This window comes from Rana temporaria, chromosome 13 (genome assembly GCF_905171775.1).
Source record: "Rana temporaria chromosome 13, aRanTem1.1, whole genome shotgun sequence".
Classification (NCBI taxonomy): Eukaryota; Metazoa; Chordata; class Amphibia; order Anura; family Ranidae; genus Rana; species Rana temporaria.
Genome location: NC_053501.1, coordinates 61,502,743 through 61,791,100, shown reverse-complemented (window position 1 = coordinate 61,791,100; position 288,358 = coordinate 61,502,743). Strand labels below are relative to the sequence as shown.

General features: G+C 41.6%; 1 protein-coding gene across 6 annotated transcripts; it reads left to right on the top strand.

Moving 5' to 3' along the window:
* Positions 1-70,657: 70,657 nt before the first annotated feature.
* Positions 70,658-201,864, top strand: NOVA1 (NOVA alternative splicing regulator 1). 6 transcript variants are annotated; one of them, XM_040333322.1, is made up of 5 exons: positions 70,658-70,681; positions 73,427-73,570; positions 183,710-183,876; positions 187,712-187,783; positions 197,818-201,864. In XM_040333322.1, the coding sequence occupies exons 1-5, from the start codon at positions 70,669-70,671 to the stop codon at positions 198,823-198,825; spliced, it is 1,404 nt and encodes a 467-aa protein (XP_040189256.1). In that variant the 5' UTR covers positions 70,658-70,668; the 3' UTR covers positions 198,826-201,864. The 6 variants fall into 6 exon arrangements, with proteins under 6 accessions (XP_040189256.1, XP_040189251.1, XP_040189253.1 ...); XM_040333317.1 differs by lacking the exon at positions 70,658-70,681 and adding an exon at positions 71,061-71,666; XM_040333320.1 differs by lacking the exon at positions 70,658-70,681 and adding an exon at positions 72,163-72,459.
* Positions 201,865-288,358: the final 86,494 nt, after the last annotated feature.

Sequence of the window (288,358 nt, the reverse complement as noted above, 5' to 3'; positions counted from 1 at the left end):
TGTAAGGCCCCGTACACACGACCAGTTTCCTCGGCAGAATTCAGCTTCCGACCGAGTTTCTGGCTGAATTCTGCCGAGGAAACTGGTCGTGTGTACAGTTTCGGCCGAGGAAGCCGACGAGGAGCTCGACGAGGAAATAGAGAACATGTTCTCTATTTCCTCGTTGTTCTATGGGAGCTCTCGTCCCGCCGAGCTCCTCGGCGGCTTCAGTGCTGAACTGGCCGAGGAACACGATGTGTTTGGCACGTCGAGTTCCTCGGCCGTGTGTACGAGGCTTAATAAATAAATAAGATAAAACAGTATTCAGTGTGTGGATTTCACTTCATCTCTAACCATGCCTCCCTTTATTTCTCTCATAACAGGTATACTTTACTTCACCTCTGGAAGATTTACGCCAATTCCTAACTAGGCCATTTTTTGCAATGCGGCTCTGCGTTACTTTAACCACTTATCCCCCGGACCATATTGCTGGTCAAAGACCAGAGCACTTTTTGCAATTCGGCACTGCGTCGCTTTAACTGACAATTGCGCGGTCGTGCGACGTGGCTCCCAAACAAAATTGGCATCCTTTTTTCCCCACAAATAGAGCTTTCTTTTGGTGGTATTTGATCACCTCTGCGTTTTTTAGTTTTTGCGCTACAAAAATAGAGCGACATTTTTGAAAAAAATGAATATTTTTTACTTTTTGCTATAATAAATATCCCCCAAAAATATATATAAAAAAAAATTATCTCAGTTTAGGCCGATACATATTCTTCTACATATGTTTCGTTAAAAAAATCGCAATAAACGTTTATTGATTGGTTTGCGTAAAAGTTATAGCGTTTACAAAATAGGGGGTAGTTTTATGGAATTTTTATTAATATTTGTTTTTTTACTAGTAATGGCGGCGATCAGCGATTTTATTCGGTACTGCGACATTATGGCGGACACTTTGGACACTTTGGACACATTTTTGGGACCATTGGCATTTTTATAGCGATCAGTGCTATAAGAATGCATTGGATTTCTATAAAAATGCCACTGGCAGGGAAGGGGTTAACACTAGGGGGCGGAGAAGGGGTTAAGTATGTTCCCTGGGTGTGTTCTAACTGTAGGGGGGGTGGACTCACTAGGGGAAATGACTGATCGCTGTTCGTACATTGTATGAACAGACGGTCAGGCATTTCTCCCCCTGACAGGAGCGGGAGCTGTGTGTTTACACACACAGCTCCCGATCCTCACTCTGTAATGAGCTATCGCAGGTGCCCGGCGATGATCGCACCTGCCAGGCACGCGTGTCGGGATCAGGGACGAGCGGGGGGCGCTTCACGAGGTGATGTAGAGCTACGTGCTCTCGCACAGGGGAGCCTGCAGCTGGTCGGCAAGTACTGTAGTTAACTGACAATTGTGCAGTCGTGCGACACTGTAACCCAAATAAAATGTATGTCTGTGTTTCCCACAAATAGAGTTTTCTTTTGGTGGTATTTGATCACCTCTGTGGTTTTTGTTGCAATTTCACCAATTTTAGGATGAACTACAATCGGTAGCGTCCATGAACAGTAGTAGGAGTTGGGGCTGGCATCTGATTTCTTTGGAGCACCAAGCCACCAGATCTTAACTATGCAAAGTTAGCAAAGGAAGCTATCATTCTTAGTAACCAACACTGAAAGGAAACCTTCTTCCACAGTGTTTTTCCAGGTCATAGCGATTTATAGTCCAGTACTATTCCTCAGCCTGAATAAAGGATTACAAAAGAGACAAACACCAGCCCCTGATGATCACATTTACAAACAAGCAAGGAATGTGCAAAATAGCCATTGTAATTCTGCAGAAAAAAACACAGGGGCACAGGGGCAACACTACTTCCAGCGCGACTTTGGGAGGCAACTTGGATACGACTTGAGTATGAATCACAGCGTGACTTCCAACACGACTTGAAGTCGGCTCCAGGAGGGCAAACTTCATGCCAAATTTTAAATAAAAAAACGGCATGGGTTCCCCCTCCAGGAGCATACCAGGCCCTTAGGTCTGGTATGGATTTGAAGGGAAACCCCCTACGCCGAAAAAACGGCGTGGGGGTCCCCCCAAAATCCATATCAGACCCTTATCCAGCAGGATAACATGCTGTGGGGGCGCACAGCGCGGCGATCGGTGACGCGGGGTGTCAGTCTGACACCCTGCATCTCCGATCTCATTAAAGAGCCTCCGGCGGAGGCTCTTTACCACGTGATCAGTCGTGTCCAATCACGGCTGATCACGATGTAAACAGGAAGAGTCATTGATCGGCTCTTCCTCACTCGCGATCGGCGTCTCTCCTGACAGGGGGGGTTTGCGCTGCTTGTTTATCAGCACAGCCCCCCCTCGGATGCCCACACTGGATCACCAGGGAAGCCGCCAGGACCACCAGGGAAGGGGGCAACATGTGGATGGCCAGGTACATTCCCCAAGGCCATCTACATGTAAAAAAATAAGCACAATAGATGCCAATCAGTGCCCATTTGTGGGCACTGATTGGCATCTATTGTGCTTACATGTGCTTACATGTGGCAACATGTGAACTGACTGGCAAAAATTTGTAAATAAACAAGTGATGTTCAGCAATGCCATCAGTGCCACCCCTCAGTGTCCATCAGTGCCACCCCTCAGTGTCCATCAGTGCCACCCCTCAGTGTCCATCAGTGACACCTCTCAGTGCCCATCCATGCCCAGTGCCCACCTATCAGTGCCCATCAGTGCCACCCATAAGTACCCATCAATGCCAACCATAAGTATCCATCAGTGCCACCCATGAGTACCCATCAGTGACGCCTATGAGTGCCCATCAGTGCTGCCTATGAGTGCCCATCAGTGCCGCATACCAGCGCCACCCATCAGTGCCACCTATCAGTGCACATCAGTGCCACCTATCAGTGCCGCCTCATCGTGCCCATCAGTGCCACCTCATCGGTGTCCATCAGTGCCCATAATTGAAGAAGAAAACATACTTATTTACAAAAAAATTAACAGAAAAAAATAAAAACGTTTTTTTAGTTGTTGGCAAAAAAATTATTGAAGAGGTGATCAAATACCACCAAAAGAAAGCTCTATTTGTGGGAACAAAATTATAAAAAAAAAATTGGGTACAGTGTAGCATGACCGCGCAATTGTCATTCAAAGTGCGAGAGCGCTGAAAGCTGAAAATTGGCTTGGGCAGGAAGGTGCGTAAGTGCCCGGTATTGAAGTGGTTAAAAACAATTTTCCTTTATTTTATTTTATTTTTTTCATGGATTATACAGTCTATTACCTTATCATTTATTGTGTAATCTCATGTCATGTGATATTTACTATAACAATGTTTTTTCATCTGTTTGTCCATATTACATTTAATTTTTGTGTCTCTTATTTATTTTTCTCTATTATTCCAATATTAGTTTATATATTTTACTGGTGTTTGTAGTAAATGCTTTTAATATGAAAAAAATAAATAAAGAGCATTTTACCTTTGTAATTGTGTTAACATACTGCTGATAAATACTGTTATATAATGTAATAAGAGATAGTTTGCGTGCGCACTTGTTTTATTTATTTTTTGAAGCAATGCAGCAACATTCTGTGAACAAAAGGCAACTTAAAGAACAGATGGACAGCAAAAAGTGAATGCTCCCCTTTAAACACCCTGTAAAAAACCTTAACCATACCAACATGAAAAAAAAAAAATGACAATTCTAAAAAATATTACCGCCTGAAAGAAAAGCCCATTTTTTTTTTTTTTTTTAAAGGGAAGGTTTTTTGAAGACTGTATAAAATCAAGGACTTATCTACCCTATCCTACTTTCCAAATAACTGAAAACCCCAAAATTCCATCCCCTAAATAAAATCCCATTTTTATAAAGGGATGCCTTGTAGAGCAAATACGTTTTCTATGGATGGGACAGCTGTTAATTAAAAGTGACCACTGACCTTTAAATCAACCACAAAATAAAATGAATCACAAAAGCCCTCAATACTAAGAACAAAAAACGCAGCAAAGCTGTTGATTGGCCAAAGAGCTAGCAATCAAAGGGTTTGTTAACTGACCCTAATCTCTCATTAGGCAGTCTGTCAGCTTTAACTGTGCTTTCTCTACAACAACTTCCTATTCACTGATACTGCTGCTTGTGCCCCCTTTTTTTAAGTGAGGGGGCTGGGCTATCCCAATCACTTCTAATCCGGGCCAATTTTGACATTTCTGTCATGCATGTAAAAATCAGCATTTTTATGCTAGGAAATGATTTAGAAGCCCCAAACCTTATATATATGTTTTAAGCAGAGACTCTGGAGAATAAAATGGCTGTTGCTCCACTTTTTTTTTTGTCACACAATATTTGTGCAGCAGTTTATCAATGCAAGTTTTCAGGAAAAAATACACTTCAATGTGTTTAATTGAACACAAACACACTATAATACCGATTTTTTTTTTCTGTAAAACATAAAAGATGATGTTACACTGAGTAAATAGTAATCTAATATGTTACGTTTTAAAATTGCTTAGGCCCGTGGAACGCCGCCAAACAATGAGACCTAAAAATCAGTTCCTCTCTGGGGAAGATGATGCCACATGTCTCATCTTTACCGGTCTCCTGGATCAGACGGGAAGGCTCGGTAAAAATGGAAGAAGGAGGGGGGCCCCTTCTGGTGTCTGAAAATGTGATCCAGTGGCTTTATATCTTCTGGATCATGTTTACATTGTAGGGAATCTGCTGATAAATACAATACCAGAATCTTGACTGTACCATGATCCCAGTATAACCACTTTAACCCTTTAACCTTGAGCCATTTACAAACGGCCTAAGGCTGGGAAGTGGTTAAAGCCCTCTAATTGACCCTTTTAAGCACGTTAGCCATGGTTCAAAACCATTGTGCCAAGTTTAATTTGTCACAGGCCTAAGTTACATCTAAACTCTAACTGAATTACTATTAGGCCTTGTACAGACGAGCGGACATGTCCGATGAAAACGGTCCGCAGACCATTTTCATCGGACATGTCCGCTCGGAGATTTCGGTCTGATGGTTGTACACACCATCAAACCGAAATCCCCGCGGATAGACACCGCGGTGACGTGGCGGTGACGTTGATGCCGCCACGTCCGCAAACCCAGAAGTTCAATGCTTCCACGCATGCGTCGAATCACTTTGACGCCATGCGCGGCTTCTCGGGCCAGCGGACATGTCCGATGAATCGTACTGACCATCGGACATGTCCGACGGACAGGCTTCAAGCGGACAAGTTTCATGCTAAGAAATTTTTGTCCGCTGGAAACCTGTCCGCTAGGCCGGGAAACTGTCCGGTCGGCCCTACACACGACCGAACATGTCCGCGGAAACTGGTCCGACGGACCAGTTTCAGCGGACATGTTCGGTCGTGTGTACGAGGCCTTTGTGTACTAAAACCCTGTGTATAGCAAACAGTTGTCTTATTCATTTTTTTTTTATCCTTTTTATCCTTTGTGACAGCTCACTACTGTTGATTTACTGTAGCCACTTTGTATCCACTTCCTGTGTACATCAGTGTTAATTTTGGCAGCAAATTTCGATTTAGTTTTAGTCTTATGCCGCGTACAGACGGTCGTTTTTTGTGATGAAATAAAATTACGTTTTAAATCATGAAACAAAACGACGTTTTTCAAACTTCATTTTCAAAAACGATGAAGCATACACACCATCGTTTTTTCAAAATGCTCTAGCAAAGCGTGGTTACGTTAAGCACGTACGACGGCACTCTGTTCCATTGAAGCTCGCTTCATAACTTGCTTCTGAGCATGCGCGGGTTTAAAAACGTTGTTTTAAACGTCGTTTTGCCCACACACTATCATTTTAAATGACACAAAAAACGACGTTTGGAAAAACGACACAAAAAATTCAAGCATGTTTGAATTTTTTTTTTGTCGTTTTTCAAAAGACATAAAACAACGTTTTCCCCACACACAGTCATTTTAAATGACGTTTTCAAAAACGACATTTTTTTTGATCACAAAAAACTACCGTCTGTACGTGGCATTAAGCCCTGAACACACGATCGGTTTGTCCGATGAAAAGAGACCGATGGACTGTTTTTATCTGACAAACCGATCGTGTGTGGGCCCCATCGGTTTGTTTTCCATCGGTTAAAAAAAAAAAATAGAACATGTTTTACATTTTTCCTATGGATAAAAAAACAATAGAAAAAAACGATCGTCTGTGTGGAAGTTCATCGGTCAAAAATCCATGCATGCTCAGAATCAAGTCGAAGCATGTTTGGAAGCATTGAAATTCATTTTTCTCAGCACGTCGTAGTGTTTTACGCCACCGCGTTTGGACACGGTCGGATTTTTGACCGATGGTGTTTATGTAAGACTGATGAAAGTCAGCTTCATTGGATATTCTACGAAAAAATACATCGGATTAGATTCCATCAGATATCCGATTGTATGTACAGAGCTTAAGTCTTAGGACTAAAATGGCATTTTAGGTTTAGTCCCATGTTAATCTGCTGCAAGTGTTTTAGTTTTAGTCTTTGACAAAAATGCCATTTTAGTTTTAGTCACATTTTAGTCATCGCATTTTAGTCGACTAAAATCTCCAGTACATTTTAGTCAAATAAAATAGTCAACTACCCTCTGCACAATACACAACCCCACACCCTCTGCACAATACACAGCCCTCCACCATATGCACAATACACAGATGCCCACAGTACACAGCACCACCCCACAACCTCAGCACAATACACAGCCCCCACCCACTGCACACTACACAGCTCCCCACCCTCTGCACAATACACCCCCCCCTCCCACAGTACACAGCCCCCCATCTTCTGCACAATACACAGCCCCCCCCCACAGTGTACACAGCCCCCCATCATCTGCATAATACACAGCCCCCCCTGCACTCCCAGGAGAACTCCAGTCTCCTGGGACAGCACTGCCAGCGTACTCTTAAAGCGGGGTTCCAACCACAATTAGCATTTTTTAAATGTATGTCCTTTCATCATGCGTTTTTATAATATAAATCCGGTTACTTACTATTTTACAATCCGCCGCCGATCCGCATAGATATTCAAAAAAGATAGTTTATAAAACTATGTACACACCGTTGTCATTTTGCTTGTGGGCTTTGTGAAGCCCACAAGCACTTACTTCCTGGAAGTCTTGGATGGGGAGTGATAATTGGGTAGCGCACTGCATCCTGGGAAATGATGACACACATTTCCCAGGAGCATTAAAGGGAGATGATGTCAGGATTCTAGGTGATTCCAAAGGCAGATTTCGTGGGACTGCATAGCAACAGGCATTTCCAGTTGAGTAAAAACAAAACAAAAAAAAAAACGTTTTTTCTTTTTTTAGGTCTAATGAGCACAATAATGAAAAAAAAAAATTTGGGATGGAAACTCCACTTTAAGTTAAAAACAAATCACTGCCAGCTCTTTCTAGTACACTGCTCTTCCTGTGTCACTCTCATTGTGAATCAAAGTCTCTAAATATACCTCAATAGCTTTGTTCTTGCATGGACCCGGTCACATGACTGCTCTGTGTTGTTTCATGGATGGTCATGCGACCGTTCTCCTCCACCAATCTAAGGCCCCGTACACAGGAGAGGATCGATCCGCTGAAATTTATCCGCGGACCGGTTTCAGCGGATAGATCCCCTGGTGTGTACGATCCAGCGGATATTTTTCCGCTGATTTTTTCCCCCGGAGATGGATTTCCAGCGGATCAAGATTTCTTAGCATGCTAAGAAATCTATCCGCTGGAATCCAGTCCAGCGGATTGATCCGCTGGTCTGTACAGACTCAGCGGATCAATCCGTCCGTTTCCATCCCTCGCATGCGTCATAATGATTCGACGCATGCGTGGAAGTCCTTATATGACAGCGTCGCGCACGTCGCCGCGGAGGGAATTCCGCTGGGATTTTGATCTCATGGTTAGTACAACCATGAGATCAAAATCCGCCAGAGGATTTATCCGCGGAAACGGTCCCCCGGACCGTTTCCTCGGATCGATCCTCTCGTGTGTACTAGGCCTTAAGCAACACTCGGAGGAGGAGCAGGAGGAGGAGAGCGGCCAACAAGAGAGAATGCAGCAGTGCTGTCCAAGGGCCAGGAAAGGCGGGGCGGCTGGCTTGACCACCCCCCTAAAATGTGGCACCCGAAGCAGACCGCCCGATCCCTTCCTCCTGTTGGTAAAAAAACAAATATCGCTGTATAATGCACACACACTGGGGATTATTTAATAAAGGCAAATCCACTTTGCACTACAAGTGCAAACTACACTTTGAAGTGCAGTTTCTGTAAATCTGAGAGGTAGATCTGAAATGAGGTGAAGCTCTGCTGATTTTATTATCCAATCAAGTGCAAGCTAAAATTATGTTTTTTATTGTCCTTGCATGTCCCCCTCGGATCTACAGCGACTGCACTTCCAAGTGCACTTTGCACTTGTAGTTTGCACTTGCAGTGCAAAGTGGATTTGCCTTTCGTAAATTACCCCCACTGTGTTATACGTAAATAAATACATTATTTACATACAGTAGTTAAGTAGATAAATACAGTAGTTCATGAGGGTAAACGACCCTCCTTGCCATTAACAATTTGATTTTATCATAGTTTTCGTAAGTTACGAAAATGTGCTGTACTTTTAGTTTCGTTTTCATCACTGTAAAAAAGCCACTGACGAAAATTATGACGAAAACGTTTTCGTTGACAAAATTAACACTGGTTTACATGCAATTGCTCAAACAATGACTGCATGGCATTTCTCCATACCATTCACTTAAATTGACAGTATGTTATAACATATAGCAGATTTTAGTGATTGAATTTATATACCGTATTTGCCGGCGTATAAGACGACCCCCTAATTTTCCAGGAAAAATTTTGGTTTTGGGATATACTCGCCGTATAAGACTACCCCCTTCCTTCTAGTCTTTCTGGAAGCTGAGGGATAGCCGAAACAACCGCTGACAGAAACAGGCTTTTTTCAAATCTCACTGTGCCATTACATAACATGCCCCACTGTGCCATTACATTACATGCCCCACTGTGCCATTACATTACATGACCCACTGTGCCATTACATTACATGCCCCCACTGTGCCATTACATTACATGCCCCCACTGTGCCATCACTTACCCCCACAGTGCCATCACTTGCCCCCACTGTGCCATCACTTGCCCCCACTGTGCCATCACTTGCCCCCACTTTCCCCCCCACTGTGCCATCACTCACGTTTTGCAGCTTCTGGCTTCCAGGCCGGTGACAGTCTCCGTCTGCTGCGAGCGTCCATGATTTGAAAGCCGCGCCTTCTTCTCAGACTGTCCTGTGATAGGCGGAACACAAATCTTCCCAGCAGCGCCTCTGTTCTGTGTTCCGCCTATCACGGATGTCCTCTCGTCCGAGGATGAGGAGGCATCCGTGATAGGCGGAACACAGAACAGAGGCGCTGCTGGGAAGATTTGTGTTCCGCCTATCACAGGACAGTCTGAGAAGAAGGCGCGGCTTTTAAATCATGGACGCCCGCAGCAGCACGGAGACTGTCACCGGGGTATAAGACGACCCCCGACTTTGGATGCATTTTTTTGCATACAAAAAGTCGTCTTATACGCCGAAAAATACGGTTTAACTGAACCTGGCTTGGTGTTCAATAAACTTCATAAAGCAAAAGTTGAGTTCTTCATAAGTACATTGAGTTCTGTGACTCATTTTAACTTTGTGCACTTCTTTACCTCTCCTTTAAAACCTTCCTTCTTATATGAAAAGACGTCAAAGACGTTCCTCTGTTTAACCATCTGTCACTCTAGATAGTAATCACACGCAGGAATTCCTTCCACATCTCAAGAGTCCAGTCAGTCAGTGTCCAGCACCTTATTAAATTTTCTCTACAATAAACCATGTCAGCAGCTTGTTGTATCTTGTTCTGCTTTTATTTAAAGGGCAACTTCACTTTTGGTGGAAAAAAATATATAGCGATAAAAAAATAAAAAAAAATAGCATATACCTGTACAATTATTATTATTATACAGGTTTTATATAGCGCCAACAGTTTGCATAGCGCTTAACAAAATAAAGGCAGACATTACAATTTGGTACAAGATGAATCAGAGAGCCCTGCTCATTGTAGCTTACAATCTAAAAATTGCTATACAAGCCATGTTGTTTTTAAAAAAAAATTACCTTTTCTTCTCAAACTGTGGCCACTGTAATTTTCTATAAGATCAATGCAATGTGGCTCCTGGAGGTGTTCCACGCAGTTGATATACAGAACACCCCCAGAAATGTAATTTCCTGCTTGCGTAAAGATGTTGTTGTATTGGTGAGACAAGTCAGGCCTCGTACACACGACCGAGTTTCTCGGCAAAAACCAGCAAGAAACTTGCTGGGAGATATTTTTTTGCCGAGGAAACCGGTCATGTGTACATTTCCGTCAAGGAAACTGTCGAGAAACTCGACGAGCCAAAAAGAGAGCAAGTTCTCTATTTCCTCGACAGGAATGGAGAAACTTGCCTTGTCGAGTTCCTCGACAGCCTTACAAGGAACTTGACGAGGAAAACAATGTGTTTCGCCCGTCAAGTTCCTCGGTCGTGTGTACGAGGCTTCAGGCTTTAGGAGTCCTCCACCACACAAATTACATTTTTGGTGAATTACTCTCAAAGGGTTAATCACATCTCATCTAAAGAGATACCGACACTGTGGTTTTTCTCATCAGAGCACCAACAACATTTGTTGAAATCCCTGCAGTGTAGATTGATCGCGCAGAGGGGAATGTTTTTTCTCAACTCTGTAACCAATTGCCTACTGGGCACTTGTACCCCCTTCCTGCCCAGGCCAATTTTCAGCTTTCAGCACTGTCGCACTTTGAATGATAATTCTTTTGATTGGCTGAGGCTGAGAGGTGGGTGAATGATGTTGCAATCTCCGACTAATTTGCTGAGCAGCACTTGATTTTGTTCTGGGAGTGGGACAGGATATTCCCATCCCACTGCCGGAACATAGTGCTGTGTACTGTATGATGCTTTACAGGTTATCAGTTTGGAGTTAAAGCGGGAGTTCACCCATTTATTTATTTTTTGACCTTTTCCCCTTAGATTCCTGCTCGTTTTGTCTAGGGGAATCGGCTAGTTGTTTTAAAATATGAGCAGTACTTACCCGTTTTCAAGATGCATCTTCTCCGTCGCTTCCGGGTATGGGTCTTCGGGAGCGGGCGTTCCTTCTTAATTGACAGTCTTCCAAGAGGCTTCCGACGGTCGCATCCATCGCGTCACTAGTAGCCGAAAGAAGCCGAACGTCGGTGCGGCTCTATACTGCGCCTGCGCACCGACGTTCGGCTTCTTTCGGAAAATCGTGACGCAATGGATGCGACCGTCGGAAGCCTCTCGGAAGACTGTCAATCAAAATAGGAACGCCCAGTCCCGCAGCCCATACCCGGAAGCGACGGAGAGGATGCATCTCGTAAACCGTAAGTACTGCTCATATTTTAAAACAACTAGCCGGTTCCCCTAGACAAAACGAGCATCCATCTAAGGGAAAAAAGTATATTGTAGGGGTGAACCTCCGCTTTAACCATGAACCATGAACTATAGCCCTATAATTATTGCTCTCACTCTGACGTTCACAACAATATGTAATGTGTAACACAATTGTCATTTACCTACATACTGTAGGCACACCCGACCAGTGGACTTTTTTGGGGGTGGGTAAATATTTTCTTGTTTATATATGTTACATGTATTTGCATCTCAGGTCCTCCAGGAATTGAGAACTAAGCTTCTCTTTGTCCAATTTGGTCTGCGTAATCTTTGTGTACTCATAAGAAGATGATCCAAGATGGAGATATGTGCCCTGATAGACTAAAAGTGAGGCATCTGTAATTTTAAGGAATGGCTGATAAAACTGTATATCTGATATAGTGGCAAACTGTTTACCCTGCAGAAGATAAAGATATTGAAACGTGTTGGATCACCCAGTTAATGGATTGAGAATAAGATATATGAATATTGGGTGGGGAGTCTGTTTGATAAATTCCGGCACAATCCTCTAAATAATTTCAAAATTGGAAAAGGGGGTGTTTCCCATATCTCCCCAGTTGGTGGGATTTTGGGAAATGGGGATTTTAACGTTTATCACTATCACAAAGATTACATTTGTATTTTTATTTCTACAAAAGCATTAAAAACAAGAGAAGTGTAAACTTCTAAAAGAGTAATGTGTTTGATACATAGACATACAGTACATTCATCCATATAGGAATAGATCAGAGAAGATATATCAATGAAATATATAGACCCATATATCTTCTGTGATCTATTCCTATACGGATGAATGTACGCCTACACCCAAAAAAAAAATTTAACATTACATTCAGGCGAGTTGTTAGAATGACAATCGGCTGTTTTTTTTTAAATCCTTGCCGTACATACCGTTTTATATATATATATGTTCACCGCGGCTTCCGGGTATAATCTGCGGGACTGGGCGTTCCTAATTGATTGACATGCTTCCGACCGGCGCATACAGCGCGTCACGAGTTGCCGAAAGAAGCCGGACTGCGAGTCGGCTCTACACGGCGCCTGCGCACCGACGTTCGGCTTCTATTGGCAACTCGTGACGCACTGTATGCGACAATCGGAAGCATGTCAATCAATTAGGAATGCCCAGTCCCGCAGATTATACCCAGAAGCCGCGGTGAACATATATATATAAAACGGTATGTACGGCAAGGATTTAAAAAAAAACAGCCGATTGTCATTCTAACAACTCGCCTGAATGTAATGTTAAAACATTTTTTTTGGGTGAACCCCCGCTTTAACAAATCTATTGAAGTGGTTTCCATACTCTTGATATTTTTTATTTTCCTACCGGCCAAAATGACAATAGCAACCACCTGAAAAAGCCTGGTGTCAGACCTGGCGGATGAAACGTAGATTGCATGCATAATGATCAATGAAAAGATGATTAGCATTTCGAAAAATACCACCTCTGGGTTTAAGTGGATTCACTACCTCAAACCTCCTGCTTCATGACAGTGTGGTGGCAGCTAAAGGGCCCTCGGATGGGTTACGTTTTTTTCTCTTTTCTTCTTTTCCTCTTTCTTCTCTACTCTCACTCCTGCTTCTCTCTTTATGTTGGCTGATGACATAGTGCCCCTCCAATTATTACAGATTGTGATTTTGAGTATGTATCCTTCTAATAATGAGTGGTTGCTATGGAATGGTGGGGTATTTTGATGTAGCATTGGAGTTTCCAGCCAGTGGAAGAGACATAATCAGATTGTCTTCATGTTCTCAATTGACCTTATTTTTGCTTTATGTTTTATGTTTTTGATACCTGTGATACATACCATCTGTACCTTATTGGTCTGTTGATTTTGACTTAACCCTCTGCCTGGGTTTGCAGGGCCACTACACAGTGTTATGGCTAAAAGAATGTCCATCTTCTTTGTTATGGATGTAAAACTTTAACCATGTTGCTACTGGAAGGTTTTGACCCCTTCATGACCAGGGCATTTTTGCTATTGAACATTGTGGTGCTTTAACTAATCATGCAATACTGAATGCAAATTAAATGTATATCATTCATTCACACGCAAAAAAGAGCTTTCTTTTGGTAGTATTTAATCACCAAATTTATTATAAAAAAAAAAAAAGACAGACAATTTAAAACAAACATTTCCCACTTTCTGTTATAAAACATATCCAATAAAATCAAATATCTTCATAGATTTAGGCCAACATTTATTCTGCTACATGTTGCAAGTGCCGGCAGTAATTGGGGCTTATCCTGCTAACATTGTGGGGACATTTTAATATTGGGGACACTTGTATAGTTCTGATTGTGATCAAGTGCTGAATAGCAAAAAAATGGTCTGTTTATGAAGGGAGTAAAACCTTCCAGTGGTCAAGTGGTTTATCCAGAGTCTGTGTTTACAAACAAAGAGGTCTGTGATGTGATTGGCCACAGTTGATTATTATTCAGGATTTATATAGCGCCAACAATTTGCGCAGCGCTTTACAACATGGGGCCAGACAGTACAGTTACAATAAAATTAAATATAGGAGGAATCAGAGGGTGCTGCTCGTTAGAGTTTACAATCAAGGAGAGAGGGTTAAGTAATACAAAAGGTAATAGCTTTGGGGAATGATCTGATGGAGAAAGTAAAAGTACAGTTGTTAGGTGGGGGTTGGATAAGCTTCTCCGAAGAGGAGGGTTTTTAGGGATTGTCTAAAAGCAAGCAGAGTAGGAGATAGTCGGACAGATTGGGGTGGGGAGATCCAGAGGATAGGAGAGGCTCAGGAAAAGTCCTGGAGGTGAGCATGGGAGGAGGTGACAAGGGAAACTAGAGAGCAGGAGGTCTTGGGAGGAACAAAGGGAACGAGTAGCTTGGTGTTTTGAGACTAGGTTAGTGATGTAGCTGGGGGTCAAGTTGTGGATGGCTTTGTAAGTTGTTTTTAGAATTTAGAATTTAATTCATTGGGTGAGTGGAGGCATTGACAGAGAGGGGTAGCAGACACTGATCAGTTGGTAAGGTGGATGAGCCTGGCAGCAGCATTCATGATGGACTGAAGGGGGGATAGCCTGTGTAAAGGTAATCCCGTGAGGAGGGAGTTACAGTAGTCGAGGCGGGAGATGACCAGGGAGTGAACTAGGAGTTTTGTGGTATCATTGGTTAGGAAGGGGTGTATTTTGGGGATGTTGCGGAGGTTGAGATGGCAAGATTTGGAAAGTGTTTGAATGTGGCCCCGAAAGGATAGTTCAGGGTTACACCTTGGCATGCAGGGATGGGCTGATAGTAGTGCTATTGATTTTGACAGAGAGATCAGGGGCAGGGGCACGTGGAGGAGGAAAAATCATGAGCTCAGTTTTGGACAGATTGAGTTTGATGAAGTGGTGTGACATCCAGGCTGATATGTCTGTTAGAAAGTTTGTTGGTCAGCAGGTATACAGCCATATACAAGCACACCGCAACATACTGGTGCATCATTGTGCCACCCGCCTGCAGTAAATGTACTGTGGGCGTGTGACAAGTAGTTAATAGACATATTGAAGATGAAATTGGGGTTTGATGCCATAGAATAGTTAGTAAAAAAATTCAGGCCATTGTTGTTTGCTTTTTAACAAATGTTCGTTTTATGATTTATGCAAAATAAAGCAAAGTAAGTTTTAATTGTAGTACAGAATTTTTTGCCCTTCCATTATAGGCAGGGCCACCATCAGGGGGGTACAGGCAGTACATCTGTAAGGGGCCCGGAGGTCCCCAGTGGCCCGGATGGCAACCCCCTTTTTTTTTTTTGTAAGGGGTCTGGAGGTCCCCAGGTGCCCAGAAGACCCCAGGGCCCCGGGTGGCAACCCCCCTTTTTTTATTTATTTTTTATAAAACAAAAAAAATAATAATTTAATATATATATATTTTTTTATTAAAGGGTCCAGAGGTCCCCAGGGCCCGGATGACAACCCCCCTTTCTTTTTATAAAAACTCCGGGCCCCTGGGGACCTCTGGGGCCTTTAATAATTAATATAAAAAAAAATATATATATATATATATATATATATATATATATATATATATATATATTTTTTTTATTATTATTATTAAAGGGCCCAGAGGTCCCCGGGGCCCCGTATGGCAACCCCCCTTTTTTATAAAAAAATTTTTTATATATTTAATTATAATTATATATATATATATTATTAAAGGGCCCAGAGGTCCTCAGGGGTTTTTGTATTTATTTTTTAATAAAGGGCCCAGAGGTCCCCAGGGCCCCCGAATGGCAACCCCCCTTTTTTTATTAAAAAAAAACATTTTTTTTTTATATTTTTTTATTTCTTTTTCTTCTTCTTTTTTTTTTAAATATACGTATGTTTTTAAATCAAAGGGCTCAGAGGTCCCCAGGGCCCCCGGATGGCAACCCCCCTTTTTCTTATTTATTTTTTATAAAAAAAATTTTTTTTTATATTTTTTTTATTAGAGGTTTCTTTTTCTCTTTTTTCTTTTAATTAAAGGGCCCAGAGGTCCCCGGGGTCCCAGGTGGCAACACCCATTTTTTTGTAATTTATGTTTATAAAATATATATATATATATATATATATATATATATATATATATATATATATATTATTATTAAAGGGCCCAGAGGTCCCCAGGGCCCTGGATAGCAACCCCCCTTTTTTTTAATAAAAATATATATATATTTTTTTATTATCCCCAGGGCCCCCGGATGGCTACCCCCCCCGTTTCTCAATTTCAGGTGGCAGCACCCCCCCCCCCCTGGTTCTCTGCTCCAGGGGGCCCATGCCTGAAGCTGTGTAAGGGGCCCCATAATTCCTGATGGCGGCCCTGATTATAGGAATGTAGAAAGTAGAAATTGCAGTGTTGAAAGGATTGTGGCAACCTTAAAGCGAAACTCCACTTTTGTTGAGATAAAACATTTCCCCCTGGGTGATCTATGTACATTGCAAGGATTATAACAAACTTTGTTGCAGATTCCTACCTTTTGTTATTCTGAAGAAATTCCTGTGTGTTTGTCTGTGCCTCTGTACTGAGTGCGTCTAATGGGAGTGGTTTCATAATTAACTGTCAGGTGTGGAGCTTCAAAACACTAATGAGAAAATCTGCTTGGCCTGCATCCCTTTGGACATGTTCCTATTGAAAGTATCTCAAAAATATATATTTTTTGTTGATACAAACAGTTGTTCCCCCTGGGGTGGGACTTTAGAAGCCAGACACTGTGATATGCATAGAAACAATGTTTATTTTAATAAGAAATGTCGACAGACATACGTACAAAAGTTTAAAAACATGAACCAAAGTGAATGTTGTTTATGTATGTAACAATACAAGCATCAACAAAAGTATTGCACAGGGTATTGCAGGGATGGCTGAGCAGGGATGGCTGGATTTGTGACTGCAATAGTCACAGATCCAGCCCACAGCGCTGCTGACACCCACGCTCTCCTCTTACACTGTACCGATCGGTACAGAGAGAGGCGGGAGGAATCAAATGACGCCGGTTTGTCCATGGACGTCCTCCCAGAGTTCAGGAACCGCCTTGTAGCCGTAGTTCGGCTATGGGGCGGTGATTAAGTGGTTAAGTAATGTCTAAACCTCCTCCATCTTATAATAAAATATAGTTTGGGCTATTAACCCCAAAATTTACGTGGAGGGGGTAAGTGAGAAACCGAAGTCCTGAGTACATACGATCTGAAAATCGGACGAAAAATACTGCTTTTGACACGATCATACGATAATCGTTAGTACAGAGCTTTTGACAGCCGATCATGACAATTCATCCGATATTATTCGATCAGACAAGCACGAAAATTTTCCTCGCATGCTACCAGATTGTACGATTTTTGTTTAGTCAGGACAGTTGTCATCTGAAAATACAATACAAATACACTACAACCCATGACATCACTTACGATTTTTTTTTCTGCCATCAAAATACAGATAGAACATAATTTTATGTTTAGTTCCATTCATCACTTCTCTCTACCTTCTCTCTAATTCCAGTCCACATTCAGCCCGGCTGGTATGATGGCAATTTAATGTAAAGAAGAGCTATAGTTCATTACAAGAAGAACAATTTTCTGGAATATACACCTCGAAATATCAACAAATTCTATTTGAGATTCCAGGCACTCGACTAGATTTGACTAGATTCCATTCCAGAGCAACCTGCTGCTAGCTGAATGACATCTGACATTGGCTGCCAGAAGAAATAACGAGAACAGGTGCTACTACTTTAAGATACATCAGCATCACATTATGGAGAACAAATACGTCAACTCTAGCTGAAAGAAAAAAAAAATCCCACTGCCCCTCCCACTGATTGCATCTTTTGGCTGCGCTGGGTAATAAAGTTAAGCCTTCCCCTTTATCCCTGATTGGACCTGCGCTTTATATCAGAAGGCATCCCTGACTTCCCTTTAGACATGCATGTTCCGGCCATACTTGAAAACTGTGCAGTTATATTGAATAAGTTGGGATGGGTGAATCTGTCCAATAATTTGCTAAAGCTTCGGGTGAATACTGTTTGAAATTTATATCTTTAGGGGACTAATTCTGTGGGGCAGATCCACAAAAGAATTACGCCGGCGTATCTCTTGATACGCCGCGTAATTTAAAATTTTGCGCGTCGTATCTTTGTTTTGTATCTACAAAACAAGATACAACGGCATCTCGGATCGATCCGACTTGTCTTAGTACGCCGTCGGATCTTAGATGCAATTTTTCGGCGGCCGCTAGGTGGCGTTTCCGTCGAATTCCACGTTGAGTATGCAAATTAGCTAGTTACGGCGATCCACGAACGTACGTCCGGCCGGCGCATTTTTTTAAGTCGTTTGCGTTCGGCTTTTTCCGGCATATAGTTAAAGCTGCTATATGGTGGCGTATTCAATGTTAAGTATGGCCGTCGTTCCCGCCTCGCATTTTGAATTTTTTACGTCGTTTGCGTAAGTCGTTTGCGAATAGGGATTTGCGTAGAATGACGTCACCGTCGTGAGCATTGGCTTGTTCCGGGTTAATTCGAGCATGCGCACTGGGATACCCCCACGGACGGCGCATGCGCAGTTAAAAAAAACGTAGTTTACGTCGGGTCACGACGTATTTACATAAAACACGCCCCCATCACAGAGATTTGAATGCTGCGCCCTTACGCCGCCAAAGATACACTACGCCGCCGTAACTTACGGCAAAAATTCTTTGAGGATTAAAAAAAAAAAAAAGTTACGGCAGCGTAGTGTATCTTAGATACGCTGCGCCCGGCGGAGAGATGCACCACTGTACGTGGATCTGGCCCTGTGTTTTTAGTTCTGTCAATTCTTAGGCCTCGTACACACAAGGGGACATGTCCGATGAAAACGGTCCGCGGACAACACGTGGCAACATGTCCGCTCGGAGATTTCGGTCTGATGGTTGTACACACCATCAAACCGAAATCCGCACGGACAGGATACGCGGTGACGTGGCCACGCCGTTGCCACGACGATGACGTGCGCGACCCTGGAAGGTCAATGCTTCCACGCATGCGTCTAATCACTTTGACGCATGCTAGGGCTTTCGGCCGAGCGGAAATGTCCGGTAAGTCGTACAGACGACCGAAAAAAACGTATTGGGGAAGAGGGTCTTTTTATGCAGTTTCAAAAAACAACATTAACCATTTATTTGCCATGTATAGCATTATTTTTATTTTTTGTTTTTAATTTTTTGCACATGTAGTGCCCTGCTGCTGCTGCTGCTGCTGCTGCTGCTGCTGCTGCTGCTGCTGCTGTAAAATTAGAGGGGGTCTGAGTCGTTATTTGGCTTAGACAAATATGATTGAGGGCAATTTAGCCTCTGTTCCAGCCATGGCTGTGCTGGGAGTAACCACCACTGCTCGCTTGGGGGTGTTATTACCACCCCAGGCCAAGGGTGGCAGCAGCAAAGTCAGGGTGTATTGGGTGTCCCCCTCGGCAGTGAATTAGTGGGAGTGGTTGCCTCACTGTGCATGCTGGGGAGGGGTACTTAAGCGACAGACACTATTGGCGGGGCTCCGTTGTTCGAGCCTCATGGACCGCCTGGCCTGAGGTTACCCCTAACCAATTCACATGGGGGGGCGGGACCTGGAGTTCCCCTTTGTTACTAGGGGCTTCCAGATTCCGGTAAGCCCACCGCCTGCAGACCCCCACAACCACCGGGCAAGGGTCTCCCCATGTTGAGGGCATGTGGCCTGGTACGGTTCAGGAGGGGGGCACTCTCTTGTCCCCCCTCTTTTCCTGCGGCCTGCGGCCTACCTGCGTGCTCGGATACAGGTCTGGTATGGATTTTTTGGGGGAACTCCATGCCATTTTTTTTACATTTTGGTGTGGGATTCCCCTTAAAATCCATACCAGACCTGAAGGGCATGATATGGAATTTGGGGGGGACCCCACACTTTTTTTTTTTTGGTCTTGGGTTCCGCTTAATATTCATATCAGACTCAAAGGGCCTGGTAATAGACTAAGGGGGGAACCCATGCTGTTTTTTTTTAATGACTTTGATCTGTATTGCGGGACCTGACAATTCATTATAGCCGCGAGTAGTTTTCAATTACTTTTTTTCCTCTAGAAATTTCATTTTGTGCAGGGAATTTTCTAAGCACGGAAAACATGCGCTACTTTACAGGCATACTATAGACACCCCCCAGGTATGAAATTTAAAGGAATATTTCACTTATTGTTTCACTTTAAGCATCATTAAAATCACTGCCCCTGAAAAAACAACTGTTTTTAAAACTTTTTTTGCATTGATACATGTCCCCTGGGGCAGGCCCCAGGTCCCCAAACACTTTTTATGACAATAACTTGCATATTAGCCTTTAAAATTAGCACTTTTGATTTCTCCCAAAGACTTTTAAAGCATGTTCCGCGGTTTTTCGAATTTGCTGCAAACACCCCAAATTGTTCGCTTTTCCGCATTGGCATTACATTTCTCCAAACAGGAGAGGTTTTTAGTGGACCAAGACTGCAATTCTGCTTTTATTACTGGAATCAGAAGACCAAAGGTAAGCAAGTATAATTTGGACAAGTTGTTGGGAAGTTGGATGCCCAGATATCAAAAATGAGAAGGGCATAGTTAACAACATTCCAAAAAAATCAGTGTGTCCAGCAATCCATTGTAGGTAGACAATGTACTTATGGGTGGGACTTTCATTTAACCACTTAAAGGATCACTAAAGAGATTTTTTTTTTTTTAAATAACAAACATATCATACTTACCTCCACTGAACCTGGTCTTCTGGGGTCCATCGGCGGCTGTCTCGGCTCCCCCGCAAGAACTTTCCACCTTCATGCGAGGTCTCTCGCATGGTGGAAAGTCCTTGCGGGTGCGCTCCCGTGATACAGCCCTGCCCCCCTGGCACGCTGCGTCATTGGATATGGCTGCCAATGGCTGGGCTGCTTTAAATCAACCAATTAATGGGAAAGCCGACCGAGAAGCCTGCGCATTCACGTCGTAGGAATTTCGAAGGGTCAGGTAAGTAAACGGGGGCTCGGGGGGCTGCTAACGCTGAGATGTTTTTTCACCTTAATGCTCTATGCATTCTATATGCATTAAGGTGAAAAACCACGTACATTTACAACCCCTTTAACCGCTTCCCATCCGCGCTATAGCCAAAATACGGCTACAGCGCGGACCTGAATTGCCGGGAGGCCATCTATATACGGCCTCCCCTTTCCTCGTTCCCCACACGCGCTCCTGAGCGCGCATCGGGGAACTTCTGTGCTGGCCGTGTCCCTTGGACACAGCCAATCACAGATCGCGGTAAAAAGCCAATCACAGCGGCTATTTACAGTGCGATTGTCGTGGCCAATGAGAGATGATCTGAAATGTAAACATATGAGATCATCTCTCATTGCCGGCTCTCCCTCCTCACACACACACAGCGTGTGAGGAGGGAGAGCGATCTGTTTGTTTTATACAAAGTGGGTGAGTGACATTCAGTGACAAAGTGCCCAATCAGTGCCCAGTGCCCAATCAGTGCCAGGAAAACACTTGGTGCCCACCTGTGCCACCAGTACCACCTGTGCCCACCTGTGCCCACCTGTGATCAGTGCCCATCTGCCGCCTCAGTGCACATCTGCAATCAGTGCTCATCAGTGCCCACCTGTGCCACCTCATCAGTGCCCACCTGTGCCCACCTGTGCCGCAGTCAATCAGTGCACATCTGTGCCGCCTCATCGGTGCACATCAGTACCCATCTCATCAGTACCCATCTCAGTGCCATCTGTGCGGCCTCATTAGTGCCATCTGTGCGGCCTCATTAGTCCCATCTGTGCGGCCTCATCAGTGCACATCTGTGCAATCAGTACACATCTGTGCTGCCTCATCGGTGTACATCTGTTCCACCTCATCAGTACCCATCTGTGCCACCTCAGTACCCATCTGTGTCACCTCATTAGTGCACATCTGTGCAATAAATCAGTGCACATCTATGCCGCCTCAGTGCACATCTGTGCCACACACCTGTGAAGTCGCATAACCACCGCCAGCAACCATGTCAAAACGTTGCTTTTCCGCCGAGGAGGCATATCAAATTCTTTCCACGCCTGACGAGAGCAACTGGGAGCTCTCTTTTTCGGATTCCCATTCGGATTCTGAGTCGGACGTAAACTATGAGCCAGTCTACAGTAGTGGAACAGTGACAGGCTCAGAGGGGGAAGATAGTCAGCCCGCCAATCGAAGGCGCTCTGGTGAGGAGGCAGTGGCATCCACCAGCACCGCAGTGCCATCCACCAGCACCGCAGTGCCATCCACCAGCACCGCAGTGCCATCCACCAGCACCGAAAGGGCCATCCTACAGCACCGAAGTGTCATCCACCAGCACGGCAGTACCTCGGCAAGAAAGGCCAAGGACCCATGCCAGCCTTCCCTATGCCCTTCAGAACCCCTTGTGGCTTCCACCTAATTCAGGAGAAGCCAACATTCCCTCTTTCACTGCCCAGGCAGGAATCCAGGTGGACACGGACAATTTTTCCCCAATCAATTTTTTTGATTTAATTTTTACTGAGGACATGCTATCTAGAATTGTGGCCCAGTGCAACCTATATGCCAAACAATTTATTGCAAATAACCCAATATCTTATTATGCCCATCCCTTCGAGTGGAGAGACCTAACTGTGGAGGAGTTTAAGTTTTTTTTAGGCCTCACATTTTGCATGGGACTCAACAAAAAAAATGAAATGCAATCCTTTTGGTCAAAACGCCCCATCTACCATATGCCAAACTTCTCTGCAACAATGCCCAGAACCAGATACTTTATGATCATGAGGTTCCTCCACTTCAATGATAATACCCAGTGCCTTCCCCGAAATCACCCAAATTTTGACAGGCTTTTCAAAATTCGCCCCTTATTAAATTATTTTTCAGAAGTATTCCCCCAGTTATATACCCCGGACCAATACATATGTGTGGATGAGTCCCTTGTAAAATTTAGTGGCAGACTTAAAATCAAGCAGTTTATCCCCAGCAAAAGGGCCCACTATGGGGTGAAGGTTTACAAACTATGTGACCGAGTCACAGGGTACCTGTATGCCTTCTTAGTCTACGAAGGGAAGGACACCCAGCTGCATCCACCCAATTGCCCAGACTACTTGGGATCAAGTGGAAAAATTGTTTGGCAACTCATCAACCCCCTACTGCACAAAGGCTACCATCTGTATGTAGATCATTTCTACACATCTCTTCCCCTGTTTCACAACCTTCACCGGAAGCAGACGCCAGCATGTGGCACCATCAGAAAAAATCGGAAGGACTTTCCTCAAAGTCTTGTAAATAAGAGGGGAAAATGGAATAGCCACTCCAGGTGGGAACCCAGATGAATAGCCTCCGTTGCAGACAACTCAGGTGCAGGCAATGCACTTAGCAAAGCAGGAACAAAGATTGTCTCTGGACAGCACTACAAGTCACAGCAAAATAAAATAAAACCTGACTCTGACGCATTTCGCACTGAAACTAGTGCTTAGACATATGACTAAGCACTAGTTTCAGTGTGAAACGCGTCAGTGGTCAGGTTTTATTTTATTTTGCAGTGACTTGTAGTGTTGTCCTTCTTTTAATAAAAGGCTACAATTTGTTCAGAGTGCGGCTGTCCAGAGACAATCTTTGTTCCTGTCTTGTAAATAAGAAGTTGAGAAAAGGAGAATCGGCAAGTCTGCGAAACAAGGAGGTTCTGGAGTGGAGGGACAGAAGGGATGTGTACATGTTGTCTTCCATCCACAACAATTCCTTCGTGGAAATCCCCAGAAGGCATGGCACCACCATCCAAAAGCCCACAGGCATCCAGGACTACAATTCGTTCATCGGGGGAGTCGACTTTAACGACCAAATGTTGGAACCCTACCTTGCCACAAGGCGGACGTACCATTGGTACAAAAAAGTAGCAATTTATTTTTTCATTTGGCCGTATACAACTCATATATTATTTATCGCAAGTCCACCCAAAACCCCCTACCCTTCCTTGGCTACCAGGAGGACCACTGCCCTGATATTCCAGAACGACCTAACCCAAAACATCCGATCAGATGTTCTAAGTCGACTCTCCGAACGTCACTTTCCAGATAAAGTCCCTCCCACAGCAACAGGCTGACGAGGTAAAAAAAAATGTAAGGTGTGTGCCAGTGAAGGAGTCAGACGAGACTCAGTTTATTATTGTGCCGAGTGTCCTTCCCAACCAGGCCTCTGTGTAGTTGTCTGTTTTCGCCGTTACCATACTAAACTAAATTATTAGTGAAGTATGGTAAACGTAATCATCAGTTCCTGCCTTCACACACCTTCACACCCCTTATGCCACTGCCTGCTCTGTAACTGACCCTGGCTTGTTATTTGACCACGCTTCTGCCTAACGATTCTGTAATACCTCTGCCTGATCTGGAATTGACCCTGGACTGTTTTTCGACCATGCTTCTGCCTAACGATTCTGTAATACCTCTGCCTGATCTGGAACTGACCTTGGACTGTTTGATGTTTTTGCCTGCCTCATGGACTAATCTTGTACCCTGCTACTGGACTAGTGGGATTCAACACAGGGGTCTCACATATGTGAGGGGCTCCAGAAAAGTTTTTCTGGATGAAGAAAACTATTTTTTTTTGTTTTCTCATCCTAGATTAGGGTCTGGAGACTCGGAGGCTTCAATAAGGTTTGGGTGGGAGAAGCCTCTACCCCTGTCTCCATTCTGTCCTGAACGAGGCCCTACTTCTGCCTGCTGCCTGTAAGACCTATGCCATCATGCCTCTGCCTGTTGCATGAACTGACCACACGACATGGACCTGCCTACTACCAGGACCAATATTTTTGGCACTGCTGACAATATCTCTGCCTGCACTAACCCTGACGGGACAGTATCCCTGCCTGGACAATTGTGTATGCCGTTGCTGACCAAGTCCCTGCCTGCTGCCTGGACCAGTGCTATCCTGCCGTGTAGAACTGCGCTACTAAAATCACAGGTAATCTTTTGTTTACGCTTTGCTCAGCATAATGTATTTTGGGGTGTAATTCTTGGTATGTGCATGCTATGTGTTCCTTGCATGTTGGATCTCTGTATGTGGTCAGGCTGTGTAGAGTCTCACACATGTGGTATCGTTGTACTCAGGAGAAGGAACAGAATGTATTTTGGGGTGACATTTTTGCTATCTAACTGCTATGTGTTGGAAATATCTTATAAACGGACAACTTTGTGTAAAAAAAAATGCGTTTTAATTTTTTTTCCACATTTTCCAAAAACGTCTGGAAAAAAATGAACCGTTCAAAAGACTCATTATGCCTCATAGATTATACGTTGGGGTGTTAGCTTTCCAAAATGGGGTCATTTTGTGGGTGTTTCCATTGTCCTGGTGCTCCAGAGCCTTCAAAAGTGTAATAGGTAGTCAACTAGTTAGATGTGTAATTTATGCTTCTAGAACACCTGATGGTGCTCCCTGCATGTTGGGCCTCTGTATGTGGCCAGGCAGTGAAAAAGTCTTACACATGGTATATCGTTATACTCAGGAGGAGTAGCAGAATGTATTTTGGGGCGTCATTTTTGCTATGTACATGCTATGTGTTGGAAATATCTTATCAATGGACAACTTTGTGTAAAAAAAAATGCGTTTTCATTTTTTTTCCACATTTTCCAAAAACTGCTGGAAAAAAATAAACCGTTCAAAAGACTCATTATGCCTCATAGATTATACGTTGGGGTGTTAGCTTTCCAAAATGGGGTCATTTTGTGGGTAATTCTATTGTCCTGGTGTTCCAGGGCCTTCAAAATTGTAATAGGTAGTCAACTAGTTAGATGTACAATGTATGCTCCTAAAACCCCTGATGGCGCTCCCTGCATGTTGGGCCTCTGCATGTGGCCAGGCAGTGAAAAAGTCTCACACATGGGGTATTGTTATACTCAGGAGGAGTAGCAGAATGTATTTTGAGGTGTCATTTGTGGTATGCACATGCCATGTGAGATAAATAAGCTATTACAATGACAATTTTGAGAACATTTTTAAATTAAATATAAAAATCTTAATTTTGCAAAGTATTGTGGAAAAAATTACAGCTTCAAATAACTCACAATGCCTCTTACTAAATACCTTGGAATGTTTACTTTCCAAAAAGAGGTAATTTGGGGGGTATTAATAAATTATGGCTAAAATGTATGAAAAAAAAGTACTAATTTGCAAAATTTTATCACAGAAATGAAGAAAAATGCGTTGGTTTTTTTTTTCAAAATTGTCTGTCTTTTTTAATTATAGTGCAAAAAAAAAAAAAAAGAGGTCACCAAATACCACCAAAAGAAAGCTCTATGTGTATAAAAAAAGGACACAAAAATCATTTCGGTACAGTGTTGCATGACTGAGTAATAGTCATTCAAAGTGTGAGAGCGCTGAAAGCTGAAAATTGGTCTGGGCAGGAGGGGTGTTTAAGTGCCCAGTAAGCAAGTGGTTAAGGACTGAGCCTCTTTTTGAGATTTGTTGTTTACAAGTTAAAAACTATTTTTTTTGCAAGAAAATTACTTAGAACCCCCAAACATTGTAAATTTTTTTCTAACACCCTACAGAATAAAATGGCGGTTGTTGCAATACTTTATGTCACACCGTATTTGCGCAGAGGTCTTACAAGGGAACTTTTTTGTGAAAAAAGACAACAGTAAAGTTAGCCCGATTTTTTTTATATTGTGAAAGATAATGTTACGCCAAGTAAATTGATACCCAGCATGTCACGCTTCAAAATTGCGCCCGCTTGTGGAATGGCGAAAAACTTTTACCCTTAAAAATCTTCATAGGAGACGTTTAAAAGATTCTACAGGTTGCATTTTCTAAGCTACAGAGAAGGTCTATGGCTAGAATTATTGCTCTCGCTCTACCGATCGTGGTTTGTGTGGTTTGAACACCGTTTTCATAGGTGGGCTCTGCTCACGTATGCATTTGCTTCTATACGCGAGCTCGGCGGGACAGGGTCCGTTTAAAATGTTTTTTTTTCTTATTTATTTTACCTTTTATTTACATTTTTTACACTGTTCTTTTAAAAAAAAAATTGTGTCACATTTGTTCCTATTACGAGGAATGTAAACATCCATTGTAATAGAAAAAAAGCATGACAGGTCCTCTTAAATATCAGATCTGGGATCAAAAAGACCTAAAATCTCATATTTACACTACAATGCAAAATTCACAAAAAAAATGCCCCTTTAAGGCCGGGTACACACGAGAGGATTTATCCGCGGAAACGGTCCGGGGGACCGTTTCCGCGGATAAATCCTCTGGCGGATTTTGATCTCATGGTTGTACTAACCATGAGATCAAAATCCCCGCGGAATTCCGTCCGCGGTGACGTGTCGCGCCGTCGCCGCGATGATGACGTGGCGACGTGCGCGACGCTGTCATATGAGGAATTCCACGCATGCGTCGAATCATTACGACGCATGCGGGGGATGGATTCGGACGGATTGATCCGGTAAGTCGGTACAGACCAGCGGATCAATCCGTTGGAATGGATTCCAGCGGATCGATTTCTTAGCATGTCAAGAAATTTTGATCCGCTGGAAATCCATCCCCGGGGACAAAAATCCGCGGAAACAGATCCGCTGGATCGTACACACCAGGGGATCTATCCGCTGGAGCCGGTCCGCGGATCAATTCCAGCGGATCGATCCTCTCGTGTGTACGGGGCCTTAGAGCTATGGGCCGAAGTGACGTTTTGACGTCGCTTCCACACTGCTATGGTATGGAGACAGGTGGGGGCCATCTGCCCCTCACTCGTCTCCATACCCAGCTACCAGAAGGACCCGATCGCATCCGCCGCTGCTGACGGCTCCAGTAAGCGTCGGAGGGCATGGGAGATAAAAACAATAATGGTGATCTTACAACCAAAAATGTAAATGTGTTTTATTGGGATTTTATATGATAGACCAACACAGAGTAGCACATAATTGTGAAGTGAAGGGAAAATGATAAATGTTTTTCAATTTTTTTTACAAATAAATATGTGAAAAGTATGTCATGCATTTGCATTCAGCCCCCCAATACTTTGCAGAACTGTCTTTCGCTGTAATTACAGCTGCAAGTCTTTTTGGGGATGGCTCTACCAGCTTTGCACATCTCCAGAGTGATTTTTTTTTCCATTCTTTGCAAAATAGCTCAAACTCTCTCAGATTGGCTGGAGAGTGTCTGTGAACAGCAATTTTCAAGTCTTGCCACAGATTCTCAATTGGATTTAGGTCTGAACGTTGAGTGGCCATTCTAACACATAAATATGCTTTGATCAAAACCATTCCATTGTAGCTCTGGCTAAGTTTAGGGTCTTTGTCCTGCTGGAAGGTGATTCTCCGCCCCAGTCTCAAGTCTTTTGCAGACTCTAAGGCCTTGTACACACGACCGAACATGTCCGCTGAAACTGGTCCGTCGGACCAGTTTCCGTGGACATGTTCGGTCGTGTGTAGGGCCGACCGGACAGTTTCCCGGCCTAGCGGACAGGTTTCCAGTGGACAATTTTTTTTTTAGCATGCTAAGAAACTTGTCCGCTGGAAGCCTGTCCGTCGGACATGTCCGATGGTCAGTACGACTCATCAGACATGTCCGCTGGCCCGAAATCCAACGCATGCGTCAAAGTGATTTGACGCATGCGTGGAAGCATTCAAATGCGTTTCTATTCAAATATACAAATGAGGGAGATACGACAATTCACGAACGTACGTGCGCCCGACGCAGTGCGCGTAAAGTTCTACGTCCGGCGTAAAGTTATGCCCCATAAAGGAGGTGTAACTCAGCAGCATCCATGCAAAGGGCTGCACCAGAGAACACAAGCCGGCGTATTTCACGTAGTTAACGTTGAACGTGAATATGGCTGGGCGTAGGTTATGTTCACGCGTAGGCAGTGATCCGACGTATCTTAGGGAGTTGTTCCGACATGATTCTGAGCATGCGCACTGGGATACGTCCGCGGGATCGCGAATGCGCCGTTCGTTATACGTATCTGTCTGGCGCTCTGCCCATCATTTGCATGGGGTCACGCCTCATTTGCATGGCTCACGCCCACTTCCACCTACGCCGGCTTACGCCTAGGAAACCCAGCGCAGTTTTGGGAGCAAGTGCTTTGTGAATTCTGTGCTTGCCTCTCTGCGTTGCGTCAGCGTAGTGTACAGGAGATACGCTACAGCGGCATAAATATGCGCAGCTGTCTGTGAATCCGGGCCAAGGAATACAAGCTAGGGTGTTACTGCAAGAACTAAGATACTGCAGAAGTTACATCAATGTAAAAATGGCCAGCATGCATGATAGACATAACCAGTGTGTGTTTACATTTTTATATAGGGATGGGGGAGGTATATGTGAGTGCTATGGCGTGATGTGGTTTAGTAGCACACTGTTCTTGCACTTAGTTTTTTTGTTCCTTTTTTTTTCCAATAGATGCACACTTACATTGTAAAAAGGGCTTATCAACACGAATAAAAAAATACCACCCTTGAAAAAAAGCCCCCTGCTGCCGTGATGCAAAAAAACACATTTAACCAGAAAAAGAACCCCATCACTATAATATAAACAGCAATGTAACCCCTAAATATCACTCTCTGAAACAAACCCCAGCCTTGCAGCAAATAAAAAGTTTGCCATGGACAGGGCAGCAGCTAAATTAACCGCTGACCTCAAATCAACACAATAAAATGAATAACAAAATAAAGCTCCTGATAATAAGCAGAAAAAACAGCTAAGTGGTTGATTGCCCATAGAGCTAGCAACCCAAATTAAAGTACAGTTTCCTAACTGACCCTAATCTCTCATTATGCTGTTTGTTAGCTTTCCCTATCCATTCCCTACATAAGCTTTCAGTTTCTCAACACTGTGGTTGCCTTGTGCTCCCCTTTCATATTGAGGAGGCAGGCTTATCCAAAAGTCCCCTTATTGCTCCTTCTAAGCCTGCTGGCTTAGGGTGAGCTCTAACAAGCATTTCACAAGTGTTTTGCAAATCTTACTATAGACTAAAATGACTGGCAAAAAATGCTGGTATAATTTGAATGCAGGAGGTTTTCTAAACGACCTCAAGCACAGTACCCTGATTGTGCCAGTGTATCAAATACGGGCAAAATGCATAAAAATACTGGAATGGGAACACACATTATGACTGTAACATAAACAAGACAGTATTCCATCATGACTTCAACATAAACTGGCCTGGTTTCTATTACTAGAAAGTTTGCCTAAAACCCATCTTGAAATCTGTGTACACCAAACATAGCACCCAAAACCCACTGAAGTGTATGGAAGGTGAATCTTGTTATATTTGTCTGCCTTTTTTTCCAGGCCAATTCGTAAGTTTTTAGGGCAAAAAGGGCATAGGTATCTGGACGCTGCCATGGAGGAAATGTATCAATGCAAAACACATTCTCTAAAAATACCATTCTGCAGGGAGTAGATTCTTTAACAGGGCCAAAAGGGAAAAATTAAAAACTAATAATAATTTTAAATTGCTGCTAAATGGCATTTCCTAGTCGCTTAATTCTATTTGAAAGCAAAGCGAGCAGAGGATTTCCCTTAGCATCCAAACCAGACCCTTATATTTGATAAGGATCTGGTATGGAGTTTAAGGAGGAACCCCATAAAAATATATAGGAAAAACCCTGCATTGGGGTTCCCCCCAAAATCTATACCAGACTCTTAGCTCAGCATGAAACCTAGTTAGCCAGGGAAGGGAGGGCAGGACAAAGAGTGTGATGATGATACTATATCACAAAATACATTATTTGTTGGCTGCAGATGCAAGAGTTCCAGGTGGGCAAACCTTGTTTAGGTTCAGGTCAAACTCAGGGTCAACCCAAACTCAAAGTTCATCCCTAATCATTAATACAACATAAACAAGGCAATATTCTGCCATGACTGCAGCCTAAATGGGGTGATATTCTATCATGTCTGCAACATAAATGAGACAATATTCCATTATGACTGCAACAAAAACAGTCATATTCTATCATGACTGTAGCTCAAAAAAGGTGATATTCTACCATGAGTGCAACATAAAGAAGACGATAGTTAATCATGAGTGCAACATAAACAAAGAGATATTCTATCATGACTGGGGCATAAACAAGCAATATTCTACCATGACTACTACAATATACACCAGCCAATATTCTATCATAATTGAAACATAAACAAGACAATATTCTATCATGACTGCAACAAAAGCGAAGCAATATTTTATCACAGAGGCAAAAAAACAAGATAATATTCTTTCATGACTGTGATTTGCCTTATTGTAATGTGTTTATTGCACACGTAACCTTTAAACTACTGCACTGGTTATTGGCATAGGACCCACAATCCTGTCAAATGCATTACCGCTGACATTTATGTAATCGGTGCTTTGAGGAATGATGTTCCTAATGAGTGATGCCATGTATGAAGAATAAATACGTCATGATATGTGACACTTATCATGATAGGGGGATGCCACAAATAACTGGGATTTGGTCATTGGCAGGGAGAATGCCTTGTATGTCACATAGTATATGGCACATATCACAATATAATTTCTACAAATAATGATGGTTACCAAAGGGGTACGGTATTCCAGTATGACAAATATCATACCCGTACCTTTGTTACTGTACAGAACACCAAGGATGGGTTCTGAATGGTTGCTACGTGTCACCAATATTTGTGTTATGGTCCCTTTAAGGGAAACATTTTATGTATGGATGAGGAATTCCAGCATAATAAAATAAAGGAAGGACTAACTTGCAGTCACTTTACAGGTCATGTTGGGGGAGGATGAAGAGAAACTTTCCCCATCGCACATCCCTGTTGAGGAGGATGAAGGGGAAGCTTCCTCTAGGTTAGTGCAACCAGACTTGGGGGCGTCCAGGGGTGGGTTTTACACCGCCAAATACAGGACCCTACTTTAGTTAATGCTAGAGATCAGTTTCCATTATTAATGGGGTCACACAAAGGCCTGGTACAGGCCAAAGGTCATTTTGAGCCCAGTGGAGACTGTATCAAGTGACTGAAATCTGAGGGGAGACAGCAGAGCAATTGCCTGTTCCCCAGCCGTATAGGCGGATGGCCCTTGACCTAGCCCACAACGATGCAAGGGGAGGACACATTGGGGTTTAAAAAAATGGAGGACAGATTAACTGATCAGTTTTACTGGCCAAGGTTGAAGGCCAAAGTTAAAAAGTCCTGTGCTTCATGTCCCACTTGCCAGTTAACTGCCTCTTTGTCAGACTACAGAAACCCCTTTGTAGAATTGCTAATAATTGAGGCTTTGTTTGAAAGGATCACTATGGATCTTGTAGGACTCTTGGTAAAGTCAGCAAGGGGTCACCAATATATATTAGTCAGCCTGGATATGAAACTAGGTATCCAGAAGTGGTCCCTTTATGAAAAACTTCCTCTAAGGCCATTGCCCATGAATTGTTTCAAATGTTTTCAAGAACTGGGTTACCCAAGGAGATATTGATGGACCAGGGTACTCCTTTAATTTCGAAGGTCATGGCAATTTTTTTTTAAAACAAGCAGTTGCAGACGTCCATCTATTACCCACAGACAGATGGCCTCATTGAGAGGTTTAATAAAACCCTGAAAATCAATGTTAAAAAGATTGGTCCAAAAATAAGGATTGGGACAAGTTGCTCCCTGCCCTGTTGTTTGCCATCTAGGAAGTTCCACAAGCATCCACGCTTTTTCAACATTCGAGCTAGTGTATGGGCGAAGACCCCATGGGTTGCTTGATCTGGTAAAGGAGACATGGGAAAGCGAAACCTCACTGCACAAAACAGTGGTAGAACATGTCTCAACAAAGCAAAAGAGTTTCTGCAGAGAAATAGAGAAATGTTTCAGGATTGCTTGGTCTCACCAACATCATCGAGCATGACATTGTAACTGAGCCCAATGTAAAGATCCATTTAAAGCCAAGAACCTAGGGTACATTGTGGGTAGGAGGCTAGTAAATCCACAAATGAATAAATGAATAATGTGGAAGCTATACTGAACTAGCCCTGTCCCCTAACCAAAAAACAGGTCAGAGCATTTTGGGCATAGTTGGCTACTATCGGAGGTTCGTCCCCAACTTTGCCACCATTGCTGCATCGTTAACTGACTTAACAAAAGGCAGGAAGTCAGTAATGATAAAGTGGAATGTGGATGCTGAAGAAGCTTTTCAGAAGCTTAAGACTGCATTGTGTCAGCATCCAATGCTTGTGGCTCCTGATTTTTCTAAGGTTTTTTTTGGTGCAGACAGATGCCTCAAGTGAGGGCTTAGGAGCGGTCAATGGGGAAGAGCACCTTGTAGTTTTTCTCAGTAGGAAACTGATGGCGACTGAGAAAAAATACGTTGTGGTGGAGCAAGAGTGTCTCGCCATCAAATGGGCTATGGACACTCTGCGGTTATTTCTGCCAGGCAGGAGGTTGTGCCTGGTGTCAGACCTGGATGGGACAAAACAAGAAGGCCAATGCCAAAGTGATGAGATGGTTTCTTTCTCTCAAGGAGTTCAACTTTGTAGTGGTGCACAGAGTCGGGAGACAGCATCTTAATTCTAAATGTACATTGTATGATGTCGAGTGGTGCCTCCAACACCTCCCCGTTGAGGCAGAGGTGTGGGGGGGGGGATATGTACAGAATGCTAATGAGAGGTACTGGATGGTTGCTATGTGTCACCAATATTTGGGTTATGGTCTTTTTAAGGGAAATGTTTTAGGTACTCGGGGGTCTCACCAGGGATGGGTGAGGAATTCCGGGATAGTCAAGTAAAGGAGAGGACTGACTTGCAGTCCTCTTGGTATTAGTAGAAAGTTTGGTAGCCAGCAGTTTGGAGGTTCGGAGTGACATTCATGTGAGCAAAGGACCTCCACTCTCGACTACGGGGACTCCGGTCCCTACACGGTTAAGCAGCCTCCAGGAAGCAGCACATAAGGCAGGAAGCTCCCAGCGCTAGTGGGTAGGAGACCTGGCTGGGTGCTGCATGTGTGCTGACATGTGACATATATCTGAAGCTGGACCTTGCTAACCCTGGGGTAAATCCTGTATATGAACTTTTGTGTTTCTTGTATTTGTGCTGAGGATAAGCATACTTTTGTGTTGTGTTTTTGTAAAATAAGTCAGCTCTATGTTGCTGCTGAAAGTGCTGTTTTGTTGCTTTGGAAGACAAATAAACACCTTTATGTTATGTTTTTTAAATTGGTCATTAAAAAAACGACTGTGTGTAGGCTCCAGAGCATTTTTCTCGACGTGAAAAATGGGCATTAAAAATTTAGAGCATGCTCTAATTTTTCTAGTTGTTTTTCACGTCGTGAAAAACGGTCGTTTGTAGGCTTTAACGACGGGAAAAAAATGTGTATGCTCAGAAGCAAGTTATGAGACGGGAGCACTCGTTCTGGTAAAACTAGCGTTTGTAATGGAGATAGCACATTTGTCACGCTGTAACAGACTGAAAAGCATGAAGACTAAAAAGTGTGAATCGTCTCTCACCAAACTTTTACTAACACGAAATCAGCAAAAGGGTGGTGCCATCTGAATAGAACTTCCCCTTTATAGTGTCGTTGTACGTGTTGTACGTCACCGCGCTTTGCTCGAGTATTTTTTTTTCACGATCGTGTATATGCAAGGCAGGCTTGACAAGAATCACGTCGAGAAAAACTTATTTTTTTCTAGGACATTAAAAACGGTTGTGTGTACGCGGCATAAGGTTGGGTTATACCTGTAAGTTTTTTTCTCTTTTGTTTTTTTGCCATGCTGGAGATTTCCCCTCATAGTCAAAACAGGAAGTGAGAGGAAATTCCTTGCAAAATAAGGTATCCTGGGGTGGCACCAAGCCTGCAGGTCACCAGAGCTAATGTCGGCATTGGGAAATTTCCCCTGTATTACTTTTCTAATGTCAACCCAACATTTGGGATTTTCCAGAGCCTTTAGTTACGCCTTTTGGTCTCCTACAGTGTCTATTTGTTTGTTTGTATACTGGACCATTCCTTAACCTAAAACCACTTACTTGAGATATTATGGAGATGGGAATCTACTTCATGCTCTGTACTTTAGAAATGACCAATAATCTCCATAGTCATGCAGTAGCGTGTAGCAGGAGCACAAAATATTGCTTTTTTGGTATGGAGTTATTTCTGCAGTATGAGTTCATATTCTTTAGCTGGTAGAAAACAATACACCCCTGGGAGCTGTACACCCAACTTTGCATCCACAAGAGTTGGAACCGCACATGATGGGATTACCCCTCTGTGTTAAGTATTCTATCAGCAGGGACTTTCTACTTCTCATACACCCCCCATCAGAATACACAGATCAACGCTGCAGCCATTGGCTGCAAGCACTGATCGAATTTTGGCTTTCCAACATGACCGTTCAACAGAATCTGGGGGTTGCTGAACCAGACATTTTTTCGTTAAGGGTATATCAGGCTTTAATTTTATGTGGTTTACACAGTCCTATTTGTGCACTCTGTTCTGTATACAACTTTTGCAGTTTACATGCTAGTAATTCTTGTTAGATTTCAATTTTTTTTTTTTTTTTTAAGACTGGCTACATGACATTTGCTATCTTGTATGATATTTATTTGTGGTGGATGAGCATTGTGGTCTTGTAGTGCTGGCGTTCTGAGACCAGAAACCACAAAGAAAACTATCTTCATACAGTTTGTATGAGCGTCTTCATAGTGCTCCAGTCTGCTTACCAGGGCTTTTTTTCAGCGGGAATGCGGGGGAACGCAGTTCCGGCACCTCCTGGACTGCTGGCTGTGCAGAGATCTGTTAATGCTGCCGGGAGTCTATTGTTGCTGGGGGGGGGATTTTATTGTGGGTTGATCCTTTGGTGTTAGCAGGGTCTATTGTTGCTGGCTGCAGGGGATCCGGATTTTCTTGATATCATTACCAAATTCCATACAAATTACTTAAAAAAAATGATACTTGGTTCTGTATTGTCTAAAAGGGGCGGTACTGGGAGATGGGTAGGGGGATGGAACCAAGGGACGGTGCTCGGAGGTGGGTGGGGGGCGGAGAAAAGGGGTGACCCAGAAAGGGGGAGTTCCTGCACCTATTATCTGAGAAAAAAAGCCCTGCTGCTTACCAAGTCTAAAAACATACATGTAGGATAAATGTCTATGTGACTGGTAGAGACATCAAATTATATGTTTTCTCAGCAGCAGCTGAGGTGTGCTCTGTTGTACCCTGCAACACGACAAGGAATTTGCTGGCACTATATAAATGAAAAATACATTTGCCATTCATATATGCCATTTACTGTGATAAATGACCTTCTCCAGTACCTGCCATTGCCTTCTGATACATAACACATCTATACTATATGATAAGATATGAGATATGCCTATTTTAAGGACAATCACATTTGGTGGAAAGTGACAGCCTATAATACGCACATGCCTGATTCATAATAACGTCAGTTCCCATGATCCACTGAAATATTACTTTTCTCTACTAATGCCTCCCCATAACATATGATGTATTCTCTGATAGAGGGCATTCAACCCTTTAAGCATTTCTCAGGGTATGTACTATTACCATTAACATATAATGTAGAACATCCCACTGACATCTAACACCATGATATTAGGTAGCAATTTCCATAATATATATGATATTCCCTCGTAGCTGTGAATATTGGTTTTACCATGACACTTTGGGGCTTCACCGCAACACATTGTGGTTGATTTACTAAAGGTATAAAGGCTGTTCATTTTCCTAGGGACATTTTTTCATTATGCAAGGGAATGTTCCCTTAGCTTAGTGATAAAGGTCAAACTTTGCTGATTCCATCATTCAACCATGGGTTAGCAAAAATACTGATTGATTGGATATTACTTTGAGAATGAAAATGGTTACACACAAACACATACACCATGCACTTAGTAAATATGAGTACAGACCTCTGGTACAAGCTCTCCCCACTTGTCATTACCCCAGCCTGCCTGCCTGGAGATTAGAAATGTTTATGTCCTGCTGCTGTCCTCTGCAGTAATGCGCATGCATTGGTCTTATGCTTAAAGAGTAATGGGCATGCCATATCCATGTGCTGAGACAAGCATGGCCATCTATTTCACAGGCAATTCTCCCAAGGTGGCTATAACCATTAAATATAGGTTAGATGTGCAGATACAATTCAGCTGGTGCAGAAACATCTTTCTTTTGTGTAAAAAGAAAAAGGAACGTAAGGCGATTATGTATTTTTCTTTCTTTCTTGTACCACACTGGTTTAGCGGTCCCCGCAGGCAGAAGCAGTACCAACAAGGTACCTTGGTCAGTGAGATTGACTTCACATGGTAAGAACATCTGAATGCCTGGCAGGATGCATTAAGGGATAAGTTCAAAAATAAAATAAATGCACATTTAGGTAAAAAAAAAGTAAATGTATTATTTTTTGTTGCAGGAGCCTGTAAAGCAAGGGTAGGCAACCTTTAAGGGTTGAGATTTGCCTGAACAACATGGAGGGAAGCAAAGATCTGGGTGGGGGGGGGGGGGGCAGGTCTACATAAAGAGGGTCCCTTCTGCACCCGAGCTCCTAGGCCTCCTAACTCTCCATCTTCACCTTCTACCCAAATTCCACTGCCCCAGCTGGGCTGACCCTGAGTATTTGAGGGGCCTACCCCCTGCCAACCCATCTGTTGGGGATTGGTCAGGGCTCTCATGAATACTCCAGGCAGCTCCTCCTCACCTTCACTACCATTCTTATAGAATCTTAGTAGGGGGAGGTACCAGAGGTGCTGCCTGTGAGTCATCCAGCTCTCCCTGAGGCCCTGTACACACGATCAGTCCAAACTGATGAAAACGGACTGAAGTTCAGTTTCATCGGTCCAAACCGACCGTGTGTAGGCCCCATCATTCAGTTGTCCTTCAGTCCAAAAACAGAAAACTTGCTTTAAAATTGCACCGATGGACGCCTGACCGATAGGTCAAAACCAATGGTTAGTACGCAAAAGCATTGGTTCCAAACCCGCGCATGCTCAGAATCAAGTCGATGCATGCTTGGAAGCATTGAACTTCATTTTTCTCTGCACGGCGTTGTGTTTTACGTCACCGCGTTGGACTCGATCGTTTTTTGAACTGATGGTGTGTAGGCACATCAGACCATCAGTCAGCTTCATCGGTTAACCGATGAAACGGACCTTCAGTCCGTTTTCATCAGTTTGGACTGATCGTGTGTACAGGGCCTGAGTCTCTGCCCAGACCCAGATAAAAAAAAAAAAAAAAAAAACACAGACTTGGCCAGCCAAGCCAAACAATTTTTTCTACACTAACAAAAATCTAGCACTCTAGCACACTAACTAGGGGGTGCTAGAAGTGTCTAAACTAAAACATGTAAGGGCTGGTACCAATTGTGTAACGGCAGAGCTTTGCGTTCTTACAACACAAGGCACTTTATCGTATTCTTTTCATTTTTTACTTAAAGTAAAATTTAACCTCTGTATAAACATTTTTTTTAACCACTTTAAGCCCGCCCACCGCATATATACTGTGGCAGGGCGACTCTATTGCGTGAAACTACTGACCTGTATGTTGTTTCATGCAATAGATGCTGTGGGCATGAGCCGATGCGTGCCCCAGGAGCTTTATGGCATATTGTGCTAGTATGCACAAGTAGGGGAGAGAAGTAGGCGGGTGATACTCCCTCCATGTTCCTCTCTTTGTCGGGTGTCAAGTGTGAGTTACATAGGAGGCTTAACATGGGATCTGTTCTTCTGGGCTATGCTTGCCATCTTGAACAGAGACACTGCCTTACACATAAGGTACCTTTACTTAAATTGACGAATGAACTCTAATTATTTCTCTTGATGTGAATATATACCACCATGGTTACTGTTGCATTTAGGAGGGACACGCAGAGCCAATACTCTCTCCAACTGTACAGTGTATCTCTGCTACCTCACTCAGGCTGAGGCACAGGCTGAGGACCTCTGCCGTGCTGATCTGCTCCCATTACTATGGGAGATGGAGCATTTATGGAGAAAGTGCTGACAGCAACTCCTCCTGTAAGAGACTGTCCCACCTATCACATGTACACACTTATGACAAGCTGCTAAAGAAACCTTTGTTACCCTTAACCACTTGCTTGTACTTCACACTGGGGTTGATTTACTAAAACTGGAGAGTGCAAAATCTGATGCAGCTGTACATGGTAGCCAATCAGCTTCTAACTTTAGCTTGTTCAATTAAGCTTTGACAAAAAAATCTGGATGCTGATTGGTTTTTAAGCAGAGCTGCCCCAGCTTTTGCATGGTCCAGTTTAAGTAAATAAACCCCACTGTGTTAACTCTTACAAAGCCATCTTCACACCCCAATGTGCTTTAACTGACCCAAACTGAATAATATGTGTGTCGTTACTTGCATTACACCTCTTTAGTAACTTCAGATCAGGCTAAGGCCCCGTACACACGAGAGGATCGATCCGCTGAAATTGATCCGCGGATCGGTTTCAGCGGATAGATCCGCTGGTGTGTACGATCCAGCGGATATTTATCCACGGATATATTTCGGGCCGACCGATTTCCAGCGGATAAAAATTTCTTAGCATGCTAAGAAATCTATCCGCTGGAATCGGCTCCAGCGGATCGATCCGGTGGTCTGTACAGACTCACCGGATCGATCCGTCCGAACCCATCCCTCGCATGCGTCGTAATGATTCGACGCATGCGTGGATATCCTTATATGACAGCGTCGCGCACATCGCCGCGTCATCATCGCGGCGACGGCGCGTCACGTCACCGCGGTGTGAATTCGGCGCGGATTTCGATCCGATGGTGAGTACACTCCAGCGGATCGAAATCCTCAGAGGATTTATCCGCGGAAACGGTCCGGAGGACCGTATCCGCGGATAAATCCTCTCGTCTGTACCCGGCATAAGACAAACACTTTTACTTAGATAACTTGTGCATTATAGATGACAGTAACACAGTTCTTCCTAACCTATGCCCTAACTCAGGCTTTTGTAGCTGCCCCAGCATACCTGCACAGGAAAGAGTCCATAATGGCAAATCTCTTTTGCTGGTATCTTTTGGGTGAACTGCAGATCCCATCCGTCCCGTACACTGTAGAGGGCTCTTTATCCACAGGTGCTCTGGGCTTGGCAGCAGACTGGATGGATGGACTCCGGCAACAGCATCATGTCTTTAATTATGCACTCTCTCTCTAGATCGGACACCCGTCCACTTTTTATATAACATAGGACCAGGGGTTCGGAACCAAAAAAGCCCACCAAGAAAGACCTGGGAAGCATGTTAATTCTTACCCTCCTGACTGGGGCAGCATTAAAGGGGTTGTTTTTTATTTTCTAAATAGGTTCCTTTAACCACTTAAGGACCCGCTCATGTACATATACGTCGGTACTTTAAAGATGGATATCTCGGTAACGGCAGCAGCTGCTGCCACAACCGAGATATCCATCTTTTCTTTGAGCGGTTCTGTACACGATAATGGTGGTCTCCGCTGGGGATTCGCCGCAAGATCACCGTTATCGGCGGCGGGAGAGGGGCCCCCCTCCCGCCGCTCTCCCGCGCCCTTCCGCCGCTTACCAGAGCCGTCGGCAGCGGCGGAAGCGATCGGGTCCTTTCCTCGGCTGGGATACGAGTGAGGGCAAGATGGCCCCCACCCGTCCCCATAGCATAGCAGGGCGGAAGTGACGTCAAAACGGCCCCCCCCCCCCAAACCCCCATTTTACTTACCTCACCCCTCGAAAGTCCTGCGCGTGTCTCCGTGATCCTCTTCGGTTCCTAGCCTGGCCGTTGATTGGCTAGGCTGGACGGATTGATAGCAGCGCAGCCATTGGCTGGTGCTGCTGTCAATCACATCCGATGACGCGGCGCGCCGGGGGGCGGGGCCGAGTGATACAGTCGGCGGCTATGCTTGCCGCTGTATCACGGGAGCACGCTTGCAAAAGCTTTCCACCATGCGAGCTCACTCGCATGAAGGTGGAAAGCTCTTGCGGGGAGGACAGGGTTCGGGGACACTCTGTGAAAAACGAGCTGCACAGTGGAGGTAAGTGGAGGTAAGTATAACATGTTCCTTTAAGTGGTTAAGCTAGTGCATTGTTGGTTTACTTTCCTTTTCCTTTGATTTCCCTTCTAAATGTTTTTTTCTTTGGCTGAATTTCTCACTTCCTGTTTCTCCTCAGTAAGCTTGCCTCCATAATCTGGCTGGGGGTTAGTCAGCCAGAACAGCTTACTGAGGAGGAACAGGAAGTGAGAAATTCAGACAAAGAAAACAAAGAAAAAAAAACATTTAGAAGGCAAATCGAAGGAAAAGGTAAGTGAACAATGCACTAGCTTAAAAGAAACTTTTTAGAAAATAAAAAACGAACCTTTACAACCCGTTTAAACCTAACCTGCTTTCACATACTGGCACATTATGCAGACTTACCTGCCAAGTTATCACCTCCAGCATTACAAAGTTAGGCTGCATTCACACCTGAGCGTAGCGATATTTGCCGTGTTTTTTACCACGTTTTGTCGCAAATTTGGACAGGTCTAGGGTCACCAATGTTAAAAACTGAAAATGCCCAAATCTGCCTAAAAAAAAGTCCCAGAACTTGTTTGAGCTTCAGGCGTTTTTGAACTTCTAGCTTCAGGCGTTTTGTAGTGGAGATGTGAACCATCTCCATAGAGAATAATAGATTTTTTCCCCTTCAGTGTTTTGTAGCTTAAGGCTTCAAGCTACAAAACGCCCAGGTGTGAATGGGGTCTTAGTGCTTTTGGCTGTCACTGACGCTTCTATCTTCTCTTGGTCTTTCTTACAGGTTTACACTTTTTGGCCATTTGATGGGAAGGGCTACAATGACACTCCTGTGCCTGCAGGATAGGCAGGGAGAAAGGTTTATGACAGAAGAGAGTAAACCAATCTCTCTCTGACATAAAAATCCTCCTACCTGTTGGCATTTTTATTTTTTAGTTTAAATCCTCTGTAATTGAAGTGTCACAATATTACACCTCATTCAAGTCTATGCACTGAACATGTAGTCACACACTTCAGGGTGCTGACATGCATTGCAATGAGTTCATCTACTGTATGCAATACCTTTGAGATAGTGTGAACCAATTTTAAAGGAACAAAAAAAAAAAAAAAATGCAAACATCATTGCGCTTCATCAACTGAGCTGTACAGGAGGTGAAATATTGAAGGTTTGTAGACACTGAGAAAGAAATATTAAAATGACAATAAAAAAAAATAAAGAGATTTTATTTTTCACTTCATACATAAATCATTGATATCTTCGAAAATGCAGGAGTCAGGCTATAAGTTGCTGACCAGATGGTATAGGTCTCCGGAAAAATAACATTGTATGTTCCCGAATAGTGATCCCACGAGTTGGAGATGTGGTGAAAATAGGGGAAAGCCTTTTCACATCTTCTGGACTTGCCCTTCGAATATGTCCCTATTGGAAAAATGTTTGTTCCTTGAGTAAGGATCTTACTGGCCTTTCTCTAGGTCAAAACCCAGCAGCCTGCTTACTACACCTTAGCTCTCTTTCTAAAGACAGATATATAGGTGGATTCAGAAAGCGTTAGGACGGCGTATCAGTAGATACGCCGACCTAACTCGGAATCTGCACCGTCCTAAGTTTAAGTGTATTCTCAGACTGAGATACACTTAAACCTATCTAAGATACGACAGCCTGCGCCGTCCTATCTTAGGGTGCAATATTTAGGCTGGCCGATAGGTGGCATTCCATTGAGTTTGGCATAACATATGTAAATAACTAGATACACCTATTCACGAACGTACGTGCGCCCGTCGCAGTAAAGATACACCGTTTACGTAAGGCATTTTCAGACGTAAAGTTATTCCATCAAATAGCTGGACTAGTAATGTTAAGTATGGCTGTCGTTCCCACGTCGAAATTTGAAAATTTTACGTTGTTTGCGTAAGTCGTCCGTGAATAGGGCTGGACGTAATTTACGTTCACGTCGAAACCAATACATCCTTGCGGCGTACTTTGGAGCAATGCACACTGGGATATGTACACGAACGGCGCATGAGCCGTTCGTAAAAAACATCAATCACGTTGGGTCACAGTTAATATGCATAAAACACGCCCCCCACATCCTCATTTGAATTAGGCGCGCTTACGCCGGCCTATTCACGCTATGCCGCCGTAACTTAGGAGGCAAGTACTTTGTGAATACAGTACTTGCCTCTCTGAATTACGGCGGCGTAGTGTAAATACGCTACGCCGCCGCAAAGATGCGTGCCCCTACATGAATCTAGCTAGTAATCAGTCTGTGGTGAGACATCTACTCAATGCAGCTAGGGCCTGTATACCAGCACAGTGGAAATCTACCTACGTATGCTCAGCGTGGATCGCTCCGTTAATCCCCGCTGAGCTGGCGGATGACAGGGCGGCCCCCGCACACTGTGCAGGGACTGCCCTGTCTTTTCTCCGCTCTCCCCTATGGAGGGATCGGATGAACACGGACCGTATGTTCGTGTTCATCCGATCCGCAGACGGAAGGAAAAATAGGGTTTTCTTCCATCTGCAGAATCGTATCATTGTTCATGTTCATCCGCTGACATCCGCAATCTCATAGGGACCAATGTATGTCCCTTTTTCATCCGCAAACGGATGGATAAAAAAGCGGACATACGGTCCGCACGTGTGAAAGGGGCCTAAGTCATTGTATCAGAACAGTAAATGATATAATGTATATGGAGAACTTACTGCTTCAATGAACTTCTACTTTGAAAAATGTGAACTCAAAGGATACATTTTATGCTCACAGGGAGTTATCAGACAATCTTTCTGTGAAATTGTGGTCCACAACACATTTTTAACCACTTCATTACTGGGCACTTAAACCCCCTTCCTGCCCAGACCAATTTTCAGCTTTCAGCGCTGACGCATTTTGAATGACAATTGCGCAGTCATACAACACTGTACCCAAATTATATTTTTATCATTTTTTCCCCACAAATAGAGCTTTCTTTTGGTGGTATTTGATAATCTCTGCGATTTTTAAAAAACACAATATTTTTTACTTTTGTTATAATAATATCCCAACTTAAAAAAGACGTATTCTTTTACATATTTTTGTTAAAAAAAAAATCGCAATAAGCGTATATTGATTGGTTTGCACAAAAGTTATAGCGCCTACACAATAGGGGATAGATTTATGATTTTTTTTTTTTTTTTTTACTAGTAATGGCGACGATCTGTGATTTTTTTTGTCAGGCCTGCGATATTGCGGCGGTCATATCGGACACTTTTGAAACATTTTTGGGACCATTCACATTTACACAGCGATTAGTGCTATAAATATGCACTGATTACTGTATAAATGTGACTGGTATGGAAGGGGTTAACACTAGGGGGTGAGGAAGGGGTTAAATGTATTTCCTGGGTGTGATTCTTACTGTGTGTGGAGGGGACTGACAGGGGGAGGTGACCGATCTGTGTCCCTATGTACAAGGGACACAGCATCGGTCTCCTCTCTCCCTGACAGGACGTGGAGCTCTGTGTTTACACACAGAGCTTAACGTCCTTGCTGTCACTGCTAATCGCGGGTACCTGGCGGACATCGCGGCCGCCAGGCACGCGCATTGGCATCTCAGCGATGCGCCGGGCACGCGCGGGGAATGCAAATAAAAGGACGTCCACCCGGCAGTTGAGAGCCACGCTGTGGACGTCTTTTGTCTACAGCGCGGGTCTCAAGTGGTTAAAAACGTTTTTTCTTTTATTTATTTATTTATTTATTCATTTATTTTTCCCTTTCTATTCTTTTCTTCTTTTTTTTTTTCACTCTTTTCTTTTTTTTTTCTAATTGTTTTTCTTTTGTTTCGATAAAAAAATAAAACTTTTCATGGAGTCTTGCAATGCAGCCCCGCAAGTGACATATATTTGTTGTTATTTTTTTCTGCTCATTATTATTAGTTTTATGTTATTTTTTTTTTTTTTGGTCTTAAATTAGGATAAAGTCTCTGCCACAGACCCTCCCAAAAGATTGAAGACAATTATGGTCCGGAATTCTCTTTCAGTAGATTCAGCACCCGGATCTCCTTCAGGTAGTTTTGCAAAATTAGCAACTGGCAGGTGACCAATATCCAGTCAGAACCCAAGTTGTCCCCCGATGAATGGACAGGCCCCTCCTGGAACACCAGCCTCGTGCTTGGTATCTTTCGGACAGACTCCTCATCGGTCAGCTTCCTCCAATTGGACGGACAGCGCAGGACCCCCTCCAAGTTGGGGACCCAGTCGATCACTGGGCCTGCACAGTAGATCAATTGCTCCGTGCCAACGTGGTCCCGGAACCAGGATCACTGCTACCCACGCACACCCCGGCCAGGAGGGCCATATGTGGGGGTGTCGTAAAATGGCTACCCCAATGGTGGGCGCCAAATGAGGAAGAACCTCGAGCAAATGGCGTCGGCCCCTTTATACCCCTCCCCAGCATGCACAGCGAGAGGCGGCCAAACCTCCCGACTGGCTGCTTAGGAGTGATACTCAGACACCCTTGACCCCACTGCTGCCACCTGCTGTCCGGGGGTGACGGGAGTCCCCGGACAAAAGGATAGCCCACAGTACAGCCAAGCTAGAGCAGAGACCCAAATTTAAACAATCAGACTCGTTCAGAGCCAACTATTTCTCTGAACTTTCCCCTAAATTTAACATAGCACCGGCTCTGAAAATAGCCAGGCGCTACACTTACCTCCACTGTGCAGCTCGTTTTGCACAGAGTGGCCCTGAACCTGGTCTTCTGGGGTCCCTCGGCGGCCGTGCCGCCCCCCCCCCCCCCCCCGCAATAACTTTCCACCTTCATGCGAGCTCTTTCGCATGGTGGTGAGTTCTTGTGGGTGCGCTCCCATGATACAGCCGGCGGCTATAGCTGCTCACTGTATCACTCGGCCCCGCCCTCAGCACGCTGCGTCATTGGATATGATTGATCGCAGCGTTAGACAATGGCTGCGCTGCTTTCAATCAACCAATGAATGAACCAAGAAGCCAACCGAGAAGCCAGCGGACTTTCAAAGGGGTCAGGTAAGTAAATAGGGGCTCGGGTGGGGCGCAAATGCTCAGAGGTTTTTTCACCTTAATGCATAGAATGTACCTTTACAACCCCTTTAAAGGTCTTGAGCAGAGCAGATGTATCAATTATATGTATGATTTTGTTTCTTTTTCTGCTTTGTTTAACATGAAAGTGTCAATATAAGTTAAAGAAGTATATAATATATTAAGGCTGCATTCACACCTGAGCGTCGGTCGTTCGGTCATTTTTTCCGGCATTTTTTTCTGGCGTTTTGTCGCGTGTATTCATGCTTATTTGCGCGTTTGCATACAGCGTCGTCCGACGTTTTTGTACTTCGACGTTTTTTATTTTAGCCAATAGGAAAAATTATCATCTTTTCATCACTTGCTATGTTGGTAGATTTTTTTTAATCTTCTGCCTGGGTGAAATGTTCTATTGATTAAAGCGACGAAACGCCCGTAGCAAATGCTCGTTGTCGCACAAGTCGCTTGAATCGAGCGTTTCCATTACTTTCTATGGGAAATGGAAATGCACAAAAACGACCAAACCGGCCGATACGCGTGACAAAAAAGGGTCCGGAACTTGTTTGAGCTTCAGTCGTTCAGTGTCAGGCGTATTGGCGTGCAGATGTGAACCATCTCCATAGGGAATAATGTATTTTTTCCCCCCTAGCGTATTTGAGCGCTTCAGGTGACAAACGCTCAGGTGTGAATGCAGCCTAATTCTTAAAATGTATGTATCTTTTTTTTTTTTTTTTGCTGCTTTAAAAATAAAGATTAAAAAAAAAATGTCAAAGTATACATTATGGGGTAGATTCAGAGAGAATTTACGCCGGCGTATCTATAAATACGCCGCGTAAATTCAAATCTGCGCCGGCGTATCTACCGGCATATCTGTATTCAGAAAGCAAGATACGCCGACATTAGCCTAAGATACGACTGGCATAAGTCTCTTACGCCGTCGTATCTTAGGGTGCATTCTCACGCTGGCCGCTAGGTGGCGCTCCCGTAGTTTTCGGCGTAGATTATGCAAATTACCTAGTTACGCCGATTCACAAACGTACGTGCGCCCGGCGGTAGTTTTTTACGTCGTTTGCGTAAGTCGTTTTCGGCGTAACATTGCTCCTGCTATTAGGAGGCGCAGCCAATGTTAAGTATGGACGTCGTTCCCGCTTCGAAATTTGAATTATTTACATCGTTTGCGTAAGTCGTTCGCGAATAGGGCTGGACGTAATTTACGTTCACCTCGAAACCAATACGTCGTTGCGGCGTACTTGAGAGCAATGCACACTGGGATATGTACACGGACGGCGCATGCGCCGTTCGTAAAACACGTCAATCACGTCAGGTCATAACACATTAGCATAAAACACGCCCCCCCTTCCACATTTGAATTACGCGGGCTTACGCCGGCCCCATTTACGCTACGCCGCCGCAACTTACGGAGCAAGTGCTTTGTGAATACTGCACTTGCTCCTGTAAGTTGCGTCGGCGTAGCGTAAATACAATACGCTGCGCCGCCGTAACTAGGCGCACAGGTACCTGAATCTGCCCCAAAATGTACTATTTATTATTAGTTGAAATACAAATATCAGTGTGAGAATATCCTTTCTTGTCTTTGGAGCTCAGACGAAATAGGGGTTTATTTACTAAAGGCAAATCCACTTTGCACTACAAGTGCACTGCAACATCTTTTTGTATTTTTATTTAAAAACAAAGTATTTATTATTACTTTACTTTGAAAACAAATGGGTGATAAGGGTGACAATTACATGGGACACTTTTTCCAGCTTGTTTCTTTCATGACCCTCACATTCTTTTTAACTACTTCAGCCCCGGAAGATTTGGATCCTCAATGACCAGGCCACTTTGTGCGATACGATACTGCGTCGCTTTAACTGACAATATACCCAAACAAAATTTACGTCCTTTTTTCCCCCATAAACAGAGCTTTCTTTTGATGGTATTTGATCACATCTGCAGTTTTTATTTTTTGCGCTATAAACAAAAGAACGACAATTTTGAAAAAAAGACAATGGGGGTTGATTTACTAAAGGCAAATCTACTTTGATCTACAAGTACACTTGGAAGTGCAGTCGCTGTAGATCTAAGGGCAGGGGGGGGGGGGGGATGCAAGGAAAATAAAAAACAGCAACTTGCACATGATTGGATGATAAAAATCAGCAGAGCTTCCCCTCATTTCAGATCTTCCCATCCAGATCTAAAGCGACTGGACTTCCAAGTGCACTTCCAGGAAGACTTCTAAGTGCACTGGCAGTGCAAAGTGCATTTCCCTTTTTGTAAATAACCCACACTATCTTTTACTTTTTGCTATAATAAATATCCAAATTTAAAAAAAAATATATATATATATATATATATTTTTTAAGTTTAGGACGATATGTATTCTTCTATATATTTTTGGTAGTGGATTGCCTCATAATTAGACAGAGGTAGGGGTGGGTGCCATCATCCTAAAATATCAAATTGAATTGAGGGGGAAGGAGATAAATCAGGGTCACTCCAGAATAAAGCCCTGATCGCCAGTGGTGGTTGGACTATTGTGGCACCCAGACAAAAAACATAATTATATATAAAAATAAACAATTTATTACAAAAATTACAAAGTGGAGAATACAAAGTACACAATTAACGATCACATTGGTGACTTAACACCTGAACATTAAAGGGGTTGTAAAGGTAATTTTTTTCCCCCCTAAATAGCTTCCTTTACCTTAGTGCAGTCCTCCTTCACTTACCTCATCCTTCCATTTTGCTTTTAAATGTCCTTATTTCTTCTGAGAAATCCTCACTTCCTGTTCTTCTGTCTGTAACTCCACACAGTAATGTGAGGCTTTCTCCCTGGTCAGATAGAGACACTCCTGCTCGCCCCCTCCCCCCCTCAAGAGGCTTTCTCCACACCAGGAAGAAAACCTTGCATTACTGTGTGTAGTTACAGACAGAAGAACAGGAAGTGAGGATTTCTCAGAAGAAATAAGGACATTTAAAAGCAAAATGGAAGGATGAGGTAAGTGAAGGAGGACTGCACTAAGGTAAAGGAAGCTATTTAGGGATTTTTATTTTTACCTTTACAACCCCTTTAAAATCATTACAAGCTCCACAGGTGTGTAGTGAACAGAGTTGATGTGGCTATTGACAATTCCTCGACATGTTTCGCGACCAAGTTACTTCCTCTGGAGGCGTCAAGCTCTAACATCTGGAACGATATGTAGTCTCATGGTTATAAATTCAAAGTATACTCCATTGTAGCGCAGCGTGTGATTTTATTTAATGAAAAACATGACTCACCAAGGTGCGCCCAAAGGGCAGTCTGCAGCTATAATAGGACACCCAAAGGGGTGTTCCCCCCCGGGGGCGGACACGGCAGGACGTTGGACGCTGCTACAAAAATATATATATAGTATGAGATAAGCAGCGGTAATGGATAAGGGTGGAAAAGAATACGAGGAAAGGAAACGGGAGAGAAGGGCAGTGGAGGGGGAAGAAAAGAGGAAGGGGGGGGGGAGAACAGAAAGGAGGAAATGAGGAAGGGGGTGGGGGAGGGGGAGTGAGGGAGAAAAAGGGAGGGAAAAAAGAGGGAGAGTGGAAGGATGGGGGGGGGGGATATATATTTTTGGTAAAAAAATCGCAATAAGCATATATTGATTGGTTTGCACAAAAGTTATTGGCCCACATTCTCAAAGGACTTACGACGGCGTAGCGCCATGTACGCCGTCGTAAGTCCGAATGAGAGCCGTCGTATCTATGCGGCTGATTCTTAGAATCAGTTACGCATAAATTCGACTAAGATATGAGTGGCGTAAGTCTCTTACACCGTCGTATCTTAGGGTGCATATTTACGCTGACCGCTAGGTGGCGCTTCCGTAGATTTCCGCGTTGAATATGCTAATGAGCTAGATAAGCCGATTCACAAACGTACGTGCGCCCGGCGTATCAAGATACGTCGTTTACGTAAGACATACGCCGGCGTAAAGTTACCCCTCATAAAGCAGGGGTAAGTCATGTTAGGTATGGACGTCGGAACAGCGTCGTATTTTACGTCGTTTGTGTAAGTAGTCCGTGAATGGGGCTGGACGTAAGTTACGTTCACGTCGACTAGGCATTGAGCGGGCGTAATTTAATTTGAAAATTCGACGTGATACTGAGCATGCGCCGTTCGATAAAAGCGTCATTTACGTGGGGTCACAAAACATTTACATACAGCACGCCCCCTACCAGCCTAGTTTGAATTAGGCGGGCCTACGCCATATCAGATACACTACGCCGCCTTAACTTAAAGCGGAAGATGTTTCTGAATACGGGACCTGCCGCCCTAAGTTACGGCGGCGTAGTGTATCTGAGATATGCCCGCCTAAACATAGGCGCTTTTTTGAGAATCTGGGCCATAGTGTCTACAAAATAGGGGATAGATTTATGGCATTTTCAGTATTATTTTATTTTTTTACTAGTAGACGGTGATTTGCGATTTTTATCGGAACTGAGATATTGCGGCGGACAAATTGGACACTTTTGACGCACTTGCAGTGCACTTGTAGTGCAAAGTGGATTTGCCTTTAGTAAATCAACCCCATAGTGATGATGATTTGCGAAAGACAAATAGACTGTACACTTTTCTTGCTGGTTTTTCCCGAGAAACTCGGTCGTGTGTACGAGGCCTGATTGGGTACTCTTTGCAAAGTGAATCTTTTCCTCATTTACTAAGCTCTGGAGCAACTGCAATGCGAAGAGCACAGTCTATTTGCCTTTAGTAAATGAACCCCAGTGTAACTCACATTGCTCTGGCTAAGCAATGAGCCTGCACATCCATAGGTATGCTGGGGATGTCTTCTTCAATGTAGACTTGTCCTCAGTCACTAGATTGCAGCCCGCCATGGAATCCCGCCTCTTGTACTTGCGTAGGGTTAGGCTGTCCATTGTTGCTAGGGCTACAGTCACCATCACAGGCCTGGCTGCAGCGTGTAGCTATAGTCTCACAGTCTGCCATGTACATGAGTCCTGATCCCCTGCAGCAGCCAGTTTGATAATACAGCTGCATACCCACAATACATGAAGGCTGTGAATGCCTCTTGTTTCTGAGGGCTTTGTTCTGCTCTGTTATCGCCTCACAAAAGATACATTCTGTTCGCTTTTTTTTTTTATCCTGGTAGTTAGCCTGCATTCACACCTAGTAAGTGCTTATAGGACTTTTTTTTTTTAAGTGTTATTTGTTTTTGTTTTATTTGTTTATGTTTTTTGCATTTGTGCGTTTGTGCACATGTATGCAAGATCCTGGGTGGGAGACGGTGAGGACAGAGAAGAACAGTTGTTGTTGGCGATAGAAAAAAAATACAAAACTGTGCAAAAATGCTTATGTCACGTGAATAAAGGCGCTGCTATTGAAGGCTCTAGAGCCAAAAACACATAACGCAGATCCAAAGAGGTTCATGTACCTTTTTCAGCTTCCAGTGACTGAGCATAGAGATCTGAACAGCCTGTATTGAAAAGACTGTAAGGCCATGAAAGAAAAAATCTGTCACCCTTATCAAACATTTGTTTTCAAAGTAAAGTAATATTAAATACATTTTTTTTTTTAATTAAAATCCAAAAATATGTAAGGCCTCGTACACACGACCGAGTTTCTCGGCAAAAAACAGCAGGAAACTTGCTGGGAGATATTTTTTTGCCGAGGAAACCGGTCGTGTGTACATTTTCGTCGAGGAAACTGTCGAGAAACTCGACGAGCCAAAAAGAGAGCAAGTTCTCTATTTCCTCGACGGGAATGGAGAAACTTGCCTTGTCGAGTTCCTCGACAGCCTAACAAGGAACTCGACGAGGAAAACGATGTGTTTCGCCCGTCGAGTTCCTTGGTCGTGTGTATGAGGCTTCATACTTTCTTACTATGTGCCATGATATGGCACAGAGCAGGTCCGAACCTCCTCTTTGGCAGTCCCCTGCCGGCGTTGTCTGCTTTTCCCTTCATGGGCTAAGGGGGCACCCGTGTGTGCGTGCTCCTGAGCCAGGCTGTGTGCATCCATAGACAAGCACAACGCTGGGAAGCCATACCCACCATTCCTTCCTCACGGGAGTTTGACTGAGGGCCAGTTCACACCATATGCTGTCCAGTGTGTTTCTGTTTTACATCAAATATTCATGGAAAGTAGGTTATATGGTTTCCAGTGGCATAGTTCACACTAGTGCGGTCAGTTCCCGGACATTCCAGTTTCAAAAAAAGGTTGAACATGGCGGTGGAAGAGGTGAGGGAGTTGTGAATGAAAAACGGGGGGAAGAGGGATCCCTCCAGAGACTGAGTTCACGGAAAGAGGATAACTGTGAAAGAAGGGGAGGGCATTGTGAAGAGAGAACTGTGAAAGTGGGGGGATTTGTGCAGAGAGGAGGGCTGGGAAAGTGTGTGTGTGTGTGTGTGGGGGGGGGGGGGATTTGTGCAGAGAGGAGGGCTGGGAAAGTGTGTGTGTGTGTGTGTGGGGGGGGGGGGGGTTGTGCAGAGAGGAGGGCTGGGAAAGTGTGTGTGTGTGTGGGGGGGGGGGGGGGGTTGTGCAGAGAGGAGGGCTTAGAAAGTTGGAGGAATTTGTGCAGAGAGGATGGCTGGGAAAGTGGGGTGGATTTGTGCAGAGAGGAGGGCTGGGAAAGTGTGTGTGTGTGTGTGTGTGTGGGGGGGGGGGGGGTTGTGCAGAGATGAGGGCTTGGAAAGTGGTGTGGAATTTGGGCAGAGAGGAGTGCTTGGAAAGTAGGGAGGGGGGTTTGTGCAGAGAGGGGGCTTGGAAAGTGGGGGGGGGGGGGTTGTGTAGAGAGGAGGGCTGGGAAAGTGGGGGGATTTGTGCAGAGAGGAGGGCTGGGAAAGTGGGGGGGGATTTGTGCAGAGAGGGGGCTTGGAAAGTGGGGGGATTTGTGCAGAGAGGAGGGCTGGGAAAGTGGGGGGGTGTTGTGCAGAGAGGAGGGCTAGGAAAGTGGGGGGGGGGTTGTGCAGTGAGGAGTGCTGGGAAAGTGGGGAGGATTTGTGCAGCGAGAAGGGCTGGGAAAGTGGGGGGGGGGGGGATTTGTGCAGAGAGGAGGGCTGGGAAAGTGTGGGGGGGGGGGGGTTGTGCAGAGAGTGGGCTTGGAAAGTGGGGGGGATTTGTGCAGAGAGGAGGGCTGGGAAAGTGGGGTGGATTTGTGCAGAGAGGAGGGCTGGGAAAGTGGGGTGGATTTGTGCAGAGATGAGGGCTTGGAAAGTGGTGTGGAATTTGGGCAGAGAGGAGGGCTTGGAAAGTGGGGGGGGGGGGTTGTGCAGAGAGGGGCCTTGGAAAGTGGGGGGGGGGGTGTGCAGAGAGGAGGGCTGGGAAAGTGGGGGGGGGGTTTGTGCAGAGAGGAGGGCTGGGAAAGTGGGGGGGATTTGTGCAGAGAGGGGGCTTGGAAAGTGGGGGGGTTTGTGCAGAGAGGAGGGCTGGGAAAGTGTGGGGGGGGTTGTGCAGAGAGGAGGGCTGGGAAAGTGGGGGGGGGGTTGTGCAGAGAGGAGGGCTGGGAAAGTGGGGGGGGGTTGTGCAGAGAGGAGTGCTGGGAAAGTGGGGTGGATTTGTGCAGAGAGGAGGGCTGGGAAAGTGTGTGTGTGTGTGGGGGGGGGGGGGGGTTGTGCAGAGAGGGGGCTTGGAAAGTGGGGGGGGATTTGTGCAGAGAGGGGGCTTGGAAAGTGGGGGGGGATTTGTGCAGAGAGGGGGCTTGGAAAGTGGGGGGATTTGTGCAGAGAGGAGGGCTGGGAAAGTGGGGGGGGGGGGTGTGCAGAGAGGAGGGCTGGGAAAGTGGGGGGGGGGGTTGTGCAGTGAGGAGTGCTGGGAAAGTGGGGAGGATTTGTGCAGCGAGAAGGGCTGGGAAAGTGGGGGGGGAGGATTTGTGCAGAGAGGAGGGCTGGGAAAGTGTGGGGGGGGGGGTTGTGCAGAGAGTGGGCTTGGAAAGTGGGGGGGATTTGTGCAGAGAGGAGGGCTGGGAAAGTGGGGTGGATTTGTGCAGAGAGGAGGGCTGGGAAAGTGGGGTGGATTTGTGCAGAGAGGAGGGCTGGGAAAGTGGGGTGGATTTGTGCAGAGAGGAGGGCTGGGAAAGTGTGTGTGTGTGGGGGGGGGGGTTGTGCAGAGATGAGGGCTTGGAAAGTGGTGTGGAATTTGGGCAGAGAGGAGGGCTTGGAAAGTGGGGGGGGGGGTTTGTGCAGAGAGGGGCCTTGGAAAGTGGGGGGGGGTTGTGCAGAGAGGAGGGCTGGGAAAGTGGGGGGGGGATTTGTGCAGAGAGGAGGGCTGGGAAAGTGGGGGGGATTTGTGCAGAGAGGGGGCTTGGAAAGTGGGGGGGTTTGTGCAGAGAGGAGGGCTGGGAAAGTGTGGGGGGGGGTGTGCAGAGAGGAGGGCTGGGAAAGTGGGGGGGGGGTTGTGCAGAGTGCAGAGAGGAGGGCTGGGAAAGTGGGGGGGGGGGTTGTGCAGAGAGGAGTGCTGGGAAAGTGGGGTGGATTTGTGCAGAGAGGAGGGCTGGGAAAGTGGGGTGGATTTGTGCAGAGAGGAGGGCTGGGAAAGTGTGTGTGTGTGGGGGGGGGGGGGTTGTGCAGAGATGAGGGCTTGGAAAGTGGTGTGGAATTTGGGCAGAGAGGAGGGCTTGGAAAGTGGGGGGGGTTTGTGCAGAGAGGGGCCTTGGAAAGTGGGGGGGGGTTGTGCAGAGAGGAGGGCTGGGAAAGGGGGGGGGGGGTTTGTGCAGAGAGGAGGGCTGGGAAAGTGGGGGGGATTTGTGCAGAGAGGGGGCTTGGAAAGTGGGGGGGTTTGTGCAGAGAGGAGGGCTGGGAAAGTGTGGGGGGGTTGTGCAGAGAGGAGGGCTGGGAAAGTGGGGGGGTGGATTTGTGCAGAGAGGAGGGCTGGGAAAGTGGGGGGGGTTGTGCAGAGAGGAGGGCTGGGAAAGTGGGGGGGGGGGTTGTGCAGAGAGAAGGGCTGGGAAAGTGGGGGGGGGGGGGTTGTGCAGAGAGGAGGGCTGGGAAAGTGGGGGGGGGGGTTGTGCAGAGTGGAGGGCTGGGAAAGTGGGGGGGTTTTTTGCAGAGAGGAGGTTTGAGAAAGTGGGGGAATTTGTGCAGAGAGGAGGGCTTGGAAAGTGGGGGGGGGGATTTGTCCAGAGAGGATGGCTGGGAAAGTGGGGGGGATTTGTCCAGAGAGGATGGCTGGGAAAGTGGGGGGATTTGTTCAGAGAGGAGGGCTTGGAAAGTGGGGGGATTTGGTCAGAGAGGAGGGCTGGGAAATGGGGGGGGGGGGGGGATTTGTGCAGAGAGGAGGGAGGGTGTAAATGTGTCCATAGAGGAGAACTGGGAAGGGAGTTTTGTACAGAGGTAAGATCTGCAGCGGGCAGAAGGCAGGCTGTGCAAAGTGAGAGATGTGGGGGTGGGGAAGGTTGTGCAAAATGAAAGCTGTGAGGGAGGCTGTGCAGAGGTGAGAGCTGTGGATTGGGATGAGCTTTAGATGGGGGTGCGGAAGGGGAGCATAGATAATATGGATGGAGGTGCAGAGGTGAGTTGTGGGCTGGGGCTGTAAGCTGTAGTTAGAGGGGTGCAGAGTATAGATTTTGATGGTGGGTGGGGGGGTTGCAAAGGTGAGTTGTGGATAGTGGTGCAGAGTGGAGCTGTAGACAGGGAAAGAAAAGGTGAGCAGTGGATAAGGGTTGTACAGGTTAGGTGTGGATGGAGGACACAGAGGTAAGCAAATATATAAGCATAAGTGAGTATGTGATGGTTACTTTTGGGGGGATACTTCAGGGGGTTAGACCAGGGAAATTTACTGGGGGGATAGTAAAGCATACAGAGTTAGTGGCCAAGAATACGTAATGTATGGCACAGTGTGAGAATTTTGTAACACCTTGTACATTACATAACTGCTATATTTGTGTGCTGTGCTGTATGTTACATATTAACCACTTACCCCCCGGACCATATTGCTGCCCAAAGACCAGAGTACTTTTTGCGATTCGGGACTGCGTCGCTTTAACAGACAATTGCGCGGTCGTGCGACGTGGCTCCCAAACAAAATTGGCGTCCTTTTTTTCCCACGAATAGAGCTTTCTTTTGGTGGTATTTGATCACCTCTGCGGTTTTTAGTTTTTGCGCTATAAACAAGAATAGAGCGACAATTTTGAAAAAAATGAATATTTTTTACATTTTGCTATAATAAATATCCCCCAAAAATATATAAAAAAACATTTTTTTTCCTCAGTTTATGCCGATACGTTTTCTTCTACATATTTTTCTAAAAAAAAAATCGCAAAAAGCGTTTATTGATTGGTTTCCGCAAAAGTTATAGCGTTTACAAAATAGGGGGTATTTTTATGTCATTTTTATTATATTTTTTTTACTAGTAATGGCGGCGATCAGCGATTTTTTTTTTCGGTACTGCGACATTATGGCGGACACTTCGGACACTTTTGACACATTTTTGGGACCATTGGTATTTTTATAGCGATCAGTGCTATAAAAATGCATTGGATTACTATAAAAATGCCACTGGCAGTGAAGGGGTTAACACTAGGGGGCGGGGAAGGGGTTAAGTATGCCTGGGTGTGTTCTTACTGTGGGGGGGGGGGGTGGCCTCACTAGGGGAAACACTGATCCTCGGTTCATACATTGTATGAACCGAAGATCAGAATTTCCCCTGCTGACAGGACCGGGAGCTGTGTGTTTACACACACAGCTCCCGGTCCCCGCTCTGTACCGAGCGATCGCGTGTGCCCGGCGGCGATCGCGCCCGCCGGGCACACGCACGGGAGTCGGGGGCGAGCGGGGGGCGCGCGCCCCTAGTGGCAGCTGGGAGAGAGGACGTCATATTACGTGCTCTCGCCCAGCCGAGCCACCTTGTGGACGTATAACGGCGGTGCACGGTCGGCAAGTGGTTAAAGGCCTCGGTATGGTACTCCTGAATGCTGTACTCTGTACAATGGGTTTGCCTACACCTATAGCAAGAGCATTTTTCAACTTTACTCAAAGTTGCATGGTTTGTTTATATTTACAAACACCCCTTACCTGGATAGAGAGAATTTTTGTAACAATAAACAAACCCTTTATTCTCGCTTCACACTGATGCGGTGTGAGATTTACAGTGATTCCTGTGCGTTTCCCACACAGCGTCACAATCGCACTCCGTTCATGCGAACCGCTGCAGGTGTCAATGTTAAATTAACGACACCCCAAAAACAGTTCCCAAAATGCAGTTTGATTGGCTGAATATGAACACATGGGTGTGAATAATACGATTCCAGTGCGGATTAAAAAGGGTGCATGCACTTTTAGGTTCCCCACACCGCATGAGTGGGAACCAGGATTTAAGGTAAAAAACATTTTGAGTTTAGAACCACATTATCTCGTAGTTTTTTTTTATAGAGGACTATGGTGACTATTACGTCCATGTCTGGGGCAGCTTTGCTGATTCTTTCTGTTTTGTGTTTCAGGTTACAAGCTGCCTGCTGTTGCTTGAAAAATTTACCTCAGTTGCTAGGCAGATCGTTAGTCAGCTGAGTGCCAGATTGGTAGCAAAATCTTTTGGCGGGAAAACAGCTGGCCAATAAATGTAACCTTTCACCTGTATTCCTCTCACTGGGCTTTGTCAGTTTTTTTCCCAGGTCTGTCATTTAAACTCACCTTCGGGTTATCTTCAGACTTCCTCTGAATCGATCTTTTCTTCTGCTTCCCCGCCTTCCCTCCTGTTTTCTAGAAAAAGTTCATATAGCTGGGGGTGTGGTTGCCATAATCCCTATAATTGTAACCACACTTGAATTCCTCTTTGTATGGGATTTGTAATGGTAACCAATATATTAGCAAGTACAGTTAAAAACAATGAATTCTTTATTAATATCATTAAATATAAAAAGTATCACATTAAAACAATATATTTATGTAACTTCAAGTATAATGCATGTTAAGGCCACAATGCCTCAGGTGAACATAGATTTGTACATAACGTTATGGCATGTATAGAGTACAAAAAGTGGAATTCCCCAGCTACTTGCTGTTAGATCCCACCACTATATAAAACACTGTTGATGGTTTCAGAAGTTGGGAATCTCCAACGCGTTTCGAAAGGATTCTTCTTCAGGGATTTTATACCACTCTTTAACATAAACAAACTTTTCTTAGAATCAATGCATACTTTACATTTAAATACAGTATGATATGCGCAACAAGCAACACTTACATAGTATGCTATCTTTTTAATCAGAATGTTCACTCATAACTCCATACTGTATATCCGACCAATTCTAAGAATTTTACCCAAGGTACACCATCAAATGAGGAGGGGGAAACCAAGAACAAATATATACACTATATCACCATAAGTATTGGGATGCCTGCCTTTACACACACACATGAACTTTAATGGCATCCCAGGCTTAGGGCTCTTTCACTCATAGGGGTTGATTTACTAAAGGCAAATCCACTCTGCACTGCAAGTGCACTTGTAAGTGCAGTCACTGTAGATCGCTGTAGATCTGGGGGGAAGCTCTGAAATTAGGGGAAGCTCTGCTGATTTTATCATCCAATCACGTGCAAGTAAAAATGCTGTTTCTTATTTTCCTTGCATGTCCCCCTCAGATCTACAGTGACTGCACTTCCAAGTGCACTTGTAGTGCAAAGTGGATTTGCCTTTAGTACATAAACCCCATAATGTCCATTTTCACGGACTCCGCTTGCTCAGCAGGGATCGCTCCGTTGATCCCTGCTGAGCCAGCAGATGACAGGTCAGTCTCTGCTCACTGGGCAGGGACGGACCTGTCAGAACCCTGCTCTCCTCTATGGGGGATCGGATGAAAACAGATCCGTCTGTCCGTTTCCATCCGATCCACCAGACGGATTTAAATAGGGGGCCAGATTCACAAAGCACTTACGCCGGCTTATCTAGAGATGCGCGGCGTAATTGAAAAATGCGCCGTGCGTATCTATGCGCCGTATCCTCAAAACGAGATACGCCTAAAAACCATTTTTTTTTCGTCCGACGTAAAATGATTACACCGGCGCATCTTGGAGCGCAAAATACGCTAGATGCACCATTGTTTTGCTAGTCAAATATGCAAATGAGGGAGATACGGAGATCCACAAAAGTACGCTTGTGCAGCGCAGGCTACGCCCTGTGCGCATCTGCTGTTTTCCCGGCAGAAAGTTACACCTTATAAAAGCTGCCTTAACTTTGCACCAGACGTGTGCAGGTCAGCTAAAGCAACACCATTAGGGACGAGCTGAGCACACACACTTGCAGGACAACAATCTGTATGCCAACATGCCAGGGGCATCCATGCTCATAGCTATACTAGTGACTTTAGAGGCACGCAGAAGGAGGAGGGAACGGAGGAGGAGGAGGAGGGCACAGGAGAGGATATACCGCACACGCCTAGATGTCTTTGGCATGCCTGCTTCTGAGGTGTATCGCACCTTCAGATTCAGCCCTGAAGCCATCATGGAATTAACCACAACCCTGAAAGATGACATCACCAGCCCAACACAACGCTCACATGCACTGAAGCCACTGGTCAAGGTCATAGCAACACTGCATTTCCAGATTTCAAGAGCCACTGGCTCTTTTCGGCGCACAAGTGGAGTGGTGGCTGGGATGGCACAATCCTCCATTAGCAGATGTGTGCACCAGGTTGTCCCTGCAATCCTGAGACGCATGGCCAACCAAATCATCAAACCCACCCAGGAGGACCTGCGGATGAAGACAATGACAGATTTCTATAGAATTGCCAGATTCCCACGCACCGTGGGGGCCATTGATTGCACACATGTGGCACTACAGCCCCCCCATGAGACAGAGCACATGTACCGCTTTAGGAAGCACTGGCATTCCATCAATGTACAGGTGATAGTCGATGCCCAATACCTCATATGGCATGTCCGTGCCAAACACCCAGGATCCAGCCATGACAGCTACATATACCGTCAAAGCAACATCCCAAGAGAATTTGAACAGAACGTGTATGGGGACAGCTGGCTGGTTGGTGAGTGACATGGGTGTCAGGCATGACTGTCACCCCCCATGATGCAGACATCACAAGGGGCACATGCACGACTAACATCCTCCTGTCTTTTTCCTTCCAGGTGACTCTGCATATGCACTTGGACCCCATCTCATGACTCCATTCCGGAACCCCCAAACCCCAGGAGAGGAAAACTACAATGCTGCACACATACGTACCCGTGCAGTGGTGGAGCGCACCTTTGGCCTCCTGAAGTCCTGTTTCCGATGCCTGGATAAGTCTGGGGGTACCCTGTTGTATTACCCAAACTTTGTGTGCCAGATCATCGGTGCATGTTGCATTCTGCACAACTTCGCCGTGAGAAGGGGCCTGGAGATTGACATACGTGAGGACCTGACCCCCGAACCAGACATTCCCCCCCTGACCAACTCTACCCGGTCTACTGAGGGAACAGCAGCCAGGAGACGCCTCGCAGAAGGCACCTTTGCACAGTAAACACACACATTAATCATGGCACAATGAGAATGCACGCATGCACACCACTGTGGTCCCTAGCACACACACCCCACATCCACATCGAATTGGATTAGACCAAAGTACACCGCACGGTACTAGGGAGGACCTGCCCTAGAGGAGACCAAGCGGAAAGGCTTATGTCTCGGAATAGGCCTGGTGACCTTATTAAGGAGGGATTCACAACTCAAGTTGTCCTACAGTTCGCCGGGTCGGCTTAAAGGCTCTTTAACTGTACAGCTGGAAGTTCGGGTATTACATCCTGCGGCAGAGGATTCCGGACTGTTCAATTTGTTCTCAATCAGTCTGTGGCAAAGACTGTTATCGAACTGGTTCGTGCTTCATTACGGCTGCTAGGCCAGGTGGGAGGGGTCTATCCGGGTGAGCAATACCCACTCAAGAGGGGAGTGGTGAATGACTTTGGAGTGTAGGGGTTTTCCCCAGTGATCTGTACCGTGTACCTGAACCTTCCCTTCCCCCTTCATCCTTCTACCTTCTTCACAAGTTTTGAGCAAAAGAATAAAACCTGACAATTGGAGGCTTTACATCTTGTGTAGACATTGGAGTTCTTTCAGACTTTCTTCCCCTAGACGACAAATGTTGAGGTAACGCGCAGGCCCAAATCTAACCAGCAGTTCCTAGGGGGTAGTGTTACAGGTGCAAAAATTGGAAGGGGGGCGGGGCGCTAGACCGGTGGCGAAATTAGTATTTTCCATTTTTATTGTGGGTTTATTGTGACAGGGACAACAACAGCAGTTTTGCAAAATCAAGCCCACCCCTCATCAGGGACTTTACAACAAGCTGCATTTCATTTGCTTACGGCTCATACAGACCTGCAGCATTAATAATGGATGCATTGCATTAACGTTTGCAGCTCTTGTGGGCCTCTGTGACCCATGTGGCTAGATCAATCTACTGCTATTTGTTATAAAGCTTCTATTGGAAGCGTGACGACAGGATCAACCATAGAGCCAAGATCCAACTACACAATCTAAATGTGAAACAGTTATTGGATTGTATTTTTATTGTAATAGTCCTCTGTAAGTTATCTCTAGAGTAACAGTAATCAGTACAGTGTTATCAGTGTACAGAGTCGTACTACATGTTAATAATGAAAATGTAAGCAATACCATTACCCTCATAGTAAATGAGGAAACAAATCCCTTTTTAAAATTCCCATGTATATAAGACAGATATTGTTATTATTACTCTTGAACATGCTCTTTGTAGTACACGGATATTAACGTTTTGTTTTTTTATTTAATTAAACAGTGGAAAACAGACTAACGTTCATTCTTTTAAACGAGTCACAGATCAGCTTCGGGGGATAAAAGATGATTTCTGTTTGGCTGATTTCACATATAATCAGTAAGGTTGCCACCTTTTCAGAGAAAAAATACCGGCCTTATGTTCTCTTTTCTATTAATAATAGTGGCAGCATGTACCCTTTTTCTTGGCAATCTGGTAAAATTCTGGCCACCTGGAAACTTTAAAAGCAAAAGAGGAGCTCCAGTCTGGGGGGGAAAAAAATGAGTCAGCAGCTACACATACTTTAGCTGCTGACTTTTAATATAAGGACACTTACCTGTCCAGGCATCCCGTGATGTCGGCACCTCGAGCCGATTTGTCAATCGGATCTAGATGCAGGCGCCGGCATTGTAAGTAAGGGACAATCAGGCTTCACAGCTGGTTTCCTACTACACATGCGCGAGTCGTGTTGAGCTTTCTGAATGGTCGCGCCGTTTTCTGGGACCAGAAGGCAGCGGAAGGAAGGAGGAGGGGCCAAAAATGTTGTAGATTGGCGATCGGCGATCTTACCCGGAAGTGGGAGCGGATACCTGTGAAAACCAGGTACTCCCCCCCAAAATTGTTAAATGTGGCAGTGGAAGGGGGAGGGTGCGAACAAGCGGAGCTTCCCCTTTTGGCCTCCTCATTGGTTGAGACACAGCAGCGAAAGCCATTGGCTCCCGCTGCTGTCAATCATAGCCAGTGAGGAGGAAGCAGGGGGTGGGGCCGAACCGCACTTTGTGTGTCTCATAGACACACAGCAGTGGCTCAGGAGCAAGCACACACAAGTCCCCCCATGGAAAGTAACTTCCTAGTGGGGTTTTTGCAGGGTGGGAAAAGCCAGCGATGGCTCAAGAGAAGGATCATGGTTGCTCTGTGCAAAACCACTGCACAGAGCAGGTAAGTTTACCGTGTTTGTTAAAATAAATAATAATAATTTGGAACCTTTACAATCATTTTAAAGCAGAACCAAACCAAATTATAATAAGGCTTACCTAGGCTATAGTTACTGTAAATGTTTCCTAAACGTGCACCGTTTTGGAGATATTTACTCTACATGCCACCGGTTACATCACCGGCGCATGCGTTCTGAAGAACCCTGGTCATTCCTTTAGAGTCCTGTGCTGTAAACTGCAACTCCCGTGCGCATGGACAGGAGTAACATCATTGTGGCTCTGGCCACTCACACAGCCGGAGTCCACGAACCTGGAAGGAAGACGGATGAAGATGGAAGCCTTGTCAGTGGTGACAGCTCGCTGCTGGAAGGGCATACTAGCACATTATGGCTTTACCTTGCAGGTTCCAAAAAAAAACACACAGCAGTTTACTATCGTTTTAAAGTGGAGGTAAACCCATGGATTTAACAGTTTAAAAAAACAGTTACATTCCGGAATGCTAACTGTCACATGTGGTTGTGCTCTTAACCAAACTGGAAAACCATCAAATGGCTGACTAATGGCTAACTGGTCACATGTGCAACATCATGGCAGTTGAAGATCAAACAGAAACCAAGGGCCAGATTCAGAGAGACTTACGCCGATGTATCAGTAGATACGTCATCGTAAGGCTCTATTCACACCTAGGCCTTTTTTTACGCCCGACGCTATTGCAGCCTGAAATACGCTGGAGGGGTGATTTAACATTGTCGGCTATGGAGATGGTTCACATCTCCACGCCGAACGCCGTACGCCTGAAGCTCAAAACAAGTCCCGGACCCTTTTTTTCAGGCGGCTTCGGCGTTCGGCATAATCTTCAATGTTTAATCACCCATCCGGCGTATTTAAGGCTAAAAAACGACGCGTTTTGTCGCGGGAAATCGTGGGACAAAACACCACAATTTGTCACAGCAAATCGCGGTACAATACGCCGCGTTCAGGTGTGAATGCAGCCTAAGTCCGAATGTGCGCCGTCGTATCTATGCGCTCATTCTTAAAATGAGATACGCCTGAATTTTGCCAAGATACGACCGACGTAAGTCTCCTACGCCTTCGTATCTTGGGTGCATATTTACGCTGGCCGCAAGGGGCGCTTCCGTTGATTTACGTGTTGAATATGTAAATGAGCTAGATACGCCGATTCACAACGTACTTGCACCCGTCGCTGTAATCTACGTAGTTTACGTAAGGCGTTTTTCCGGCGTAAAGTTAAACCACCAAAAAGCTGGTCTAAGTCGTTCAGGTTATGGACGTCGGAAGTGCCGTCGGATTTTACATCGTTTACGTAAGTCGTACGTGAATGGGGCTGGGCGTAAGTGAGGTTTCACGTCGTACGCATTGTGACGTTGTATCGTAGGGAGTATTTGTGACGTGATTCTGAGCATGCGCGCGCATGCGCCGTTCGTTCGGCCATGCATTCACATGGGGTCACGATTCATTTCAATACAACACGCCCACTACCAGCCTACTTTGAATTACGCGGGCTTACGCCGGCCCATTTACACTACGCCGCTGTAATTTAGGGAGCAAGTGCTTTGTGAATACTGTACTTGCCTCGCTATGTTACGTCGGCGTAGCGCATATGAGATGTTCTACGCCCGCTTAAACATACGCCGCTCTACGTGAATCTGGCTACAAGATGCCAGCTTCCTTGGCTGAAAATGATAGGAGGGTTTACTTCCAATTTAAGTGGAACTAAGGGCAGAAATTATTACCTCTGCTTCAAAAGTCTGACCGCGAGGTTCCTCACTGACGCTGGCATCTTCTTCCCAGCTTCTATTGAGTGCTGATCTTTGGCCCGTTTGATTGGTTTATTTGATTGCAAAAGAGATATTGCATGCCCCTTCTGCAATAAAGAGCCTGTCTGTCTGTGCTTTATTTTTACTTAGTAAAAAAATGAATCAAACATGCATTAAAAAAAAACATACATTAAAAACATGTGATCCTAGCTTTACCCCTTATGATCAGATTTAGACGTAGGTCCCTTTAACTCTTTCTCCCATAACTCCTTGGGTTCTTGGACACACCCAGGGAAGATAAGTTTCTCTGGTCCTCTCCTTCAGCATAATGAGGCAGAGGTAGCTGGGTGAGTGATCTGCAGCCAGGCGAGAAGCCCTCCACAGTTAAAACTAACATGTGGGCAGCTGGATGAGGGTTTAATAGCACACAACTTCTATACCAGACCCAGATACGTTTGGGAGCCCTTTGTTCCTGGATCCCTCCAGCTATTCACCTGTGTTCCAGAACACCTTGGACTTCACTGTGAAGATAGTTGCAAGTAGCTGTGTTCTATACTGTTTTACTAAAGTACAGGCATACCCCGCTTTAAGTACACTCACTTTACATACACTCGCGAGTAAGGACATACCTGTGAGTGTATGTAAAGTGCCTTACAAGTACTGTACAGACATTTTGCAGCCGCAGAAGAAGAAGCTGAAGCTTCGAGAGCATAGCCTGCCCTGTTCCAGTGTGCCCCTGACACCCCCAATACAGCCCCTGAGACCTCAACTACAGCTCCTGACCCCCTAATACACCCTAGAAGTGAAAAAATGTATTGTTTTACTTTAAGTACATTTTCGTTTTACATACATGCTCTGGTCCCATTGTGTACTTAAAAGTGGGGTATGCCTGTAGTGATTTGCAGTTTGAATCTCTTTTGTTAAGCTGGCCATACACTATCTAGTCTTTGTACCACCTTCTTCAGCTTTTCCACAGCTATATAATATGAAGACAAACCTAAGCATTCAATGCAAATTGTGTTTATTCAGGACCACCCTTGTATTACATATTTGTTGGAAAATCTAAAGAGGACTTTGCAATCAGATTGTGTATTGTCTCTTTTATTGATACTATGCTGTGCAGTCACATGTCGCCCCAAAGGAGTCATTGCTGTGAAGGGTCCATGTTTGTGCAGCTTTCATAATTTGTTGTTTATTATTCTGCAGAGTATGCATGCTTTTTTCAATCTTGAACCTGTTTGCACTTGTTTAGTAAATTGCAAGTTACAGTTACTCTCTGTCTAATCATTCAGCCAATTACCTATACTGGTAAATGACAATGCACTGCTGTTTGGTGACATGGGCCCCTTTTACACGGTCGGAGCATCGGATGTCAGCAGAGACATGTCCGCTGACATCCGACCTAATTAGATTCGCCAAAATCAGACGTATGGCGATGCATCCCCATCCGTCCATGGCGGATCGGATCGGGTGAGATCTGATGAAAACGGACATGCTGTGCGTTTTCATCAGATCTCTCCATAGGAGACAGCGGCGCTGCACAAGCCCCTCCCCGCTCAGTGAGCAGAGAGGGACTTGTCATTCGCCGGCTCAGCGGAGATCAGCGACTGAGTCCGCCTCGTGTGAAAGAAGTCATACAGTGTTTTCCTGCATACTGTAGCAAAATACTACATGTTTGTTCTTTTTCTGCAGCTCCAGGCTTTTACTGTGATTAGTGCACATACAGTATCTCACAAAAGTGAGTACACCCCTCACATTTTTGTAAATATTTGATTATATCTTTTCATGGGACAACACTGAAGAAATTACCCTTTGCTACAATGTAAAATAGTGAGTGTCAGCCCTGGTTCACACTGGGTACGATTTGGAACGATTTGAGATGCGATTTGACATGTCAAATCGCATCTCAAATCGGCGGCAATTGTCGGCAATGGCACTGTACTAATTAGTGCGACGCCGCATCTGCGATTTCAAAAAGTAGTTCCTGTACTACTTTTTGCGATTTCGGGCCGCGATTTACATTAAATTGCGGCAAAATCGCGGCAAAATCGCAGCCGTAAAATCACGCATTTTACCGCGATTTTGAATTCGCAGCAGTGTGAACCTAGGCTGAAGCTTGTATAACAGTGTAAATTTGTTGTCCCCTCAAAATAACTCATCACACAGCCATTAATGTTTAAACCGCTGGCAACAAAAGTGAGTACACCCCTAAGTTAAAATGTTCAAATTGGGCCTAAATTGTCAATATTTTGTGTGGTCACCATTATTTTGCGCACTGCCTTAACCCACTTGGGTATGGAGTTCACCAGAGCTTCACAGGTTGCCACTAAAAGAGTCCTCTTCCCATCTCTGTTAAAAAAAAAAAAAGAGTCCTCTTCCACTCCTCCATGACGACATCACAGAGCTGGTAGACGTTCGAGATCTTGCGCTCCTCCACCTTCAATTGGAGGATGCCCCACAGATGCTCAACACCATTAATGTCTAAACCACTTGCAAAAAAAGTGCGTACACTCCTAAGTGAAAATGGCCAAATTGGGATCAATTAGCCATTTTCCGTCCCCGATGTCATGTGACTCGTTAGTGTTACAAGGTCTCAGGTGTGAATGGGGAGCAGGTGTGTTAAATTTGGTGTTATCACTCTCTCATACTGGTTACTGGAAGTTCAACATGGCACCTCATGGCAAAGAGCTCTCTGAGGATCTGAAGAAAAGAATTGTTGGCCTAGGCTATAGATGGCCTAGGCTATAAGAAGATTGCCAAGACCCTGAAACTGAGCTGCAGCATGGTGGCCAAGACCATACAGAGGTTTAACAGGACAGGTTCCACTCAGAACAGGCCTCACCAGTTGAGTGCACATGCTCAACGTCATATCCAGAGGTTGTCTTTGAAAAATAGATGTATAAGTGCTGCCAGCATTGTTGCAGTGGTTGAAGGGGTGGGGGGTCAGCCTGTCAGTGCTCAGACCATGCGTCGCACAGTGCATCAAATTAGTCTGCATGACTGTCGTCCCAGAAGGAAGCCTCTTCTGAAAATGATGCCCACAGACAGTTTGCTGAAGACAAGCAGACTAAGGACATGGATTACTGGAACCATGTCCTGTGGTCTGATGAGACCAAGATAAACGTATTTGGTTCAGATGGTGTCAAGCGTGTGTAGCGGCAGCCAGATGAGAAATACAAAGACAAGTGTGTCTTGCCTACAGTCAAGCATGGTGGTGGGAGTGTCATGGTCTGGGACTGCATGAGTGCTGCCTTCACTGGGGAGCTACAGTTCATTGAGGGAACCACATACATGCCAACATGTATTGTGACATACTCAAGCAGAGCATGATCCCCTCCCTTTGGAGACTGGGCTGCATCGCAGTATTCCAACATGATAACGACCCCAAACACACCTCCAAGATGACCACTGCCTTGCTAAAGAAGCTGAGGGTAAAGATGATGGACTGGCCAAGCATGTCTCCAGACCTAAACCATACTGAACATCTGGTGATGTCGTTATGGAGGAGTGAAAGGGGACTCCAGTGGCAACCTGTGAAGCTCTGGTGAACTCCATGCCCAAGAGGGTTAAGGCAGTGCTGGAAAATAATGGTTGCCATACAAAATATCGACACTTTGGGCCCAAATTGGAAATTTTCACTTGGGGGTGTACTCACTTTTGTTGCCAGCGGTTTAGACATTAATGGCTGTGTGTTGAGTTGTTTTGAGGGGACAGCAAATGTACACTGTTATACAAGCTGTACAAAAAGTGTAATTTCTTCAGTGTTGTCACATGAAATGATATAATAAAATATTTACAAAAATGTGAGGGATGTACTCCCCTTTGTGAGATACTGTAGAAGACAATTGTTTTCTATGTGCCCTAGCATTAACTGGTGTCTATCTAATAAAATTCACTGCACTATATGTGAACAAACCCTAAAAGCTCATCCGTGCTGCACTAAGAGGCACCATACACATTACAATTTAACGATACAATCTTTGTACAATAAACATTAGATTTATCAAAACTATGTAATATGAGGACCTATCTACTCTATCCAATCAGTCTCTATCTAATAAGGCAGGCCCTTGCACTTCATAGTTGTTGGTAGATCTAAAGGGGATTGCACAATCAGATTGTATAGTGTATAGCCAGCCTGAGGCTGGCAATGCTTGGAGAAATTAGCAAAATTCCCCCATCAACAAAGATATCGTTGATGTGGGAATCCCTCCTGCCGGGCCCTTGTCTTCTCCTGGCAGGAGGGTAGGGGCAGGCGGGGGAAGCTGTCCCCGCTGGGAGAGGACAGTGATTATCGCTAGCGGCAATAGCAACCACTAGTGATAATGGCAAAAATTTAAAAGCCAGCAGCTGCACATACTTCAACTTCTGACTTTTAATAATCGGACACTTACCTGACCGGGATCCAGCGATGTCGGCAGCGCAGCTGATGTTTCCATCAGCTGTCGGGTGCATGTCGCCTCCATTGCGAGTAAGGGAGCCCGTCAGTTAAGCCTTTACAGCTTCATGCCGGGAACCCTACTGTGCATGCGCGAGGCTCCGCTCTTCTACTCCTACAACGGGGATGTAGGTGGGAAGAGGAGGGAGCCCGGGCGGTGACGTCAATACCCGGGGCCTGAGGCTCACGGAAGTGGAAGAAAATACCTGTGAAAGACGCGCGGGGTATCCTGCCCCCCCCCCAAAAGGTACCAAATGTGGCACCGGGCTGGGGGGGGGGGGAGTATAATGAGTGGAAATTTCACTTTTGGGTGTAACTTCGCTTTATTACATGTAAATGCAGTGCAAGTGAATGTAAAGGTATAAAAATAATTATTTGCTGTAAGTATTTTGGGCCAGATTCATGAAAAATTGCGGCGGCGTAACGTATCCCCTTTACGTTACTCCGCCGCAAGTTTTCGTCGTAAGTGCTTGATTCACAAAGCACTTACGTGTTAACTTGCAACGGAGTAACGTAAATCTGTCCGGCGCAAGCCCACCTAATTCAAATGGGGCGTGTGTCATTTAAATTAGGCGCGCTCCCGCGTCGAACGTTCTGCGCATGCTCCGTGTGAAAATTTCCCGTCGTGCTTTGCGCGAAATGACGTCGCCCTGACGTAATGTTTTGAACGGCGACATGCGTTACGTCGTTTTGTATTCCCAGACGTCTTCCGCAAAAAAATTGAAATTTGACGCGGGAACGACGGGAAAAACCGACTAGTGACGACGTAACGAACGCGCCTACCTTCGTGGATCGCCGTAAAACGGCTAATTTGCATACCCAACGCTGGAAAACGACGCAAACTCCACCCAGCGGGCGCCGGAAAATTACACCTACGATCCGAAGGCGTACGAAGCCGTACGCCTGTCGGATCTTTGCCTAAAGCCGTCGTATCTTGGTTTGAGGATTCCAAATCAAGATACGACGCAGCATATTTGAAAAAAACGCCGGCGTATCAGTAGATACGCCGGCGTATTACTGCTGTGAATCTGGCCCTTTGAGCCTTTCAGGGACCTGTCACTTGAGGACATGAAAACACATGCCAGCATGCATAAAAACCCGGTATAAGACAAAGCAATCTGCCTCAAAATACATGTTAAGTGCTTATAGTGATGTGCAGAGACCTGCGATTATTCACCGCTAGTGAAAATGTACGATGCAGTGTGGAAAAACGCAGCGTGTTTGCAGTTTTCCTCAGCACACTGGATGGCATCGCAGATTGCCGCACGACAACTCACTTCTGTGCAGAGACATGAAAGAAGCGTTAGTGCATAACACTTCAAATAAAGTTGAAAAAAAAGTAAACAGCTCAATGCGCATTTCAGAAGCTCACACTGAAAGCAGCGCAACGTTTTACGAGTGTGAACACATCCTCAATGTTCATCGACGACACATATGTATTTTTAAAGCGCGGTGGTGAGTTTTATGAGCAGTGCGGTAGGAAAGGACCCTTCAAATTGCCTGGAGAAGTCTGGCATGAGAAAAGATTCACATTTTGTTTATTTGTTTTTGCTTTTTGTTTTTTTTGCAATTTACATAATATAAATCTTTTTTTTCTTTTCTACAGCTGTATCATCAATTTACTTTGCTGTGTGCCAACCAGACAAAAATAGCATGAACATGCAGTATACTGGCATGGATCTATCTGCATCAGGCTAAAGTATTCAGACATCTGGTGGTTAACCAGCTTTCAATTAATAATGCGTATTTTTTTTATTTATTTTTTTCAGGCGGTGCTGTCAGAGGAACCATCTGGCAAGTAAGAAGTTAAAGGAGCATGTCACGGTTCTGGGGAAGGCAAAGCTATGTGAGCGCACTGAGCCTGTGCTCCTGCGGATGACCTATATAGGTAGGTGTAGGTATCAGAAAGGCTTTGTGTGGGATGCTGGGCTAGGGATGTGCTAGAGCATCCTTTATATATACACAGACACTTCAGACCCCAGCCAGCAGAGGACAGAACGCTGTACAGCTGAACACAACAGCAGCCACAAGAGATCCAGTGTGAGCAGCAGGCAGGGGGATTATTAGGAAACAAAAGAGAGAGGAGGAGGAGGAGGAGAAGAGAAAGCAAGGAAACAAGTCAGAGGCTGCAATCAGCACTGCTCCTCTCTCACACACATACACATCTCGCTGTGGCTGCTTTTCTTTCCTCCTCAACCCTTCTTCATCCCTTTCCTCCACACACCCCTTCCCTCCCCATCACTCTGCACCCTCCCTCCCCCCCCCCCTCCACCTCCATCGCCGTCGTTCTCCATCTCTGCCATCCTGCTTTATTTTCTGCTTGCCACCTCTCCGCTTCCCTCCCTCCTTTATATTTCTCTCATTCCCCCAATCCTTCTCTATCACCCCCTTCTTCTTTTCCCTGCACACTCTCCTTGCCACCCCCACCGTTTTGCACTCCTCCCCCTCTTTTCTCTCCCTCTCTCTTTCTCTCTCTCTCCATCCCTTTCCTCCCCCTCCTGGCTTCTCTTTTATTTATTTATTTTTGGCTGCTCTTCTCTGTCTGTTTCCCTTCTTTCGTTGTATAGCGGTGTCTGTATTTTTTGGAGGTGCACCAGGGGGCTCCCCTTTTGCAGTGCTCGCAGTGCAGGTAGTGGGGTACCCCCTCACTCCCCTCCTGCTCCAGCCTGTGACCCCCCAGCCTACCCCCAGAGTCCCCCCCCCACCCTGTGCTCTCAGCCTGCTGCAGCCTACCAACATGATGGCGGCAGCACCCATCCAGCAAAACGGGACCCATAGTGGGGTGCCCATAGACCTGGACCCCCCAGACTCACGGAAGAGACCCCTGGAAGCACCCCCGGAGGCTGGAAGCACGAAGAGGACCAACACTGGAGGTGAGTGCACTGTCTGCTGTACTGCTAGGGGGTGGAATAGATGTATTGAGACGGATTCTGGCCCTGCATGCACTCCTGGTACAGGCACCATGTTGGGGGTGTGTGGTACGTTGCTGGGGGCTTCTAAATCAGGCATGTTCATTGTAATCTATGGTCAAAATGGCGTCTTCTTGTGTTATTATTGTGGATTTTTATGGCTTACGTCCTCAACCTGTGCTGTGCTCTCATTGCAATATGCTTTGTATTAAGGCAATACACATATACACCCCCTTAATGCTTTTGGGGTGCAGAAAGGGGTACCTGCCCTTCATGGGCATGTCATTGTGTGCTTACAATAGATGCTGTGGATGTAAAAGCGGCTGATTTAAGGGTTTCATTGTGAATCACTACGGCTGCTGATGTAGGGGATGCAGGAACTGGCATCACTTGCAGCCCTCCGGAAAGGAACAGGTTAAATCCCAGTGCTGGAAGATGCATGGAGGAGGCAGGGACCAGACCAGTCAGCTGCACATCAGTGACTGCACCTCTCGGTCCCCTCTCATTGTTTCTGGGCATCCTTTTATTTAGCAAGACAAACCTTCCCTTTCCCGAGTGCCCGGATTTTTGGAGCAATACTGTGTGCCTTTTTTTTTATTCCCCCCAATCATTAATTGTGAGCTTGGGGGAGGGGGGGGAAGAGAGAGAGAGGCTCAGCTCACAGGAGCTGGGGGTTGCTTCTTCTGCATCCTGGTGATGTGTCCTAGCATCTTCACGTTCATTCCTATTGGAGGCATAACAATGCAACGATGCAGAGGTGAATGCATTTGCTGAGGAATTGAAGGAAGATCATTTTTTTTTTTTCCTTGGCTTGGATGTATGCTCCCAGCACAGGAATCACACATGGACCTGCACTTTTATCATAAACTGTACAGGGATATATATTTACTGGAACATGTTGAGGTTATGCAAAGTCAGTGACTTGTTTTATATTAAAAACAAATGAACAAACATTCAACATTTTCAATCATTCCATTAAGCTGGGGCATTGATTTCCCAATTTTGCTATGTTTTCCATTTTATTTTTTATTCTGTTTTTTGCTTTTACTTTGTTGGTTAAACGCGTCGATATCCGGTGACCTGTGCGTATTTAAGATAACTGTGATTTAAGCTTTAGATCAGTTTGAAATAAGGGGGAAAATCTTCTTAAACGACTTTAATTAATAAGCTTATAGGAGGATCATGAGAGATTGAAAGACGCTAAAGAAATACATTGGGATTAGTGTGGAAGTCATTCCACATTGCATTGAGTTTTTTTTTTTTTTTTCTTCTTGGCAACTACCTAATGCTTACAAATTAAACATGCTGTTCAGAGGTGAGATTTTGCATGGGTTCATTCATAGCAGATGTTGATAAAGAGTTTTGCTTGTCATATGCCTCATCCATCCACGTATATTCATCTTGCATTGCTTTGCATTTTTATATTTTTTTATTATTATTTGTATATAGGGTATGGATTATGTCATTTCAATGTATTTTTTGTCAATGATTATAGGCTGAATTTCACATAAAACAGAATTTTTTATTTATTTTTGATAGATTTGATTTGTGCCCACAAGCGGTGTTATAGGGACTTATGTAAGTGTGTAGCAGAAACAGCGACATGGATAAAAAAACATTACATTATGTACATCGAGTTGCAAATGTCTGAAAAATTGTGTCGTGTCTCTGCTGTATTCTAACTGTTAATTTTTTTTATTTTTATTTTCTTTACCCCTTGACAGAAGACGGCCAATTTTTCCTGAAGGTCCTCATTCCTAGTTATGCAGCCGGATCTATCATAGGAAAGGGTGGGCAGACGATCGTCCAGCTACAGAAAGAAACAGGGGCTACAATCAAGCTGTCCAAATCCAAAGACTTCTATCCAGGTAAAGACCAGACCCGTGCCAGCACGTAACAAGTCTGCTGCCGAGTAGGATGTAAATGCATCATTGAATAACTGTGTTTGGGATGATAAGAATGGAATGTACAGTTATGTTGCTGCCTGATATTTTTTCATTCCCCCTTGTTTTATCTTCGTAGTTGGCTATGAGGTGATCGACCTTGCTTAGGTTTGTTGAGCATTGTATGCATCTTAATGCCAGTGGTAAGCCACATTTACTGGCAGCTTTTTTCTATAGAGCTTTTGGAATCTAGGGAGGGTAAAGGGGCAGAAAAATTGCTGCCTGCCTATGACACACTTGCTGTGTAGGAGGATTTAGATTGGAGTCACACAATCTTGGTGACATTTTAGTTTTGTGAACATGAGTGGATGCCATGGCAGATGTCATGGCATATTCCACTGCGCAGTTTACAGCAAAAATAAACAGAAGTCGGCACAGACAGAACATGCCCAAATAAAATATAAAACAGATTTTAGTATAAACCAATCTCTACCTAGCAGAATCTATGCAGCAGCTGCAGCTTTCTGCTGATTGGACTCTAAATATAGTGGTGTGTCCGTTATAGACAACCCAAGAGGATCTAAAAGGCAGATTTGACAATGGGTATCGCCCACTGGATGTTCATATATTAGGACAGTTATTGCAATGAACTGCTAAAGCAATGGTGTCACCCTGTAAGAATATAGTGTGAAAGGTCAGTAAGTTAATTAGATGTTCTACTTCAAAGGCTGCCACTCTTAGACCACAAAAGAAGACTGCAATAGGACACTAGGCCGAAAGTCACTTACCAAATACATAGACGTGCGATCCAAACCATTTGTAATTACATCAGCCCCTACTATACAATTAGGAGCCATTGTTTTGTGTCACGGTTTGATATGGGAAAGTCTATTTAATACCATTTTCTAGGAAAGATCATGCAAATGAAAAGCATGGAGGATGTCTGTTTTGCGTAATTTAGCTGTACTGTTTGCAAATAAAAATCTGAAAAATATATGCAAATGCCTAGTGTTCATCCTCTTCCAGACAAAACATCGGTTTAGGCAAGCCACCGTTAGTGCGCTGCACATAGCATTTCTTTAATGAGATAATGTTGCCTTATTATGCTTTAATGGCAGAAGGTTTTGGGAGGCTTGTTTGGTATGTATGAGACCCTTGTGTAAGCATGACTTTCTTCTTAGAATTATTTAAAACAATTGTTGATTGTCGATCATTTTCACATTTGTCCTTATTCAAATGCATAGTGTGAGCATTACCTGTAATGAAGAAATTATTGTAGTAGGTACATCAGGAAGGGGTTGTAGGATTAATAGGACAAGGCTGCATCCAGCCTTCCTCAAACAGTCTGTCTTTGTAATGTAGGTAGCTATACCCTTACAGTAATGTAAATTATACATGTGATGGCAATTGGACTGAATGTGGTCACTATACCTACTAGCACACATCCTACAGGAGGATTGACAGTTTATATGCATACATGTAGGTATAGATTTAATGTTTTCAGAAATGGAGATTAGCAAGGATCAGAGTTTACTGCAGCATAGTCAGATAAAAATAACATTGTGAGGGGGGGGGGGGGGCTTAATGCTCAAATTTAATAAGGTAATATATCTGGCAGACAACCGTTCAGCCAAATTGAATTTGCTGTTTAACAGCTGAAAATGAAATAGCATTTCTTGCATTATACATGAGTTTGTATTAGATGTGCTGAGATATTATAGGAAAGCGGTGTTTAGAAAAGATAGCCCAAATTCCAGATTAAAAGTGGCCTTGTTTTGCCAATAATCTAATTCCGCTTGAATTGGTTTGAGTCTTGCAGTCCTGAGCCATACTTGTAGCAGAGTGTACATATGTGCCTGTCTCTGCTATTCATGCTGTGCTTTTATTAGCTGCCTTGCTATATTTCTACATGGAAATGTTGGGCTCTAGTTGTGTGCAGTGTACCACTTTATTTTAATTGTATGTGTGTGTATGTGTGTATATATATATATATATATATATATATATATATATATAATATACATTTATATTATTTTTATGCAAGAAAGATTGAAACTGGTACTATTTTTAAGTCCTAAATACATCATATTAAAAAAAAAAAAAAAAAATCCTAATATCATACAGACAATGAATCACAATTATGCTTAAGCTGTAATTTCAGTGTGGCAATTAAATTACTAGATAACCTGCTTATAATAAATGTAATTTGATAGATAAGGCTTTTAGGCCTGAAAGGAAATATTCATTTAGTTTTAGAAACAAACAAAAAGCTGGGTACTCACAATAATTTACACATGTATATGTATATATGTGTATTTGTGTGTACTATTATATGTATATCCTTCCAATGACCTGTTGATATACTAGTTAGGAAACCCACTTTCAACGTTCATTTCCTATACATTTTAACAACTGAATAGGATGTAACCAGTCCTGGTTCATTGATTTTTTTTTTTTTTGTGATTGAAGAACGTTTGCACATAGTATGTATAATATAATTGACCTTCAGAGAGAGATGTTTGTGCTGCTTAAGATTTAAATTCTGTTCTTGTGATTAGGTAGTGATTTGAGTTTACAGTAAAGGAACGTCTATACTGGTGAGTTCATGTAATATCGAAACAGAGACATATGTCTTATGCTTCTCTCTGTTGATTGAGATTTTTCAATGACGAAAGCGCTTTTAAGGGTGTAGGAATAGTTCAAATAAGAAATGGAACAAAAGGAAGGCGCCAATAGTTTGATACACACACTCATTTTGTTGGCTGGTGAAAATTTTCATTGCACACTATTAGTGGATGTCTACGTGTACAATGGTGTATGTTTTTTACATGGATGTCTAGCTGCATGCTATCACTTAGGCAATAAGGAATGAAATGATGTCACTATATGTGACTCTTCATTGTGACAGCTGGTGGGGTTTCCATGTTAACCTTATCGTCCCTGCATATTTTCATGGCATTTTATTTGGGCTTTTGTTTTTATTTTTTCAGCTCTACTTTATTTACTGATAATAAAGAAAAGCTGGCAATGTTTTGCCCAAGGTGAAAATATACACTTTGCGCACATTATGTGTACCTAAATGTACATATATGTCGATCGTTCTCCCAAGCTATCCAAAGTCATAGTCATGTCGTTGGCTATTGTGATGCTAAGGCACTATCCTGCAGCAATGACTTCTATCTAGGGAAATTTAATGTGATTCAGGAATGCATTTGTACCGTATGTTGCTATGTGTGCAATATAATTGTCATCATTTTCTTAATGAAATGTCATTGACACTTTTCGATGCTTGGTTTATTTTGAGGTGTTTTTATTGAGTTCCTATAGAAATACCTGAACATATTTTACACTCTCTTAGTGTTCTTGCTAAACTTATAGAAATTAATGTCTAAAGTGTCATCGAACCCCAATTCTAATACAACCTATGGAAATCTGCATGTATTATTCTCAGTCCAATGCACTAATACTGGATCTCCCTCTTCAAATCCACCTATGCTGTAATGTCAATTCCAGTATATATTTTAACTGGTATGACAAATTGCATGCAAATTGTTTTTGGTGTGGCTATGATACTATCATTCATTTTCCTCCAAAATCATTTTGTAAATGGTCTTACTATCGTTTTTTTAAAGGTTCCTAAATTCCAGTTGAGACTAGCGTAAAACCTTGATCTATACCGATTTGATTGTAAGCTTTTCTTAAACGCTCCCAGCTACTCTAAATGGGATGGTTGAAGCCATAGAAAATGACTGAAAATATAGTTATTGTTTGATAGAAAATGAACACAGATCTATACTGAATATGACCAGTTAGTGAAAAGCATTCCATGAAACATCAATGCCTAGGTATATTCTTTACAGAAAAAATTCCGCAGGTGGCAGTGCTGGAGCATTGAATCCGCATTTTACTAAACACTGTGGTGTCGTCATTGCAGATAACCATCAGCAATCATAGCTCTGTGATGTCCCTAATCACCCTACTTATAATCCCAAACTAGTTTATTTTCTAGTGTAACAAAGTACTATATTACTGTCCAAAAATGATCAAATATGAACTTCATGTTGACTATTAGTTGCATTTTGTGACTCTACTGATACAAAAGAGATATAAGACAATGAAAAAAAGGAAATAACATTCAGAGATGTACAATAGATCACACGCGCGGACCACCTATGTTGAAACCACACTTATGTTCATTACAATTGTTGGTTAAAACCTAGTTTATTAAAACGTAACTGTTAATAAGACTGGAAGCATTCAATCGCAGAGAAAGCTGAACACGAAAAGGAAATTTTAATTTTAATTAAGGGCATCGGGCATAGCAGAAGATTGAACACCAAATCACATTGTAGTCCTTGCCTGGATCATTAGTCAAAGTTCATTCTAGTAGAACCATTTGGCTCATGTATCTACAGGTTCCAGATCACATGAACATGTAGAATCGTATCATCTCTGTATGGACCATAGCAACTTGGATATCTTTTTATTATTTCCAAGTGTTTTTGAATAGGTACAGTATACCCGCAAGGCAAATTGCATGAAGAATAATACAAATAAATAAAAAATAAACACTTTGTCCCTCCTTTGCTATCCAGACCCACTAATTTTCTCCAAACATTCTCTCATTTTTAGTTGTAGTTGATACTGTCTCTTAAGCTCTGTGGTCTGAACTGACCAGCCGTTATCTCAATGAAAAGCGATATCCAGAGATGTAAGAAAAGATTCACTGAAGCGTGTCACACAATTACTTTGCTCCCAAAATGTGCTACAAGCAGTTATTAGCCAAGATAAGCACACTGGTAAAGAAACTCCTCTGGTTCCTCTACAGGTTCACACTCCTGAATTTCCATCACGGCTGCTTTCATCAATGGAAAAAAAAAAAAACACTTTCTCTATCTATGCTGTTTACCTGAGATTGGTTGATGAGATTTAAATGAAATGCCACATAGTTAGTACTGTGTGTTCACCTTTATAAAACCAGCATGCCAGTTTTCTTCATCTCCCTATTCAGTTGTATAATGAATTTACCACTGTCCCCAAAATGGCGAATATGGAAAAATTCCGGTTTCAACCTTAGCTATAGTGATGGGTCAATCTGCCCAGGTTTGGTGTTGCCAGGGGTTTGATGAATATTTTTCAAAATTTGATGTATCCGAACTTGAATGTGGATTCAATTAAAGTCCATGCAGCAAAAAATGTTGTGGTAAATTATGACTATTGGTAGGGCTAATAGTCAAACTACAATCAAAAGGCATGGAAAGCTGGGCACTGTCATAGAGCACATTTACCAATAAAAAAAAAGATAGCATACAGCCAGGGAGGGTGTCTTTTCATGTAGCTTTGAGGACAGTGTTGAAAATACATGCTTGGGGAAACTTTAAAGCTGTAAGTGAATTTTTGAAACCATTATTTTGCTGGATAGTTTCAGTGACAGTGTACATATATTTATCTGTGGATTGTTTTTTATTAGCTTGACTTGCATACAGCAGCAGAACCCCAATCTGTTCAGGTAGTTTTAGCAGTGACACATGTGGACAATATGGCCAATAGTCTGCTCGAAGTATTCTTGTTTATATCATTGCAAAACTTTTCTGCCACTGGGCAATTTCCAAGCATGCCTAGGCCCAATTTTTTTAGAGACTAAGAGCACAAACTGGGATTTGCTGCAAAAGTTAAGATCCCACAGAGGATACAGCAGTGCAAAATTGGCCAGGAGGAGAATTTTAATCAGGAATAATAGGCCTAACTGGTGTATGCCTAACTTTTATTGTATCTATGGGGATATGGGGGTGCGTTCCATGTGTTATATAATGTGAGGTGGATTGGGTTCACACTACTAATGCACTTAGTTTTTTTTTATTTTCCAATGATGCAGCAGGATGCTGCAAACAAAGAGGCAGCTTAAAGAACAGATGGACAGTAACAAGTGAATGCTCTGCGTTAGACACCAAAAACACAAAAATCGATGTAAGAAAAAAAACACAGAAGAAATGAAAAGCCCCAAAATACCACCCCTAGAACAAAAGCAAATTTTTTCAAAAGGGAAAAACTTTTGGCAAAAGAAAAATAAATAAATAAACACCAATAAACCCAAGAAAATAAATTAAATCCGCAAAATACCGCCACCTGAAACAAAGCCCATTTTTTTTTTAAAGGGAGACCTTGCAGCACAAAAAAAGTTTGTTATTGTTGGGACAGTAGGCTAAAGTAACCGCTGACCTCAGATCAGCCATACAATAAAAATGAAAGACAAAAAAAACCCCTTAATAATTAGAAAAAGGTCAACAAAGGGGTTGTTTTCCCGAAGAGCTTGCGGGTTCTCTAACTAACCCTATTCTCTCCCTGTGCTTTCCTTAAAGCAATTTACAATTTACTGACGTTATGGCTGTCTTGGACCCCCATCCTTTTCTGAAAAGGGGACTGGCTTATCTAAAAGCCCCTTATTGAATTCTCTATGTCTGATAGCCATCGTTCAAAGACCATGCAGTGTATTATGGTTTGAAAAAATTATCCTGTGCAAATCTGCACAAAAAATTATTCTGCACAATTCATGACTCTTGTACCAATGGTAGAGATGGATCTCATCCCCACTCAGCTATTTATTTGTGTCCCACTCTGACTATATGAATGTGTCTGGGTTTCAGCCAGCAGTAAACAGAGAATGAGAGAGCTTTGATTCAGACAGGGTGATAAAGCAGGAGTAGCTGTTAGGACTGGCGTCCATTCAGAGCAGCGGTGCATATTTCAATGCTCACAAGTAGAGGCATCAGTTTTGCTTATCTCTATCTTGAGTAGTATAAAGGATTTCTATCAGTAATCTTAATGTTTAAAGCCAAAACACATTTGTTTGTTACGGTCACCAAACACATCTGTCTCGTACTTCTCAAATGCTGCATAGTGATGTGTCATCAGATTGCTTTTTTTTCAGTGCCTATCTCGCTAATTATTTGGCTGTGAAATAACATAGACTTTTACTCAGCCTCATATTAAAAATTGAATGTTTCACTACCGTTTCTGTGGATGATGCAGACAATGAAGCCATCGCTTGTCTCCTAAGCAGCCTATGGCAGAATGCCGAACCATCAAACTGTAACTGTGTCCAAAAACTGTAATGAGTATGTGCCGCTGTAGGGTGCTCATCGCTTCAAGAGAGTTCCATAGCGTGAAATTTAAAATTCCTCACCTGTCCTCATTTTGTGACCTCAAATGGATCATTCCCTGAGGTTGTGCGCATGTTTTGTGCATATTGCGTTCCCATGATGTCATTTAAAAGTAGAGGAGCTTATTTAAAACCACATCCATGTGTGCTTTACCAGGGCCTTGCTACTTAATAAATGCTCATATTTTAACTGGCATAAGCACCATCCTCTTAAGCATGGGAAACTACCTTTAAATTAGCCCCTATGCAGAGATAAGATTTTTTTTTCTAGCTTTTAACTTAGCAAGCATGCAAGAATCACATTATTTGCAAGCAGTGGTAAAGTCAACTATGAGTTCAGGTAATTCAGACGCAATGTCTCTATGTGTAATAAAATTCATGAGCGACAAGACAATCATTTGCAGGGTTTTCAACTTGGTTCACCTAATCGTCAAGCAAATGAAGTGACAAGTATTCACAAATAGGTCTTGTATGTGTATATCATATGAATTTTGTTCACTTAAACAAATGCATAATTGTTTCAGAAGCGGCACTCGGGCATATTTGACCTAAAAGTAATAACTAAAGAAGTCCAAAGTCAAACATCTAGTAATAACATTTTTACCCTTGTACAGTTAATATTTTACACATGGCCCAATTTAAAAAAAAATGTTAAAAGGCCTATTACATCTGAAAAATGAATGCATTTTCATTCAGTGTGTTTTTTCACAGCTTTGACAGCTGATTCACAAGATACTTGCAGACTCACTATAACCATATAGGTAACTTATGATATGCAATATAAAGTAGAAAAAAGTAGTATGGAAAGATGGCTCCTTTACCAGAAGGGGGGGGGGGGTGTTAATTCCAACTGGTTGGTATTTGGTAAAAATCTTCAGCAATAAATATTTTTGGGCGGTATAATTCTGTAACCCATTGCAATAGGTTATCAAATGATAAAAGCAAATATATTCTGTGCCAAGTACTTGGGACATGATGTTTTCCAGAAAAAAAAATCTTTCTCTGCTTTGTAGCAATGTGTATTATATTACAATTAGCAATTGACCCCTGCCTTTCCCAGACTGGCCCTAGAATTCCTATTCACATTATTAGCGCTTCTCACAATTAGGTTAGGAGCAAATGCTTTCTTCTCGTATCTCCCCTTATTGTAGTTTTGGAAAATTGTAGATAATGAATTTCCAAATCATAGATCCCATAATTGAAAAAGCATGGCTCCCCCTCCATTTTCGAGACATGTCGAGATTTTTGCCACATTCTTGAAATTTTTGCCAAACAGGTCATTTATTTTAGGTTTCTTTTTTAAATAAACTTCCATTGCTATATACACTTTCATCAACTGTAATAATGGATTTTTTTTTTTTTGAACATTCATATGATTAATTATAATTGCAGGACTTGTTAGTAGCTGAATGAAGAGATTGGTTTAAAGCATGCATTTAGTGACCGAGAAGGAATGGTTCCCGAATTTGTACAGTGATCAAGAAAACATATTTTGTTAGATAGCAATGTGAGCACAAGTGCAGAAAATTGTAGAAGGAGCCACTGTGAATTGAGAACTATCACTCATCAAGATTCCATATTTCAGGCTCTGTCTAGCTGGACTTTTGCAGCCTGTCTTTAGAAGAAACTATGCACAAGTGTTTATTGAATTGTGGGAGTGAAATTGGAGAAATTTTAATATCTCTAGATCCTGCAGCCTCCCAGCTTCAGAAACTCACAACCCTTTATACAGTTTTGTACAGTAACCAAGTTTGAAGTCTTGAAACTACTTGGGTTAAAGGGAAAAGGTCTGATATACTGTACGTGTCAGTAGAAAGCTGCAGGTAATTGGGGCCCAGCTGGTAGGAACTCAACCACAGCAGTGTCTGGTTTCACTGCAGCTGCTGTTGGGCTTAATTACCCTGACCTATGGGGCAGGAGGAGGAACTCCATCCAACAGGGAAGCGGCCACTAAGCTCCTATTGGCACCCTATGTGACTTTCTTTGTGCCCCCCTTCTTCTATTTGACTGGAATGATATGACATTAAAAACCCTTTTTATACATAAACATACAGCGTAGTTGAAGTTTCTGTTGCAACAAATTTACTTTTTATTTTGCAACTTTCAGCCACTTTCCCTTAATATGCATTATAAAAAATTAAAAACATAAAAATATCAGGGCTGATTTGCAAATATTAAAGTTGCTGCATTGCTCCTGGCTACCAATCAGGAGTTAGGATTTCTTTTCTAACCTGCTCTAGAAAATGATGATTAGAGATTGGCTGGCTGCAGTATAATGAAATTGCAACCTCAATATGCTATACTAGCTTTGATATGGCGTGTCTTTCATTTAATACTGGGTTAGATTTCTGTGGTTGTACAAGGTTGAATTTTAGATAAGTCAAAATCATATTAAATAAGCAATAATATCTCTAGATCCCGCAGCCTCCCAGCTTCAGAAACTCATAAACGTTTCTCCAATTTAAGGAAAATGGCTAACTTAATTTGCTTTTGCTGTACATTTAGTTTTTGTGATTTAAAAAATTGCATTGAAAGCATTTTGTGAGATATTACACTTGGCACATTGAATGAGTCTTAAGTCATTATTAAAGGGCTGGCAACAAATGTCTGCACGTAACAAATCTTCTGCAGATGAGTTTGCAGTTGCACACATCTACTGTCCGTATTTCTATGTACCCTTGGAGTAAAAGTGTAAGATTGTCTCATTTAGAAGTTTGGAGCGAAGCCAGCTATTAGGGCATAGCAACTCCCCCCTCCCTGGAAGTGAGGATATTCCTGTAATCTCGCAACCCTCGGTCAGCTGAAGGGACAGTTACGTCCTAAGCATACATTCAGTCACCTGCCAACGAGGAGAGACATTCTGTGGGCATTCCCTTCATGTCTTGGCCCTCTCGCTGCAAAAACGGTGTTAAGGAGAAGCTTACATGATATAGATAGCGGTGGCATTGAAGGGTAATATATGACTGATTCTCAGAAAGAAATAACCAAAATTAAATTGCAGCAAACCCGCTCTATAAAAATCATACATTTGCAGTTATTTCTCAACAGAGGTCATATAAAACAATGAATCACCGCCAAATATGCAGTAAACACACCCAGAGCCTAGGGGCCCCTCATGGCAATGCAGCGTTTTAACTTTTTTTTTTTACAAAGCAGGATGCAAGGTTGAATAGATCAAGATACATTTAATTGAAGGCACTTTTCTATGACAATCACACAAGGTAGCCTTGGGCTATAAGCATGAAAAGATGGTTCCATTTGTTGCCAAAAAAAAGTACAGGAGTCATCTGGAGGTGCAATATGTTGCACTGTATAGTAGAGGACATTGATGGAAAAAAAAAAGGTTCTACACATGGCTTAATAATTAAAAAAAATCCCATACTTATAGCAAACTATAAGATAGTGGAAATCCTTTATTTTAATTTTCCTTTGTATATATATATAATGCAAATATTTACATCTATATAGATAACAAATGTATATACTAGTCCTTTGGGGAAATTAAAGGGCTTGTAAAGGTAAATGTTTTTTCACCTTAATGCATCCTATGCATTAAGGTGAAAAAACATCCGACGGAACCGCCCCCCCGAACCCCCGTTTTACTTACCTGACCCCTCGAAAGTCCCGCGTGAGTCCACATGATCCTCTTCGGTTCCCAGCCTGGCCATTGATTGTCTAGGCTGGATGGATTGATAGCAGCGCAGCCATTGGCTGGCGCTGCTGTCAATCACAGCGGATGACGTGGCGCACCGGGGGTGGGGCCGAGTGATACAGTCGGCGGCTATGCCGGCCGCTGTATCACGGGAGCATGCTCGCAAAAGCTTTCCACCATGCGAGCTCGCTTGCACGAAGGTGGAAAGCTTTTGCGAGGAGGAGCCGAGACAGCCGCAGAGGGACCCCAGAAGACAGGGTTAGACCCGGTTCACACTGGGGCGACACGTCAGGCGGCTCAGCCGCCTGACGAGTCGTGTCCCATTATATGCAATGGAACCGTTCTAATAGGAGCGACGCGACTTAGAAAAAGGTTCCTGTACGACTTCGGGGGCGGCTCGTGGCGACCTGCATTGACTTCTATACAGAAGTCGTTTTGCAAATCGCCTCAGAAGTCGTCCTCAGGACGACTTGCAGAGTCGCCCCCGAAGTCGTGCCGCTGCAGTGTGAATCGACTCTTAGGAGACACTCTGTGCAAAACGAGCTGCACAGTGGAGGTAAGTATAACATGTTTGTTATTTAAAAAAAAAAATGTTTGCCTTAAGTGTTCCTTTAAGGCTAAACTTAAAAAGTTCCCTCTACTCATTTGGGGAGATTTTCCATCTTTTCATGTCCCTGTGAAAACAGAACAAGAAGTGGATAGGAAGACAGGTAGACACAGTAGTTAGGCCCCGTACACACGGCCGAGGAACTCGACGTGCCAAACACATCGAGTTCCTCGGCCAGTTCAGCACTGAAGCCGCCGAGGAGCTCGGCGGGACGAGAGCTCCCATAGAACAACGAGGAAATAGAGAACATGTTCTCTATTTCCTCGTCGAGCTCCTCGTCGGCTTCCTCGGCCGAAAGTGTACACACGGCCAGTTTCCTCGGCAGAATTCAGCCAGAAACTCGGTCGGAAGCTGAATTCTGCCGAGGAAACTGGTCGTGTGTACGGGGCCTTAGAAGTTGTGCTCCTTTCCCATTTGTATCATGTTCTGTCCTGAGAAGAATTCTAAAGCTGGCCGTGGATGGATCAGTCTTAATTGATCAGACAGTCAGCTGATAAAAAAAAAACAAAAAAAAACAAGGAACCGATTTCCCCATCCGCATATTCGAAGTAGATGGGGGAATCCCTCCCACTGTGAATATATGACAACACTCCCGTTCGGTTGGAGTCGATCGCCAGATTTACTCCTCTCGAACAGCATAGGCCATACATGGATCAAAATTTGTCTGGTTCCTGCTAAACTGGTCGAATTTCAAACCATGTATGACCATTTGTGATAAATAGGGCAATGGAAATCGGAGAACTCTTCCTAACAATATTCTAACTACAAAATGTTTGCTGGAATTGGGCATTAAGGTTCCCATACATTAGTAATTTTGAAAAGTAAAATAAATAAATATATATGACATTGACTATTTTATCACCTGCTTTGCATCAATCAGTGTTGACTGGCAGAATATGCCAATACTCTAGCCAATGATTATGTTACCTGATACTACCTCACTGCCCTAAATAGTCTATGTTTATTTAATCCAATCACCAAAATGGCATTCATTTTTACTTTTGACAGGAATCGTTCCACCCCTCTGACTCAGTAGCCAGGTGGATTCTTTGCAACAATATAATAGCTCATTAGCACAGACTATGTATAAAATGATTGAATTTTACTGATTTACTATCCCTATAGAGTGCACCACCATACTAGTTTTTTTTTACAGAGTACATTGAACAATTTACAACAGACAGCGCAATAGCCTCTTACAGCCTCATGCCCCTTGCTCCTTGCTATACGAGTACATCCTAGACCAGTGGTGGCAAACCTTGGCAGCCCAGATGTTTTAGAACTACATTTCCCATGATGCTTATGCACTCTGCAGTGTAGTTGAGCATCATGGGAAATGTGTTCCAAAACATCTGGGGTGCTAAGGTTGGCCATCACTGTCCTACACCATAATTGGTCAGAAGCCAATGAATCTAAAACTAAACCTTTTTTTGGAGAACATATAACCTACAGTATCTCACAAAAGAGAGTACACCCCTCACATTTATGTAAATATTTTATTATATCTTTTCATGTGACAACACTGAAGAAATTACACTTTGCTACAATGTAAAGTAGTGAGTGTACAGCCTGTATAACAATGTAAATTTGCTGTCCCCTCAAAATAACTCAACACACAGCAATTAATGTCTAAACTGTTTGTAACAAAAGTGAGTACACCCCTAAGTGAAAATGTCCAAATTGGTCTCAAAGTGTCAATATTTTGGCCACCATTATTTTTCATCTCTTTGGCATGGAGTTCACCAGAGCTTCAGGTTGCCACTGGAGTCCTCTTCCACTCCTCCATGATGACATCACAGAGCTGGTGTATGTTAGAGACCTTGCGCTTCTCCCCCTTCCATTTGAGGATGCCCCACAGATGCATGATAGGGTTTAGGTCTGGAGACATGCTTGGCCAGTCCATCACCTTTACCCTCAGCTTCTTTAGCAGGGTAGTGGTCATCTTGGAGGTGTGTTTGGGGTCGTTATTATGGTGGAATACTGCCCTGCAACCCAGTCTCTGAAGGGAGGGGATCCTGCTTGGCTTCAGTATGTCACAGTATATGTTAGCATTTATGGTTCCCTCAATGTAGGCAAGACACACTTGTCTTTGTACTCCCCACCTGGTTGCCCCGATAACACACGCTTGACACCATCTAAACCAAATAAGTTTATATTGGTGTCATCATACCACAAGACATGGTTCCAGTAATCCATGTCCTTAGTCTGCTTGTCTTCAGCAAACTGTTTTCGGGGTTTCTTGTGCATCATCTTTAGAAGAGGCTTCCTTCTGGGATGACAGCCATGCAGACCAATTTGATGCAGTGTGCGGTGTATGGTCTGAACACTGACATGCGAAGCCCCCCCCACTCCTTCAACCTCTGCAGCAATGCTGGCTGCACTCATACGTCTATTTCCCGAAGACAACCTCTGGATATGACACTAAGCACGTGCACTCAACTTCTTTGGTCGACAATGGTGAGGCCTGTTCTGTGTGGAACCTGTCCTGTTAAACCGATGTATGGTCTTGGCCACCGTGCTGCAGCTCAGTTTCAGGGTTTTGGCAATCTTCTTATCTCAGGCCATCTTTATGTAGAGAAGCAATTCTTTTTTTTTTCAGATCCTCAGAGAGTTCTTTGCCATGAGGGGCCATGTTGAACTTCCAGTGACCAGTATGAGAGAGTGAACGTGATAGCACCAAATTTAACACACCTGCTCCCCATTCATACCTGAGACCTTGTAACACTAACGAGAGGCATGACACCGGGGAGGGAAAATGGCTAATTGGGATCAATTTGGGGTTTACAGTACTTACCTTTGTTGCCAGCGGTTTAGAGATTAATGACTGTGTGTTGAGGTATTTTGAGGGGACAGCAAATTTGCACTGTTATACAAGCTGTACACTCACTACTTTACATTGTAGCAAAGTGTAATTTATTCAGTGTTGTTGCATAAAAAGATATAATAAAATATTTACAATTTGTGAGATACTGTACATGCAGATAGGGTCCTTGCTGGAAACTAAAACACAAATTTCAAGTCTGCAAAGGCAGGAGTACTAATCATACAGCCACCCTGCTACAGTATACAGTACATTTATAAAATGTATAATTATAATTAAAAAATAATTCTAGTTAGGCCAGCTTTGGCAAGAAGTAAAATATGAATAATTTGGAGATAATATTTAACTTATACAATAAGGATGAACAGAGTAGTCCTTTTAAGTACATCTTTACACATGGGAACATGAAATGTACCAATAATCAGGGCTGATTCAATAAAATATGTCATGAGGCATGCACACCTAAACATTTCCTTTTACCAACAAACTTTCTGCAAAAAATAATACAACACTGACATTAACTGAAAAATGTTAATCATAAAGCAACAGATACAGCACAAAGACTAATGGCCCGTACACACAATCCGAATATCGGACGCAAACGATTGTCTGAGGAAGAATCGTACTATTTTCGGATCGTGTGTGCACTACTTTCGAGAGCTGATCACGACAGTTCATCCGATATTATTTAATCGGACAAGCACAAAAATTTTCCTCGTACGATGTCAGATCGTACGATTTTCGTTTAGTCAGTATAGTCGTCATCCGAAAATACAATACAAATACATTAACACACATGACATCACTTTTGTGACTTTAATAACCTATTTTATTTTACTTGCGACTATTAAGCGAAAAAAGTCGTACAATCCGTCGTACGATATTCGCATCGTGTGTACGAGGCAAAACAGTCCTATTACAAAACAATTACTGGACAAATTCAAATTTTAGACTTGTCAGATTTTTTATCTGGATGGATCACAGTAGGCATTGGTAATCCTGTTACATTCCCTTTCTTTGTCCTCTTGTCAGTGACATTAAATACAAACTATACATGTCACAAGGATCCAAGGAGCACTTAGATCCAGAACTATAGCCCACCCACACAAGTGCTTTACACACTTTTTTCATTATCCTAGAAACCTAAAGCAGCTGCTGTCTTAAATTGACTGCTGGTTGATAGAAACTGGCAGCTTGTATTTTGAGTTGTAGTGCTAGTCTCTAAAGGAACCCTTTTTAAAAAAAAAACATATTGTACCTCTTTGTCCTTGTAATTTTGTAGAACTCGGCCATTTTATACTCTCTACCTCTATGTGACAGTTATTGAGAAGGCTCCTTCTATGTTACTGGTTGACAACGATGGCATTTCCATGGTAACCACTCCATTAACTGAACAGGCTATGCTTCTTCTATACATCATGGATACATCTTGAGGCTGGAGGGGGGCTGTAGCATTGTAATTGTGTTCCAATTGCCGTTAGCCTTTATACACATCCTTAAGGTAGAAGTCCACCCTAACGCTAAAATCCCTGCATCTACAGACATCTGTGATCTAACACTAACCTATATAGCCCTGTAAAGAAGAAATCAGTATACATACCTTTTTTGAAGCCGATCTGGTCTCCAGCGGCAGAAGCTCTGCAGAGGACACAGCCGACAACGGCTGGGAAATAAATGGGGAGTGACGTCACCCATAGAGTTACTATGGGGTTTCTGTTGTCAGCTGTGTCCTCTGTACCTGCCTCCACAGCAAAGCCACAGCTGACAGCTCAGTGTGGGATCGGCTTCGGCTTATACCGATTTGTTCTTTACAGGGCTAGATAGGTTAGTGTTAGATCGTAGATGTCTGTAGATGCAGGGATTTTAGTGTTAGGGTGGACTTCTACTTTAAAGCTGAACTCTAGGAAACCTAAAAAACTCTTAATGCAATGGGTCTTTGCCCACACTGCAAGGATTACCTGCTCATTTATGTTGAAAAATCCAATATATTGTTCAGGTCTGCCTGTCCGTTTTGACGGCGGACTTGAACGGACGCTCCATGCATCTCTATGGAGCATCGGATGTCAGCGGATGCATGTTCGCTTACATCCGACACGATCCGCTAAAAACAGACGTATGGGGATACGTCCCCATCCATCCATGCGGATCGGGTAAGATCTGATTAAAACGGACATGCTGTCCATTTTCATCAGATCGCTCCATAGGAGGCAGCGGCACCCGACAAGCCCCTCACCGCTCAGTGAGCAGAGAGGAGCTTGTCATCTGTCGGCTCAGCGGAGATCTGCGGATAGATCTCCCGCTGAGCTGGCGGATTCGTAGCGACGGAGTCTGCCTGTGTGAAAGGAGCCTAAGATTCTCTGCGTCATCAAGACCAATGTAGGATGCGTTGGACGTGAAGACACCGAGGGACAGTCACCTGCACCACCAAAGGGGTTCCATCTGACTTGGGAAGGCAAAAATGGCTCCCCCGGCATTTCCCTAACTGGACCTCACTTCCTGTCCTGGTGGCTAGGTATTACAAGTACAGAAAATGACCAGATATCTCTCCAAAAAAGACAGACATAGTAAGATTACATGAGTAGATGAGAAGATTCAGAACACCAGTCCAGTTTTATTGCTGTGTCATCCGGTTCTGGTGACACCCATTTGCCTTCATTTCTTGTTCTGGTGTCACCAGGACAGTCATTTAGAGGTAAACACACATAAATCAGGTGCAATAAGCCAATATGTCAATATGGCTTGAGTGCATGTCTTCTTACTTTGTTTATGTTTATCTAGTGTGATCCTACCCCCAGGTTATGGCCTGCAAAAATGTGTAATAGTTGCATTTTGTGAATTAACCCTCTCATATCGAAACAATGTCCTATTGTGAAATTGACTGGGGAAAAAAAGAAATTGTTGTGAACCATTAGACTAGAAGCAGATCACATTTTCCTGGAGGCCTCCTGGCAACGGAAGGGTTACACGTGTGAGGTCTAACTTCCTCAGGAAGCCTGGAGACGGTGGGCCTTCACCATGTGTATCAGAGCTGAGAAGGTGTGTGTTCCCTGCTTGGCTGTGAGAATAACATTTCTGGCTACTCCTATGAAGGGTGATGTAGGGAGGAGCAGGGGAATCGACGGGGCCAGCGAACAGCTGAAGTGACACTGAGCGCCAGCTGGGGGATCTGAAATCAAAATAAGCTGTGTGTGAGTTGTATTAACGTGCAATTATAATGCACAATAGAGATTGTGCGGATCAAGGTCAGATTGCACTGGAAAAAAAACAGCACAACAGAGCTCTGTTCAGTCTGTGCTTTCCCAACCCTGAAATCATTGTGGAAAGTCAGATTTTCCTGCATTCCTTGTCTTGATGCTCAGCACTTTGTTCAAGCAATATTATTTAACACTTTGGCATTCACAATAATATAAAGAAACTTTGGAAAAGGTGACATGAACTGCACTCCAATACATATGTGTGACCTTGCTGTTATTTTTTAAACTGATATTGGCATACCGACAGGAAGAAAAGACTTGAGAGAATTGTTGGTATCATTTGTCAATCTAGTAATATTTATACCATGTGGTACTTCACAAGTTAAAGAGGCTGTAACCCTATACAAAATAAATAAAAAAGATAATTTAAAGCATGTTAAACCACAGTGCTTGTGCAGTGTCATTTGTCCTTTTCTATGATGTAAAATACCTGGTTGATCCTGCCTGTTCCTGTATCCTCCTAGGTGTGCTGACCACGGTAATCATAGCTGCTGATCCATGATACTGTGGTCAGTTTACGTGTCTTTGTCATCCTGCTGTGCTTAGCATCTCTCCCTCTCCCCCTCCCTGCCTGTCACTTCCTAGTGTGTGAGCCAATCTCCACACCCGCCCCTCCTCTCCCCTCCTGCCGCTATTCCATGTGGCAGTAAAGTTAGTGATTACAATTACTGCCAGTCCCTTTGTTATAACAAAATATACTACTCATTGTGTGTGTTTTTAGAAATTTCGGCAGCTGAATACCTTTTTCCACACCACTCAGCCCCTCCCACTGTAGTCCTTAGATCAGGGAAGGGGAGCGGCAAGCAGTCATGTGACTGCACATCGGCGATGTGAAAAAAGGTATTTAGCTGCAGAATAAAAAAAACATACACTGTGTAGTATAGCTTGTTATAACAGAGGGACTGGTGGTAATTGTAATCACTGACTTTACGACCACTTTAAAGCGGTATTAAACCCCAAGCCAAAAATGGGAAAAAATGGTAAGTATTAGGTCTATCCTTTACAGGGATAGACCTATTCTACAAGAGTTAACATAGTGTAATATTTTCAAATAACCACTTGATCTCTGGAAGATTTACCCCCCTTCATGACCAGGCCATATTTTTTTGCAATACAGCACTGCAGTACTTTAACTGACAATTGCGTGGTCATGCAATACTGTACATACATTACATTTATGTCCTTTTTTTTCACAATCGGAGCTTTCTTTTGGTGGTATTTGATCACCACTGCCTTTTTTTTTTTTTGCACTATAAACGCTTTACCGCCAGAATTGTGTGGTTTTACCCCCCGCTAGCAGCCGAAAAAGGTTAATACAGAGGCGCATTGCCAGCGGTATAGCCGCGGTTTCACATTGCTTTCAATGGGAAGGAGCGGTGGAGAAGCGGTAAACACACCGCTCCTTCACCGTTCCAAAGATGTGGCTAGCAGGACTTTTGGAGAGGTACTGCTAGTACAACGCTTCAGTGTAAAAGCCCTCAGGGCTTTCACACTGGAGAAACAGCAGCCGCTGTTTCAGGTCGGTTTGCATGCGCTATTTTTAACGCAATAGCACCTGCAAACTGCTCCAGTGTGAAAGGGGTCTAAGGGAAGTGATGGATTTTACTCCCTGCTTTGTAGGGAAAGACAATTATTACTTTCCCCTTGTCAGGACAGAGCTCTGCCTTTTTTACATAGACAGAGTTATGTCCTGTGTCTCTGCTCAATGATTGGCGGGTGCCGGTGGACATCCATTGGCCAGCACCTGCTGATCAGATTTTGATGTGACAAATCACAGCAGAAGCGGGGCGCACATGCTCCCTACACGGAAAGTGCCGAATCACGTATATAAACTGTATGTGATTCTGCACAGTGCAGCCGCCCAAGCAGCAATAAATCTGCTATAGGGCAGTCGGCAAGCTGATAATATACAGATTTAATATTTATCAAAGCTTCCATTTAAAATGACCTGAACCATGGCAGGTATGTGCTAAAACATACATTTATTGTTAGGGAAAATACCTTTTTTTTATGTCACTGTCACTTGATGTAGGATGGCCTTGATAAAAGAGCAGAATGAAATGTCTGAACAATTTTCCTACATTTATAAAGCAGCTAATGAGCAACTGGCAAGTTAGAAAAATGCTGAGTTGGTTTCAATGAAAATAGAAACCTCTCCTTATTTTTGTCAGTTTCCCGGAGGTTCTCTATCTGTGATCTGTGCTCTATAAGATTTTTTTTTTTTTTCAAAACCCAAATCTTTATAAATAAAATCAAATAAAAAAAAAACTGCAAAATACAACAAAAACAAATGGAGAAATTAAAATGTGGAGCATTCTCCTGTTCTTCCAATGCACAAAACAAGGCAGGCATTTTTATTTAAACAAAACTGCAGACAAAAGCATTTAAAAAGATAAAGACAGCAGTTATTCAATGCTTTATAAATAGACACCATAGAAAAAGAAATCTATAAGAAATTGAGTTGAAATAGAAATAGTGAGTTTCTCATAGCAACTACTTTTGCAGGATGGAAACTCTTGCACCTTGAGTCCTTTATACTGTGACGGAATGCCAATTTTCTGCCTCGCGGTCTGCCATAGTGACTGAACACAAGGCTGTGTAGTGAGCTTTTTCAGTGAAGCAATTCACAGTCCAATGTACAGAACCAACCAACCAGATTTCAATTAACTGTAATCAAATTAGGAAATATTGATTCTGTTGGTTCTGTGCATTTCTGGACTTTGAAGAATGCTACATATAAAGCTTTGTACGATCAGTCCATCCAATGAGAACAGTCCGAAGGACCGTTGTCTTCAGTTAACCGATGAAGCTGACTGATGGTCCGTCGAGCCTACACACCATCAGTTAAAAAACCGATCGTGTCAGAACGCGGTGACGTAAAACACAAGGACGTGCTGAAAAAAACGAAGTTCAATGCTTCCAAGCATGCGTCGACTTGATTCTGAGCATGCGCGGGTTTTTAACCGATGCTTTTGCATTCTAACGATCGGTTTTGACCTATCGGTTAGCAATCCATTGGTTAAATTTTAAAGCAAGTTCCTATCTTTTTAACCGAAGGTTAAATAACCTATGGGGCCTACACACGATCGGTTTGGACTGATGAAAACGGTCCTTCAGTTGGTAGTAAACGGCAGTTGCTGTAAAAATAAATTCCTGTAAGGTAAGGCAATTTAAGATTTTTTACAGCAACTGCCGTTTACTACCACTTTAATGGCAAGCGTTATATGTAGCATTCTTCATGCGAATGTGCTATTATTCATCGCATACTAGCACAATATGAGTAACTTACCTTAGAACGAAGCCCTCCAGCGCTGCGCTGTCACTGATGAGAGGGCTGACATCTTCTCCCAGTCTTCCTTCCGGGATCACGGCCTCTGGCTACATGAAATAGATATTTGCCAGCACACCTAGGATCTGCACAAAGTGGCGTCCAAACGGGTAGTTTGTTGCATGATCACAACACGAGCAACGTTTTGGAGTCGCATGCCTGACGAAGGGGTCCTGCGTGACTCCAAAACGTTGCAACTTTCTTGTGTTGTGATCATGCAATAAACTACCCGTTTGGACGCCACTTTGTGCCATTCCTAGGTGTGCTGGCAAATATCTACTTAAACCAGTACCCAGCTGGTTGTTGCTGCAGCACCCAAATTTTGAGAGCTTATACCAGGAATGTGTGCGATGGGAACAGTAGTGTATTTAGGTTTTGTTCTGCCCTAGGCCTGACTAAACTTGGGCACCCCTTAATTTAAATATGACACACCCCTTCCTGTCAAGGCCACACCCCTTTCTGTTTAAGACCCACCCTGAAATGTTTGAGTAGGGACACTGGTTCTTAGGGCCGGGGCAATGAATTCCTTTAATTTGCATATATTTCCTCTCAATTCCTGTTTGGCTATGGGACAGGAAGTGAGGGGAAATCTCTGCAATGGGTCAGGGATGGTAAAAAATAAACTGACAGGGGCTATAACCCTCCCTTACTCAAACCAAAATGTAAAAAAAAAAAAATGTGTTGCCTATAGTTCTACTTTAAGCACAAATTTCGGATAATTTTATGGAGAGGGCTAAGAAGACATAACTATGCCAATGGTGCAGCAGAAAACATATAGCACAGTGAGGCCCCGTACACACGAGAGGATCCATCCGCTGAAAAATCTCAGCGGATCGGTTTCAGCGGATAGATCCCCTGGTGTGTACGTTCCAGCGGATATTTATCCGCGGATATTTCCGAATTCCAGCAGATAAAAATTTGTAGACATGCTTACAAATCTATCCGCTGGAATCGGCACCAGCGGATCGATCCGTCCGAACCCATCCCTCGCATGCGTCGTAATGATTCGACGCATGCGTGGATATCCTTATATGACAGCGTCTCGCACGTCACCGCGATGGGAATTCGGCGCGGATTTCAATCCGATGGTGTGTACACTCCATCGGATTAAAATCCGCAGAGGATTTATCCGCGGATACGGTCCGGCGGACCGTATCCGCGGATCAATTCTATCGTGTGTACCAGGCCTGAGGAAGGTTTGTGGTCCAGGATGATAGGACAGTCAAAATTAGAAGCAGCTTGCGTTACACTAAAAGTGTAGCGCAAGCCGATGGGGACTCTTTCCGTGCTGCCCCCCTGCAAAGTGCTGCCCTAAGCCTGGGCCTTGTTGGCCTAGGCCAGAATACAGCCTTGGATGGGAATAAAAAGTATTACTCTGGCTACATGAGGGGCTGGGGGCGTGATGATGTCACTCCCGTGTATGTGTGAGGGAGTCGCCGTTTACGGCACAGCTTCTGAAGATACGGCACGCTATTGACATTACCGGTTGCATGTACTCTGAATATCTCCTAAACTGTGCAAGTTTAGTAGAAATTTACAGTACATACAGGTAGGGTTACTTGTAGGTGTATATATAGTGTAACAGAGTTTACTACCACTTTAAATACAGCTCAATTTTTATAAATGTAGCTGCTATAGAATATTCTCTTTTCTGTTTGTAATATATTTTATAATAGATCACACTACCAGTAATACAAAACCATATCGGTACGCTTCATATTAGGTTAGATAAAGAAATGCCGGTAGGTGAATTGGCTCCTGTCTAAAATGGCCCCAGTATGTATGTGCATGAATATGTGTTGGGGACCTTAGATTGTAAGCTCCTTGAGGACAGGGACTCATGTGAATGTATAATATAACGTAAAGTACTGTGTAAATTGTCACTGCTATATAAATACCTGTAACTATAATAATGTACACTGACATGATACATTTTACACAAATCCCAGGACTATTGGAGACATTCTAGCAATTCTCTCTATCTTGTCCACAATGGCTCTTGCCTCTTCTCTCCCCAGAGAGCCCTTCTGACTATTATTTTGTTGTCTGTAAAATTCAGGAAAGGGCTGACGTCTACTCTCCTGGGAATGTTTTTGTTGCTGTAGTATATTTAGCATGTTTAAATCCTAAACAGAGTGTAAATGCACTAGACCACAAGCACGTCAGACTTGCACAAGTACGCTTTATGGGGCTAGACAACTAATATGCTAATTATTTACAAACTTAGTAATTTAATTTGAAATAAGCACTACAGCAACAAGCTGTTTAACTGTTTGGCCTGATGTTCTTCTACTCAGAACAATTGATACACATTAAAGGGTTACTAAACCCACAACGGTAAAATCAGTCTGTATATGCGGTAAAGCATGTGTGTTATACTTACTGTGGAACCTACAGGGTTAATCCTCTGCATTGTGTAAAAAAGCTGTCTGTCTTCTCCGATCCTCCCCTTCTTCCACTGTACCCAATCCATCTCCTGATAAGATAGAGCTTTTGGCATCACACTGCACATGCTCAGTTTGGTGGGTATTGCTAGAGAGTTATTTTTTTCTTGGGAGGGTCCATATGATCGGCACAGGGCCAAATCAGCATTGCCCAGACAGAGGGTCAGGGGTCCTGCAGACTCATAGGACAGCAATAGCAGAATGAAAACTCCTCCCACAAGCTTTAACCAGACACTGATAGAAGTCACAAGACTGCTATATACTGCTGATGAGAAAAGATTTTTAGCAGTTTATATTTACTAAAATAAATGCATTTCCATGCTCTGTGTGCTGTGGGAGACCAAATATAGGGAATGCAGGGTCCTGGGTTTAGTAACACTCTAATACACTGTATATGGTGAGAGTACCATGCATTTATTGAATATGACCTATACGCCAGTTACTGCTAAGCAGGTCAGTTATGCGTAAGTCAAGCCTTTACCTTGAGCAAAAGTGAAAATGCTCTTAACTGGTTACTTGCACAGGTGACATAATCCCACAGACCTGATGAAGTCATTTGCGCAACGAAAGGGGTCAAACAAAATTGCTGATTTTTGCAACATACAGTACACAGCTGTGACATGGGATACACTGCCCAATATCTTTCTGGGTATCTATATGGAAGGAGGGGCTAGACATACTTTGAGAACTAACATACCTAAAATATGAATAGCAGTGCTCTTGGTAGTAAAACAAAAAAACATTTCTATATTTGCCAATGGGACAGCTTTAAATCTCCTCAGGCCTCGTATACACGACCGAGTTTCTCGGCAAAAACCAGCAAGAACCTTGCTGTTTTTTTTTTTTTTGCCGAGGAAACCGGTTGTGTGTACACTTTTCGATGAGGAAACTGTCGAGGAACTCGACGAGCCAAAAAGAGAGCATGTCTTCTTTTTTCCTCGACGGGAATGGGGAAATTTGGCTCGCCGAGATCCTCGACGAGCAAAACGATGTGTTTTGCCCATCGAATTTCTCTATCGTGTGTACGAGGCTTCATCCTATGGTTCCTCCAGAGGTTGCTAGGGTTCTTTGATCTGTAGCTGATTGACTTCCCATCTGATAGGCCTATTTATTATACATTTATATCTTCATTCCTGAATTTGATCATACGTGCCCCATTTTAGATTCAATAGTCCCAGCAACAAGTAAAGACATACCTGTGTAGGAAAATTAGGATTATAAACTATACTCGTTTTTGGGCTGTCCAATGGACAGCGAAGGCATGTGGCAATGGTTGAGCTGGACCAAGTGGTCTTCCAGGAAATCAGTGGTGATAAATGGTTCAATATCTAAAAGTAAGAGACGGTACAAAATCTGAGAGAAAAGGTTGCACAGTACAGGATTCAGGAAGTTTACTCCAACAGTCCTTGGATTTTGGTTCTTGTGGATTTTATAGATTTTGAATTAAAGGGTCACTAAAGGAATTTTTTTTTTTAGCTAAATAGCTTCCTTTACCTTGCTGCAGTCCTGGTTTCATGTCCTCATTGTTCGTTTTTGCTTTGATGTTGCTGTAAATCCTCTCTGTTTTGGACACTTCCAGGTTGCCTGTTTCCTGATAACCACAGTACTGGGAGATTTCTCACGGTGGTCACTAATCAAGGAGGTGTGATTAATGTGTGTAAAACGAAACTGGATTGGTGCTGAGGAGTTTTAGACAAAGTATCACTGCTCTCTATTGGCTGACTGCCCTCTAGTGGCTCTCTGTACATCAGAGAACCAGCAAACAACAGCAAAAACGAAACTACACTGCAGGCACATTATATGATTGTTTTTTTATCAATTTTTAATCATTTTTAAAAGGAATCAGTTAACTATTATGTCTCTATGCCCTGTAAACAGTCATTTCAGCTAAAAAAAAAAATTCCTTTAGTGACCCTTTAAGGTAACTTGAAAAGACGTTATTATTATAATATAGTTGCACTGATTCCTGGATGCCGATATTAACTCTATTTGATCTTTTCACTTGTTGCTTGTAATTGTTGTCTGATATTTGTCAATTTATTAAGTTTAGTTTACTAGAAAACCAAAGGTTTAAATACATTGACCCAAATTTCAGGCAATCATGGCTGGTCCAGTGAAAACTGGAGAAGCAATCTGAGTTCTTCATGCAATTTGTTGTTCTGTCATGATGTTTTACACATTTGGTTTCTAATCTCTTATAATTGTTATTCGTGCACAAGGCACTGATATATTCTGTCATTGCTGGGGTTTATTTTTCTTTTTTCCTTGCTGATCGCTCTGGAATTCTCATCTTCTTTTTGCAGTTTTTATTTTAACAAAGCCATTCTGTGATCTGTAAACACGCTGGCCTGTGCAAATGTAATGACGGATGACACATATCTAGAGGAAGGGCAGTGCAGGAGTGAGGCACTGTCTGCAAATGAAGCTGATTTGGAGCAGAAAACAAGAAGTGTGGTATATAACTAATGAGGCAAGCCTTGTGCAGGAGCAGGAAGGGAAGCAGCTCATCTGTCAGGGTGCAGTACAATACATGACTGCCTTTCATCTGCAGGGACTGGCTACCATACACTGATCTTAGCAGGATCCAGGCCGCCAGTTTTTTCTTTTTTTTATATTTGAAACCTGTCACCCTGTCCATGTCTGCTTACAGCAGTAAAACCGACAGGGCTGAATGACATATGTGCACTTGGTTTAGCATTTTTGTTGACATCAGGGAAAAAATAAAGGGCATTTTTATAGACTATACTATCAGGACTCTAACTTTTGTCTATTTTAGTGTATCAACCCCAAAAGATTGAGATGTGATAGCGTTGGGTTTTGGTATAGATGCATCAAACAGTCAGCCTAAATCCATTTGGTATAGTTATAGGGTATTGGACATCTTTAGTAGCTGTTTTTGTATATTTATAATTGTCTCTCCAGGCATGATATACGGAAATACAGAAAAATGTAAACACTTATAATCTGGAAGAATATCGATATAGTTGAATCACATTTACTGTGTCCTATTAACAGATCATAGGAGGTTGAAGCAGTTTCCATTGCCAAGTAAAATGGTGGGAGTACACAGATGGGTATGCTTTTTTGCTATAGCTAAAACTGACCATACAGACCATGTAGCTGTGGCAAAAACTGACCAAGAGTGGATTTGATTATTTTGAATTGAATGGTCAGACTGTCAGGCTGGCCATACATTATAAAATGTTCTCATATCATTTTTCTTTAGATTAACCAAATATGAGGTCAGACCTAAACGCTTTCCATTTGTATCCAGTCAGGCAGGACCTTCTTCTGCATAGTTTATGGTAAATCTAAAGGAACTAGAACAAGAGAATTGTATAATGTATGACCAGCCTTAGGCCTCGTACACACGACCGAGTTTCTCGGCAAAAACCAGCAAGAAACTTGCTGGGAGATATTTTTTTGCCGAGGGAACCGGTCGTGTGTACATTTTCGTCAAAGAAACTGTCGAGAAACTCGACGAGCCAAAAAGAGAGCATGTTCTCTATTTCCTTGACGGGAATGGAGAAAATTGGCTAGTCCAGTTCCTCGACAGCCTAACAAGGAACTCGACGAGGAAAACGATGTGTTTCGCCCGTCGAGTTCCTCGGTCGTGTGTACGAGGCTTTAGAAGGTTCTATGTTCACCTGTCAACGACATCCACTATTAAAGTAGAATTCAAGGCTAACCCTAACTAGTCCTAAAAATGCTCATGCTGACTAACCTGTGTAAAAAAGATATATATATATATATATATATATATATATATATATATATATATATACTTACCTATTTTCAGATCATGTATCAGTCAGCGGTGGCTGCAGGGGAGAGGAGAGAGTGCTCAACAGCTGGGAATGACTAGGAGCTCGCATGGCCCATCCGTTGTCAGTGCTCCCTCCTCTTCCCTGCAGCCACCTCTGGGTGAAAAAAGGGAACCAGATCATGTGACCAGACCAGAGAGGGCTGACAATAGGAAAGCCAGGACATTTTTCATACACAGGTTAACCAGCATAGGTTTTGGGGAGCGGATTTTTAAAACTAGTTACAGTATGTTCAGCTTGGAATTCCACTTTAACCACAGGGTTCAGTCTCATTACCCTTTCTGTGATGTTGATGCCAGGTTATGTTTGTAATGCATGTTTCTTGTGTTTATGTACTTGTTTTGCTTGGTAGTGATTTTGTGGCTGTGGTTTAGCAGGAACATTAAGAAAGTGAGACCATGTATTGGTAAGAGCACCACCAATTTTACTCAACCTATAACAGAAATATTTGAAGTGTCAATTCAAAAAGCTAAATGGGGCATTATATACAAGGTGGGCACTGGCTATATATTATTGCAATAACTTTTATTGCCACAAAAAAAATTGCTGTGCCAAAATAGTGGGTATGAAGCAATCACACGGCGTGAGCTGGTTCACAAATAAGCGGTCTGCTCTATCATTTTAGCTGCATAGTATAGAGGCAGGCAGCGCTTGTTAACACTAGAAAGTATGCATTAATATAGTTTCTGATGGCTTTTGATTGTGCTGGAAAATGTGGCACAATGCATGACAATTACCCTGGTGTGAACAAGCCTCTACAAGGTTGCCAGTTTTCCAGCAGCTTAGAGAGATGCTTTCTAATATTAATAGAGAAACACATTGAGCTGTCCCTCAGCTTCAGATGACAGCTGTGCAGGGCCAGGAGCATATCAACGTTTAGGAAGGGCCATCTCTCTTTGTTACTGTAGAAAGACTACCCTTCAGCATGACACCATTTGACAATTTGGCAACCCAAGGAGGCAGTGGAGAATGGTGACTAAGTGTCGGTTCACACTACCACGACTTGGCATCCGACTTGTGTTCCATTCCATTGAAGTGCATGAGAGCCGTTTTAATGTACACTATTAAAGTCGCTCCGACTTCAGGAAAAGGTCCCTGTACTACTTCAAGGCGACTTCTAGGCAATGTGTAGGCAACTTGTACCCATTGATTTCAATGGAAGTTGCCTCCAAAGTCGGATCACTGTCTTAACTGAAGCAACTTTACAGGAAAAGAAAATAGTTTATTCAGGCAAACCCCTCCCTCCCACAGAAGTGATTATTCTGTGATTGGCCACAGCCAAAGTTGCCTGTCCTGGAGGCAACTTTGTTGGTTGCTCCAAGTCGCGCTGAAGACACCTTGCAAAGTCGTGCTGTAAGTTGGGTTTCCCATGTGTGAATCGGCACTTACTCCACTTTGAAAGATGCAAGTGCAACCTTGTAACCTTCTCTTTGGAGGGCAGGAGGGTTTGCCAACAGGTCTGAGTTAAGTATATGGTATGTGTAAATTCAGACCAATTGAAGGGCATCTAAAGATTTTTTATTTTTTTTTATTTTTAGATAGATTGGGGAAGATTTAATCCCCCTATTCAGCCACACAAAGGGTGATGGTGAAATCCAAAATGTTATAGTTGATACTGGAACAGTCCTAAAGGGCAAACTCATCCAATGAAGATAGTTTTTTGAGTGACTACTACCTAAGAGGGGATTGGCCAACACCTTGGAGAGATTTTTTCTCACTTCCTCTGGTGGTTCTGTGACAGAAAACTGAAGGTGATCTCCCTAATGGGACACAGATAGCAATATAAAAAAAATACATACTCTGTCCAAAACAAGTTTTGGGTTTATAGTAGATAAACTTGAGGATTTTCGTCAAAGTTTGTAAAACAATAAACATTTGTAAAAACTGCCATTGCTGTCCCTTTTTAGAACACACAGGGATTGATTTACTAAAACCAGAGAATGCAAAATCTGGTGCAGCTGTGCATGGTAGCCAATCGGCTTCTAACGTCAGCTTGTTCAATTAGGCTTTGACAATAAAACCTGGAAACTGATTGGTTTCTATGCAACGCTGCACCAGATTCTGCGTGCACCAGTTTTAGTAAATCTCCCTCTATGTGTGTGTGTTCATGACAGTTGGCTGCTCTTTGGGGCACTGGACAGCCTAGAACAGTGGTTCTCAACCTAAGTCCTTAAGTACCCCCAACGGGGCCATATTTTGGGAAAATCCCTTTAGATAAAATAGCTCTTGTCAATACCATGTCATTGCTATTGATTTAAAGCAGCTGTGCAAAGTAAAGGAAAACCTCAAAACATGGCCCTTTGGGGTACTTGAGGACTGAGGTTGAGAACCACTGTCCTAGAAAACCTGAAATAATTCTATCACTTTCCTTTGAAATAAACAGCACATCTGATTGGTTTCGGAAGTCTTTAGCCACTCCAAGCCATAGGCACAGCTGCACCAGATTTTGCACTCTCCAGTTTAAGTAAATCAACCTCACAGACTTCTTACCCTTTTTCATCTCATGATGGCTTGATTCAATATGTATTTGGTGGTTGCTGAATAGCATGGCTTCTGTACAGTACAATCTACCTGTGCATTGCAGGACATTTGAAGTACAGTTAAAACCCAGCCTTTTATTTTTCATTTGGATAGAGGTGGCAATAATTAAGGCCCCTGACAAGTTCAGGAGAAATGTTCCTTCTCTTCCTGTTGTATAAACACAACAGGAAGTGGGAGGAGTCACTCTAAAGTGAGGGAAACACCCCTTAGACAGTTGTTAACAAGTATCCCCAGCTAATTCTGTTATGGTGACAATGGTCACAATCAAATTCAGGTAATCTCCTTAACAGATAACAGAGACACATACAGTACATGGAAACATAAAAAAACAGGGGTGCTGACTTTTCCATACTCCCTTCGAAACCCAAAAAAAAAAAAACTCTCAGGCCGCGTACACACGGCCAAGAAACTCGACGAGCAAAACACATTGTTTTGCTCGTCGAGCTCCTTGTGAAGCTGCCGAGGATCTCGGCGAGCCAAATTTTCCCATTGCCGTCAAGGAAATAGAGAACATGTTCTCTTTTTGGCCCGACGAGATCCTCGTCGGTTTCCTCATCGAAAAGTGTAAACATGACCGGTTTCCTCGGCAAAAAAAAAAAAACCCAGCAAGCTTCTTGCTGGTTTTTGCCGAGAAACTCTGTCGTGTGTACGAGGCCTTACACTTTAGGAGATTATACATTGAGGTTGATCCACTAAAGCCCCATACACACGTTCTGACTTTTTGACAACAGACTTCAAAATGAGCAGGTTTTCAAAAAGATCTGACGGTGTCTACGCGCCATCAGACTTTTTCAGTTTTCATCGGACAAAAGTTCGCTCTGCAACAGACAAACTTTTCGGCAACAAAAGTCCTACGTTGCAAAGTCCTTTTGTGTGTGTACAGTACGATTTTGCACTCTTCAAGTTTAGCAAAGCAACCCCATTGTATAATTTCAATAATCTCACTTATTTAGTATGTTTTGTTAGATGTTGCAATCACTGGCACGGTTCAGCAATATGCATAATTCCATACAAATGTTGGGAAGCACTTATTTTCTGGGCATGAATAGAAAGGAAAAATAGTTTTCTTTGGTCTGCTAACACTGCCACTCATGTGTTTCTGACCTCCCTAAGCCCCCCTCCCCCTTCCCAAAGCAAAATGCAATGTGGTTGCAGAATAAAATACATTGATGAAAGAAAGAGACATCTGCCTCTCTATGGCATGCAAGATTAAGATGGCGGACAGGATGGGGACAACGCTGAACCGACTGGTCTTGTAAGTGTATTTCTGAAGCAGAAAAAGAACAAAGAAGGTAAAGGGCACATGAACAATAATTTTTCTAAAGAGTAATGTTCCTCTTTATTGTTGTTTATTATTATACAGGATTTATATAGCGCCAACAGTTTGCACAACGCTTTACAATATAAAGGTAGACAATACACAAACAGTACAATTCAAAACAAGAGGGTCAGAGGGGCCCTTCTCCTGCAAGCTTGTTAGTGAAGAAGAGAATTAGCATTTGTTCTCTCTGCAGATTTATTCTATTTTCCAGGTATTATTTATGCAAGGCCTCTGGTTTTAATGTTTTGTTATTCACAATATGCAAACACTGTTAACCATTTTAAATAATCAGAACACATTCCACAACCGGGGCTTAGCACATGTTAATATTTATTCAAATTTTTACTTTTTTTTTTTTTTTTAAGTGTATCTAAAGCCAAAATGGTGATTTCAGTTTTGGATAGAAGTTTTAAAAGACCTGTCAGGTTTTATCGCTATCTGTGTTCCTGATGAGGACATTTATCCTCCCTATTTGTCACAGTACTGTCATTGGAACAAAAAATTGGTCTGGGAATCCAAAATTGTACACTTGTCACTGGAAACAGGAATAGAGGGGAAATCTTCCACCATTATTCCGCGTACACACGATCGGAATTTCCGATGAAAAAAGTCAGATGGACTCTTTTCATTAGAAATTCCGATCGTGTGTGGGCCCCATCTGACTTTTTTCCATCTGTGTTTAGAAATAAAACATGTTTTATTTTTTTCCGATGAAAAAAAAACTATAGGAAATTCCTATCGTCTGTATGCAACTCCGACAGAGAAAAAAACCCACGCATGCTCAGAATCAAGTTGACGCATGCTCGGAAGCATTGAACTTAATTTTTCTTGGCTCTTCATAGTGTTTTACATCACCGCGTTTTGGACGGTCAGAATTTGGTCTGACAGTGTGTATGCAAGACAGCTTGAACAGGAATTCCGACGAAAAATTCCATTGGATTTTAGACCTTAGGAAATTCTGATCGTGCGTACGGGGCATTAGACCATCAGGAACAGGGTCAGGATTGACAACCTACATATTTTTCTCAGCATATTTGCTTGAAATATAACGTAGTTCAGGGACGTCAGTCATAGGCTGAATATTTTATCCAACTTTATATTCTTATGACTTCAGTAGATTGAGTTAATCCAGATACTAATAGAGGTATCTCTATTAGTATATCTACCCAACTAATATATTTACCCAATGCTGATAAAAATTGTCTAAGATTTTGGCAAACTGGAAGCAATTTCTCAATATTTCAAATATTTTTGCATTAGGTTGGTTCTCTTTACTGTGTACACTGTATGAATAATGCATGCAATGATTGCCTCTGTTTAAGTGCATCAAACTCACAGGACCCCAGGGACTCTTATTCACCCAGCATTAGAAAAAAATCTGCTGTTGTTGCAGAGGGGTTATAGAACTCATGTGTCTTGTAGCATAGTAATCAATATATCCTTTTATTTTGGGTACTGTGCAATATAGCAAAACAAAGTGGAGCTATTTTTGTAGCCCAAGCTTTGATTTACTCATAGATATGATTTTTTAGTTAAGTGCTGCCGCAGAGATTAAAGTCTTATTAAAGCTATTACACATCATTTGTAATCAGTAAGTCACACTTACTCCAAGCTGCTGACTGTCTTCCTATTCAGAACCATGTATTATCCAGAAGATGAAATTCAATATTTGGGAAATGGCAGGATCGGGAGTCGGTCGGCTGCTGGTTTTCCAGCATGCACGTCAGACACTTCTGTCGGACAGACCAACATACACACAGGTCAAATATTGGCCAGCTTTTTTTGAACCGGCCGATGTCTCCCGACATTCAGCGCGTTTATACCCGACTTAAAGGAGTTGCAAAGGCAGAAGGTTTTTTTTTCTTAATGCATTCTATGCATTAAGAAAAAAAAACTCATGTGTGTAGCAGCTTCCCCAGCATCCCCTATTACTTTCCTGAACCCAGTCTCTGTCCAGCGATGTCCGCGAGTTCCTTGGCCTTCTGGGAGTATCCCTCCTGATTGGTTGAGACACAGAAGCAGCGCCATAGGCTCACACGGCTGTCAATAAAAGTCAGTTAGCCAATTAGGAGAGAGAGGGGTGGGGCTGCCCTGTGCAAATCCACTGCACAGAGCAGGTGAGTATAACATGTTATTAAAAAAAAAAAATGACTTTACAATTACTTAAAAAAAAATCTGACATAAACTTAAATCAGATAAAACCACCTGCATGTCAGCGCTCCTTGCCTCAGACTGTATGAGGAAGTGCCAACATTAGAAGCCTGCTGCATGCACAGTATATGCTGGCAGTAAACATGCCGACAGTGGAAGAGAGCAGAGTGATGACTTATCAGTATTCTGCAGCTCCTTTACTGTTGAATCAGCCAGACAGGAGGTGTGTTCCTGACCAAGTCATGGTGCCTCTGCTGCAGTAAGGCTTTTTTCACATGGGCAGCCAGGATATAGTAAAAAAAGACAGTGGAACCATTGTTTTACTGCCTCCTGACCACCCACCTACAACCTACCATACAGCCAAAAGGGGCTATACACATTGCATGGGTGCAACATGTTGAGTCATGGCCACAGTAAATTGATACTGCTTCTTGAGTTGACAGGTGAACCGCCTGTTAAACTCATCAATTCAAGTGTTTATGCAGAGTAATCCATAACAACCACATTTTAGGAATAATTACAGACATCAGTATGCTATACATAGTTACATTAGTCCAGCTTGGACCAATGTAATTAAATATACTATACTTGGGCCTATGTCACTGGAAACTGCAAATCACTGAAGTAGACACCGCTACTCCAATGATCTCCACTCTCTTTCGTGTCCTGTGCTGCACAGCTGGCCTGATGCATTGTGAATACAGGAGTTTGGAGGTCGGCCACTCAGCATGGGTGCCATCAGAGAATGCTTTGCATGTTCTGAATGAATGCAAATTCTCTGAATGGCCCCTGTGCTGAGGGGCCAACCTCCGCTTTTCACAATGCAGGAGAGCAGTTCAGCAGGTCAGCCCAGGAACCTGAAGCAAGTGGAAAACACTGAGATAGCCGGGTCTACTTCAGTGATTTCTAGCTTCCAAGATAATCAGCCAGGTATGTCAAAAACATCATTACATTGGTCAAAGCGGAACCAATGTAGCTATGTACAACATGCTGATCATAGGTGTCAAAGCCCAAACACACACTACCGATCACTCACAATGTTCATTCAGAAAGAGAAGGTACCGGCCCCTTCCCCACTCCTAAAACATCCCAGCAGCAAAAGCCAATAGGAGAGGAGGGAAGCTGGCAGCGCTGCGGGGGGAAAGATGGGAGCCAGGGCAGTAGGGGGAATCTGTTCTGCACACAGTGATTAGGGTGTGCCTGGGCACACCTGGCACACCCTGTGCCCACTACTATGATGCTGATGCTTGGAATTATTCTTACAAAGTCAAAATTTGATAGCTACATTCTAAAATGAAAGCTTTCTTCTGATATTGAAAAAAACAAGTTTTGTATCTACTGCAAGCTGGTCATCTTACTATAAATCCCTGGCAGGATCAAATGGGTTAATAAGCCCTTTTCCGAAACCATGTGTGAGATTAGGAAACGCTGTGGCCACAGAATTGGCTGGTTAGCCGTGTTGTTGACGGTGTGGTATCTGTGGGCCATCCTGTGATTACAGGGTTTCTGTTGGGTTTTGGCTGCGTAGGATTTCCTAGCTTAACAAATACAGACTATTATCGTGTTATCCAACACCCTTTTACATACAGCCAACACACACGACAACAGGCACAGCCTTGGTTTTGCTCTTGAATTCCCTGGCTGGGATGCATGCGGCTGATAAGACTGTCAACATGAATGACATATTTAAAACAATTTCAAATGCTGATGCATGGCTGTCTTCACAGTTTCAGCATTTAGTGTCTCCATCTCCTCTTTTGGTCTCTGGCACTGCAGTCTGGCACTGTGCGCAGGGCTTGTTAATTTAAGATCGCTGCCGATGTTTTAGTAATTGCTCAATTAGTGCAAAGTTTATTTATTTTTTTCTTTGGCTCATTGGAGAGAAAAAAAAAAAAAAAACCTTTTCGCACACTGTCATTAATTAGCGGTGTGTGAAACTCAAAGCTCATTTTCCTAAGGGGTTGAAATTGTGGTCTATAATGGTAACTTCTATCAGCGGCCCCCCATACAGAACGCTCTGGCTTGCGTTCCTTTTCCATTTAGCTCTGTTTCTGCTTCTCTGCATTACGGCACCGAGTTCCATTAAAAGGTGTGTGACCTGTACTTTCCCTATTCCCACTGAATTTTCATACAGCTCCCCGCTGACAGCTGCTTTCCGTTTAGGACAAACATAATAACGAAGCGGAGATTTCGTCTTTCTTTCATACCTCAGCGTTTCCAGAGCTTAAATTCCATTTGCTGTGTGACAAATCAAATGTTTGCTTTTGACACAATAATTAATAAATACACACAAACCCACAGCCCTGCCAGCAATTACAGCTTCATCAGATTCTGTGTCGGATGATTACAGCCATTTTGCTCGCTAATTAACAAACCCAATTAAAGCAGAGCTTTATATTGTGTGGGAAAACTATCATATCTTATAAACCGACTCTGCTCCAAAACATCCTTTGTTGCCCATGTTTGCACTGGGATACGTACACTGATCTGACAGTTATAGTATTGAAAAGCTGCTTCAGCAAACGGTCAAGGCTCAAGCATCCCGTCTGAATGGGTATACAACACTCCAGACAAATAATGCAGCACTGTATTCATAAATATGTCATTACATTCATTTTATTTAAATGCAAACATAATAACTGAATAAATTTGACTTGGTGACAACTTCTTGTGCGCCTTGTACAGCAGAGCTTGGAATGGGAGAGGTAAAAGCAGCACAAGTAGCCAGTCAATTATGGTGCAGTTCACATGTGCTAACAAGGTGCATGCTCACGGGTTGCAAGAGCAGATTGACAAAGATGAGCTCATCTGTCTGATGCTTTTCCTTTTACTATCCAATCACAAGCAGGAGGAAGGACGCGACCTAATGGGGTTGTTTTACTAAAACTGGAGAGTATCAAATCTGGTGCAGCTGTGCATAGCAACCAATCAGCTTTCAGTTGTTTTTTTTGCGTCAAAGCTTAATTGGACAAGCTTAAGTTAAAGCGGAGGTTCACCAAAAAAATCAACTTTCTGTCACTAGATCCAGCATACTGCTGACATCTGCAGTATGCTGGATTTTATTTTTTTATTTTTTGTACTTATTGTTTTAGCGGTCTTTCTTCTCCGGCTCTGAGCGGGGAATCCTGCGGGGAGTAGGCGTTCCTAAATCAAGCGCAGTTGATTGATGGGCTTGGATAGCGCGTCACGCCATCCGAAAATAGCCGAAGTGACTCTCGGCTGCTTACGGTGCTATACGGCGCCTGCGCCTGCCATGCAGAGCTGACTGCGCAGGCGCCATAAATTGCCGAGTGTCACGTCGGCTATTTTCGGAAAGGCGTGACGCGCTATCCATGCCCGTCAATCAACTGCACTTGATTTAGGAACGCCTATACCCGGAAGGATACGCCGCTCGGTGACGGAGAAGAAAGACCGCTAAAATGTTAAGTACAAAAAAAAAATCCAGCATACTGCAGATGTCAGCAGTATGCTGGATCTAGTGACAGAAAGTTGATTTTTGGGTGAACCCCCGCTTTAAAGTGGATGTAAACCCACTCTCATCCTTTCTAAACTACTGCCATAGTGCTGATCTATAAGGATATAGATGTCTCCTGCATGTATCCTTACCTGTCAAATGTCTCCCCTCTGTCTGTTATAAGAACTGAAAAACTGCAGATTCTGTGGGTGGATCTGTTGTCTGGAGCTCTGTGGGTGGAGTTTGTGATGTCAGTAGACTCCCCAAAAAAGAGTACTAATATTGCCCTTCCTCCAATTTTTTTAGCACTACTTAGCGCTTAGGAATAAGCAATCAAGATAATTGGCAGTAGACTCCCCGCCCCCAACCTTTACACTCCCCTTGTCAACATGCATTTTGTCCTGTTTATTCCTTACGCTGAATTCTGCTATGATCACTAACATCCAGAAAAGTAACCACATCACTTCAGAAAAGTAGTGGGGTGGGAATTAAAAAATAATGCCTGTCTCCAAGCTAGTGCATGAGATATGTAAATAACCTGTCACTCACAGCAAGGGGGCGGAACGGACCAAAATGTTCTCCTGTTTGTCCGTTTATTTCACTGAAAAAATAAAAAAGGATTGCTCAGAGCTGGATTAACTTTTTGTGGCAAGACTGGGCACAGATGATAGGAAATCTTTTACTCTACATTGTGACAGCAAGAAAAATAAAAAATAAATTCGGGTTTACATCCACTTTAAAAGCTGGTTGGTTACCATGCAGAGCTGCACCAGATTGTGCACTTAAAGAAGGGACAACAATGACAGTTTTTGCAAACTTTGATGAAAATCCTAAAGTTTATCTACTTTAAATCGAAAATCGAAACTTTTTTTGGACAGAGTATGGATTTTTTATTACATTTTTTGCTGTCTGTGTCCCATTAGGGAGATCACCTTTAATCACAGAAACACCACAGGAATTGAGTAAAAATCTCTCAAAGGTGTTGGCCAATCCCCTCTTAGGTAGTAGTCACTCGAAAAAGTATCCTCATTAGATGAGTTTATTCCATTATCAACCATAAAATTTTAGATTTTGCCTAGTTGGGGTTGATTTACTAAAACTGGAGAGCATAACATCTGGTGCAGCACTGCATAGAAACCAATCAGCTTTCAGTCTTTTTTTGTCGTACGCGATGACGTCACTGTGTTCTTGCCTTTCAAGAGAACCGTGGTTCTTTTGAAAGGTCTGTGTGTACACTCGGGCGGCAAGAGATTCTTGCCAAGAATCTCGTCGGGAAAAACAACTTTTTTTCCTGACGAGATTCTTGCCCGTGTGTACGAGGCCTTAGATAATTTCCCACTGACACCAATGATCGTTTCACCTATTTGTAAGAGGGTGATTCTTCCTACTGATCACAAATGTTAGGAGCATCCTTCCCACTGACCATCACACTAATGTACCGTAAGCTGTAGATATGGTAATTGTTAACAGATGTTCCCTGAAAGCAGAACGATATTTCAAGGTTTCCTCCATGTTAAAAGGTCAACAATGGCTGATTATAGGAATGTATAAATATTCAACAAAATACAAACATCTCATCCGTGAGTACAGGGCATGTGCAAATAAATATACACAATAAAGTCCTGGCTGGCGTTGGATTGTTGTGTACATTTAGTGTAATAGTACTTATGCTGTATTACACAAGACCGACAGATGGAAAAGTGTCCGCTTTTCCAAAACAGATTGAAAATACCAGTTGTACGCTTCCGTTTATTTTCAAGAAGTTGAAGTAAATGATTTATTATTATTATTGTGGTTGCTTATTATTAGCAATAAATCAGCAAACAGGACATGAATTCTGTGAAAGCCAGTAGCCACCATCCTTCCAGTTTGCTTAACAGGTGGTTCTCTGTGTTAATGGTGGCTGCGGGATTATTCTGCCTATGCTTTGCTCACTTTTGTGTTTACAAACTGCGGACAGATGTTTTATTGCAATATACACGTCTGTTGATAAAGCAGACTCCTATTTTATGGCGGAATTTGAAGTTGAACGGATTGAGGGTGAAGAGTGCAATGAGAAAGTCAACAATGCATAATCACCTGTTCAACGGAATGGAGTCTAGGAATGCTGACTGTTTTTCATTTTCACATGTGACTTTTCTGGCTGCAGCTTTTAGAACTGTAGGCAGAACAATACATCTAACAATTGAAAAGAAAACCATTCAATATCAAAAAGAAAAAAAAGTCCTTGATCTTAGAAAATCAAAAGATGTGAAATTTATCAAAAAGCCAAGCCAACACAAAGTTATTATAACTCCATGTTTTTGGTAGAAATACACTTAGAATACCAATTGCAGTATAAATGAAATAATAAGCACAGTATATACTTTTTCTTTTCTATATATTTTTTATCCTCAAAGCTAAATTATTCACCTTTTTGATCGCAAAATAAAAAAAGTGATGCACTGGAAACTTCTCATTGTCTATAGGGATGGACATTGATAGGGACATAACTGTCTCTTGCCTGTGCTTAGGCAGATAACTCATAACTGAGGGAAACAGACATTCAGTTGTTACATTAGTTGGCAAAACCTCCCCTGTTCTTGCTGAGCCTAGAAATTCTCATTTAGCATTATTTTAAAGTGTTAGCAGCCCATAATGAAAATTGTACTTGTAACTCTGCTATAACAGAAGCAGGTAAGAACAGGTAGGAAATCAAAGCCCAATTGTAGTTTCACCATGAACTATACAAAGGACCAGAGTTGGGTTGGATCCAAAAGGTAGTATAATGCCTCGTACACACGAATGGAGTTTCCGATGGAAAAAGTCAGACAGACTTTGTCCATCGTAAATTCCGACCGTGTGTATGCCCATCGGATATTCCGAGGAATTCCGTCTGAGTTTACATAGAGAACATGTTCTCTTTTCCTCCAATGGAATTCCTTCAGAATTCCGATGTGAGTTTGGTCGGGCTAAAGCCTGATCATGTGTACGGCTGCCCATACATTATACAATTTTCTTGTTTAATTTCCTTTAAATTCACCTTCAACTATGTAGTGCAAGGGCCTGCCTAATTGCATACAAATTAAAAAGTGCTTTTTAGGTTTGACCTCATATTATATGGTTTTGGTAAATCTAAAGAAAAATTGTACAAGAAAATTGTACAATGTATGATCAGCCTTAATTGTCATTGATTTTTTTTAATGCTTCCTGTGCCCCAGAAGAAAACCTCTGTGGACAGCAGGAGCATGCAGCTAAAGATAGCTGTGATCTGGGTGAGAGTAGCAGTCCAACATGGCCACTACTTTGTTGTGACTGTAGTTCTGCAATCAGCATGTAGCTCTTGCTTAGCCAAGAGGATTGTCTTAGTTAGGGTTGCCACCTGTTCGGGATTCACCTGGACAGTTCAGGTTTGGAATTATGTGTCCAGGTTTCAGCCTGTCTGAGACCCGGACACATTATTCAGACTGGACTAAGTCCCCCCCCCCCTTCTCTTTCCTGCCTCTAAGTGAGTACACTAAGGTAAATCAGGGTTCTCAGAGCACTTATTACATCAGAGCTCCCCTTTACAGCAGAGGCAACAGAGTCCTCTCCATACACCAGAGCATCTCTTATTTAAGAGTCCCCAGAGTTCTTACATCAGAGTCCTCCTTTACAGTGAAATGGAACTCTGTGAGTTCAGATGTAAAAGGGGAACTCTGTGGACTCTGATGTAAAGGGGCACTTGTGATTAACTTCATATGATTAGAAATGTTATTTAATAGCAACATCTATGCATAATTTACTATAAAAAAATGCTGTGTGAGGCTGAAGTGTTTGGGTTTGACTTGAAGAAAAGGAGGCAACCCTAGTCTTAGTGCTGTATAGAGACCACTGAAATCCTTAACTGAGTGCTCCTGCCACCATAGAAATTTGTCTTTGTAAGCTTTATCTGTTATTGGATGTGATCTGATAAAATACACTTAGGACATATAGAATTGTGTCAATTATAATGAAGAATGAATATGAGCCATGATACGCAGCAACATACGATTACGTAGAGATAGAGCACAGCTTGCATTACTATATGTGCAGCAACTTGGCCAATATTAGAGGAGAGATCTGAAAAAAAGCTCTTCGTAGATTATTACTATTGTTCCCTGAAGAATAGGTCTGCACCAGGGTTGTGTTCTTCAACACATACATTTCTAATGTTTCATTATCCTCTTACGAAGTGATGGTGGGGGGTGGTGGTGTTGGGTCTTCCAGTCTTCTGACAAACTAAAACTGCCCAACCTATTGAACTATTGAAAGTTTGTAGAAGTGGGAACTAGTTCATGCTGCCATTGCTAGGTAATGAGCAGTGTAAAATTCAATTTTTATATATTTCAGAAAGCTACATATAGACAGAAACGCTCCTAACCATTCTGTACTTGGATGCCGGTGACTCAGAATAGCCACACCCAATGTGTTGCAGTGTAACAGTAATCCAGACATGAGAGACTCAGTGAAACATGCTACTAATTAGTGTAACGTTGTCCAAGCGCTCTTTTCTCGGTGACACACTGATTTATGCTGTCTTTGTATCTTGACTCTGACATTCCAAAACTCGTATACTTACAGGATGATATGCTAAAGGGATTATGTTTTACTCTAATCCACAAAGCCTTTTCAAATACTCAGTTGTGCACTACATTTGTTTGAGTTCTACTATTTCACTTTGCATATAATATTATGCTGGATATGAAATTGTGAGCATGCTATTTCCTAATAGAAACCTGTACTGAGAGACATATGTAAGTTGTCATTCCTGACCTCTTCTTCTGAAAATGCTAATTCCCTGGCTGTTATGCTTTGGTGCTTTCTGGGCCACTAACAGTGTTGGGGTTACCAGGAGAGTAAATGCTAGGGTTATGAAGATTATTAAGTGTAAATGAATCCTCAAAGTAAGTCAGTCTAAGAGAATCCTAAATCAAGTTACTATGTGATGCAGAAGACTCATAAAGTAAACAAAAATGTCCTTTTCCTTCTCCGACTGAGCCGTATCATCCTTCATTCGTGTCTCACAAGCTCCCCCTTCCAGACACTGCAGCTCACAGTGGGAGGGTTTCAGGAACAGTGCTGTTAGTTCAGAAGACAGTGGCCAGGACTAGTTGTGGCCAGGACTAGGTGTGGCCAGGTGTTGATTGGTAAGCTTCAGGCTTTTTAATCAGCCGTGACAATACTAATAGCCACCTAAGCCATTGCTGCAATGTATACTTATCTCACTGTAGTACAAGCAAGTACAACATAATTGATAGTGGCAACTCTCCTCTGAAGTCAGAAGCAGCACAGCATCCTCACCACACCATCATAGGAAGCTACATTAACGTCAGAAGAAGCTACAATGGACTTTACTGGTAGGATCAGCAGGTAGATATCAGGCAGTTAATTATAACCCAAATAAAGCATAAACCTGCACATAAAACAGCAAAAAAAACACCAAATATCCAATAAATGTCAATGTGGTAAAGCTTCACTTTGTAAAGAATGCCCAACCAGAAAAAACAAACAAACAATGTATTTGGCTTTGGTAAATCAACCCAATTAGATAGCTCTTTCAAGCAATAGGAAGCATGAATGTTGCTACTATTGTGACTATTGGGATGATCGTAGTTTAGTAAACCTTTCCTGGGAAGAACACTAGGACTGCCATTGCTGATCTCTTTCTAAAATTCTAGTTGCTTGGCTATTATTATGATCCAGTGGCTTCAATGTTCCGAGTCAGAAACCTGAAACACATATACAGATCATCAAAGTCAGAGACAAGTCTGAAGTCTCTGTGTACTTGTTAGGGGTCAGTTACTCCAACTCTTAAAGCTAGAGATTCAGCTTGACAGCCAGGCAACTTGTTTTTGCAGAATGAGAAATCAATAATGGCAGGCTCCATGTTTTCCTCAGAAGAGTTTTAATTTAGATGTAATCATATTATTCAAGGATGACTTGACTTATAGTATATTTCTATATTAACACGAGTTTAATTAAAAGTATGTCAGCTCTCTCTTTATCTAGAACATGTTATACATTTCTTACATAGTGCAGTGCATTTTCCCTGGGAAAGAAACTGAACGGCCTGTCGTGTATCAGGTAGATGTCTGAGAAGTATTTCTGAGTACATAAATTAATTACAGAAGCAGGGTAGTTTTTTGATAAATTGTCCTTTGAGTGCTGACAGGCTGACAAAATGCAGGGAATATAGTTGCTATCTCTGGCAATAACTCACCACACAATTATGTTGATTTAATTTCATTTATTTGCTGCAGAACCCTTCCAAGGACATCTTTTTGATTAAATTGATCAAACTTCATGAATATTTATAAGTATTTTCGTAAAAGCCGTGTCATCGTAGAGACCCCCTGTGTGGACGTTGTGTGTCATTTCTAGCTCGGCTCCAGCTAGAACAAGGACAGAGGAGCAAAAGAATAATGTTTCCCTGAAAACGCTTGAAACGTTATCATGTGATTTTGTATTGGACGAAACATTGGACAAACTCATTAGGTGCAAGGCTTTTATTACTGTTAATGTTATGAATATTATTATTATTATTATTATTATTAAAATCATTATTATTATTTGGCAGTATACTACTAACACATGGCATTAAAATGATGCACCGGTTTTGGCAAGTCTACGGTAGTAGAACCCATACTGCATATTCTTTCTGAAGAAAAGGACCAGGAGGCATGCCTTAAGCCTCGTACACACGACCGAGAAACTCGACGGGCGAAACACATCGTTTTCCTCGTCGAGTTCCTTGTTAGGCTGTCGAGGAACTCGACAAGCCAATTTTCTCCATTCCCGTCAAGGAAATAGAGAACATGCTCTCTTTTTGGCTCGTCGAGTTTCTCGACAGTTTCCTCAATGAAAATGTACACATGACCGGTTTCCTCGGCAAAAAAATATCTCCCAGCAAGTTTCTTGCTGTTTTTTGCCGAGAAACTTGGTCGTGTGTACGAGGCCTGACAGCCAGGCTACTGCCATTTTAATCACACCACACACCAATGGTCCAAATCTGCACTGTTGTCCAGGAACTGCATGATCAATCCAAAAAAGGGTTAACCCTACTCGGTTTGAATCTAATAGGATCAGATCTCCACTGTTGACCAATACCTGCACAGGGGTCATAGCTTCTACAGTCCTGTTTTTTATCAAGGCTATACTGATTGTCTGTAGAATATAAACAAAGCCTAAAGCAGATCTACATTGTATCTGAGCACCAAAAACACTATTTGATGAATTTCTTGTATTCAAAGCTAACTCGCCAACTCTATCCATCTCTCCTCCATGTTTTATTTTGCTGAGAAATCACTTTGAAAAACACTCCCTAGCATTTCTGGCCATGGCCATCTTGAATAAGGGCAGATGATTCATGTAGCATTTACTTCTTGGAATCCATCTTCCCTTCAGGCATGTAGGCAGGAAGGTATGCTTAGCTTAGAAATGCCCTCCTCCCCTCCTGAAGACTCCTGGGATGTTTGTCGTTATTTGCCTAGACATAGAAACCAGGAGGTAACTCAATAGAATGATAAAATACATGTACATTTAAAGCAAGTAAATATAATATAACTTCCTATCTATTTACTAATGCTAGCAGCATATTAAAAATAGTCAATGTTGATTGAGAGAATTAAGTTTTACTTTAACTAAAAAAGGAACGATCCTCCAATATATTACATTAGGTACAGTGTATTAGGGGCAGGATTCTGTGTCTTGTTATTATTACAGGATATGGTTGTTATACAGGGACATGTTAATACTTAGAGGAGCCTTCCTATTTACAAATGTAAAATTGTAGTTAATGGTTATACCAACAACCTTATTCTTTCCTGTACATATACTATAAGTATAACATTTATCAACGTAAGGTAGTGCTTTAACTTTAAAAATGTTATATTTTTAATATACCAAACCATGAATTGATAAACACTTAAAAAAAAGCTAGTCATCTATAGATCTACACCAGGGGTCTTCAAACTATGGCCCTCCAGTTGTTCGGAAACTACAATTCCCATAATGCCTAGTCATATCTGTGAATGTCAGAGTTTTATAATGCCTCATGGGATGTGTAATTCCGCAACAGCTGGAGGGCCGTAGTTTGAAGATCCCTGATCTACACTATAGCAATGCAATTGGAGATTTCTCTATAGTACTACAGGACACGATATATGAGTCTAACGCACACAATCAGCTTCCAGATGCCATCCTGCAACCCAGGTTTGGGAATAAAACAAGGATTCCGCCTGCTTGCTACGGGCAACAAGAAATTTCATACAATATACTTATCACACATGTGCCCTGGTGGTTAGTTCAGGAAGAAACATTCTATAATGATCTGGTGTAATTCTGTAAATTTTCCAGATTTGACATATGGTCATATTAGGACTAGTTCAGCATTTCTGTCCTTTGGAAAAGCCACCTAATATAATGTTCCCCTGCAATATGGTTTACATTATTTCATATATCCCTTGCCATGCAGACATTTTCCAAATATGTCTTATAAATACTGAAAATGGTTTTAAAATAATCCACTTAAAACAGTTGGAGAAAATTCATACCAACAAGGAAAAGTACCCTCAGATTTGTCAGAAACATCCCTGGGGCACACAAGCCACGGACTGAAAGCCTTTGGCCTATTTCAACTCATATTTGCTTTAATTGAGTTCCCTGGAGATACATGAAAGTCTCTATGATTCTCCTCTAACCATATTACAGTACAAGGCAATTTTGCTTGCTCAGCTTAATATGTGTTGAAGGAAGCGTGGTCGGGGTGAGGTATGAAAAATATGCTTTTACACTTTATTTTTTTTACTTTTTATGAAGTTTAAAAATATCATGTTTTAAAATTACCAAATTACAAAGCATTGTACAAAGGGCATGGAGCTTCTACATTGAGAGGCTCTAATATCACAGTACAAAGAGAAACAATGTGCCCATTAGCAGAAAGTCAGATTTCATCCTAATCTGATAAATAGAAACCAATCACAAAATTGTAAGGTGGCTGCAGATCAGTTGCCATGGTGTACTGCGATCTTCCTCTTTTATGTATCATATAAGAGCCTTCATGTCAAAAGAATTCACCTTCATTACTTTCAATAACTGCATTGCTTTGCTATTGATTATCACAGTTGCCATGGAAATCGCTCACCGCTCTTTGAATGTACCTCTGCTGCATTATACGTTGTGTTATCCACTTGAACATATTGTTATTATTCTGAAAAACACACAATAAAAATATTAATATGGTAATGGTTACTATATGATCTACGCCATAATAACAGATTCTGATAGTAGGAATTTGTTTGCTATAGATGATTTCAGTATGCACTGACACCGCATACTGTATGATGTCCTGACAAGGTTTTGGTGGTTTAGGACAATCTATAAAAGCCATAAGAAGCACTTCCAATCATTGGAGGTAGTTGTGCCCAACAGTGACCTAGATGATCGTTCCTTTTTCTCAACAAGAAGAGGGAAGAAAACTACCAACTGCAGTCTGCCGTGAGAACTTCGCGAGAAGCAGCAAGCAGTTTTACAGACAATGGGTAAATCGCTCCCTGCCATCTATGGCTAGTCTAAATCTGGACACCCATTGACAAATTCAACAGGAGGTCAGAGGGGAGGAGTGTTGTATGGGTTGCTTGTTAAAAATGTATCTGTAAGTAACAAGCAGCTCCCTCCTGCCTGTGGCCCATAGACTGTTCAATGCTAAACTGGGGGAGCTCTGGATATTAAAGCGGGGGTTCACCCAAAAAAAAGAGGGAAATAGGGGTATTATTCATGTGTGCTGAGTACACAATGAATGGCAAAGTCAGCTCTGCTGAAGTGTTTGCTACTTAGGCCTCGTACACACGACCGAGGAACTCGGCGGGCGAAACACATTGTTTTCCTCGTCGAGTTCTTGTTAGGCTTGTCGAGGAACTCGACAAACCAATTTTCTCCATTCCCGTCGAGGAAAAAGAGAACATGCTCTCTTTTTGGCTCGTCGAGTTCCTCGACAGTTTCCTCGCTGAAAAATGTACACATGACCGGTTTCCTCAGCAAAAAAAATCCCCATCAAGTTTCTTGATGGATTCTGCCGAGGAAACCGGTCGTGTGTACGAGGCCTGACAGTGTTGTGCTTAAACAAGAACATAATAAAATGTGTGGGTACTTTCACATGGCCATCATCCATCCAGTCACGCCTTTGCTTAGAAAAATCGGATTCAGGTTACATCTGTTTATATCAGTTTGTACATCTGTCTTCAGTTTAGTTTACATCAGTTTGCACTTCAGTTCAGTTCAATTTACATCAGTTCTGTTCCATTCAGATCAGTTTACATATGTTTTTACGTCTGCTTTTTTTTTGTTTCAGAAACCCGTCATAGGTGACAAAAGTATAACAAACATTGTTTCTTATTAAAGAAAAAGCCTCTCCGGGTGAGCACATTAGCCATCCATTCACAACATAGCCAGGGTTTAGGTGAAGGTGCTAGCACAGCTCATCTGCAGATACACAATCTAAAGAAATACAGAATTCGCTGAAACAATTCACCTTTATTGATCCTTCATTCAAAAGACATCACAGACAGTGCAGGGTACAGTAAAAATTGGGCTGGCTCACGCTTACTCATAACCTTAAGGTGTTGCAGCAATTTCTAAAAATAGTTTCTTGCCTAAAAACAGAGATAAGCAGAACAGATGTAAATGGATGCCATTTACATCTGTTTACATCCTTTCAGATCCATCTGCACAGAAAAGGACGTAGCCTTTCACACAGGCAGTCAGTTTAAATCCGTCTGTCAGTTTTTCAGGCAGATCCAGACTGAACCACAATGTATTTCTAAGGGTGGGCATATGTAAATGAAAGATCTTCTGTTTACATTTGTGTCTGTTTAGGTCTGTTTCTTTAAATGGAACAAGACTACATCCTTTTCCGTTTAGACTGGTCTGAATGGATGTAAATCGATGTTGTCCATAGGCAAGAAACATTTTTGTTTAAACTTTTATCATCTATGATTGGTTTCTGCAATGACTAAATAGGCAGATGCTAAAAAGGGTGTTGACTGATGTAAACTGAACTGAAGACAAATGTACAAACTGATTTAAACTGAATCCATTTTTTCATAGCAACAAGTTGACAGAATGGATGACACCTGTGTGAAAGGACCCCTAAACAGGTTCAGATCTAGGTGGATGTAAGCGAATGGTCATCCGTTTACATCCCCTTGCCTGTGGACAAACAGTGCCTGGGACAAGGTCATCCAGTGCCCTGGGCAAAGATGTCAAACTGCGACCCTTCCCCATTCATGATGTCGAAGCATAGGGGATCCTACACCCAATAATCACTTGTTTGTCAAAATCACTGCTGCTGTCACTATTTCTATTAGCCTTGTAATAGAAGGAAGGCTCCCCTATTCATACAGTAAATCATTGCGCCCAGGGCAGCTGTCCCTCACACCCAGGGCAGCTGTCCCTCACACCCACCCCTTGTCCCGGACTGTCAACATACATTGTAGTTCAGTCTAAAGGCCCCTTTCACACTTATACGACTTGTCCCCCAATTTGTGATGGCAAAGTAGCATAAGTCGTTTCCCATGATTTCCAATGACAACCATTCATATTAGTACGACTTCAAGTCGTTCCGACTTCAAAGTAGGCCCTGCACTACTTAGTTCCGATTTGATGGCACTTACACAAGAATTCCCTAAAATTGCGGCCACGAATTGCGGCAAAATCGTGGCCTCGAAGTCGCGGTAGCCTAAATCTATGCGAAGAACAGATGGATCCAGACTGAATACCTGTGTGAAAGGGCCCTACTTGCCTTATTGCCAACTTGCCTTGCCAAACTATATTAAAAATCCTTGGGAACAGTACTTTAATATAACTAATAGTGTTATATGAGGATCCTAACTTTTATATGGAAATCCTACTCCCTTGTATTTTCCTTCTCAGTTAAGTGGAACTGCTTAACTAGCAAATCAGTCACTACAGAAACATTAAAAATAATAATCTGAAAAATAAAATAAAAAGAAGATGATTTATTTAGTTATGTTAATTACAAGAGCTTTTTATAGACCTTAGTTGGCCAATCTGACATAAATACTTCCATTATTAATTTTCTTTTTTCTTTTGGATGTTTCTTTTATAAAATAAGGTTTTGATATCGTTACACGCAATATTTACCTTTAAATATTCATAGCTACCCATATGACTACTGATTATCATTTAGTAGTCATTACCTCGACCTTCAGAGACATCTTGTTATTAGGCACTGTCCCCATCTTCTAATTTAGTATACCTATCTTTCAACTCTTACACAGAATCATGATGTTGTTGGTATATACTGAACCTAATAGATGTCCTTCTACTACGGCATTCTTTAGGATCTATAAAAGTATGTCAAGTCCATCTAATAATATACTGTGATGCCTGCTTTGAATATTGTTTCCCACTTTGAGGCCCTTTCCATACTTTGGAAAGGGAAGATGGGATTCACATCCATGGTCATGTAGTCAATACCACTACATTGCCAGTAAACAGAAATACTAGTAACACGGTACACTGAGACCAATAAAACAGTAATCTAAACGATTAAGGTTAAGCCCAATCTTAATACATTTGTGTGGCTTTAATATTACTGTCACTAAGGTTGAGGTTTTGAGGTTTTGAGGTTCTGGTTTATTGCACGTTTATTTAAATTAATTTCAATTGTGTGGTAACATTCAATAGAGCTTGGCATTGATTGCCCCCGTACTTCCAGTTATATTTCTTGGTCCTTTTTTATCACATAAATATTTTTGTTAGGAATACAACAGACGTGGAACACCACTTCTTGCCAATGACAAACCATGTGCTTCCGTCACATTTGGCTGTTGTTGCTTTTTAATATACCATAGTCTTTTCTTTATACATACAGTATATTAACACATATTACATGCTTACAGTGTATATATATATATATATATATTATAATGCTTTTTTAACCTCATTTTGTAATTGTTCTGCATCAGCAGTGTATTACATGGTGATTAGGTGTTGGATAAGGATAAGTCTGAATAATCAAGTGACGATTGTTGCTACAGTGTTTATATAAATTAAGACTGCTTTCTATCTGTTTGTTTGTTTGTTTTTGTATATATGATGTTGCCAAATTTGAATTCTCTGATACAAATCCCAAACGTGAGAGGACGGTTCTCTGAAACTAAAAATCTGTCAAAAAGGAAAACTGTACTTTGAACTAGTTAATCCTTTTTCTAATGAAGAGGCTACACTTTCTCGAAACACGTTGATTTCAGATTATTAAAATTTAGAGTCCTTTTATTTCAAACACTTTCACTTACTAACTCTTCTTATGCCAGAATAGAAGAACTTCCTTTCATTGTATTGTTCTGTAATATCTGACATAAGCCGGTTCCAATCTTGTCCAGTTCAGCATGGACCAGGCTGAGATTCAAACCGTGTATGGGCAGGCAGAATGTACCCAAGTTGATCAATCATTTTACATGAGATTTTTTGCTAGCGGCTACTTTTGCCACACGCAGTAATCACTGTGTTCTCCCGGCGGGGATGACTCCCTCCTCCCTTAACAGCCCCCCTGACCCCCCTGCCTGAGAACACAATGGCTCCATGGGAGGTATCCCCATCAACATGGTCTGTGTTGATAGGGGAATCAAGTGATTTTCTTTCCTGCAAAAATATCTAGCTAAAAATATCAGTTTTTAGTGGTAGTAAAGTAACATTGGTAATTCCCCTTCAGTGTCAATAGTCCGATCTTTTTTGGAAGAAGTGGTTTCTCTGCAGAGGTCTGAACTTGCTCTTCCTGAGTCAGAGATAGAGCTTTATGATTAGCAGAGGATGTGGTAGTGAAATAATATTGGTGATTGCCTTCAGTATTCCTTTCATTATTTCATTACAAACAGAGGCTTTTTTGGAAGCAGTGGTGTCTCTATAGAGGTCTGAAATGTTGCTTGCTGAGTCAGAACTAGAGCTCTCCAATTAGCTGGGGACCTGACCTTCACTGATTGCAGAGCTCCAGCTGTGTCTCCATAGGGGGGTGTGTAGGATCTCTGCAGAGAGACTATTGTTCCATTCAGAAAACAAGGGTCCATCTCTACTGTAAGCTGGCAGGGGACAGACTTTACTACACAGAACGTGGCTGCTTTCTAAAGAAATCAAACTGTAAGACATTGAATGCATTGTGTTTTTTGCTCCTAAAATGCATTTAGGTAATTAGTGGGACTGCTTCAGGAAATTAGTGATCATTTCAGGAAATTTTATCGATTAAACAGAGTTTGTATTGGGCTTATTACGTTTAATGAAATTCATGTTTATTTTAAAACCATTCCTACTTTTCCAACTATTCTCACTTCTTCAACTTTTTCTTACAGATTTAAGCTATTCATCCAGTTAACTTTAGCAATTCAGCATTCCAACGCATTTTCTGCAGGAAATGCATTTTCTAGTTTAAATTGAAACTACAGTTGAGCTTTAAAATAGTGATGGAGTTGTTTTGAGACAGCAGTGAAAGAAATCCTCTCCAATGGAGTCATAGATGGCAATAAAATATTGACAGCAGTTTTAACCTATCTTCACTGTATCCAAAAAGAAAAAAGAGTTTTAGCTATTGTTAGGATGAGTAAAGATCGTAAAGCAGAGTGACGATACCGTGGTCTGGTTTTGCTATACTGTGACATAGGTATTGCTTTAGTATGACACAAAGATATCACCATCTGTCTGTGTCAGTCTTCAGCTGAAGTGTTGGACATTATACCCATGTCACCGTCACCCTGTGTTAATGAAACAATTGTTGGTATTGTTGGCGCTTTCTGTGTGAAACTGTGGCATTAGTCCAAGAAAATCCACCACTCCCAAATTTCTTTAGAGGATGAAAGTAACAACTGCTTTACGTGGCACATGGCATTCCCTCTGCAAATTAGGTGACACAGAAAACACTTTATGGGCTTTATGTGTACAGAGGAATGGAATGTAACTGTTGCGCATAGTAAATACCTTACATTATATTTTAGTGCAGGTGAGCAAATACACTGATATTTTGGGTTGCTGTTGTTGCGTCCTCCAGGTTTTACAGGATATCTGTTTGACTTGCAGAAAGATAAGGTGACAGCAGCAAACTATCATTGAACTTCACATGTAAACCTGATTTGCTAGTAGATCTCATATTTCTACTCCACACGTCAGGGTCAACAAGGGTGAATCATGGGGCAAATCACCAGGGACCACTTAACAATTCATCCTCCTACAAGACCCTCAAATACTTGGTTATTTTATTAAACCATGTGAAATACTGCTTACTCTCCATCAAGCCATTGGTATTAGTGGGAAAATATATTAGGTTCACTGATAAAAATCTGAGACATAAAGTCTATTGTGGTTTCATTCTTTAAATGTTTGTGTGTTGAAATGCTTTTTAGATTAGCTTAGCCTTTTGAATATGATCATGTGCTAGGTGGCAAAAAGGATTTTTTAATGGCTATACTGTAACTGAACATTCAATGATCATCTTATGTATGTGATGAGTTCAAGTCTAACATTTCTACTGAAATGTTCACCTAGAAAACATGTCTTCACCCACCACTTTTAGTCATTATAATAGAGCAACACAAAAAGTGCTATTAAAATAAAATTTGATAATCATGTTACTATGGCAACTGCAGTCAGTCAGCTCTAAATACAAATGTCAGGAACTCACAAGGGGAAGAATCAGCATGGATTCTTTTGAATATAGTCTGTATACCTAACACAAAAACATGTCTTTAAAGGGAAATGCCAGCAGGCAAAACACCCAATATTTTTAGCAGTCACGTAAAAGCCCCGTACACACGATCGGAATTTCCGATGGAAAAAGTCAGACAGACTTTTTCCATCGGAAATTTCCGACCGTGTGTATGCCTATTGGAGTAATTCCATCGGAAATTCCAATGAATTCCATCAGAGTTTAGATAGAGAATATGTTCTATTTTACTCTGATAGAATTCCGTCAGAATTCCGATGTGATTTTAATCGGACAAAGGTCCGATCGGTCTTAAGAGAAAATATTTCCTTGCAGATAATGTTCTCTGATATGCATGGCTCAGAACTGCCAGCTGATTACATAAAAAAACAATGCCTTTCTATCCTGGAATGTGTAATGTCTCTAGCCAGTCATCAGAGATTATGGTTCTAATACTTGGAGGGTTGACCAATGCAGGACCTCTCTAAAGAACCCAGAACCCCACTCAGGGTTTACTGACTAAGGATGCACCCACATTTGGACTGAACTGAGCCAGATCTGATATCTGAGATTGATTGCCAACCCCACTGGGCACAGGACTATAGGGAAGTGTTTTCAGGCATACTTACAAGTACACATTTACATCAACATCTCCACTAATCAGCCCACAGTGATTTTTGCTTCTGTGCACAGTCATCTATGGAGTGTTATGTACTCTAGCATGGTTTGCACTCACATTGAAACAAACTGTTCTAGAACACAAGTGAACCATGCCCACAACCAACACCTTCCAAGTGGTCCCCGGCATGGTATGCCTAACCAATCCTGGGCACAGTTCAGAACAATCGCCACTACACAAGTGAACTGGAACAAGAGGGTGAACCCGCCCACAATCTGTTAAAACTGCCAGTGTGCATGCACGCTAAATGGGTGTGCCAGTATTAATTTTCCTGGTGCCAGTTTATTAGCCTTTCTAATATATTTTTTTGAGCAAATCAGAGAACACAGGTACATGTGCTATCAGTCCTATAGGACAGCAAGAATCCCAACCACAACAGGATGAGATCATTTAATTTTAATCATTCATGTATGCTTATTTTCAGGAGGTCAGAGTTCTACTTTAATTATTACAAGCAAAACCTGCTCCTCATAAGTATGAAAAAAACCAGTAAGGATCATTTATTAAAGTATTATTACTCCTTCGGTACAACTTAGAATATTATTATAAATTATTATCACTACTTATACACAGGGTGAGGGTCATACTCCACTCTTGATCTCTAAATAAAGATGGTCTAACTCTATTCTGCTTCTAAAAGGGTCTCTAAGAGGTCCCTGGCATGCAATTTTGCATAACACAGCCACAAAGGATTAAGCCTGTCCTTTGATGCTGTATTAGCATTGTGGGATCTCTACTGTAGAAAAATGGGCTTTGTTTGCTAGATTTGTACCCTGAAAAGCACATTTGTACGGCTTTGCATTATTTTAGTTCCCTCCTGCAGTTGTTTTCTAAAAGGCGAGCCTAGAAGGTCATGTGACTTTGTATGCAGAAAGATCAGCGCTTCAGGTTTCCTTCTTAAATGACTCTATGAGAACATTACTATATAATCTATAGATAGTGGTTATATGAGATATTTACATGGGAACATTTTAGCACACAAACTGATATGGAAAATAAATTCTAGATTTAAAAAACGTATATCGTTTTTAGTATAAGTTTCCTAAAAATTCTGTTTTCTCGTAAAGTTATTATGTGATAAAATTGTAATAAAATAACGTTAACAATTCAATCATATGCAATTATGATTTTCTACAACTTGCCAAAAGCAATATGTCATAGTGTACTGATTCTCACTGTATTTCCCATTAAGATGCACAGAACTTCAGATAAAATAACAGGCATCCCTATAGGATTTCCATCTCTTGTGAGATGCATTTAGTCTGTGGCCACAAAAAAGGATACTAAGGCTGCATCTTTTTTCAATTCTGTTTATGTAGTTACCATAAAAGCATACCCTCTTACATAGCAGTCATAATAAGAAATAACCTGTATCAATGGGGTTTATTTACTTTGCAAGGGAACATTCGCATTGCAAGGTAATTTTCCCTCAGCTTAGCGATTGTTGTGAATAAATAAAAAACCCGATCACGTGCAAGGAAAATTTTAAAAACAGAATTTTTGCTTGCACATGATTGAATAATAGAAGTCATCTAATTTCTCTAAGCAAAAGGACATTTGCCCTGCAAAGTGAAAAGTCCTTTGCAGAGTATTTACCTCTAGTATATCAACCAAGTACAAAACAAAACCAAGTATTTTCAATACAGTTTTCCAACATCCTTGCAATATTGACAGTTGAAATTTCACACTGAATTTGAGGCATGGGGTTACATGCGGATTGTGATTTATTGGGGGACTAACTGAACCCCTATTTCTTCACCTACGTTCTTGTGTATCACTGCTCATCATCCATGCAAACTGACATCTTTAGAGCATTTCTTTGCACCAAATGGCCTTAACCACTTCCCGACCTCCTCATGTACATTTACGTCAGCAGAATGGCACGGACAGGCACAATCACGTACCTGTACGTCCTCTGCTAGACGTGGGTGGGGGGTCCGATCGGGACCCCCCCGGTACATGCGGAGGTCGGGTCCGCTCGGGGAGCGATCCGGGACGACGGCGCGGCTATTTGTTTTTAGCCGCTCCGTCGCGATCGCTCCCTGGAGCTGAAGAACGGGGAGAGCCGTGTGTAAACACGGCTTCCCCGTGCTTCACTGTGGCGGCGCATCGATCGAGTGATCCCTTTTATAGGGGAGACTCGATCGATGTTGTCAATCCTACAGCCACACCCCCCTACACTAGTAAACACACACACAGTGATCCCTAAATGTTACAGCGCCCCCTGTGTTTAACTCCCAAACTGCAACTGTCATTTTCACAATAAAGAATGCAATTTAAATGCATTTTTTGCTGTGAAAATGACAATGGTCCCAAAAATGTGTCAAAATTGTCCGAAGTGTCCGCCATAATATCGCAGTCACGAAAAAAATCGCTGATCGCCGCCATTAGTAGTAAAAAAAATAAATAAATAAAAATGCAAAAAAACTATCCCCTATTTTGTAAATGCTATAAATTTTGCGCAAACCAACCGATAAACGATTATTGCGTTTTTTTTTACCAAAAATAGGTAGAAGAATACGTATCGGCCTAAACTGAGGAAAAAAAAATTATATATGTTTTTGGGGGATATTTATTACAGCAAAAAGTAAAAAATATTGCATTTTTTTCAAAATTGTCACTCTATTTTTGTTTATAGCGCAAAAAATTAAAACCGCAGAGGTGATCAAATACCACCAAAAGAAAGCTCTATTTGTGGGGAAAAAAGGACGCCAATTTTGTTTGGGAGCCACGTCGCACGACCGCGCAATTGTCTGTTAAAGCGACGCAGTCCCGAACTGTAAAAACCCCTTGGGTCTTTAGGCAGCAATATGGTCCGGGGCTTAAGTGGTTAAAGGGTTTGTAAAGGATTTATTTTTTTATCTTAATAGCTTTCTTTACCTTAATGCAGTGCTGTTTTCATGTCCTCATTGTTCGTTTTTGCTCTCAAGTTGCTGTAATTCTTCTCTGATCTCCACACTTTCTGGTTGTCTGTTTCCTGATAACCACAGTACTGGGAGCTTTCTCTCTGTGGTCACTAACTTCAAGGAGGTGTGATTACCGTGTGTCTAAAACCCCTTAGCACCAATCAGTTTTGTTTTCCAAACCATCACTGCCCTGTATTGGCTCTGTGGCTCTGTACAGCACATTATATGATTGATTTTTATCTATTTTTAATCGTTTTTAAAAGGAATCAGTTAACTATTATGTAAACAGTAATTTCAGCAAAAAAAATAAATGTATTTACAACTCCTTTAAAAGGCAGTCTTGGTCTTCTTTTTACCCCCCAATCCCACAATTCCATAGGAGACCAGATAAACATGGAGGTTAAAGATAACGTAATCCCAACACACCCATACAAATATGATATAGAGAAAATAAATTGTATACTTGGATAAGACCAGGGCAGATGTGTAGCTATAGCAATTGAATGATCTGTACTCTTATTAAGGAGGTTCCTTGCCAGTAAAGTCAGGCAAGCAGGACTGGATAGTTTGGGACTTGACAAGGATAGCACCAGTTTCATAGTTTGGGACTTGACAAGGATAGCACCAGTTTCATAGTTTGGGACTTGACAAGGATAGCACCAGTTTCATAGTTTGGGACTTGAAAAGGATAGCACCAGTTTGTTCAAGTTTTGAACTGCGGTCAGAACAGGGTCTTCAATTTACTATTTTCGACTCATACACTAAATTATGATGGTGATTGACTGAACCATAATGAATCAGAATTTTCCCCACACTGTTGAGATTTTCCCTTTGAAATTTTTGTGTGGAATGAGTTTATAAAATATTACTTGTACCTACTTGAAGTTCCAACTATTTTGACTTGTCTTAGACCCTATTACCTCATTGTATAGTTATTTTTAAAGAAAAACTCTGTGGAGGAATTAAACACAAATTCCAAATACATGTATGTGAACTGTTCTACCTGACAAAGAATTTGTTTTCTGATATCGACACCCATCCTTGGCCTTTAGTCAGCAACAACAAGCTTGGTCAGGAAGAGACCCTCAACCGGCTGATTTGACAATAAAGGAGCAGCAGCATACTGAGGAGGCTCTCACCCTGCTCTGTCATCCTGTGGACAAATATGTCCTGCAGCAGAGCCCAATTGACTCCCACTGCTGTTCAGGAGACTACAGCTAATATGAAAACAAATAATCTTTCATTTTTTTGATCGATCAAAATCTTTTTGATCAATTAAAATTCTTTTGATTGGTACTCACCTCTCCGCCGGCTTCTGGGCCTTCAGGGAGTTCCGTCGGAGATCCAGTAACGTCACGGACACCGGCGGGGCTTGCCATGTCCATCTGAAGGGCTCCTTTGCTGTGCCTTCATATCTGCATGCCGGCGGGACCTTACTATCTGTCACACGCAAGGGCTGCTACACTTCCCTCTATCACTTCCCTCTATCAACCTGGGATTCTTCAGCCATCCACTGGGAGTTGTGATAGTTCCCTTCATGGGACATCTACATGCTGACGGACTGATGTTAACCTCTCCTCATCTGGATTCAGCAGTGGTATTGTTGTACACATTTTTATACCAGTATCATACTTAGCTACATGTTTTTATGACTGCTTTTGCTACCGTTTGGTATTACTCGCACCATTTTTACAGTTTATGTAGCTACATCGATTTTATCTCCAGTGCAATATTTATTTGGTTACCTACTTGAAGACTATAAAAGTTTTAATGCTATTCCCATCGAGCGCTGCCTTTGTGTGTTTTTCGTATCCTGCTATCCATTTTTCCAGTTGTTGGTAGCTGCACTGGGAATCAGCCTGCAAGGAGATCAGCTAAAAGTAGTTGGATCTGTATGTGCGTTATAATTAATTTCGAAATTAGTTGATTAATCGATTAAAAAAAAAAAAACGATTAATCGAACAGAACAATTTTGATCAGTAACAGCCTTAAAATATAGGTAATTATACTAGTTGCATTTCAAATATGTATTTAATTATTTTTAGTGAAAAATTAATTGCATTTTTTCTCTTTTTAATATACCTTCCTTAAGTTCAGATTTAAACATATCATATATGCTTGATGTGTAGGTGAATGTGTATGTAGCATGTGAACACATTTTCTATGAAATTCAATCAGATGACATGGTATCATTAAAGGGAACCTTGTGTACTGGAAAATATCATTTAAATGTTCTTATACAAACATATGGTGTCAAAGATGATTGTGTCTATGCATGTTTAGTATTGCAAATGAAATCTCCTAATATATTTTTAAGAAAATCTTTATGTGTTCTGGGAAGCATGGAGTTTTTCGTATTTTTAGGAAACCGAAATAACTAAGAGAAAATATAATTTGTGAAACCAGTTTTAACATACGTTTCTAGGCGCTTCCCCTACAGATTGAGTGCTATGCTGAAAATTGGAGGTACCTTGTTTGCTGTGAGTGGAGTATGTGAAGTGCCTCTACTTGTTGCTGGCAGGTGCAAGCTGAGTATGCTGTGACCTCTTGCTCATTGGCCGTGGGAGTCTCTAAAGAGCGCTCCCCCCTCCGAGCTGAGGGCTCTGTAAGCTGCAGACGCTCTTATCCAGCAGATCGACTGAGCAACGATGAAAGAAAACAATCAGCGTTAATGCAGAACAGGCAGATGTTTGTGCTATTACATAAGAACTGGGCAGATGTGTGTCACTGTCAAAATATTGTAACCCCTTCATGGTATTGTCCAAAATGTTACATGATTGCTGTTTGTCAGCTGAATTTGTGAAAGAAAAAAAAGGATACATACAAAAAAAAAAAAAAAAACACACATATATATATATATATATATATATATATATATATATATATATATATATATATATATATAATGGCTCATTCAACTTAACAACCAAGATGGATATGATAAACACTATGGGCCAGATTCACGTAGAATCGCCCTACGCTGCGGCGGCGTAACGTATTACATTAACATTACACCGCCGCAAGTTTTCAGCGTAAGTGCTTGATTCACAAAGCACTTGCCTGTAAACTTGCGGCGGGGGACGGGGGAAGCGTAAATCCGCCCGGCGCAAGCCCGCCTAATTCAAATGGGGCGGGGACCATTTAAATTAGGCGCGTTCCTGCGCCGAACGTACTGCGCATGCTCCGTCCCTAAAATTTTTCGACGTGCATTGCGCTAAATGACGTCGCAAGGACGTCATTGGTTTCGACGTTAACGTAAATGGCGTCCAGCGCCATTCATGGAAGACTTACGCAAACGACGTGAAATTTCAAATTTCGACGCGGGAACGACGGCCATACTTAACATTGGCTAGACCACCTAGAGGGCAGCTTTAGTTTTACGCGGCGTATCTCTACGGAAACAACGTAAATTTACAGCGACGGGCAAAGCAGACGTTCGTGAATCGGCGTAACTAGTAATTTGCATATTCTACGCCGACCGCAAAGGAATCGCCACCTAGCGGCCGGCCTAGAATTGCAGCCTAAGATCCGACGGTGTAAGTCACTTACACCTGTTGGATCTTAGGGCTATCTATGCGTAACCTGATTCTATGAATCAGGCGCATAGATACGACAATCGTATCTCAGAGATACGACGGCGTATCAGGAGATACGCCGTCGTATCTCTTTTGTGAATCTGGCCCTATATATATTATATCCACTAAGTGGGAAAAGTACCACTAAGTACCACTTTTCCTATCTGTCTCTATTCGTCCCTTTCATGGGCAATCAACCCTAGGATAAAATTCACTATAAGATGCCTTCAAACGCAACTCATCCTCAGCTTATATTTTTGACTTTGCCAACAAATGCTCTTTAAACTGGCCTCCTTGCTCCTGTACTGACCTTCTAAGGTCTTCTTCAATAATTTCCATAAGTAGATGCAATGCTTTTTTAGAGTAGTCCCTATTCTCTGAAATTCTCTATTTCATCTTATAAGGCTATCCTCCACCAAAAAAATCTTTAAAGTAACCCATCACAGGGTTAGTTGTATTCTAATCACAGTCTGTAATAGAAGAAAATCTATACTTGCTTTCCTGATGGCCTATTTCTTCAAACACCAGCTCTTTGCAGAGGTAAGTATAGATGTTCTTACTTTACAGGCTGTACTTAATGTGGTGTCACTTTGTTCTACCTCTTCAAAATTGCCTACCCATCTTTCTCTATTCTCCTAATAATCATTGCCATGTCCTCTACTCCAGTACCTGCAGGCTCTGCCGCCCCTTACCTTTTGTATCTATTGTTTCCTCTAAGATTGTAAACTCATATATGTAAGAGCCTCATTTCCTCTTGGGGTGTGTCTTTGTGTATTCATTTGGAGTCTGTATTGCATTCCATTTTCCTTTTGTACATGACAAATAGGGGAGCTCATGTTTAATCAAGGGACTTTCTTGGCTTAATAATAACATTAGCTACATACAGAATACAGCATTCCTGCATGTGTATATACAAAGTAGAAGCTTTTTGTACCATAAAAACAAATTTGCGAAGTAATAACTTTCTTTTTTTATTGTAATTGTAAATAGAAATAATGTTTAAAAGAGATGTTATTTAATTAAACATCCATCCATTTTTTGTTTATTTTTTTACTTTTTGACAGGTTGGGGAAGAATTAGAACCTCTGCTGGGTTTTTATTGCTGTCCGTGTTCACATTGAACACCTTGCCAGGACAGGAGAGCAAATCGCACAACTCTGATGCTTAAAATCTTCCCCACTCCAACCAAAAACTGAAAAGTTTTCCCTGGAGTTCCACTTTCAATAAAACCTATAGCATGTATACAGTACATCACACTGGGGTATAGGAAAAGACAAGCATCCTTTGCCTCTGTCAGCAACATACAACCAGTAGAATTTTACTGCTGAGGAAGAACAGATGTTTTTTTTTTCTTAGCCCAGCAGTCCGTGGAAACCCTGTGAGTCAAGGCTAGGTGGTCGAATGCCCAGTTATACAACACTGCATGGTCAGACACACCCAGATCAAACATAACACAGACGCACATTTCTCCATATGCCAAATCCACTGCCTAACGTCATAATGAGTTATACAGGCATGCATGTGAATATATGAGGGCATGCACAATTACAAACAGGCCTAGGTTCTGTATCCATGCTGTGTAAACTCATGATCACATCCTTCTGGCCGGTTTGCTCCCTTACAATTCATGCAGGGAGTGTCTTGAGTTCTGTTTCGTGAGTGTTAGCAAAGTCTTTTCTGCTTTACTTGGCTTTGACTACGCTGTTTTCCAGGCCTCTTTCCCTGATCCGACCTCCTCTACTCACAAAGGCCAAAAGCAGAGTCTTTGACCCCTTCGTATTATTCCTTCTCATGTGGACTCCCATTTCCTTTCACTCTCTCACTTTCCTTCTCTGTCACTTTATCTTTTGTCTTGGGTTCCATTGTCTGCTTCCTTTCACTATTTACTGCTTTCTGTTTTCACTTAGTCTCTATCCCTCATTAACATCACCATGGCTGCACTGAATGAATTTCCTTGCTGTGCATTCCATCCCGGGCTCTGAAAATATCCTGCTTATTCCTGCGTTCGAGTATTAGTTTACCTCCGTATTGTATCTATTCTTAGAACTGTGCCTGAAAATATGATTTCAGGGATCAAGAGGTGGTAAAATATTCCAACAGGGGTCACATAAGGCTATTGTGAGGAAGAAAGAGGGATGGATTGGGAATTACTGTACGCTTGCATCTGACGATGTGTCAGGTAGGTAGGTTTTCACTTCTGAAGCCTGTTAGGAAACCTGATGAAACATAGGCCATGATGGGACTAGACTTGTGGAGGAAAGTGAGAAGTAGCTGTAATAGAGGTACAAATGTAGAGGTCATTGTGATCTGAGAAACTCCTTCAAGTGAACAGCTAACACTTCACATTCAGTTCAAATCAGAAGTAACATCAAACCAAAGTTGGACTTTCTGTGCAAAGTATGTCACAGAACTCTTCCAGTTCACAGCAAAAATAACGGGTTTCCTTAAGACTCGTTTATACTTGGGGCCATAAAAATGGGCAGTTGAGATATGCTTTTACTGCCCCCTGACCATCTCCCTTGAGCTGCAAAGGCAGCTGGACAGGGTTTGTCATGTACATTAAATTAAATTAATTTTTTTTCAGGGATGGAGGCATGTGTCATCCACATGCCTCATTCAAAGTCCCAAACCCAGTTCCATGTTTATCAATAGGGATGGAGATGCGATTTTGATGCTTATACATTTACCCTTATGCATTTTTTCCAGTGCTCTTTATTGCTACACCTATTTTGGATGGAGGTTGGCTGGTGACACACACCCCTAGTCACCTGCTCTCCATCTACTCATTAGCACTTGTATGCCTCTACTGAGGAAACTAGAAAAGTTTAGTTAGGAAAACAGGAATGCAGAGAGCCTTGTAAGCGGCCTGTGGCTTATCCATATCTTTGCAAATGTGTGCAACCAATCCTCTGCTTTTAACATACTAAGTTAGACAGTTGAATTTGGCTTGCAATTTGGTTGGTAAGTTTGAGCCTGGTTATTACGCTATACTACTTTATTTGTTTACTGTTTGCATCAACACGCATCTCATATAAAGTCCCAACCCTTTCTTTCTGTCATGTACATTAAATGGGCCCCCACTGCAACCATTATTATTATTATTATACAGGATTTATATAGTGCCAACAGTTTGCACATTGGTTAAGGCAGACATTACAATTTGGTACAAGAGGAATCAGAGCCAAACTCTAGGCTCACACTTTGCGGACTGGTATTCTCTTTAAAAAAAACTTTTTGGCTGTCAAAAATAAAGCAGGCATTCAGGAATTGTCAGTGTTAGACCCCTTTCACACTGGGGCGGTTTGCAGGCACTATTGCGTTAAAAATAGCACCTGCAAACCGACCTGAAACAGTGGCTGCTGTTTCTCCAGTGTGAAAGCCCGAGGGCTTTCACACTGGAGCGGTGCGCTAGCAGGACCGCTCCAAAAGTCCTGCTAGCCACATCTTTTGAGCGGTGAAGGAGCAGTGTGCTTACCACTCCTCCACCGCTCCTTTCCATTGAAAGCAATGGGAAACCGCGGCTATACCGCCGGCAATGCGCCTCTGCAGAGGCGCATCGCAGGCAGTATTAACCCTTTTTCGGCTGCTAGCGGGGGGTAAAACCGCAGTGCTAGCGGCCAAATACCGCCGCAATTCCGACGGTAAAGCGCTGCTAAAAAGAGCAGCGTTTTACCGCCACCGCACATCCCGCCCCAGTGTGAAAGGAGCCTTACCTCCTGGATGCCTGTCAAGGGCACATGTACTGCTCTCTGAAAGGCAGGGGTAAACTAAGCCCTAAAGAGGACCTGCTACAATCAAGAGTTACATAGTTTCAAGTCCCCCAAATAGAAGGAGCATTATGGCCTGGTTCACAGTTATGCGATGCCAGACATTTCATGTAATTTGCACAGCATTGCTGTGCACCTCTTTTCTTTGTCTGCACTGGAATCAGATTGTATGGGTTCAGACCCATGCGATCCAATTCCATCCGATTTAAAGTTGGGAACCGATTTGGAGGTATCATTAACTTTATATAATGACACCCGCAGCAGTTTGCAGAGAGCAGTGTGTACTGCCTGTGAGCCAGATGCGATATGGGAACTTGCACAGGAATCGCTGTGGTTCCCGCATCGCACCAGTTCGAAACCCAGCCCTAGATTGAAACTTTCCTGCTAGAAACAGATGTTTGCCATTACTGATTACTTCTGAAAATGCTAGTTGCCTGGATATTATGTTTTTACTTACTTGTTCTAAACCGGTAACTATTGCAACAAGAACGTCAGCATGACATACAACGTCTGAATAAGGAAATATCAGCTGTCTCTATCAGTAAGACTTCCTGAGTAAGAAGCACACTAAGCAATGTGGATAATTTACTAAATGAATAGAGGCTGTTCACATAAAAGAGTGAATGTTAATGATTAAAGCTGCACCCTGGGCCGTGAGTCCCATCAAGTACAATGCAGGACCAATAGTTCTGCATTGTACATGAGAATGCTAAGTTCCAGCCTGGGGGGGGGGGGGGGGATAAAATTCATCAGCTACAAATATTGTAGCTGCTGACTTTTAATATAAGGACACTTACCTGTTCAGGGAGCACACAATGTTGGCACCCCAAGCTGATCCGTCCATCGGCTTTGGGTGCAGGCGCTGGCATTGCAAGTAAGGGAAATGGCAGTGAAGCCTTCAGGCCGGATTGCTACTGCGCAATGCGAGAGTCGCGCAACGCTTTCTGAGTGGTCCCGTCGTCTCCTGGGAAACACACAGGTCCCACAAGGAGGAGGAAGGCACAATCCAATCTTGGAAATGGCGTACCTTGCTGCAGCGGTGCTAAACAGGAAAAAAACAGATTACCCCATGGAAACAATATAAATCAAGGCAAAAAAACAAAAACAAAACCTCCAATGTGGTTTTTACTTGCTGCTATGAAGCACATGGAAATGTGGGTGGAACTCGGCTTTAAGCATTACAACCTCTTATTTTATACCCTAACCGTAATAAACATTTAATCTTTACAGTATGGAAGGACCCACTGCAAGAGTATTTTGTATGCTTTAAGCTAAAGCTGGGTTCAGTTTGAATATCTAATCATGTGCTGCAAAAAAAAAAAAAAATATATATATATATATATATATATATATATATATATATTTTTTTTTTTTTTTAATTTAAATTGAACACAGATTTGCCCTAATTACACATTGCACAATTAAACTTGCAAAGTAAACATTCACTCTGCTAGGTCTATTCCTTTAGCAAACTATCCCCATTGTGCAATAAAAACAAATAAGAGTTAACAAACATTAACTCCTCCCTTTGCTTTATAGCACATTATGGCAAGGAGTTAAGGGTGGGTATACGTTTTATACCTCTGGAGTATATTATCTTTAACTCATCCAAGTGTCTGGCTAAACTTCCTGCTTGTTTCTACGTCCTCCTCCTTATCTGTGTCAGAGCTCTATGTCCAATACCCAGCATCCTCCATTCTCCTGGGTTCACTGACATCATGCTGAAAATATGTCCAAGAATAATGTTCTGTTCAGACCATAACAGAAAAACATCCTAATAGCGTAGAACGCCCATTTGCAGTCAGAAATAATAAGGGAACAGCTAAAAGCAAAGCTAGCTTAAAGTGAACCTGTCTCCCACACACCACTTCACATGACGTAAATGTATCTGATTATGCAGCCATAAGATTAACACATGCTATTGGTTAGGTATTTGCTGCAGGCCCATCTATGTTTTTCTTTAAACAGGAATATGAAGCTGCCACAATCTTGCAAATAATACAATAAAAAATTCAGACCATTCAGAACTGATATCAAACTGATATACGGTACCGTAATGTCAATAATTAGCTTCAGTTTACTCTGTAGTAAAAAATGTTAAATCGAGGCAGATGAAAAACACGCGGTTATGTATCTATTAATAAATCATGAAATATATTGTTGCACCCAGCGAGTATTTCCGAACAGCTCCAAACAAATCCATTTGTCTCCGGTGCCCCCGCACCTCTGGCCAAATACGGTATTGCACATCGCTGTGGCTTGAATCCTGCTTGTTTTGGAAACAACACTCGCAAACCGAGTCAGGATTGAAAAAAAAATGCTAAATAAAGGTTTAACTGTACATTCACATCAGTCCCTACCCTCAAGGAGCTTACATCCTAAAGTCCCTAACAACAAATTTTAGACAGGATCCGATTAACCTCCCAGCATGTCTTTGGAGTGTGGGAGGAAACCTGGAATACCTGGAGAAAACCCACGTAGGCACAGGAAGAACATGCAAACTCCAAGAAGATGGTGTTGCAGTCGGGATTTGAACCAGCAACCCTTTTTGCTGCTAGGTGAAAGTGCTAACCACTACACCACTGTGCTGCCATTTATAACTGGAATATGGCTTCATCTAACAAGGCAAGTCAAAAGGCAGCACTAGGATGCACAAATGCTGGCTGGTGAAAGTGAGTAGAGCGGTGAACTACTGCTGCCTTGCTTTCTATCCAATCACAGGCTGGGGACAAGGACCAGTGTTGTTTGGCTAATTGCAGCAGAGAACAGTCAGGTCACCAGCCTGACTGTACAGTATAGCAGAGATGTGTAAATGTCAGCACTGGATGGACAGAAATGCAAATTATTTTCAGCCAAAGCAGCTCTCATACTAAAGGACTTATGCCGCGTACAGACGGTCAACAAATGTTCTAATGGGAGCTTGTTGTTGGGAAATTCCGACCGTGTGTAGGCTCCATCGGACATTTGCTGTCGGAATTTCCGACAACAACAATTTGGGAGCTGGTTCTCAAATTTTCTGACAACAAAATTCGTTCTCGTAAATTATGATCATGTGTGGACGATTCCGATGCACAAAATTCCATGCATGCTCTGAATCAAATACAAGACGGAAGTGCTCGGTCTGGTAAAACTAGCGTTCGTAATGGTGATAGCACATTCGTCACGCTGTAATGGACTGAAAAGCACGAGCCTGAATAGCGTAAAAATCGTCTCTCACCAAACTTCTACTAACACGACTGGTAGTGAACTTCCCTTTAATAGTGCCGTTGTACATCTTATACTTCACTGCGTTCTTGGCATTCGGAATTTCCGACAACATTTGTGCTACTGTTTGTATACAAGACAAGTTTGAGCGAACATCCGTCGGAAAAAAATCCACGGTTTTGTTGTCGGAATTTCCGATCGTCTGTACGTGACATAAGCAGCCAGAGCTAATGTTTTGCGACTCACAGCATATGACTTGTGTCTGATACCTGCAGCAGCTAAAGAACAGACATGCCTTGTAATGCACGGGCTGCCAGAAAGGTAAGTGTACATGTTCTTCTTTTCAGGCTGTAATATCTTTCATTTGACCTTGTAGTGACAGGGTCACTTCAAAGCTAAAATGAATGTAATGATTGACAGGACTTCATTATCAATATTATAAAGACCAGTCATCAAATAATGGTTTTTAATTTTATGGTAGAGTGCTCCTGGATGTGTACTTGATGCCTCGTACACACGACCGGTTTTCCAGATGTGCAAAAACTGCCTATTTTTAGATTGGTCGGGAAAACCGGTAGTGTGTATGCTCCATATCAGTTTTCCCGAAGAGAAAACTGCCCGCAAAAAAAATCGAACCTGCTCTATTTTTTCCCGTCGTGTTTCCCGTCAGTCTTGTTCTCGTTGCGAAAACCGCTTGTGTGTATGCTTTTCCGAGGGGAAAAAAATGCACATGCTCAGAATCAAGCATGAGACTGGAGCGCTTGTTCTGGTAAAACTAGCATTCGTAATGGAGATAGCACATTCGTCACACTGTAACGGACTGAAAAGCACAAGGCTGAAAAGCGCGAATCGTCTCTCACTAAACTTTCACCGACACAAGGATCAGCAAAAGCAGCCAAAAGGGTGGCGCCATTTGAATGGAAAGTCACGTTTATAGTGCCATTGTACGTGTTGGACGTCACCGCGCTTTGGTCGAGCGGTTTTTTGACTGAACATGTGTATGCAAGGCAGGCTTGAGAGGAATCACGTCGGGAAAAATGTTTTGGCATGTCAGGAAAATCGGTCGTGTGTACAGGGCATGAGGCTTCACCTAGTGGAAAAGTTTATATCATGTAAAGGTCCTTTTGAAAAGTTTATCAAGTGATGATAAATGTAACTTGACCTGTAAAGTTTCACAGGTGGCACTTCCTATCAAACTCGCCCATTGGGTTTAATGGGACTGCGTCACAAGCACAAGTCAAGTGCAGCACTCTATTTCAATACAAAATCCCCCTAGGTATTAAAAAAAAACACATTCAGGTTTCATACACACTGGGCTTCTTCCAAGGCAACAGTCAGTTGCCTTGGAAGAAGTTTAGGAGCATTTAACGTTTTCTGCAAGAAAACATTTCTCAAAAACGCGAACCAGAATGTTTTTTTTTTTTCTGCCTCTAAATGCTGAGCTTAAAATATTGCCTCTAAGCCCAGGTTCACACTGGGCTGCGGGAATGAAGCCGTGTGAGTTCAGCTGAACCGATTAGGACAGTGCCATTGCCGGTAAATGCCGCCGATGTCAAATTGCATGTCAAATCGTACCAATGTAAACCAGGGCTAAATGTCCTAATGTGCATGGACACATAGGATAACATTGAGCTGCTTCTACAGGCAAAACACAAGACTCCTGTAGAAGCAACATTTACATTTTTTGCCAGTGTGCATGGACCCTCAGTAGGCAGCATCATCACGTCCTGAATGCCCCGCAGCCACAGCTCGAAAAGTGATTCACTGCAGATTACTTTTCAACATTTCAGAGAGTATCGCTCATGGAAACGAGCCCTTAAGAAGCACAAGTGGGACTCCAAAGCGGGGGGGGGGGGGGGGGGACAGAATCAGGAACTAGCTAAGAGGTCTTGCTGAGTCTACAAGAGATATAAGAAGCCAACTGGTGATACAGCCTTCTGAACTATATTTGTAATTGATAGGTGAACCAACCCTTTTATATCAGTCATGATTTTTTAACCTCTCTTTATCTGGACACATGATATAGCACTAGTATTAGATAAAAAATAAAAATAAAAAAAACAGTACAATTTTGGAAAGTTTGTAAAGGTCTATCTTGAACAAAATGTTTTACTAAAACTGTATTGTACATGGAAACTTTACCTGCACCTGCTGTGAGCTGACTGTAAGATGAGAAATGACAAATGCAAGAGTGCAGGCTAAACAATTACAGAAGATGAATGTGTAGTATGATCGGTGATATTACAAGTAGCTGCCCAAAAAAAAAAAAAACTGACACAGAGGTACTGCAGCTCCCTTGTCAAAAAACTTTTATTATGAGCCTTGTATTTCATTTGGCACATAATAATGTTAAACAAGGTTTTCACATATTTATCTTAAAATTTCCAATGTAAATATTTCCTCCAACTTAATGTGAGATTGAGGCCTCATGCACACAGACGAATGAAAAAAATATTCCAAATATGCTGCCAGAAGTTGGCAAAACAAATGCCTCTAATGCCGCGGTTCTATGCATGTACATCTAGTGGCCCAGATTCACGTAGAGGGCGCATCTTTTGGCCGGCGTAGCGGATCTCATTTGCCCTACGGCAACGTAACATAGAGAGGCAAGGCCAGTATTCACAAAGCACTTGCTCCGTAAGTTACGGCGGCGTAGCGTAAATGGGCTGGCGTAAGCCCGCCTAATTCAAAGTAGGCAGGTAGTGGGCATGTTGTATTAAAATTAATCGTGACCCCATGTAAATGAAGCGCCGAACGAATGGCGCATGCTCAGAATCACGTCGAATTTACGCCCTAAGATACGACGGCTCAATGGCAACGACGTGAACGTAACCTACGCCCAGCCCAATTCACGTACAACTTACGTAAAATCCGTAGGCAGTTTCCGACGTCCATACCCTAACATGACTTAGACCAGCTATTTGGTGGTTTAACTTTACGCCGGACGTACGCCTTACGTAAACGGCATATACTCATGCGACGGGTGCAAGTAGGTTCGTGAATCGGCGTATTTTGGTCATTTGCATATTCGACGCGTAAATCAATGGAAGCGCCCCTTGCGGCCAGCGTAAATATGCGCCCAAGATACGACGGCGTAGGAGACTTACGTCGGTCGGATGGAGCCAGAATCCAGGCGTATCTGGTTTCAAGAATACGGCGCATAGATACGACGGCGAATCCACGGACTTACGCGGCGTATCAGTAGATACGTCGGCGTAAGTTTTTGTGAATCCGGCTAATTGTGTTTAGATGCGTATGAGTGTAACTGATAATAATTTATTCTAGAATAAAATTACGTACATAAGCACGTTTAGATGTGTCTATGCATGTTTAGACACGTTAGCTCGTATAGTGGGAATAACTGTGGAAAATTCCTCTCTGAATGCAGGTTTCAGGAATTTTTTATGCCCCTGATTGCTGCTCCTAAATATGCCTAAAAAAGACACAATGCACATTAGATAACCAAGAGTTGCTTTCAGAGACATTAAAAAAAAAATCCAGATGCTCCTAGCAGCAGCATTTTTTTCTTCCTGTGTGCAAGGGTCTTGAATTTGTGAGTAGGCCTCATAAGCCTAAACATATTATGGCATGAATCTGTTACTTATTGAGATGCCAATCAATCTGGCTTCTTTGCTTGGTAAGCAGCAGTACATATCTGTTACCATGAGGCTGCAAGAGACCCAAGGAATCTCTAAGGCCTAATGGCAATAGTAGTTGAACATGCACTAGTCATCTATTGTCCCGGCATCTAGTAGAGGTATGTCTTAAAAAAAGAGTCCATTAAAATGTATATACAGACTCCATATCGTGGACCCACTCCACAAAACTTTACGAGACTCCCATCTTTTCATACTTACAGACTTGTGTCTAATTGCTTAGATATGCAAAAGTAAAATGTTATTTTGCAAAGTCAAGTCAAATCACTTTCAATAAATCTCTTAGGGCTTGTTCACCTCAGTTTTGGGCTCTGAAGAGTGAGCTGTGTTCAGATTTCTTCTTAGAATGCATTTGACAGGCTGTGAGGAGGCATTCTATTGCCTCCTCACCAACTGCTTAAACTCTTTGATCCCTGCACTAGCGTACAACAGTCGCATGCATGCGGGATGCTTACAGAGCAGCCTCATTCACTTGAATTATTATTATACTACAGGATTCATATAGCACCAACAGTTTGTGCAGCGCTTTACAACATGGGGGCAGACAGTACCGTTTCAATACCGGAGGAATCAGAGGGCGCTCCTCATTAGAGCTTACAATCTAGAAGGGAGGGTCAAGTGGAACAAAAATATAACTGTGAGGGATGAGCTGATGAAGAAAATTAAAATACAGTTGTTAGATATGGGTAGGATAGGCTTCTCTGAAGAGGAGGGTTTTCAGGGATCGTCTGAAAGCTAATAGAGTAGGAGATAATCGGACAGATTGGGGTAAAGAGTTTCATAGGATTGGAGAGGCTCTGGAAAAGTCCTGGAGGCAAGCATGGGCATTGGTGATGAGGGAGTTAGAGAGCAGGAGGTCTTGAGAAGAACATAGAGAACGATTAGGTTGGTATTTTGAGACTAGGTCAGTGATGTAGTCAGTGTTGTGGATGGATTTGTAAGTACAGGTCATATTCTGCAGACACTACATTCACTGAAATCACAGGGACTATAGTTCCTGTCACTGCCTCTGTAGCTTACCCCAATGAGCCCCTTATAAACTGTTTCTTTTGAATATTTTTACAAATGGAAAAAGTCAAAATCCCTCTGCCCTTCTTTCCTCCTCAATTGTTAATTTTTCTGGTAATGTATAGACCCCTATAACTGGTAATGTTATTTACTATATTTTACTACCCGAAGTGTTATATTGCATAAATCTATCCTTCAGCCTTATATTATTGCATTTGAATGGTATGAGCTAGCTGGGAACTGACACATTCAGAAGATAACCTCTCTCATGCTTGACCGGACATCATAAAGAGAGAATTTTTTTCCACTTTATGTAAAGCGCTCATTATTATTTCAGTAGCTGGTCTGTGTGTGCATGTATAGGGTAGGTAAAGATCCATTGTTGTTGCTCTTTTTTTTAAGAATGTTTTCAATAAGAACCCTGTGTGTGATTTTGCTTTCTTACTCACTATCTGCCATAGTAAAATACAAGACCCTCCCTTGCAGCTACAATCCTGAGCAATGCTGCACACTCGAAAATCATGGAAACCAACCAAAAAGTTATTTATAGTTCTTCCCGCTGCCTGGGGACCAGGCCAATTTAGACTCTCTGTGACAATAGTGTTTTTTTTCTCTCTCTCTCCCTCTCAAATCTCTGTGCATTTCCCTGGGTATATCGAATATGTAGGCCAGAGGCAGGACATTGTTCTAATTACATAGTGTGGCTGTGCTCCTTTATCCTCCTCCTGTACATGGCATACTATATACTGGGGATCTCAGAGTTATTCTGTTATTCCTGTGCACCAATATCGTTTTTATAGTGAGAGTCAGAGAAAATGGAGTCCTTGTTGTACTGATGTTTAAAACAGTCTGCATCCTATAATAAATCAGTATCTGCCATGCAACCCTAAAACATTTTTCACACTGGGGCCGCAGCCACGTTGGTGCTAAAGCTTTGCTCATTTTAGCTGCGCTTTAGGGCTGTTTAAGCGGTGCTTTTTGCCCGCTAGCGGGGTGCTTTTAACCCCAAAGAAGGGGTTAAAGGTGCCTCTGAAGCGTATTTTAGGCTCCCCATTCATTTCAATAAGCAGGGCTTTTTGGAAGCGCTAAATACATCGCTCCCAAACTGCCCCAAAGTTGGACTTTTCCTAACGTCCCGCAAGCGCACAGTGGAGGCCGTTTTCAGGGTCTTTACATGCGCTATTTCTAGCTCTAAACCGCCTGAAAAATGCCTCAGTGTAAGAGGGGTTTAATAGGTTTACTTTGCAAGGGAACTCGGCAGAATCCATCAAGAAACTTGGTGGGAGAGCTTTTTTGCCGAGGAAAATGGTCGTGTGTACGTTTTTCATCGAGGAAACTGTCGAGGAACTCGACGAGGAAAAAAGAGAACAAGTTCTCTTTTTCCTCGACGGGAGTCTCAATTTCCTCGTCGTGTTTCTCATCGGGCTGGTTTTCGATGAGAAACTTGAGCGTGTGTATGCTCAGAATAAAGTATGAGACGGGAGTAAAAGTAGCATTTGTAATGGAGATAACACATTTTTAACGCTGTAACAGACTGAAAAGTGCAAATCGTCTCTTACCAAACTTTTACTTAACACGCAGTAACATGAGATTAGCAAAAGCAGCCCCAAGGGTTGTGCCAGTGTAATCGAACTTCCCCTGCCATTGTATGTGTTGTACGTCACCGTGTTTGAGAACGAGGAGATTTTGTCTTGACGTGTGTACGCAAAGCAAGCTTGACGAGTTTCTCGACAAGCCTAACAAGGAACTCGTCGAGGAAAACGATGTGTCTTTTCCGACGAGTTCCTCGGTCGTGTGTACGAGGCCTTAGGCTAGTGAATGCGGAGGAAATTCACTTTGCAAAGAATATCCAATCAAGTTCAAGGAAAACCAACCCCAATGGGGGCAATTTACTAAACCTGAAACACTCAGAATCTGGTGCAGCTGTGCATGGTAGCCAATCAGCTTGGTCAATTAAAGCGACTGTGAACCATGGCTGCTGTAAAAAAAAAAAACACCCACAAGGCAATGGCATAATGTGCTAGTATGCATCGCATACTAGCACAATATGAAATACTCACTTCGGAATGAAGCCCTCCAGCACTGTACTGTCACCACTGAGAGGGCTGACATCTTACAACAGTCTTTGTACACTCCGGCTATGTGATTGGCCTATAGCCACAATGATGTCACTCCTGCACATGTGTGTAGAAGCCCTCAGTTCCGGCACAAAGCTCTGAAGGTCCGGCAAGGTGTGCGCCGATGACTTAACTTGACTGCATCCAGGGTGAATATCTCCTAAACAATGCAGATTTAGTATATATTTATTTTACCTACAGATGAGCCTTACTATGGGCTTACCTGTAGGTAAAAACGACCAAGCGGGCTTTACTACCGATTTAAGCTTTGTCAATAAAACCTGGAAGCTGATTGGTTTTTATGCACATCTGCATCTGTTTTTGCACTCTACAGTTTTAGTAAATCCCCCCCCCCCCTTATTATGAGTGTATGTTACATGCTATGGTAGATTGCGTCCGAGCTTCTATGAGCCCTCAAAATTGTATTGAATAAAACAATGGCAATTTCAGCATTATTAGAGCTATCCAGCTGTAAATTTACCATGGGCTCAGTAATTGTTTATTTAAATATGTGTATGTTCAAACAGAGTTTCAATATAAAAGGTCTGTGGGATTCAGTGGTGGAAGTTCCCCTATTTCTATAGCAGTCTATGTAAAATAAATGGAGAATTAGGGCTCTTTCACATGGGTGGACCGTATGTCCGCTTTTTTATCCATCCGTGTACGGATGAAAAAGGGACATACATTGATCCCTATGAGATTGCGGGAACATCCGCTGACACTCGATCTCACCTGGTTCCGCAATCCTCCGATACTGCAGAGGGAGGAAAACCCTATTTTTCCATCTGTCTGTGGATCGGATCGGGTGAACACGGACAGACGGTCCGTATTCATCCAATCCCCCCATAGAGGAGATCGGAGAGTGTGCAGGGACCGCCCTGTCATCATCCCCACTGAGCAAGCGGAGGTTCGCGGGGCGGATCATCACTGATTCGCCCCGTGTGAAAGAGCCCTTAATCAAACAGTGAAAACCCCTTGAAATAGTTGCATCCTGTAGGTGACCCTGGGAACTGGATGCAAAGATGTAATTTCCCCAATCTATGAGAAGCTGGATGTAATTCTACTCACCGTGATCTACATTCCAGTTAATTTTGGGTTAACTTAACCCCTTATTCATTTTACCATTAGTCATAGACCAAGAATCTCTGAGGGTTTTTGTCAAACACTGACTGCCTTTAGTATGGAGGCCAGACAGTTTAAATGTACCAGTAATGAACATTAGCAACTACAATCCTACTAAAAGAAGTAAAGCTAGGAGCAGCCGAATAAATAGGGCATTGTCAGCCCATTGAAGAATGGGGAGGGGGGTTCTGTTGACCAGCATCTCTCATTTTGTGAAATTCTCTCTAGGTTGTGCTTTTCGAGGTGTTTTAAAATGTAATTAAATGATATCCTTTTTTAGAGAAAAAACAATCCATACGCATCTACTACCCAACAGCCCTGTAATGTATTTTTTATGAAATATTTCTTACTGTGTGTTTCTGCCTGGTCGTAATGCACTCCCGAACCTCTTTTCCGTCACTTCCCTTTTGTTTGGAAAGAGCAGTGCATGTTAGTTGCAGTCATGTACACTGCTCTATGCACACTACAAATCTCATAGTCCATCTCAGGGGCGAGCAGGGGAGGGTGGCTACAGTCCTACATACAGTAGTACCATGGAGTTTTAATGGAGCCACCCTCTAACAGGAAGTTGGATGATAGCAGCTAAAAAAAAATAGTTGGAGGAGGCTGACAGCGATGGAAGCTATTTTTTATACTTAAAGGAGGAGTCCAGCCTGAGCTTTTTAAGCTGGGCTTCTCCTCTGGGTCACAGGAGTGCAATTCGTTTTTCACTCCTGTGACCCGTTTTCAGCGGAGAGCGGGCTGAAGTCCGCTCTCCGCTGAAGTCACTGCTGTCAGTCGAGGCAGGTGATACCACAACTTCCAAGTCGGGATCCGCCAGCTGCCTGGATTGATGTCAGTCTTAGCGAGCCAATGAGACACTAAGATGGCCGCTTCCCGCCCCTCCACTGTTCAGCGCTCCAATGAGTGCAGAAAAGTAGAGCAGAAGCGATGCTGGCTGACAGTCAGCATCGCTCTGCTCGGGGAGGCGTGAGAACAATTGGTGGTGTTCAGTGGCTTGGTTCTCAGTGCAGAGACGCCGGGGGACAGATGCAAGAGTTTGTAAAGGCAAAAGCTTTTTTATCTTAAAGCATTTTATGCATTAAAATAAAAAGCCTTCTGTGTGCAGCAGCCCCCCTCATCCCCCCCTAATACTTACCTGAGCTTCATCTTGATCCAACGATGTTGCACGAGAGACTCGGCTGTCCGACTCTCCCTCCTCATTCGCTGAGCCAGCATTGGGTGCCATTGGCTTCTGCTGCTGTCAATGAAAGTCAGTTAGCCAATCAGGAACGAGAGGGGCAGGGTCAAACTACAGGTCCGTGTCAGAATGGACACACAGAGCTGCAGCTTGGCTTGGGTGTCCCTATAGCAAGCTGCTGGCTGTGGGGGCACTCAACGGGAGGGAGGAGTCAGAGCACAGAAGAGGGACCCAAAAAGAGGAAGATATGGGCTGCTTTGTGTAAATCCCCTGCAACAGAGCAGGTAAGTATAACATTTTTTTTTAAACAAGACTTTACAATCACTTTAAAAATACATACTTATAGTGGAAGTTCAGTCAAAATCTAACTAAGGCTAAACCTACTCCCACCCCTATTCCAAGCCTATTCTTTCTACCTTGTGAAAGAAAAGATGCTTATACTTACCTATAATGAAGGTGTTCCAGTACGGTCAAATGATTTCTTCAGCGGTGGCTTCAATGAACAGGAGAGTTTACCGCCAACGGCTGAAAATGCCTGTGCAGTGCCATCACCTTACTATCCATTGTCCGTTCCCCCTTCTCTACGCTGAATCCGGAGCTGGGACCTGATCATGTGATTGGACCAGAGCAGCTTTAGAATAGGTAAGTATGAGCTTCTTTTCTTTCACAGGGTAATCTTAGAATGAAAGTTGGTTTAGCCTTAGTTAGATTTTGACTAAACTTCCACTTTAAATAGAATTTAGTGTCACTTTAACAGAGAGTAGCTGCATGTAAACTTTGCATTTCCAGAGTTGAAAGTAGGATTAAATTGCTTAGTGGAGTGAGAAGCGTATAAATAATAAAATGAACAAATTTCTAGGGGATTGTTTAGCTGCTGTGAGTTTAGTAGCTGCACTAAATACATTATGTATTAGAGTGTCGGAAAAGCCACACCATAGACAAAATATATAATAGTAGATGCTATCCATAGCATTGTAAATGGACCAGATATGCAAACCTAACAGCCCAAAGTCATCTTTATTGATATAAATTGTTCAGCTGACTTGTTCATGCTTTTTGTTACCCCTGCTGAGCAAAAACAAAGATTATGGCATACAAGTCTTCCAACATTTCCGCTATGAAAGTGAACCCGTGATGACGATTTGATCCTCACTACATAACGAGATTTCATTCAAACATCATCATATCAGGCACTAACAAATCATTGCGCAAAAGCAAGGTGGGCAACTTTAAGTAGATTTACTTATAGTTTTTAAAATCCATAATTTTTGCATCTGTCCATAAATGTCCGTTATGGACATGCAGTCTGCTTATACATAATGGATATTCACGGACAGATGCAAAAATGATGGATTTTTCAAACTGTTTGTAAATTTACTGACAGTTGGCAACCCTGCAGATGAGTCACCACATAGCCAGTCAACAACAAAGGATTATAATTTACTGACTGTTATCATGGCTGGGGAGTTTCATGTTGCATCATGCAGAGCAATGCCACTGATATTATATCAGTGCTAGGGGAGGACATACGACACCTGGCATATACTCCATAAAAGCTGTTTTTCATCCTTTTGGTGGAGTTCTAATAATGTTTCCTTTTGCATACACATATATATATATATATATATATATATATATATATATATATATATATATATATATATATATATATATATATATTACTCTGTTAAAGAAGCTCTCCATATAGTGAAGTGTAGAGCTCTTGAATTGTGCTGTAGATGAGCAAAGACATCCCATTCAGAACCCCTCTTTCGAAACAGTTCCAAGGCTGCTTTTCTTTGGCAACACTACTTGACTTCTGTTAGCCATCACAGGCTGCCTTTGCAAACCTATGATCGGCAACAGGGAAAAGTGTCGAGAATTTTGAATTTACCTCTGAAAAAGGAAAACCTGTTTTAAAAGCATTGGGGTCGATTTACTAAAAATGGAGAGTGCAAAATCTGGTGCAGCTCTGCACAGAAACCAAACAGCTTCCAGTTTTTCTGATGCTTAACCACTTAAGACCCGGACCTTTAGGCAGCTAAAGGACCCGGCCAGTTTTTGCGATTCGGCACTGCGTTGAATTATCTGACAATTGCGCGGTCGTGCGACGTGGCTCCCGAACAAAATTGGCGTATTTTTTTCCCCACAAATAGAGCTTTCTTTTGGTGGTATTTGATCACCTCTGCATTGTTTACTGTGAAAATAACAGTTGCCATTTGGGAGTTAACCACAAGGGGGCGCTGAAGGGGTTATATGTGACCTAATTTATGTTTCTAACTGTAGGGGGGTGTGGCTGTAGGTGTGACATAATCGATTGTGGTTCCCTATAAAAGGGAACACACGATCGGTGACAGTGCCACAGTGAAGAACGGGGAAGCTGTGTTTACACACAGCTCTCTCCGTTCTTCAGCTCCGAGGACCGATCGCGGGACACCAGTGGTGATCGGGTCCGCGAGTCCCGCGGTCGCGTGCATGCACCCGCGACCCCACGGCTGGGCTTAAAGAGCCACGTACATGTACGTGGATGTGCCCAGCCGTGCCATTCTGCCGACGTATATCGGCGTGAATGGGTCCTTAAGTGGTTAATTGAAGTTAGAAGCTGATTGGCTACACCAAATTTTGCATTCTCCAGTTGTAGTAAATCAACCCCATTGGGTAATTACCAGCAACACTAGATACACTACACTATTCTAGTTACACTAGAATTGAAGAAAGGGCAAAACAGTGTAATAACTAATTAGGGTTATGTTAAAGACCTACACGAGCAGTCTAAATGTTGACCATCTAACAGTAGTAGGTGAATTACTAATTTTATTTATTAATTACAGGTACTGATCAGCACCATCAATTTACAAAACACTTTACATATATATTGTACATTCATATTAGTCCCTGCCCTCAAGGAGTTTACAATTGAAGGTCCATAACTCACATACTAGGGCAGATTTGGACAGGAGCCAATTAACCAACCACCATGTCTTTGGAGTGTGGTGGGAAACTGGAGTACTTGGAGGAAATGCACACAGAGACAGGGAGAACATTTTATACTCCAGGCAGGTAGTGTCATAGTTGAGATTCAAACTGATGCTGCTAGATGGAAGTGCCAAACCACTTAGCCACTGTGCTGCCCCATAATCTAGAAAAAAAATAGGAAAAGCTTACTTTAATTTGTTCATTGCTCTTGTTTGTGTGTCTACCTCTGTCAGCCTTTTAGGATAACTGGCCATTCTGTTCCTGAAAGACCTGATTTTTCCTTAAATACCCCAACCTGTCAATATTAAAATATTATATTTTTGAAAAGCATTTTAGTTTTGGGGTAGAAAGGGGCATGGGTTTAGACAGAGTGAAAATGTACAGTCCTTAAACCTAATGGATAGCTCTTGTTGTATTTACTTCAATGACTGAGAGCTGAGCTTCCCGATTTGCCCTTTTTGGAAGTATATCCTCTTATTATTGTTATGAAGACTCTATCAATATTGTAATGTAAAGCTAGTTGGCCTTCTTTATGTACCTGGTTCAGTGGTGGACCACCACTGTTTCAGTTGATTTCACGGCAACCCCACAATACATGCACATTTCCCCATCTCTTTAAACACACAGCAAGTACAGAAAAGTAACTTGATGTGCAAGAAAGTATTTTTTACTGTTTTAAGCCTTATTTTAGTAGAGTAAACTGTGTGGTTCAGCCGATTTTTCTGCTCTGGCCCTATTCTCAGGCCTCGTACACATGACCGAGTTTCTCGGCAAAAACCAGCAAGAACCTTGCTGGGAGATATTTTTTTCCCGAGGAAACCGGTCGTGTGTACATTTTCGTCGAGGAAACTGTCGAGAACCTTGTCGAGCCAAAAAGAGAGGAAGTTCTGTATTTCCTCGACGGGAGTCTGATTTGGCTCGCCGAGATCCTCGACGGGCTGGTTTTCGATGAGAAACTCGGACGTCTGTATGCTAAGAAACCCGTGCTTGCTCAGATTAAAGTATGAGATGGGAGTAAAAGTAGCATTTGTAATGGAGATAACACATTTTTAAAGCTGTAACAGACTGAAAAGTGCAAATCGTCTCTTACCAAACTTTTATTTAACACGCAAACACATGAAATTAGCAAAAGCAGCCCCAAGAGTTTAGCCAGTGGAATCGAACTTCCCCTGCCGTTGTATGTCACCGCGTTTGAGAACGAGGAGATTTTGGTTGACTGTGTGTACGCAAAGCAAGCTTGTCGAGTTCTTCGACAAGCCTAACAAGGAACTCGACGAGGAAAAAGATGTGTTTGGCCCGTCGAGTTTCTCGGTCGTGTGTACGAGGCCTGACATGTTTTCATCTGAAAAAAATAAATAAATGAGTGTGAGCATTATTTTCAGGAACTGGAAATTTAGCCAGAAATGTGATATACATTTGAATGATTGTGCTGCAAATATGTCCAAATACAGTATATGGTAGTAAAACCTTTGGAACCTGCTGAGATCTACTCAGAACTTCAAAAGGGAACCACACAGAAATGCTGCATGTTTGAATTCTTCTGCATCTTAACCACAGGGGTCCTAAAATAGTGTTTTCACACAGATCAAACTATTGTCCCTCTGAAAGCACAGTGGGATTCTGTTCAGGAACATTAATATACATAGCCCTTCTAGGAGTTTTTTTCTTTCAACGCCCTTTTGGAAGATTTCACAGATTACACCCATATGCAGTATTTGATTTACATTTGATAATTGTTCACATGTCGACAGTGTTCAGGGACAATATGTTTTAATTACACACAATATTTTTTATACAGTTCTAATAGGGAACACTCCTTATAAATTATTTTTTTTCATTTACATTCACTTGATTTACACAAGCTACCTTCTGAGCATATCTATCTGTAACACAGCATTTATCTTGTGTTACCTCTCTGCTTTATATCCATATTATTTAAATGATTTAAAGAGGTGGATTTACTAAAGGCAAATAGACTGCACTTTGCAAGTGCAGTTGGTACAGATCTTAGTAAATGAGATGAAGCTCATTTTCCAATGGGAACGCTAGTTCTAGTGAACCTAATGACTCCCTGGGATACCTCACTTTGGAGGAATTTCCTCCTACTTCCTGTTTTGGTTATGGGACAGCATTTCAAGCACTGCACATGATTATGTAATAAGAGGCTGCAGATCCCTCCCTCCTCCCCATAAAACTCATAATTTACTTAATGCAGATAAGCTGTTCACTTTGCAGTGGAATTGTCCCCATTGCTTAGCAAAAATTATGAAAATTTACTTTGCAATACCCAATCACATACAAGGTAAATAGAAAAAAAAAATGTAATATTTACTTGCAAATGATTGGATGACGGAAGTCTGCAGAACTTCACCTTATTCCCTTTCAAAGTGAACATCGTATTTGCCTTAAGTAAATGAACCCCATTGCGTGGTTTGTGAAAATTTTAGTGCATTGTTTCAAGTGCAAGGATAATGTTTCTGGTTAGCATTAGTATTCATATATTGATTTTACTTACTGCCCGATAATGTATTTTCCCCCCAATGTTTAGGTATATCTGTAGAAAAACAATCATAGATCTGGGTCAATTACAATTACAATTACATTTAGCACATGGCAATGGTTGGAATTAGGTGCACTGTAGCACCTGTACATATCTGGAAAAAAAAAAACGAACACCATGCACCCTCTGGAGATGTCACCATTTAATGTGGTTTACACACCATTAACCATTGTGAGGTCTGTAATAACCCCAATGTGCTAATCATGTAAGTAAATAGGTCAGAGAGCACTGTTCTACCCAAAGGACACGCATTTACCAACTGTTTGTAATCATGTTCATTAACAGTCATTTATCGTGGCTGTAAAGATTGTCAGAGTTCTCTCTGAGCACAACACCTCAGACCTATCACTGACATCATTACCCAAGCCTGCCGAGTACTTTTTTGCTAACCAAACAAAAATCGTGATTTTACTGACTTTTTCAGGCATCATGAAAGATGCCGTAACCCTCAATGTACAAGTTGTGTTGATGTGACTTCAGGAAATTGGAATCTGATTGTTTGCTATTGGTAACTTTGTACATCATCACTGCCCTTTATACTGATTTTCCTGAATAAACCTAATAAAAATATAATGGAAAAACCTGACCATTGACCATTTCATAAAATAACTTATATTACTTTAAGGAGTAACCAGAACCAGAAGTAACCAGAAGTGTTGTCCAGCTGCGAAATAATGTTGATTCTGGCTGCCTTTGAAGGCTGCAGTGTAATCAGCTGGATTAACAATGTAGTCTTGTATGGCAGAATGCTTGAGCTGCATTCACTGTGATCAGTCTACACATTTTTACTATATATGACCTTTCTTTGTAAGCAAATGTTTGCGTCTGAATAAAAATGAAATGCATTACCCACAGCAATTAAACCCTAGCTGTCAATTGTTTAGTACAAGTTAAAAACATAACAGTGATTGGTTTCTAGAAGCCAACATTAGACAACTAGCTAGTTTTTGAGGGCCTCTAAGCCCTTCCGGGATACAATTTGAATTGTGTTTAGTGAACAGGAAAGTCAAAAGCATTGGGATGGAAAATATATCAACATATATGCTCAGTAATAGTTACTAATATGCCATCAGTGGCTAAAATTTTCTGGTGACAATACAGTACTAGGACTGCTGCAGGCCAATCCATTTGCTATTTGCCTTGGTTTATTTATTTTTATCCATCTAGAATTTTTAACCATATTATATAAAGTATATGGGAATATTGTATATCTGTAGATATTTTTTTATGATGGTACAACACACCATTAAATCTTTCATGAAAAGATCATTGACTATTTAGCTCAACCAACACCCACACACAAAATTGACAACCTTGTAAAAAAAAAGGGGGAGAAAACCCCCACTACTTACGATACAATGGGAGGCTAAACCATCAGCTAAACTCATGGCTGATCAAATATACACAGACAAGGCAAAGGAGGCTTAAGATAGCGGAAAAAAAAAACAAGAGAAGAGAAGGAAAAAAGAAGGAGAAATGAAAGAAAAGATAAAGAAAAAGGGCGAGAGAGGAGAAAGAGCAGAGGAAGAGAGGGAGAAAAAAAAGGGGACTAAAAACAAAAATAGAAGGGATATTGTAAGGAATGGAAGAGGCTACCACATAAGGTAAGAAGAAAATAATCCAGGGCACAGGAATGCACCTCTCTCCAATACTACTGACTTCAAAAGATTGGGCAGAAGGCTGTCAAATATCCTCAAAAACCCAATTTTTTATCATTTGTGCTCAGAAAAATAAAATTATCTGACCAGAGCGTGATGTAGTTTAAATGTGTGTGGCTGCACCCAATGACCTCAATTAATGACCAGATGATACCTAATTCTCTCTGATACCAAACTAAAACTTTTTATTTTCATATTGGAAATTGTTTGAGAAATTAATTGAGGTCATCTGGTTTGTATCCCAAACTTCAAGAGTAGGACAAGAGGGCCCCACAAGTTCAGGCCAAAGTGCACATTTCCTTTGAATTATTTGTTATTGCTTATTTCCATTTGAGTTTACTGACCCTTAGGTGACCAAACAGTCTTCTTATCATTAAAGGTTGAATAAGGCCTCGTACACACGGCCGAGTTTCTCGACAAAAACCAGCAAGAAGCTTGCTGGGGTTTTTTTTTGCCAAGGAAACCGGTCGTGTGTACACTTTTCGACAAATTAACCGACGAGGATCTCGTCGGGCCAAAAAGAAAGCATGTCTTCTTTTTCCCCGACGGGAATGGGAAAATTTGGCTCGCCGAGATCCTCGGCGGCTTCACAAGGCACTCAACGAGCAAAACGATGTGTTTTGCCCGTCGAGTTTCTCGGCCGTGTGTACGAGGCCTCACACATTTTCATTGTGGTAATACGTGTTAGCAATAGCTGCCTTTGTGCAATGTGGTACCATTCACTTTTAAAAGCATCCCCCAACATAGCTAGCGAGCCACAATGCATGGTAGTGCGTTGTCTTGTGGTATGTTACAAAAAATGGACATGTCCAGTTTTGAACTGGGGTACGTTGGCAGTCTATTCAAGTCCATTCAAATGAATAGGCTTCCTTAATGCAATTCATGTGCAACATAATGCGAGTGTGTTAAGACACTGCACAAATATAAATGGGTCATCAAAAATGTATAACAAACATTATGCTTAGTTATTGTTTAATAATTGTTTTAATTGTGCCTTTAATAGGCTACTAAACGTTTATAGAATAATTTGATCCTTGTGGCATTTGTTTTACCCATTGTCAGTCATTTAACTTTAAATGAACCTCTTGTATGTATTTTACTAGCTGAAGGAGTCATTTCTGATCTACAAATCCTTTGCTGTATTCCATGTGCTGCTGGGAAGTAGGGCAGAATGTAGGGCATCTTCTAATCATAGAGGAAACACTTGCAGAGAATAGCTGAGAGCCAGAGAGAAAGCAGATGGAGGCATGGGAGGCCTGAAAAGATCATCTGCTTGTGAGGCTGCCGTCATCAAAAAAAAACTTTTACTCTCGAGTGCAATTCAAGGTGGCCATCAGATATTAGCACCTTGCTTTGTATGGTATGTTCTCTGGACAATATCAGAGAGGCAAGTCTGTACACTTCAATTTCATAAACTGCTGCATGCTGTGTTGATAAATGCCACATTAGGTCAGCATACATTTTAATGGTCTTGCTCTCCTTATGCCCCACAACTGGTAGAGATGGGAATCTTTTTAGAAAATGCTGTATGTAGCATTTACTGAACAGATTCGTGATTTCTCTATACCTTTAAAAAAGTATGACACAAAAAATATCTTTAGTGAAATTTTTCTTTGTCTTGATGAATCTTAAAGCAGACCTAAGACTATAGCAATTTTTCCTCTCCCAGCCTACATAGACCCTGTAACAAATATGACCTACCACTACCTTTCTAAGACCCCTTTCACACTAGGGCGGTGCAGGCGTTAGCTAAAAAGCGATGCTAGTTTTAGCGCTGTTATAGCGGCACTTTTTGGCCGCTAGTGGGATGCTTTTAACCCCCAATAGCAGTCGAAGACAGGGTTAATAGCGCCCGTGCTGCGGCACGGCCGAAGCACTTTTGCAAGCACTTTGGCATTTCAATGGGCAGGGCGTTTTGCGAGTGGTGTTTACACTGCTCCTGCACTGCCCCTAAGATGCTGTTTGCAGGATTTTTTTTCCCGTCCTGCAAGCGCACTGCCCTATTGTGAAAGCCCTTGGGCTTTCACACTGAGGTGGATTGAGGGGAGCTTTTCAGGCGCTTTACAGGTGCTATTTTTAGTGCTAAAACATCTGAAAGCTCCCCAGTGTGAAAGGGGTCTAAAAGTCACCAGTAGTGGCCTGTATTATGAAGCCTTAGTCCACTTTTCCATAAGCTCCATTGTAGCTAGTTTTTGGGTCTTTGAGTTGTTCTTCGTCTTTCTTACAACTTGTTTAGTGGAATGTGCTGAGGTGCCCCTTTATTAACGTTTGAATTCATGGCTCCATTGGCAATTTAGATCATATCTAGTTATTACCAACAAAGGAGGTATGAGATTTTAATATGTATTCATAATGGTCTGCATGTATGTGAGAAGTCAACACATCCAAGCAATAATACACAATGGGGTTGATTTGCCAAAACTGGATAGTAAAAAAATCTGGTGCAGCTCTTCATAGAAACCTATCAGCTTCCTATTTTGTTTTGTTTTTGTCAAAGCTTAAAGGGGTTGTAAAGGTTTGTTTTTTATTTTCTAAATAGGTTCCTTTAAACTAGTGCATTGTTGGTTCACTTACCTTTTCCTTCGTTTTGCCTTCTAAATGTTTTTTTTTTGTCTGAATTTCTCCTCAGTAAGCTTGCCCCCATCATCCGAGATGTTCTGGCTAGGGGTTAGTCAACCAGAACAGCTTACTGAGAAGGAACAGGAAGTGACAAATTCAGACAAAGAAAACAAAGAAAAAAACATTTAGAAGGAAAATAATCGAAGGAAAAGGTTATTGAAACCAACAATGCACTAGCTTAAAGGAACCTATTTAGATAAATAAAAAACAAACCCCTTTAATTGAACAAGTTGAAGTAAGAAGAAGATTGGCTACCACGCACAGCTGCACCAGATTTTGCACTCTCCAAATTTAGTAAATCAACCCCAATTTGTATAATTAAAGAAAACCTGCAACGAGAGAAACATAGGCTGACCACCTTCTGAAAACACTAGCTGGGTGCTTCTCTCTGCCTTCAATACTGTCTCTGAGATTGTCTCTGAGTCACTGGCCTAAAACAAATATGTGAGCAAGTGAAAACAGAACACCTGCTCTGCATATCTGTTACAGGTCAGTGATTCAGAGGGTATTGACAGCACTGCATCAGAATGACAGCTAGGCAACTAGAATTTTCAGAAAGCAGTATTAGCATGGGCAGCCTACACATTTTTTCAGCACAGGTTTCTAAATTATTGGTTTGTAAAAAAGAACAATGGGATAAAGGGTTCAAATAAAGCTCAAAATGAAGGTATGTTATTATTAATAGCCTATGTCCCAGGAGCCTGAATTGGGCTATATTCCTCCTAAGACTGTGAAATTTTAAAGCCCAGTTGATGTCACAAAAATAAATATGCGGTCAGACAGGATTTGTACTAATAAACTCTATTTCCATTGACTTAGGCCCCGTACACACGACCGAGTTTCTCGGCAGAATTCAGCCAGAAACTCGATGGGAGACGTATTCTGCCGAGAAAACGGGTCGTGTGTACACTTTTCGCCGAGGAAACCGACGAGGATCTCGTCGGGCCAAAAATAAAACATGTTCTCTATTTCCTCGTTAGTCAATGGGAAAAGTTGGCTGGCCGAGATCCTCACCGGCTTCACAAGGAACTTGACGAGCAAAACGATGTGTTTTGCCCGTCGAGTTTCTCGGACGTGTGTACGGGGCCTCAAAGTGATATTAAAGTCTGTTTTTTTTAGTTTAAAAACTACAAACATGTTATACTTACCTGCTCTGTGCAGTGGTTTTGCACAGAGCAGCCAAGATCCTCCTCTTCTCAGGTGCCCCACCAGCGCTTCTAACCCCTCCCTTCTGCCGAGTGCCCCCAAAGCAAGCAGCTTGCTATAAGGGCACTCGAGCTGTCTCCCCTCCCCTTTTTTCTCATTGGCTCACTGACTTTAATTGACAATGAGGAGGGAGAGGACAGCCAAGACTCTTGTGCAACATTGCTGGATCGAGATGGTTCTCAGGTAAGTATTAGGGGGGTTTAGAGGGGCTGCTGCACACAGTTTTTTTATGCATAGAATGCATTAAGATAAAAAACCTTCTGCCTTTAGAACCACTTTAAGCCAGCCATACATGAATCAAAAGTTGGCTGGCTCAGCAGGGGCCAGACAAATTTTGACCCATATATGGGAAGGCTGGTTGTGCAGAAGTCGGTTTATCGATCAACATCTTTCAACTAGCTTGTTGAAAAAATTCTGCATAATCAGTGTCATAGCCAGCAACACTGATTAGTCTATTCTGACAGTGGGTAAGTTCCCCCTCTGTCAGGGTACACAGGCTTAACAGGAGTAGGTACCCTAACCACCTCAAATGGGGGAATTTGGTAAAAAAAAAAAAAAATACTAATGTAATGTATGGGCCTTACCCCTACTTTCCTGTTACAGCAGTTGTGCATTATGTCTAAATCTAACCAATCAATCTAATAGGTCCCAGAGTTAGATCAAATGCTCTCATTAATGTGCGCTCAGTAATAGACCTGGTCATAGACATACCCTGTGGTCCTACAATACAAGTCTGTGTGAGGACATTTGTGCTGAGGGTTGTAGTTGTTACTGAGCTATGTCAAGAGATAGCACTGTAAGCAAGGGCAGGAAGAAGCATTTTTCAGGTGTTAAAAACCATTATCAAGCAAAAATTGGTACAAATTCATAACATGTGAGAGCATAGAACTATATTGAAAAATTGTGCAACTTAATTTGGACTTTAAGATTTGCTTCAAGCAGGTTTTGTGTTCCCATCCAAATCTACTGGGATACAAAAACCTGCTTGTAGCAGATCAAATGAAAGGTAGGAAGTCAACCGCAGGTCAGAAGCACCTTTCGATAAATTCAGAATGAACTCAGCAGCATCTCAATCTGATTACAAACTGATACCATGGACACAAGCCCAAAGTGATATTGTAATTATATTGTACTGTTATCACATCTGCTACTCATCCAGGCTACCCAAGTCACTCTCATGTAGTGTTGCTCACGAATATTCGCATTGCGAATATTCGACTCGAATATAGCATATTCGAGAAATCGCGCTATATTTCGAATTTCGCGGTGAATATTCGCAATTCCGAATATTCGCATTTTTTCAATTTGATTTTTAAAACAGATCACATCCTATCGACGTCTAAAAGCATTGCTGGTATGATTAGAGACCCTGGGCCGAGTAGCTAAGCTGAGGCGATCCTTTTATGTTGCCAAATTGAAAAAAAAAAAAAATTGCGATTTTTCGCTATTGCGAATGCGAAAATGATTGCGAATTTTCGATAACTGTGGTAGGAGAACTCTGATTGTCTCTGATGCAAAAGGGGGGGGCTTTGTGTATGTTTCTGTTATGAATATTTGTATGTTTGATATTATTATTTTTTGTAAGAAGGAAAAAATTGCGCATACCTTAAAAAAGGGGAGAATACAGCAGCAACTCAAAAATGTTATACAACATAAATTAATACAAGACAGAAAATGGAGTCGCTCTACAAGAATAAAAAATATGTCTAGTGACAAGACATGTGGGCAAATTATAAAATAAGCAAGCGCAAATAACTTGTGAAATACACAGTGAAACAAATATATAAAGAAATATAGTCCCAATAATAGAAAAATAATCTTTCATAAAAATGTCTTTGATATGTGAAGTGAAAAAAAGTCCAAAGCATGCAGCATGAACGTGTTCAATCTTCAAGGTGTTTGATTGACAAACGGCTGTGACAGATGGATAGAGTAAAGAATCACCACCAATGCAAAACACTTTTTATTTTGTATTGTAAAATATCACGAATATTCTGAGCCAATCAGAGTGCTCCTTCCGCATTTGCCGAATATTCGCAATTATTTTGTATTGTAAAATATCAAGAATATTCTGAGCCAATCAGAGTGCTTCTTCCGCATTTGCCGAATATTCGCAATTATTTTGTATTGTAAAATATCAAGAATATTCTGAGCCAATCAGAGTGCTCCTTCCGCATTTGCCGAATATTCGCAATTATTTTGTATTGTAAAATATCAAGAATATTCTGAGCCAATCAGAGTGCTTCTTCCGCATTTGCCGAATATTCGCAATTATTTTGTATTGTAAAATATCAAGAATATTCTGAGCCAATCAGAGTGCTCCTTCCGCATTTGCCGAATATTCGCAATTATTTTGTATTGTAAAATATCAAGAATATTCTGAGCCAATCAGAGTGCTCCTTCCGCATTTGCCGAATATTCGCAATTATTTTGTATTGTAAAATATCACGAATATTCTGAGCCAATCAGAGTGCTCCTACAGCATTTGTCGAAATTGCGCAATAAATATCGCATTCGCATGTTGCGATATTTCGATAAAATATCACGAATATTCTGAGCCAATCAGAGCGCTCCTCCAGCATTTCTCGAAATTGCGCAATAAATATCGCATTCGCATGTTGCGATATTTCGATAAAATATCACGAATATTCTGAGCCAATCAGAGTGCTCCTACCGCAGTTATCAAAAAATCGCAAATTATTTTCGCATTCGCAATAGCGAAAAATCGCAATCATTTAATTTCGATAAAATATCACGAATATTCGAATTTAGCGAATATATCTCGAATATTCGAATATATATTCGAGATATATCGCGAAATCGAATATGGCATATTCTGCTCAACACTACTCTCATGTATGCCTATGGGTAATCCAGTACAGAAAGAAGGACGTAGAATGTATTCGCCCTCTAGTGGATTCTCTATGGAAGTAGACAAACCACGGAAAAACAATAAATGAGAGTTTAGCTAAAAAGGTTCACATGCATTATCAGGGTGGGTGAGATTTTCCCTGCAAGCTCCTGGACAACAGCAAAGACTTTTTGTTATATTCCAAATCATATCCTAAACAACGGGATCTCTGTTTAAAAACATTCTATTGTCTTGAATGCCAGTCTTTTAATGTATACTTAAAAATGTTATATGTATGTCCTTATTTGTCTCTTTATTCCTTTTAGTGTTGAAATCACACCATCAGCTTTGCCCACTGGGACAAATGGCAGTATGATTGTCTCCAAAAGCAGGGCAGCAAACCTCCTGCAGTTATGTACAGTATCTAAGTGTTAGCAGGCAGCATGGGACTGATGGTGATGAAATCCCCTTCTGTTGTAAGGGCACAGCATACAGTTTCATCCTGGCTTCTTGTCAACCGAAGGAACACGAGGGACAACAAGAGAATGAATCTGGTGGCACATACAGTATATCTATTTTGAAGTCACAAAATTAATTTCTGCTCAGCACAGTCACTCAATTAAGGTCTGACAACTGCACTTTCAATGAGGATAAATATAGTACAGATATAGTAAGTCTTGTTGCTTTAAAGGTCATACACAATAGTCATATAATAAGGTGGCGGAGATAGGTCTGAATCCAGCATGTGGATGTATGAACTTTGGCTGCACCATCTTGCCAGAAGCCTGCCTTTAGCACTTTATCAAGTCATGGGACTGCCCATTCCCTCGTTCCTTCCTTTATAGGAATATTATTAGGAGGATTCACCTCGTATAAAATGCATGGCCTTTCATGGCTATTCTAGTGGGGCCGTTAAGATCTTTGTTCCTGGAAAGTGCACATTTATTTCATGACATGAAAACGCTTTTGGGTGGATGTATGTTTGCTCTCAACCAAACTGTCAAACCATCCGATGGCTGGTGTCATAACTGATCACATGTGCAGCATCACAGCGGTTGTATATTAAACAGAGGCCAAGATGGCAGCTTCCTTGGCTGAAAACCATAGGAGAGTTTATTTCCACTTTAGGGGAGAGGAGAGATCGCTGACCATGGATGGAATGCCTGGGCCGTGACATCACCCATAGGCCTACTATGGGGCATCCACTGTCAGCTGTCCCTCCTGTCCCTGATGCCAGCCACTGGGAGCTGATTATGTGACCAGACTGGAGCGCCCTGAGAAGAGGGACTGTAAGTATAAGCATCTTTCTTCTATAGGTTAGTTAATATAGGAGTTAGAAGGTGGGTGTGTGCAGATTTAAACTTAGTCTAAGCCTACACTTCCATTTTAAATGTATTTTATTTAGATGCACATAGAAGTACTAGGTGTACAAGGGGTACGGTTTTTAGTCAAACATGCTCCCCTCCTCCAATACACAAGGTTTCAATCTACCACAGAAAGATTGTTGATTGGAGGAGAGAGCACAAACATGACTTCAGTAGAGTGACGCTGTTTCTTCACTATCCAATTAAAGGGCAAGGAATGTAGTTTGCCGTTTTCCCTTACGTTTGCATGTTTTTTTCCCCCGAAGTCCAAAAAATCACCTTGTGATCTGTATTCTTTTGTGACTGAAAAAGGATGTGAAAACATATTCTTATAGGAGAGGGAACCTTTGTGAATAGTTCTATGAACTCTAAAAAATCTGTATAATATATCCATGTTATATGATATGATATACAAGGAGTATATAAAGTACTAATTACTGGTGATGTATTCTTTAATAAGACTCATGAATAGCCCGGTGCAGAGAAATCTGCTGACTACCAGCTGATCTTTTCTTTGAATCTTACTAAGCAGTGCCAGCTAGCTCATCTTTAGCTTGTGATGAACAGATCCCTCAGAAATATGTAATTGGTGTTTAAGAAGTGCCTGCGTACAATAACTCCAGAAGATGTACTGCATAAAATGATGAATGAATATACTGTAGTGTGGTATATCTACGTCCAGACCACTTTTCTGCTTACTGCACAGTTTATATTCAGGATTATCCCTGTACAGTAATAGCAACTCTGGTTTCACATGAGTTAAATGCAAGAGTTGGTTTGATTGCCATGTTTCATTAGTACAGCATCTCAGGCACTCCAAGCTTTTGTGTTATATTAATTGAAAAATTGATCCTTTGAAACCCAAGGGACAGATTCAAGCACTTACCCATAAACTGATGTTCTCAACCACTGCACCGGGCTTAACCTTTTGTGCTGCACCTTCTAGTGCATTTGCTACCAGTGATAAGTCCCTTGGCTGCACACTGTTCAGGGACAGAGAAAAACTGAAGGTGCCGAGGGATGAGTAACTCAAGACTTGGTCCTATGCTGTATCAAGCTAATTTACGTTATGTATTGGCTTGATTTCGCTACAGATGTTTAAAATACCTTGCAATAGGTTTAGTCAGTAGTTGGTTCCACTGTGATGTATATTATCAATGTATTCTTGGGATGCATGAACAGAGAGCCTACAGTCACAGCACACACATTTTTATTTTTAGAACCTAAGCTTTGTAATAGCAAAACAAACAATAGTTAGAGTTCACAATCCAATATAAACATACTTGGAAAGTCTCCTTTCTTGTTAATAATGCTTGTCTGCTGCCCATCTTTTTTCACAACTCCCTGGTCTCCCTGCATGCTTTGCAGCTTTTTCTCTGCTGTTTACTTTACATTTCTAAGGACTACATGTCCCATAGTACATTACTGCCTGCAAGCAGTGATTCCTGTACTGGCCCCACCTACTGAAACTCCTCCTCAGCACCTCTGTAGCTCAGAATACAGACTGTGTGCAATGTGTGAAACAGTAATTCCTACTTACAGGTTCATTAACACATACACTTCTAAACATCTTTTATACAAATTCTAGCATACAACTCAATTACAGGTCAGGAAATTGAAACCAAGAGGTAAAAGAAGCATGCGTCATTTATAGGGCAGTCATGATAAAAGATCTGGATCATGTTGTTGGACCTGTGTCCTGGGTGTATTTCAATGTATATAAGCAGCTCAGGAAAAAATCATGATATTGAACATTTATGTGATTGTAACACCATACTGTTATGCAAAATGGATAATTTTAAAATACAATAAATCATTTCAAGCTTCACAGAGAAGATGTTATTATAGAGGCTGTCCTTTTCATTATTTTGGATCCTTGTTCCTCAACCAGGGTTCCGTGGAGCACTAGGGTTCCTCCAGACAGAGGATGCTAGGGGTTCCTCGAGCAATAAGCGATATCTGCCTCTCAGATGAGTAACCATTGACACCAATAATCTTTATAGTAATCTGCAATGCCCCGTACACACGATCAGAATTTCCGATGGAAAAAGTCAGACGGATTTTTCCAATGGAAATTCCGACCGTGTGTATGCCCCATCGGAAATTCCGATGAATTCCATCAGAGTTTACATAGAGAACATGTTCTCTTTTCCTCCGATGGAATTCCTTCGGAATTCCGATGTGAATTTGGTTGGACAAAGGTCCGATCGTGTGTAAGGGGCATAAGTGGTGAATTCTTCCCAATGACCACTAAAGTAAGGAACATTCTTCACACTGGCCATCACATCACTATGAGCTGTAAATATAATAATTATTAGCAGGTGTTGCCTGAAGTCAAAAAGCTCAAGGGTTCCTCCCTGTTAAAAAGGTTGAGAGAGGCTGTTTTAGAGGTTGTTCTACTTACAGAGACAACCAATATGCATACTATGCAGTTATTAGTTGTCATGCTAGTGTATGGTACATACTATAAATCCTACAAGAATTTCTGGGTAAAAGGTCCCAGGCAGTATTTAAGTGTGAGCTAGTATAAATATTGTGGTTCTACTTTGTAAGAGTTGAAGTATTTTAATGTCATTAAGTCACCAGGAAAAGACACGTCGCTGTGCTATGAATTAATCTGATTAATTAGCTCTAAAATCCAATCATGTCAATCCCTCTCGCTGCAGTTGTTAAAGCAGGTAGAGGTGAAGAGGTCAGAGGTTGTCCGTAAGGCAGCTCTCCCCATCACAGATGGACTGGGAAAAAGTGAATAGGACATGAGGCCAGTGTCATGAAGATAAGGAACAACCCCTCATTTTAATAGCTTGTGATGATTGCTTAGAAAGGAACAGCTGTCTCCTCTCTTTCTGCAGCTTAAACTAAGGCTATGAAACTCCCTATGGTTTTACATTCCACAGCAGGCTAGAGAACCCACAAATATAGGACAGTTTAGCCAGAACAACAAGAGGGTCTTTAACTCTTCGCCTCTCCTAGCACTGGCTGTCATGTCATTAGATTTCTTCCTAATAAGTCTATTCATATTTATAGTCTAAACCCACCCAGTGGTGCTTTTCAGATATATTGACATCCTCTAATCCAAACCATCTCTAATGTTATAATCACACATTGAAATCTATTTTTATAATTCACTTCATTTAGCTTGAAGGGCCTAAAAAGTGCTTTTGGGATAACAATTAAAAAGTCATCGTATGTAAGGCGATCAGTCCATCCGATGAGAACGGTACGAAGGACCGCTCTCATCGGTTAACCGATGAAGCTGACTGATGGTCCGTCGTGCGTACACACCATCAGTTAAAAAACCGATCGTGTCAGAACGTAGTGACGTAAAACACAACGACGTGCTGAAAAAAACGAAGTTCAATGCTTCCATTGTAATTACAGAATGTATCATATTAGATATAATACTGACAAAAGTCTAGATGACACCAGAAAGATGATAGATTTGAATAAGTGTTCACCACATTGTAGTAGGCATACTTTTCCTTCTACTGTTATGAATATTTTAATATGTCATCTTTATGAGATTTACAAATTAATTTTTTTTTTTAAAGCATAATTTTTTTTTACCTAATGCTTTCCCTGTTTAGATATCCCCCCTCCTTATTCTCACCTAAGCTCTTATTTGATCCTTTGCCGTGCCCGTCTGCAGCTCCCATCTCCCCTCACTGGGTGTGTCATTGGGTCCCACTGCTGTCAATCAAAGTGACGCCAGTGATGAGGGATCGGGGGCGGGGTCAAGTGTCGCTGTCTGTGTCAATGGATGCAGCAGTGAGGCTTGGAAGGCTATGCAAATGTTTAGCCTGACCTTCAAACCTAACGAACCCCCAATCACTGATGCTAGCAATAACCTAACATAACCTGTAATGTAAACTCTATAGACATGTGCATTCATTTTTGTCCGAATGCATTTTAGTCTAAACTTCAGGTATCTATCGTTTTAACAAACGAAAACGAGTGTGCAGAATTCGAGATCAGAAAGATCCGACATAAAAAAATGCTTTATTTTCGTTTTCATTGCTACAACAGTTCGATATAGATAGGAAATTCGACATGGCGCTGACAATAGCAATCTGTGTCTATCGAACCTGCGGTCAAATGCGCCTAACCTTAACTATTAGTCCAAGATTGTTCTACATAGAGAGAAAAGATTCGACATTATAGAGACAGCATTGGAGTAGACCATTCGACATGAACGACGAAGATTCGCCGAAGCAGCGAAAAACATACAAATGTTGAATCTGTCGTTGAAGGCTTATTATGTTTTTTTTAAATTTCTAAGAAGATTCGACAAGCAGCTAAACTGTATGACGCTGCAATCGTACATTTCTGGTCAATTGCTCGGCCCATAGGCTATAGAAGAATTTGAATGTTTGTTAACTAGTAATAATAATTTATAAATATAATTATTACTAGTGTCATACAACATTAGAATTCTTCTATAGCTTGTAGGCGGAACATTCGACCGGAAATGTACGATTGCGGCGTTGAATCTTTTAGCTGCTCCGTCGAATCTTCTTAGAACATTCTTGTGCAAGCAGAAAAGTTGTAATTACCTTAATGTCAATTCATTGTTATAATTTTCTTTGAATAAACTTCAATTGTGAAAAAAAAAAAAAAAAGAACATTCGAAAGACACCATAAGCCTTCAATGACAGATTCGACCTTAATTCGGATTTTCGGACGAATGCATTTTTCAATGAAACAAAATAAATAAAAACTAATTTCAGGAGTAACTAAATACATTTATTTTTTGGACGAAAACGAAATTCCGAAACAAAATATTTCAGTGTGCACATGTCTAAAACTCTAACACTACACTTAGCCATTGTTCTGTATACAGACCCATTTTAGTAGCAGCTATGCTGAATTCTCTTAGCTCTCCTGATCTCTGGCACTCCATTAGAAAGACCCAGTCCCGATTTAAAAAAAAGCAGGTAAAAGCATAGAAAAAAAACAAGAATGTTAAATGCTTAGAGCCGGTTTACACAAGGGGCGACACGACTCTGGCCGCGACTTTGCGAGGCGACCTGAACACGACCTGAGCGAGCACCACAGCGCGACTTGGGGCAACTTACAAGGTGACTTCAAGTCGCTTCCAGGACAGGAGGCTTTCCAGTGGCCAATCAAACAACAATCAGCTCTGTGGGAGGGAGGGGTTTTCCTGAGAAAACAATTTTCTCTTCCTGTACTGTTGCTTCAGTTAAGACAGGGGATCCGACTTGGAGGCGACTTCCATTGAAATCAATGGGTACATGTTGCCTACAAGTCACCTACAAGTCAGATTGAAGTAGTACAGGAACCTTTTCTGAAGTCGGGGCGACTTCAGTAGTGTACATTAAGACGGCTCCATTCACTTACATTGACTTTCTCCACCGCGCGACTTTGGGCGACTTGGGGCGACTTTAAGTCTGATACAAAGTCGCCCCTGTGTGAATGGGCTCTTACTTGCAGTGTTTTTCCTTTCTATAAACAATGTTTAATTCATTTGTAATGTGTCTCTGAACAAGCTAAAAAAATGTGATTATTTCAGGACAAGGCTTTTCCCTAGGTGAGCCCCCTCCCTCCATGCACATCATAGCCCTCTCCTCTTCTGTGCTGGGCCAGCTCTTCACGCCTCTACAGAACTGTGGAGAAACAAAGGAGAATACTATAGAGGTTAATTTGAGTAACAGCTCTGAGTCTGCTGGGTCTGCTGACATCACATCCAAGATATTGTCACCCAGCAGCAGACTCGGGTCTTTTAGAGGCTTTTAATGATAAATAACATTAATAAAATACATTAAAAGTGAAGTATGGGATTTGCGATTGTTTGTGAATCATACATACCTAGCTGGATGCAGCATCGGACCGATGCTGTATCTGTCCCCTGCTGGCTCTAACACTGCTAAACGTTCGGGTCTCACAGCTCCCAGAGTAGAGAGCTGGTGACTCTCAGTCACTGGCTCTCTGCTCTGCCCCCCTCTGGAGAGCTGGGCTGTGGAGAAGACTGGAGTGGCCGGCTCAGGCTCTCGGCGGCCCGCTCAGAGGCTGAGCTGGGTGTCGGTCTATGCATGTGGGAAGATCTGACCATATGGTCACGATCCTTCCCAAATCTGTGACGTCAGCCGAAAGCAGGCTTCTGCTGAAATGGGTCATAGGAGTGCAAAACGAACTGCACTCCTGTGATCCACAGGAGAAGTACAGCCAACTGAGCTTTGGCTGTACTTCTCCATTAACCACAAACATTTTATTTTGGAAGATTTTTGTTGAAATGAATGGCCTGGCGGCATGGTCTTTTTAATATCCTGGTGTCCCATGGGCACCCACTATGTGCTAACCTTAAAACATTTTTCCAGAGGGTTCATAGTGAGTACAAAACCTTGCACCACATAGTCATACATCTGTGGAGGGTGTATGCACTGTCTTTCTCACTGGTAAAAGTGAAAGAGTTCTTGCATGTGGACAAAGCATCTTTGGGTACAATAGATTTTCTTCATGATGTCTAGATTTTACTGGATGACTTATTATGCATAGTTCTAGTTTTAATAAATGTTTAATGAACATTTTTCCAAGCAATACAAGAACAACATGTCAGACTAAATCCCTAGACAAGGTATGTAACACGTTAATCTGCACATTCAACGTCCTTGCATTTGGAGTGAGAGGAAGTGCATGTATAAAATGGGGTGCTATGGTCCATAAAACCTCAGGTTTGTCTACTTATATAGGCTCAGATCTGCCCTTCCAGGTGGATAAACAAACCCTGCTGCAATTCACAACCAAATGAAGCATTTCATATACACAACATAGAAGGGTGGGGATTATTACAAAGGAGTAGACAAAGCCAAGAAAATGGTTAGGAAGCGTGAAAGACATGAGGGGGGAAGGGCCTAGTGCTACATTTCTTTTAGCATGTAAATTTTTAAATGAGAAGCAGTCACACCACTGGGGAGTTTGTACGTTATCCATCTATAGCTCACAGATAGAATCTCATTTATCAACATCCAGGCTGGGCAATACTGAAGCAAAACAGAGGAATAGGGCTTTTCCAAGCTATAGCAAAATAAATGTGAATAAAAAAACTGCTCCTCCAAAAGAACATGAGGATTTGTGGAGAGCATTGTTTATCATATGACCCAACCTTTTCCTAATGCTCTGGCCCAAAATTGAGCATATTGTTTTGTATCGAAAACATGTATGTAAAATAGGATCACCTAGATTCAATTTATACTGTATCCTTAGGTGCCCATTCACACCAGCCTTGCCCAATGCAGTCCCAACACATAAACAAAGAAAAAAGCCTTGTACTCTATAGCCTCGTACACATGATTGGTTTTCCTGCTAGGAAAACTGCCAAGAGACCTTTTGGCCAGGAAAACCGGCCTTGTGTATGCTTCCTCGCAGTTTTCCCGACAGGAAAACTGCCGGGAATCCCGGCGGGAAAATAGAGAACCTGCTCTCTATTTTCCCTCCGGGGATTCCTGGCGATTTTAAACCTGGCAGTTTTTCTATGGGGAAACACTGCGAGGGAGCATACACACGCCCGGGATTCCTGGCCAAAGCTCTCCCCGCAGTTTTCCCGACGGGAAAACCTCTCGTGTGTGCACAGGGAAAGTTACCGAGCAGGTTCTCAGTTTTCCCGTCTGGATTTCTGGCAGACTTTATACTGCCGGGAATCCCGGTTGTGTGTACAGGGCTTATCATGGCAGCTGAAAAGAGTATGACATGCAGAGCAGTGTGGTTTGGTGCAATCCACCACATTTCACTGAGCTGCAGCCAGTAGAACTGAATTTACGGTTGCAGGGCCTTCATGGCACACAGCAGATGTGTGATAGTGCACACTGTGGTGTGAACAAAAAGTCTTGAAAGAACAAACACATGGAAGCTGTCCTGAAGCTAAATGACTGATGCTGAATAGAACCAGGCACAATTGCAGTCCAGGTACTATAAATCATTTATAATGTGTCCTTAACCTATATTGCCCTGATCACCCATATCACTTAAATTATTTCAGAAGCTTAATTTGGAGAAGAATTTCTTTACAGCTGTAAAAAGGTTTTTTTTTACAAGTGGTGTAATAGCTCACCTGTGCTAGAATGGCACCATAAAGGCCAATTCCAGCCTGCCCCTATGCACTCACAAAAGTGAGTTGAGTAATGTTGGACATCATTTAACCTGGAAGAGGACAAGTAAGTTGGTATTTACCTGAGAGCTCATTTTCATGTTTATAATTGCATGACTACTGAATAAAAATGGAATTGGAGATAAAGCTGCATTGTTGGGTACTTACTGATGACTATTCTGGGTTTCTGGTTATTATGTCCCCTTTAGAGTATACCTTCTGAGGTCTCAGCACTCCACAAGGAAATCATTTTTATCTTTCTTTTTTTTATACCACTCTTCTTTTATTTTATACATGGAGCTGTGAGTCTAAGGCAACACCACAGTTTTATAAATGCTCTGTCGGCCTGCAGTCTGATACAGTGGCTTCTTTGTTGGGGATCATTACAAATAATCTTGTCATGAATAAACATTTCCGTACAACCTCCTCTGTAATGTGTGATCTGAAACAAACATTGATTGTTCTTCACTGAGTACATCACACTAATGCAAATGCTTCATTTTGTTGGTGGGATTTAATGTGTGTATATAGTATGTGTTGTTGCACTTTAAGAGGTAATATGAATGAATAAACAGGCATTTCTATAATACTACTTACTACTGTGTGCATGTGACATCTCTCATACATTGGGATGTGTTGTAATTCCAGTGACAGTAGAGAAGAAATGTAAAAAATGGTGTCGTCCAAAGCAACCCCTAATTCCGCGTACACACGATTGGGCTTTTGCCCGTCCAAATCACATCGGAATTCCGACGGAATTCCATTGGAGAAAAATAGAACATGTTCTATATCTAAACTCCGATAGAATTCATCGAAATTTCTGATGAAAAAACTCAGATGGGTCTACACCCGATCAGAATATCCGATATTTCTACAACAGAGCAGAGGTTATTTAGGGCACTTTTTGCATTTTTGTTGAGAACCTGTCGAGTTGTAGTTAAGAACTAATGCTCCTCCACCAACCAACATCAGACATACCCGGAAAGTCTGAATCTGATTGGTGCTTGTTGAGAAATAACTCTAGTTCTTAGCAAAAACACTTTCATACATGGGGTTGATTTACTAAAACTGGAGAGTGCAAAATCAGCTTCCATTTTTTTTGTTAGAGTTAGAAGCTGATTGGCTACCATGCACAGCTGCACCAGATTTTGCACTCTCCAGTTTTAGCAAATCAACCCTATGCTGCCTGTAGAATTATTTCACACATATGCCCACATACCAGCATTTTTTAATAGAACATTTAGCATTTTGTACCTTAATCCACATTATGCAGGCACACTGACTTCAATGGCAGACTTTCATAAATGCACAATACACATAATGTTGTGGATTTTAGAACACTTTGCACAATTTTGCTGTTGTCAGGTCACCTGTGGCCAGGTTACAAGTGCACCCCGTGGGGGTCAGGGATGCACCACAGGGTAGTGAACCCTATAGCCAAATGCTGCGATCAGAGAGGAAGCGAATCCAAGATCGCCCAGGGCGCGGAGTCTAAGACCCAGCTTTGTATTCACCAGAGCCTCTAGTGGTGAGGAAGGCCTTTGCCGCAGCTGGATCCAGGTCGCGACCCCTGGATCCCCAAGGTCACGCTCCGCAGAGAGAGAGAGGAAGCAGCAGGCAGGACAAATGGTAGTGATGGGTAAGCCGAGGTCAGGGCAACAGGCAGACTAGGGTAACCGAGGGACAGGCAAAAGGTCAAGGGCACAGGCAAACAGGAGAAGTCAGGGACGAGCCAAAAACGGTACACAGGAAGATAGTCGTAGCACACTGCAGACAGGAACTTGAGCAAACAACACTGATGAACAGCACTGCAGGCCTGTAGTGCAATGGATAATATAGACTTCCTGAATGGCCTGGGTGGGGCCATACAGAAAGGAGAGGAAATAAGAAGGTAACCAGAACAGAGTCAGGCCTCTTAATGGACAGATGGAAACAGGTAAGCTGCCAGACTATTGCATATCCATGACAGCTGTTCTTAAATATTCCTCTTCCACATTAGATAACACATGAAGAAAAAAATATTTAAAACATAAGATAAGGCACTTTAAAAGGGCACATAAACCCAGGTTAAGCTACACCCAGTAACCCTCATCATACATTTACATTACTGCATGCACATAGGTGTAAAATGGACCATAATGTGGACAGAGGAGATACTCTTCATTCCAACATCAGCTGCTAAATAGCTAAATATCCGTATTTCTCACAGTTAAAAAAAATAATAATACTGTGTGTATATGTATATATATATATATATATATATATATATATATATATATATATATATATATATATATATATATATATATATATATATATATATATATATATAAACTAATAAATGAAAAAAAAATCAGTTTGTCAGTTTACCTATTATCATTTACAGTTAGTGTTAAATGTTCCTTTGAATTTTTTAGCTTAAGACATTTTCTCTCAGTTTACTAGATAAATATATAATCCCCGTTATACATGTACATCAATCCACATGCACATAAATGTAAAATGGACCTTATTGTGGACAGAGAAGACATTCTTCATTAGACCTGCTGCCTAATATCTGTCTTTTTAAAAAAAAATATATATATATATTGTTTATCAGATAAATATATTAATGTGTTCTGCCACCCTCTAGTGGTGAAAGATATGAATGTCACACATCTTTAATTCTAGACAACACATCCTAAGAGGAAACCAAAAATAAAATATTTTATTCACCAACATGCAGAGTGTAGATTTTATAAAAAAAAAAAAAAAGTAACACGGCAGATTAGTATAAATATTCTTTATTATTTTAGGCTAAGTAATATTTTTAAAATTACTGTATTTAATAAAGCACACAGAAACATGGTCTGGCTTTTCAATGTAGCTACCCATAAAAAAAACATAAGGGAATCTGCTCTTTAAAAATCTGATCTGTCCTTGATCCATGATCTGTGGAGAATATGTATACATACTGTACATATTCGTTTGCTAATAGTGATAATAACAACAAAAATTAGTATAGACTGAAGTTATAGGAAATTGCCTTTTACAGCACATCTGCAAGCAGCAGAATAAAAACCTGAGTATTCTTTGCTGTGGCTGGAAGTACTAAACTTGTCCAATTAAGCCCGGCTTTATCAATGGCCATCTGTGCTTTTTAGTAAAAAAACAGTGCCTCGGCCATATTTGCGCATCATCTTTTAACATATAACGTTAAAAATATATTTCCCTCCTACGGTTTGATGTGTATTAAACACAAGACCTCTGTCTTAGGAAGAGAATTTATTTGCAGCCAGCAACACCATTTAATGCTCCTTGTCTATAGAGGAATAAATGATCTTTTATAAGTTATTAATATGTATGCCAGTAGCATCTCCTTAATCTGTGTCCCAGCATTCAAGGGTGGCATATGCTTAATCCCACAAAAAATAATACTTGCCCCCTAGATCTGGGATTAACAAGGCAATTGGCAGATTATAGCAGCAGGAATCAAAGTATGGAAAGGGGTTTAAACCAGTAGGGTTTAATGCTTTGCATCTGTAGTATGACACTGTAACCCCTTCACTTCTCCAATGATACATACTGAAAAGTCTTTACAGATACAGTTTGGGTTTCGGTTGTATGTACGGTATACGTAACTGAACAAGTCTTTTCCCGGTGCTCTAGTAGATCGCCAAAGACTTTATAGCTACTAATATTTATTGCAAAGCCAATCAAGTGCTTTCACATGATGTTATGCAACATGTGATATGCTAGAATACAAGCACAATAATAGGAATCCTTTAAAAAAAAAAAAAAAGAAAAGCTGAGCCCAATGGGATTAAACATTATTATTATTCAGGGTTTATAAAGCCTCACCAGTCTCTACAGCACTTGCTTAAGCTCAATGTAATTTGCTTTTCAGCAGATTCACCACCCTTATGCAAATGTCTTCAACATACATGCCATCATCATCATCATCATCCGAAATATGGGACCTCCCAAATAAAACTGAAGCAACTGATCATGTGTTTTATGTGTTGAAATCGTTTTTACTATTTTGGGTTAAGAAATTAAATCTAAAATGTTATTGGTCGCTGTGAGCTTTTTTTGTCACTTTTCCTTGCCTGCAGTATTTATATGAGGTTTTGTGAGTTATTCTTGTACTAAAGGAAAGCTAATTTAAATTGGAGGAAAGAAAAAGTCTGGCACTTAGGAAGAAAAACCGACTCTCTCTATGTAACCTGTATTAGAAAACCATCAGCTAAAATTGAATTGGTTGTTATCGGGACCTTCTCTTTCCTTTCATTTAGTTTTATAGCCTATTCATTCCAATATTTCTTTATCAGTGCAAGACAAGCTACATACATATTAATGTGTATACAGCTTTGCAGATTTGTGCTTCAGGGTCTTCTTTGCACAGAAAATGTAAAAAGGGTTTTTATCTGGTCGTTAGATTTCAGGATCTTACAGGAAGGAGTTTATCATTTGCCCTGAAAATCTCTCCTTGTGCGGTGAGTGGTGTCTGGGGGTTGGGGGTGCACGATAAATACAGTTTTCACCCACTGACAGTCACACACTAGCAATTAGCCACTCTGAACAATTAGCACATTCCATTTGCCTGCTAATTATTACAATTAGCCCTCAGTCTTTAAGTGATTGGGGCAACACATTAAGATTTCATTTTATTTGTCTTTAAACATTAAGAAACCGTATTGGCACCCATGAGCTCATAGACACAGTACAGCTAAAGGCAGCTAAAGGCAGTCGGCGTTGGTACGGAGGCAGCTGCTTGTCTCACTGAGATCACATGGGGCGTTCTTGCTGCAGGATAGAGTGAAAACATGTACTTAATGTCCTTTTCTTTAGGCAATAAATGGGGAGCTGGCAGCTCTGTGCAGGTTATAAAAAGTTACGTTTGTCGAAGCTTAGTGGGAAGAAGGTTGCCAGACCACAGAAATCACTAAGAACAACTTGAATTAGCTGCTTTACCAATTTCCCGTCTGCCATGAAATTTCCGGGCTGCTGTTAATTCAAAGTTTTACGCAAATATATAAATTCAGGATAATGAGCTCAATATATAATGAGCTAACCTTTATCTCCTATTCAGTGTGACAGTGTGTCACATTACTGTGTTATACATTACACCGATAATCCAATGTTTTCACATTCAGGTTTTCTGTTTTATCTTTTGTGAATGTATTCTGTGTCCTGAGCCCAGGTCCCTAGCAGATCAGATGTTTCTTTCTGTCTACTGGGTTCTTTTGGGATCTACTTGTCTATGGGATGCTAAAACAATAGTAAACTCTTAGGCAGGGTTCCAAGCAAATTGCTCATTGACACCTGCGGTCCCTTTGTCAGCAAAAGGTTTTGTATATTGAGCACTCTTTTATCGAGACATCTGCAAAAAAAGAATAGGGACAAAACAAGAGCTAAAAAAAATCCTAATATAGATACTTCAAAAAATAAAACCTATTGTGAAAAGACCCTTGCACACAGCACAATTATAAAGGTTAACACATGGAAACTGCATTATGCCTAAAAAAAAAGGAGTTACTCAGATAAGATAAGATAAGAATTGTTCGAACCATTCCTACGTTTTTAGAAGGCTGGTTGAACACAGGCTACTGATCTCCACCTGTGTTTTGAAAACTGACATCCATAGAGCAACCATAAAGGATGAACTACAATCAGGTAAACCCTAACGGACAGGGCCCTCTGATCCTTCCTGTATTAAATTGTAATGTGACTGTACTGTCTGCCCTCACCTTGTAATGTGCGGTGCAAACTGTTGGCGCTATATAAATCCTGTAAAATAATAATTCTAAATCCATCTATTCATTGTTTAACTCATTGTAGGCCTTCCATCTCCCAGGTACTGGTTTCTTGACTATCCCTTCCCACCTAGTAAGCATTAGCTCTCCAATACACTATGTTTTTGTGCCCAAGCGTTGCAAATGTCATCTATCGAAGCACATGTTTTACCTGGTGGGTCAGGTGCCTTTTTTTCTGGGGGAAATATACCTTCCAAAGACATGCTGGTAGGTAAATTGGATCCAGTCCAAATCGGCCCAGTATATATATGTATATCTGTGTGTATGACTGTGTGTCCCAAGCGTGTCACGATCCTACGGGGTACAATGACCACACCAGCCAAGCAGACACTGGCTGGAAAAAGCGTCAAGAGACGATTCAGTTCGCATGAGTAGTGCTATACAAGTCATTCATTCATTCATTCCTTGTGCACAAAAAAAATTTGTTTTTACATTTTTTAAATGCTATCAGCAACCTAAATTTGCCAGTGCACTCATGAGAACTTCTTGCTGTCACTGAACTATTCTCTTGTCCACAGCAAAGAGGGCAGGAGAAATGATTAAGCATACACACATCACTACTTGTAGAATAATATGCAGATAAACAAAGATGATGCCTAACTGGGAAAAAGCTATTTACACACAGGTCTTTATCCTCTTCCTATGCAGCTGCATCGCCACAAAGAGCAGTAATTAGAAATTTACTGTGGCAGAATTGTAAGGTAGGATTATTCAAAATGGCATTTATATTTGCTTCCTATTTGGCACACTCACCATTTTGGAGACCTCCATTGGGCTTTAAAGAAAATATCAGCATTATCCATGGTTTGAATTAATTCATGGCTGCTTAGGCATGGTTGCCATGGAGGTCCTCATAGTAAAATGTAACTAAGGGTGAAGAATTTCTGCCATTTTTCCACAGTAAACAAATTGGCTTTTAACTGTCATTGACACAGGACAGAAAATATATAAATGCAAAACATATGATTGCTATGAGCAACACCTCCACCTGTTGTATTTTTATGCTACAGTGTACAAAAAGTCCTGTGTCCTTCAAGGTTTTATTCTGGATAATGGGGTAACTACAGTGACATGGTATCTAGGGGCTGAATATAGCACATCTAAATAAAGGACAATAAAAGCAGTGGCCTAATAAAGTCTTCTCAGTTTTATAAATCACATTTTGGTATTTATATGAAATATGCAAAGTATATACATGAAATGCACATTATTATTTTTTTAGACAGCTGAGGGCCATAGTGACCTTACAGAGCCATGGCAGTAGCCTTCCTGAATACTTTCTTTCAGCTTTTATACCCTTACCTTACCTCTTTTGGGTTATTCTAGTAATTACTTGTCATTTCAATTATTATATGATTTTGGCATCAAAAAGGAGAGGGAGATTTGTGTGTCCGCAGGAAGATGTTGTGCCTTTTTTCTGATTTATACTATGGTCCGGGAAGCACTTATCACAGCAATTTTTTTCCCTTGCTTTATGTGAGCACGTCTCAGCAGCATTATAATGCAGTACTCTGTCCTGTCAGCTCAGTAACCATGATGAAGGACCCTGCTGTTCCTTTTAGACACTAATGAAGCCTGAAAGCTTTTAAACATGACAAAATTTTCCTCGAGTTTGTTGATTTATGGTTTTTATTTTTATTACCGGTGGTAACCACAGCTCTGCCAGCGTGGCGGGTGTGTGGATCACCACTGAGAATTGCTGTGCCACTTTATGGCAACAAAAAGCACTAAAATAAAGGGAGATAATTCTTCTTCCACTCGCTGACTATTTTCCAGCAAAATATATTGATTGTATTTGTCAGTCTAGAAATAAGAGGGCATTCATAAATGTATAATGCCTGTCTGACAAGTACTGGAAGGAGGATTTTTGAGAATTTTTATTTTTGAGAATTTTTTTCTTAGATAAGTTATAATAAACCGTCGTTTTTAATGGCTGGGTAGCAGATGCAACGGAGAGAGCAACCTCAACTAGTATATTTATCTAAAGGCAGACATTTTGTACATGCCCGCTTCCAACTCTGCAATGTATCAGTATCAGTTCCTACTTGTTGCCCTCCAGTAAGATTTCCATACTGTACAAAAATGAGTAAAACCCAGAGAACTATTTGCTGGTTTATTGAGTGCCATAATGGAAAAAAAGCTGCTATGTGGTATCTCAATCAACCTTTGAGAAATCAGTGTCACGTTAGTCCCACTTATTGGTTATAACACCTCATTGTTCTTTGCACTTTGCTAAAGACACATTGGGGGACGTTTACTAAAAGTGGAGTGTGCAAAATCTGGTACAGCTCTGCATAGAAACCAATCAGCGTCCATGTTTTATTGTCAAAGCCTAATTAAACAAACTGCACATAGAAGCTGGTTGGCTAACATGCACAGCTTCACCAGATTCTGAGTGTGCTAGTTTTAGTAAATATAGTATATATAGTATAATATAGTAAGATGCTTAAATGAAGCCATGGTATAAACCATGATTTAATAACATACACTTATAACACATAGTAAACAGTCCTGTTATCCATAAAGCATTGTCCTATTCTACCAATATGTGGGTAAAACCTTATCCAGTCATCTAATTAATCGGTACCTGCCATAGAAAAACACGAACTGCCCCAATGATCTTCCAGTGTATCCAGTCAAAATTACAGATGTGCTGAAGCTAGAATAGCCACGTGAATTACCTTAATATATAATCAAATCTAAATGAATTTTTGTTCAAATGTTTTATTGGTACAATACAGTACAATACATGGAAAGAGTTGTGCAATTATAAAAAATAGAAAGTCATAAACATACAACAGTCTGTATAAAACAATTTTGCAAAGAGTGGGGGTAAAGGGAGGTTCCCTAGAGAGGACCTTATTTCCTACAACCACGCATATATGCTAGTCTTGGGTGGGAGGGGAGTAGTATCACCACAAGGATAGTATGAGGGAGACATATAGGTTTGAGGGCAAAAAGTGGGCGATCCAAGGCCTCAAAAGTCTTTCATAGATGGGCACTTTGTCTAGTATAACTGCTTCAGTCTTGGTGTGGATCATGGCTTGGGTGATTCTATGTTTCATAGTCAGCATACATACATAAGGAGGTGGATTTCCATGCTTTAGGTATGGTTTGTTTAGCTGCTGTGGTGACAATGAGTAAACGTTTAAACTGATGGTATGTTAAAGCCTGTGGTTTGATGTTCAGGAGCGCTACCGCAGGATCTGGTGTCCGGGCCAACCAAACAAAGTTAATAGGATCCCAAACACCTCAACTCAGAAGGTAAAAACTGGGGCATTCTCATCAAATGTGTACATGGGAGCCGCGGAAGCAATCTGAATTAATTCATGTTGCTAGTAGATCCTGACATGTGTTGTTGGGTGGGGCAGAGCTTTATGTCACTTAATTCTGCAAATATTTCTCTTTGTATGTAAAAGACAGATAGGAGCTTATGGATCGAGAATACCTAGCCTGTCTGTTCACATGAGTAAAAGTGGGGGTACGCAGGCCACCACTTTTCTTTTTTGGCATCAAGCTTAATTTAAACAGTGGGGTTGTCTGAAGAATGACAGCAATGCCTGAATGCAAAATAGGATCTGAAACTACAGTCAATATGCAGATTGGGCAGATGGCCAAAGAATGGTTCTCTGCTATTAAATACAGTGCTTTAATATCCACATTATTTACAGCAATTAACATTTGCTAGCAGCATCAATCATACATCACAATTAAGGGCACTATCCTTCAATTAGCAATACTGATAACACTACAGTGTGCCTACCTGTACATAAGAGGTATTGAATTTTACAAAACCCACTAATATGTGCTTTCATTTTTATTTGAACAATTGTTAGTTCAAGTTAGTTGATGTTAGTGTTTAACCCAGATGAAATTTGGATTTTTAATAATGTAAAGTGCAGTTGGCATTCTTCTACTTAAATCTAGTTCCTTTGCGTTAGATCTCATCATGATTGCTCTTTGTGTATGCCAAATAAGTGCAATTGTCTATATGTCTTCAATATATTTGCATGCTTTTCGCTTTGAAACCTGTAACTGAAAATGTAAATATGAATATGGCAAAAGTCCACTATAATATATATATATATATATATATTTATATATATATCTCAGATCGTGTAGTGAATTTTTGACATGTACATTTATGGATACAATTCTACAGAAACAGAATGGTTGGGTAATGCAGTATACTGTTTAGTCCTGATATGAAAACAACCTTTCCAATGCTGTGACCATTATTTAAACTCCAGATAGGCTGTGAAATATTCAGAATGCCCTGGGGGGATATATAACCTCCTTTTCTGGTTATCATTTTGTTAAGAGACTATTTAATATTTCAACACAACCTTTACAAAGATAGATCAATCTATTTCATCTTTCAATATGTATATACATATTGTCATTAATTATCCGCAAAGGAAAAAAAAGATGCAGAACTGATTGATATTATTTGACAGTCACACTCTGTAAATGGGTACCATTAAACCTGGAAGTTGGGAGGGCAAGAAGAAAAAACTTAATATGGATGGACAGTAAAAAATAAATTAACCGATAAAACTTAAGACCAGAATTGGCATTATAGAGTGCAGAAATTAAACAGCCTATTCCTTTAACACTACTTTCATTTATCCATTTATATTGTAATGAGTTTTCTTACATTGTTTTATTTAAATTCAGCTTTGTAAATTCAATGCAGCGCTTCCCTTTTACTGCTTAACGTATCTAAAGCCAAAACTTTATTTTTAGTTTTGGTCATTTTAGGGTCCTATTTGGGAGAATTAACTTTACTTCTGGTGGCAGGATTTGTATTTTTACATCTTTTTGATTCTTGGTAACAAAGGTATAATGCAGATGATGCAGCGCTAATGAGTCCATATATATAAAACACCATCCTTGAGGTAATGAAGTGCTGATACAATGAGGACACACAAGTGATGAACCTCCACCAGTAATAAGCAATGGCTTAAAGGGATTTTTTGATTATTGACCCTGATGTTCATCTGCGTTATATAGGGTCAAATGTTTACATTGCGCTGATTTATTTTCTCTCCCTTTTTTGGTAACAAAGGAAACTAAGACAGAGAGAGAGAGTGGATTTTCCCAACAGGGACACAGACAGCAATACTCAACACAGGTTCTAACCTTTCCCCGCTCTATCCATAACTAGAAAAATGCTGGCTTTAGACATACTTGAAAAAAAACATTTCAGCAAGGACAAAGAACAGCAGCAATAATTGTGAGGGTGGGGGGCTTATTTACGAAAACTGTGGCCAAAGTAAAGCATTTCATCAAAGGAACCAAATGTATATTTTGCGACTGATTGCAACAGTGAAACCGACTTGTTTGCCCTCGGAAACTGCTCCACTCTAGCACCATTCTTTTTGGTCCAGTTTTCATAGCTCAGCTCAAAGAGAGATCTGTGGTATTACATTCAAATGTTTTTTTAATATGCTTCTACATGCTGCTGTAATGATATGAAAAATATATTTTCAAGGCATGTATCTTTCTATCTTTTCAGGTACCACAGAAAGGGTCTGTCTGATTCAAGGCACCGTTGAAGCTCTCAATGCCGTCCATGGGTTCATCGCAGAGAAGATACGAGAAATGCCACAGAACGTGGCCAAGACCGAGCCAGTTAGCATCCTGCAGCCACAAACAACAGTCAATCCTGATCGCATTAAACAAGTATGTGTTCTGTGCCCCTTCATTGTTATTGAGAATTTTAGCTCTAGCGCATAGATTGAGCTAAAACAGGAACCAAGTAAATATGTTTTGCTTGCAGTTCAGACTCCTATATTTATCAAGTCCTAAGTTAACTGATTTCTTAAAGAGCCAGTCCATGATATACTAATATTTCAGTTTTTGGTAGATGATGGAGAATAAAACCACATGGAAATGTGTTAATTTGTTATCCCTGGGACGTTGGCAAGATCTTTGAATGTGAGTGTCTGAGTCTTCACAACTTTAATGGCTATTATGAGTACAAAATCTCCATGCTGGAGTATCCAAGACATTTAAGAAGCTATGGAATAACCCAGCCATTCAAGTACTGCCTATAATTAATTAGATGGACTGACTCTTTAACTACAAATAGTGGGCTGATCGTATATGGGTGTTTTTTTGGTAGTACTCCTCTGGCTGAGCTGCGGTGTTCTGTTGGCATTTAACAACAAACATTGTAAACACAATGAATCATAAAAATTGATTTATAGCCCTTAGGATGGCCATACGGTCCTACCATGTGATAATTCAGGGCATTAAATGACAAAAGCTTGCTTCTGAAGCCTTCATTTTGCTGCATAATTGTATGCATGCCCTGTGCATTGACACTCTCCTAAGTCCACTTACCGGTACATTGTGAAAGAGCTAATGAACAGCAATGGCAAAGCTCAGCTAGAATTTGCAATAGTGAAGACTAAATGTCCATATACAAAAGTCCTTCTAACTCTTCAGTCTTCAAGAGACACTTGTGTGCCACTATTTTGTCACTGTTCATCTACTTTCAACTACCAGGATTAATGGAAAAACATTTGTTCTGGAAAAAAAGCATACAGTATACTATAACACATGCAGGGAACATTGACAAAACATATTCAACAGATCTGATCAGAGAAATTACGAATTTATGGTATAATTTTGTTAGAAGTTTTCTGTTGGTGTGTAAGACATCCCTTTCACAACCTAACTGAGGGCACACCACTTGTTTTGTGGCTTTGGATGTCACATCTAGAGCTTTTCACTCAGCACTGAGAATGTGCAAACGATTTATTTTGTACAATTGTTTTGCAACTCCACAAGTCAGGCCACCCCACACTGTTAAATTGCTGGCTTTCCTAGAAGATTTAGGTTTTTCAGGAATGTATAGAAACACTTAACAGTATTTGGGTGATGTTATACGGGACAACCAGTAGCAGCATAGTGGTCACTTTTCTACTTAAGATATTCATAGCTGTCAGTTAAAATGCTGAGACAGCTGGAAACAAAAAGGATCTACTGTATAAAAGGATATTCTTAAAGTGAATCCATATTTTGCTCATTCAGGGCAAAGTTACAGGTTTACTTGATAAACCACCCCAGCCCTTCCTGCTGATACTGTACTTGCCTTTCCTACATCCCCCCACCAACTCTTCACCTGCCAAAGCGAAGTGAACTACCTGGTAACTTGGGGTATGCAGGATCAATCTCTGCCCAAGTAAACATGGAGATTTGTTCACTTTACTCCTCTGGATGTGCAGGGTGGGGGTAGAGGGTGTGGTAAGGTAAGTATCAGCAGTAAGGGTGCAATTTGTTAACGAATCCCTGCTTACCATGAACAGGAAATTTAGAAAGCTCCATATTAAAGACATAGGGGCAGTTTTATAAAGGAACATGGATATCACTATCTGCACTGCACAGTGTTTACACCACACTATGCTCTGCATTTTAAGAGTCGTATTTGCTGCATAACACTGTAAAGAGCATTCTGTGATTGGAGGTGATGTTGGTCACACAACTTTGACATTTATTAATTTGAATTAGAGCTTCACTTGCTGCAAAGTTCTGAACCAAGTGAAAAGGTAGGCACGTTTGGTAAGCCCTATGCTTGGACTGGAATTACTAAAACCAACACTGTTACAAATTGTGTTTGCTTGCTAATTGACGTAGCCTTTATTGTTGATTGGAAAACTAGATTTAGCTTATCTCAGTTATTATAAAGTATTATGCATCCAGCCAGCTTACACATTGCTATGAATATATTTTCACACAAATATGAAAAAGCAAAACAACAAATCACACATCAATGTTCAATAGAAGCACTATTTATTCACCATTATTAGGAATAAATCTGACTATCATATATTACAAAAGTGTACCAGTAGTGCTAATAATTCTATACTTATGATATCTATTAAAAACAGAAGAGCTGATATAAAGTTACCTAATAATGGCAGACTGATGTCTCTTGATCATTGACAGTCTATTGTAGTGACCTAAATATTTTTCTAGTATATATGTTTTATGAAAATGCTTTGTGACTAATTATTTTGCTATATTTGTGGAGCAAGAGGTGTGTACTTGTTTAAATACATGTTGTGTTAGGTTGTCTTGTATTCAGTGTATTCCATTTACTAAAATGGTTTATAAGACTTAAATATTGATGCATGGCTTGGCTTTTTATTCCATGTTAAATGGTTTACCTGTAATTGCTTCAAAGTGCTAAACAGGCCAATGCAAAAACAAAAAAGGGAATATAGATGCTTCAAAGGCTAATTCCACTCAAAATGGAGTGGGTACTAATGGCTTGATTCACCTGCCAATCTTTATATCCTTTTGTTACCCATTACCCAGAGACAAGACTGTAACAAAGGTGTTACTCTCTGGTTTAGTTTTGTAACAGTAACTGTAACTGTGTGTTCAACTGGGAATTCTGGAGGAAAAACCTCACCACTAGTGTCTCTATGGAAATATAAGAAGGCAGCATGTCATTCAACTTGCCTCCAACCACACAAAGATGAGATTTTCTGTTACAGTTGACCCTATTATAAAACATTATACATATTACCCAATTACCTGACCATTAAATGCCCAATAAATAGACCAGGCTGCCTTTATAAAAATAAAAAAAACTCACAAAGAATCAGTAACAAAGTAAGTCTGGAGGCCTCAATCAAATCAATAATTCTTAATAAATTGAAAAGGTTAATTCTTATGAATACAAATTCCAGAGTTATTGAATTGTTAATTCTTTCACTTGTGAATTTATTGACGTGCAATTGAAGGAGTGTGTTAATTGTAAACGGTAGCCTTTCTGCAGCTGCTATTTTAATGTAAATCCAGAAACATGCAGAAGGTCCGAATGGTGTGTGCTGTTGAGATGTTTGATATTATTAACCCCTGGGGCTCCTGTGTCATTGGGCTAGAACAAGTATCACCACTGCCTCCTCAACTGATCAGTTTTGTAACAAATTACAGTTAATTAGACTAATTACATGGGCTACAGGAACCCTTAGTGGTTGTTGAATGTTGCGCATTGCGGCAATTGTTCACAACTATTGCAGGTCTCTGAGACTCATGAAGTTAGATTAACTGTGGTTAAAAACCCATGATGAATAGTGCTATCTATAATTGAATGATTAGCATGGTCCTTACTATGTTAAACCCTCCATTCTCACATAATAGTACACTGGTTATACTATTATAAAACATCCGATTCTGGTTCCTCACATATAGTAGCAGCAATCCAAGTTGTTTAGAATTGTATACGTTGCTTGTGGTGGTATTTTTTTCCTTTCTTATCTTTCCTGGTGAAATAGTTTTGTTTTTTGTCACTCTTCCAATGTCATTCATCCTCCTCTCCACCCTTGCTCTTCCTGAGAATGCCTTTTACTTTGTTTTTTATGTTTCCTCCCCCTTTGGTTGGACACTTTCAATGCCAGACAGCGTGTGCCCCAGAATGACTTTCCAGCCTGCTGGCAGTGAAGGGGTCATTTTATTACTAGAGCTGACTGAATTCTGCTTCTGACCCTGCTTTGTTCTGCAGACATTGTCATCATTACCACCAGCCACCAAGTCCTCTCCATCCGACCCCATGACCATCTCCAGAGCCAGCCAGGTACAGTACCATTCTCCATATCTCATATTTTTCACACAGAAAAGTGGAATTCCATCTACATGCCAGGGATCATCATTAACTAAATTCTTACATCCCAGACTAATAATGCTTAGTTTATGTCAAGTGATACAATACACAGAGGACTCATTAAAACTAAGATGAAAGAAAATATGTTGCCTACAGAAACCAATGGATTCCAGCTTTTTTTACTTTGCAGTGCTGGTTAGAAAGTGAAAACTCAGATAGTTGATCTGGGTATCAGTTCTAGATTATGTTTGTTCTACTGTCTAGAAAAAAAATAAAATTAAAAGTTCATAATATTGTTCAAAACCAGACTCCAGCTAAATATCTATGTGGAAATAGCTTTAAGTTATTCATCCAATAAGCTTCTGGCAATTTATGTTTCATACAACTGAAGCACTGGACAAGCCTTAGCAACTAAACTATGCATTATATTCTCATCAATGTTCTAGGCAACGTTGCTGTCTGTAGTTGGCATTCATTGACGCACAGCCTCTACTAATCACTGCTACGATTATTAAAAAATATTTATTATTATATATTATAGAACAATATGGACTTACTATGTGAAACAATGTAGTTAGGAGTGTAGATAGATAGATAGATAGATAGATAGATAGATAGATAGATAGATAGATAGATAGATAGATAGATAGATAGATAGATAGATGTGTCAAACATGATCTTTCAAAAGCAGACTAATAAGGGCAACCAACAGACAACAACAATCAAGCTCCTACTCAGGATTTTAATTTCTATATGCCAGGGCAAAAGTGAATCTGGAGTTTTTGGGGAAATAACAGCAGGTTATCATAATAGCCGCCTTTTAATACTCAAGCCCACTGCATTTAGCAAGAATAGCAATAGACATTGTTGCTGAATGGTAATATATATAGTTGGTTGATGCTTTTATTCATGAAGTCCATAATTAATTTTAGCGTTTGGTGATTCATATTACATGAGATGTACTGCATGTTCTACTTCAATAAAGCAGATTTAAAAAAATAGTGAAGAAAAGTGTAAAACAGTGTTTATATTATCCCTAGCAATAGACTATCGATCACTTTCTAACCTCACAGAAGCATGACTGTTGGAATCTCACTGGCCGGGCAACAGACCCTTTACGCTTTCAGCAATTGGCCCCAGTGTTGGAGTATAACGCACTGTACAATTCATTAAAATTTAAAACTGTTCTTGAAATATATATATAACCCTGAGTATATGCATTATAGAAATTATCATCTTTTTTAATTAGCAGGCATACATCAAATACATACATGGGGATTTGAAAGAATGAATAATGACCTGATATATTATAACATCACTAGAAAAAGATTCATTAATTCATATTATAAGAATTTTATGAATGATCATTTATACTATGGGGCCTATTTATATAGATCAGCAAAATAAGTCCTTTGTTTATCCATACTGCACCATATGTCACCACCACGTTTCCATTTTATAAAATTTGGAAACAATAATACACGAGGTAAAAAGATGTAAGAAAATAAAATGGACACATATTGATATATACAGTTTAAAAAAATAATTACTCCACGTCAAGGAAATTTCGTGGTCTTGCTCCCTTTTATTGGAAATGATAGATAGCTCCTAGTTTGGGGTGACCTAAATTATTGGTGACATTTTTAGCAAAAAAAAAAGTGAGTAGATGTTTATAAATTAGCAAATCTAATTTTAATAGTTTAAGTATTACCTTTATAAAATACATTAACGTGAGTAGAGGAAAATCCCCGGACAGCATAAAAAGTAACAATATTGGAAAAAATTTCATTTTGATCTTTACAAATAGGCCGCAAAGTTTTGGCGAACACTAAAACTGTAATTTCTCAGATAATCCATTGACTCCATTATTCTCTACATCGATTTCAGGACATTTTTACTTTACCTTGTTTTGTTAATTTATTTTATTTATTAGAGTAAAACATTTATTTTTTAATATTTCTATTGCAAAGGTACAATATGAGATTGAGATGTGGTACCATTTATAATATTAGTGTAATGTTTTAGAAAATACATATATAAACTTTGAAATAGTAATAAATTGCTAAAATCCAGAGTTAATTTGTTAGTATTGCGTAATCCATACTACTGATGCTAATCTATATTAATCAGGTACTTGACTGTTTAGTTTTAAAAAGTGATCCTATGAATGTTTGCAGGCAGATCATTGTGGTTGGCTAACGGAGTTCTAAGGCAGCCTTGAACCTCCAGGCAGCTTATATGCCTTCTAGTTTTAGCCCATATATACATATGAAATAAAAGCAAGGGAAAACATTCAGTTTGTCCTTGTCAATTGAGCTTAACGTGTATGGGCTTCCAGCTCCAAATTTGTTTTGCTTGAAACAGGCATAAGAGCGCCATACACAAGCAATAAATACACCTGATTTGGTTTCTGAGTTTACTTTGGGGTAGATAAAGAGTGTTTCAGCTTCAATTGTTAAGGTGCACCAATATTTTCTAATTTGTTGAATGTATGTATGTGGGTATCAGTCGTTCCCTTTCATGAAGATGAATGGGAATGTCATCATATTCATACATCAATACGGTCAGGCAGAACACTAGGATGGGCCCCAGTGGTATGACAATGCCATTAATGTGGAACTTCAGTGAAAATGTTTTTTCTAGTTTTGCACCAAGTAAGTAAGGCTGCAAACTTCTGTCAGACTTTTTTTGCCATTTGTGTCCACATTTAAGAGATTTCTTTCACTGTAAATGCCCTAAAGATCAGTTTCATCAAGTGCAGAAAAATCCTAAATCACAGTATATAAAGAAAAAAAGCTTGAAATGGGAATACCGGTTCTAGTGACAACTGTCAAAGGTCAGAATCCACCCCCCCCCCCACACTTTGGGGAGATTTCCACTTACTTACTGTTTTCAGGAACAGAACAGGAAAACCTCTCCACCAGGGTGGCTACAGACAGCATTATAAAAAAAAATCTGACAAAGGTTCCAACATTTCCCCCTGCTATCCAAAGCAGCAAAAAAGATTTTCACTGGAGTTCTGCTTTAAAGGTTTAGTTCACCTTTACCAAAAAACAAAATGCACGTGCAGATAAAGGGCTGCTGTAGATAAAAACAAACTGTGCAGCTTTGACCACAGCTGAATAATGTCCTTGCTATAGGTGTAGGCCATTTACATACCTCATGAAGCCAAACTGGAAAACTCCTAGGATGTTGCTAAGAGATGCCTAGCTGTTACCGTTCACCTCCATCATCACAGTAGTGAGCTTTCAAACACTGAACTCAGAGCTACTGTATCAGGGGAGAGAAACCGCATGTGAGAGAGAAAAAGCTTGCTTCTGTGATGGTGACCAGTAACAGCAAGGCATCTCTTAGGAACGCCCTTAGCAAAGTCCTAAGACTTTTCCAGTTATTCTTCATGAGGTACATAAATGGCCTCCTCCTATAGAAAGGGCATTATTTAACTTGGTGAAAGCTTCACAGTTTGTTTTTATTTACAGACATCCCTTATCTGCATAGGTTGTTTTGTTAGTAAAGGTGAACTATGCCTTTTATGGATTGGCAGCTATGTCTTGGCATATCACTCTTAGGCCAGGTTTACAAAATAGATGTGGGTTTCCCAGCATTCAATTCCATTGACATGGAGTGTGCCCGGCTTGCAATGGAGCCGGGTTCACAGGTCTGGGGCAGCAGCGTTCCACATTCCAAAAGGGTCCTGTGTGTCTTTGGGTCTAGTTCAGGTGGGAATTCAGGCAAAAATTAGGACCTCATTCACATCTGAACTGGTGGACAGGGATGCACCAGACCAATGCTGGGAACCGCAGCCGCACATATGTGAACCCAACCTTATGCCCTGTACACACGATCAGAGTTTTCACCGGAATAAACTCCAACGGGTTTTTCCGACGGAATTCCGTTCAAGCTGTCTTGCATACACACGGACACACCAAATTCCGACCGTCAAAAACGCGGTGATGTACAACACTACGACGAGCCTAGTAAAAATTAAGTTCAATGCTTCCAAGCATGCGTCGAATTGTTTCCGAGCATGCATGTTTTTTTCTCCGTCGGAGTTCCATACAGACAAACGGAACTTCCGATAGAATTTTTTTCCATCGGAAAAAAAGAGAACATGTTCTCTTTCTAACTCCGATGGGGCATACACACGGTCGGAATATCCGATGAAAAAATTCTGTCAGATTTTTACCATCAGAAATTCCGATCATATGTACGAGGTATTAGAGAGACATTTGACTCTTTGGGGCCCCACAAGTCAAACATACACAGATGTTACAGGAATCGTTCTTTCAGTTCCCCGTTTCCTTAAGCAACCAATTGTACTATGAAAAAAAATTGGCACTCCCAACTGTTTTAAGTTACAACTTAGCTGGAAATAGAAATGGACAGCTTGTCTAAGAAAACATGCTTAGAATAGTATTTTTAATCTTGTAATTTTGCTTACTTAACAGTTAGTAATAAAACAACCTGTTCAAGTGCCATATGATAAACTGGGTACTGTCCTTCCATATTTAGGGTACAGAAAATATATAAAGATAGATACATATCAGTGTGGAAGAAACATACTTTATAGCCAGCACCAAACGCGATGGGTCTCCTTCTCCATTACAAAAATTACATGCATGAAGAATGAAACTGAGACACCCACCTCATGCAGAGGGGACAACTGATAACCAGGCATAGCTAATTAGATCAATCATTTCATTACAATGTTTCATTACAGTCAATTACACTCTGCGCTCTTTGGTCCTGCCAGCGATTTTGTAATTTACGGGTGTTCTCCTGCCTATGAGTGCCTGTCAGGATCCGTTCTCACCCCTTTGCATCTCGCTTGGGTGGCATTGAACCTTTAACCCTTTCCAATAACTTAGATGTCTCTGCTTATGCAATGTTGCACAACCCAAAAGTTGCTAATTAGCACAACATTCTGACATCATTTAAACTTAGATGTAAGGCAGCCAACAAGATGAGTGGAGAATAAAGCCCTACTTCACTCCCGAATCCAAGAAATATTATTTAAAGCACATAGGGGAACAGAAAACCCAAATACACTGTGTTCTACACAAAAGATGTAACATACTATAAATAGATACAGATACATCTCATTTAACGACATACCTGTTTAACGACTGCTTGGACTTACGACCTGCTCTCCCCACCTGAATGACATGCTGGACATCATTGTATTGTATAATACAGTACAGAATTTTTATTTGTGTTCCGTACTTAGGCAAATTAAAAAAAACATTATTTAGCTGGAGTTTTGTGTTTTAGACCTTTTTTTCACAATACAGTATAGTACAGTAGTTAAAGGCGTTGTAAAGGTAAAACATTTTTTTTCCTAAATAGCTTCCTTTACCTTAGTGCAGTCCTCCTTCACTTACCTCATCCTTCGATTTTGCTTTTAAATGTCCTTATTTCTTCTGAGAAATCCTCACTTCCTGTTCTTCTGTCTGTAACTACACACAGTAATGCAAAGGCTTTCTTCTTGGTGTGGAGAAAGCCTCTTGAGAGGGGAGGGGGCGAGCAGGAGTGTCAGGACACCCACTAACACACAGCTCCTTTCTCTATCTGCAAAGTAGAGAGTTTCCTGACACTCCTGCTCGCCCCCTTAAGAGGCTTTCTCCACACCAGGGAGAAAGCCTCGCATTACTGTGTGTAGTTACAGACAGAAGAACAGGAAGTGAGGATTTCTCATAAGAAATAAGGACATTTAAAAGCAAAATGGAAGGATGAGGTAAGTGAAGGAGGACTGCACTAAGTAAAAGGAAGCTATTTAGGGAATGTTTTTTTTACCTTTATGCTTAGAATGCTTAAAATATTGGTTTCTTGTGACTCCTCATTTAACAACCAATTTGTTTAATGACCTGGTCATTAGAATGGAATCTGGTCGTTAAGTGAGGAGTACCTGTATAGAGATGTATCAAAAATAAATTTTAATACATAAATATCACAATAATGAAATCAGTCGCATTATGTATTAACAACATATACTCTAGGAATGATCTGTCCCGATAGAAAATCAAGTCAAGTTCATAAACTGATTCTTCAACAATCCTTTCAAACAATAATGTTTGTGAAAGAAAATCTTCTGAAACTATCTTCTGATCGAAAGTTATTGTACTGTGTACACTCAGCATTACAGATAACAACAGAGGATACACAGATCATTATCTTAGAGATTGAGGGATAAGGTTGTTATTTGACCCTAGAAAGAATGTTACATTTATTTACAACATGGACAACATTGTAATGACTTGCACCTATAATGGATGTCATAGTTACATAGTTACATATTTAGTCAGGTTGAAAAAAGACATAAGTCCATCCAGTTCAACCACAAAAAATAAAAAAACACAATAAAAAACACAGTACAATCCCATACACCCAACTCCATACCCACAGTTGATCCAGAGGAAGGCAAAAAAAAAAAAAAAAAAGCAGAGCATGATCCAATTTGCTACAGCAGGACAAAAAATTCCTTCCTGATCCCCCGAGAGGCAATCGGATTTTACCCGGATCAATTTTACCTACAAATCTTAGTACTCAGTTATATTATGTACATTTAGGAAAGAATCAAGGCCTTTCTTAAAGCAATCTACTGAGCTGGCCAGAACCACGTCTGGAGGGAGTCTGTTCCACATTTTTACAGCTCTTACTGTAAAGAAACCTTTCCGTATTTGGAGATGAAATCTCTTTTCCTCTAGACGTAAAGAGTGCCCCCTTGTCCTCAGTGTTGACCATAAAGTGAATAACTCAACACCAAGTTCACTATATGGACCCCTTATATATTTGTACATGTTGATCATAGCCCCCATGTCACGTTCATGGCTTGTTACAAATATTTGTGGCTTTATTTGCCAACTATGGGTCATGTGTGGTTAGAATTATAGCAAGCCTTATAATGTATCTACCAGTAAAAGTATACAACTCTTTATTCTTTCAAAGAATGGGAGAGTTTTGGACAGAAAAAAAACATTTAAGGTTGAGATTTATTTATAGGAATATCCCTGTATTAGACAACATGGGGTGAATTTACTAAAACCAGAGCGTGCAAAATCTGGTGCAGCTGTGCATGGTAGCCAATCAGCTTCTAACTTCATGTTGTTCAATTAGCTTTGACAATAAAACCTGGAAACTGATTGGTTTCTATGCACAGCTACACCAGATTTTGCACTCTCCAGCTGAAATCTCTCCTGATGTGTACTACCAAACAAAGGGTCTTAATTATACTTAAAGTATAACTAAAGGAAAAACGTGTTTTCGTTTTGGATAGGGTGGAGAGAGATCAGAACACAGAAGTTTTTGCTCTCTAGACTCTCCGTTAAGAAGATTCCCCCTCTCTCTTCGTCCTGTTTTCCATTATCATTGAAAGGGAAAGTAAAAAAAAAATCCCACATTTTGGGTTGTCCTCAGAAAATTAATAGAGGGGATATCTTCCAATGGAAACAGTAGTTCTGGTGACCTGGGAGTCCCCAACGAGTTTGGCAATGGGACAGGAAGTGAAGGGAAATCCCGGCAATGGGACACGGATGGTGAAAACATGTCTGACAGAGGTTATGATCCTCCTTTACTCTATCCAAAATGAAAAAAAGAAAAGGTTTTGCCTATAGTTCTATTTTAAGGTGGTTGTAAACCTTCATTGTTTTTATTTTATATATAAATATCGAACATGCCTATATTTACCTGCTCTGTTTAATAGTTTTGCACAGAGCAACCCCAATCCTCCTCTTCTGGGGTCCTCTGCTGGCGCTCCACGCCCCTCCTCTTCATCAGTTGCCCCCACGAAAAGAGGCTTTCCGTGGGGCCACCCGCGCAGGCTCGCTCCCAAGTCCCACTGATGCGTCTTTTGACACAGACAACAGTCCTCAGGCCCACCCCCCCATTCCCGTGGCACAGGATTTGATTGACAGCAGTGAGAGCCAATAGTTCCTGCTGCAATCAACCTGTCCAATGAAGAGAGAGACAGTGGCAGGATCCACTGCGCTAATGCACAACGCTGGATCAGATCAGGCTCAGGTAAGAAAAAGGGGAGGGTTCTGAGAGGGAGCTGCAGCACGCAAGGTTTTTCACCTTAATGCATTCTATGCATTAAAGTGGAAAAAAACTAAAAGCTTTAGGACCACTTTAAGGAAAGGTAAAGTGGAAGTGTTGCCCATGGAAAATGTCAATGTAGTTGGTTGTTATTGTAGATATATGTACATTTTCTTGTCTTCAGTGTTCATACATCCTCCCAAAGATTATCAGATGGCACTGGAACAATAGCCTTAGCAGAGTTATATTTTATTATATTATATAAAGTTATATTTTATTTGCCATTTGAAAATTTATAAACAGTTTTTTGTGGAAATTTTAGTGCCGTGCCATAACATGAGCTTGGTCAATCAGTTCTCTTCCATTATTGTAAAATGCTAAACCTATTTGTGCTGGGCATGCTAAAACTTAAAGTCTTACTAGGGACTAATACACAATCTCAATTGAATTGATAGATAACCATTAGCACCACATTCCTTGTAACCTGAAAAGCAGAACACCTAGTTATATAAATGGGACTTTAAGGGTACCAAAAATAGCTACCAACTATGATATGTATAAATCAATATGTTATTATTATGTGTATATTAAAGTGGTGTTAAACCCAAAAATAAACGTTTACTATATTTCACCTGATGATAAGTCCAGTAACACACATAGTGGTAAATTTAATAAAACAGGAGAGTGCTAAATCTGGTGCAGTTCTGCATAGAAACCAATCAGCTTCCAGTTTTTTGTCAAAGCTTAAACTGGAGAGTGCATACTCTGGTGGTAGTCAATCAGCTTCTAATTTCAATTCTATGCTTTAGACAATATAAACACTACCGGTAACAGTAGAGGAGGTGATAGTGATAAAGCCCTCCTACAATCTGAAACAAGATGTTTAAAACTATTAAAATCAATTAAACTTCCAGGCCTAAGTGAGACATAAGGTTATAAGTCATTCTTGTAACTTGATTTATGTATGTGATTTAAACAGTGCTGTGACATGCATCCCAACTGTGGCCCATGCCCCTAAGCTTCTTGCTTTTTAACAACAGTTTTCATTTTTATCTTACTTTAAAGGGCTGGTTCATATGAATTCTTACGCATTACAATGTGATGCAATTTTGCAGCCTATTCATATGAATGGGTTGAAATTGCACCAGAATGCTGGGAATGCATGCACCATTTAAAAAAAAATGTGCAGAATCAAATTGCATGGTACTACCGTGTGATTTGGTGCCTGCACATGCACTGCATTTGCAATCTGCATTTGGGGTGCTGTCAACATTACATTGGCACCTGCAGCAGCTAGTAAAGGATTTGGGGTTGATTTACTAATGGCAAATAGACTGTGCACTTTTGCAAGTGCAATTGTTCCAAAGCTTAGTAAGTGAGGTAAAAGTTCACTTCACAAAGAATACCCAATCACATGCAAGGAAAATAAAAAAAGGGATTTTTACTTGCACATGATTGGATGATGGAAGTCAGCAGAGCTCTCCTTTATTTACTTACCCCTGGAGCAACTGCATTCGCAAAAGTGCACAGTCTACTTGCCTTTAGTAAATCAACCCCAGTGTGTTTTGAATTCTGTGCCAGAAACACAGAGCATCCTGGTGTGAACTGGCCCTTTATATTTATGTAACAGTAAATTAATATTATTATTTTTACCTAATAGCTATTTTTGGCAACCATAGAGTCCCATTTATTAGCATAGGTGTTCTTATTAGAGTTTAAAATAAAAAGCTCTTCACTACCTTTAAATTGTTGTTCTCAAAATTATTGACTCTTTAATGGTGATTCTTAAGGTTTTTGACTAAAAATAGATACCCATTATAAATTTGCCATGTAACAATATTACTATATTTCGCTTAGTTACTGTCCTTCATCATACACCTCATTGAGATTTATGCTTCTTTATTTTTCATGTGATTTCCATCTGTCTTTCTCTTTTTCTTTTTTATGGGCTCCTCTTCATGCTTTTTTGACCTTAGGTGAAGATCATCGTTCCAAACAGCACTGCAGGTCTGATCATCGGGAAGGGAGGTGCCACTGTGAAGGCGGTAATGGAACAGTCTGGTGCATGGGTGCAGCTTTCCCAGAAACCAGACGGCATTAATCTGCAGGAACGAGTGGTGACTGTAAGTGGCGAGCCAGAGCAAAACCGCAAGGCAGTAGAGCTGATAGTGCAGAAGATCCAAGAGGACCCACAGAGTGGTAGCTGTCTGAACATCAGCTATGCCAATGTTACAGGACCTGTAGCTAACTCCAATCCCACAGGATCCCCTTATGCCAACACTGCTGAAGTTCTACCTACGGCTGCTGCTGCTGCAGGGCTCCTAGGACATGCTAACCTTGCTGGGGTAGCAGCATTCCCCACTGTTCTCTCTGGCTTTACAGGCAATGATCTAGTTGCTATTACATCAGCACTCAACACTTTGGCCAGTTATGGTTACAACCTCAATACATTAGGGTTGGGATTGAGTCAAGCAGCAGCCACAGGAGCATTAGCAGCTGCTGCTGCAAGTGCCAACCCAGCCGCAGCTGCAGCAGCCAATTTGCTAGCTACGTATGCCAGTGAAGCAACTGGGGGTGGTGGCACTGCAGGAGGAGCGGCTGGGACGTTTGCACTAGGCAGCTTGGCTGCTGCCACCGCAGCTACCAATGGATATTTCGGGGCAGCATCCCCTCTAGCTGCTAGCGCCATTTTGGGGACTGAGAAGTCAACGGACGGCTCCAAGGACGTAGTAGAAATTGCCGTGCCAGAAAATTTGGTAGGTGCCATACTTGGCAAAGGTGGCAAGACATTGGTCGAATATCAGGAGTTGACTGGAGCCAGGATACAGATCTCTAAAAAGGGGGAGTTTGTCCCCGGCACCAGAAACCGGAAGGTAACCATAACAGGCACACCAGCCGCCACACAAGCTGCCCAGTATCTAATAACGCAACGAGTCACTTATGAGCAAGGTGTCCGGGCGGCCAACCCACAGAAAGTGGGTTAAATGACCTCCCCTTCCTTCCCTTTCCTGGATGTTAACTTAATTGTCCCCCTACCCAATCCCTTTTCTTCTTTTCATGGATGTACTGTATTTTGCAGGAGCGATTTATATTTTATTTTTTATTTGGATATTCTTTTTTCGTTTTGTTTTTTGTTATTGGCAGGGGAAGTGTGTGCGTCGGGTTATTAATATATAATTATGCAAATGAACGCAACAGTGTTGACAAAGCGCATCTGTAAATAATACATGTTCTACGGATGTTTTAGAGAGGGAATTTTTTTAGTGTTTTTTATTTTTTTAAGTTTTTTAATTTTTATTTGAAGGATTTTGACAGGTTATCTCTCTCTTGTTGAGGTTTTATTGTTTACGCGTCAGAAAGTAAAAAAAAAAAAAAAAAAAAAAAAAAATTTTTGAAGCCTGCCATTTTACCAGCATTGTTGTAGTCGAAAATGAACTGAATGTAAACATGAAGTGACACATTAATTTTAATCTCTGTGAGGGCTGACGTGTCCAGTAATGCATTGCAGAGCCACGTGTTGCTGGTCCCTTCAGAATCACAAGGTAATCAGTATTAGTCCTTAGCGACGCTGTAACTGAACTACTGTTTTGCTGGAAAACAGCAGGAGGGTTGGGTGGGTGAGGTACCTATAAAACAAAAAGGGAGTAAAGAAATCAAAAGCACTGTCCAACTTCACTCATGCGTCCTGCCCTGGGGTGGCAGTGTGTGAGGGAACACATGTTTTGGAATAAAAAAAAAAAAGAAAAATAGTTTTAAATTAAAACATTAAAAGAGAGATATATATATATATATATTATCTAAAAGCAATATAGTTGCAAAAAAGCACTGTAAAATATATATTAAAATGGTTAAAACTGTGGAAAAAAATAACCTTTTTTGATAAGTTTACAGATCAGTGTCTTCATAACAACCTGTATGGCGGTGAATATTCCGGCTGGCCAGGCTCCATTTCTCTCATTTATGGCTCATAAATCTCATCAGATTTAACTACTCTGATGGGTGACGTTCAGTTTTGACAAGAGCTGTGTCTGTTTTCTTCCTTCATTGGGTTTTCCCTCCTGCCCCCTCATGCTGAAATCCTTTTAAATCCCCAGTCTCTCACCCCATCTTGTTTTAATTGCTTAATAAATCAGCCTAGCTTTCTTTCCTCCCCTAGATGACCTTGTTTCCAATCCTGCTCTGGAGAAACAACGCTGTCACCCTTTTAGTAACATTTCATCATGGCAGTCCTAGTTAACCAATTAATTGCTATGATTGCAGGGCTGAGGTGGTACAATTGTAACTCAGAAGGCATTCCTCTTTTTTACGCACAACCTCTAGCTACAATGTTTGTTCTTCTCCAAGGTAGGATATGATCAAGATACTTAACTATTGCTTTCAATTCAGGTTAAAGGTTTACATTTGGGGTTCGTAGGACTGGGGTTTTAAGCAGACCCCCTAGCTCCTGGCCAGCCATGCACCAGTTGATCCATTAACATCCTCTCCCCTTTTAGATATAATGCTGTGCTGTGAGCGTATTGGAGTTTTTTCTAAGCCAAATCACGCACACACACAACAGATTAAAGTGCCAACTGTTAGTTGATGAGGTTTCATTATCTGCAACGACTTAGCGAGGGCGTTGCCTTTTAAAAACGCTTCTGATTGTGTATAATTTTAACACTAGCGATCTCTTAGTGTTGTCAATGTAGATTTTACTGTGAACAGTATCTGTGATTTTTAGCTGTTTTTGATCCCTCCGGGGCAAGGCTCAACCAGCCATCGCAGGCTCCGATAGTCGTTTACCTGCATGTTCTTTTTCCGTGGGGCATCTTTATGTCGGCTTCAGTCAGTACTTCCCTGCATGCTCGTTTAGCTGAGATAGTGTTCATTTCCGGCGTGTGTCTACCTGTCACAGTACAGGTTCCTCCAAGGGCCATTTTTATTGGTTTTATTTTCTAGAATAAGCCTTTTTTGTTCTCCAACTTGTCACCTCCTCCATGTTTCTGAGTGCCAACTAGCCAGATCATTATGTTAACCTCTGCATTTGGGCCACCTCAAGCCACTGAAAATGTGGCCGTTCATAAACCCAGCATCTTCTCATGCTATGCATGCAGTCGTAAAACAATAAAAAAAAATCAAAATCAATGGACAAAGAGAGTAATTAAAATAGTAAATAATAATAATAAAAAAAAAGAAAAAAAAAACTAAAATGCTGGCTACCTCTGGATCATCAGGCTGAGAAATTCCCAAACAACAGTTTTCCTTCCATCTCAACTTCAATTCATTGATAACGTCCATCATAACCAACTCAGTGACATTTTCCGCTGCTCCTCCTGTGCAACCGATAACTGAACAATGATTGTGATGTCCTCTCGTCTGGCTTCTCGTCCAGCATCTCTCTTTCTGAACTGTGATCTTTTGTTTTCTTTTTTTTAACCCTTATGATTTTTTTTTTTATTTAGTTCATTGAACTTTAAAAAAATGACCTTCATCACTATTTGGTTTTATTGAGTCAACAGTGTCCCATATTCAGTGGATACTGGAATATTGATTTAAGACCTCCAGTCCTTACTGTCAGTTCCCTTACCCTTAACTTTCCTGCCTTACTCCTGTACAGTTTCTGTTCACTGTTATGAGCCCCCAAACTTCCCAGAAGCCTGTGAGGAATACTGGGCTACTCAGAAGTTGCGTCACAGGCCTCTCAAGTTTGGGGGACACCAGCCATTCCAATCTGATGATCAAGTCAATTTCTTCTTACTTTCCTTCCATTTTCACTTTCTCTTTGATTACAGAAAGAAAAAAAAACATTTTCAAGAAGAGAAAACTGATATATATTAAAAAAAGGAATGATATTGCTTGTTTTTAAAAATGGAAAGAGCAAAGCTGTCGTACAAACTGTGTTTTAATTGGTAATGGTTATTTATCGTTAATAGTCTCTGTAGCTCTGTAAGTTTTTATGACAATACAGTGTAACTAGTGGTTAGCCGATGATGCGAATATATTTACTCATATCATTATAAATGTGCTTTGTTCATCATGTACCATCACTGTCTCCCGTCTCATTATTTTCCTTGCATGTCACTAGTTTCAATTCATTTATAATACATTAACAGTGAATAATACCTCTCAGATTTTTTCCCCACTGTCCTGGTGTTAGCAGGTGCACCAACACAGAGCTGCAGGTCATCAGCTTTTCATGCTCAGATATTCTCCTTAAAATGAACATGCTGCACCGGATGCTACCGTGATTACAACCGTCAGCCTCTCATGACGTGTTGTATGTGGCACTAACAATGCTCTGCTTCTGGTGTTAACTGTGTGGTCAGACGACAGCGGCAGGGTGCATTCCACAAGGGTCATTCCTTGTCTTTAGATTGTAATCTTCTATTCTCTACAGAGAAAAGTCTGGGAAGATAGTCCCAAGTTCACAGCACCCATGCACATTGCAGCATATTCATTTTGCAATAAAGGCAGCAGCAGAGCTATTTTATCATGGAATAGAAAGAGCTGCTTCACACTTTAAAATACCAAGAGCTGTGAGAGGCAGAGAAGTGGCTTCTGAGGGATCTGTGTATATGAACTCTTGGGGGAAAATGTTACAAACCCTTTGTCATATCTTTCTATCCCAACAGTATCTCGGAATCATACATTCCATTCACAGTGTGAGAAACCTGCACCCTCTGGTTCAGACTATGTGTAGTGTGGGAGCTGGGCTTACTCTCAGCCCATTACATGGATGTTCCTATAGCCATCTCTGTTGACATGTTGCAGCCATTTTTGACAATAAGGCACCTTTATAGCTGTAATAATATTGTGACCTACTTGTTTGGCTATACACTCAACTTCCTTACAAAACAATGATGGCAATGATGATAAGTAGCACCAACCCATATCAACCAGCTAGAAATCTGCATTCATCTGTTTAATATGGTCACAGAAATAACAGTTGGCTTTGGATTGGTTGCTCAGGAAGACTGCAGGTGTCTGTTCCTAGCATATTGCCTTTTTTAATACAGCCAATTGCTATTAACAGTTTTTTTTGTTCTCATATAGAAGATGTAACTTGTTTTGCTTTCAGTGAAGCTATTTCAGCCAACGGCTCAGTGATTCACTGCCACCTCAATGTAGTTAATAACAGGTGACAGAACAGTACCACATATTTCCATGTTTCAGAAATGGTTACTCGTCCATAGCTTTTGAGAGCTCTTTAAGTGCCTTCTTGTCAATTTAAGCGGCCTGCAACATATCAATAGCTCTTAAATCTCTGACACAGGAGGGTCTCTAAGGCATTTCATTGTAGTCCCTCTTTGGCACTGAGAGGGTTAAGTGTCCATTTCTATGTATAGCTCATGGGTGTATAAAATGGATCTATTTCCTTCCTCAGTCTTGAAAACCTGACAGAAGGAACCACAATTATTATAACTTCACCACAAGGGGGGCGGTTTACAAAGAAAAGGTTTCTTTGCCTGTCATTTCGAATCATAACCAGCAGCACGTCTTGAAGCGGAGGACTACACAGGAAGCTGCTTTTGTCTTGTAAAAGAATGCCCGACCCATTCATGTCTTGACAATGTGCTTCTTTACAGCATCACCATTAACTCAGCTTCACTCATAGATTCTCCTGCACCTAGCACCTCCTGTACAGTCTTACCCCTCCATCCCTCAGCACTTTAGTACAAGAAAGGTGTACAAAGCAGCACTGTCCTCCTCTCCTATAATGCAAAATGATAAAGAACCTGGCTATCTGCCAGTAGCACAAAGCAGTTGCACTTTATGGACATCGAGCAAGCTAGATTTAGCAACATTTTCTTTACTGGGAGTTGCTATACCATTGTTCTGAATAGATGTTTAATAGTTTGCTCCATTATGATATTGGGCCAAATTTATTAAAACAACATCCAGTGGGGAGTTGCCATGTTGTAAGCCATAATTCAGCACATATGGACGTTTTGCAGTAATCTCTGAGTTTCTATTACTCAGATGTTGCCCCCTGCAGTTCTTTTTTTTTTATTCTGTAGCTCACAGTTGTGGTGTAAACCAGTCACTCAATTATGCCTTGTCACACTTTAATTCTGTCCAAGCATGAGCTCCAATACATGGACTATTGGGACTGGCTCGGGATTGCCATGGATACAAAGACCCTGCCAGCCTGCTCAGCTGTATTCTGGAATGCTCAATTCATCCTTTGCAAAATGGGGGAATTTAAATGCTAATGATTATTTCAGAACATGATTGACACAGTTTTAATGCATTCAGCAGAACTGACCTCTTATCTGCTAACAGAGGGCCTCAGTTACCAGTTCCTGCAGTTTAGAAGGGCTTAGTGTTAGTTTTGCTTTGCCTGTGTTTAGAGTTGTATTGATGTTATATAGTGCTTGCAGTGTTCACAGGGCTACAATTATACTGGATATACACTGCATAAGAGATGGCATTATAGTGGTCAGTAGACAAGGCACTAGCAGATGAAGAGAGTTAAGAAAATTAGACATTGAGACCGGAATAGAACCCAAACCTTTGTAGAAAAGAACCACGGTCTACTGCATGTGCTTAACAGGATTAACCACTACAACTTGCATGAGATGTACACTCTGCTTTTTTTCACACCCCAGATATTGTATGTACCTACCACTGTGTTTGCTTTCTACTTATAAACAGCTAGGGCTAATTTAATGACATGAGTAAAGAGCAGTGATGTGCTGTAAGCCCTGACAACTAGCCATTACCAGCAATTCATAAAAGCTAATCAGTTAAGCTGATCAGTTGTCAAGAGTTACAGCATAACTCTGATCTAAGCAAAGATTAAAAAAAAAAAAAAAACAGGTTATCCTAAAAGAAAACATTTAGATCAAACTCTAGTTTATAATAACTGCATTTTTCCATAAAACATGTTATGTAAGTTGAGCAAAAATACCAACACTCATCTCTAATTAAAGGAAATCCATACTGAGAAAGTTTGGAGGGTGACCTCACTTTCTGGAAGAGCTAGGTAACTGCCACGGTCCAGAAAAAAATCTGAAGATCTGAAGCTTTGACTTTACTTTTTTTTTCCAGCATGCTTTTTCTAGGCTAGATAGCATCAAATGCATTGAATCAGAATTACAACCAAACAACTAGCATTGCAGGGGGAAGTCAGCATTTAAAGTTTTCTTTAAAAGGTAATTTGAACTAGAAGAGATACATCATCCTTTGGTAAATGCCAGAAAGTTAAATCCACCCACTAGTTGGTTATAACTCTGTGGTTGCAGAATCTCTGGTTCTAAATTCCATTTTTTGATGGAACTATCCATTTACAGCAGTATGAAGGGTGAGAATCCATTTCTTGCTGCTTGAGACCTTCAGTGAGATAAGAAGCCAGTGGGTGATGAATCCTATAAAGATGCATGTTTAAGTGTGATACAAAGAATTTGCCAACTACCCCTTACATTATAAAAATTGCATCTCTAGTGGCCAGAACATTCTTTCTGCTGTCCTATATAGAGCATCCCTAGGTAACTCAGAAAACCAGGGCATTCTACAGATACAAAAGAGACCTTTTTCAGTGGTTGCCAGCTCTATCTCACCTCTCACTCCTCAATCGTTTAGTAAAACTACTCATCACACCCATGGGCCAATGAAGCACAGAAGGTAGGTGGGCCATCATGGTAAACCCAAGTGCTAGTTGGTTTTCCAGGATCCAGGGGTGCTCTATGGAATAGTCGAAATTACTGTAGGCTCTTGGAGGGACATTCCTTATATTGTAGGTGGCGAATTACAACTTATAGTAAGTTCATGGGTCCACATCGCTAGAATCATATCCAGTTAATAAAAATGTAAAATTAAATTGTTTTCTTATTTACACTTGACCCAACAATACATAACTACTTCCTTTCTGTGTTCTACAGAGAGGATGCCAATAAAAACTGAACTTCTGTGGCCAACATTTGCCTGGCTACCACATATTATTCACTAAAACAGTTCTCCAACATTATTTCTAATATCCAAACCTTGTCATTGAGAGGCAGGTCATTTTCTAGAGCAGGCTACAGTTGAAATCAAGTATCTATTTGGTTGCTCTAAAAGTGGCACTTCTTATTTTTTCCAGTTCTCCAGTTATTACACAGTTTCTCACTGGGTTTTCTCACTTAACTGCCAGTGCTTCAGATCTAAACTGTGAGGGAGGAGAGAATTTCCAGGTATATAAATACTTTTTCACACCTGATTTATTTGTCATAAACTAGAACAAAACATATTCAGTCCAAAACAAATATATTAATGTCTTCTTTGATTTTATAGGAGGGATTTTAAGATTTTAAAAAGTACCAATCAATAAACACCCTTTCCTCCTAGTTTGAAGAAATGGTGTGTGTACTCTTTCTGTACACCCATGTTTGTTTACAGTTTGCCCCACAGTTATTGCTTGGAGCTTTTAATGGTTATTGGAAACCTGCACTGAGAGAATTATAGAAATCTGCCATTGCTGACCTCCTAAGAATTCCAGTTGCCTTGTTGCCTCTGACTTCAATATTTTGAGTCTTTGGTCTGGAACAAGCATGCAGACTGGATGGTCAGAACTCCTTATCTGCACACTTGTTCTGGGTTAGTGAGTAAAATCCCTCAATCATTTGGAACAACATGACAAATAGGTAACTATCATTTTTAGATGGAGAGTTCCCTATCCTCTTAGTAAAGGTTTCTTTAATAACGCAAATATATGGGTGCACTGCTGATGGCTGTTCGTCATAGTTAGGCTTTGTAGCAAAGAGACTATAAATAATTTCCAAATACCTAGCTTGGAGCTTTCTAACAAAAGAAGGTAAAAGGTTCTCCTCATGGTCATCAAAGCTAAATTCACAAAAAGAGTGCATGTTGGCAAACCAAATAGTACACAGGTAACAGAATAAGATGCGCTCATTCTCAGGGATTACTGCTACCATGGGATTGTAATAATGTGTTAAATTCAGCATGCAGCCATTAGATGTCTTGCCACTGTGACGTTATTGGACAGAAGGGTTTTGCTGACATTTATATGAGTATGGATAGCAGCGCCTACAAATATAAACAAACAGGCTTACTCACATACACGTAGTAGGTATTAATAATATAATCCAGAGAAAGTGTATGAAACCTCTAACTACTTGAAAGTCCAGAAGCTATAATTTTACTTAAACTCTACAGGAGGAAAACTCAAAAAAATGAATGCCAACTCAGGTAAATGTAAAGTCATTATATTAATGACTTGTAATGTCTCTAGTAAGAAATAGTCAAAACTTTGACAAGATGGTAGAAAATTTATTTTTTTACTGGATTGTCCATCACTTTTCAGTTTATCCTAAAGGGACTTAAAAGATGTTTGGAAGAAACCAAGAAAATCACAATTAAAAAATAATTTTTAACTAGTTAATTCAGTCCTGAGCAGTAGGTAGGAGGACCACATGGAGCACATAGTCCTATCAGTTGACAGCTACTGAGCTACACAAATAACATGTGTCATTGTGGGGTTTTGTGCTTTATAGGATCCATGACATTTTTGTTTGTTTACTGGTTGGGGTGAGTGATTTTTAGGAATAGGCAGTATTATTACAATTGGGATGGGGCGAGCTGTAGCTGACACAAGAGGTTCAGCTTACAGTAGCATTATCTCTGTCCTCACCAGCAGTATCTGCTCAGGGACAAAGGCCCAACTCCTGGGAATAATGCACTTAATTTTCATGCTTTGTTGAAGGTGGGGGGAGGGAGTTCAGAGGATGAAGAACGCCACGACTCCCGTGCCTTCTTAATGGCTTTCTCTTTTCAGGGACACTTTCAATCAATATTTCATTTACTTTGCTGTGATTGAATGGATGCTGTGCTGCACAATCTTTCCCCCCCACATTTAACTGCTTCGTTGCTGGCCATCCCACTTCACTGCTATGTAGCCGGCAGACAGGATATTTTAATGCAGTCTACACAGCACAAAATGAACATGGTAAACTTTACTTATACACACTAGGAAAATTTTGAGACCAAACTTTGTTAATTTTACAATTTTTAAGAAAGAGCCAAAGCAATAAAAAGCAAAGCTTTTTGATTTCAGTGATGACTTTCAAAAAAGCACATAAATAAATGCTTTATATATGAGTTACAAAACTGATTTTGGCAGAATCAGATGGCTTCACGTTTGCAATTTTACTTAAAAAAAATAAAACACTCAAAAATCAATCTCCTTTTCTTAGGTAACATGAATTATCTTCAGTTCAAAAGTCAGTTGGATGTGGAGAGGAAACAATAAAGGTTTTTCTTCCAAGAAACACTGGCGTGTTTTTGAAAAGAGAACATCATGTTTGAATCTAGCCTCATTTTATATTCACAGAATAACCAGATTTGAATGACGTATATGTTGGAGCAGGTGTGCTAATCAAGTAATTGGCATTCTGGCTGACCAATGCTTAAATTAGTATGCAAAGATGTAGGAGCTAATAGAGTTAGCCTTATCTACACCGGAGGAGAAACAATAACCAAACCAATCCCAAGGGTGTTGCATGTAATTTCTTCCCTGGTTTTGGTGAAAGGTGAGCAACTGTTTTTTTATACCATAACTGAAAGCTACAACTATAAGAAATAATTAGGGGGCACTGCAACGGGTGCAAATGCCCTCTGAGTGCACAATTTAAAAATATGGTTTGAAAATATGGTTCTTAGCTCTGCTTCTACCTCAGTCATGAGCAAGCACTTTCTGGGCATCAGTGAATGTGTATATAGCATTTTGAATGACAGGACAGTAGAATTTGATGATAGATGTCAATAGACTATAAAATACAAATAAGCAGTGTTTTAACAATAAAGTGTTTGAAGATCGACAGAGTCGTTACAAAAAAAGTGTTAATCACCATTAAATGACTGTCTGGGAATGGTTTCTGAATCCTACACTATCCACTTTCCCTTAGAATTCATTTCACATCACTCTGCTACTACCTCTCCACACCTCCTCTTCTCCTTTCACTACTTTGTCTTTCAGAGATTAATCCATTTGGGAACCTTCCTGACTGCGGTTGGTAAGAAAGCTCTTCCCTCCAAAAATATGAAAAGAAAACACAACATTGTAAGCCAATCAAAATGCAGGTGTGCAAACTTTTTCCTGCCCAGCTGTCAACCTAGTTCCTAGAATGTTCCATTCATTCACTATTCATGGGGGAGCTGATTTCATATTTTAATGTCCACACATACACATTTTGTCTTTTTTACTTTATTTTGTTTTCTCAAAGGTTGCTAGGGTCAGCGGAACCTACCTCAAAAATATGATGTATCTCTGAAGACACGAGGTGAGTTCCAGTGGCCCTACCCCATGACAATATGGTAACCCATTCAGTGTCACAGGGACGTACAACACCTTGTGTTGCATGGATTCATCACAACAAAAGCGTTACAGACCCCTTTTTTTGCTCTTCCCACAAACCTGTCTATCATTACATCTGTGAACACAGTTATTAAATCCTGCCATGCCCAACTCTCGTCAGTGTACTCTAAAATATCTCATCCCATCCCAGTGGCTAATGCAATAGTCACCAAATTATCTTTTTTTCTCTTTCTCTTTATATATTTATATATATTTAAAATATATGACAATGAATATATTCTGGTCTCGCTTTCTAAGAAAGTGCTCAGGATGTTTACGTTAAGAATGTATCGATATGGTGCTATCGGATAATACGAGCGAAAATCATTGAAGAAAACTAGAAATCCCACTCATTTTCTTTTGTGTACCACTTTGAATGTATGAAAAATATTTTTCTACTTGAAAACAAAAAAATAAACAGTGTAAAAGCATTAAAAGTTGGTAAATTTAAGTAATTTGGCTAAGTCTGAGCCCACCTGTGCGACGGAGTGCAGTTTATCGAAGGGAACCGAAGCCTAAATTCATGCAATGTATAACTGCTATACTCTGATGTGGTTCTGATTTCTCTTTCTCTGAAGGGGGGTGCGGGCATTCATGCAAATTGGTGTACTGGCTGTAATTTAGTAGCATTCTCTATTATTTTCTAAACTGCAAACTGAGAACTAAAACAAGGGATCTGATTGGTTTCCAGTGAACCAAACACCAGCTTTCATAAATGTCCCCAATGTGTACTGCAAAGCTTTGTTCTGTGGGAAGTCCAAACAGCTGGTTTCTTAATGAAGAGGATCCCATTCATATTTAATGATGTTTCTGGAAGGAGAGAATCCCATGGTAAATAAAGATCAGGATGCCTGAAGTTGTTATGTCTAGATCAGTGTCTGTTACAAATACATATTAGCTAAGATGATGTTTCCACACATTTTATAACTTCCAATAAGCACCCTGATAGTATGCAATGCAGTAGCAAATCACATAAATGTAAATCTTGTCTTAAATCTTGTGCCTGCTTTCCTTTAGGTGAAGTCTTATTGTACATATTACATAATAACAGACTAAAGAAACACTCTCTTTTTGAAAAAAAAATGCAATTTTAAATATTACTGAAAGTAAGCATTGTCTGGCACCTTTGAACTTATTCTTAAAGTATCTGTAAAGCTTACATGTTCCCCAAACAAGAAAATGTCAATTATCAGCAGTCACGTGACACTCAGTCCCATCTTCTCCCCCCAGCACAGAAGAAGTAGGGTTGATACTTACAAAGTTTCAGGCTGTTGGATTCATTGCAGAGTTTATTGGCATTCCCCGACATTCCACATCTAAAGAAGTGTATTCTGAATCGGCTACAAAGGCTATGAATGTATTTTTCAGTAGCACATGGAGCTCATTGCCCTGAAGAGATTATCCATCCCAAATCACCTTTCCAGATAGCTTACTCAGTCACAACTCACATGAAAGAAGATCTGGCGATGTTTATTCGTCGTATGATCCGTAGAATGCAAGTTACAACAGGTAAAAGAACGATTCTTCCATGCAGGTAGAAGAAACATACAGGTCACATGAATTACAGCATTAAAATGACTGATACAGAAAAGAGGGGGAGGAGACTGAGCAGCATGCAAACTAAGGAATGCCACAAGAGTCAAACTAGATAGGCATTAAAGAGACAGTACATAATAAAAATAATATCATGTAACATGACACTCCCCGCCTGAAATCTTTAGATTTCAAAGTCTATTACATATATAAAGATAAGTCCAACTTGAACCTGTAGGGGAAGAAACGTTAAAGGTAAAACTGGTGTGTAAACCATAGATACGAGATACCCGCAAACACAAGAAGGTATGCAGTAAATGAACAATGAAACATGACGTCCAAAAAACAGATGGCTTGAGTCCTGCAGTCTATCGTTTGTAATCGTGGGACTTCAACAGTAGCACAGTCAATAGTGATATTCTCCCCGCCATAGCGGGTATAGCCGGTACTCCTGCCTAAGTCACTCATTATGACTTCAGCTATTTCCACTGCTAGCACAGCTGCACAAAGTTCAAGTCTGGGTATGGTATGTGCGGGTTTTGGTGTTAGCTTTGTCTTGCCTAGAACAAAGTTGCAGTGTATGTCTCCATTAACTCCTGAGGTCTTCAAATAGGCCACTGCAGCTATAGCTTCAAGTGATGCATCAGAGAAAATATGGATTTCCCTCTGGACAGCGGCTGAGATGGAGACTGGGGCATAGCAACGTGGAATTTGGAGCTGTTCTAAGGTCTTCAGAGAACCTCTCCATTTCTCCCATCTTTGTTGTTTCTCAATAGGTAACGGAGTGTCCCAATCTATGTTATCAGTAGTAAGCTGTCTTAATAACATCTTACCTTGGATGGTGACTGGGGCTATAAATCCCAGTGGGTCGTAGATGCTGTTCACTACGGACAAGACTCCTCTCTTGGTGAAGGGTTTGTCACAGGTTGACACCTGGAAGGTGAATGTGTCTGCCTTGATGTTCCACAGCAGACCTAGACTTCTCTGTATAGGGGGTGTGTCTGACCCAAGGTCAAGGTCTTTCACACTGGCAGCATAGTCCTCAGGGTGAAATGCATTCATTAGCTCTTGGCTGTTAGATATAATTTTGTGAAGTCTCAAGTTTGCTACAGCTAGCATCTCCTTTGTTCTGGTAAGAAGATTAATTGCTTCTTTAGCAGTAGGAAAGGATTTGAGCCCGTCGTCTACGTAAAAGTTCCTTTCAACAAATTGACGAGCATCGGATCCATACTCAGCTTCTCCAAGCTGAGCTGTCTTTTTTAGTCCATAGATTGCTACAGCTGGGGAAGGGCTGTTCCCAAAGACATGTACCCTCATTCGGTAATCAATTACCTCTTTGTTGATGTCGTTGTCCTTGTGCCATAGAAACCTGAGGTAATTCCTGTTATCTTCCTTGACGATGAAGCAGTGGAACATTTGTTGAATGTCCGCCATCACCGCTACAGGTTCTTGACGAAAGCGAATTAGGACTCCAATGAGGTTGTTGTTCAAGTTGGGCCCTGTGAGGAGCATGTCGTTAAGTGAGAAGCCTTCATGTTGGGCACTGGAGTCAAAGACAACTCTGATTTGGTCTGGCTTTCGTGGGTGATACACACCGAAGGAAGGGAGGTACCAGCATTCTTCTCCTTCTTTCAATGGGGGTGCGGGTTCAGCATGACCCCTGTCAAAGATATTCTGTATGAAGTCCACAAAATGTCTTTCCATCTCTGGCTTCCTGCTTAAGGTACGCTTTAAGGAGGAGAATCCTTTGACTGCTTGATGTAGATTGTTTGGTAGCTTCTCTCTCGGGAGGCGAAAGGGTAGGGGTGCTACCCAGCTATTGGAATCTTCCTGAAAGAACTCATTGTCCATTACTTTAAGGAATTCTTTGTCTTCTGCCGAAGGAGCCAACTTGTCGTCTTCACTGCTTACATTGAAAACTGTAGAACCAAAGCTGTCATCGTAGGTGCGGGAAAGGTTTGTGTTGCCATGTTGCAACTTGCAGCTAGTTACCTTCTCCTTTACCCAGTAGTGATGTGGGCATGGCTCAAAGTGAGTATTACGACCTTTTGGCAATACATTTGTCTTGAATGAAGAAATGTTAGTAGGCCTTTTCATTTTGCCTATACAGACGTTGCCTATGATGACCCAGCCTAAGTCCAGGTACTGGGCGAATGGGGCCTCTGGAGGTCCGCTGACCTGCCTGTGTACCTTGTGGATCCTTAGAATATCTCTTCCCAGCAGAAGAAGGATTTTAGCATCTTTGTCAAGTGGTGGGATTTCACTGGCTATTGACCTTAGATGAGGGTGGTAGAAGGCAACTTCTGGTGTAGGTATTTCTTCTTTGTTGGCTGGTATCTGGTTACACTCTACAAGTGTAGGTAAGGGTAATTGTAGGTTATTTTCTAGGGAGGACACAATAAAACCATGAGCCCTTCTTCCAAAAACCTCTGTAGTTCCACTACAAGTGCCTAAGGTGTAAGGGTGAACCTCTCCTTTTGTGCAAAATAGATCGAACAGTTCGGATCGTGCAAGCGATCGATTGCTTTGATCGTCTAAGATAGCATACACCCTTAAAGTCTTTTCTGGCTGATCCTTGTGATGAATATTCACTAGGCATATTTTAGCGCAAGATTTGTCACAGTGGTCTTCCCCACAGACTTCAGTGCACGAAGAAAATACCATGGTGGAATTAGGTACGTGATCTGTACTCTTCCCGCTGTGGTTCTGCCCAGGAGGAAGGTCTGCATGTTGTGAAGGATTGGACTCAAGGGGATGGAGTGCTTGCACATGGTCCTCGGAACCGCACTCTATGCACTTGATAGGAGTTTTACATTCCTTGGCAAAGTGATCGGTGGAAGCACAGCATCTATAACATACCCCAAAAGTCTTTAGGAGTTCCTTTCGTTCTTGTAGGGGCTTCTTTCTGAAACCTATACATTTTTTGAGGGGATGAGGCTTCTTGTGGATGGGACATAATCGGTTTGGGTTTTCGATCTTGCCGCTCTTGTTTGGGGCGGGAGTGGGAATAATGTCTGTCTTCCTAACAGACACGGGACCTCTGCGGTTCCTGTAGCTAGTATGTAGGTTGTCACCTTTAGGTGAGGGAGTATTGAACTCGCTGAATGCAAAACTAGGATCGTTCTTGGTGTCAGCAATGTTCCTGACGAAATTGCAGAAGTAGGAGAACGGGGGAAAGGAAACCTTGTTTTCCCGTTTGTATGATGACCCAACTTGGATCCACTTTTCTTGTAGGCCATGCGGAAGCTTGCAAACGATAGGGTTAACTCCTCGAGCAGTGTCCAGGTAACTGAGGCCAGGTAGCTTAGGGTCAGTTTTGGCAAGCTGGACTTCGAGAAGAAGGTCGCTGAGTCTCTGGAACTCTATATTGTCCTTACCAGATATCCTTGGGAAATTTTCCAATCGTTTGAGCAATGCATTCTCTATGGCTTCAGGACTACCGTAAGTCTGTTCTAGACGCTCCCATGCTGCGGTGAGACCTGCAGTTGGATTGTCGATGTAAACTGACCTGAGGCTCTTGACACGTTCTGTTGACTGTGGGCCAAGCAACCCGATCAGCAGATCCAGCTCACGATCGGCAGTAAAACCGATACCGCCTAATGTAGTTTTGAAAGCGGCTTTCCAGCTTCTATAATTTTCAGGATGGTCGTCGAAGTTTACTAGGCCTGACTTGGCGAGCTCATGTCGAAGTAAGTACTTTACTACCTCTGTTGTATCGGTTGCCTCTGACTTTACATAGGAGGTTGCTGGTTGATTGTTGTGGATAGCATTGTTTATGGTATCGTTGCAAAGAGACGTGGGAAGATATGGTGCAGCAAGGGCATTCAGCTGAATTGTTGGGTGAAGGTCTGGAACAGTACTGTTAGCAGGAGGCTGGCGACTTGCTTGCGGATTAGTGTGCCGTTTTGTGACATATGCGGGATCAGCATGACAGTCGGGAGCTGCACTGGGGTGGGTTTGCATGTAGGAAGTGGCTGGAACAGCTTTTACCTGATGATGTGGTGAAGTCCTTGCGTTGCCGTGAAACGTGGAGGTAATTGAGTGTTCACTGCTGTGGTTTAGAACATAGTTCTTAGTGCGTTCAAAAGGATCTTCTACATCTGCCTTGACGCTGACCCTTTCGCTAGCATCTTCATCTGCACCGATAGCTTGTTCCAAAACCTTTAGTTTTGCTGCAGCTGCCTCGTAGTTGCTCTGTTCCTTTAAAGCTTCAATTGCTGCCCTTTGACGTGCCGTTTGAGCTTCTATTGCTGCCTTTTGATGCGCTGCCTCGGCTTCCATTACTGCCTTTTGATGCGCTGCCTCGGTTTCCATTACTGCCTTTTGATGCGCTGCCTCGGTTTCCATTTCTGCTCTCTTTTTTGCATATGCGGCCCGTACCTTGATAGCCTCTGCTTCGGCGCGGGCATTCATTAGCTGTTCACTAAGCGTTGAGTGCCTTGAACTTCGGGATCTAGAGGAACCTTTAGAACGTCTGGTGGATACAGATTTGTGAGATACAGTGTCCCGTGGCAGCATTAATTTTGCTTCTGCCTTTGCTTTAGTTCGCTGGATAAAGCTTTCTCTTTCCTCATTAAGAAGCTGGGCATTGTTAAGTTGCTCTAAGGACTCCTCAGTGTTGATGCTTTGCAGAATAGTTTTATACTTGTTGCTTGTAGTCTGGTACAGTTCGTATGAAGCAGAGAGATGCTTTATGGCGCCCTCTAGTTGCAGTACCTCATGGCTGGGACATGAAATCACATCAATGTGGGTGAGGATTTTATCCCAAATCTGCTTCAAACTGGTTGCTAGTTCAGTTCTCATGGATTCATAGTTCTCTTTAACCTTCCAAGTGGGTTTCACAGAGCGTTTGGTCAATGCAGTGGACTCTGGGTCCTCATCCTGGCTTTCTCTGTGTGGTGCATGCTGTGGTGTTTCATCACACACTGAGCCCTTTCCACTCATGATGGCCTGCAGTACACAGGCTTGACTGTAGCAGTGAAGAGTGTCTGTATACTGTGAGGAGCTGTAACAAGCTGTGCTGGGGTTGTATGCAGAATTCTCATGCAATACACACAGTTACACTTCACTATGATCTGTTCTGTGACGCAGTTATCTCTGTGCAGGCTGCTGGATACGTTCTTTTACTATTCTGAATCGGCTACAAAGGCTATGAATGTATTTTTCAGTAGCACATGGAGCTCATTGCCCTGAAGAGATTATCCATCCCAAATCACCTTTCCAGATAGCTTACTCAGTCACAACTCACATGAAAGAAGATCTGGCGATGTTTATTCGTCGTATGATCCGTAGAATGCAAGTTACAACAGGTAAAAGAACGATTCTTCCATGCAGGTAGAAGAAACATACAGGTCACATGAATTACAGCATTAAAATGACTGATACAGAAAAGAGGGGGAGGAGACTGAGCAGCATGCAAACTAAGGAATGCCACAAGAGTCAAACTAGATAGGCATTAAAGAGACAGTACATAATAAAAATAATATCATGTAACATGACAAAGTGTCCTAGCTGTGAAGAGCTGGTGGGTGTGCTGGCATGAGTCGATTTACAGTAGTACAGGCATTCTATGTGATGCCACAATGTTCTATATCACTAAGGAATAAAGGTGTTAACTACCTACTCTAGGATGAATCTCTTTCCATGACCAGTGTGGTAAGAAAGAGAACTTTCCAAAGGGACTGGCAGGGTCACCAGAAATGTACTCTGTTTTACAGACTGTGCACTCATAAAAATAATTACTATAAGATTTTTGAGGAACAAAGGTAAGCAAACTCCAACTTTTCAATTTAAGGTTTAAGCACCCAAAACCTGGAGTGCTCGCATGTGCACATACAGTACCAACTGATTTGAAGGCTGATGAACTCCTTGTGCCCCCTGTGATTTACTATTGGTTTCTAAAGCCACCATAATTTTTAAGAACCAACAGTGATACACAGAAGCAATAGGGGCAGCTCATCCACCATCTTTACCAAAAAATGGTTGTATAATAAAAACACATTGGGGTAGATTCAGAAAGAAGTTACGCCGCGTAACTTCTAGGATGCTCCGGCTTATCTTTTTTCTGTATTCAGAAAACAATATACGCCGGAATTTGGCTAAGATCCGACTGGCGTTGTATCTTAGTTGCATATTTACGCTGGCCGCTAGGTGGCGCTTCCGTCGATTTACGCAAGAAATATGCAAATTAGGTAGATACGCCGATTCAGAAACGTACGTCCGCCCGGCGCATTTTTTACGTCGTTTACATTAGGCTTTTTCCGCCGTAAAGTTACCCCTGCTATATGAGGCATATCCTATGTTAAGTATGGACGTCGGGCCAGCGTAAAATTTTCCGTCGATTACGTCGTTTGCGTAAGTCGTTCGCGAATAGGGCTGTGTGTAATTTATGTTCACGCCGAAAGCATTGGCTTTTTGAGGGTTAATTTGGAGCATGCGCACTGGGTTACGTTCACGGACGGCACATGCGCCATTAGTCAAAAACGTCAATTACGTGGGGTCAGCCTTCATTACCATACAACACGCCCACTACATGGATAATTTGAATTCCGCAGACTTACGCCGGACCACATACGCTACGCCGCCTTAACTTAGGGCGCAGGTTCTTTCTGAATACAGAACCTGCCTCACTAAGTTATGGCGGCGTAGCGTATCTGAGATACGCTATGCCCGCAGAAATTTATGCCGGGCTATTTGAATCTACCCCTCTGTGTTTCCAAGCATGGGAGAATACACACAAAGGTATTTACAGACACCAGAGAATGCCTTTTACTCTGTGGTGCCTATATGTTATTTTTTTTTGCCAACGGAAAAAGATATACAAGTACGAAGGTTGCTGTTTTTTATTCTTATAGTATGGACCCCACTAAATTGGATTAATTCATTGGATCAATAACTGCACTGATGAATCCTGCTGATTAAAGCTGTAAAGGCCGTTTCTAGTAGGAAACACATGCATTTTACCTTTAAATTTACTGCTGACCATCAACGCCTTCTTTGAAAGAGATTTTTTTTCTTAAGTATGCTCACCCCTGCAAAGACCAACTTTATATGCTTGTAATAAAATGGTTTCTCTTCAAACCCATTGACATTTTTACATGAAACACCCATTACGTAGTTCTTTAAAAAAAAATTAACAATAAAGATTTTTATTTTATGATCAAAACAAAAAAAAACAGTTGTACAATCATACTAACATTTGTACAAATACTTTAGCATAAGAAGTGCAACATTTAGTATAATTAAATTCAACAATAGAGTACTTTTGTACAAAATTCACTCAAAAAACAGCTTGATATTGAACTTTCCCTATTTAGCATGAAAGCCGTAGACGATACGTAGTTCTTTACAATGACCTTTGTACACACATTCTTTAAAACATTTTAAATGTATTTAAAAAACACAGTTTCTTTGTGAAAAAAAAACAAAAAAAAACACAGTTACATAGTTAGTCAAGTTGAAAAAATACACAAATCCATCTTACCCAACCAATAGAAAGACTAAATACATCCTTATACATAATCCTATATCCAACCTCCGATATACTCTATGCTAATCTGGTAAATTGAACTGTGAAATACCTGCTTGCAGATATGGGATCTTTAGAACTTTCAGTCCTGGAACCGAGCTGCCTTGGGTGTCCATGTTGGTGCTGTCAGGGTATGTGTTCCATAAACCAACTGTTTGGTTGGCTTTGCCTGACTATCATCACTAAAATTAACATTGTCAAATAGGTAGGCACCACATAGTTTAAATATATTGTACATAAATGTATGGAAATTGATTGGTTTTACAATGACATTTTCAAAATAAAAATTCCTGCACTTTTTGTTATTTTCATAGCTAGGTGATATTTTTAGGGTGTGAATTTGATAAAGATATGAATAAAGATATAAATGAATGGGCACCTCCCCTACATCATTGTTATTTTTGTGCTCAAAACTTTCACCACAGACTGAACAGAATTCAAAAAATGAACAGAATCCCCAGCAAAAGGATCATGTCCTCTTTCTCTTCCTCTGCATATTGCCGGAATCACAGCCATTTTGAATTGAATCCTTCCAACCTCCATTGATGCATCTGTAGAATTCAACTGGGTATCATGTTTATGCCCCCTCTCTGCACTCATGTTTTACTTGCATATAGTTACAGTCAATGGATTGGAAAAGAAACAATAGTTTAAAGCCTATTTACTGAACTCTATGTATGGAATCGTTGATGTAGTTAGTGAAGAAGACCGGAGGATATTTTCTAGTGCCTATCAGTTACTGACTCTGAATGCTCATCTGCACTGGTGGGCCCTCTCCACACAAGTTTCAGTGGTCCATATAATTTATTCTACATGTTTGAGAGGGGCGATAAAAAAAAAAACAGTTTCGCCTATTTGACAATTTGCTTTCCTAAAAATGGCCTTATCCTGGTATGATCATAAACTAAAGTTTTCTGAAAGGAATACCAGGTACATGAAGATCCATTGGTGAACTTTTAGCAATATTTAATTTAGCAAACAATATACTAGTAGGTTAAGGTAAACTCTGGAAATGAAAGACTACCACATTCATACAGTATAGCTAAAGACTTTATGTGCATTAGCAATGTTCCCATTGTACACAGGTAGCTTACTCTTGCCTAGAGATCAAATACCTCTCTAACGATTATTTTTTATCTTTCTATTCTGATCCAAAGCAGAACATAAGAACGATGGAAAAAAACACTTGTGTGCTCACAGCTAAAGTCAAAAGGAAAAAATATTTTGCACAATTGTTCCTAAAAGGTTAATCCTGTCAAAACTTTACAAAATACAAAGAAGTAGAAAAATCTCATTAGGTCAATTTAAATAAGATAAATTTAAGTGTATGTCAGGGCAAAAAAAAAGAAAAATGAAAAGGCGTATGCAGTACACCTGTGAAATGCAAGCACATTTCCCCATTATTTATCAATGTACCCCTTTCACTTCTGCTGATATGTGTCATACCTTTGTGGCAGCAAGGGATTTTACACACACGCCTGCTGATACAGCAGCCAACAGTGCATGTAAATCTGACAGGCTGACTGTCAGTTTTCAGGAGTATGGGATCTGTGGCTGTATATCTTCCACAGACACCTGATAAATTCACTGGTACACTCTTCACCCGCACATGTGCCTCCCCACCATGTTTCCTGGGACCCACATAGTACTAGTAGATATAATTGGATAGAGGGGACTGGGACCATGGAATGTCCACTGATGTCCCCAAGGTGGTAAGAACCCTGGAGTGATGAGGATTTTGTGACTTCTGGTTTTTAGTGTCACTTTCCCTGGCCGCTGTGGCCAGGGAAAAAGCTAATGGAGTACAATCGGCTCTCCATTAGATTCAGGGGGAACTTCAGGGGGACTAACATAATAGATCCCTGATGTCTTGTTGAAAAAGCTATCACCTAGCGGCATATTGGTCCCCTGTGTGATAGCAAATAGAAAAAAAAAATACCTGTGAATCTGCCAGAAAAGCTTGCAGACCATGCAGTGAGGTGACAACAAACAGCATTTTTGTGTTGTCAGTCCTCCCAGATTGTTTCTTGCTAAACTACTCAGACTCTCCCATTTCCACACCAAAAGGGCAAACATTATAAAGTCCCAAAATATGAACTAGTGAGGCTAAATACTCCCTCAGGATAACATAGGAAGTGAGCACAGGAAAGCACATGAAAGCTCTACATTTCTGACTTGATCAACATGTTTTTTTTTACTTATGAGATACATATAACAATGTTCTTAATGATATATTTAACAGAACATAAAGGAGCATTTAAAATGTTTTTTTTTGTTAGAGTCTACAAACACTTTAAATATAGGGATTGCTTTACTAAAACTGGAGAGTGCACAATCTGGTGCAGCTGTGCATGGTAGCCAATCAGCTTCTAACTGCAGTTTGTTCAATTAAGCTTTGACAATGAAACCTGGAAGCTGATTGGTTTCTATGCAGAGCCGCAGCAGATTTTGCACTCTCCAGCATTAGTAAATCAACCCCATGTTTTTAATTTTTTGTTTCTCTGATATGTTATGCCTTCTAACATGTCATGGTTGTCATGGCAAAACCCTCATTAACAGAATTATGCTGATGCCAGACAGTATGAAAAAAACCTTATCTGAAAAATTGGCATTTATATGAAGTCATCATCTCCAAAGAAACCTATGCTGAAATGTCCATGCCTGATCAAATGGTCCGTTTAGTTAAATGCTTAGAATATTCTTCCTGCCATTGAAAATCTTTGCTAAAAAGTAGCATTCAAACAATTACAGGCATACCCCACTTTTAAGTACACAATGGGGTTTGTTTACTAAAGCTGGAAAGTGCAAAATCAGGCTCACTTCTGCATAGAAACCAATGAGCTTCAAACCCCAGCTTGTTTCATTAAGCTTTGGTAATAAAACCTGGAAGCTCATTGGTTTATACAGAAGTGAGCCTGATTTTGCACTTTCCAGCTTAAGTAAATAAACCCCATTGTGTACTTAAAAGTGGGGTATGCCTGTATTGAACTATATCAAAGTGAAATATCTATAGAATTGTTCCAATGAAAGATGAGTTTATGTACTAGCTGATTAGTTTAGTTATCTGAAGGTAAAATCTTTGGTCAAAATTAGGTTTGCAATAGAATAATGATACAAAAAAATCTGGACCCGGCATATTGTCTACACAAGTAAAAGGTATTTATAAAGTGACCTTCTGGAGAATTATAATTGCACAAACAAACATTAAAGAAAAGCAGTAAGGAGAAAGAGTCTAGGTAAAGAATCGCATGGAGGTGAAAGGAATACGATGGTGCATTGATTATGGATGGGGCCCATCCTAAACTGGAACGCAAGCCTGATTTTCACATAATTTAATACAAAGTCTAATTCTACCCAAATGCTTTTCAGACCTTCAGAAGCCTCGTACACACGACCGAGGAACTCGATGGGCGAAACACATCGAGTTCCTTGTTAGGTTGTCGCGAAACTCGACAAGCCAATTTTCTCCATTCCCATCAAGGAAATAGAGAACATGCTCTCTTTTTGGCTCGTCGAGTTTCTCGACAGTTTCCTCTATGAAAATGTACACACGACCAGTTTCTTCGGCAAAAAAATATCTCTCAGCAAGTTTCTTGCTGGTTTTTGCTGAGAAACTTGGTCGTGTGTACGAGGCCTAAGAGTAAATACTTGTTAAAGTTTTTTTTTTCTGTCCATGACACCATTGGGTATATTTCTCCTCGTTGCCTGTCCCTGCAACAGCAGAGAAGATAAAGGGAGTAGTTGTCACTGAGACTGAAAGACACAGTCAATAAAAATGACTGTGAAAGAGGTTTCAACCCCAACATATATAGTATATATACAGCCCATGACACCTAGGCAATGATGACATCATAATACTTCAGGTGAGATCCTAGGAATGATGAGGATCCCAAATCTCATGAGAACTGCACTGTGCTGGAGTATTTTCTTGCAAATGTGTAAGCTGGGGGCAAGATGAATATATTTTTTTATATTTTTTCCCTGCTGTCTTATTTCTTTTTATGTAAAATTTTGATCATGGGGGTTAAGATCCAAAAACAAATAATGTGGACTGTGCTTTTTAGTGGAAAGATTTCCAATCACTTCTTGATCCAACAATGTTTTGCCTTAATAGAGCCAAACCCTCCTGAAATATCATAGGGCACACCATCCGTGACAGTTTTCACTCTTTCACATATGGCACTACAGGAAATTTGCTCTAAGTATAATAAATTGATGTTAAAGCAATGACTGTTGTGAATTTGCTTTATTTCTTTTGCTACAACCAAACATTCAGTTCAGTTGGTGGGTTATTACCTTTACTGCAATCATCTAAGGGTAATGTAGTAGTATGATCCATACATTTTTGCTTGGCCATCATCAGAACTTACAAAGCCAATGAATCGCATATCTTAGTGGAAATTTGGGAACCATCAAAAAATAAATAAAAAGAACCAGTAACTGCATTATAAAAGCTTTTAGTGCTGGGAGTTGAGCTCTGTACCTTTTTGATGCAGAGCTTGTGGAGTTCTGAGAGCTACATAACTTAACATTTTACATTTGCTTGTAGCTTGAAAACCTTAGCACACCATTGCTACAATGTTGTACTTTCACCATAGCTCATCATTCATCTATCTCCCTTGTACCACCCCAATGGTGGTTGAGTTTTTGTGCATTGAATGTATGAAGACCACAACTGAAGAACACTATACCAAACTGTGTTATATTTAAACGTTTCCTATCTAAACATAAGATACATTTGTCTGATGGAATATATCAGCATTTAACATACCACCAAATGGTGTGACACCATAAAATAACTGAAAGGCAACATCAGTTTACAACATTTTTTAATATTGCTTAGGAATCTAAAATATCAAATGTTGTGAATTTTAAACAGCCATCTGTGCGACACAAAATATTATTACCCTCACAAATGGGCAACAAAGCAATGCCAAAGTCTCCATAAAATGTCCACACAAGTTAAATTATTTCCAGCTACACTGTATCTCCACTATTCAAAGATCCTTGGAAATGGGTAAAACAATCACACATAGTCCTTCAAAAAATGATCTTTTAACTTTTAATGAAAGCTTTAGCCTCAGGATCCTAGTAGCATCTTAAAAGTATCTGATTCTTTAAAGAGATTCCTTAGCCGAGCCTTCATCTACATCATGTCCATTTCTTCATGAATTCTATATAAATTATTATCCGTCCCAGAGAGCATGTTGATTAACTACTGTTCTGTGTAATAGCAAGTCAATGCATCTGCATTAGTGCCGTGTCTTTGCTCTCTTTCAGATGTTTTAGCCCTTGGAAATAAGCTTGGCAGCAGAGTAGGAAGGATTCTTAAAAATATATGTCTGGCTCAATCTATGTGTAAAGCCTCGTACACACGATCAGTCCATCCGATGAAAACGGTATGAAGGACAGTTGTCTTAGGTTAACCGATGAAGCTGACTGATGGTCCGTCACACATACACATCATAGGTTAAATAACCAATCGTGTCAGAACGCAGTGACGTAAAACACAACGACGTTCTGAAAGTTCAATGGTTCCAAGCATGCGTCGACTTAATTCTGAGCATGCGCGGGTTTTTAACCGATGGTTTTGCATACTAACGATCGGTTTTGACCTATCGGTTAGCAATCCATCGGTTAAATTTTATAGCAAGTTTGCTTTTTTTAAACCGAAGGTTAAATAACCTATGGCGCCCACACACGATCGGTTTGGACCGATGAAAACGGTCCATCAGACCGTTTTTATCGGTTTAACCTATCGTGTGTACGCGGCCTAACACTACCCCTGAAGGAGCCACTTGGTAATTTGGGTTATCTGTTCTGTGCATTGGCTCCAAGAACAATATCAGCCCCTATTTGACACACCTGTTCGAAAGAAAGTCACTGCAAGCCAATATTGATACATTTAAATTGTCTGTGAGAACCAGGAAATAGACACAAGACCATTTAGTGGTAAATTAACTCAATGTATTGGTACAGGTTAAAATTAATGGTGATTTGAACATAAACGAGCATACAGAAGGTAGGTTAAGGGTTAATACACAAACTGCTAGACACTATAATCACTATGCCAAGATAACTTATAGAGTTCTGTATCACTAGATTGGAATGAATGCATAAAGCAGCAAAGTCAGCAATAAGCAGTGTGTATAAACATTACCGGCAGAGTGGATAATAATACCGTAACTGGTTTGGAGTGCTCTCTAAAAGAATGGCTAGAATATGGTGCAATGTCCCCTGAGAGGTATCTCTCCCAGTCAAGCTTGCAGGTAGCAATAAGGCTACTAGATATTTGTATGGTTAGTTCCTAAAGGATTCAGTCTCTCTAGCTGCAGAGATTAAATCCCCACAGCAGCAGGTCACCAGTCTCAGCAATATCGCAGCTCACCATCCAGGCACACCCATCGATTAGTCCATACTCTGTTATGCATCCAGGTAAATCAGTCTGTTGGCACCTTCAAACTCAGCACTCCAGATCCCGCTCAGGCCGCGACATTCAACAGTGATATGGACAGAGATATGAATGAATGAATGAATGAATGCACTCTCCGGTCTCCCTCACAGCATAAGGAAGTTATGTCCTGTACAGCCTGGGAAAATTCAGCTCTATTCCCTCCTCCCAGCAATCCCTCCCTGGGGAATGCTGTTCAAAAGCTCTTGATTACATATAGAGTCTCTCCTAAAGGCTACAGTTCATACAGTGCATTGCTGCCTCCTCTCGATTAAATATCTGTTAATCAGTTTGGCACTGCAGGGGAGCAGCTACAGAGAGCAGCTGCAGCCAGTGTTTCTCTCACTCCCATTCTTAAGGAAGCACCTGGCTACATATGTGCCCATTAGCAATAAATTAATGTAGTTTAATCCATGGCATGTCTCATTTACTGTGAGTGATGACATGAAAACCTAAAGGAATTCCACCTTCATCTTTTAATTAATAAAGTAGAGCTATGGCCACCCACAAAAAAGTGCATCTGCACTTAAAGTTTTGTAGCCCCCTGAAAGGCCCTTCAAATACTTGTAGAGTCTGCTAATAAAGTAAACCTAATGCATCTTCCCATCGTTGTGTTACAATGATGCTGCACTGCTCCTGATTTCAGAACACAGATGCCACTCTCATGTAAACTGTGTTTTAGAGTCAACCTGTAAATAATTTAACCTCTGTATAAACACAGCTGTTCTGTACACTCATAGGTTTGTTAGAAAACCTTAGTGAACAAACAGCATCATAAGATCCACAGCTTGGGTGGGAGAATCTGTCCACAAGACAACTATTAGTTGTGGACTCCACAAATCTGGCCTTTATGGTAGATTGACAAGAAGAAACCATTGTTGCAAAAAAGTTATAAGAAGTCCTGTTTACAGTCTGCGAGAAGCCATGTGGGGGGCACAGCAAACATGTGGAAGAAGGTGGTCAGATGAGAAGAAAATTGTACTTTTTTGGCCTTAAAGCAAAGTGTGTGGTAGAAAGCTAATACTGCACATGACCTTGAACACACCATCCCCATAATGAAACATGATGGTGGCAGCATCATGTTGTGGGGATGCCTTTCTTCAGCAGGGACAGGGAAGCTGGTCAGAGTTGATGGGAAGATGGCTGGAGCTAAATACAGGGCAATCTTAGAAGGAAACCTGTTAGAGTCTGCAAAAGACTTGAGACTGGGGCAGAGGTTCACCTTCCAGCAGGGCAAAGACCCTAAACATACAACCAGAGCTACAATGGAATGGTTTAGACCAAAGCAAATTCATGTGTTAGAATGGCCCAGTCAAAGTCCAGACCTAAATCCAAAGCCAAATCTGTGGCAAGACTTGAAAATTGCTGTTCACAGACACTCTCCATCCAATCTGACAGAGCTTAAGCTATTTTACAAAGAAAAAAGGGCAAACATTTTACCCTCTAGATGTGCAAAGCTGGTAGAGACACCCCCCAAAAGACTTGCAGCTGTAATTGCAGCAAAAGGAGGTTCTACAAAGTATTGACTCAGGGGGGCTGAATACAAATGCATGCCACACTTTTCACATATTTATTTGTAAAAACAGTTTGAAAACCATTTATCATTTTCCTTCCACTTCACAATGATGTGCCACTTTGTGTTGGTCTATCCCATAAAATATATTTACAGTTTTGGTTGCAACATAACAAAATGTAGAAGATTTCAAGGGCTATGAATCCTTTTTAAGACACTCTACATAACCAGATAAAGCCCCTCAAAATTGTATTGTTTTTCACCAGTCTGACAGATTTAAACAGTTTTAGGTAGATTCAGAAAGAGTTAGGCCGGCTTATCTACAGATAAGCCGACCTAACTCTGAATCTGCACCGACCTATGTTTAAGTGTATTCTCTAACATAGATACACTTAAACATATCTAAGATACGACGGCTTGCGCCGTCCTATCTTAGATTGCAATGTTTCTGATGGCCGCTAGATAGCGCTTCCATTGCGGCCGGCGTAGATTATGTAAATTAGGGGATACGCCGATTCACGAATGAACGCCAGGCCGACGCAGTACTTTTACGCCGTTTACGTAAGAGATAGGTCGCGTAAAGTTAGTGCTAGGCTCTAGTGGAATAGTAATGTTAAGTATGGCCGCCGTTCCCGCCGCGAAAATCGAAATTTTTACGTCGTTTGCGTAAGTCGTCCGCGAATCGGGATTTACATAGTTTACGCCCACGTCGAAATCAATAGGCCCGTACGGCGTACTTAGCCACAATGCGCACTGGGAAATGTAGTCGCCCGGCGCATGCGCAGTGACAAAAAATGTGAGGTCAAGCCTCATTACCATGATACACGCCCCCCTCCAAGTCATTTGAATTAGGCGCCCTTACGCCCGCTCGTTTGAGGCTACGCCGCCGTAGATTAGCAGGTAAGAAGATTGAGAATCATTACTAGCCTAGTTAATTTACGGCGGTGTAGCCTAAACAGGCTAGGCTATGCCGCCCTAAAGTTAATCCCTTGTACCTGAATCTACCTATGTGAGTTTAACACCAAAAACCCAATCACTAAACTACACTACTTATCAGGAACTACAGTACATATGTATGGACAAACGAGTGCAAATATAATTAAATAAAGCAAGGGAGTTATTAAAACACCTTTTTATGATTAAATACATTAAAGGAAACTCCATATGAGAAATATACAAGCTGCTATTGCTAATATCTTTCTAGCTAGCTTTCTCACTGTCATGCTGGTCCACAGTCTTCAATACTATTCTAAGCTGCTAACCCATGCAGCAAGTAAATTCAAATCAATTAATCAAAACATATCATCTCTGTTCTTATTTTAAGACATTGAGTCAAAAAGTTTTAAAACCAAAAGATTACCATGACAGCCAAGTATGTTAGCAATGGAACCTATACATTTGTCCACACAAGTTTCCTTTAACTCTTTTCTGCCCCCTCCCAGTGGGGGTCCTAATGCCAGCAGGTGGGATTGACTACTTGATCACATGATTATTGTGATTGGTCTGTCACAGTGGTCACATGATCGGGAACTCATCTCGCTGGCTCCTGATTATAAACATAGGTCAGGAGTAGAGTTGAGCGGACACCTGGATGTTCGGGTTCGACGGGTTCGGCCAAACTTCGGAAAAAAGTCTGGGGTTCGGGACCCGAACTTGACCCCGAACCCGAACCCCATTGAAGTCAATGGGGACCCAAACTTGTCAGTACTAAAATGTCTCTAAAAAACTAATGGAAAGGGCTAGAGGGCTGCAAATGGCAGCAAAATGTTGGTAAGAGCATGGCAAGTACTCTGCAAACAAATGTGGATAGGGAAATAACTTAAAATAACATAAAATACATAAAAATAAAAAAACACTGCAAAATATATTTTTTTGCCCTAAATGGGTGTTTTTTGAATAGCAAAATAGAAGAACAGTATCTAAAGTGTTTATCTCACACGTACAGATATGGAGGAAACACTGCAAACACTGGAGGAAACACTGCAAACACTGGAGGAAACACTGCAAAAAATAATTGTTTGCCCTAAATGGGTGATTTTTGAATAGAACAATAGAAGAACACTGGCTAAAGTGTTTATCTCACACGTACAGATATGGAGGAAACACTGGAGGAAACACTGCAAAAATTATTTTTTTCCTTAAATGGATGTTTTTTGAATAGCACAATAGAATAAACTTATATAAAGGGTGTATCTCACAGTAACATATGCAGTGCTGGTGCAATTTGATTTCTAAAGCAGGACTGACTCCTATATATTTCTCTCCCTATAAGCACAATCAGGAACCTTTCCCTAAAGTATCTAATGCAGAGTATCTCACAGTAACATATGCAGTGGTGGTGCAATATGCAGAGTATCTCACAGGAACATATGCAGCGCTGGTGTAATATGATTTCTGAAGCAGGACTGACTCCTATATATTTCTTTCCCTATAAGCACAATCAGGAACCTTTCCCTAAAGTATCTAATGCAGAGTATCTCACAGGAACATATGCAGCGCTGGTGTAATTTGATTTCTGTAGCAGAACAGTCTGACTCCTATCTAATTCCTCCCCATGTGTGTGTACATAGGAACAGCGATCTAGCTGTTTCTTCTCCCTAAAAAGCAGGGAGAAAAACCTTTCCATTTATTAAGTAAAATGACACACATTACACATTGTTAGGCACACCGTTAACCCCTTGGTTGCCCCTAGATATTAACTCCTTCCCAGCCAGTGTCATTAATACAGTGTCAGTTTACAGTATTATCACTGATCACTGTATTAGTGTCACTATCGATATCAGTGTTAGTTAGTGACCCTCCTAGTGGGTGTCAGATTACACACCACCCTATCACAGTCCAACTAAAAGTTGCTGATCACTACAGTATAGCATCTAGCTGCGCAAATTCCAGTATATATACCATAGTTTGCAGATACGATAACTTTTCGCATAAGTTATGTTAGACAGACTGCAACCTCCATCAAATACTAAAAAAAGGTTAAACGAGAAGTCCAGCCTGAGCTAGATGCATGAAGTCTGCTTTCCGCTGATGTCACTCCCATCAGTCGGGGAAGCTCATCATCCCGACTTCCAAGTCTGAAACCGCCAGCTGCCCTGATTGATGGCAATCTCAGCGGCCTAGCGAGACATTGAGATGGCCGCTCCCCACCCCTCCACTGCTCAGCTCCCCAATGAGCATGGAGAATTAGAGCAGAAGCGATGCTGACTGACATTCAGCATCGCTTTGCTTGGGGGGGGGTGAGAACCGAGCCATTGGTGATGTTCGGTGGCTCGGTTCTCAGTGCAGAGACGCCGGGAGACAGATGCAGCATCGGTCTGATGCTGCATCCACCGAGGTAAGTACGGCTAGAAAAAAAAACCTGCAAACTTCTCTTTTAATTAGCCATAGAATTGCTTTCTAACTTCAGCACCATGGACAAAGCAGTAACTGTACAGAATCTATGCATACTGTACACATAGTACCCTATAAGTCAATGTAGTATTAAAGGGATTGTAAAGGTTTGTTTTTTATTTTCTAAAAGGTTCCTTTAAGCTAGTGCATTGTTGGTTCACTTACCTTTTCCTTCGATTTCCCTTCTAAATGTTTTTTTCCTTTATCTAAATTTCTCACTTCCTGTTCCTCCTCAGTAAGCTTGCCCCCATCATTATGGACTGACAGCACGGAGAGCGTGCTGTGAATCACGGTAAATATGGGCATGCGCCAGCGACGTCACCAGAAACATAAAGACAAATTACAAGCAAACGGAGCCAGTAAGATGTAATTTACATATAGGGATTTAAAGAGTTTGTAGTGAGGATTGCAATGGGCTAAACTTATGGGGGAGGGTTTACAACCACTTTAAAGCAGTCAATTCAATTTGAATAGATTGGCAGTGCACCTTAACACACAAAATAGGTAAATCAGTGGTGGTCCAATCTGACTTTACTTTTTTATTGCAAATACTGTAGTAACCTATTCTGCAGCCATCTGGAAATGTCAGCGGCCACCCTTGAGGCCCCCTTTATTTAGTATGTTGACCACCACTCATTTACCTAAAGATACAGGGGAGCAGCATGCCATGAGGCTTCAGGTTGTCATACTTAATAAGACCATGCCATCTGATACGAGTTGAATTGCTATTGTAATAACTCATTGGGTTTAACTTACAAAGTTTATGTGAGTACATCCGCCCATTGATTGAGTACAGACAAGCAAGTCATATCACAGTATTTATAATGCATCAGTAATGCATGTGCGCATACTCTATCCTAGATATGGAGAAGATGGTAACAAATACATGCGGTTTGCTATTGAGTGTAAACTTCAGTAGTTATGGACGAACATCCGACGGGACGGTTCGCGAACGATAACCGCGAACTTTCGCAAATGTCCGCGAACTGCAAGTTTGCGGCGGGCCCCATTGACTTTAATGGCAGGCGAATATTAAAAACCTTTAGGTCATATTTGCAGCCACAAAATACTTACTAGCTGTGCACAAATAGTCCCACAACATGGACACTGACCTGCCAAAAGTATTAAGTGAAAAAACGGATACTTAAGTAAGTGCCGGCCATTACAAGCCCCAAAAATTAGCCGACAGGCGTTCACCTGACAGCAAACAACCTTGTATTCTGTGGCTGGTGGTATAATAGGCATTCATCGGATACAGAAGTAAGTGTGGGCCATTACAGGCCCCAAAAATTAGCCCACGGCCACAGGCGTTCACCTGACAGCAAACAACTTTGTATTATGTGGCTGGTGGTACATTAGGCATTCACCGGATACAGAAGTAAGTGTCGGCCATTACAGGCCCCAAAAATTAGCCCACGGCCACAGGCGTTCACCGGACAGCAAACAACTTTGTATTCTGTGGCTGGTGGTACATTAGGCATTCAATGGATACAGAAGTAAATGTCTGCCATTATAGGCCCCAAAAATTAGCCCACGGCCACAGGCGTTTATCGGACAGCAAACAATTTTGTATTCTGTGGCTGGTGGTACATTAGGCATTCAACGGATACAGAAGTAAGTGTTGGCCATTACAGGCCCCAAAAATTAGCCCACGGCCACAGGCGATCACCGGACAGCAAACAACTTTGTATTCTGTGGCTGGTGGTACATTAGGCATTCAACGGAAACAGAAGTAAGTGTTGGCCATTACAGGCCCCAAAAATTAGCCCACGGCCACAGGCGTTCACCGGACAGCAAAGAACTTTGTATTCTGTGGCTGGTGGTACATTAGGCATTCAACGGATACAAAAGTAAGTGTCGGCCATTACAGGCCCCAAAAATTTGGCGAACCGCGAACGACCAAACTTTGCCTCAAAACGTTTGCCGGGCCAACCGGCAGGCCATCTGTAAACTTTAGGACCTGAAATTTGGTTAGCTGTGCCGTTCCTTTATTTTTAATTTTTTTTGCTATTTGTATATTTACACGTTCATCTCATGCAGAAATGAAACCACGTGAAGTGTGTACTGATATCATTAATAAATGTGAAAAACAAACAGTAAAAGTAAAAAAGCTATAGCACACACAGTGTTAGGGATATTGTTTATTGTTGTGTGAATATATTCCCTCTCTGATCACGGCCAGCATGCATACAGCATTTCATATACTGGATCCAATGATAAGTGTTTCGAAAGAATTGTGTACAGGTTTTTAAAATATTTATTTTAAAGTACAATATTGACACATGCATTTCTTATTGTATCTTATCAGACCAGAAGGCACAAAAGCAGCCCTATGTGGATGTTCAATGCACATGACACATAAGGACCCCACCATATGCTTTGAACATCAATGCAACTTGATAGGCTCAGGAATCTCATGACTGTGCTCTTACAAGTAGCAAAACAAATGTACCATGGCAATTTATCCCTGCTCGTTTCCTTTAGTAAATAAGGTACATCTATAAACAACAAGCCTCTTTCGTGGAGTGTTTCTCAACTTCAATCCTCAAGGCCATGTTTTCAGGCTTTCCATTATTTTGCACAGGTAATTTGATCAGTTTCACTGCCTTAGTAATTACCACAGCCGTTTCATCTGAGAGAAATCCTGAAAACATAACCTGTTGGGGCGCCTTGAGGACTGGAGTTCAGAAACACTGGTGTAGACCACCCTTGTAAAAGCAGCTGGATTTGATAGCAGGGTCCTTCTGCCAGAAATCAAACACTAGATGGAACCCAGAACACACCAATGTAAGTGAAATATGTTCTTTTTATATGGAGCTGCAACTCTAGAAGAGAATCAGTTTGTGACTACACAACCCAAGACAGACCTACATGAACAGTAACAGCGGTAAATACATACATCCGGTACAGACAATGTAACTTTAAATTGAGATGCCAGTGTGAATGGTAAAGAAGACGTAAACCTAACTTCAACAAAATAGTGTAAAGACAGTTTCTCCTTTTGTTACATTGGATATTGAAGAAAAGATTCACAAAACACTTGGAAATGTTCACAGCTGGCGAATTTGGCGCCCCTTGGAGCTTGTATTAAACAAATAGTTCACTTTGTAATCTACAGATGGACTAGTGCAGAGAAGTATAAGATGGCTTGGCAGATTTTAGGCTAGACACCCAGTTATGTTCCCCTAAGGCCCCGTACACACGAGGAGACATGTCCGATGAAAACAGTCCGTGGACCGCTTTCATCGGACATGTCTCCTGGGAGCTTTTGGTCTGATGTGTGTACACACCATCAGACCAAAATCCCTGCGGACAGAGAACGCGGTGATGTAGAAGACACAGACGCTCTCAAACACGGAAGTGCAATGCTTCCATGCATGCGTTGAATCAATTCCACGCATGCGTGGGATTTCGGGACGCTGGTTACACGTCATAACCAGCGGACATGTCCGATTAGGTGTACTAACTATCGGACATGTCCGACGGACATGTTTCCAGCGGACAAGTTTCTTAGCTTAATAAGAAACTTTTGTCCGCTGGAAACCTGTCCGCTAGGCCGTACACACGGTCGGACATGTCCGCGGAAACTGGTCCACGGACCAGTTTCAGCGGACATGTTCGACCGTGTGTACGCGGCCTAAGGCCCTGTACACACGAGGAGACATGTCCGATGAAATCGGTCCGCGGATCGTTTTCATCGGACATGTCTCCTGGGATATTTTGGTTTGATGTGTGTACACACCATCAGACCAAAATCCCCATGGACAGAGAACGCGGTGACGTGGCAGTGACGCGGCGACGTGCGCAAACCAGGAAGTTCAATGCTTCCACGCATGCGTCGAATCAATTCGACGCATGCGCAGGATTTCGGTCCGCTGGTTAGACGTACTAACCAGCGGACATGTCCGACGGACAGGTTTCCAGCAGGCAAGTTTCTAAGCATGCTAAGAAACTTTTGTCCGCTGGAAAACAGTCCGATAGGCCGTACACACGACCGAACATGTCCGATGAAACTGGTCTGCGGACCAGTTTCATCGGACATGTTCGGTCGTGTGTACGGGGCCTTTCAGTCTCTGTCCCTAAGCAAGATTTTGGAACATAGTCTTCTTAATAAATCAGCTAAAACTGTGTCTCGGATGTAATTCAGCCTGTTGATGCTGTGGAGGTTAAGTTGGCTGAAATAGCTTAGCACTGGAATGCTGGAGATCAGCTGGTTAGCTTTAGGGTAACAAGTGCAGAACAGGTGGCTGGGGATACGTCATCTAGGAGTAAAGGATGAACTTCCACCGATATCAGAATACGTACTTGGCAATCTTTCATTGGTGACACCCTCTGGGCCTTCCAGGATTTGACGGTGATGTGTTAGTCCCTTTATACAGGCACATGCACTTGGAAAAACACTTTAACAATATCAGGTACTCCCTTATTACTTAGACCTACATCAATTTAGCACCTGAGGGTGGATGCAATTGCTCAGTAGAGTCAAATAAACAACAGTGTTATTGCTTTCCAGCACACCCATATATAAATACAATGCAGGTTCTATCAGTCTCTATTAGGCAAAATGACAATCTGCTGTCTTCATATTTAGGCAGAGGCTAAGAACAAATGGCACTGGGGAGCTGAACTGTAGGATGCAGCACTATCTCCTGCAGGCATCTTTATATGTGGTGGACATTCATTATTAGTGAAAATCCTAACTCTGCTTATCTTCAATACAACGCTATACAGTGCTCAGTCCTCAGATTCATGTGACTTGTCTCTTCTGCTGCTGCTTTAGGTAGAGATGCCACCTCATCCCTTTAAACCCGAACACATATTATAGCGGTTGTAAACCCCCAAAATGTAAAAAAATTAAATAAAAACCTAGGCATAATGAACTAGTATGACTAGCATACTAGCTCATTATGAATAACTTACCTTAGATCAAAGCCCACAAAGCCATCCTCGTCTCCCCCTCCGGCCGCAGACATCTCTCTGGAAGGTTACTTCCGGGTATCGCTGCTCCGGCGCTGTGATTGGCCAGAACGGTGAAGACGTCATTCCACACATGCGCGCGGGATGCGTCAAAGCCAGCATTAGCCATTGAGAAAAACGGCATTCTCAGTGCGCCTGCGCCGTTGTCTACGGTGTGCATGCGCCGTAGACAACGGTGTATTCCTTTTGGCAAATATCTCCTAAACCATGTAGGTTTAGGAGATATTGCAAACACCTACAGGTAAGCCTTAATCTAGGCTTACCTGTAGGTGTAACTTCCCCCAGAGGGTTTTTCAACCACTTTAATTACACAGGTTCTGTGGCCGATTAACCACTTAAGGACCGCCTAACGCCGATATACCATGGCAGAATGGCACGGCTGGGCACAATTACGTACCTGTACGTGATTGTTAAATGCGCCTGCGACCCGGTCTAAAGCTCCGTGACGGTGGCCCAGGACCTGCTGACCCAATCGCCGCTGGAGTCCCACGATCGGTCACAGGAGCTGAAGAACGGGGAGAGGTGTGTGTAAACACACCTTCCCCGTTCTTCACAGTGGCGCTGTCATTGATCGTCTGTTCCCTGATATAGGGAAAGGCGATCAATGATGTCACACGTCTAGCCCCGCCCCCCTACAGTTATAAACACATATGAGGTCACACTTAACCCCTTCAGTGCCCCCTAGTGGTTACCTCCCAAACTGCAATTGTCATTTTCACAGTAAACAATGCATTTTTATATCACTTTTTGCTGTGAAAATAACAATGGTCCCAAAAATGTGTCAAAATTGTCCGATGTGTCCTCCATAATGTCGCAGCACGAAAAAAATCGCTGATCGCCGCCATTAGTAGTAAAAAAATTATTAATAAAAATACAATAAAACTATCCCCTAATTTGTAAACGCTATACATTTTGCGCAAACCAATTGATAAACGCTTATTGCGATTTTTTTTACCAAAAATAGGTAGAAGAATACGTATCAGCCTAAACTGAGGAAAAAGCATGTTTTTTTATATATTTTTGGGGGAAATTTATTCTAGCAAAAAGTAAAAAATATTGATTTTTTTTCAAAATTGTCGCTCTATTTTTGTTTATAGCGCAAAAAATAAAAACCGCAGAGGTGATCAAATACCACCAAAAGAAAGCTATATTTGTGGGACGCCAATTTTATAGGGTTCATGAATGTGGAAGCTAGAAACATTTTAAAGCCTGCAGCAGAATATTCACATTCATCTGTGTTCCCTTTTTTTGTTTTTGTCTGTGGCGCAGAGTTTTCATTGTTAATTGTCCCTATATTGCCATATTAGGTCAATGATGTCATATGCACCCCTACCACCCTTTGAATGTGTGCATCTGGTGAATGGGGAATCTCTTGCCTGTAGCTCATTGGCCCAACAATAGACTAAACCCAAGCTTATCCGTCCTCTTTAGTTCCCTTATAGTGTATTTCCACTTTTGCATTCAGATTGGCATAACACCTACTTTATATTTGTCATATGTCTCCATGCATATAGTATAACTTATAAAATAAAATATTTTAAAATTGCACCTTACCTTTTTTAGATGCTCTAATGTGGACCCTCCAGCAAAGAAAAATACTACTCAGTTCTCTTTGTTTTTGAGGTGGCTGGACAGATGTGTTTGCCATAATTAACCCTGTCTGTACAGTGCAGGCAGATTTTGACCAAATGTAAGGGTTAAATGTGTGGAGACTGGGCTTCTTGCAATTGTATAAAATAGAAAAAAATATATTGTAAAAAAAATATAGACATGCTGTGTGAAAGGGAACATATAACATATAGTAACAAACTCCTATTTGACTGCAAACATAGAAATGCACTTTAACCGCTTCCCGACTATTTAAGTATGGCACAGGCAGGCAGTACGTCCCTTTGAATCTGCTGCCCAGCGGTGGGGGGGGTTGCCTCGCGAGTGCAGCCACGGGTCCCGGGAACTCAAAAGCAGAACAGGGGAAAACAAAGCATTCCCCTATTCTGCCTAGTGACACTGTCACTGATGACCGTTCCCTGTGATCGGGAACGGTTATCAGTGACATGTCACATGTAGCCACGCCCCCTAACAGTAAGAATCACTTCCTAAGGAACACTTAACCCCTGCAGCGCCACCTAGTGGTTAACCCCATTCACTGTCAGTGTCATTTTTACAGTAATCAGTGCATTTTTATAGCACTGTTCGCTGTAAAAATTACAATGGTCCCAAAATGGTGTCAAATGTGTCAGATGTGTCCGCCATAATGTCGCAGTCCCAATAAAAATCGCTGCTCGCCGCCATAACTAGTAAAAAAAAAAGCAATATTAATAAAAATTCCATAAAACAGTCCCCTATTTTGTAGACACTATGGGCCAAATCCTCAGCCAGGCGGCATAACTTAACTTTTTCCATTTAAGTTACACCGCCGCAAATTTCCCAAGTTAGTGCCCGATCCACAAAGCACTTACCTGGGAATTTGCAGCGGTGTAACTTAAATTCCGCCGGCGCAAGGCGTTCCTCTTCAAATGGGGGCGATTCCCATTTAAATGAGGCGCACTCCCGCGCCGGCCGTACTGCGCATGCTGGTGACGTCATTTTCCCGATGTGCATAGCGCGAAATTACGTTACGCCGAGCTTTGTGGATCGCGACGGGTCAATAAAGTTGCGTCGGGAAAAAAAAAAGTTACGGCGAAAAAAAAAAAATTCAAAAAAAAAAAAATCGCGTCGCTGGACAGAAGGGTCTGCTTTTACATGGTGTACTAACTTTACACTTTGCAAACGCAAAATTAGGGCTGCTTTTACAAACTAAAACTTACGGAGAAAAAACGAAGCTGAAAAGCTTCGTGGATCTCCGTAAGCGCTAATTTGTATACCCGAGGCGGCATTTCGACACGAAATGCCCCCAGCGGCAGATGCGGTACTGCATCCTAAGATCCGGCAGTGTAAGTCCCTTACACATGCCGGATCTTCTGGCTAACTATGGGAAACTGATTCTGTGGATCAGTTCCATAGTTAGAAACAGGGATACGACGGCGTATCAGTAGATACGCCGTCGTATCTCTTTTGAGGATTTGGTCCTATAACTTTTGTGCAAACCAATCAATTAAGGCTTATTGCAATTTTTTTTACCAAAAATATGTAGAAGAATATGTATCGGCCTAAACTGTGGAAAAAAAAATTATATATATTTTGGGGATATTTATTATAGCAAAAAGTAAAAAATATTGAATTGCATTTTTTTTCTAAATTTTACTTTTACCCTATTAAAATAATACAATTGCACTTTAGCAGAACAATTACAATGCAATCAGCCCGAGTTAACACAATAAAATAAGATCAGATATGTTACCTGGTTAAAAAAGAGAATGCTGCTAAAGGATGAAATACACAATCACCATTGTGATAAATTTGCTATATTTCCTCCTACACTCTGAGGTTTGCAGTGCTTACAGATAAGTTTAGGGAGCTAGATGACTGTGTAAATGGGGCCTTAGAAAATGATGAACCTCATGCTGCTTCCTTAGTGTACACAGCAGCAGGAAACAGCCAAGGGATTATGAGGCGAGATGAAAAACGCGTGTTATACTGCGCCCGGAGAGCCCAGCCTGAGACACAATTCTCATTTGGCTCCATGGTAGGAACGACCCTGGAATGATTATACGATGATTCAGTCAGTGTGCTGCTGACATTAACATATACAGCTGCCTTGAAAATCACTTATCTATGCATCCTGCTTGGAGCACACAGATCTAAAGACAAAATCTATGCAAAACTGATATTTATGTATTAGGCTGATGTCAGCAGGTTGAATCACTGACCAGCTTCTTAAATCTCTTGTGGAGTTATCAACAACTGAGCTCCCACTCCTGCACCCCTGCTACTCCATCAAGGTGCAGCACTATTAAAGATGCATTGCTTTTTTCTTCATTTTGAAGAAGACGCAACAGGAGAAGTGAGACTTTTTACTAGCCACAATGCAGACAGATATGAAATTTTATATAAACTTGTGCTGCGCTACCCCCTATAATGATATTTCTCACCCCAAATTATTTTTTTGATATGTACAATATCGCAATAGCGCAAATCGCCGTGGCCGGCAGGGGCAATCGCCGCTGGCCACCTGCGATTGCGGGCAGGAGAACCAGAACATGAATTTGTTGGGGGAAAACACACAAATCTTTGTTCTGACAGGAGAGTAGAGACAGATCTGCTGTTTTCAGTAATTGAGAACAGTGATATGTCTCCTCCCCCAGTCAGTCCCATCACCCCACAATTAGAAGCACTAACTAGGGAACACATTTAACTGCTTGATCACCCCTAGTGTTAACCCCTTCCCTGACGGTGACATTTACACAGTAATCAGTAGATTACTGTGTAAATGTTTTTTTAGCACTGGTCGCTGTATAAATTTCAATGGTCCCTAAAATCTGTCAAAAGTGTCCGATCTGTCCGCCGCCATAAAAATGCCATAAATCTATTACCAATCAATATATGCCCACTGGGATTTTTTTTACCAAAAATATGTAGAAGAATACGTATTGGCCTAAACTGATGAAGATTTATATATGCCCTTAGTCATTGACTGGTATGACCTAAACATCTATAGTCTATAACGAATCATTCATTTTGTGTAACATACCCTTGAAATAATAGCTGGACATAGATGGGTCCATTCTGGGACACTTGATATGATAAGAATGTACTCCCAAAATGTATGCCCTGACATATGGCCATATGAATATATAACTTTACTACAAAAGACCAGTCAGACAATTGTATGTCTCTTAAGCCTCGTACACACGTACAGGTTTCTCGGCTGACTTTTTACGGCTGGGAAACACGAGGGGAAAACCACGAACCTGCTCAGGAACTTTTTCCCCCAACACACGACCGGGTTTCCTGACAGGAAAACTGCCATGAGAGCTTTGGTCGGGAATCCCGGCCGTGTGTATGCACCACCCCAGTGTTTCCCATAGGAAAACTGCTGGGTTAAAAACAGCCGGATGGGGTTGCCCTCCAGTGTTTCTTGCCACCTGCCAATCCTAGGCAACCCAATGTTTCTCCCGTCCACTATACACAAAGCCTTTGAACAATGGAACACTAAGGGCCTTACCAACATTACCTCAATACCCCTGGCAAGTTTAAATCCTTTCAAACCCTATCAAGGGAATTCTCTCTACCAGCGACACATGTCTTCTTCTACCACCAATTGGTCAGTTATTTATGCTCATGCTACGGACCTGGGACGGATCCCCTACAAAAGTCCTTTATTGATACTGTATTACGCAGAAATGACTACTCCATTTCCAACCTATATTCTCACCTTAACCTTCCTGGCGGTGTTCCCGAGACTGACTCGGGGTTAGATTTTCCTGCTACGATCGGTAACCCCGAGTCAGACTCGGGCTTGCCTCGCTAGATCCACAGGCACTTTTTACTTACCTTGTCCCTGGATCCAGCGATGCCACCGCGCTGTGTGAGCGAGCGGGACCTCGCTTGATTCACATAGTGCCTCCGTGTGACGCCGATCTCCGTTCCCTGCGACGTTACGACGCACGGGGACGGAGAACGGCGCCAAATTCAAAAACGTAAACAAACACCTTACATACAGTATACTGTAATCTTATAGATTACAGTACTGTATGTAAAAAAAACACACCCCCCCTGTCCCTAGTGGTCTGTCCTGTGTCATGCATGTCATTTTATATAATAAAAACCTCTTTTTCTCCCTGCAAACTGTAGATTGTCCATAGCAACCAAAAGTGTCCCTTTATGTCAAAAATAGTTTTAGATCAGCTAAAAAACAGCGATAATAAATTATAATCACTTGCAGAATTGTGCGATAGCGATTTGTGGGGAAATTTGTCATAAAAAAAAAAATAATGACAGCAACAATTCTGCAACTGAGCAAATTTCAGTGATTTTAATTTGATTACATTATTGAATAATTTTTATTATAATTATATTATTATTTGTTATAATTATTTATAATTATTTATTATATTATAATTTATAATTTTGTTTTTAAAAAAATGTCATACCCGGGATGCCTATTAGAATCTTGTTTGGTCAGATTTAAGTGAGTTATTTCTAAAAATTACAGACCTACAATATAAAACGCCAAATTTCCTTGCAAATAATGGTACCGCTTTCAGCATGTTTTTTCGGAAAGAATCATACCAGGGAGGTTAATGAACATCAGACTGCCAAATATCGTCTTAAACCATTCCAGAAATGGTCCCAAATATTTGAGGACGAAGACCTCTTGGAGAAAATCCTTGAGGGTTACAAGGAACCAGCTCAAGAGCGTTGCCCCTGGTGTTCCACCCCACGCCCAACACTGCTTCACCGCCTCTGGGAGTGCAAACCTATCATTACGCACTGGGACTCTGTGCTGTCCTTTATTTACAAGATTGCTAAAATACGGTTCCCAAGACACTACCTTATATGTCTATTTGGCTGCGAATTCAGGGGGGCAGTAAAAACACCAAGCTGTTTTCCTGCCCCTTGCCCACCCATCCAAATGCTAACATTACAGCCTGGCAGGGCTGGACACATGCCATGGCCATGATGCTTTGCTTCATGGCCGCACCACTTATATTTCGGGCTGCAGAATTTGACAGCCAGCACTGCTTGACAAACTTGGCCACTGAGTTTATTGGAAGTGTACCTCATCTACAAACCAAGCGCTCGTCTTAGGCCTCATACACACGATCGGTTAACCAGAGGACAACGGTCTGATGGACCGTTTTCATTGGTCAAAACCGATCGTATGTGGGCCCCATAGGTTATTTAACCATCGGTTAAAAAAAAGCCAACTTGCTTTAAATTTAACCGATGGATTCCTAACTGATAGGTCAAAATCGATCGTTAGTATGCACAACCATCGGTTAAAAATCTACGCAAGCTCAGAATCAAGTCGACGCATGCTTGGAAGCATTGAACTTCGTTTTTTTCAGCACGTCGGTGTGTTTTACGTCACCGCGTTCTGACACATTGGTTATTTAACCGATGGTGTGTGGGTGCGACGGACCATCAGTCAGCTTCATCGGTTAACCAATGACACCGGTCCTTCAGACCGTTCTCATCGGATGGACTGATCGTGTGTACGAGGCTTTACAGTTGTGGTGCAGTTTTTACAAAAAACTGAGACTGAAAAAACAGCAGATGTTCATGAGGGGGCAGGATCGCCTCCTAAACAACTGCAATTTGATCCACCGCAGCCTTGAAGTGAATCTTTACATATATTTTTTTTATAAATTTATATTGAGTGAACATAAGAATATCATACAACAATCCATTGTAACATTTTTATATTTCTTGAACACAGTAGTTTCTTCAAAATCAGCGCCTGTTACTGATATTCAAATTTTGACTTTTTAGCAAAGGTCAACATCTAAGCCCTCATCTCCATCTCTAACCTCTACACCTGATTGCTGACTATGCAGAGAGCAGTAACACATAACTGTCCTCGGAAAGGCACAGGCTGTGATGGATGGTCAGGCTTAACCTTCTGTATGCTGCATGAGAGCCAAGATGGTGGCACCAATTAAGGGAATGACTGGATATCTGGCAGACTTAATTTTTACTGATTATACATTATAACAGGAGTTATTTATATGCTGAATGGCTCATACCTGCAGAACAGAAAAGGAAAGGGCTGCTGTAGCTTTTATACACCCTCTGAATTCCAGCAACCAGATAAATGCATAGCTGAAAAACACATACAGTATGTGAAATGTCTTCAAAGGGTTTGTAATTCTGTCCAGACCTTTTTTATTATTCATATACCTCTTCCAGACAATGAAGCTCAGAAGGTACCACTTTCTGTGTTTTGCCTTTTGTTAGTTGTATGTAAAACTAAGATTAAAAATATATAATTGTATTTAATTATTATTATTTATTTTTTTTTATATGTGAGCTGCACACCTATCCACTCTTCCAAACACTTTTTATCCAGCTATTAGTAATACACCTGCATTCAAAGCATTTGAAACAGTTCCCCATAAAGGTTTACTGTACACAATAAGGTCCGGTGGCATGGACTATAGGATGAATACATGGATTGACAACTGGCTACAAGGGCGAGTTCAGAGGGTGGTGATAAATGAGGAATAGTCAGGGGTGGGAAGTAGGGTCCCCCAGGGTTCTACGCTGGGACCAATCCTGTTTAATTTGTTCATAAATGACCTGGAGGATGGGGTAAACAGTGTAATCTCTGTATTTGCAAATGATACTAAGCTAAGCAAGGCAATAACTTCTCCGCAGGATGTGGAAACCTTGCAAAAAGATCAGAACAAATTAATGGGGTGGGCAACTACATGGCAAATGAGGTTCAATGCAGAAAAATGTAAAATAATGCATTTGGGTGGCAAAAATACAAATGCGATTTATACACTGGGGGGAGAACCTCTGGGGGAATCTAGGATGGAAAAGGACCTGGGGGTCCTAGTAGATGATAGGCTCAGCAATGGCATGCAATTCCAAGCTACTGCTAACAAAGCAAACAGAATATTGACATGCATTAAAAAGGGGATTAACTCCAGAGATAAAACGATAATTCTTCCGCTCTACAAGACTCTGGTCCGGCCGCATCTAGAGTATGCTGTCCAGTTCTGTGCACCAGTCCTCAGGAAGGATGTACTGGAAATGGAGAGAGTACAAAGAAGGGCAACAAAGCTAAAAAAAGGGTCTGAAGGATATTATTTATGAGGAAATGTTGTGAGCACTGAACTTATTCTCTCTGGAGAAGAGACTCTTAAGAGGGGATATGATTTCAATTTACAAATACCATACTGGTGACCCCACAATAGGGATAAAACTTTTTTGCGGAAGGGAATTTAACAAGACACGTGACCACTCATTAAAATTTCAAGAAAAGTGGTTTAAAATGAAACTATGTAGAGGTTCTTTACTGTAAAAGCGGCAAGGATGTGGAATTACCTTCCACAGGCTGTGGTTTCAGCAGGGAGCATTGCTGGTTTCAAGAAACTATTAGATAAGCACCTGAATGACCATAACATACAGGGATATACAAGGTAACACTGACATATAATCACACACATAGGTTGGACTTGATGGACTTGTGTCTTTTTTCAACCTCACCTACTATGTAACTATGTATGTTGTCCTTACCCAGGGACTGCCCCTCCTTGATGGGTAGTTTCACTGCTACTTGCTTGATTGCAATGAAACGCATGGTGAAACGCATAAAGGAGGGTGGTCCGTGGCAGAGAAGGCACAGATTAGGCTCTATTACTGATGGCCCCAAAAAAGATTTTAGAAGAGCGAATTGGCATGCGCCCTTCATTCATCAGTGTCTTTCAATGGTGAGTGGAGACAGGCTTCTTACTTTCAATCGATTTTCATTAGAAATTACATGAGACAGAGTATAAAGGAATACAAAACAGGAGTAGCAGCGATTAAAAACAATGGTCTATAATCTGTATAAAAATTCTTCAGGTGCAATACAATATACAAAAGTACAAATAACCATAACAGAATAAAGGCATCCAAGGTATAAATAATGTCCCTCAAAAGCAATTTAACGACATGCGGGAAACTGGGCCCAAAACTTAGACTTGTAATCAGTCCCGGGTGCAATAGTTTGAACATATGGGTCTCCCCAAGAATACACACAGGAGGGAACTAAGCCCCCCAACATAAAGTTGCGTTATCCACAAGGTAGGCCGACAGTTTGAACTAAGCCAAAGGGGAAAATGCGGTATCATTAAGTAAAGCCTAATAGCAAATTGAGATGAAATGACAAACATCAGGTGATTCTTGGGAAGGGCCGTCACAAAGCACCCTAAAGGGCAGGAAGCATCCTACCCTAAAAGGAACTCAGCAAACCAGGGTCAAGGAAGTTCAAGGCTCAATACTCCTAGCTGGAAGCAAGAGAAAAAAAAAGAGAAAGAGGTAAGAAAGAAGAAGAGAAATGTATTGACCGAATGCTCATTTACTAAGCTTTGGAGTAACTGCACTAGCACAGTTTTTTGCCTTTAGTAAATCAACCCCTGAGGCCGTGTACACACGGTCAGTCCATCCGATGAGAATAGTCCGACGGACCGTTTTCATCGGTTCACCGCTGAAGCAGACTGATGGTCTGATGTGCGTACACAGCATCAGTTCAAAAACCGATCAGGTCAGAACGCGGTGACGTAAAACACACGACGTGCTGAAAAGAACGAAGTTCAAAGCTTGCAAGAATGCGTCGACTTGATTCTGAGCATGCGCGGGTTTTAAACCGATGCTTTTGTGTACTAAACAGCGGTTTTGACCTATCGGTCATCCGTCCATCGGTTCGATTTTAAAGCAAGTTCTCTTTTTTTTGACCGAAGGACAACAGACCGATGGGCCGTACACACGGTTGGTTTGGACCGATGAAACTGAACTTCAGTCCATTTTCATTGGTTTGGACCGACCGTGTGTACGCGGCCTTAGTGTATGTAAATTGGGACAGGCTTATAGAGGCCCCAGAGCATTACTTTGCCAAGAGGCCCATCATGCTATTAAGATGGCCCTGTTGCTTTTAGAAAGTCAATGGCCTGGAGCAAAAAGTGCAACTTGGAGGAGGGTCAGCATGACTGGGGTGGGCAGTGAGGCGGAGAGAATTTGGTGTGATAGGGGGAAGGAAATTAAGCCACTTACCCAGATTGGTGGGTCCCGAGGGTTTGGAGATGTCCTGTGGATGTAGAGGGGCGGAGGTTTCTTGTCAGAGCTCAGTCAGAGCTTCTCACAGAATCAGGTTTCTCCCACCCACCCACCCTTTGTTTGTTGTTTTTTGGGGGGCCACCTTCCAAGCTTTTCTGACAGTAGTAGGTGGGATGGTTTTCTCTCTGGTGGGACACTTCTTAGTGGGGTATGTTTTTTTCCATGACTGTTGGCATCAGGGGTTCCTTTATTACTAGTCGTAGCAGCAGTGGGAGGTCTATGGGGTCTTTGAAGGCGGTGCTGGATTTAATAATGGAGAATGGGGGTGTTGGGCCCATATTGGTGTCTCTTCCCTTCCTAATAATACAATGGTAACAATGGTTTTAAGTTGGTTGTATCTGGTAGGAAATACCTGGTAATTGTCCCTGAGCTGGTGTAATATGTGGCTGGGGGCCTTTATGGGGTGACAGATACAACCGGTTGGTCAAAAGTAAATAGGGACAATCCTTAATAGAACACGGCACTCTGAAAAAGTCCAGATCTGACACAATCCTGCCGTGTATTGGTGTATTTCATCAAAAGTGAATCCAATCCCCAACGGTGCAGGTATTGTATAACTGATAGTACAAAAACACACTCTTAAGGGAGAAACACGGAAAATAGTTCTAGAAAAAGTACATATAAGACCCTTGGATCCGGAGTATGGGTGGAATAGAGTAGTTGAGCCAACACCAAGATCACATGTATACACCTCTGGTGGACCCAGCTGCTCACCTCAAATTAAACACAATGTGTTTAGATCAGCCCGGTCCTGGTAGGTATAGTCCACAATTAGGTAGCACATACAGATCTCCGTCCGGTGTATTACATGAAAAAACAAAGCAAAAAGAAAACAAAAAGCTGATGGTGAAATAACGTCACAGAAGGGGCTGATAGCTGGGGTCTTGGCGAGTGGGAGTGCACTCACATGTAAGTGAGAGATCTCAGGCTCGTATCCACGAGCGCCGAACTCGTTAGTCCCTCTATCTTTTCTCCTGCTAGATCTTTGGAATAGTAGGCTAGCTGTTTGGTCTCCCCAAAGGTTCACAGTGTGTGGAGATATCTCAGCTGGTGTGGGCTTGTAGTGGCTCCTATTTCCTCTCTCAATGCCTCAGATGGAGCGCTCAGATGGCGTGATTATACATGGGGAAGAAGTGAACAAACACCCATAGTGTAACCCAGTCAGCGGTACAAACTCGTGTGTCTGTTCGTCAGATGCTGGAGTGTGTCCTGCCTGCCAAAATGATGGGATTGGCAGGCAGGACACACTCCAGCATCTGACGAACAGACACACGAGTTCGCCACTCGTAGGATTGTTGCAGAGTTCCTGAGTTTTAATGTGAGTTTTTACTTTGTTTTTAATAAACCTGTTTGTACCGCTGACTGGGTTACACTATGGGTGTTTGTTCACTTCTTCCCCATGTATAATCACGCCATCTGAGCGCTCCATCTGAGGCATTGAGAGAGGAAATAGGAGCCGCTACAAGCCCACACCAGCTGAGATATCTCCACACACTGTGAACCTTTGGGGAGACCAAACAGCTAGCCTACTATTCCAAAGATCTAGCAGGAGAAAAGATAGAGGGACTAACGAGTTCGGCGCTCGTGGATACGAGCCTGAGATCTCTCACTTACATGTGAGTGCACTCCCACTCGCCAAGACCCCAGCTATCAGCCCCTTCTGTGACGTTATTTCACCATCAGCTTTTTGTTTTCTTTTTGCTTTGTTTTTTCATGTAATACACCGGACGGAGATCTGTATGTGCTACCTAATTGTGGACTATACCTACCAGGACCGGGCTGATCTAAACACATTGTGTTTAATTTGAGGTGAGCAGCTGGGTCCACCAGAGGTGTATACATGTGATCTTGGTGTTGGCTCAACTACTCTATTCCACCCATACTCCGGATCCAAGGGTCTTATATGTACTTTTTCTAGAACTATTTTCCGTGTTTCTCCCTTAAGAGTGTGTTTTTGTACTATCATTTATACAATACCTGCACCGTTGGGGATTGGATTCACTTTTGATGAAATACACCAATACACGGCAGGATTGTGTCAGATCTGGACTTTTTCAGAGTGCCGTGTTCTATTAAGGATTGTCTCTTTATTGTCACATATTATTATCCCCACTAGTCACTTTGTAATTCTATGACTTATTTTCACTCTTTGTCACATACTCTACAGCGCAAGTATTTTATCTGTTACATTTTGCTTCACTTTAGTCTATCGAGGTAGACCTTTATATTTGCAGCAGTATTTTTAGTTTGTCTTTTGTCCCCCTTTCCTTCACTTCTTAGACAGCGCAGGAGTTCACTTTATCCAAAAGTAAATAGGCCTTCAAAGATCTTTAGACCGGGAAGGATTAAGCTGAGGTTTTTTGTTAACAGGTTATGTATTGAATGGATTTATATGCATTACGATTGTTTATGAAGTTTTTTTTGTATTTCAATTGTTTGAAATAATAAAAAGGCCGCTATGGCCAGTCGACTTCAAAAATACTGTGTCGTCTGTTCAATTTGGGAGGGGAAGGAGGTGGTCAATTGTTTCATTTTATAGGTGGCCGGAGCCTCAGCAATTTGCACATTCATCAGTCTAGTATATGGCCTGTAGCAAAGTGAAACTGGGAGGAGGGCCAACATGATTGGTTGGGCAGTGAGGTGGTGACTGATACAACCGGTTGGTCAAGAGAAAATTGCCTTTGATCGGGTAGGTTAAGCTGAGGTTTTTTGGCTTAATGGTTATTTTAAAAAAAAAATATATGCATTACTGTTTTCGACTCCAAAATTAATACGTGTCGTCAGGTCAATCTTAAAGGGGTTGTAAAGGAAACATTTTTTTTTCATAATAAGCATCCTTTACCTGCAGATATTCCTCTTTTCACTTCCTCATTGTTCGTTTTTGCTCAGAAGTTGCTCTATTTCTTCTCTGTTCTGTTCACTTCCTGCTTGTCTGATTGTTACTCACCACCGGGAGGCTTTACTGCGGTGGTCAGTGACGTGCTCGCCCCCTCCAGGGAACTACATCTGTGCGGCAGGACGCTCTCTACGTGTTAGAGACTTCACAGAGGTGTGAATTACTGGGCGTGCCACAATGCATACTGGGAAATGTAGTTCTTACATGAACGAGCGCCGCAAACCAGGAAGTGAATGAGAGAACAGAAACTAAAACGCCGGAGGTGATATAGATGATGGAATTTAATAAGTATTTACTCGTTTTTTAACAGAATCATTACACTATTCTGTCTGTCTACCTTGCAGACATAAATTTTAGGCACATTTTTTTTTCCTTTACAACTCCTTTAAGGGGTGAAGGAATGGGGTGTTGGTTGTTTAATTTTACAGGAAGCGAGAGCCTCAGTAATTTTCACATCTCTCAGTCATGTCTATGCCCTGTGACTATGTAAGGTTGAGGGTAGACGTGAAATGATTATACTTCCACAGAGGCACTGTCTCTAAAAGGTATACCACATAAATTCGAGCTAAGGTGGGACTTTAAAGCGGGATTCCGGGTATAGTTTTTTTTTGCAATCCACAATACATTACGTTTAATATTCTTTTACAATTATCAAAAAACATGATCGGCACCTAAAACAGTGTACACACTTACCTGATATCTGCTCAGCGATCTTGTGGCCCTTTCCATGTTAGCTGTAGGCATGAGAAGTCCAGTTCCTGTGTCTTCCTGGATTTCCCTAGAGAGGTGCATGCTGGGATTTTTAGGCACAGTAATGCCCAGAGACTCCTGGGAAATGAGTGTCATCATTTCTCAGGAGGCACTGGGGTCTTAGGACAGGAAATTGAGCCACCAAGAACTAGGAACTAGGAAGATTCCGGAATACATATACAAGTGAGTAAAACAAAAATTAAGATTTTCTTTTTTTTTACATTAAAGGCAAACTGTTAATAAAAAGTTTGTTTTTTAGGTTGGAACTCCACTTTAAGTGTGCCCTAGTGGAGTATGAACAATGATGTATAAAGCCTCGTACACACGGTCGCACATCAAACAAACTTTTGCTTGGATTTTTGTCCGAAGGTAGTTGTCCGGTCACACCCATAGCATACACACGCTCTGAATTTTCTGCAACCTTTTCTAAAACTTTCCCAACATCACATGTTTTTTCTGCTCTTTTCTGCTCTTTACCGCCACCCTTTGGTTAACTTCTGCTATTATTGGTTGATTTTAACATTGGTTCTGAGCATGCGTATTTGCACTTTGTACAAAAGTCTGATGGCTTGCTGTACACACGGTCGGACTAGGCACTGTAACGGTATGGCCCGTGGGACCCAGAGGCTCTTGAAGGATACAGGGTACTCCTGGTTCAACTTCACCAATGACTCTTGGGTCTAGGGTCATACTAAGTCCACTAGGGGCATAGGATGACTGAGAAATGATATATTGAATTACATGAGATGGGACAGTAAGGATAATTCATGTATTGCAGGATATCTTGAATATTACAAGTTGTTCATTCTGAACACAACAGGTCAATAGAGTGTCTCCTTCAATGTGGAACATAGACTGTTGAGATGTTAATTGATGTTAATCACCTCCAGCTACCTGGCTGTAGTGATGAAAGCTTGCTGTGATTGCATTCTATTGTCTATTGTGTAAATTTAGCCTGGCTCCTAAGATATTTCATGGTGCTATGCTAACTAACCCTGTATTATGTGAAAGTTCTATTGATGCTAATATGTGTTGTGAGTTAACACACTCTAAAGGTCAGACGTCTGACTTATGTTCACTAAAGGAATGTGGATTGTGTAGCAGGTGAGAATAGCTTATCGCGGAGTCAGAAAGTCTGTCTAAGATGTGGATTGAGGGGGACTTGTTAGCACCCATTGTGTGATATTGTGGGTGGTGTGTGTCATTGTTCCTGTGATTACTGCAGCATGCTTTTTATTTGCTAACTGTATAAAAAGCCTGAAGTTTACTATTAAAGTGTCTATTCTGTTTGGAACCAGAGAACAGAGCTGTGTCTCGTTATTCTGGGGGAAATCCAATGGGTCCTGTCTGCTGGATTGTGGAGTGTCGGAAGCTGTCTTGGGTTGGTGGAATGGAATGGAATATCGTAACGGCGTTAACCCCTGACCGTTACAGGCACCATCGGACTTTTGTTGCCGAAAAGTTTGTCCGTTTGCAGACCAAACTTTTTGTCCGATGAAACCCTAAAAAGTTGGTCCGATGGAGCGTACACACGGTCGGACTAATTTGAAAACTTGCTGATTTTGAAGTTTGTTGGCAAAAAGTCAGACCGTGTGTACAGGCCTTTACACAATTTTAAAAGAGTATAGAAAAACGTTATTTGCCATCCATGGATGGAAACTTTAAAATCTATTACAGTCCAAAAGAAAATACAGTTTACGGTTTCTTGGGTCCAGGGGTGTGCAGGTCCTGGTATAAGATATCTGAAGTATGGCTTACGCGTTTCGTGGGAACTCCCACTTCGTCAGGGCCTTAAATGTAGCACAGAATATATCATATGTGTATTAAGAGTATCTTTAAAAATATAGAGTTAGCAACGTTTTAAATCAATATTGGATAAACGTTAATATTACAGATACAACATACATATATGCCCTGCAACTGTCATGCATTGATCAGCACATGTGTGATGTGAAAGGACCCTAAGAGTCGGTTCACATTGCGTCGGCACGACTTCAGAGGCGATTAGCAAAAAAAGTCAATGCAAATCGCCCCGAGCCGCCCCTGAAGTCATACAAGAACCTCTTTCTAAGTCAGGACGACTTGTGTCGCTCTTATTAGAACGGTTCTGGGGAATAGAATGGGAGGTGACTTGTCAGGCGGCTGAGCCGCCTGACGAGTCGCCCCATTGTGAACCGGCTCTAAAAGGATTTCCTCTCCATATTAGATTAGTAGAATTACATTTTTCATGGTTTTATTCACCATCTACCTGTTTGTTACAAACTAGCAATTTCTTAGTGCCAACATATACCTTTTTTTTATTTTGACTTGACAACCTGAATTCCCAGAAAATCTTTCTCGAGATCTCATCTCATTGTCAGGTAAAGGAAGCTGCTGTGACAAAAAGAAAACAGGTCCACCAGAAGAAAACAATCAAATAGAAGATAGCAATCAGAGACAAAGATAAAAAGGAAATCCATCTGAAATGAATAGTGACTGTAGTGAAACCGCTAGAGTCAGATTGTTATTGCTGTATTAAATTACAGTTAATTTCATTTCACAAGAGTTTCATTAGTAATGTGCAGCTCAATACAGCTCAGCAAATCTCTTTCATAAAGATTTTCTGTTTGCAGAGCCTTCATTTACAGAGTGCGCTGCTTCAAGTAAGCGTGCAGACGATGCGCATATTTAAGTACGCGAAACCAGGGATGATCAAATCAGGAGAACTGCTGATTTAGCACTTTTTGATTTGCATTTTTCCATGTAGATCTGTCTGATCTGCAGAGAATCGCACAATCTAGGAATGCAGGAAATCCTCATTAATGAATTATTTCAGTCTCTGCAGGCTGGAAACATTTGCATGTAGAGAAATATTATTGCAGATTTTGGTTTTCAAACCAATTCAGTAATCACCACCTCAGATGTTTTTTTATCATTAATTATAGACTAGCTGAAAGCAGCCAGGATAGAAAAAATAATAATTTTGGCATCTATATGCATCTTCATAGGTGTGCATTAGGGTGCATTAGGGTGTGCACCTCAAAGCTCCAACACATATGTGACATATTACCCGACTTCTTCTCCACTCATCATCTTGAAACAATAGGGGGGCCACAAAGGGGCACCTGGGCAGCAGAAAGGAGATGAACTGGGACAAGAGGGGTGGCATATATTGGTACCGATCCCCTGTATTTTCCTCCTGTAGCAGCTGAATGTCAGCGAGAAGGAGAGGAGGAGAGGAGGAGAAGCCTACTTTCAGCTGCTGCAAAAAAAAATTCCACTAATTTAAACCCCCCCCCCTCCCCCCGCGTATCATGTCCAGGTTCTGGGGGTTGGCAAGTAAGGATCGTGGTTTACCTGTCATCTGCCCACGATTGACGGCTTGTCAACTCCTGGATTAGGGTGTGCCCAGGCACACCTGGCACACCCCTTGCGCACGCCTATGTAGCATCTTTAGACAATAAAGGGGTTTTAAAGGTACAATTTATTTTTCCTAAATAGCTTCCTTTACCTTAGTGCAGTCCTCCTTCACTTACCTCATCCTTCCATTTTGCTTTTAAATGTCCTTATTTCTTCTGAGAAATCCTCACTTCCTGTTCTTCTGTCTGTAACTACACACAGTAATGCAAGGCTTTCTCCCTGGTGTGGAGTGTCGTGCTCGACCCCTCCCTTGGACTATGGGAGAGTCAGGACGCTCTCTACGTTGCAGATAGAAAAAGGAGCTGTGTGTTAGTGGGCGCCCACGACACTCCACACCAGGGAGAAAGCCTTGCATTACTGTGTGTAGTTACAGACAGAAGAACAGGAAGTGAGGATTTCTCAGAAGAAATAAGGACATTTAAAAGCAAAATGGAAGGATGAGGTAAGTGAAGGAGGACTGCACTAAGGTAAAGGAAGCTATTTAGGAGAAAAAAAATTGTACCTTTACAACCCCTTTAAGAACAGATCATATGTTTAAAGTGGTATTAAAACATTTATTTTATTGCAGCTTACCAATTCTTAGATGTGGTGGCTGCATTTTTTTTCTTTTTTTTGCTTTCTTTTAATTTCTCCTGCTGATCTAGCCATTACGTCTGTTGTTTTTCAAAAGAATAAGCTGTTCTACAAATGTATGAGTTTTGAGACAAACCATTTACCACTGACAGGGGTACTTATAATGATCAAATGGTATTTATTAATGTAAAACCTTTATTCCAAAAGAAAAAAAATGGTTGCTGTAACTGCAGTGTGAGTTGGAGTTTGGCTTCAATTTGGCTAATCTACACTATATTACCAACAGTATTGGGACACTTGCCTTTACACGCACTTGAACTTTAATGGAATCCCAGTCCTAGTCTGTAGGGTTCAATATTGCAGCTATAACAGCTTCAACTCCTTTGGGAAGGCTGTCCACAAGGTTTAGAAGTGTGTCTATGGAAATGTTTGACCATTCTTCCAGAAGCACATTTGTGAGATCAGGCACTGATGTTGGATGAGAAGGCCTGGCCCGCTTCAATTCATCCCAAAGGTGTTCTATCGGGTTGAGGTCTCTGTGCAGGCCAGTCAAGTTTCTCCACCACAAACCTGTTCATCCATGTCTTTATGGATCTTGCTTTGTGCACTGGTCCAAATCATTTGGTGGAGGGGGGATTATGGTGTGGGGTTGTTTTTCAGGGGTTGGGCCTGGCCCCTTAGTTCCAGTGAAAATAACTATTAAGCGTCAGAATAGCAAGACATTGTGGACAATTTCATGCTCCCAACTTTGTGGGAACAGTTTGGGAATGGCTTTTCCTGTTCCAAACATGACTGCGCACCAGTGCACAAAGCCAGGTCCATAAAGACCAGGATGCGCGAGTTTGGAGTGAAGGAACTTGACTGGCCTGCACCTCAGCCTGATAGAACACCTTTGGCATGAATTAGAGTGGAGACTGCGAGCCAGGCCTTTTTGTACACATTAGTGCCTGACCTCACAAATGCGCTTCTGGAAGAATGGTCAAACATTCCCATAGACACACTCCTAAACCTTGTGGACAGCCTATCCAGAAAAGTTGAAGCTATTATAGGTGCAAAGGTGGGCCAACTCAATATTGAACCCTTCAAACTAAAGGCCCGTACACGCGATCGGATAATCCGACAGGTTTTGCGTGATGACAGGCTGTTGTCATCACGCAATAATCCGACCGTTTGTATGCTCCATCGGACAATTGTTGTCGGATTTTCTGCGGACAAATGTGGGACAGCATGCTTTAAAATTGTTTTGTTGGATTATTCGATCATGTGTACACAAGTCCTTCGGATAAAATTCCAAAGTACAAACACGCATGCTCGGAAGCAATGCTCACCATCACACAACATTAGCAGAAGTTGGCCAAAGGGTGTCGCTAAAATGCAGTTTTGCGTGTTTGTTGGCTGACAATTCTTTGCCATTTGTATGCAAGACAAGTTTGAGTTTTTTTCTGCAGAAAGTCTGATCGTGTGTACGAGGCTTAAGACTGAGATGCCATTAAATTTCAGGTGTATGTAAAGGCTGGTGTCCCAATACTTTTGGTAATATAGTGTATTTAACATTTTCAAAATTGTCGCTATTTTTTGGTTTATAGCGCAAAAAATAAAAACCGCAGATGTGATCAATTACCACCAAAAGAAAGCTCTATTTGTGGGAAAAAATACATTATTTTTTTTTGGGTACAGCGTCGCATGACCACACAATGGTCAGTTAAAGCCACGCAGTGCCGTACAGCAAAAAATTGCCGGTCATTAAGGGGGTAAATCCGTTTGAGGCTGAAGTGGTTAATGAACTCCAAGAAATAGATTTTATAGAAATTTTAACCACTTAAAGACCTTAGGTGTTTTTCAGATTTGGTGTTTGCAAGACTAAAACATTTTTTTCTGCTAGAAAATTACTTAAAACCCCCAAACATTATATATATTTTTTTTCTAACACCCTAGAGAATAAAATGGCGGTCATCGCAATACTTTTTGTCACACCGTATTGGCGCAGCGGTCTTACAAGCGCACTTTTTTTGGAAAAAATTCACTTTTTTTGAATAAAAAAATAAGACAACAATAAATTTGGCCCAATTTTTTTATATATATATAAAGATAATGTTACACCGAGTAAAATGATACCCAACATGTCACGCTTTAAAATTGCGCCCGCTCGTGGCATGGCGTCAAACTTTTACCCTTAAAAATCTCGATAGGCGACGTTTAAAAAATTCTATAGGTTGCATTTTTTGAGCTACAGAGTAGCTCTAGGGCCATAATTATTGCTCTCGCTCTAACGATCGCGGCGATACCTCACTTGTGTGATTTGAACACCGTTTTCATATGCGGGCGCTACTCGCGTATGCGTTCGCTTCTGCGCGCGAGCTCGTCGGGACGGGGCACTTTAAAAACATTTTTTTGGGGTTTTCTTATTTATTTTTATTGATTTTATTATTTTTTACACTGAAATAAAAAAAAAAATGATCACTTTTATTTCTATTACAAGGAATGTAAACATCCCTTGTAATAGAAAAAAGCATGACAGGTCCTCTTAAATATGAGATCTGGGGTCAAAAAGACCTCAGATCTCATATTTAGACTTAAATGCAAGAAAAAAAAAAAAAAGGAAAATTTGTCATTTAAAAAAATGACAACAAAAAAATTGTCTCTTTAAGAGGCTGGGCGGGACTGACGTTTTGACGTAACTTCCGCCCAGCAGAGCTATGAGGACGGGTGGGGGCCATCTTGCCCTCACTCAAGTCCTCACTCTCCAGGCGGCAGCATCGGATCTCCTCCGCCGCTACCGACGGCTCCGGTAAGCGGCGGAGGGCGCGGAAAAGCGGCGGGAGAGGGATGTGCCCTCTCCCGCTACCGATAACGGCGATCTCGCGGCGAATCCGCCGTGGAGACCGCCGTTATCGTTTACACGGCCGCCCACAAAAAATATGGATACCTCAGTTGTGGCAGCGGCTGCTGCCGTTACTGAGATATCCATATTTAAAAAGAGGACGTACATTTACAATACGCGGGTCTTTAAGTGGTTTTAAAGAAGTTTTCTTTATCATTCATCAAGAAACACAGTAGAGAAGTGAATCAGAGACAGTTGGAACATCCAAAAGCAGTGCAACTGAGGGATGAACAACAGCCACAAAGCGCTGACAAGCCTGTGTAACTACAGTGTAACTTGCAATGCAAAGAGCTACCTGAAGGACCTTACACCCAAAGCATGCATTAGCCAAGGCCTGAACACTGACTTTGTTACATTTGGATAATGTATGAAATGTATGTATGAACGTACAGTGGTTTTGCAAAACTGAGAAACAGATGTGGAATGCTGAATGACACAGGAAGCACTTTCAGATCTAGTAGAGTATGCCTTACCATGAAAAGGTGGAACCTTATCCTTAAAGTTGAGTTCCACCCTGAATTTTTTATTTTTTTTTACCAAAAATCCGAAAAAAAATGAAAAAAAATATTGATATTTTTTTTTATACTAACCAGAAATAGCGGTTGCTATGTGGAAGTCCGTAAACTGCCTCTTCATCGTCCGCGGTGGGTCTTCTTCCTCCGTCCTAGTCCCGGTGTCTTCTGGTGAATGGGGTGCGCTGCCTTCTGGGAACTATATGTATCCCAGAGAGCAGCCGGCCCATTCACAAAGAGCCGCGCGGCTCGTGCATGCGCAGTATGAAACGGGCAGTGAAGCCGCACTGAGGATGGCGGCGACGGGAGCTGCTAGGACCGAGGGATCAGCCTTGGGGGGCTGACATCGCGGGCGAGTAGGACAGTTAAATGTCCTTATTAACACGCACTCGAAATTGGGTTAACATGCACACACTTTGACCACGCGGTCTCTAAAAAAGAGAGGCGAAGGACTAACGGGGCTGGTTGAGCGGGCAAATCCTCTCAGTCCCTTATAGGGAGTCCTCTGCCCCGTTGGGCTTCAAAGCGGAGCAGGTAGGGCGGGCTGTGTGGGAGGACCCCCTCACACACCCGCCATTGCCACCCAGGGCATGGAGAAAGGTGGCAGATTGCCTCTGGGGGAGGCCTGCCTACTCCCAACTCCTGCAGTCCGGCTCCTCTCTCGAGTACATGCACAAAATACACTTAAAAAAAAAATGTCCTTATTAAAAGTCAACAGCTACAGTGTTTGTAGCTGCTGACTTTAAAAAAAAAATTCCTGTGGAAGCCCCCTTTAAAGTGGATATAAACTGGATTTATGAAATATGAGCTGGGCATATATATCTGTAGTATTTTCTTATCTCTTTACAAAGCACTATGTCCCGTAGCTGGCTCCTGCTCAGTTCCTCTGTTATCAGCCTGAGTTTTATGAGACGGCAGCCTGAAGTGTGTCTGGGGACGTTGCTATAGATTAGCAGTCAGCTTGCCATCGCAGAGCAGAGCTTTCTTCCTTTGCCAATGAGGAGAGGGAGTGTGTGCCTTTCCTCCAATTAGCTGTCTTGGCTGTATGCCCAGGCTTCACTGCAGTGCTGACCAGGAAGGGAGAATCTCATAACATGAAGAGCACTTTCTAAAAGGATATCATTTGTTATACTGTATATAAATATATATATATATATATATATATATATATATATATATATATATATATATATATATATATATATATATAAACTCACCGGACACTTTATTAGGTACACCTGTTCAATTGTTTGGTAACACAAATTGCCAAAATCAGCCAATCACATGGTAGCAACTAGTCCAGAGTAGAGCAATAACTCTAAAGCCCCATACACACTAGCAGTCTATCAGTTTTCCTGCAGGTTTTTCTCTTCAGGTTTACCAAAACCATCTAATATGAGGTAAAAAAAAACGTTGTTTTTCAGCATGTCGAAAAAACAAATTTTTCCCAACATCATCATTAAAACGATGTTGCCTACACACCATCGTTTTAAAAAAAATGATCTAGCAAAGTGCAGTGACGTACAACACGTACAACGGCACTATAAAGGGGAAATTCCATTCGCCTTTGGGCTGCTTTAGCTGATTCCGTGTTAGTAAAAGACGATTCACGCTTTTTTGTCTGTTACAGCGTGATAAATGTGCTTACTCCATTATGAACGGTAGTTTTACCAGAACGAGCGCTCCCGTCTCATAACTTGCTTCTGAGCATGCGCTGTTTTTTTACGTTGTTTTAGCTCACACGCGATCATTTTTTACAACTCGAAAAACGACATTGTTTAACCACTTGCCGACGGCACACCGTCGAAATACGTCCACAAGGTGGCTCTGCTGGGCGAGAGCACGTAATATGACGTCCTCTCTCCCAGCCGCCACTAGGGGCGCCCGTGCGTGTGCATGGCGGGCGCGATCGCCGCCGGGCACACGCGATCGCTCGGTACAGAGCGGGGACCGGGAGCTGTGTGTGTAAACACACAGCTCCCGGTCCTGTCAGCAGGGGAAATGCTGATCTTCGGTTCATACAATGTATGAACCGAGGATCAGTGTTTCCCCTAGTGAGGCCACCCCCCCCCCCCACAGTAAGAACACACCCAGGGACATACTTAACCCCTTCCCCACCCCCTAGTGTTAACCCCTTCACTGCCAGTGGCATTTTTATAGTAATCCAATGCATTTTTATAGCACTGATCGCTATAAAAATGCCAATGGTCCCAAAAATTTGTCAAAAGTGTCCGAAGTGTCCGCCATAATGTCGCAGTACCGAAAAAAAAATCGCTGATCGCCGCCATTACTAGTAAAAAAAATATAATAAAAATGACATAAAACTACCCCCTATTTTGTAAACGCTATAACTTTTGCGCAAACCAATCAATAAACGCTTATTGCGATTTTTTTTTACGAAAAATATGTAGAAGAAAACGTATCGGCCTAAACTGAGGAAAAAAAAAGTTTTTTTATATATTTTTTGGGGATATTTATTATAGCAAAATGTAAAAAATATTCATTTTTTTCAAAATTGTCGCTCTATTTTTGTTTATAGCGCAAAAACTAAAAACCGCAGAGGTGATCAAATACCACCAAAAGAAAGCTCTATTTGTGGGAAAAAAAGGACGCCAATTTTGTTTGGGAGCCACGTCGCACGACCGCGCAATTGTCTGTTAAAGCGACAGAGTCCCGAATCGCAAAAAGTACTCTGGTCTTTGGGCAGCAATATGGTCCGGGGGGTAAGTGGTTAAAACGACGTTAAAAAATGCAGCATGTTCGAATTTTTTTTTGTCGTTTTTCAGAACCTGAAAAATTATGTGGAGCCCACACACGATCATTTTAAATGACATTTTTGAAAAACAATGTTTTTTTCATGCCGAAAAATGATCGTGTGTACGCGGCATAAGAGTTTCAATTTGTATGCAATCAGGCAGGCCCTTGCACTACATGGTTTTGGTAAACCTGAAGAGAAAAACCTGCAGGAAAACTGATAGTGTGTATGGGGCTTAATAAGGGGACTGGAGGACCTTGATTATGAGGAATGACTGCAAACGCTAAATCTATTCTCGTGGAGATATGATAGCGATTTACAAATACCTGTAAATCCCAGCATAGGAAAAAAAAACGACTTGCTGAAGTTCAAACTGAGCATCAGAATGGGGAAGAAAGGGAATTTAAGTGACTTTGAACGTGGCATGGTTGTTGGTTTTTGGTTGAGTATTTCAAAAACTGCTGATCTACTGGAATTTTTACGCACAACCATCTGTAGGGTTTACAGAAAATGGTCCGAAATAGAGAAAATATACAGTGAGTGGCAGTTGTGTGGAGGAAAATGCCTTGTTGAAGTCAGAGGACAGAGGAGAATGGGCAGACTGGTTTGAGATGATAGAAAGGTAACCGTAAAGCCTCGTACACACGACCGAGGAACTCGACGGGCAAAACACATTGTTTTGCTCGTCGAGTTCCTTGTTAGGCTGTCGAGGAACTCGACAAGCCAATTTTCTCCATTCCCATCGAGGAAAAAGAGAAAATGCTCTCTTTTTGGCTCGTCAAATTCCTCGACCGTTTCCTTGTCGAAAAATTTACACACGACCGGTTTCCTCGAAAAAAAAAAACAGCAAGTTTCTGTTTTTTGCCGAGAAACTCGGTCGTGTGTACGAAGCCTACCTTGAATAACCACTCAATACAACCAAGATATGCAGAATACCATCTCTGAATGCACAACACATTGAACCTTGAAGCGGATGGGCTACAAAAGCAGAAGACCACACTGGGTGGCACTCCTGTCAGCTAAGAACAGGAAACTGGCTATAATTCGCACAGGCTCACCAAAATTGGACAATAGAAGACTGGAAAAACGTTGCCTGGTCTGATGAGTCTCGATTTCAGCTGTGACATTCAGATGTCGCAGGATCCATTCTGCTTTGTAACAATGGTTCAGGCTGGTGGTGTAATGGTGTGGGGGATATTTTCTTGGCACACCTTGGACCCCTTAGTACCAATTTAGCATCATTTAAATGCCACGGCCTACCTGAGTATTGTTTCCAAACATGTCCATCCCTTTATGATTATAGTGTACCTGTCTTCTGATGGCTAATCCCAGCATGTTACAAGCTCAAATCATCTCACCACTGTTTTCTTGAACATGACAATGAGTTCACTATACTCAAATGGCCTCCACAGACACCAGGTGTCAATCCATAAGAGAATCTGTCGGATGAGGTAGGACAGGAAATTCACATGGTAGATGTGCAGCCGACAAATCTGCATCAACTGCATGCTACTATCATGTCAATATGGACCAAAATCTCTGAGGAATGTTTCCAACACCTTGTTGAATCTATGCCATGAAGAATTAACCACTTGCCGTCGCCGCACCGTCATTATACGTCCACAAGGTGGCTCTCCTAGGCGAGACCACGTAAATGGACGTCCTACCTTTTAGCCGCCACTAGGGGCGCACGCGCGCCGCCGGAGGCGCGCGCGCACGCCCCCCGCTCGCCCCCGACTCCCGTGCGTGTGCCCGGCGGGCGCGATCGCCGCCGGGCACACGCGATCGCTCGGTACAGAGCGGGGAACGGGAGCTGTGTGTGTAAACACACAGCTCTCGTTCCTGTCAGCAGGGGAAATGCTGATTTTCTGTTCATACAATGTATGAACAGAAAATCAGTGTTTCCCCTAGTGAGGCCACCCCCCCCCCACAGTAAGAACACACCCAGGCATACTTAACCCCTTCCCCGCCCCCTAGTGTTAACCCCTTCACTGCCAGTGGCATTTTTATAGTAATCTAATGCATTTTTATAGCACTGATCGCTATAAAAATGCCAATGGTCCCAAAAATGTGTCAAAAATGTCCGAAGTGTCCGCCATAATGTCGCAATACCGAAAAAAAAAATCGCTGATCGCCGCCATTACTAGTAAAAAAAATATTAATAAAAATGCCATAAAAATACCCCCTATTTTGTAAACGCTATAACTTTTGCGCAAACCAATCAATAAACGCTTATTGCGATTTTTTTTACGAAAAAAATGTAGAAGAATACGTATCGGCCTAAACTGAGGAAAAAAAAAGTTTTTTTATATATTTTTTGGGGATATTTATTATAGCAAAATGTAAAAAATATTCATTTTTTTCAAAATTGTCGCTCTATTTTTGTTTATAGCGCAAAAACTAAAAACCGCAGAGGTGATCAAATACCACCAAAAGAAAGCTCTATTTGTGGGAAAAAAAGGACGCCAATTTTGTTTGGGAGCCACGTCGCACGACCGCGCAATTGTCTGTTAAAGCGACAGAGTCCCGAATCGCAAAAAGTACTCTGGTCTTTGGGCAGCAATATGGTCCGGGGGGTAAGTGGTTAAAACGACGTTAAAAAATGCAGCATGTTCGAATTTTTTTTTGTCGTTTTTCAGAACCTGAAAAATTATGTGGAGCCCACACACGATCATTTTAAATGACATTTTTGAAAAACAATGTTTTTTTCATGCCGAAAAATGATCGTGTGTACGCGGCATAAGAGTTTCAATTTGTATGCAATCAGGCAGGCCCTTGCACTACATGGTTTTGGTAAACCTGAAGAGAAAAACCTGCAGGAAAACTGATAGTGTGTATGGGGCTTAATAAGGGGACTGGAGGACCTTGATTATGAGGAATGACTGCAAACGCTAAATCTATTCTCGTGGAGATATGATAGCGATTTACAAATACCTGTAAATCCCAGCATAGGAAAAAAAAAACGACTTGCTGAAGTTCAAACTGAGCATCAGAATGGGGAAGAAAGGGAATTTAAGTGACTTTGAACGTGGCATGGTTGTTGGTTTTTGGTTGAGTATTTCAAAAACTGCTGATCTACTGGAATTTTTACGCACAACCATCTGTAGGGTTTACAGAAAATGGTCCGAAATAGAGAAAATATACAGTGAGTGGCAGTTGTGTGGAGGAAAATGCCTTGTTGAAGTCAGAGGACAGAGGGCAGACTGGTTTGAGATGATAGAAAGGTAACCGTAAAGCCTCGTACACACGACCGAGGAACTCGACGGGCAAAACACATTGTTTTGCTCGTCGAGTTCCTTGTTAGGCTGTCGAGGAACTCGACAAGCCAATTTTCTCCATTCCCATCGAGGAAAAAGAGAAAATGCTCTCTTTTTGGCTCGTCAAATTCCTCGACCGTTTCCTTGTCGAAAAATTTACACACGACCGGTTTCCTCGAAAAAAAAAAAACAGCAAGTTTCTGTTTTTTGCCGAGAAACTCGGTCGTGTGTACGAAGCCTACCTTGAATAACCACTCAATACAACCAAGATATGCAGAATACCATCTCTGAATGCACAACACATTGAACCTTGAAGCGGATGGGCTACAAAAGCAGAAGACCACACTGGGTGGCACTCCTGTCAGCTAAGAACAGGAAACTGGCTATAATTCGCACAGGCTCACCAAAATTGGACAATAGAAGACTGGAAAAACGTTGCCTGGTCTGATGAGTCTCGATTTCAGCTGTGACATTCAGATGTCGCAGGATCCATTCTGCTTTGTAACAATGGTTCAGGCTGGTGGTGTAATGGTGTGGGGGATATTTTCTTGGCACACCTTGGACCCCTTAGTACCAATTTAGCATCATTTAAATGCCACGGCCTACCTGAGTATTGTTTCCAAACATGTCCATCCCTTTATGATTATAGTGTACCTGTCTTCTGATGGCTAATCCCAGCATGTTACAAGCTCAAATCATCTCACCACTGTTTTCTTGAACATGACAATGAGTTCACTATACTCAAATGGCCTCCACAGACACCAGGTGTCAATCCATAAGAGAATCTGTCGGATGAGGTAGGACAGGAAATTCACATGGTAGATGTGCAGCCGACAAATCTGCATCAACTGCATGCTACTATCATGTCAATATGGACCAAAATCTCTGAGGAATGTTTCCAACACCTTGTTGAATCTATGCCATGAAGAATTAACCACTTGCCGTCGCCGCACCGTCATTATACGTCCACAAGGTGGCTCTCCTAGGCGAGACCACGTAAATGGACGTCCTACCTTTTATCCGCCACTAGGGGCGCACGCGCGCCGCCGGAGGCGCGCGCGCACGCCCCCCGCTCGCCCCCGACTCCCGTGCGTGTGCCCGGCGGGCGCGATCGCCGCCGGGCACACGCGATCGCTCGGTACAGAGCGGGGAACGGGAGCTGTGTGTGTAAACACACAGCTCTCGTTCCTGTCAGCAGGGGAAATGCTGATTTTCTGTTCATACAATGTATGAACAGAAAATCAGTGTTTCCCCTAGTGAGGCCACCCCCCCCCCCCACAGTAAGAACACACCCAGGCATACTTAACCCCTTCCCCGCCCCCTAGTGTTAACCCCTTCACTGCCAGTGGCATTTTTATAGTAATCTAATGCATTTTTATAGCACTGATCGCTATAAAAATGCCAATGGTCCCAAAAATGTGTCAAAAATGTCCGAAGTGTCCGCCATAATGTCGCAATACCGAAAAAAAAAATCGCTGATCGCCGCCATTACTAGTAAAAAAAATATTAATAAAAATGCCATAAAAATACCCCCTATTTTGTAAACGCTATAACTTTTGCGCAAACCAATCAATAAACGCTTATTGCGATTTTTTTTACGAAAAATATGTAGAAGAATACGTATCGGCCTAAACTGAGGAAAAAAAATGTTTTTTTATATATTTTTGGGGGATATTTATTACAGCAAAAAGTAAAAAATATTAATTTTTTTCAAAATTGTCGTTCTATTTTTGTTTATAGCGCAAAAAATAAAAAACGCAGAGGTGATCAAATACCACCAAAAGAAAGCTCTATTTGTGGGAAAAAAAGGACGCCAATTTTGTTTGGGAGCCACGTCGCACGACCGCGCAATTGTCTGTTAAAGCGACGCAGTCCCGAATCGCAAAAAGTACTCTGGTCTTTGGGCAGCAATATGGTCCGGGGGGTAAGTGGTTAAGGCAGTTCTGAAGGCAAAAGGTGGTCCAACCCGATACTAGCAAGGTATACCTAATAACGTGGCCAGTGAGTGTATATTCTTTAATAAACTATACCCTGTAACTTAAAATGTATTATTTTTTCAGAATATGGAAGTCACTACCCATCCATTATTTTTTGCTTATTATTCCCATTACAGACCAGTCTTTTGTAAGTCATAGCCTAACCTTTGGTACAAATATAGGTAGATTTGCATATACGTTTTATATATACTTTTGTAAATGGCAATAGACATTATATAACATAAATGTAGTTTGAATTGCAGGCTTTCTGTCCCTTTAAATTTTGCAACACTTATTCAATCTGATTTTCTTTGTTGTGACAGCTGACCTTTAAAGCCTCCGTGATGCTATCCAAGGTAAAGCAGAAACATCTTTCATCGCTTCTATCTGACAACAGCCTTATAATAAGAATCTTTCTGAGGACACTAACTAGAGTAAAAATAAAGAAGCGTATTACAGATTACATGTATACATATGTCCCAGGATGAATTTGAATTTAATATTAGGCATCCCTAATTCAACTACATAAATGCTCAATGTGTATGTTACTTTAATTTTACATTTATCATTCCGTATAATAAGTACAACATAATTACATAATTACAATTATTTAAAGAACTTTCTCAACTGAAGGCCATTATTATCTGTAAATGCAATTTTTTAAACAGCACCATTAATAAAACTAAAATCCTAACGGGAAAGGAAAAGTATATGGCTTGGAGCAAAGTAAAAACTGGGAGGAGGGCCAGCATGACTGAGATGGGCAGTGAGGCGGAGTAAATAGTGGTATGATATGAAAAGGGGTTATTTGCTTACCTGATTGGGTCCCGAAGTGATGGGGGGTGTCCGGTAGCGAGTCGAGGGGAGGAAGGTTCTTTCAGGGCTCAGTCTGAGCTTCTCACAGTGTCAGGAAGGTTTCTGTCCTGCTTTGAAAGGACAAAGAATAAGGGACATGAGTTATCTGGACGTCCTGTTGTGTCAGCTCTGAGCTGAAGCTGAGGCCTAGAGGCCCTGGGTTGTTGCAGGAGCCTGGCCAGGCCTTTATTGACCCCTCTCCTGGCCCATCTCATAGTCGCCCATGTGCTAGAAGGTCTAGGCCTCCTGAGTGCTTTAGCCCTGAGATGACTTCCTGGGTTCCGAGACGTTCTGGGAGCCCCTCTAGGGACCCTCCAACCCCACCGGCTAAATGTAGGCTTGCTTCGCCTAGTGTGGAAGTCAGGAGGAATCCCCATCCACGGTGGACCCAGAGAGGGGCTTTATAGCTACAGCCTGTCCCACTCCCCCTCTACTTGCCTGAAGGACAGTGTGGCTGGCTCTGCAGCCTCCCCACCCGTGTTGAGCATTGCCTGGTGGCGGGAGAGAAGGTGCGGCAGGTGTTGACCTGGTTACAGAAGCGGGCAGGGCCCCCAGTGTCAGGAGGCATGAGCAAACCCTGGTGGTGGCCCAGCCTCATAATGCGGACAAAGCAACCGGTACTGTGGCTCATAATGCCTCCCCTGCTCTGCTCAGAGCTCGGTGTGGGAGTGTGCTGGACAAGGTCCGGGGCTCCGGTACAGTGCGGGTTGATGACATCATCGGAAGGCACCTGCCAGCTCCTGGGGCCAGACCAACTCTTCCTGGGAGGCTGGAACATAGGGGAACTGTAAGGAGGGAGGAAGTATGCCTATCTGAAAGGGAGATCAGAGGCTCTGAGGAGGGAGAGATACCCAAGGAGGTTCAGAGAGCAGGAATTGCAGCTGGGTGAGCCTGATGTGTCTTTCCTCTCTTCATCTCTTTCAACTGCTATCTCTGCTGTAGTGAGCACCAGAGGAATGGTGGATGCTCTGGAGGTGCTGAGGTGTAGGGGGTGGCTGCAATGGGGGGGTGACAGTGCGAGTTCCTCTCTCCTTTCTTTTACGGAGTCCCAGGGTGCAGATGGGGTTGTGCACACTCTGCTGGCAGGCCTTAGTGAGGTGCTGGCACATTGCGAAGCTGGGGTGCAGGCTGGGGCTAAGTCATCGCCGGTTGTTACCTGGTCCACGGCATACACTTCCACCTACCAGGGTGGTGGTCGGGTGGTTGACCTTCCAGTCATACCTCCTGCGGATCCAGGTACAGCTGTGGTGCTAGGACATCAGTCTTTGGCTCTGTCGAGATGACATCTGGGTGTCTTTCAGGGTGGGGCCGGGGGTAAAGCCTCCTCTGCACAAGCGGCCGACGTTTGCAAGGATTTATGCTGGCAATATATTGATGGAAATTGCAAGTTCGGAACTGCAAGCCGTTTCCGTCACAAATGTTCAGGTTGCGGAGGGTTTCACCCGTTGTCCCAGGGCTTTAAGCAAGGAAGAGGAGTCAACAATGGAAAAAGGGAGGACGCCGATGAAGATAAGAAGGATGGCACCTTTCCTAAAGTATTCTCCTAATTGGGAGGTGGCTCTTTTATTGGAACTGGTTTTTTTTAAGGTTTTAAGATATTAAGTCATTTGTGGGTCATTCCTCCGCTAGCCAACAACTTGCAGTCATCTTGTTTACATCCGGAGGTCGTTACAGAAAAATTATTTAAGAGGTTTCCTTGGATCGCATTGCTGGCTCATTTGAGTCGCACCAGTGCCCAATCTGGGTGTTTCTCCTTTGGGCGTTATGCCCAAAAATGAACCGAAAGGGTTAATCACCTATTTTATTGGAAAGGTTGGGTCAGTCAATGACTCAATTAACCAGGATCTTTGTACGATGTCCTAAACTTCTTTCGATACAGCGGTATTGTGTTTACACAGGTATGGCCAGGGTTCATTGTTGGCGAAGACTGATATAGAGATGGACGTTCGTTTATTACCAGTGCATCCTAGTTGTTGCCACTTGCTAGGCTGTCATTGGCAAGCACGGATTTTTGTTGATAGGTGTTTACCCGTGGATTGTGCCATTTAGGGTTCACTGTTTGAAAAGTAATTTTTTAAGAATGGGCAGTTCGGGATGTTTCGGGCCTAGCTTCAGTTATCCATTATTTTAATGACTTTTTGTGTATAGGTCCCACAGATAGTACCATCTGTGCTTCTCTTTTGGCTACAGTCCAACAGGTTTTTGAGTTTTTTGGTGTCCCATTGGCCGCAGACAAGACTCAGGTTCCGGTCACAGTATTGTGCTTCTTAGGTATTGTCATCAAACCCATGGCAATGGAGTGCTGTTTGCCTTTGGACAAGCTTGCTGATCTGAAGGGTATAGTTTCTGCAACCTTACAGAGCAAAAAAATTCAGCTTAGGGATTTACAATTTCTCTGGGCAAGTTGAATTTTGCTTGCCACATTAGGCCAATGTGGCATGTTTTTTGTAGACGGCTGGCAGCAGCTACGGCTGGCGTCAGGGCGCTGCATCATTATATTTGTTTGGTTCAGGATCATCGGGAGGACTTGCAGGTGTGGGATTCCTTTCTGGTATCCTATAATGGGCGTTCTCGCACTTTCAAATTTTGATATGGAATTGTTCACTCATGCTGCAGGCTCGGCGGGTTATTGAGCCTACTATTTCCCGGGTTCAGTGGAGCACTGGGTGTTGGCTGTTAGAATGGAGGGAGGTTGGTTTGCTACAGAATTTGGCGGTCCTTGAATTGTTTCCCATTGTGTTGTCAGTGAAGTTGTGGCGTCAGAAATTTAGGAATAGACGTGTTAGGTTTCATTGTGATAATTTGGGGGAGATACAGGCCATTAATAGTGTTATGGCTTCTTCTCCTGCTGTTGTCCACTTGCTTCGCCACCTGGTTCTTGCTTGTTTACATCTTAACTGCTTTGTGTCTGCTGTGCACATCCCCAGAATTGATAACTTAGTGGCTGATACTTTGTCTTGTTTCCAATGGTACAGTCCTCAGGACTGTGGTGGGTCAATTGGATAGGGTTTGTTCATCCGATTATGAGGTGGCTTTATTCTAGGCCGTTTCTGTACTGGCATTTTTTGGGGCTTTTCGAGAGGGTGAACTTGTCAGCCAGAATAAGTGGGGTAAGGGTGGTTAGGGTGTACATGGTGAGTGGTTATGGGACAACACTGTGGGTGTTTTTCTTCGGAAATTGAAAATGGATCAGTTGGGGAAGGGCTCTAGGATTGAGTTGTGTGCTATCCCCTCTTCTCCAGTTCAGGCAGTAGGGCGTTTTTCCGGCCTTCAGCCCGATCTTTCGGGGGCTTTCTTTGTGCATGTGGATGGAACAGCTCTGTCACGATTCTAGTTTATAATACTGTGTTCAAAATATTTATTTTTTCCCGCCGGGTTGAGTGGGGATGACTATTCTTCTTATTCTTTCCAGATTGGGGTGGCTACAGAAGTGGTCAGATGGGGCCTGGATGACCAGGTTGTTCAGCGTATTAAGCAATGGGAATCGGTCCTATGTTCTCATTCATTTATTGTAAGTTCTGTGGATTGCGGGTTTTTGGAGGTGTTCTTTCAGTGGGTTTCAGGCTGTTTTTCCTCTCTGTCCTGGTTTTCTTCTTATATGCTTGTTGTTTGTTACTGGAGTTTTGTATTCCCCCCTCCCCTTTTCTTTTTCTCTCAGATTCAGAGGCATGCTTGGTGTGGATCCTGGGTCACTCCTATGTTTATTGGGGAGCCAGGAGGGCTAAGGTGCAGGCGGAGGGTAGGCAGCTGGGTTAGGCTAGGGGAGAGGTCAGAGTTTGGTGGCTTGGTGTTCCTGGAATGCTATGGTCTAGGGTCTTACCAAAAATGCACCGTTATGCTCAATTGGATAGGTTCACTGATGTGCTTATTTTGTATGTCTAGGATAATGACCTTGCTTGCGATGCATACGCGAGCTGGTCAGGGACATTAAATTCAACTTTCTGAAACTTCGGTTATATTTTCCGTATACCATCTTTGTGTGGTCCAATATTGTTGCTCGGTCCACTGGGCGTTTGGCTCGTTCTGTTGAAATAATCAGCAGAACCAGGATAAAGGTCAACAAGAAGGTAGCATCATTTTTTATCATAATGGGGGCCTAGCAATTTGCCATTATGAGCTTGAGGAGGAGACCTGATGTTTCCTGAGAAGGGGTGGTGTTCATTTAAATGCCATTGACATTAATGAATGAATTATGGCATCTGGGTTTGCAGGATGGTATCTTGAGTTTGGAGGGCTACACGACCGTAAGGTATCACGCTCGTGTGCTGTTGCGGGAGGTCTATTGGGTTTTTGAAGGTGGTACTGCAGAAAATACTGGGAAATAAGGGTGGTTGGGCCCATCTGGAGGTATGGGTACCCATTCCTAAAAACACAATGGTAACATTGGGGGTTTTAAGTTGGTTGTATCTGGTAGTAAGTAAGTGGTAATTGTCCCTGAGCCATGGGAGCCTATCATGGGGTGACAGATGCAACCGGTTGGTCAAAAGTAAATAGGCCTTCAAAGATCTTTAGACCGGGTAGGATTAAGTTGAGTTTTTTTGTTAACAATTTTTTTTAGTAACAATAATAATAGTAACAATAATTTTAGTTCCTGGGTATGGCAAGAGTTACTCTTTGAGGTTAATTTATTAAAGGCAAATAGACTGTTCACTTTGTTGCACAAAAGTTGCATTTTACAGGGTAATGTGCCTCAGAGCTTAGTGAATGTGGTGAATATTCACATTGCAAAGAATACACAATCATGTGCAAGAAAAAAAAAAAAAAAAACGGCATTTTTGCTAGTACATAATTGGATGATGGAAGTCAGCAGAACTTCATCTCATTTACTAAGCATTTGAAAAATTCTGTTGCAAACAGCAACTTTCATTTCAAAGTGGACAGCCTATTTGTCTTTAATACATCAACTACTCTCTGTTTCTCTCTACAGTGACCCGTAGCTGAGTTGGTTTTGATGATTAAATAATGGCGAATCTCACATTATACAATCAGAGCTTTCAGCTATTCTCCTCTGGGCAAGAATTGTGATTTAAAAGAGGAATACGAGGCGAGAACATAAAGATTGATTTACTAAAGGCAGGCTGTTTTCTTTGCAAGGGAATGTTCCCCAAAACGTAGTAAATGTGGAGACATTTTACAATGTAAAAATATCCAATCATGAGCAAGAAAAATATTATGTAAAAACACAGCATTTTTGCTTGCTTGCAGCTGGATGATGGATGTCAACAGAGCTTCACCTCATTCACTAAGCTCTGAGGAAAATTCCCTTGCAAAGTGCAACTTTCCTTGCAAAGTAAACAGTCTATTTTCCTATAGTAGAATACATCCATTATAGATAAATCAAATAAAAGTGTTTATTGGTTTTATTTCGTGATTTTGATAAATAACAATGAGATGGTAAAAAAATCAATAATGTTCAGCCACCTGAATCCACCGGGCACACACCAATAGCATGTATTGTACATCGCTCCCCTTTGCACAGTATAATACTTAATGTCTTCAGAGTGAAATTCAGTTTGATATTTTTGCTTCCTTTCCTGCTTTAACACTTCTATATAAACCAATGCTTCTTTTTAGTTAAAACTGAAGGTATCAGACTGAACATAAAGCTGTTCTTTTTTTTTTCCTTTTACCATGTGACTCAGATGATGTCATTCCGCAGTACCGCGCACCCTCTTTCTCTAATCTCTGCAGCATCCTTTGTCTGCGTAAGCTTGCTGGGAGTTCCACTGAGATCCCTCCAGGCAGCCAACAGTATTACAACTGCTGCTACGATTCGCTGATCAAACAGAATTGATTTCTCGTCATAAGAAGCATGGTTTAGTTGCAATTTATCACTATTCCATTAGCTCCTGCTGGAAGCCCCTCCTGTGGAAAGCCAAGCTCTAATAACGCTCCAAATTAATAGCTTTCGCAGGAAGTCAACACCCTTTCCGAGACAGCATTTCAATGACATTCTGTAAAATGCAGACATTCTATACATATCCACATATACTAGTTGCAGGAGAAGATAGCTTACCATGAATCACATATGATCTTTATCATCTAGATTATGTCTAAAACAGCGCACACCTTTTCTACAATATTTTTCTGATTGGACAAAAAAACGGACAGGGTTAATATCCTTCTAAACAATGTATACAATTACACGATTCCTTCTAAAATTAAATGAGCTGGAACATTGGCTTGTTCATCATATACAGTATCTGGGTGTGTCACATTTGGATCTATACATGATCAAGGCACTGTAGTGTGCAGACCCCAGGTTGGTGTGTATAACTGGAATACAGAAAAAATGCAAGCTTGATACTTTCGGCTGGAATTGCAAAATGCATATAATATATTTATACAAATATAAATAATAACTATAGGCTTGAAAAAGTATGGATAATATAGGGAAAATGTATAACCGCGTTGAAAGCTGATAATAGAAAACTTCTTGATGGATCTAAGGCTCAGGACACAGTGTATGTAATGGTAATGGTGACTGCCAATCCCATCTACATGCAACCCTAAATGTAGCCACCATGATCATAAAATATTTAATAAATCACTCTTCGGGAATTCCTAAAACTCATTGCAATGCAACACAATTCTAATTAGTGCATAGGCTTTTCAATAAGCATATGATCAGTTTAATGTGTTTGTTGTGGATACTAAGGTATGGGATCTGCAGACACAGGACACACGCTTCCTAACCTACTTTGCTGAACATCCAATAGAAAGTAACATTTGTGGTTTAGCCATACTGTTCAAAACCCTAGTTCAAAAATAATAATTTATAAATTAACCTATTCAGTGTGGGTTAACTTAGTAAAACTGGAGAGTGCAAAATCAGAGAGGCCTGGAGCGAGAGGATTGCAAAAGAGCTAGCAAAGGGCTGGCACGACATGAGTGATAAGGGGTTAACAAAAGTTAGTTCAGAAAGTGAGGTATGTAGGGATTGAAGGAAAAGTTTGTGAGAGGAGGGGTTGTGTTTATTTAAGGGGCAGGAGGGGTGACATGGGCAACACTGCAGGGAGAAGCACTTACTGTAGAGGAGAGGTTTCCCACCCTCCCTTTTTAATTTAATTTTTCTTTTATTCAGGTGGTGCAGCAGGACAAGTCATGGCAGCAGACAGTTGGCAGTGGTGGTCTTTGATGGTGGTAACTATCCCATGAGATGGAAGTGTGGGGGACTCATCCGTGGTATGTGCCCTCTGGTGTGTGCAGTTAACATGGGTTAGCTGAAGATGGTAATGGTGGCACTGCGGGTAACAGGTTGTCTCCGAGCTGGTGTTATCACGGCTGGAGGCCTAGTACGGTAAAAGGCCCACAGTGAAGAAGTGGAAATGTTTATGTTGGGAAGATACCGTCAAAGACCACCAGGGGAGCATCTGATATTTGAGTTTGTTATGGTTGAAAAATGTTATATTTATATTTAATATTTATGAATAAAAAGTTTGCCTTTGGCCAGTTTTACTCCAGCTCAAGTGTGGTTTTGTTAATTATAGGTAAGGTTAAAGGGGAGTTCCACCCACAATTTCACTTTTTAAATATAAATACCCCTGTAATACACAAGCTTAATGTATTCTAGTAAAGTTAGTCTGTAAACTAAGGTCCGTTTTGTTAGGTTGTTACAGCATTTAGATCGTTTATAATCTAGAAATAGACCGTGGCCATCTTAAGTGTGGGCATCATGAAGCCAGACTGTATGACTTCCTGGATTTCAGCTTTGCATATCTCGCACATGCTCAGTGCACAAGAAATGTAATAGGTTTCAGTCAGGTTTGCAGGGACTACTGGGAAACATGATGCCTATCCCAGAAACCCTTGCAAATAGCCTAGGCTAATAAGGAGGAGGAAGTAATGAAGGACTACAAAATAAATGTATTTACAAGCAACAAATTAAATAAAAACTGTCCATTCTGAACACTATGAGATTAGAGCATGCAGCACAGACAAACATAAAAAAATGGGTGGAACTCCACTTTAAGTGGGGTTTAAGGTTGGAGTAAGTTAAAATGGTGGCAGTTATACTAAGGGAGGTATATCTTATCTACCCTGGTCATGGCTCAGATTTCATTTTTTTGTCAAAGCTTATTTGAACTAGCTGAAGTTAAAAGCTGATTGGTTACCATGCACAGCTGCACCAGATTTAGCATTCTCCAGTTTTAGTTAATCAACCCCTTAGTGTCCACCACAGTATGTTACATCCCTAATATACTGTGATCAAACAGAAAAATAAATTTAAAACATAACTGTTAGGCCCCTTTCACACTGCTGGACCGTTCAGGTCCGACTGTCAGTTTATTCGGTGGACCTGAACGGGTGCTCCATGTTTGTCTATAAAGCATCAGATGTCAGCGGTCACCATGTCCGCTGACATCTGATCCGATCCAATCCGCTAAAATCAGACGGATGGCAATACGTCACCATCCGTCCTGGCGGATTGGGTGAGATCTGATGAAAACGGACATGCTGTCTGTTTTTGTCCGATCTCTTCATAGACAAGCAGCAGCGCTCGACAAGCCCCTCCCTGCCCAGTGAGCAGAGAGGGACCTGTCATCCGCCGGCTCAGCGGAGATCAACGGAGAGATCACCTGCTAAGCAGGCGCCGCTGACGGACCTGTCCCCGTGTGGAAGGGGCCTTAGGGTGCTTCTGGATCCTATAAACTCTAATCCTATCACATTATTATTAATAAACTTGTCTTCTTATAATAATTCTTGCACTTCTCTATTTGCCACACCCAGATTCTGTACAGGGAACAATGTATATAAACGTGACCCAACACAGATAATTAGATCTACACTCTGTACGATTTATTGGTCCTGGTACAGCATATTTATAGTATACAATTATGATACAGCCCACCAATGGGATATTACCAGTCCAAGCCATGTCAAACACCTTCCCCGTGTACATATAGTTATTCATAGCATTTCTCGCCTGTTAATGTTTAGACAGTTTTAAAAACGCTTTTATAACAATAAACAGGCTGTCATATCATTTTGATTTAGGAGTTTTGTGGTTAGGACAAAACTAAACCAAGACTTCTATCTTCTCTATAGAAACATCTCTCTTACTTCTAACTTCAGAGCAACAATATATTTAAAAGAGTTATAACCCAAAACAAGAAATGTATATATGGGAGGGGGTTTTAAACCACCCTTCCAATAACTATTAAACACAATTAGTGTGTTTGTTAGAAATAACAACGTTGAGGTGGTTTCACTATTTGGTCAGATTTTGTTGTATAGTTTATTGCTGTTTTCAAGCAAAATTGCTTTGGTGTTTGCATTATCAATTAGTGGTGCCCAAGAACACATTTATGAATCTGGTGTTTCCAGGAGAGGTCTTTAACACCTAACACCTATATTTTACTTACAAGCCTTTTTGAAGAATAAAGTATGTCTAAAACTCTTGATTCCCTCTAGTTCATATTTTTCTGCATTCAAATGTAATTTGTCATCTGCTCTTTCTATACATACTACCATCCTCAATTTACACCAGGTAACATCTAAGAGCTTGTAATTTACACATTGTGAAACATGTCAGTCATGTTCCTTCAGGTCTCAGCATCACGACCTGATCTCTGCCCTGTAAAACATTGAATGGCTTTGTAGTCCTGTTGCACTGTTTACCTTGAGAATGTTATCTAATCCTCAATTTTTACGGTCAGGGCAAATGGAATCACATAGGCATGGTGGAACATAGGGGGTTATTTCCGAAATTCAAATCCACTTTGCACTACAGCGTACTTAGAAGTGCACTCGATGTAAATCTGAGGGGTAGATCTGAAATGAGGGGAAGCTCTGCTGATTTTTATTACCCAATCATGTGCAAGCTAAAATGCATTTTTTTATTTTCCTTGCATGTCCCCCTTGGATCTACAGTGACTGCACTTCCAAGTGCACTTTCAAGTGCACTTTGTACTTGTAGTGCAAAGTGGATTTGCCTTTAGTAAATGACCCCCTTAGTTTTCAGACCAAGTGCAGCTGTACTGCTAGTCCTGTGTCATCAGTAGGTGTATAACCATACTCTGCAAGGCAGTGTGTAGATTTGCTGCCATTTATCTTGCCTTCGGGACCAAATGTTTAATAGTTTGGAAAGCTCTTACGGAATTTAGTGTCTAAAATATCGATCTGTCTTTTCAATTACAATTGATGTCAATAAGTATTTTAATGGCTCCCTTAAAACATTCTTCTTTAAAGTTCTTTTAGAGAACATAAAACATCAAGGAAACGTTGAGTAGATTTTAGCTGGCCATTCAGAGAACTCCAATTACTAGGAGAGACCAATGAAAGTGGGTCTCCTAGACCTTATTATCGTTTGTCCAAACGACCAGGTGCTACCCTCTATTATTGCTTATAATCCACACTGGTTTCCCAATGATCCGTTGGTTCTTCCAGTGAAATTAGTGCGTGTACTTCAGAGGGAGTGTGAAACCAGCCAGTAAGTTTAAATTGTGATTCTGGTAATGTCCTGTGTGCTAGGTATCGCAAGTGCTTTTAAAATATAGCCTTGAAGTGATAGTATGTGCAATATATGCTCAATTCCGATATTTCGTGATATCCAAATAAAATATATAAAACACAAAAGATATGTATAGAGTGTCCCCCAGGGCACTGTAAGTGAAAATTGAAAATTTGTTCACCCTAAGGTGGCTAAACAAATATTAAAAAGTGTCAACCAAACAATATGTGTATAGTTGGTGCCTAATTCCAGGGCACTGTGCAGGCAAGTAATAAAGATTGTATAGTGAACTTTCGTATGGGTCACTTCTGCCAAGTAGTGAAAAAGCAATATGTATATATATATGTGAAAAAAAAAAAAAAAAAAATATATAATAAAAATATTGCCAAAAAATACAATGCTGTTCGGTTAAGACCACCCACAGGAAGTATCAAGCCTGATACAAGGATTCAATGCAAAGCGACAATTGTTACATAAAATGGAATAAACAAATATAGATATTTATATAAACTAACTGTGGTTATTTGAAAACACAGTCCCAATGAGAAGTGAACATGTGAGGAGTGAAGTGGAGTGACCAAGTTCACATGTACAAAAAATCAAAGATTAAAAATCAAAAATTGATGAGCATAGACACCCCGTTGTGGGTGTAAACAGAAGTGTTGCTAGAGAAACCTCTTAATTGATTAAGATCTCAAAGACCAAACAATAGTTCAGTTTGGAAACAACAGCTAACAGGGCTTATTGTGCCTCTATTTTACATTTTACTTTTTTTTATATTATATTTTTTTTTGCAAAGTCCTTTTTTTTTTTTTTTGATTGGTCTTCTGATCTTCAAAAAAAAAACCCCTTTTTTATTCCATGGAAGTGGTTTCCTAAAATAGCATACCTGTACATATATCCCACGGGGATTTGGGATTGGTGATCGGTTTGTTATACCACCAACTTACAATTTTTTAAATAAAGACGAATGGTCTTTTTCTTTTACAAACGCAGTGTCACGCTATGTGGATTTTTTCTTTTTTTCTCCTTTAAATCATTATCCTTTGGACACCTGGAAGCTGCTTGGATTTCCTTCCCTCCCCCTCTGGAGAGGTGATAAAGCATTGCTCTGCCGTTTTACACACCAGCACAACAACCACTATCGAGGTACCACCACCATTGCCTTTTGCCCCTAGGGGTGCCAACATTCGGTGAGTGGGGACCCAACAGGGGGAGCACAAAAGTCACGTTAAAATCAACTAAGAAGAAAATCACATGAAGTCACTATCTTGTTTTTCCAATCATGCACTTTTAATACTAGTGTCACATTGTTTCCAAACTGAACTATTGTTTGGTCTTTGAGATCTTAATCAATTAAGAGGTTTCTCTAGCAACACTTCTGTTTACACCCACAACGGGGTGTCTATGCTCATCAATTTTTGATTTTTAATCTTTGATTTTTTGTACATGTGAACTTGGTCACTCCACTTCACTCCTCACATGTTCACTTCTCATTGGGACTGTGTTTTCAAATAACCACAGTTAGTTTATATAAATATCTATATTTGTTTATTCCATTTTATGTAACAATTGTCGCTTTGCATTGAATCCTTGTATCAGGCTTGATACTTCCTGTGGGTGGTCTTAACCGAACAGCATTGTATTTTTTGGCAATATTTTTATTATATATTTTTTTTTTTTTTTTTTTCACATATATATATACATATTGCTTTTTCACTACTTGGCAGAAGTGACCCATACGAAAGTTCACTATACAATCTTTATTACTTGCCTGCACAGTGCCCTGGAATTAGGCACCAACTATACACATATTGTTTGGTTGACACTTTTTAATATTTGTTTAGCCACCTTAGGGTGAACAAATTTTCAATTTTCACTTACAGTGCCCTGGGGGACACTCTATACATATCTTTTGTGTTTTATATATTTTATTTGGATATCACGAAATATCGGAATTGAGCATATATTGCACATACTATCACTTCAAGGCTATATTTTAAAAGCACTTGCGATACCTAGCACACAGGACATTACCAGAATCACAATTTAAACTTACTGGCTGGTTTCACACTCCCTCTGAAGTACACGCACTAATTTCACTGGAAGAACCAACGGATCATTGGGAAACCAGTGTGGATTATAAGCAATAATAGAGGGTAGCACCTGGTCGTTTGGACAAACGATAATAAGGTCTAGGAGACCCACTTTCATTGGTCTCTCCTAGTAATTGGAGCTCCCCTACAAATATAACATCGCCTTATAACAACACCTTATAATATAGGACATCCTGTGGATACTCAAACATAAAACACAAGCAGCGCCACTATCCCCAAATTTAACTAATCTTCACTTCCAGGTTTCATTGAAACCTGTCAGGGAGGCAGCAGCTTAAATAACCCTTCCTTTCCTAAGCGCGGATCCCCCCAATCCATCATTCAGAGAACTGTTTCCAGCCCAGTTCATAGAACTTTTTCGAGTTTTCAGGTGTTGTCACGTTAGAAATTACAGCAATTTTTTTATACATAGGTTGACAAAAGACATCCACTGAGGTCAACCCACCCCCCCCCCCCAAAAAAAATGATGATTCCCCTCTTGCATTTGAAGACACCTAAGCTCATGGATGGTCCAGAGGAACGCAAAAAAAAAATCCATATAAAGATTGGTCTAATTTGCTCAAATTGGGAAAAAAATCCTACTGATCCCCGAAGGCAATTGGATTACTCCTTGAATCAGCATTCTACAATATTACTTTTTATTAGTATTAGCAGACATTTATATATTGTGCATTCAGCAGGATTCGTCTCCTATGGAAAGCTATTCTACATTTTCACAGCTTTTCATATTTTATTTTTAAAATCTGTTTCTGGTTTTAGGCTTTCCAATGATAAAGTGTGTCCATAACTTTTGAGATAGCAAACTCTTTTAGTCTATTGAATTTAACTCTCTATTCTGTTGGGATCTTTCAAACATGGCTTTCAAATTGGAATCACATTCTTCAATAGTGCTGACAAATACGAAGAGATCATCCACATAACAGACCATATTTTTGAATCCTATATATGCTTAATTTTCATTCCTTAGAAACACTTCCTGACATGACTGAATTTTTTTACATGCAACTGCATTCCACTATAGCCCCACAGCTTCTGAATGGTGGCTGTGTCAGACTCTGAAAGCTTTTTTCTGTTGAAAAAATGCAAGTGTCAGAAACCCTTGTACACCTATTTCAAGCTTGAATATGATGTGGTTTCCACTTATCCTTACTGTACTTAAATAAAGTACTTCTTGATTGCATTTACAAGGATACATTAACCACAAACAGTGGAAATAATTATAACATATTGCATCAAAATTCTGCATACTTTATTTAATGACATTTGTGAGCACAGTGATTGCTATTTTTTCATATTTTGTAAGACAGTTTTGCCATTTGTACGATTTATCACATCTGTTAAGTCTTTTAAGCAGTTTTTACAGTATGTTGTTCTAATTCCAGTTTTGACTGTATGGGAGTAGTGGATGCATTGCATAGTTAATGCATTTTAATTCAGCCATAATTCTTATTTTTACCTGATGACTTCTTGCAATAAGGGTTGCCTTATTTTCAGTTGAACCAGAACCTTAAACTCAGTTTACTTACAGTACACTTTGCACTCTGCCGTGAAATTATCAATGGAAAAACTGCATTTGTTTTTAGAATTGTGTAATGATTATATTTTTTTAAATAAGCTTTGAGTTGCTTATTCTTCACTGCAGACATATTTCCATGCATGCTGTATATGCCCGTCTTTCTCTACAACCAACCAATAGAAGCAAAAATAAACATTTATCTTCCTTTTCAATTGCTCTCAAATGACATTCAAAGATGAAATCAACATTACTGAAAGGTTTATTTTGTCTCAGCTCACTTTTTTATTGTTTTTCTAAAAACAATATAAATGACATAAATGATGGCTTTAACCATGTCACAATCCACAATTCCCAACATAACATTATAGAATGGAACCTACTGCAGTGCTACCTGGTGTTACAATAATGACACACTTTGCAACATGAGGCAACATAAAGTTTATGTTGGAGGTATGAGTTTTTGCTGTTTTTACTTGTTCCTGACCTCCTTCTGCTGGACTCCTGATTGTAACCTTGACTTGTTGTTTGAGCACAATTCTATCTGATCTCCTGTTTATGACCTTCGGTTTGACTACTGACTACATTGCAGCTGCTTACTTGTGTATGACCTCAACTCAGCTTCAAGACTATAGTTCTTCTACTCACCTGTGCATGATCTTGGCATCCCTTACTTCCAGACTTGTCCTCTGAGTTCCAAACTGCATCATCTTCCACAGGGAACTATCAACCACCTGGATCTCCTACACCCTGGCTACTTTGTGCCTTGCACACCTATCTTCATTTTCAGGCGTGTTTAAACCAAAGCCACAAGGAAAGGCCTCTCATCATTTTGACCTCCAACCAGGTACCTGTTAAGATCATTTCAAAGTGTTAATAAAATCATAGTAGCAGGTTGCAGACATCCATTTGGGAGTTTTTCAATCAAAATAGGTGTAATTGCCTGCAAATGACATTAAAATCCAAAGTTATTGATCACCACACAGTGAATAAATGAGTGTGAGATTTCATATTAGAGGAGGATGACCCTATAATAGGTCCAACATTGCAAATCTCAGCTAAAATATGTGGAGATAAGAAATACACACCAGGTAAATCACCATTGATACCTGTAGTAGGAAACCCTAATTTTACTCCAGGGTTGGAGCAGGCTACAGTTGAAAAGTTCAGAAGAAAGGGCCTTACCCAGGTGTTAGACTTTATAAAGTCAAGTGAGTGGCCCTCAATTAGAGATTTAACAGAAATAGGAGGTTCATATGAACTTGCACTGTGGCAGGCACTGCAGGTAAGCCATTTTTTAAGATCTTTGGGACGGATAGGGGAATTTCAAAGACAATTGACATTGGGAGAGGGACCTGGGGAGAATTTTCACCCCAACCCAACATAAACAGATAATATTTATGGCAGTCAATTCTTCTGTGTGTTCAAAGACGCAAGAAGCGAACTATAAGCTCTTAACACAATGGTACTATACTCCAGAAAGGTTACACCAATTTGATAAACAGGTAGACGGAAGTTGCTGGAGATGTGGTAGAGAACAGGGCACACTTTTACATATTTTTTGGTCCTGTAACAAAATGAGGTACTATTGGGAGGAGGTACGAAGAATTAGTCAAAAATGTATTGAAGATTTGATACCGGATGATCCCGCTTTTTTTTGCTGCATAGTTCACAGATATCTGGGAAAAAATATAGAAAATCAGTGGTGTGTCACATGATAAACGCGGCAAGGGCAGAAGTCACGCTGAGGTGGAGGGATACAAGGACACCCTGTATTTCAGGGTGGCTCAATAGGATTCAAGAGGTAGGAGCAATGGAAGATTTGGTGCTTTCAGCGCAGAATAGGAGGACACAGCATAACGATACTTGGTCAGGATGGAATACGTTCACGAGATCTGAAGAAGGAAAGAGGCTTATGGAGGGGAATAGAGAGGATTCATAGAGGATACGAGGGAAGGAGGGAAGGTTTTTTTGTTTCGAGGGGGGGAGGGGGGATACGAGGGGAGAGGAAGGGAAATAGAGAACCTCCCCCTTCTCTTTTTTTTTTTTTTTTTTTTTTTGGGGGTAAGGGGGGGGGGGGGGTGGGAAAAAGGGAGTAATAGGAATGAATACTGTATAGATAAGGATCTGGAGTAGGACAGTTTACGTGAATTATGTACTTGTAAATGTAATATTATTGGCAGAAGTACTTTAAGTTAACTGTATGGTATTCGTTGGAGAAAATAAAAATAAAAGATAAGTAAAAAAAAAAAAAAAAATAGAGGAGGATGAGAGAGCTCATGTGGTTTTCAGCACAAAAACAATACAGCTTTAAAGAGACTGTATTGAAAATAGGAAGAAATATGTGTAAATAGTTCTGGAGCATTTGTTATTGAATTATAGATTCTTGTCATTAACAGTTTTTTTTTGGACCTGTGTGGATTTTGGTGCAAGGTCTCCCCTATGTTTCCGCCCCTAGGAACATCTGTGCAGGCTACAGTTACCAGATTCAGAAAGGCATAGGAGTTAAGATTTAAGAACGCACTTAGAAAACTGTAACAGGTACTAGGAACTGGAATGCGCACTAAGAGGTGGAATTGGTACTAGAAGCTGGAATGGATACTAGGAGTTAAAATTATTTACGTGATTATACCTGTGGTAAAAAATATGTTGGCAGAACCAGCCCAAGGGATCACTTAACCACTTAACCCCCGGACCATATTGCTGGTCATAGACCAGAGCACCTTTTGCGATTCGGCACTGCATCGCTTTAACTGACAATTGCGCGGTCCCCACAAATAGAGCTTTCTTTTGGTGGTATTTGATCACCTCTGCGGTTTTTAGTTTTTGCGCTATAAACAAAAATAGAGTGACAATTTTGAAAAAAAATAATATTTTTTTCTTTTTGCTATAATAAATATCCCCCAAAAATATATAAAAAAAAAAATTTTTCCTCAGTTTAGGCCGATATGTATTCTTCTACATATTTTTCATAAAAAAAAATCGCAAAATCGCAAATTAGCTCTATTTGTGGGGAAGAAAAATTATCGAAATTAATTTGGGTACAACTTCGCATGACCGCACAATTCTCATTCAAAATGTGACAGCGCTGAAAGCTGAAACTTGGCCTGAGCAGGAAGGGGGTGAAAATGCCCGGTATGGAAGTGGTTAAATTCACATAGCATGTTTTAATTTAGTATGTATATTACAGATATGGGGTTGCCAATGGTAAGACCTTAGGACCCATTCGATTAGACCTAGAAGGACTAAATGAAGTGAGCCAATAGACAATGTAGAAATAGTATATGTATCATCATGGCCTGCGGTGGTCAGTAGTTATAGATTTGTTGTGATCTCGGGAATTCATTACATGTAAGTGTAACAAAGTGAAATGATGATTATTTGGGAATGTTGTAAATTAACTTAATTAACTAAATTAGTATTTTCCACTGCGAGAACTTTTTTCATAATATTAATCTTCACTAAGTAAAAGTATTACTTTTGTAAACCTTTGGTGTCTGTGTGCTATTCCTCTCTTCTATCCATAGTGGATTCCTGTGTCATTGTTTGAATCTCTGATGTAGTTTTAGTCCTGCAACATATACAGCCATGGCCAAAAGTTTTGAGAATGACACAAGTATTAATTTTCACAAAGTCTGCTGCCTCAGTTTTTATGATGGCAATTAGTATATACTCCAGAATGTTATGAAGAGTGATCAGATAAATTGCAATTAATTGCAAAGTCCCTCTTTGCAATGAAAATGAACTTAATCCCATAAAAACATTTCTACTGCATTTATGAAGAAGGCTTCAGGGCACCCAAGAAAGTCCAGCAAGCACCAGGACCATCTCCTACAGTTGATTCAGCTGTGGGGTCAGGGCACCACCAGTGCAGAGCTTGCTCAGGAATGGAAGCAGGCAGGTGTGAGTGCGCCTGCATGTGCAGTGAGGCAAAGACTTTTGGAGGGTGGCCTGGTGTCAAGAAGGGCAGTAAAAAATCCACTTCTCCCCAGGACAAACATCAGGGGCAGACTAATATTCTGCAAAAGGTACAGGGATTGGACTGCTAGGGACTGGGGTAAAGTTTTTTTTCTCTGATGAATCCCCTTTACGATTGTTTGGGGCATCCGGAAAAAGCCTTGTCCGGAGAAGAAAAGGTGAGCGCTACCATAAGTCCTGTGTCGTGCCAACAGTAAAGCATCCTGATACCATTTATGTGTGTGGTTTCTTCTCAGCCAAGGGAGTGGGCGCACTTACAATTTTGCCTAAGAACGTAGCCATGATAAAAGAATAGTACAAAAACATCCTCTGAGAGCAACTTCTCCCAATCATCCAAGAACAGTTTGGTGATGAACAATGCCTTTTCCAGCATGATGGAGCACCTTGTCATAAGGAAAAAGTGATAACTAAGTGGCCTGGGGAACAAAACATTGACACTTTGGGTCCATGGCCAGGAAACTCCGCCAACCTTAATCCCATTGAGAACTTGTGGTCAATCCTCAAGAGGCAAGTGAACAAAATAAACCCACAAATTCTGACAAACTCCAAGCATTGATTATGCAAGAATGGGCTTCCATCAGTCAGGATCTGGCCCAGACATTGCTTGACAACATGCCGGGGTGAATAGCAGAGGTCTTGAAAAAGAAGGGTCAACACTGCAAATATTTACTCTTTGCATAAACAATGTAATTGTCAATAAAAGCCTTTGACTCTACAGTACCTTAGTAATGTTCTTTTGTGCCTACAGCAACAAAGTTGGATATCTGCAGTATGAGATCTAAGGCACTGTTACCTCTGACTTCTAGTCTCAGGAGATTTAAAGTGAGATTTGGTGATGCCACTGCTGTGTTGCTCACTGTTCTCCTTGTTGGAGGCTCCCCCCTTCCTATGGTCTACCATAACATAGTCACTGTGCGGAACAAGGCCTGATAAGTCAGTATTGTTTAGCTCCAGGGAGCTAAACATTACCAGTGACTAGTTTGTTTCTACTTTTACATCTTTTTTTGCAGTGAAGTAGCCTGCAGAACATTTCAGTGTGACTTGTCCCATGGATAGCAAAAATACTTAATGCCATTATCCCCACTAGTTTGCCAGGACTTGCTCTGTTGTAAAATACAAGTACCTTCAAATTATTTGATTTTCTGATGCTGTGTGTCACATCGAGGTTTGTCACAATTCAGAAAAAGCCTGGGAGCCATTGCTGTATATTGTCCTTCTCCTGAGGCCCCGTACACACGTCCGAGAAACTCGACGAGCAAAACACATCGTTTTGCTCGTCAAGTTCTTTGTGAAGCCGCCGAGGATCTCGGCGAGCCAAGTTTCCCCATTGACTAACGAGGAAATAGAGAACATGTTCTCTATTTGGCTTGACGAGTTCCTCGTCGGTTTTCCTCGGCCAAAAGTGTACACACGACCGGGTTTCTCGGCAGAATACGGCTCCGATTGAGTTTCTGGCTGAATTCTGCTGAGAAACTCGGTCGTGTGTACGGGGCCTGAGACTACCTTACTGTTGATAAAAAACAATATACTGGTGGAGCAAAGGAAGAGAATAGATAGATAGATAGATAGATAGATAGATAGATAGATAGATAGATAGATAGATAGATAGATAGATAGATAGATAGATAGATAGATACAAATATAGATGTATATAGATAAATATAAATATAGGTGTAGATAGATAGATAGATAGATAGATAGATAGATAGATAGATAGATAGATAGATAGATAGATAGATAGATAGATAGATAGACATTACAGATTTATTAGGGAAGATTCTGATATTCAGATTTTATATTATTGACATCTGCTATAAAGCTTTTCTCTGAATGACTATTTTACATCAATGCTGGTACAACTGATGGAGCAGTATATAAATTATACAGATAGGCTGTGAGCAACGATTTTCCCTTGCTCTAATTTTTTATGCTGTTACATTGAGCCCAGTATGCAGACTGCGTCACAAATTCATACAAAATGTGAACTCAGAGCTCTGGGGCTGGATAATAGGATCACCATGGCAACATGCATTCTTAATCCCCATGAATAAAGGCTGCTAACCTTAAGTTACAATCTATACAGCAATTCAATGAATAGACACATTACACAACAACCTATTCATCTTTAAAGTGGTACAATATATGAGTAACATTTTATAATGTTTTTTCTCTCCACCTTCTTCTGTAATATTCAATGTGTAGAAACTACACGCATCAGATTTAGATGACTACTCTGTTCATCCTACAGTAGGTTAAATTTACAAAAACATTGCAAACGAACCAAAGGACATAAATATAATTGTTGCCTTACTATTCTGATGATCAGTAAGACGAGTAGAGGGAGAAGAAGGTAGTGCCACACTATATACCTCCCTCAGCTGGACAATTCCGCAACTCTACCAATCTACCTCTATCATTAGTGTGTGTACTCTGCAGAGAATTATGGATCTGATCATCAGTGTCTGTTACAGAGAGGCCTCCTTGCTATGCATATTTCCATATCTTACACATTCGCACAATATATGTGTGCCAAATAGCTAGAACTCAGTACCAGGGAATTTAGTACACACTATGCAAAACTGTTACATACCTTCCAACTTTCTGAAATAAGAAATGTATGTAAATGAAGGTCACACCCCTTGCCACACCCTGTAATGTGCAGAATGAATACAAAATCAATATTTGGTTAAACTCACAGGTGTTTTGCTTTTACCATTAGTATTCCTTTATACTGATTGTTAGGCTGCGTTCAAACTTATGCAAATTGGATGCGGGTCCCCCCCCCCTTTCCTGAACCATACCAGGCCACATGCCCTTAACATTCCCCCCAAAAGAACCTTGTCGCCATGTTGATGAAGAGAAGGGCCTCTTCTCTACAATCCTGGCCCGCTGGTGGGGATGCAGGGGGGCTCATTGGAATCTGAAAGCCCCCTCAGATCCCCCCCCCCACAATGTGAATGAGTTACCAAAAAAATCACTTCACTAAAAAGTGTCAAAAGTAAATTAAAACACACACACACACACACCCACCCACACACAATGTCCTCTGGTAAAGATCATCTATCACGATGAAAGCCAGCCGCCAACCCAAAAGCAAAAAAAAAGATCTGCACCCAACGAAGGCTCCCACCATTTCACAGCTCCGCTGCCTCCCACTGCTAAATAAATGAAGGGGTGGGCTCAGCATGCCCAGGTCAATGACTTTACAAGGGGTCAGGGTCACCTGGTGATTTCACCAGTTGCCTCGGCTCCTTAGTTTATTTAGCAGCGGGAGGTAGTGGAGCTGTCAAACGTCAGGAGCCTTCTGCGGGTGCGGAACCTTTTTTTTGCAGCCAGCATTCATCATGATTGACAATGGATCTACACCTGGGGACAATGTTTTTGTTCTTTTTTTTTTTTTTTAAAGTGGAGTTCCACCCATAAATATAACATTACATCAGTAGTTTTAAAAAAATGTCATTAGTCCTTTAAGAATTTTTTTTAGATGCCTTCAAAGTGTTGTTGCTAGGCAGAATAGTTAATCTTCCCTCTTCCTGCACCTAGGTGCTTAAGCTTCCTAACCTACACCGCACAGACTCCTGAGAATGTAGTGGGTGTAACTTTCCAGGAGTCTCTGAACTCCCCAGTCTCGAAGAATCATTTGACTTGGACAGTACAGGTGCTGAAACCTGATCTGAAACCCATTACACTGCTTGTGCAGCACTGAGCATGTGCGAGATCTGCAAGGCTGAAATCCAGGAAGTCATACAGTTTGGCTTCATGATGCCCACACTTAAGATGGCCCCAGTCAATTTCTATTTTATAAAGTGTCTAAATGCTGTAACAACCTAACAAAACGGACCTTAGTTTACAGACTAACTTTACTAGAATACATTAAGCTTGTGTATTACAGGGGTATTTATATTTAAAAAGTGAAATTGTGGCCGGAACTCCGCTTTAATAAAGGACTTGTCAAAAACTGTGTGTTTTTATTAACTTTTTGACACTTTTTTGGTGAATGAATAGGTACCCCATGCTCATTTACATATTGGAGTCGGGCAAGATCTGGGGGCCTCCCTGTTAAAGGAAGCTTCTAGAGTCACACCCCCACAAACACCAGGCCAGGGTTTTGGGAAGAGGCCCTTGTCCTCATCGACATGGGGACAAGGTGCTTTGGGGGGGGCATGTGGCCTGGTATGGTTCAAGAGGGGGGGTCCTCGCTCATCCCCACCTTTGCTGGCTCCACTTAACAACCAGCTATTCACTGGTTGTTAAGAATGTCAGCGGCCGCTTGTTGATTCTTAACAAAAACCATACTGCTCCTAAACACTGCAAAAACGCTGGGAAAAATTGAAATATCTGCATTTTTTTAGCCAGTGGTTTTTCGGCGGTTTTTGAGCATCTAGTGTGCGTGGAACCTTAATCATATACAATGGGGGTTATTTACTAAAGGCAAATCCACTTTGCACTGAAAGTTCACTTGGCAGTGCAGTCACTGTAGATCTGGGGGGGACATGCAAGGAAAATAAAAAACAGCAATTTTATCTTGCACAAGATTGGATAATAAAATCAGAAGAAGTTCTCCTCAGATTGACAGCGACTGCACTTTTAAGTGCACTTTCAGTGCAGAGTGGATTTGCCTTTAGTAAATCAACCCCACTATGTCATATTGGTTAAAAAAAAAATAAGAAAAAAAATTCTCAATTTTTTTATTGCTGACTATAAAAAAAAAAATTCCTGACAAAACAAATGCCCATTTCTTTTAATGGAAGCGTTTTAAGGAACTTCCTTTGACTTAGAAAATGATATCAAGCAGTCTAAAAATATAAAGTCAATACTGCTTTAATATGCAATGGCTTTGCTGTCTTCGCCTAATATATTCTGCATTCATTATAGCCATTCTCACCAACAGACCCCCTCTCTCTTTTTTTGAGCTGAGCTACGGTAATTAAAAAAAAAAGAAGCAATATTTTACAGAAAAAAATAAAGCAATCAGCTTTCAGAACCATCTTTTCCTTCAGTTTGTAAAAATGAAGCATCTGATTGTTTTCTATGAGGAACATCCATGTGTTTAAGTTATTTCAGCTTTTACATTATTGAAATGGAAAGCATCTATAACATGTTTTCACATCTATTTAGCTAATTTAGTTGTGAACCTAAAAAATGAAACATTGCACTGCATTGTTTTTAATCA

Excerpts from the sequence above, each read along its gene's own strand:
- NOVA1 (XM_040333317.1), top strand. The coding sequence starts at position 71,531 with ATGATGGCGGCAGCACCCATCCAGCAAAACGGGACCCATAGTGGGGTG. Across the intron at positions 71,667-73,426 it reads GAAGAGGACCAACACTGGAG|AAGACGGCCAATTTTTCCTG; the intron begins GTGAGTGCACTG and ends ACCCCTTGACAG. Across the intron at positions 73,571-183,709 it reads ATCCAAAGACTTCTATCCAG|GTACCACAGAAAGGGTCTGT; the intron begins GTAAAGACCAGA and ends CTATCTTTTCAG.